We start from the raw sequence: 282,455 nt of genomic DNA, 5'->3' as shown, positions 1-282,455 counted from the left end.
CCAGAACTTTCGCATTTAACTTTCATGATATGTGATTTAATCTTCACGATGATCCCACAGAATAGGCTGGACTCCTCAAAAAGGTTGGCTGGGCCTGGATCTCCCACTCCTGACCCCTGCTCTGGCAGGCCACTCAGGGCTGAGGAGGGGCCCATCCGGCTTGGCCCCTGGGCCACCCCACTGCTACCAGGTGGCTCCATGGAGGTAGAGTTCAAGGTCCCACAGTGACAGGGCGACTTAATAACAGATTGATTCAGTGGGTGATTTGGGGCAGCGTGTAAGGAAAGGGCTCATCCTCTACCTTCTTCAAAGACTCCCTCCTAACGCCTGACCTCCCAGAGTTCAGAAGTACTGGGTGCAATTTCTAGAACCAAGACTGAAAACGAGCTGAGGACCTTTTTATCCTGCAAACAGGAAACTCTGGGTGCCCCGGGGAGGGGGCGCAGAGGGCACAGTGCTGGCCTGGACATCCAGAGAGAGCTACCTGGCTCCAGGATCACGCTCAGCTGACTCTGTGTGACTCTGTGAGGTCAGTCATATCACCCCTCCAGGCACTGGGGCAAGGAAGAGAGTCCTGCCCTATTCACAGGCGAGGGCTGAGTGCCTCCCGGTCCCAGCCCCAGCTCTCCAGCCCGGAGCCAGGAGTCGGGGGCCCAGTGAAATGTTGGGCTCCGCGGCTGACTCGTGGGGCCTCAGTCCCCTCCATTATGAAGTAGGGGTGTTGGGCCATCCGTGAACTTGGGCAGCCTGTGATGACCTTCCCTGTGCCATAGGATCTCCGTTCCTTCCGTCTTTGGACATGTTGTCAACAAACCTTCAGTTTGTTGGCCTGATTTGAGTCCTTTTAAAGGCTTTTTTTTTCTTTCAATTTTTTTTCAGTTTCATTCAATTTAACATTCTTCAAACAACTAGTCTATGCCAGACATTCCTGGGAAATCAGCAGTGGTCGAGATAGCTGTTTTTCAAGGTTCTTGCTGTTCGGTGGGGGAGATAGACAAGCACACCTGTAATGAGACCAGGGTCTCTGGAAGGTCCCACCCACTCCGAGAGCGGCTCCCTGAGGACACTTCAGCCTGGGGAGAAAGTCAGCCCCTTCCCAGAGAAAGGAGAGAGGGGGCTCACCTTCAGTTATCATCTCTGTTGGCCAAACACTGTGCCAGATAACTCATATATGCTACTGCAGTCCATCCTTATAAAGACCTTTAGATAAGAAGTAGGCCCATTTTACAGATGAATAAAGTAAGATTCAGGGTGCTGAAAGCCATGCTATGGGGTCAAACTAAGACCCAAACAAGGATGCCTGATGCCAGAGCCAATGTTCTTTCCACCCAACTAATAGAACGGGAAGGGTGGGAGCAGCGAGCCTTGGATCTGGGTCCTGCTGGCCTCTCTGGGTCTTCCTGGTCCCTCCGTCTCGGCCAACTGGAGAACTGCCACTTTAAGAGACACAGCCCCTTTGCAAGGGGCTGGTTTCCATCCATTTTTAATGGCCCAGCTGCTGTGGTCTCTCTGCCTCCCTGTGGACTGACCCGGGAGTTTCTCCCTGCAACCGAGCACCACGCTCAGGCCTGTCAATGTTTAATTGCAGCAAGACTCTTATCTTGGTTACCCAAGTCGTTTAGATTACCCCGGCAGGGCCCTGGGCATCGGGGGAGGCGGCAGATGGGAGATTCTGCCCTGCAGAGGGAGGAGGAGGAATTATTGGAGCGAGAAGGGCAGGAAGGCAGGAGGTGTGGAGGATGGTGGGGGAGATACTGTAATGGGAACAGAACATTCAGCTGCACTTGTACGTGGCCCTGGCCGTGTCTTCCTCCACCCCGCCTCTTCTCAGCCACCCCCAGCAGCGAGCACTCGGGGTCTGCCCACTGAACTCTCTCAGAGCCTTCCTGGGAGGCCCAGAACCCAGGGGCAGGAATGAATGAATATCTGTAGGGCTTACACAGGGACTTCCTTTGGGACCACTGTGGTGACCCCTGAGCATCTGGATCCGGTCCTTTTCAGGGGGAAAACACAACAGTATTTGTCACTCTTACGAACTGTTGAAAACAGGACTTCGAGGGCTCCAGGGACCCAGGCACGTTGCAGAGGTCGCTCTTACCATACCTCCGGCAGAACCCTGCCATAAACCCATGAGCTGGGGGTCCCCATGCCCCCAAGCCCTCTAGAGTACCCTGAGGGGGAGGAACAGGTTCCAGTGCCTCCCCCCAGGGCCCACGGAATGCCTGGAGCACACAGTCAAGGTCTATTTGGGGAGTAGAACGTCATGGTTCAGACATCGCACCACAGGCCACTCAGATGTTATTTACAGACCCTGTCTGATGACCCGGCCTCCAGGCTGGGAGGGAGGGCATGGCCTTGCTGCCATCTCCGATTTCTCCTGCTCTCTGATTTTCTCACACCCTGTCACAATCCCTCACCTTCCCACCTTCTTTTGTAGCCAGGAGCACCCGGTGCCCCTGTATCTGATGTGGCACTCACAGCTGGGAGCCTGGAGAGAGTGGTCTCAGGACAGAGGCAGAGGTCTGGGAGCAGAGCAAAGGCCAGAGGCCCAAGAGAGGTTCCTAGTCTTGGGGTTGGCACCGCAGGGAGGGTGGAGAGGTCTCCCAGAGTGAAATTGACCTGGCCCTGCCCTCTAGGGGAGACCTCTGTGGGAGGCTGTGGGGAACAGGGACAGGGAAGGGAGATTGCATTATTATTTTGCTTCTAATTCAAGCGAGAAGCGAGTGGTTGAACGGACCAAGAATGGCCAGCGTATCATGTGAATATTCACAAGCCTAGATCCTTGCTTCCCAGGTTCCGTGTTTGAAGGTTGAGCTTGTAGAGACTGGGGAATCTCAAAGGACGCTCCAGAGACCCTGTGGTATCAGGATCGGAGGCATGAGAGACATGGAGTTAGGTCTCTCTGCTCGGAAAAACTCATGGGACTTCGTGTGAACTGGGGGTTTCCCTGCTGGTGGAGTCCCCTCCTCTCCCCCCATCTCTTCCTTTGCCCCCTCGGCGTCCATGCTGGGGCTTCCCCCAACCCCACCAACCACTTCATACCCTCCATCCCCACCATGGCTCAGGCCCTGACTGGCGTGTGATGTGTATAATAATAGTCGCTGCCCCAAAATGGTATGAGAATTAAATGAGATAATCCTTATGGAATGCTTAGAACAGCACTTAGCCCACGGTCAACACTCAATAAATGTTGGCCATTATTGCCAGAGGTAGTGGTCAGAGGAAATAGGCAGGTGCCTTAGCCCCAACATCAAGGCACGTTGCTGTGACTCTCTTGCTTCACAGTTAACCCCCTGTACGATAGACAGAGCTGCTGTCGGTGGAGGAAACCCCTCTGGTGGGTGCCCGCTGGGCCCTAGCATACACAAAGCCCCGGACACGACTGTGTTCCATGGGCTTTTTTTTTTCCCCCAGAGCCACAGATTCATGACTTACTGGGAACCTTCTGGGTTGTAGGTTCTGGCCAACGAAGGTGAATAAGATAGGGTCTGTGCTGTTGGCAAACCCGAAGTCTATTCAGGGAGGCAGGAAGGATCCTGGGAGGGGCCCAGTGACGATACTGCAGCCCCGCTGGCCACCGACCGTCAAGCGCTGGCCGCTGGTGCTCCTTAGAGCCAGGGGAAGGGGGAGAGTAACCCCGGGGAGGTCTGCTGGCTGGAAGAGGGCCTAAGGAGGGGCGGGAGTGGTAAAGGCAAAAGGGAGGGAGTCTTGGGAGGCGAAAAGCGTGCAGCTCGTCCCCGGCTCCATTGTCCCTACTCTGTGCAAGGTGGCTCAATATTCAGGTAGCAGGTGGAAGCTGACTCAACCCGAGCTCATGTGAGATTGTTGGGTCTTGCTCTGCCTGGGGCCTCGGAGAATCCCGGGAGGGCAGGGACAATCTTACTGATCTTCAAAGGATCGCTGTCTCCCTCCCTGCGCTCCCCCTCCTTCACCACGAGATCTCATCAAGGAAGGCTTTGTTCATTCAACAACTATTTGCTAAAGCACTTACTGTGTGTTGGGCATTGTGGTAGGCACTGGAGATACAACAGTGACTAAAACAGACAAAACAGCCATTCCTAGCGTGAGGGGTGGGGGTGGGCAGGGGAAGGTCAGATACTACACGGGATAAGTAAGGGAATACACACATACTGTATCAGATTGCATTGTGAGAAGTGCTGAGGAGGAAAAAGAAGCAGGGGAGGGGGTGAGATGCGAGATAGGGTGGCTGGAATGTGAGAAGGTCACCGTCTGGGCTCCAGGAGGTCACCTTCGTGGCTCGTTTGAACCTCCAGGGGGAGCTATAGAAGGCAGATGCGGGAGTGGGGGGCTGGGGGGAAGTGTCACCTCTGGGACTCTCATTTAGCAGGCCTGGGGTTGGGGTTGGGCCCAGACATGTGAAGCCATGAGTGTGGTGCTTTCTTAGGAAATCGAGTCTAACTAAGAAAGATGGCACTGGTTTTTCGCCTACGAAGGCCCTGTGGGAACCCCAGGAAAACTGGACAGGGGTGGCTATGGCAGCGCCCCCCAGGTTTCGAGCTGTGGGGGATCTTCACATGCCATTTCCTCTTCCTGGGGCCCAGGCCCAATGCCCAGCCTCTCCAGGGAAAAGGATGAGTTTGGAGTTCCCGGCCAGAGCCTCTACCAGATGCAACTGGGTTGGGCTGGAAGAAGGGGAAAATCCAGTTTGAGGACAGAAGCCTCTTTTGGGGTTCTGCCTCCTGAGTCAGTTCTGCCCCTCAGGGGCAGTGAGGAGGGGCCCCGGCCCAGCCCAGATGCCGCTGTCCCAGTATTTTACAGCAATACCAGCCCTCACCGGGGGCAGTCTGGGGGCCCCAAGCTCCGGCGACAGAGGGGGAAACTTCCCCTCTAGCGAAACTTCCTGGGATGATCTGTTTATTCCAGAGAGCACTTTCTGAATACTGACTTTGTGCCAGATGCCGTTCTAGGGGCTGAGCACACAGCAGAGCGCAAAACAGGCAGAGTCCCTGCTCTCTTCGAGCTTACCTTCCATTGAGGGAGACAGACCCTGAACAAGATGATAAATGAAATCTAGATTTCCGGTCATGATAAAGGCTAACAAAGAGAGAAGGGAGTTAGAAGGTGTTGGTAGCAAGTATATGATTGAGAGGTTCAAGGGAAGGGGGTGACAATGTCCCCCCTCCCCTCTCCCCACCCCACCCCAACCAGGGCTGCACGGGGAAGGTGATTTGAGTGAAGGCTCCAAGTAAGCAAGGGAGTCGCGGGAGTAGAATTCCAGGTCGACGAAATGACAAGTTCAAAGGCACTGGGGCCGAGCTGTGTGTGGCAGGGTTGAGTTACAGCACGTTGGCCAGTGTGACCGGAGCGAGCAGCAAAAGAGGGAAGGCAAGGAGATGGAATCAGAGATCGCATTGACTAATCACAGAGGGCCCCACAGGCCCTATCAAGGACTTGGGTTTTTACTCCCAGTGAGGTAGGAAGAGCAAAGGAGAATTTTGGCAGAAGAGTGACCAGATGTGACTTACATATTTAAGGGATCTCCTCTGGCAGCTGTGTTGAAAACAGATGATGTGGGACAAGAGTGGAAGCAAGACCAAGGAGGAGGCCATCACGTCCGTGAGAAATGATGCTAGCTTGGAATGGGCTGTTAGCAATCGGAAGATAAGAAGGGGCTGGATATTTTAAGGGAAGGGCCTACCAGATTTGCTGAGAGACAAAACGAGGGTTGTAAGAGAAATTCTACGTTCACACATACCAGGTGCTACGTGAAATCCTTCATGTGCCAATCATTCAAATTTTGCAATGATCGTCTAAGTGAGGTTTGATTGGTATATGCACTTTACAGATCAGGAAACCGACAGAGGGGCTCAGTACCTTGAAAACCCTCAAGTGCTGTTGCTGGTCTTTAAGCCCCATCTCCCCCCGAAAGCAAACCCTGAGCCCTTAGCAGTTCCGCCGTGACCGTCTTATCCATTCGTCCCCCTGCAACTCTCTGCTGCGCCTCTACCCTGCGTCGGGCAGCGGACTCGATGTCGGGGATGCAAAGATGAGGAAGAGACAGTGCTTGACCTTGGAGAGTGCGTGGTTTGGAGGAGGAGACAGATAGGAGTGGAAATAACTAGAGTTATAAGAGATGCGTGTGCAGAGTCCTAAGCCCTCAGAGGACCGGGCTGCCATACGGGGGGTAAGACATGTCAGAGGGGAAGGTGTGGGGCCGGGGCTGGAGTAGGGGGAGAAGAGGGGACCAGAAGAATCGGGGATGGAAAAGCATTCCTGGCTGAGGGCCCTGTGTGTGCCAAGGCACAGAGGTAGAAAGTGGTTTGGCACACCCAGAGAAGGGCACGAAAGGTGCTTTGGTTTGGGAAGAGTGTAGAGAGGCCCGGGAGGCTGGAGTGGAGCCGTGGCACTTTGCTGGGCCTCAGGCCTGCCCAAGAAAGAGCTCCGCCTGAGAACCAGGGGAAATCACCGCAGGGTTCCCAGGGGCAGAGATTCGGTCAGATCTGTTTTCCAAAGATGGCTCTCCATGGTGGGGGGTGGGGGGAGGGGGAGTGGCGGTGGATGCCCGGGGCAGGAGGACGTGGTTTTCCCTGCTTCGGGATGACGCTGCTCACCATATCTGGTAAGACCATGAGAACCAGTACGTGTTTCCAGGAAACAAACAGTACTCTCCCGTGCATGTGTATCTCCGCGTGTGGTGCCTATAAATAGACTCCGACACGGTGCTTGGCTCGAGTCTCACGCAGGGCCATGGCAGCGTCTTGCCACACTCCCCGAGCTGCCTCTGCTGCTTCCTCCCCTCCCCTGGCAAGGCTCAGCCCCAGCAAGCACCACCTTTCATCACCCAGAGGGCAGGGCCAGGATCTGACCTGTCTTACCATGTTCCCCCTAGGACACTAAGGCCAGTGTCTGAACTGCCGAGTAAAGGATGTGAGTTTGGCCAAAGGGGGAGATATGGAGACTGTGTGACTCCCCCGTGACAAGGGTGAAAAGGAGAAGTGGGTTTGAAAACCTAACCCCCCCCCTCTCCAGTGGTTCAGGGACCATCCTGGTCAGAGGTAGTGAGTGGATACGATGACCCTCGTCCCATCCATGGGAAGCTCTATGACCTTTACGTTAGATTAATGAGGAGCGAGGAAACAGAGGCAGAGAAAGACAATATGTATGTATATGTATATGCATATCTAGAGATACACACGTGTATATGTAGATACAGTATATACAAGTATATGTATATAAATATATACATGTATACCCACATATGTGTATATATGGAGAGAAAGACAAAGAAGGCACGGGAAACAGGGACAGAGACAGACAGACAGACAGCTAGAGACAGAGAGATGGGGCAACCAACCGTGGGTTTTAACCATGGCAATCTTCAAAGCCCCAGCTAGAGCAGACCTGCTAAAATAGGGCAGAATCGATGCTGAGGTACATCCCCAGCTCAGAAATTTACATCGGTTTCTCCCTCTCTTGTCAACTCTGGGGAAAAAAAAGCAAAAAGCAGGGGGACAGCAGAACAGAGAAAACCCAGACTCACAGGGATTCGCAGAGTGAAGCCTCCCGCCCCCCAAGGGCTTACGAACCCCTTCTGCTCCAGGCTGACGGGGAGCCCACGTTCTTGGCAGTTCTTTGTGAGGCTGAGCCCTGTCCCAGAGGTCAGGGCCTGGATCGGGGAGGGCACTGGGCACCCGCCTCTCCTCTGGAGCACCAGGACCTGGCATGTCTCACCAGGCAGCCAAGTGGAGCCCAGTGTCAGCCAGGCCGCCCTCCTGAGCCACCCAATTCATCAGGAGCTGCAGGGACCTTGGGAGACTCCCTCACCTTGGGAGACAGCAGAGTCCTGCTCTTCACGTGACTTCCGGGTGAGAGATATAGTCTTTTCCCTCTTGGGCCTCAGTCTCCTCATCTGGAAAATGGGAATAAAAAACCTGCTACCGTGTGATCTCCCTTATACGTGGAACAACAACAGAACGCCAAGCCTGTAAATACAGAGAACAGACTGGTGGTCGCCAGAGGGAAAGAAGGGGGCCGGGGGGAGTGGACAAAATGGGTGAAGGGAGTCAAAAGGTACTTCCAGTTATAAAAGAGATAAGTTATGGGGATGTGATGTACAGTATGGGGCTGCACTTAATGCTACTGCATTGTATATTTGAAAGCCGCTAGGAGAGTGGATTTAAGAGCCCTCATTCTAAGAACAATAATTTTATTGCAACTACATACGGTGACGATGTTAACTACTCTTATCGTGGTGATCATTTTGGGATATAGACAATTATCAAAATCATTACGTTGTACATCTGAAACTAATGTATTGGATGTCAATTGCACCTCGATAAAATTTATTCTTATTTATTTTTGAGAGAGAGCACAAGCAGGGGAGGGGCGGAGAGAGAGGGGGACAGAAGATCAGAAGTGAGCTCCGCGCTGACAGCGGTGAGCCTGATGCGGGGCTCAAACTCACAAGCCACGAGATCATGACCTGAGCCGAAGTCCAACACTCAACCGAGTGAGCCACCCTGGCGTCCCCATAAAACATTTTTAATTAAAAAAAAAAAAAATCTGCTCTCCCATTTTACAGATGATGCAGCTGAGACACAAAGAGGTTGGGTAACAGGCCCATGGCACTATCTTCCCCAGGATTTGGGCCAGGCAGTCTGGGCCAGGCAGTTTCGCCACATGTCTTTGCTGCCTGTCTGCGTCACCAGCATCGCGGGAGGCCCGCCGCAGCGTGGTGAGAGATATTTGTTCGAGCGTGTGAGGCTACGATATCTGCATAAGATCATCCACTTTGACTCTAAGCTTGAATCCCAATTCCCACATCGGCACTGACTTCGGGTTGAACGACGGTGGTGGCCTCTGTGTCGAGGCTGGTGTGGGGCAAATCTTCAGGTTGCAGGGTCTATACCACGGTACGAACTCCCCTTCCCCGCACCCGAGAAAACGAAGAAGGCAGGAAAACTCCCAGCCTTAGCAAAGTGAGATGGTTGAATACGATCTAGAACGTGGCAGGATTTTAACGAAATGCTCAAGAGCTGAATCACTACGCATTGAGCACTTTTCAAAAAACCCCCTGATTCTCGGGGTTTAGGGACTACTAATAAAAGTTTCTGAAATGCCCAACACAAACGAACAAACAAACAAAACCCGAAACCAAGCATCTGCTCTGCTTCCCCCGCAGGCCTGCTGTGAGCAGATATTAAGGTGGTAGCATTGTGGGGATTTTGTAAGCTGCACATGACTGGCCCGTGTGCTCCAGGCTGATGCATGCTTCCACGGCCCCCCCCCCCGGGGCTCCTAACCGCAGCAGGATGGAGACCCAGCCTGAGTGTGTTTCCTTAGAGGGTGTGTCTGAATCGGGGCTCCCCAGGAAGACCCGTTTGGGGACTGCCTGTCTCCCCTCAGGGGTTTGTGTACAGAATGTGGGGTAGGGATCACCCTCGGGAGGGGGCCATCAGAGGACAAGAAAAGACCTTTTTCTTTTCGTGCTCAACCAAGCTACCCACAGCCTCTTTCCTACCCAGCTACCCCAAATCTCCAGACTCCTCAGGGGCCCTCAGATCTTCCGGGAAGGAGCACTCCGGGAAGGAGCACTCTCCAGGCAAGAAGCACTCCGGGGAGTGTCGGGGAGCAGACCACTCTGCGTTGCCCAGCTCCCATACCCGGAGTGCCCAGAGTGGACCCTTGGAAAAGCTCCGTGCACTCCAGCTGGAAAGGGGGACCAGCGGGATTTGAGGGAGGACCCGGGAGGGCAGAGGCGCGCGAGGACCTGTTTCCAGCGTCTGTGGGAAGCCTCCCGCCTCAGCCTGTTTGGGAAGTTGGTCTTTGCCGCCCCTGGGCTATAACAGCCATCCATTTATGAGGTCTCGTCACCCTACACCCTCGCTGCGCCATAGTTACATGAATGAGGCCCCTGAATTTGACACTTCTAAAATCCACATCACTATGATAACAAAACAGTTACCATTTACGGAGTCCCGTCTGCACGCCGGGCAAGGCGTCAGTCACCTAACACAGCTCAAGTCTAATCCCCCGCACAGCCTCAACTGAGTTGGGGCCCCAACTGAGAGGTCGGGAAGCCGGGTCCCACAGGGAGAAGTCACGTGGCCGAGGTCACGCCCAGTAGCATCATCCAAGTCCCAGCCTCGGAAGCCTGCGTTCTTGGGTAATGACCTCTCCAGGGAGGGCATATGATTGGCCCCTCCACCTCCTGTGTGTTTGGTGCTGTAAGCCAGGCCCCCCAGAAGTTAACCGACCCTGGTGCCTGAAAAATCGAACGAAAACGAGTTCTAGGCCTGTCAAGCTACGTCAGGCCCTGTTGTTCCCACCCAGGTTCTGCCTCAGGCGGTTGGGGCGGTGGCAGGGGCAGAAGCTATCGAAAGAACCAGTCAAGGCTTGGGACGTACAGTCAGAGCTCCTTGCCGTGTGTCCTGAGGTAAGTTAGTTAACTTATCTGAGCTCCATTTTCTGATCTACCTCACAGAATAAAGGTAGGTGTGCCTGCTCGCCAGCGCCACCAGATGTGCCTGCCTGACCCACTGGTCCTAAGTCCCTCCAGGACAGGAATCGCAGTTGGGCCTCGTTCCTGTCACCGGCCTCGACAATTTCTCGGCTTCCTTCAGGTGTCCTTGTAGCTGGCCCTCCCTGGTACCTTTCCCATCAAGGGGCTTCCTCAGGGCCTGTCACTCTGTGGTGATTGTCCAGCGCCAGCCCTGTTCTGTAAGCTCTTTGTGTCCCCAACTTGGGAAGGATGGTCACACAGTGGCTTTTCAGGAAGTGTTTAAAAGGGGGCACTCTGAGGAGTCGGCAGAGCAAGAAGAGAGCCGGCCGCTGACTGGGCGGGGGAAAGGCCCTGAACACTTCGTCTACTCGGCAGGCCGAGTTCGCCTTCTCTGCCCCCGTGGGGCCTCAGGCCTTTCTCGAAACAGTCTGACTCGTCTTTGGTAGAATTGCATCCTGCAAGCTGTTCTCTCCTGCATGTCCTGTGGAGCGGACAGCATTTCCCCCTCAGGCCAGAGCCCTGGGGCCCAGGCCATGCTTCTGAACCTGTCCCCGTCAGAGGGGCCCACACAGGCCGGGTCCATTCCCAGGCCTCACCGCTGACAGAGCCCAGGCTGGCTGATTTGACTTGAGCAATTTCTGGCCTCGGGGCAAGACCGTGATCTCGCTGAGCTTTTCGTTTTGTGTTTTGTATTGTTTTGTTTTGTTTTGTTTTGCCTTCTTGTCCGAGAACCTGAGAGCTCTTTTGCAACCTTTAGTCCCTTTCCTCTGGCAAGAGAAGGAAGGGAGACTTCTTTCATCCTGGGCCCATTTACACTGACTGGGGAGCGGGAGCGAAGGGGCGTGTGTGTGTGTGTGTGTGTGTGTGTGTGTGTGCGTGTGTGTGTGTGTGTGTGTGTGCCACAGGGGTCACCCGCCGGGCTGCCTCCAGGGGCTTTCTCTAGAGGACACCCGAGCGGGTCCTTCCCATCGTAGGACCTACAGAGTGACTCCTTTCTGGACTGAACACAGAGGCAAGGTGTTCCAGACCCTTGCCCAGCACCGGGGACCCCCTCTCCAAGCCCAGGAAACAGGCTGCCTGGCCACTGCTTGGAACCCGGGACATGGGCTGACGGGAGAAGCCCCTTCCCTCCACTCAGGACAAACCCAGGGCCACACGGAGCCACTGCCCCCGCATTCAGCTTGTCGCACGCTCTGTGCACTCAAGTACTTCCATCTACGCACCCACCCACGGGAGTCAGCCGGTGAGATAGGGTGACTGGCTTTAAATAAACACCGTCAGCTATTTTAGGCCCCTGGGACCGGGTGCGTTTTCCTGGCCTGACACGCCTTCCAGGAGCAACACCTGTGGAGACGTGCCCAGCTCCCAGCCTGGCGGCGTAGACCAACACGGAGGCCCGGCTCCCCCTGCTGGTGAGTCTGCAGTGTCTTCTCGTCTCCATTGGCCAAGGCCTCCCCGTCGCCATGTTCTCCCTGGCTGCACAGTGGCCAACGCCACACCGCTGACACCATCGGGCTCCACGTGACCTGCCTGAACAGCAGCTCCTCGTACTCGGTGGTGTGAACACGCCTGAGGTGGCTGTGTGACACGGAAAGCTTCTTTGAAGGAGGCTGAGGAGCCATTTCTGCATCCTAGGCCCACTCGTGAGCATCTAGGCCAAAGGAATTACTGATGTTCAACAGGTACGTGGTCAGACAGGGGCAGCGGGACAAGGCGGGCACCCATCACTGTGGAATAAGTGCCTAGAAGGTAGAGGGTCCTGTGGTAGGAACCAGGGGTCCAGGAGAAGGAGCCTGCCATGGCCCTCCTAAGGGGGGAGCTCTCAATCATGGGAAAAGCAGGCCAGATGGACCTACCAAGAGATCGCATCCTCAGGCAGGGAGCCACATTGAATTTACACGCGAAGGTGAAATGGCCCCAAAGGTGAAGGTTGGGGGACTCCTGAGGCTGAGGCCAGGATGGTGTCTCTGGTGGGGAGCCAGGCCTGGATCGTTCCCTCCATGTCAGGAGTCTCCTGTATCATCCTCTCCTCGACACCCAGCCTCTCCGGGATTACAAGGGGCACTTACTAGTCTTTCTAGCCAGGGGCCCCTCTTCTGCCTTCTAGAGAACCTATAGGTTGAGACAGCGTCCATGTTCTTTCTGCTTTTCTTGGGCCGGGACCACCTTGGTGTCCCTTCTCCTGGACACCCCTGGATTTCAGGCTGAAATAAATTCCTCATGACTGACTGCAGCTCCCAAAGAAGCTTTTCCTTTTCAGAGTTTCTGCCTAGGGATCCAGGGCGCTCTCACTTCTACCTGGTCCTGGCTCTCTGCCCTTGAGGCCAGGGTGATATGAAGAGTGTATGGGTGAGCCCCAAGCTGATCCCATGTTATTAGTCATAGCACCTCTCCAGCCTCCGGACTTCTTGCTAGGTTGATTTGGTGGTAACCACTGGGGTCGATCACCCCACAGTCCCCCAAGCTCGATCTCCTCACCTGAGCCCGAGAGGACTTCCTTCACGGCACACCCTACTTACCCATTCTGCTGTGTGGCCAAGATCCCTTAGCAACAAGTTCCAGTATGGGCCGTGGGTTACCCCTGTTTACTGTAGCATAATTACAGGACCAGGATTTGGAACCAGATAGACTGGGATCTGAATCCCAGTTCAACCTGTTACTCTCTGTGTTACCTTGGGCAATCTGCGTAACCTCTCAGAATCTCAGTTTCCAAATCTGGCAGCGAGGATGACACAGTTGACTGGACAGCATGGGGGGGACGATTAGGCGCCAACCCTCCACACTGTCAAAAATTCGAGGGTAACGCTTGAGTCCCCAAAACTTAATTACTAAGAGTCTACTGTTGGCCAAAAGTCTTACCGAGAACATAAACACTCGACTAGCCATTACTCTGTATCCTATATGTGTTACATACCGGATTCTTACAAGAAATCTAGGAAAAAGAAAATATTATTACGCAGGTCATAAGGAGGAGAAGCTACATTTACAGCTCTAGAGTGTATTTGTCAAAAGAAATCTGTATAGAGGCGGACCGGTGCAATGCAAAACCCATGTTGTTCAAAGACCAAGACGCCATGGTTGTATGGCATGAGGCTGTGCAGGAAGGGAAGGGGCTAATGCAGCGACTCCAAGAAATATGTACACTGGGCCAAGGCCAGATGAATCTGAAGGAAAAACATGGTATATCTTGCTGGAGCGTTAATTTAACCGGAAAAAATTTAGGGAAATATATTCTGAAGGAACCCAGCAAAATGTACGCCTCGAGTGCATTTCAAAGAAGCAAGAGGAGGCTGGAAGAAATGCTTTTACTTATGGTCACTTGCTTTGGGTTACGCTCTAAACTTGGGGGTCGGGGGAGCATCTGGTTAAGGGTCACGCTCTCAGCCTTTGGGAGTCTTTTGATAGAAGAGTCTGATGCGTGTGAGGAGCGGGTCCCTGCTTGTTCACAGCGAGACCTCGTCAGGGGAGCTGCCCCAGACTTTGTACAGGCTTTTGCACCTCTGAGATCTTTCCTTGAATAATCCTGACTCTCCCGGGCTTCAGCCACCAGCACCAGGACACGAATCTGAGGCTCCAGTGAAGGAGCTGCGACCAGTGTTCTCTTGCGCAAAATCGCTAGCTGATTAAGAAAGGTGGGTGGGGAGAATCTCTTTTCACAGATTCCAGGGGGGTAGGCGTGAGGATGAGGCAAGTCACTATTGGCTTATTCTAGTACTCTGAGGCCCGACCGCAGAAGCCCTGGGAAATTTTTGGGCTGACCCTGGGAGTCAGGTTGGGGATAACACTCAGAAACTGGCTACAGGAGCCCTGGCCACATTTGAGAGGAATTCCAGAAACCGCGCATTCCAGAACCCTGGAATCAGAGAGGAGAAAAAAGGGAGGTTGTGCGCAGCATGCTCCGGGCTCTGGGCTGGATGGTTTGCACGTGAGGTTTCAGTTACTAACAACAGCTTGTATGAGGTAAGATAGCATTATCTCCGTGCCCAGAGAGGTCGTGAGACTTGTCCAAGGTCACACACCTTCCGTGGTAGAAGCTATTAGTAGTTCCCCAATAATTGTCTACTACAATTGTCTAGAGCTGCCTAGAAAGGAGACTACATTTCCCAGCCTCCTGTGTGGTTAGGCGTGGTCATGTGACTGAGTTCTGACCAATGAGAAGTAAAAGTCTTGTGGCAGTTTCTGGGAACCTTCCTTAAAGCACAGTTTGTTTTGTGCCCTCGGCCCCTTCCTCTTGGTTCCTACTTCTATTTTGCTGTTTGGCAGCTAGGTGCCACCTTGAACCGTGAGGACAAGGGCCTCCCACTAAGAACAGCAGAACAGTGATCTGGAAGAAGACTACCTCTAGGCTTTTACGCGGGAGAAACATAAACCACCTTGTTAAGGCCACGTTGGTGCAGGTTTTCTGTTACCTTCATTTGTACCTCACCCTGACTGAGATACCTAGTAAGTGATGGAGTGGGAGTTTGGACCTGAGTCAATGAGATCTTAAACCCACATTCTTCTACCACAATATGATGTTTCTGGGGCCCCCATGTGTGTTCCAGCTGTACTGCTATAAGGGCTTGGGTGTGAAGCATTCCTTGGAACCATGATGGCATGGGAGGAGGTGGAGGGGGAAGCTTATCCAATGCAACTCTTCACGCTCATTTATTCGAGGCAGTCCAGGGGTCTTTGATGGATCCAGAGGCACCTTGAGGCCAAAGTCCACGCCCCTGAGAGGGTCGTGGAGGCAATATTTCCCCTAAGATCCAGGAAACTCCATCTTTCTGCCATGGGACTTGCTACACGGCCAACCTCTTGGGGTAGGTGAAGGTTGCATTCAGGTAGCCCCCCAACCCCACCCCAGTCTCCTCTGACAGACTGTGGCCACTCGGGACGCCTCTAAGGAAACTTTGCTAAGGAAGCCTGCTAAAACAGGTGAGCAATGCTCTTTCCATTGAGGAGTGTTGTAGGAGTTTTGTGAACCCAGAACAATCTCACGTAGGCAAGGCATGGCCCTGTTTGGGGAAGGAAGTATGTTTTCTCTTACCCAATCTCAGAAGGGGTGGTTGGCAGATTCATTAGAACTTAGTCTGAGTTAAAAGGGCTTTACGATCCTACTGTAGACCACTAGAACCTTCACGTCACCGAGGAGAATCTGAAGTAGGAGCCACAACGGCTGGCTCTATATCTGAGAAGATGCTATTCACAAACAGAGAAGACAGTTATCTGGCTGGGTGATCTGGAGGAACTCTCCTACCTTGTCACTTCCCTGGTTCCTATAAGGGGCATTATAATCACTACCTCTCAAGGTTACTGCAACATTGAATGAGATGAAATTGAATTGATGAAAACACGCCAAATTCTGCAAAGCACTTACCGATGTGAAAGATTACGATTCCACATTTGCATAGTAGAAATAAAAACACCGTTGCTGACACTTTGTGCCCAGCCAGATCCTCTTTCCTGGGCTAGTTGACCCGCAGTTGTGTGAAGACTGGTGCTAACAGTTCACAGGTCTTCCTTTCCAGAGAGTTCCCTTGGCTGAATGGAAGCTGCCTTGCCTGGGGGCCTGCAGCCAGTGACTGGCTGACTCAGGGGCAGGAAAGGCCAGCCCCCTTACCTTAAGATGGGATTATCTCTGGTACAATCCCTGCTCTGGAGCTCCCCTGCAGGATCAGGCTGATGCTGGTCCACAGCTGAGACCACAGCCTCACTTAGCTCCATCCCCTGCCCTATCCTGCTTCTTTTTCTTTCTCCTGAAAGTTCTTCCTCAGTAGACCACATGTGCTGAAATCTGCTTTTAGGGAACCTGACCCAAGTGTTTACCTCATAAAACTGCTCTGAAGATACAATGACATAATATAAAGAAGTTAGTCCCATACCTGATGTACAGCAAGTGTTCAAAAAAATGTTAACCATTGTTACCCAGGAGACCAGAGCATCAGAAACCTTCTAGTGTCATAGTAAGGGATAGAAATCCGGTGGGTTGGTCAGTGGATTGAATTTCACCTGCTAAGGCAATGGGATGAGCGGAGAGTGGTGGCTGAATTTTTCTTGGCTATCACCGGTTCTCTCTGCTTTGGGCAGTCAACGAAGATCATCCAGCAGCTGATGGAAAAAAATTTCAGTCATTATATACATTTACCAACAGAGGGCGCCATTTCCACACAAATAAGTGCATTTCCTGGGCTGATCTGAACTAGGTTTCATCAAGGCAGCTCAGGTTGGTAGGGATGATCAGTTACATGGCAAAGAAGATTTAGGAAAATGTCTTTAAGACCAGCACAGATCATTGGAGAGGAAAGAACAGGGAGAAACAATGGGTGAAGCTGATGGGGAAGCTTCCCGGGAGGTGAAGCTTAAGCTGGGCACTCAGGAACGAATGGGGTGATGGGACATCACATCCCCAGAGGAAGCCACCAGCCTAGGCTAGGTGATCAGGGCCTGGGCAGGGCAATGGCAGGGAGGATGGCTAAGGGCAGGTGTGAAGGACCTCAAAGAGGGAAACAGGACTATGATTCCAACCAACAGATTATAAGAGAACAATAGGCTCAGTGACCCAGGAGCAGAAGTCAGGAAGGACAGTTTTTATGGAACACTGACAGCACTTTCTCCAACTGGTTTGACTGCCTTGTTATGGTGTGTACAATGACCTCGCCCTACCTAGCACCTTTCCAGCAAGCCATAATTCTGCAGGATTCCTGCTCTGTGAAGATTCTAGAAACCAGTGCAACATTCAGAGATGTTAATAGCATTAGGATTCCATTGGTTCTTTCTATTCAGAGTAGAGAAGGCAAAAAATGACCCACAGTTTTCCCTAGCCTCTGCTCTGGGAGAGAGGAATCATACAGTAATTTGAACAGGGAAGGTTTGACAGAAGAAATATCAACTATTTTGTGTAGGGAATTAACTACACAGTGGGAATAGAAGGGAAGATTAAAGAATCTCCTAGGACTGACGGAGAACCCACAAAGAAGAAACACACTTGGAAGGGGAGGGAGCACCCAAGGCTGGGGTTCAGCTCTTGTTGGAGAAAGCATGGTTGCAGCTCCCTGGGTGGCAGAGAAATTGTCTGGGTTGTTTCTGGACAAAGCTGGTCCATACTCAGAGAGCCAAGATTGATGAGCAGAGAATGGTAGGTTGGGGCTGTTGGCTGGAAGCCTTCTGTTGGGTGCCCAAGTAATTTCCCCAGGAAGTTGCTTTTGGGGGATTCTGATGAACTCATGGCAAAGCCACCTAGGGCTCACTCAGAAACCTTTGGGAAGCTGCTCCTGGGAGAGCACTGAGTGCTGCACTTTACCGGAAACTGGCCCAGTCACCTCTCCTTTGGGAATCACCCTTGTGAAGGTGCAGCAGAATCTTGGAAAACAGGTGGGGCACCCACAGACCTGGCCACGAAGATGCCAGCAAGGAGTGATGCCGAAACTTGCTGGGTATGAACGCCCCCAGGGTTTCCCCCTGGGGTCCTGGAACCCTGAACAGAAATTTCCTCTCCCCACTACCTTGTTCCTCTAGCGCCCTCTACCGACAAAGTTTAACATGTACCAACTGGCAAGGGAGAACTGTTCCAGGCTCATATGAAGGGTGGATTTAGAGCAGAAAGGCAATAAATTGTTAATTGCTACAGATGTTAGTGGGTTCCTCTGGGGGCGAGGGCGTAGTGGGAGGGCTCTTCCATAAAACCTTTTTGAAAAATACTACATTAGGAAATATCCCTGCCAGCTAAGAAGTGAATCAAGATGAAGAACTCAAAAAATGAAGTTCTAAAACAAAAGGCAAAGAACAACTAAATCGGTAGAACCAAATAAAACTACACAAACTAAATAATTGTGATTCACATGATGCAAAAGTCCAGAAAAAAATGAGATAAAGATAATTCTTACAATTATATACTGTATAATAAAGATTTCATCATTATGAACTGGGGTTTTAGATAACAATTCACTTTGACAAAAACTGGGAAGTAGCAAAGTTAAATTTTTCATCTAGCAAAGGAGACATCAATAGGTATGGGAGCATATGAATTTGAAGACAGGTCAAAAGAAGTCATCCAGCGGAGCAGAACAGAGTTCTGAAATAGACCCACACACGTAGGGTCAAGTGATGTCCTACACAGAATTTAAAAAAAAAAAAAAGCTAACCATAAAAGAAATACTTCTTTTATGAAGTCTTAGAATATGATTCACTCAAAATTAAAGACCGCTGTTCATCAAAAGACTCAACTGAGAAAAGAAATAGACAAAACCAAAGACTGGTAGAAGACAGTCACAATACATGTACCTGAACATGCACTTCTGTCCAGAATATATTTAAAAAACTCACATAACACAGTAACAAAACCAAACAACTCAAGAAAAAGATGGATGACAGACTCAAACAGACACTTTACATAAGAAGACATACAAATGGACGGTAAACACAGGAAAGAGTGCTCAACATCATTAGTCAGCAGGAAAAAATAAAAACCACAGTGAGCTGTCACTACACGCCCACCAGAATATTTAAAATTTCTGAAACCGGCAACAACACATGTTGGCAAGTATTTGGCATAACTGGAACTCTCACACATTGCTTTTGGATGTGTCAAATGGTACAACTACTTTGCAAAGCTGCTTGGAGGTTCTTATAAAGTTAAACACACATCTACTCAATAATCCTGTAATTCCACACCTATATATGTATCCAGATGTTACAGACTGAATGTGTGTGTCTTCTCTCCCCTCCCCCCCCCCCCAATTCATGAAAACCTCACCTCCAATATGATGGAGACTTTGGGGAGTAATTAATGAAGCCTTTGGGAAGGAGAGTGGAGCCCTCATGAATAGGATTAGTATCTTTATAAAAGGAGACAAGAGAGACATCAGTCTCTCTGCCACGTTAGGGTACCATGAGAAGATGGTCAGATGTAAACCAAGAAAAGTGCTGTCACCAAAAACCCAACCATGCTGGCATCCTGAGCTTGGACTTCCAGGCTCCAGAATTGTGAGAAGTAAATGCTAATTGTCTTAGCCAGCCAGTCTATGGTATTTTGTTATAGCAGCCCGAACTGATGAACGCACCAAAGAAAATAAAAACATATGTCCACAAAGAGACTTATACATGAATATTCATAGAAGATTTACATTCATAACAAGCCCAAAATAGAAACAACCCAAAGTCAATTAACAGGAGGAATGTATACACAAGCTGTAGTATAATTATACAATGAAATACTTCTCAGCAATTGAAGGAAACAAATATTGATAAACAGAATACTATGGATGAGTCTCAAAACGTTATGCTGACTGAAATATGCCAGATGCTAAAGGGTATATACTTTGTGATTCTATTTATATGATATTCTAACACAGACAAAACTAAATCTATGACCATATAATAAAATCAGTGGTTTTGGTGTGAGGGGTTACAGATTGAGTGGGAAAGGCACAAAAGAACTTTCTGGAGTGATAAAGTTGTTCTCCACCATAATAGAAATATAGGTTATACAGGTGTGCACATGATAATAATTCATTTAACTGTACATGTAAGATGTATACATTGTAGTGTACATACGTTATACTTCAACACAAAGGAAAAGTAAATAAGATAAATAGGTACAAAATTTAACTGGGCAAAGGAGAAGGCAAAACTACATGAATGAAAACCAGTAGAAACAACAAGAAATAGACACAGACCTAAAAGGGATGTTGGAGTTATCGGACACATACTTTAAAAAAACTGTGCTTACTATGTTTAAGGAGATAAAAAATAGATGAATATTTGCAGAGAACTGGAAACTAAATAATGTGACATAACCGACTTGAAAAAGATCCAAATATAAATTATAAAACTGAAAAAAAAATTTAAACTGAACATAAGAACTCAAAAAAGGAATTTTACAAGACTAGATGCAGTTAAAGAGAGAATTAGTAAGCTGTATGATAGATCCAAAGGAAATATCCAGAACAAAGCATCACACAAATCTTGGTGTTGTATTTTCACTTTCATCTGGCTTGAAGTATTTTTTCATTTCTCTTGAGACTTTTTTGACCCGTGTATTACTTAGAAGTGTGTTGTTTAACCTTCATATATCTTATGATTTTCCAGCCATCTTTCTGCTACTGATTTCTAGTTTAAGTCCATTGTGACCTAAGAGCATACTTTGCATGACTATTATTCTTTTAAATAGGTTAAGATATGTTTTATGGCCCAGAATGCGTTCCATCTTGGTGACTGTTCCATGTAAGCTTGTGGGGAATGTGGATTATGCTGTTGTTGGGTGAAGTGTTCTATAAATGTCAATTAGATCCAGCTGATGAATAGTGCTGCTCAGTTCAATTATATTCTAACTGATCTTATACCCACTGGATCTGTTAGTTCCTGGATGGGTGTTGAAGTCTCCAAATATAATAGTAGGTTTGTCTGTTTCTCCTTGAAGTTCTCAACTTTTTCCTCAATATTTTGATGTCCTATTGTATACACACATTAAGAATTACCATGTATTCTTGGAGAATTAACACTTTTATGTTTATGTAATGTCCCTCTTTATCTCTGATCATTTTTCTTGTTCTTGTTTTCTTGTCCTGAAGTCTGCTTTGTCTGAAGTTAACATCTGCTTCAGATTCATTTTGATTAGTATCAGCATAGGATATCTTTCTCCATCCTTTTACTTTTTCTTTTTTAAAGTTTATGTATTTATTTTGAGAGAGAGAGAGAAAGACTCTTTTTTTTCCCCCCCACAGCCTTAATGGGTTTAATAAGTTTACCCCTTCAGGGGCTCCTGGGTGGCTAAGTCCGTTAAGCATCCAACTTCAGCTCAGGTCATGATCTCATGGTTCCTGGGTTCAAGCCCTGTGTTGGCCTCTGTGCTGACAGCTCAGAGCCTGGAGCTTGCTTCAGATTCTGTGGCTCCCTCTGTCTCTGACCCTCCCCTGCTAGTTCTCTCTCTCTCTTCTCTGTCTCTCTCTCTCAAATAAACATTAAAAAAATAAGTTTACCCCTTCAGGCCCTATTTGCAGCAACCAATATTTCTTTGAAATGCCAGACAGACCCAGCAGTGGCCAACAGTACACTTCAGATCTCGAGTTAAAAGTTCAGGTTCTCTGAGCATTTGGTGTTGCAGTGGCACTTGCCCAAAACTGGTACCTCCCTACAGCTGGATAACTTTAAATGTACCGGTGAAAAAAGGCTTTTTTCCCCGTCAAGGGAAAGAAAGAAAATCACTCCTCAAAACCCGCAGACCTGGCTGTGAGGTCTTTCCTCCTGTCCCATCTCTTTGAGTTTGCGTTTTGCAGTGGAGCAAGAGAGACTAAAATCTAACCTGACTTACAAGAAACAAGACAGTGATGGCTATAAAGGGAGTGACCTTCACCTCCCACATCCAATATATGTGCCTCACAGAAAAACAACAAAAAATAACAGGTCCACAAAATACAACAGCTAAAATTACAAAATCCATTCATCCAAGGATGGTGGAAGGCAGGAAGGGGAGTTGCAAGGATAAATAGCACAGGGAGAAAAAAGAAAAAAAGTATTCAAATCGCTCCAGGCACGGGGGCCGACAAGTGCTAGAAAAGAGCTGCAGAAAAACCTGTGGTCCATTCAGAATCACCAGTGTTAAAAATCCACGTCCTGGGGTCGGGAAGATTCTGCCTTATGTGCACCAGTGATAAAGACCCCAGTTCCTCAGAGAGAAGGGAATATGCAGTGGGCCCTTGGCAGAGTGGGTCCTGCCTTCCCAGGTGGAGGAAGGGACAAGGAAAAGAGACCCTACAGCCTCCTTCCGATCCCATCCATCCCCTTTGGGTGGCAGGTGACTCAGTGGCCGGCAGCAGCCTTCAGTTTGGCAAGAGAGCGATGGCGGTGAAGGGAATTTCTCTGCAGAGATCGAGCTACTCAGGGCAGACTATAGGTAGACCGTCTTGTGGAAAAGTCTGTTGCTTAAGAAAATCACCAAGAAAAGGCGCAACTGGAAAAGGCATGCTGTGCCAGGGGTCTTTGCTTCATTGCCGCCCATAATGAACAGAGGAACAAGGATGGGGAAGAGGCATCCACTGAGAATATACCAGGACGGCGTTGCTGTGAGGAAAGCCAAGGGCAACCCAAATCCAAAGTGGTGTGGCCAGTTCCTTTCTATGCTTGACAACTGCTGGTGCCCTTCAATTCCTCTATTGAACCAATGATATTCAAAGCAGTACAGTGAGTAGAGGAGGGACATACGCAGAAGACTAACGAGCTGACCAGCAAGGTGGTTGAGAAGGAGACTCACAAACATCCCCCAGATGAGAAAAAGAGCCTGCCGCAAAAGGTTGAAGAGCATGTCAGTAATTATCTGGCTGAGACTAGGGAATGGGTGAGGCTTCCTCCCTGATACCTCAGATGCTAGATCAGCTACGTCTTGAAAACAAATGGCGTTGACAACTTTGCTAAGCACAGACAGAGGAAGCATGCAAAGAGCACTGAAAATGGACGGAAGGAAGAAACATCTCCACGTAGCGATGGATCGCCGACAATTTGGGCTGTTACGGAGTGGAGTACAGAAATGAACACCTGATAAAACAAGAGGAGACTCAACCAGAAAGCTCCGCCACCCCAAGTGCAGCACTGGAAAATTCCACTAAGGCTATGCGGCTCAGTCTCCTGCTTCCTTTCTGTACATTGGGCTGTCCTCGGCGTCAGCACACCTGCTTGCCCTTCTTTGACGCTGCTCCTCTCTCTTTTGCTGAATCTGAGCATGTAGCTTTGAGATGGCACAAATTCCCTAGAGGGAGTCTTTGATTTCCCTGGCAAAGTCCTGGAAAAAGGCTTGACACCTGTCAGCCATCTCTTCACCACCCAAAACTTACCAACTACGCAGAGGAGACAGAAGCATCTCAAAATCTCTCATCATGAAGGACCTTCTCTCCAAGAAAGAGGATACTCCGAGTGGAAACTAACAGGATCAGAGAAAGGAACGAAGCATTCAGAATGGAAGCCTGAGAGAGAAAGAATCTTAAGCAGTCTCCATGCTCGGTGTGGAGTTAACATGGGGCTCGATCACATGATCCTGGGATCATGGCCTGAGCCGAAATCAAGAGTTGGGCGCTCAAACAACTGAGCCACCCGGGTGCCCCTCCGTCCTTTTACTTTTAATCTGTCTGTGTCTTTATATTTATTATTTTTTTTAAGTTTATTTATTTATTTTGAGAGAAAGAGAACAGGGGGAGGGCAGAGACAGAGAGAGAGAGAGAATCCCAGGCAGGACCTGCACTGTCAACAGGGCTCAAACTCACAAACCATGAGATCATGACCTGAGCCGAAGTCAAACGTTTAATTGACTGAGCCACCCAGAGCACCCCTGTGTCTTTATAGTTAAAGTCGACTGACTATAAACAACATAATTGGGCCTTGTTCTTTAATCCATTCTGATAGTCTATATCTTTTGATTTGTGTTAATTAGTCCATTCACATTTATTTTTTTTTAATTTTTTTTAACGTTTATTTATTTTTGAGACAGAGAGAGACAGAGCATGAACGGGGGAGGGTCAGAGAGAGGGAGACACAGAATCTGAAACAGGCTCCAGGCTCTGAGCTGTCAGCACAGAGCCCGACGCGGGGCTCGAACTCACGGACCGCGAGATCATGACCTGAGCTGAGGTCGGCCGCTTAACCGACTGAGCCACCCAGGCGCCCCAGTCCATTCACATTTAAAAGCGATTATTGATATAATTGGATTACTATCTACCATGTTGGTAACTGTTTTCTATTAGTTATGCTTGTTTTTTATTTTAATCTTCCTCCCTTTTTCCTCCTTCTCTAGTTTTATTTTATTTTATTTTTAAAGTTTACCTATTGTAGAGAGAGAGAGTGTCTGAGCAGGGAAGGGACAGCGAGGGGGACAAAGTATCCAAAGCAGGCTCTGTGCTGAGAGCAGCCTCAAACTCACAAACCCTGAGATCATGACCTGAGTGGAACTCAGGCGCTCAACCTCCTGAGCCACTCAGGTGCTCCTGCCTTCTCTAGTTTTAATTCAACATTTCACAAGATTGCACTTTCTCTTTTCTTTCAGCATATCGGCATACCGTGTACTTCTTTTAAACCGTTCTTAGTGGTCGTCCTAGTATTTGCAATATACATTTACAACTAACATTACTCCAGCTTCTTTTTTTTTTTTTCAACGTTTATTTATTTTTGGGACAGAGAGAGACAGAGCATGAACGGGGGAGGGGCAGAGAGAGAGGGAGACACAGAATCGGAAACAGGCTCCAGACTCCGAGCCGTCAGCCCAGAGCCCGACGCGGGGCTCGAACTCCAGGACCGCGAGATCGTGACCTGAGCTAAAGTCGGACGCTTAACCGACTGCGCCACCCAGGCGCCCCACATTACTCCAGCTTCTATACCATTTCACGAGTGTGCAGCTACCTTACAACAGAACATTCCCGATTCCTCCCTCTGTCCCTCATAACATTGCTGTCGTTCATTTCACTTATCCATATGCTATAATCCCCTAACACGTTGTTGCTATTATTACTTTGAAGACTTATCTATCGGATCCATTAAGAATAAGAAACATGAAAGATTTTATTGTATCTTTATTTATTCCTTCTCTGGAGCTCTTTGTTATACAGACCTGAGTTTGTGACCTGTGTCACGTTCCTTCTCTCTGAAGAATGTCTTTAACACTTTTTTAAAGTTTATTTACTTATTTTGAGAGAGAGAGAGAGAGAGCGCGCACAGAAGCAGGGGGAGGGGCAGGGAGGGAGGGAGAGAGGGAGTCCCGAACAGGCTCCCCACTGTCAGCGCAGAGCCCGATGCAGGGCTTGATCTCACAAACCGCGAGGTCATGCAAGTGGGGGTGGGGCGGAGAGAGAGGAAGAGAGAGAGAGAGAGAGAGAGAGAGAGAGAGAGAAAATCCCAAACTCGACTTGGGGCTCGATCCCACGAACTGTGAGATCATGACCTGAGCCGAAGTCAAGACTCGGACACTTAACCGACTGAACCACCCAGGCGCCCCTGAAAAGATCTTTCTCTAAACTATAATGTGAGGAGGAAGTGGGGCTTCTGGAGGGAAGATCTATAAAGCCTGACACCACTCCTCAGACTGGACGCCCAGCGGCTTTTAATTCTCAAGCTAGCCCGCCCTCAGCCTCCAGCAATTCATCACAATCACTATTTAAGGGTTCCTCCTAGCTTATTAAACTTGTAGAATCAATGAGTAAACATATGAGAATGTTTTCCTTCAAAAGATGAGTGAAATACACAAAGCTTGGGCACGCTAGTTTTTTTTTTTTAAAGGAAAAACTCAAAGGCCCAGAATTGAGAGTGAGAATCATAAACGAGTGTATGAGGGCACGATGTATGACGTGTCCCGCCGGGCCCTGCCCAGGCCCAGCCCAGGGCATGTGACAAAGCACCCCATGATGGCCTTGGGGGGCCCACAGGAGAGGAAGCACGTCCTCGGAGTCACTCAGCAGGCGGGGAGTGTGGATGGAAGTGCCTGAAATAGCGGGGTTTTGTGTGTGTGTGTGTGTGTGTGTGTGTGTGTGTGTTGGCCGATCCTGTCTGCCTGGCTCCCCAGAGGCTGAGTGGAACCCATCTCAGGGGGAGTCCCGGTCCAAGGTCCCGAGCGAAAGGCCACCACCGCTGCACGCGTTTAAAACCTTGAGTGATAAGGAGTCTCAGCTTCAAGTTTGGGGGAAGATAAGAAAAGCTTCAAAGCCTGTGGTTGGGACCAAAAGGGCTCCCTCCAAGGGGCCGAAGCGTGAGTTACTCAGAAGGCTGCGCCTCCCCGAGGGATTTGCGTTGAGTAATGACCTCAGCCCAGAGCAGTGCTAACCCTGCAGGCTATTAGCTCCACAGAGACAGCGGCTGTGAGTGGATCTGGGGGTGCCCAACGCCTGGCACAGTAGTTGCGAGCTAGAAGATATACAGCCAACAGGCACATCAGCCATTTTTTGTGTGTAAATAATGAAAGCGATGTTTGCTCATTGTGAATGGTCAGAACGTAATTGCCCGAGGTTGAAAATCCGAAGCCCTGCCTGACACCTGCTCTGGTTTCTTGAAGTTCCTTTTTTTTCCTGTTTGTTTTGGTCCATCCTTCACGTGGGCACTCTTTCATCAAGCGTCTGGTGATCCTGGCTTTTCTTCCGCATGCAATCGTGAATCATCACCATCGGAAGCTCTGGGGCATGGGCGGTTTCTCATCTGAGGCCCCATCTTGGGGTGATGGGACCAGGACACGGGTATTCCTCTGGGGGCCCCCACACGGCGTTTGAGTGTTGGTGGTCAGAGCTTCAGTCACTTTCCCTTGGCAGTTTTCCCTGAGAATAACTTTTCAATGCCTGGCTTGGGGCTCTAGTGGAGCGAAGGGCTGGGGTCTGAACGCCCCACATGCAGACTGTCACGTAATTCTCCGGTCATCCGTCTCTGTCTTCAGTCTGGCGTCCACACCCCCATCCTCACTCCCCTCTGTGCTGAGCAAGGTGCTCCCAAGTCTACAGTCGCTCTGGTCGTTCCCTGCATTTTCTGGCTGGCTCCCGAGACGCTGGGCAGAACCCATTTGGACAGGCAAGGCCACTGGAAAAAGTGCATCTGGGGGTGTAACAGTTCACCCAGACCTATAATTGTCAGCCTCGCCCCACTTCATGACATTCTGCCAACTCCTGCGGCTTTCCAGGGTACCTTGGCATGAGTCCCCTGCTTCCTGTGGGCTCGTCACCTGCAGTCTGAGGTCTCGGCTTCTCCAGGTCTGCTGAGTTAGGTCCACTTGTTCATTCTGTGTTCATCATCAAAGGTGAACATTTGAACACATGGTCGAACATTTGTTGACCTCGCTCATCTATTTTGGTCCCCTCTCCCATTTGCTTCGTCTTATGTCATTTTATTCCTTTAACTGCTATTTTGGGGGAGCTTCAGAAGAGTGGAGATAAATACCTTAGTTCAATCTGTCAGGTGCTATGGGTACACCTTGCTTTTCCCCTTTAACAATGTATTAAAGAAGGTCTTTCTTTCTTTCTTTCTTTCTTTCATTTCTTTTTTAAAGTTTATTTATTTTGAGAGAGACGGAGAGCAGGGGAGGGGCAGAGAGAGGGTGAGAGAGAGAGAATCTCAAGTAGGCTCTGCAATGTCAGCCCGAAGTGTGATTCGGGGCTCAAATTCACAAACACGAGATCATGACCTGAGCCAAAATCAAGAATCAAATGCTTAACTGACTGAGCCACCCAGGCGACGCCCCCTCCCCGCCCTTTATTTCTTTTGTGGAAGATTTTATTTTTAAGTAATCTCTACACCCAACATAGGGCTCAAGAGTCAAGAGTCACATATACCACCAACTGAGCAAGACAACCATTTCCTGTATTCTTTTTTTTAAAAATGTCTATTTATTTATTTTGAGAGAGAGAGAGAGAGAGAGAGAAGGCAAGAGAGCTCTGCACCATCAGCAAAGAGCCTGACGCGGGGCCTGAACTCACAAACTGTGAGATCATGACCTGAACTGAAATCAGGACGTGGATGCCCAACCGACTGAGCCACCCAGGATCCACCCCCCCACTTGATTCCTTTTTAATGGGATATAGAATTCCAGGCTCAAGAGGGAACACCTAAGCCTGTTTTAGGTTTATGTTACATTCTTGAATGTTGCAAGGAGCGTAATGGACATTGTTGTACATCAATAATTATGTGTAGAAATATATAAGGGAGGGAAGAAGAGAGGGAGAGAGAGAAAGAAAGAGAAAAGGAAAGAGGAGGAAAGGAGTCTGTGTGGAATGTCAGGCGTCTGAACCAGACAGGTGGGGGAGAGCCTTGGGGGGTGAGTACGCTGCGTTTCCCATCCTGAGCCACTCTGCCCGGACCGCGTCCTTCTCTCTCAGTTCTGGTACCCATGGCCTGCCCACCGCCTCAGGCTCAAACCTGTTACTGGTAAGAGAAGCAACTTCCCCTTGGGTTATGGTCCACCAGGATCTGGAAACAAGCTGACGCTTGGACGGGCAAGGCCACAATCTTCATGGCCAGAGTGGACTCTGTGTGCCCTTTGTCCCCAAAGGATGCCCTGACTCCCAGACCTGAGTTTCAGCATGACTGAAGGAACATCAGCCAGCCATCATGAGCTCTACCCTCGCCTGAGACTCAGGCTCATCCGAAGGTGCCTGGATAGGAAAGGGAAGAGCCCAGGAGTCTCCACCTCGGCTCTGGCTCCTCTCGTATCCGGCTTTGGTCGAGTTTGCAAATTCTCTGGCTTCTCCTTCCCCACCTACTCTTGGGGGAGAATGGCTTCTGCTAATATATTAAGGAGATTTGATTTGTATATTTAGATCATACAAGTATATTTGTATATTTAGGGGAGGTTTTCATGTCTCACATCAAGCAGCTACTTCCTGAGCACTTGACATTGAGTATTGAAGGATACTGAGGAATAACGTCCAACAATCAGCTCACTCAACAGATATTAACTGAGGCCTCCTGTTGTATGTACCAGCCCCTGGGGCTGTCGGTGCATAGTAGCAGGCAAACAGACACGGTCCCTTCTCTTATTCTGAGTTCAGAGGGGTCTTAGCAGGAGGATCTGATCTAAGTTTCTCAAAGACCGGCCGGGCTGCTGTGGGGAGAATGATGAGCAGGGGGCAAGAGAAAGACGAAGGAAGGGCAGTTATGAGGCTCCCTCAGTGGATGGGGCGAGAGCTAATGGTGGCTGCTGGTGGCGGAGGAGGTGGAAGAGGAGGGAGGACTTCTTGTAGCATCTGGGCACGTGAGGGTGGGGGAAAGCGTCATGTGACTGCAGGAGCAGGGTGGACGGTGATGCCTTTTACCGTGATGGGGAAGAACTGGCTGGAATGTGGGAAGGAGCAGTTAACGGACGCATCTGAAGGCTCGGCACAGGCTCAGCACTGGGAGGCATGGAGAGGCGTGTGGGGAGAGGCCCAGGCAGCTCCAGGGATGTGGTGCCTGTGTGCAGCAAGGGAAGAGGAGCGTCACGCCAGCCACTGTGATCGTGGTCTCCTCATAAGACCTGGTTGGTGCTCTGTCACTTTTAAGCCCTTTCACACACTATCTGCTCGATCCACGTCGCAAGTAAGATAGGTAGTGTTATCTCCATTCTGCAGATGAGGAAACTGAGACTTGGAGAGGTTGTCACTAACCCCAGCTCGGACAACCGGGATGGATGTGACCCGGAGGAGGCTCTAAAATGTCTGTATAGGAGTCTGCTCTGGGGTGGGCTGGGACTGGGGCTTTGTCTTGAAGTTTCATTGTATATCAGTCGCACCAGTCTTACTTGAATTTGTGTTTTTGGGTGGGGGGCACTGGGAGAGGGTGGGAGAAACCAGTGGGCGTGGAACGAAGGGTATAAAGCCCCTCAGGTCATTGGTTGGGAGATCCACTGAGGCACACCCAGCTCTGTCTTGGGCACACCCAAGCAGGGAGTGCTTTCCTGCTCTGGATGGAAGGAATTGTTCCCAGATCACAGGAGATGGTGTGGACCAGCATGGCTGGGGAGGAGGCAAAGCCTGACTCAGATGGATCCCTGTAAGATTTGAGGGGCCGGGAAGGCTGCCCCAGGAGGGAGGGGGTCAAGGAGCAAAGGGCTGGTGTGCTATCAATTAGAAGATACCAGGACCTTTCAGCTCTAGACATGGGCCACCTGCACTGGGGGGCTGAGACTTTCGTACTTGAGTTAGAAATTGGGGCGCGGGTGTTCTGGGTCGGTGCCCGCGAAAGGTTCAACCCTAGCTTCACAGGTCATGGGCCTGCCTTCTCCTCCCCAGGCCCCCACCTCCAGGCAGCAGCTTTGTATTCCTTGATATTTTGCGGTTTTGGTCTGCCTATCAGGTCAGCCTCGAATGCGCCCCACCTGGCCTGAGACATAATCGTAGAAGTCCAAGTTGGTAAAGCAACGCACCCCTCTCCTCTCCTGCCGGCATGTCCAGTGCCCTCCCACCCAGACCCCCTTAGCAGACATCACCCCACCCTGCTGTCCTCAATCAGTGGTTCTCAACTGATGGGATGCATGCAGGGTTTTTAACCATCTCGCTGTCCCTGCAGTCTGATGGGAGGTTTTGTCTGAGACGATCCATGAGTGAATATCTGGCCAGAACCATCCTGCCGTTCTCCCTCTGTCTGCAAAACTACTAGTTCTCCAAGCTCTCCTCAAGCACCACCTCCCCCGTCTTCTCCCCCACTCGGGCTGGGCTCTGGCCACCCCCCCCTTTACTCCCAGGGCACCCCTTCATCCTGCCCCTTGTCTTTGCTACTATATACGGTGCAAATGGTACAACCTTGATTTTTTTCCCATTTCGGTAGACAATTAAGTCATTGACATTGATGAAACATCCTTTTCCTACTCAGTTGAAACATTGCTTTTGTTGAACATGTTTTCCACATATGCTCAAATCTACCTCTGTCTGTCTGTCCTGATGCCTGTTCCATGCTTTGATCTCAACGAGTTTATAGTAAGTTTTGAATAGTATGCCCCTGGCCATTGCTCTCTTTTTGTTTGAACTCGAGGAGAACTGACATGTTTTATGATATTGCTTCCGTATGCGGGAACATGTTCGGATCTTGTTTATGTCCTGCACTAGGTTTTGTAGATTTTACTATCTAATTTATTGTGATTAAATTTAGTCCTAAGTATTTTATAGCTTTTGACACTCTTGTGGATTCATTTGCCCCTGTTTCTATTTCTAATTGGTTTCTGCTAACGTAGAGAAAAGCTATTAATTTTTGTATATTCACCTTAAATCCAGCAAATTCTATTTTATTCCTGGTCTATTTTTTTTTTTTTTTTACAGTCTAGAAAACTGAAGGCTTTTGTAGATATCCAAACATACTTACAACTATTGGCAGTTATATCATAATCATATATATATATATGTATATATATATACACACACACACATATGTATTTTTCCCCTTTTCTTAGTATAATAGCCAAAATTTTTAAGACAATGCTGAGCAACATGGTGGTACCCTTCATGCTTTTTTTTAATTACTTATTTTAATGGCAACACCTTTAGCATTTCAAAGTTTATGGTGTTTATGGTTGGTTTTTAGGAAATAGGGCATATATGTGCGTTTGCCCAGGTACCCGACTGAAATCTCTCCCCCACAGGGGTGCCCATGGGGGCTGATGTTGACGAGGTGTTGATTTTAGCATCGAAAAGACAAGTCAGAGCTCCTGACCATCACAAGATTTTTTAGCAGAGCAACTTAGAGGATCTTATGTCATACGTTAGGTTTCCGCTTATTTTCCTTTGGAGAAATGGTCTGGGACAAAAATTAAAAGAAAACAATATAAGAATAATCAAAAGGAGAAGGAGGAGAAGAAAAGAAAAAGAAAGAGAAGGAGGAGGAGGAGGAGGAGGAGGAAGGGGAGGGGGAAGGAGAGGAGAATCAGCTGCATTAATCAAGGTAGTGATGTTAATGCTGGGCTATTGGGTGTCCTAGAGACCCCAGATGAGTCGGGACAGGTCAGTATTTGGAGCAACTCAGAACCCTGGGCCCCTGCAGTGCAGGGTCCTCTTGGGGACAGGAAGCTGAGTCAGAAAAGCTCAAAGCTGACAAGTGTATGTGTATGGGGGTGGCAGAAGTGAAGGAGGCAACCGGCCTCTCTGGTGAAGCAATCTTTACTCCCATATTCCCCCTCCCCTTCTCATTCACATCCCCGGAGCTGAGGCACCTCTGTAGATCTCAGGTGACCCTGAGCAGACTCCTTTGCAGGACCCCCATATGAGGGGAACAGAAATGACCAAAACAAGGGGCCAAGGCTACCACAGAGAAAGCAAGGACATAGGGCCCGGGGGCACTGGGCATGGGGGTCCCACCCTCAGATCTCTGACACACACAGAGACTGGGCAGAACCAGTAATAACTACCAACATGTAGCGCCTTTACAGCAATTCTCTGGGCATTTCATTTTACAGATGAAGAAACTGGAACTCAGAGTAGTTAAGGAACTTGCTCGACGTTGCACAGATAGTAAATGGCAGAGCTGGGATTCAAATCCAGGCAAACTGACCCCAGAGCCTGTTGCCCCAGAATGTTTGCACTCAGCCATCCAGGCCACTCGTGCTAAGGTCAAGGACCAAAGATCAGATCATCTAAAAGCTGCCAAGTTTTGCCTGGGATCCTGGAGTTTGTGCACACACCAGACTTTGCAGACAGAATAAGTAACGTGAACATGGTTAGGTCCCAGAGTGGGTTGTATGGTACTCCTCCCCACCCTGCTCCCCAAAGATATGTCCACCAGAATCTCAGAATGTGACCTTATTTGGCATAAGGGTCTTTGCAGATGTAACTGAGGTAAGAATCTCAAGATGAGATCATCCTGGATTAAGGTGGGCCCTAAATCCAGTAACAAGTGTCTTACTAAGAGGCAACAGAAAACACACTGAGACACAGGGGAAAGACCATGAGACAGAGATTGACTTAATGTCACCACGAGCCAAAGAATACCAGGAGCCTTCGGAGGCTGGAAGGCACAAGGAAAGTTTCTTCCTTAGAAACTTCAGAGGACAGATGGCCTTGCCAACACCTTGATTTCAGACTTCTGGCCTCCAGAACTGAGAAAGAATGAATTTCTGTCATTTTAAGCCCCCCAGTTTGTGGGAATATGTTGCAGCAGCCGTAGGAAACTAATACAGCTCCCTATGACTTGTAAGAAACAGGGCATTTAAAGGGCACCCGTCTGACTCAGTTGGTGAAGCGTATGACTCTTGATCTCCAGGTCATGTGTTCAAGCCCCAGGTTGGGCGTGGAACTTAGTTAAAAAAAAAAAAAAAGCAAAAAGCCAAAGGCATTTAAAACTACTACTAAGCTCATCCTTGCTATTTACCATTATGTACTTTTCTCAATCAATGGATATAAAATACGTCCATTGTGTCCATATGCGTCATGTGGATAGTGATGAAATTTGACTTTTATGAAATATATATTACATTTGCAACCCCATCGTCTTACAGAGAGGGCATGTGGATTCCAGAGGGAGCGGTGAAGAAACAAGCGAGCAGGCTGGTCTGGAGCCCAGCTCCCCTGACTTGTGAGTCATCCCTCTTCCTCCAGAGCCCAGTAAATTATAGATCACTCATAGGTCTTCACCAACTGACACCAAGGAAATCAGAACCCTCCTTGTCCAGCAGGAGGCTTAGAAACACTTCTTGCTTCCCTCTCTTTGCCTCCCGGTTTGGTCATGTTAAGGGCCCGGTTTACCCACCGCGATTGTTCCAGAAAACCAAGAATTGCTAAAGGCCATTGTGTCAGGTTTGCCCAACCCACGCTGTGTGACCTAGCCCTGCACGCCCCACCTCAACCCCTCTCGCCCGCCTCTGCCACCCCCTGATTTCACCACTCCGGGCTAGGATGGAACGGGGCAGCCTGATAAAAGGAGAGCAGGGTCTAGAGAGTCGGTTGCACAGGCTGGAGTCTGGTGCCGAGCCAGCGCCATGGCATGGTCCGTGGCCCGGGCAGGTGAGTAGGCCATCAGGGACAGTGGGCGGGGCCCTGGGGGCTGTAAGGCAGGGAGGTGGCTTCTGCCTCGTGGCGCTGTTTGCAAGGGTACCGAAGCATTCAGGAGAGCCTCAGAGAGCCATCCTGTTCCTTCCTCTGCCTCTATTCCTGTGGGCCCCCTTTGGCTCTTTCAATTCAAGAGCCTTTGTGTTGCAAGGAAAGGCTTTTCTCAACAGGCTGAAATGGACGTTTCCTGTGCCCCCTCGCCCCCTCCGGGTCCTGGAAGCCCAGAGTCGGTGAACACCACTGCGGTGGGTGGTTTTGTCTTTCCCACGTTCTTAGGCTTCTGCTTTTGGTCCTTATGCAAGAGATGCCCCCTGCCAGCAGCTTCCCCAGCCCCGTGCTGGTTGTCTTGCAAGAAAGCGGGCAGCCTGGGGGCCACGACCTTGGGTGCCCTTGCAAGTTCTCTTGCCCTCGCAAGCCCTTGCAAGGCTTTATTAGGTGAATGGGAAAATTCAAGGTCATCAGAAAGGTGAAATAAATCTTTTGAAAGGAGTCCTGCCGAGCCTAGGTCTCCAAGCATGTTGGGAACTCAGCTAACCTCCTGCGAGGCGTGGCGGGAAAGCCACAGAATGTGGTAAATACTGGCTGTGAGCAGAGGCACAGAGGCCTCCCTGAGAGATGGGATCGCTGGCCTAACCCTTCCAAATTGGCTCTTTCCAGCCCCAGGACAGCCCCAGCTTTCCTGCCTGTTCAAAAAGGGAAACTTTCTCTCTGAAAACCTCACAAGTTAGTGGTTTTCCTAGATCTTTCTCAATACACACCGTCCTCCACTGGCGCTCTAGGGAGGGACAACCTCAACTCACGGAAACTTCCATCAGCTCTAGGACTAGTCTAGGCCAGAGAGGGGCCCCTGCCGTCTGGCCTGGGGGTGAAGGGATGGACACAGTGCCCTCCTGGGTCCCTTTTGGACAGAGAAGGTTGATTTGCGGGAAGCCATCCTGGGTCTAGCCCCCTTTGACCACCTCTACCCACTGTGTTTCAATAGGCATACAGGGCCCGGAAAAATGCAAATAACCTCGTAACCTCTGCCTTCTCTCCTGTGCTGTTACAGGTTTGATAGTTCTACTGATGATCCAATGGGGTAAGTGGTGCCTTTCCTTTGTCGTTTAAATGTTGATTTTATTTTTGAAAGAGAGAGAGAGAGAGAGAGGCAGAGAGAGAGAGAGAGACGGAGAATCCCACGCGGGCTCCTTGCTGTGGGCGCAGAGCCTGACGCGGGGCTCGAACCCACGAACCGTGAGATGGTGACCGGAGCCGAAATCAAAAGCTGGACTCCTAACCGACTAAGCCACCCAGGCGCCCCCATAAGGGGTGCCTTTCTTGAGGCTAGTCGTGAAGCTCGGCCCCTTCCCTGGGCTCTGCCACCCTCCCCACCCACTCCCCCAGCCCCGCCCCCAACCCCATGCCAAGAGTTCTTGCCATGTTTCCAGTGAGGCCACTCCTCCAAAGCTCAGCCCTCTGCAGGTGTCCTCATGCCCCACACCTTCTTCCAGGAAGATTCTTGCCTCCTCATCCACTAGCTGGACCACATGTCCACGGGCCAGCTTCAATGTCAGCCTCGCTCAGGTCTTTCCTGAGGTCACTCGCTCCAACCTCTGTGCTCTCATATCTCTGAACACATTTTCCAGTATGTATGTCAGTGCTGCTAATTATTGGCATAGATGTCTCCCCGACCAGGCTGTGAGCTGCCGGAGGTGAGGAACCTAGGTCTTACCCAGCTCCGTGTCCCAGCCCCGTAACTCATACTCCCGTTTCTGTTGAACTGATGGCATGTAGGGCCTGGAGGAGCCAGGAGAGCTCTTCCTGTATCAGACGGGAGAGAGATCTCTGGGGGACCTTCAGCAACTTGGACGCTGGCGTTCCCTTCCCACCCCACCCCGCTCCCTGTGTGTCTGTGGCCCCAAGAATGTTGGCTCCTCGGACCCTCACCCTGAGGCTGGGCTGTGACATTAGACAACTATTTCCCCTCCTGGCCTCACAGGAGGCAACAGCCAGAGGCCACAGAAATAACAAACATGGGGAAGAAAGGTGGAAGGTTCCCCAAACGTTTAAGTCCAAGCTGCTTCTGGGCATATGGCGTGGTATGATATATATATATTAACGGAGTTTTATGTGAATGAAGGGTTAATATATGCAAAGCGCTTAGAATAGAGTTTACTATCTGTTAGCACTGTTCAGAGTATTTAACATACTAACTCGCTGTCCATACAACAGTCCTTTGAGGTAGGAATGATGGTCATTGTCATGGTATGGAGGAGGAAGCTGAATTGCCTGGCTACAGAGCAGCAGAGTTGGGATTTCAAGCCAGGCATGAAAATTCCAGAGACCCTGTTCTTAACCACCGTACTTCATTGCCCCCATAGTACAAAAATCCATGCATAACGTTTTTTTAACATTTTATTTTTTTAATTTATTTGAGAGAGAGAGAGAGCGCGCGCGCACAGGCAGGGGAGGGGCAGAGAAAGAGGGAGAGAGAGAATCCCAAGTGGGCTCTCTGTTGTCAGCACAGAGCCAAATGTGAGGCTCGACCTCACGAACCATGAGATCATGACCTGAGCCAAAATCAAGTCAGTGGCCCAATCGAATGAGGCACCCGGGCACCGCAGGATATTTGATATGATACGACAGGATGTGATATAAGAAGAGACTCCGGGCTTCTTCCTAGACGGTCCTACGATGTGTTCCCTGGGTTAACCCTTTGCTTTGGGGAGTTCACCAACCCTCCTCCTGTATCACTACAGGCTGTACTCTCAGCCCCCACTGGCAAGTTCTGGCAAGTTCTACTCCTAAGTGGCCTCTGGCTAGAGCCAGTGATGACCCAAGAACTCCAGCTTCTCCTTCGGGAGCCACCGATCTGCCCAGGGGGGGGGTCCCAGATAGTCCTTCATGTGCTGGGTTCCCACACAGCCTCCTGTGGCCATTTTGCACCTTCTTCCCCCTCCCCTGACCTCTCAGTGGCCAAATGGAGGCTGGAGAGGACTGTGGAGAGATCCTGTTGGGACAAAAAGAAGTCCTAGAGTTTAGACACTGGCCATAGATGTGCTCCAGTACAAACTCCCCATTCTGCCAAGTCCTTGGCATAAAATGTTGGCTTGTGCAAACCATACCCTCACAGACGACAAGTTCTAGAAGAGCCCTCAGAGACCACACAATCATTTTCAGATGGGGACCCTGGGCCAGGGCTGAAGGGGCAATTGGCCCAAAGTACATTTCTGGCAGATACAGGAGTAAAAACCAGCATTCTTGCTTTCTGGTTATCTGGTCAACCTAACATAGCACCGACCTCAGTGGAGGCCCTTGCCGCTAGATCAACTCCCTGGGAACAGACATCCCCACCCACCCACCCAACGAAAGTCCCCAAACTTTCTGAGGACTCCAGAAACAAGCTGCCTTTGAGTCGGACAAGTCGGACGCTTAACCGACTGAGCCAGCCAGGTGCCCCTGTATTTGCATTTTAATGAACATTCTGAAGTGTTCCAAGCAACATGTTGAAAGTCCTGCCTCTCTGCTGTCAGCCGATCAGGTGTCATGTTTAACACCCTCTGGCATTAGGTAGAGGGGGTCAGTCCTCAGCAGACCCTTCTGACCACCATTTCTTTTCTTGGCCCCGAATGGCCAGGCTCTGCTGCAAAGCTGGTCTGCTATTTCACCAACTGGGCCCAGTACAGACAGGGAGCTGCTCGCTTCTTGCCCAAGGATGTGAACCCCAATCTGTGCACCCACCTCATCTATGCCTTTGCGGGCATGACCAATCACCAGCTCAGCTCCATAGAGTGGGATGATGAGGTTTTCTACCAGGAGTTCAACGGCCTGAAGAAGATGTGAGTTGCACTGGACGGGGATGGGGGTTGGTGGAGGCAGGAACCTCTTTCCAGAGCCAAAAACCTTCCCCAGCACTGCAATCCTGCTACAGACCTGCTGTGTGGCTTTGGGCAAGTCACATCACCTCTCTGGGCTTTCCTGTGCTTATACGGGAGGAGTAGGGGTAGATAGGGACTCCTGAAGGGCCCTTCCATTTAGGTCTAGGTGGGATCTGGCTTGGGAAACTGTTTTCTCTGCTGGGAATGTATGCCCTTCTTCCTCCTACAATCTATGCGTTTTTTCAGCTCCCGTGTTATCACCCTCTTGACAAAGCCGCTCTGTGGATACGCCCTGATCTCTCTTCCTGAGTTCTTCATGTGTATGTCTCCCCAGCCAGACAGGCGGCCCTTGAAGACAAGAGCATGCTGTTTCTTTCCCAATCTAGAGCTCCCCTCACCCAGGATCTATGCATAGGGACTTACACCTTCCCCCCCACCCCATCAGTGCCCATCAGGGCACCCATAACCCCTGGGCTATGAGGTGAGCCTGGGGAACTGGCTGGGCATTAAAACCTGCAAATTCTGGCATTTGTCTTATCTTTCCCAGGAATCCCAAGCTGAAGACACTGCTTTCCATCGGGGGCTGGAACTTTGGCACTCAGAAGTGAGTTGGCCACGGCACCTGTATGGCAGAGCCACTGGGTGGTGACCTGACTCACTGGCAAGAGAGAACCCGGCCAGTGGGTTCTGGGAATCAGGCCAGGTGGAATATAGTCAGGGTGGGGGATCAGGAGGGTGGCCTGGACTCTGGGGGCTGACCTTCCTCCTGGGCTCGTGGGGCCTCATCGGGAGGGCTGTGGAGGGGGCTGAGCTCTGACTGTTACACATCCGGTCTTGCCGGGAGCACAGGAGAGATCCTGGCCTCTTTCCAGGCCTCAGTGTCTTCCTCCATGAAATGGGTACAGGGAGAGTCCCAACTAACCTCAGACAACATACAGTGACGATATTTCCTGAGCTCTGAGACAGGATATCTTGTCTGAGAATTTTTGTTCCACTTCTGGGTGTCAAAGGCAGTCTGCGAGAACGAGCTCGGATGCCAAACTGTGGGCATTTTTGAGGAATAGGACGTTTTTGAGGAATTCGGGAGATGATGGAATGGGACATATGAAACTAGACTTTTCCCAGAAAGTCCACAATATATGGTTCCCAAAGTTCTAAACTACTCTTTCTAAAACTTTTTGGATCATGAGCCCTTTTGAAAACCTGATACAATTTATGACCCACCTTCCCCAATCTTTCATTGGAATGAGAGGATTCTTAGCCTGGGGTTCCCAGGCACATGGACCCCACTTAAGTGCTGCTATTAATTAAATCAGTAAATGAATAGAACACCAATTAAAGTAGGATCCGTCTATAAATACCTCGAGACACTTACAGGGATCTTGGGAATCAGGAGATGTGGGGAGGGGGTTCCTGGGGCAGCTTGGGATTTTAAGGGGCTCCAGACTAGTCACAGTGATGGCACAAAGCATTTTACAAGTGTGAGTTTGAAGAAAATGACCACATTGACCCACCAGAGAACGAAAGCAGCAGGTTTCCAGGTTACTCAACTCCTTCTATTTCCCTTTGTGCTCATATTAGAAACTGTTCCCTCCTTTCTAAACCTCGACCCTGGGGTGACAGCCGGCTCTGATTCAGGGGACCACAATTCCCTGAGCAGGGACAAGGCAGTAGGCGTGTGGAGGGAGTTTGGGGAGGCAGAGCTCCTGGCAAGTCACTGTGCCCTGGGGGCCGGACACCCTTCTAGACGGTCCCTTTCCTTAGGCCTGGCTGGTAAGTCAACAGCAAATAGCCCAGCAGCATCTGAAGCAGCCCTCCCAGCATCCTCCTGGCCTGAACAGCCAGCCACAAATATCCTGCGTAGTTTCTCGTCTGCCTGTGAGGGAGAGAGTGGCCTCCTGTCAGCAAAACAGGCCCATACTGCCCTTTGTCACCTCGCAGATTCACAGATATGGTGGCTACGGCCAACAACCGTCAGACCTTCGTCAACTCAGCCGTTAAGTTTCTGCGCAAATATGATTTTGATGGCCTTGACCTTGACTGGGAGTACCCAGGGAGCCGGGGGAGCCCTCCTTCGGACAAGCAGCGCTTCACAGCCCTGGTGCAGGTATGGTTGGGGGTCACCCAGTTGGCCTGGGGTGGGGGTGGGGGCCCAGATTGGTGGCCTCGCCGGACAGGCCGGTGCTGTTCTGTCCCCAAGGTCTGTTGCTTCGGGTATGTGCAGAGCCCAGACGAGCCCTGCGGTCAGTTTTCAGACTCCCGAGGGTGAACATCTGCCTGGGGCCCACAGGGGCCAGCCTGGCCCCTGCCTTTGTATTCACTGTGAGCCACCTCTGCAGGACCTGGCCGCTGCCTTCCAGCGGGAAGCCCAGACGTCAGGGAAGGAACGCCTCCTTCTGAGCGCAGCCGTCCCGGCCGGGAGAAAGAACATAGAGGCTGGATACGAGGTGGACAAAATTGCTCAGTGAGTCTCAGGCCGATGGCGTGGAACGTGTGTTCTCTGAGGTGGGAGAGACCGAGGTCGGGCTGAGTCGCCTCAGGAGTAGAGCAGATGGTCACCTGCAAGGTACCGTCTGGGGAAAGCCCCACCCCTCCACCAGCAGATCCAGGAAGGATTTGCTCACGCTGTCTGCTTACTCCAGTGTCCTGGAGTCTCTCTTTTGGAATCCTTGACCTTTTCCTTGGGAACTCGGTCTTAGCATCAAGCACCCTGGGAGCGCGAGAGTGAAACCAAGAGGACAAGTCGTCTGGCTCTCTGCACCCCAAGGTGTTGAGCGTTAGAAATGCGGAATCTCCGGCCCTACCCCGGGCCTCCTAAAAGTAGAGCCCGCGCTTCAATGGCGTTCCCGGGTGATTCACGTGCGCACAAAAGTTTTAACAACACTGAGCTAGATTTCCCTCCCAAACGGTAGGAGTACAAGGCGTCCTGAGGGTGCTGTGGGGAGGATGCCAAAGACAGGAGCTGCCAACCCCCCAGTCTGAATGACGATGACTTCAATCTTGGCGGGTTAGGGGGAACTAGGGAGTGCTGTCTAATCCCCTCTCCCGGGACCAGGCGGGAGCGCTGCCTCTTACCTCGAGGGCCCTTCCCAGGCCACACACTGAGGGCAGGCAGGAGCAGGGAGGGACTGCTCACTAGCCCGTCCCCCCTCTCTCCATGCCTCCTGCAGGAGCCTGGATTTCATCAGCCTTATGGCCTACGACTTCCATGGCTCTTATGAGAAGACCACAGGACATAACAGCCCCCTCTACAAGAGGCAGGGAGAGAACGGGGCAGCGGCCGAACTCAACGTGGTGAGTGGCTGCAGAGGTGAGGCGGATCCCCCCATCCGCAGGCCCTGTCAGGTGGCCTCTTTTGAGCCTCGAGGCCCTAGTGGAAAAGAAAGGCAGGATAACCAAGCAGGGCACAGAGGAGCCCGGACTTTTCCTTTCTTTGCTTGTTTATTTCCTGTCTTGTGCCAGTGCTGAGGGGAAGCCTTACTTCTCTGTAGCCTCCTGGCTGATGTTCGACACAGCAAACCAACTGAATGACATCGAATAACGCAGTGGCTACTTGGGAAGCCGTCTTTGAGCTTGAATGTCCGGCAAAAATGACCTCTTGCTTCCTTCACCTCCTCTACCCCATTTCCTTCAAAACAATGGGTAACCATTCACTCCTTGTCACTGATTCACCTTCGGTGACGAGCCGCCTCCACCCCCTACCCCAGCACGTGGAAAGGGCAGGTTGGGTTTCAGACTGGGGTGAGTGGTGGTTTCCTGCCCCACTCGCCCTCGCCAAGCAGCCTGGAGGGCTTTTATAAGCCCACTCAACACTTTGAAAGGTAAGAACAACCATATTATTTCTTCTTTTAAAACAAACCAAAACAGCCCTAAATTAAAGTGCTTTTTAATTTTGGGGAGCCCACATCTTGGTGTATTGGCTGGGCTAGAACAATCTAGGCTTCTGTGGCTCTTTCACAAATAAGGGAGCCATCTCTGAGTGCTGAGTCAGGAATCCATAATTCACACTGAGCCCAGGCCCCTCCACCCCCATCAGGAAAACTGTATGGGTCCTGGGGGAAGCCAGCCCAGCTCGGCGGCTCGACACCCAAAGACATTCAGCTGACAGGTGAGGGCCCCGAAATCCCACCAGCACCCTGTTCCCCCAGCTATATGCTCTGGATCCACGCAGGGGGAGGGAGGCCTTTCTCTTCTTACAAGGAGAACTTCTATTCTCTATACTGTGTGCCCGGGACTGCCTCCGGCCAGAGGGGGACTTTTCTGAACTTACACAAGGTGCCATAGAGCGGAGCAGGGGGCCTTGACCTCTGCCTTTGAATAAGCTCCCATCTGATCAGAGATAAATCACGTAGACCAGCAGAAAGAAAGAAATACGAATACACGTAGTGAAAAATGCTCCTGACTTAAGTGCTAAGAGGGTGCAGAGTAACAGGAGGACTTGTACTTGAACAGAGTGGCTTCCTGGGGGAAGCGAGCCTGTAATCCTGGCTTAAGGGAAGAATCTTCAGTATTCATTTATTTCACGTACGTATGTTGGGTACCTCCTCATGCCATAGGCTGGGGGTGTTACGTGAAGTAATACACGATGGGGTCGGTCCCGTCCAGAGGCCAATGAGGCAGCCGTGTACTCATTTGTTCTTTCTATTTGAGCATCTAAGTGTCAAGCATTGTTCGAGGCACGAGGGATCCAGAGATAAATAAAACGGACCCCATTCCCTGCTCTTGTACTCTGGGTGAGACCTAGAACAACAATAATGGGCATCATGAGCGTGATCGCAGCTTTCCTTCACTGCACTATGCTGGGCCTTCCACGTGCATCACATCTTTTCGTTCTTGCCATTTCTATCGCTTCCATTTTACACACAGGAAGCCCGAGGCTCAGCAAGGTTAAGTTGTTGAGTGAGGAAGGGATCTCGGCCGCTTTGCTCACTGAGGTATCCCAAGCATAGAGCCTGGCCACAGTGGGCCATCAATAAATATTTGCCCCGTGAATGGTTGTCTGACTCCAATGGTTGTCTGGGGTCGAGGGTCTAAGACAAGACCTAAAGAAGACAGGACGGTGTTGGAACACTAAAGCCCATCGGAAGCCCGCAGACTTAGATGACCAGAACCAGGCCGAAGGCAAAGTACATTAACCCTGCCCCTCTTTCTCCATCACCAGGACTTTGCCGTGCAGCTCTGGGTGCAGAAGGGGACCCCTGCCAACAAACTGATCCTTGGCATGCCTGCCTATGGACGATCCTTCACCCTGGCCTCCCCATCAAACACTGGAGTGGGGGCCCCAGCTACGGGGCCTGGAACCCCTAGCCCCTTCACCAAAGAGGGAGGGCTGCTGGCTTACTATGAGGTGGGAAAACCCCACGGGGCCCCGAGTATGGGCTGGGGTGGGGGGTGTTCCTACTCCCATAGTTTCTGAGTGAGGATGCCAAGAGCAGCAAATTCTGGCCAAGTGAAGCCCAACCCCTTTATGCCATCTTGGATTATCCTTAAACCCCAGTGCCTCATTGAATCCAGGGTTCTAGGTCACTCAATCTAGAACCTCCTACGTTCTCCAGACTTCCTCAGATAGGAATTTTCCAATCTCTAGTCTCCTCTGGGCAAAGAGGCACAGATGTCTGTGGTGCCCCCTGCCTCTGCCCCAGCTCTGCCCTCTGCTCCTAACAGGTCTGCTCCTGGAAGGGGGCCACTAAGCCCAGAATCATGGACCAGAAGGTGCCCTATGCCTTCAAGGGCAACCAGTGGGTGGGTTTTGATGATGTGGAGAGCTTCAAAACCAAGGTGAGGCCCAGCCCTGCTGGGAGGGGGGTGGTCCTGGATGGGTCCAGGTCAATAACATTGAATGATGGCATCCAGAACCTCTCCAAAGAGGAATCTCCTCTGAAACATTTCACAAGTCTTTGTGTGATAGCATTTTGTATTTTTACCAACTATTGATTAAGAAAAGGCATGATCACAAAAAATTGCCCTACGTTAAGTACCACTCTTGAAAGAATTTGTATTTTATTACATATATGTTTGCATTTAATAAAATACAAATTCTACAGACATACGAAGAGGAGAAATACATACAGTGAGAGATATCATTTTATTCAGCTCAATGACAACATTTGTGCATGCTCAGATTACAGACCTTTTGATTTACTTATATGACTCCCCACTCCTGCCCAGTATCAGCGGCTCAAAACAAGTGTATTTGTGTGTTTCCATGCCTCTCTCCCCCATGAGATCACGAACTCCTGCAGAGGCACCTGCTCTGGTTTGTCTATCCGGACATCTCACGTCAGCTGCGATGCAGGGCAGACAGTGGCCGGTCCCTCTAGAGGTGTAGACAAAGCGCTCTGGGAGAATTGCGAAGGGAGTGTGATCCTGGCGGCGGGGAGATGGGAGAAGGGATCACGGTGGAAGGGTCTTTGAGAAGGTCTGAAAACAGAAGGGCGAGGAAACTGAGAAGCAAAGACATGTGGGGAGGAGAGGCCAGGCTGGACTCCGAAAACAAGCTGTCGGCCCTCACCGCTGGAGGGGAAGTAGCCAGAATGGGAGACTGGGGCCAGCAAGGGCTCCAGACCAGCCCTACTCTCCAACTCCCCGCATGGCGTGTTAGGCTTAGGGGACGGGGAAACCCACTTGCGGGAACACACAGCCATTCACTGGGGAAACCTCAGGGATCTGGTGGAGGAAAGAAGGCCCTCAGGGAGGACAAAGACTTAAAGAGAGGAAATCGTTCAGATCTCTGGGGAAGCTTTGTCATCCCTATGGGAACTGGACTCGTCACAACCGCAGGCCGTGCCCCCAAACACAGCAGCTCAGCACAGAAAAGACGGAGTTGTCAAAGCTTGCAACCTAGGGAAGTTCACACGCGCATCCACTCCCCAAACCCCCACCCTCACCCTCACCCAGGCCATGCTCCTGTTGAGAGGGGCAGATTCCAGAGGGATCAGGACTCAGTCGCCTAGGCTTCCCGCCCAGGGCTGTGTCCAGAAGCCTTGACCACTCATGACCTGGGGGTGCTGGAAAAAGAGCCCTATCCAGATGAGGAAGCGGGTTCTGGGACGGGACGGGCCGGGTTCCCTCGGGTTCCTCCACCTGCGCCTTGCTCCTCGTGCACAGGCCAGCTACCTGAAGCAGAAGGGACTGGGTGGCGCCATGGTGTGGGCACTGGACATGGACGACTTCGCTGGCTTCTTCTGTAACCAGGGCCCATATCCCCTCATCAAGACACTGCAGCTGGAGCTGAGTGAGTGCGGGGCCAGGGACCAGAGGCGGAATTCGCGGGTAGAGTAGGAACACCCCCTCCCTGAACTACAGGTCCTGGCTCCTTCTGGGGAAATACCCTTATTCCAATCCTGCAATTTCCCAAATTTCATGCACCCCCAGGGGCCAAGGAAACTTTGGAAGCCATTGTCTTTTCAGGCTCTTCTTCCCCTTTCTGATCGCAGCAACGCCTGTCCAGGGCTTGCCTCTGGGGGCCCTCAGCCAGGGAGCTGCAGCTTTGCTCCTCCCTTTTCAAAGAGAAAGCCTGCGCTCACCTGGAGCGCAAGACCCCCGGAGGCCCTCGCCAGTGTGTGGCTGGTCTTTGCAGATGATAGATGGCCACTACACCCCCGTGTTTTCTGTTGAGCTGCGCTGCAGCTCTAAGTGGGGCTGTGGGGCACCTGGCTGTGCTCTGCCTTTGGGTGGGGGGAGTGGTGAGGTATTGAGCCACGGCCTGCCTGTGGTGGTTGCCCGTGTGCTTGGCCTGTGGGTTCGGGATCTCTTGGGGGAGGCTTGGCTGAATGTTCGCTGTCTCCCCAGGTCTTCCTTTAGGCCCGCCAGGACCTGAAGTCCCCGCACCAGACCAGCAGCCTTCTGAACCTGAGCGTGGCCCCAGCCTCGAACAAGACACCTTCTGCCGGGGCAAAGCTGACGGGCTCTACCCCAACCCTGGGGACCAGTCCAGCTACTATAGCTGTGCAGGGGGGCGGCTATTCCAGCAAAGCTGCCCAGCGAGCCTGGTGTTCAGCTCCTCCTGCAAATGCTGCACTTGGAGTTGAGTGCCCAGGGCCCCTGCAGCCCCAGCCACCGGGCCAGGCGCTGGGGTCACTCCACAGTCTGCCTCTGCAGCTCTCCCTGGGGGCTACAGTCCTAGAGACTTCCCTGTGGCTTTTCTGTATCCAAGCTTTCTGCTCTCAGCCTTGAGTTCCTTTTCCTATGGTCCTTCTGGACCTGTTACTTGCAAAATAAATCTATGGTTTGCTCCCCACGGTCCCCGGGGTGTGGTGACTTACAGAACCTCTCTAAGCACACTGTCAGTTCAAAACTGGGAAGGTGGGGAAGCCAAGAGGCAAGGGTGGCCTAAGGCATGCATAGGTCTGAGCCAGGCGGAAAGGCAGGCCCTTCAGCGTGCCCACATTCCAGTGGGCAGCTCTCAAGGCACTGGTGACCTCGCTGGAGAGCTTTTCCTGCTGGCCTCCACTCGGGTGTTATTCCCAAGATTCACACTAGATGGCAGCAGAAAAGAGCTTTTCCTTGCCTTAGGGCTCTGCAATGGCCACCCAGCATTAAAATAAGAATCCAAACCCCAGGTAGGTATTCAGGGCTCGCTTTGAGATAAATCCTGTTTTAGGCCTCCTATCGCCTACTGCTCCTATATGCCAGACAAAGGAGGGACAATTATTATCCTCATTTTACAGGTATTTAAACAGAAGGCTAACTAACCCAGTTCCGAGTCCAGAACTGAGTCCTAAATGGGCCACGTTGCACACGCAGAATCCCGGATAACCGAGCGATGCAAATGGTCCCTGCAGCTTTGGGTTGAAGCCTGGTCGTTCCATTGGAAGAAAATCTGCACGTAACCTAATGGTCCATCTTGCCATGCACTCACCCAAGTGAGTTCGCTGGGTTTTGGGGTGGGACTCAGGCAGGCAGCAGGAGATGGGGACACGTAGGAGAGAGGAGGTGACCTGGCCCTTCACCGTACTAGGGTTAGGGTTAGGGTTAGCCGGTACCAGATCCCCATAAAAATGACCTCCCCGCTTCTACTCCCCGCCTGTCCTCGGGCCTTTACAAATCTGTTCTTCTTCTGCCCCAAGCACAGGTCTGCTCACCACACATGCCCTTCCTTTGAGGTCTCAACTCGAAGGGGACGCGCCACATCCAGGCCTGACAAGAGCCTCCTAACTGCTCAGAATGGCGTCCAGGGTGGCGGTTTCCTTTTGGGGGGTGCAGAGCTGGATTCTGGCTCTGTCACCTGCTAGCGGTGTGACTTGAGGCCAAGAAACAGAACCTCATCACCTCATCTGTTGGGTGGAGTTAAGCCTCGTCGTCATGATCAGCACTCACTCTTCCCTCCCTCTTCCCATCTCTGTCCTTTCTTTACCTTCTGCGGGCTGGGTAAGTCAAGAATCTAGCAGAGTCTCCTTGTAGCAGAATTTATGGGTCCCCAAACAGCCCAAGTCCCCCTACATCGTCACTGTGACATTGGTGCTACCTTCATGTTGAGGACGGTTTTAAGCAGGGCTTCTCTCTGATCTTCTCCAAACCCGTGGTCCCTGTGTCAGCTCAGGCCAGTGCCACTTGTCACCCTGCCTCCTGCCCCTCCCTTGTCCAGGCCAACCTCCATCTAGCCCCCAGCTCAACGTTTCTAAATTTTGAATCAAATCCTAACACTTCCCTTACTTAAGAGATGCCAACAGCTTCCGGTGGACAGAGTCAAGTCTCCATCATCAGCATAGAGTCAAAACCCTCCATTAGGCCCCAGCCTCATCCCTTGGTCTCATTTCCTTTCATCCCACCCCAGTTTGGTGGCCGGGTCCCCAGACCACCTTGCTCAGCCATGCTGGCTTCTCATGAGAAACCTCCCATAGTCTGTCTTCACCCTTGTGAGGTTTGAGCCCCAGCCCCAAAGCAAATACTACTTTTAAACTAAACTTTCTCCCTTGACCTATCGGACTGCCCCACCAGCCCCACACAATCCACTTATAGCCTAGGGGACGCACCCCTGTACAGAGCCGGCCTTTCGAGTCAGGTGCAAATGCTGCTTGGGTTGTTGGGGGGATCAGCTTTGAGTAATAGCGTTTGAAAAGGATTTTTGTGTCACTCATGTCTTGGTGGCTTAACCCATGAATGTCTGGCCGCTCTCCCTAACAGCGATGACCACTCTCAGCCCCATGAAGGACAGGTCCCTCTGACCTTCTCTATGAGGACGTTCATAGCGTTCACCACCATGTCTAATACGCCTGCCGGAACCCAGGCAAACAGTTAAGCCCCATCCCTTCTCCCAACTGGGACCAAGCTCTCCTGGGGGGCCGGCAGGCCCCCACCTCCACAGGTACCCACTTCCAAATGTACCACACCCTACGTGAGCAGTGAAACTCTATTGTTTTTATTGTGGTTTAATTTTGAAATCTACCATATAGACCAAAGAGTGTTTCAAATATGTATGCTCAGTATCTCGCATGAGTCTGTCACCCAGGTAAGGAAACAGAACATTGCCAGTACCTTCAAAACTACTGATGCGCTTCTCCCTAATCCTACACCCTTCTATCTCGATTTCGATTATTCATTCCCTCGTCTTCTCATAGCTTTATCAACTGTGCGTATATTCCTAGACTAGAAGTTGTTTATTCTAGACTATTTTGAACCTTATATAAATAGAAACGTACTGTGTGGTGCTTTCTCTGGCTCACTTCTTATCTTCACTTAGCCAGAGCTCACCCTATTCACTGCTGCATAATTTTCTACCACATGCCATGCCAAAATCTCTACTTTCTGCTATCAGGACACATGGGTGTTGTTTCCAGTTTGGGGCTAACGTGGACCACATTGCTACAAACACTTTTGAGCCTGTCTATTGGTACCCATGTGTACGATTTGGGACACACGCGAGTTCAACTTTCCTAGATGCGGGCAGAGGTTTTCCCAAAGTGGACATACAACTACTCCCTACCATTGCAGCGTTCCTAGTGAACCCCATCCTCACCATTCCTACGCCCTACTTTATGCTGATCTGTGAGGTGTAAAAACGGCATCTCACTCGAGTTTAAACTCGCATTGCCTTAATTACTTACATTTCAGCATCTTCTTACGTCTACAAGCTATTTGTGTTTGTTCTTTTGTGAATAATCTGTTGTGTCGCTTGCCCATGTTTCTATTGTGTTGTCTCTTTCTTATTGAAATGTAGCAGTTCTTTACATATTCTGAACACAGATCTTTGATGTAGGTTTGACCATATCTTTTCCCAGTTTGAGGTGTGGCTTTTCATTTTTTGAGTATTGTTTAAGGTAGTTACCTTTGCCAATCCTATCCCTTACGGTTTGTGCTTCCTGCATTTTGTTTAAGAAGTCTTCTTCTAGGGGCGTCTGGCTGGCTCAGACAGAAAAGCATGTGACTCTTGATCATAGGGTTGTGAGTTCAAGCCCCATGCTGGTTGCAGAGATTACTTAAATTAAAAAAATAAATAAATAAACAAACAGGGCACCTGGGTGGCTTAGTCGTCGGTTAAGTGTCTGAATCTGAATCTTGATTTCAGCTCAGGTCATGATCCTCTGATTCGTGGGATCAAATCCCACATCAGGCTCTACACTGACAGCACAGAGCCTGCTTGGGATTCTCTCTCTCTGCCAGTCCCTGCCCCCTTGTGCCCCCCCCCCCAAATAAATAAGTAAACTTAAAAAAAAAAAGAAAGAAAGAAATCTCACGATTCATCGGTTCCAGCCCCACCTCAGGCTCTATGCTGACAGTGCAGAGCCTGCTTAGGATTCTCTCTCTGCCCCTCCCCCACTTGTACTGTCTCTGTCTCTCTCAAAATAAATAAACTTTAAAAAATAAATTAAATTAGATTTTCTGGCTAATTGTTGCTAACCTATAATAACATCACTGACATTTGGAAACTGATGCAATGTCCAGGAAACTTTTCAAACCCTCTTACTAACTTTAATGATCATTCTGCAGAGTGTTCTATACAGACAATCGTATTATCTACACGAATAAGTTTTGTTTCCTCCATTCCAAGCCTTATGCCTTTGTTTATTTTACTAGTTGACTGTGCTAGCTGAGGCCTCCAATACAGTGGTGAATAAAAGCAGTGATAATGGGCATCTTACCTTCTTCCTGGCCTGAAAGGGGATGTTTGCAACATCTCACCGTTAAGTATGCGATTTAGCGTAGGTTTTTCGCAAACGTCTTCTATGAGACTAAGGAAGTTTGCTTCTACTCTTGGTTTCCCGAGAGTTTCCATAAGAAGGGCTGTGAGTTTTTTCAGGAAGCTTTTATTTTCAATAGATTTTTGCTTTTATTCTGTTCATAAAGCAAATTACATTCATCAGCTTTCCCCCTGTTACATTCATCTTGCATTCCTAGGAGTAATCCAACATGGCCCTGGTGGGTTATCTTTCCCGTGCATCGCCGGATCTGGCCAATACTGTGTTTCACATTTTTGTGTTTATATATTAATAACAAGATGGGCCTGCGTGTTTTCTTTCTCACACACTAGGATGCCCTTGCCATCACTGCTACCGGCCAGGTTAATAATAAACCGACTTGGGGTATCAATGTTTTGCTGGCCTCATTAAGCGAGTTGGGGAGCTTCCCTCTTTCCACTCTCCGGCTGAGTTGTGTCCCAGGACTTCTCTGTTCCTTGAAGGGCAGCTGTCACCAGGAAAGCCATCTCAGCCCCATGCTTTCTTGAGGCTCATGTGTAAGTGCTGATTCGATGTCCTGTAGTGGTCGCAGAACCGTCGCATTTCTGATTTTGTCTTGAGCAGGCCGAGAGCTGAACTCACTAAGGGTCGAGAGGCCTGCAGTCCCCTGGTTAAAAAGCCCTAATCTGAGATAAAGTCAGGGAGGTTGCTGGTTGTCTCTCCCTTCCATCTGTCCCTCCCAAGTGGCCCTTGACGGGGAGCAGCTAGAGGCCGCCCGGGCACCCCCTTGCCAGGTCACGCACCTGCTCCGAGGCCAGGCCCTGGTCCAGTGCGGAATTACCACCGTGGAGCACTCCTTATGCTCATCCCACTGTCTGCTGTCGTGTTCAGAGCTTGGTGCAAAGAGAAAACAGCCAGATTCTTCTTCATTAATTCAGCGATTTGGGCAAAAAAAAAAAAAAAATGTGTTTAAAAACTTGTCGCAGGGAGAGAAAGATGGCTTCCAGAGGCCCCCTGTTGAATTCCTTTTGAGCGTTGCCATTCTATTTAGCATGGGAGTGGGGAGAAGGGAACAGACATTCCTGCCAGGCCCCTGCCCCTCGGCCCCTACCATATGGCATGTGAGATCTGGCCCCGGCACCACCCGCTCCCTCCTCAGTGTGCCCTTGCCATTCCAGTTGTTGCCCAGGCCAGTGATAAACTGATGAGACCAGGCAACCAGGAGGCCAGGCTTAGCTAAGGACACCCTCCCAGTCTTCCCACCCCCTTGGGCCCTTCATTCCAAGAAGGGACACTGAAGGGGCCACCTGAGAATGGGAGGCATCAAAGGAAAATGGCAGGAGGACCCAGTGCCTATAACTTCTGCCATCACTACAACTTGCCCTTGATCTTCTGGAGCAGAGCCTCTAAGGCACCAAGGGGCCAGACCCCTCCAAATCAGACCAGCCCCACGGGCTGGGGGTCTTGTTTTCCCTAAGCACCTTCCTGGCATCTAATTTGAGATCCTTGATCGCTTCTCGGCCTTTTGGGCAAGATCAAGTGTAATTTGAGATCCTTGAGCTGTAGTAATAGTTCATGTGACCTTATTTCGGCCTCTGCGAGGATGAAAATCTCTACTGTTTGTCCCACGTGGCTTCTCTGTGTCCATGGATAAGTCTTGGACCGCCTTCCAGTGCACAACCCACGGCTCCCCTCAGCCCTGCCCCACTGAAAGGCAGACCTTGAGCATAAGGGGCTCACACTCTGAAACATGAGCCAGGGCAGGACTTGAAGCTAGACATCTGGGATCCCTAAAGTCAGAGTACAGAGAGACTGTCCCTCTACCATATTCTTACCGCCATCACCCAGACTCAAAGATGACTTGGTATGGAGGAAAGTACACTAGGCCTTTATCTCTGCCTCTCTGTGTGAGAGAGGACTTGGGCAAGTCACTTAGCTTGGGTCCTCAGTGTCCCACCAGTGGGCAGTTGGACTAGATGACCTACCAGCCACCACCAGCTACTGGATTGTCCCTTCCCAGAAAGTAGAAAAGCAAGGGAGAGCTAGAGCTTCCATTTGGCTTACGTATTGGCCCCTCACCTTATTCTCCCAACCACAAGGCCCCTTTCAGTACAAGACTTGAACAGCATGTGGGGGTCTCTCTCTGTGGCTCCCTCTTCCACCTGACGCACACACACACACACACACACACACTCACGCCCACGAAACCTGTGCTTTCCTGACCTTTGTTTACAGGCAGCCGCAAGAATGGGAAAAGGACATCTCACATTACCCTTTATGCCAGAGCCTGTCTTTACACATCTCCCCTGCAGACTCCAGCCAGGCTGCCCTTGCCCTCCCGTCTGCCCTGTTCCACATCTGCAGGGAAGCCACAGATCTGAAGCCAGCCAGCGGCTGAACATGATGTCCAGGCTATGTTCCAGAGCATCCCTGGAGTGACTCAGGGGTTACTGGCCTGTGGAGGGCGTCCAGATCTCCACTCTTCAGCCAGTGGAGAGACCTTCTCCTGCCGCACCAGTCCCCGAATGCCTTGAGACAATCTCTTTCTAATCCTTTAATCCAGTGGTAGGAGCCATTTTCTATTAAGAGACAGTGATCTCAGTGGAAAAACATAATCATCCGAGGGCCATACGATCATAGAAAATTACTTAATTTAGGTGCGGAGGCTGCTGCTAGTTTTCCATTAACAGGGACGTAACAGCATTCAACACACCTGACTTTTTTTTTTTTAATTTACATCCAAGTTAGTTAGCATATAGTGTAACAATGATTTCAGGAGTAGATTCCTTAATGCCCCTGACCCATTGGGCCCATCCCCCCCTCCCACACCCCCTCCAGTAACCCTCTGTTTGTTCTCCATATTTAAGAGTCTCTTGTGCTTTGTCCCCCTCCCTGTTTTTATATCATTTTTGCTTCCCTTCCCTTATGTTCATCTGTTTGGTATCTCAACGTTCTCTTATGAGTGAAGTCATATGATATCTGTCTTTCTCTGACTGACTAATCTCGCTTGGCATAATACCCTCTAGTTCCAGCCACGTAGCTGCAAATGGCAAGATTTCATTCTTTTTGATTGCCGCGTAATACTCCATTGTATATATACACCACATCGTCTTTATCCGTTCATCCATCGATGGACATTTGGGCTCTTTCCATACTTTGGCTATTGTGGATAGTGCTGCTATCAACATGGGGGTGCATGTGTCCCTTCGAAACAGCACACCTGTATCCCTTGGATAAATACCTAGCAGTGCAATTTCTGGGCCATAAGGTAGTTCTATTTTTAATTTTTTGAGGAACTTCCATACCAACACACCTGATTTCTAAAGGAAGACAAAACCATACTCAACAATCGGTATTTAAAAATACATCTTGATTCTAAATTTGGGGCAGTCGAGCTGCTGGGATTTGAAATAATGTGAAGGAAAGTTGAGAGTAAGAAACTGTGGTGAGAATAAAAAGAAATGTAATCAGGTAAGAAAAAGATGGAAGGAGAGAGGCCGGGTGGTGGAGAGGAAGAGAAGGAGGACAGAGCCAGGAAGCCTCCGCGGGACAAGGGCTAACTTGTCCCTGCTTAGCTCTGGGCTCCCGGTCGTCCCTCATCCTGTAATGCCTGGTGTTTAGGTTACTACCTGGATTTCAGGTTACCATTTGTTGTCAACAGCGTGGGTGCTTATTTCCATTATACCATCTGCTTCACAAAAAGTCCACAAATGAGATATTTTACAAAGGAAGAAGCTAAGACTCAGAAAAGTTGCCCAAGTTCACACATCGGTAATAATTAGAGTGAGGACCAAATCCATACCTTGGCCAGAAGCTCATGCTGTCTGTATGCACTCTGCCGGCACATATGACTGTGTCACCACCATCTCCCTACTGAACTGTGGGTCACTTGTGTCCATCACCTCCTGTTCCCCAGGATCCGGCCACTCTTGCTTTCCTTCTGTTCCTGGTACCCATTAAACTCATCCCATCTTGGTCCCCACCTTCCCCGACCTCAAAGCTTTGTCCCATCTGTTCCCCTCTCTGGGACAGCTCATGCCCACACCTCCCCCTGCCACCTCAACCCCACTTCAGGTCTCTCCTTAGCATCGCTTCTTCAGAGACCCCCTCCCCAACCACTTGACAGTCACACGAGCACATCACTCTGACTTATTTTTATCAGTGACGCTTACCACTACGTGATGTTTTCTTTGTTTATGATCTATGTCCCTGGGCTAGGACAGAATCTCTGTGTGGGCAAGAACTGATCCAGACTTAGGACTAGATCTCCAGTATCTAACATTACTTCTGGCATAGATGCTTAATAAGTATTTGTTGAATGGATGGATGGGTGGATGGATGGGTGGATGGATGGACAAACTACTCTCTATCCCTTCATAGATTCTCTTAGCAGAGGTGCGTTTTCCCAGGGAGCCAATTACATCAAGCCCTAGACTGTATTTCCCACATCAGCACACATCCCCTCTGCAACTTTAACCAAACCTCATCCACTCCACAAGCATGCCCAAGCTCTTTGCCGAAGCTGTGGATGGAGATAAATGAGACTTGACCCCAGACACGAGGCTTGATCTTCGGTAGTTTACAGAGTCCATGAGGGGAGATAAAGCATGCCCACAAAGCATTATAATTAAAGATTAAATGAGCCATAAGCAATGAAATAGGAACACACTAAACATGTTCAAAGGAAGAAGTCCTCTCTGAACGACGGAGCAGTGAGAGCTTTAACAAATAGAGGCACCAACACAGAGACTGAGCCTGAAGGCAGGTTCAGAGCCTCCTCAGTCTCCAAGGCAGAGTATTAACCAGGCAAGTGTTGAGAGCCAGGATCCCCAGGGCTTGTCCAGACTGGACCGGGTACGGGGCACAGGAAGGAGGCAGCGCGGGGTAAGGATGGAGGGAGAGGTTGGAGCCAGGCTATGCGGGTTTGTGGACTCAACATAACCACAGGAGAGTGAGCCACGCGGGCACCGTGAGCCAGGCAGCCCAGTGCCCAAGAGGCGCCCAGTCCGTGGCATTCAGCAGCTGCCAGGAGTGGGGGTTTGTTGGTGGAGGGCTCTGGCCTGCAGTGACGGCGGGCGGGGGGTGGTTACTGACCTCGTTTCTCTCTGAAAAGCTCAGGGAGACAGATTTCTCTTTTCCTCAAGCAGTGTGAAATACAAGCTGGTCAACACGCATGATTTCTCAACAGCAGGATTCATTTCCTGCTGCTTCATTGCAGCAGTTTGGGGGACGATATCCCGCTATAATGGGAGGCAAGGCTCCAGGCTACAGCCATTCTGCTGTCCAGCTAATCCTGTTTCAGAACACAGTTCTCTTCCTAAGGGAGCGAGCCGGTCAGGACAGAGGAGGGGACCTAGAGGGCTGGAGGTGGGGTGGAAATGAGGAAGGAGCAGGGCTCCCTAGCGTCGCTCATGGCCTGTGGGGGCTCTGGAAGGAAGAGGCCGGTGGGTCCAGGGGATTTAGGGAGTCTCAAGGAAGGACGCCAGATCCCAAAGAATTCTCAGCCCCTGCATCTTTTCTCTCCACCTTCCTGAGGTCCACGGCCCCTTCCATAGACTCAGCCGTACCTGTTTCTGGCCCCTGAGACTACAGACGGATCTTCCAGTGCCTTCTTCTGGACCCATCTCTATAAATACTATACCACACTGTAATGTAAATATTGGCTCTTAAGGCTGCTCCTGCATAAACTGTGAGCCCCTTGAGGGCAAGGGCCTTGTCCTAATGCCTTGGCATCCCCAGCCTCTGCTGCACATGCCCCAGGCCACCCCCTGTGGGTTTGCTAACTGGGTGAATGGGGTGGTTGCCCCCTACATCTTCTGGGTCTATTCCACCTCTGCGGGATCTCTACCCATCTGAATGCCTCAGGGCTTGCCCAGGGCTTTCTGCCTTTCTCTCCTTAGATCATCTCTCCCATTTCCAGGGCTTTAAATAGCATGGTTATGCTAACGGTTCCCACACTTGGCGTATCTCCAGCCCAGACCTCCCCTCTGAGCTCCAGATGCATACATCCACCGGCCTACTTGCTCTCTCCACTCCGATGAGGTGTAAACAGCTCATCTTTGCCCGAAATAGAGTCCCTTATTATAAAACCTGTCTGCACCTCAAGGGTGCCTCACTTTAGAAAATTACCCAGCGCCTCTCCACGTGGCTGAGGTGGAACCCCAAGGTGATTCCTGCTTCTTCCTTTTCCCTCAGCTCTTACATTCACCTCCTTAGTAAGGTTGATTTTCCCCTCCAATAAATGTCTAGAGTCGGCCCTCTTTTCCCCATGTCCCCCCCCCCCCCCACCCACCAGCCTAGTCCAGGTGGCCACACGTCTTGCCTGGACCTCTCTGATGGCTGTTCACGCTCTCACTTCTTCCATTCCAGTCCCCCTCCAAAGCTGGTCTCGGCAGACAGCAAGAGTGACTTTTCAAAACACAAATCCTGTGGCGTACCCCCTGCTTAAACGTTCAATGGCATCTGACAACATTGAGGGCCAAACCCCTTCATGGTTTACAAGGGCCCCTGACCAGACCCTTCTCTCTCATCACCATTTTCTCTCTCTTTTTTTTTTCTCTCACCCCTGGGACCTTGCATATGGTGTTCTCTATCTAGATCATTCTCCCTCTTCTGGACATGGGCAACTCCCCTCTCATCCCTCAGATTCCAGCTTAAGGCCACCTCCCCCAAGACGACTCTCCGACCATCCAAACTAAACCCCACTCCACACCCCACCCAGCTTAGCCCTGGACCTGGCACCTCATGGAGGCTCAGTAACTATTCCAGAAAGAAAAGGTAGGTACAGTCTCCATCCCAGGCCATCTCCTGCAAGCTCCCGTCTTCCTCCTTCTCGGCTACCCAGGATTCAGCGCCCGCTCCCTTTATTTTTACATTTCTCGAAACTACCCACACAAACACCATATTGTAGGGTTTCTTTCTCCTCCAAAATTAGCTGCAGAACTGGACAAAGACTCCTTGGCTGCTAGCTTCCTGGCTGTCTCTTTCGGTTTCAGGGTTTAAAAGCTAGTCCTGCTGGGGAACAGTGGGAGAATGGAAAATCACCAACAGGGAGAAGTGACGGAGTCCGGAGACCAGCCGAGTTCTGACAGTCATGGCCATGCTCTATAGTTAGCTCCTGACTTCCTTTCTTGGCAAGATCTTACCGGTTATCTAGGGCAGTCCCCGTTTCAACTGTTCCGTTCCATTGTCTGACTATGTATCATGAGTTTTCTTACAATATGGTCCCTCTACCCCCTCTCCACCTGCTCTCCCCACAACCAGGGTGGCCTTTCTTAAACGACCCGCACACTCAAGAGGTGAAAGGCCATAGGTTCCAAGTTCAAGCCCTTGATCCACCACATTAAAGTCTGTGTGACTTTGGGGAAAGTATCCTCTCCGAGACTCAGTTTGCTCAGCTGTAAAGTAGGAATAGACTAGTACCTTCCTCCCAGGATTTGGCAGGGGATGACTGGCATACAATGTGTTGAGCATATGGCACTCATAGAAAGCCCCCCTTCCCTCTCAGGATGGATAAATGGCATGAAATTTTCAACCAAAAGACTCTTGGGGCCCGGTGAGCAATTTAGTGCTTTAACCCAAAGTGTAGGTGGATAATTAACATGCTGTTGAGTGACGGGTGCTTTCTCTCAGTTCTCCTGCGGCCTGACTGGGGAGCCAGGTCATGTCCATAGGTGGGGAGCGCAGGCTTCCTGATGAGGAAAAGTGATCAGTTGCAGCCACCAGGGAAAGGACAAGTATTTATTGGAAACCAGAGCTCAGAAGACTGGCCTTGGGCAGACCAGAAAGGGTTCGTCTCTCGGGCCTGGTTCTCCTGGGCCCCAGCTTGCGAACCACGGTGCATCCCCAAACAGGGGGTGAAAGATGGCCTCTCCACGTGGAACAAGGAGAGAAGATGGCACCGGTCACTCAGTGTGCACCTCCCCTTGGTACCCTGGAGCCTCCCCTGAAGGCTGTCTGAACACCTGGTTCGGATTCAGTTCTGCGGACGGACAGTGTGCCACCTCCTAGGCCAAAGTGTGAAGGGATGACCAGTGTCTCCAAGGCCCCCTTGTGACAACCTTTCAAGGGGAAGGTGCATGAAGGTGATTCCTGGGGACAGAGGAGGGATCGTGCAGCCCCGTTGCCCCTGCCCACGTGGCAATTCTCTTTCCGGGGCTAACCCACGTGGTCCTGCCTGGAGTTTGTTCTTATTAAGGAAGCTGGCACTTCCTTTCAACGTGTCAGGGGCACCAGGTGCACACCATGTTCACATCACCTCCCGGAGGGGCCCCCTTAGCAGGATAAAGGGCACTTTGTGCTTCGGGCCACGTCTGTTGAAACAAAACCGCAGGCCGGGCCCTGGGGCGGGCGGCTGGGAGACCTGGAAACAAAGTCACCTACTCTTGGCTTCCTTGTTCGACAGAGAAAACCACCTCTGTACTCTTTTCCTGGGGCTGCTGAAGCAAATCCCACAAACCTTTGTGGCCGAACACAACGCATATCTGTTATCTGACAGTCAGAAATCCAAAATAAGCTTACGAGGCTAAAGTCAAGGAGTCAGCCGGGCTGGTTCCTTCTCGCCCCAGGGCAGAATCCATTTTCTTTCCTTTTTTTCACCTTCTAGAAGCCTCCTGCATTCCTTGCCTTCCATCACCACATGCCTCTTCTGTGTCTGAAGGACTCTTGTGATTACCTTGGGCTCCCTGGGTAATCCAAAATAATCTCCCCTCTCTCAGCTCTCCTTAACTTAGATACATCCTCCAAGCCCCCTTTGCCATGTAAGGTAATACGTTCCCAGGTGCTGGGGGAGTCGGACAGGGGTGTCTTTGGGGAGCCATTATTCTGTTGACCACAATCTTCTTACCATGTAAAGGTGTTCTCTTCCAAACCTCACTCATTTCCCAGGCTCCAGAAGGGACCTTATGGCATCTCAAGCCAAAGGGCCCGGGCTTAAAATTCCTAAGACAGAGGGTCTGCAGAAACCTCTAACTGCAGAAACTTACTAGCACTTGCTGTACCTCTGCTAGTGTGCCAAAGCCTTACATACGATGTCTCCTTTAACACTTACGACAATCCTGGGGAGATACGGAGGCTCGCAGGGGTGGAATAATGTTCCCAAGGTCAGCAGGTGGCAGAGCTGAATGGGAATGAGAGGTTTCTTTCTGCACCTGCCACAGCGTAGCGCAGGGTTCAGCTCACTGGGGCCCTGGCTTGGTACATTACCAGCGTTGCTTTTCTCCTGGCATTAGAAACAACCCCAGAGAGGGGACCATCGCTTATGGTGACAAGGGCTGTTTAGACAGGTCAGAGCCACACACTAGTAGCTGAGGTTCAGAGGTTCTGGAAGTGAGAGGGTGTGTGTGTGTGTGTGCATTCCATTAACTCGTACTTTGAATGGAGAGGAGAAGGGGAAGACTGTCCTAGTGGATGGGAGGGTATGATTATTAGCCGGACAGGAAGGGAGGCCCAGTAAAGGGTCACTAAAAACACTGTCTGTATTCAAAACATTCCTCGACACGGTGGCTTGAAATCACCATCATCATCATCATCCAAAGACATTCACCAGAGACCTTTGTCCTTGGGGTGACGAGATCTGTGGAGAGGCAGACCCCTGCACAAATATGGCCGTGGAGAAGTTCAGTGGAAAGAGACACAGACTCTGCTCCCAGGAGGCACCAGATCCGAAGAGGAAGGGAGGAAAGAGATCCTATCTTCAGGGAGATTCATGTACGGCAGATGGAAAAGAGAGTGCTCAGTTTAGAAGGAAAGCTGGAACACACAGGAACCAAGCACATCTCCACACAGGCAGGTGTTCCCAAATCCCCACAATCCAATGGTTGTAAAGCCAGAGCCAGAGGAAAGAACCCTTAGAAGTGAGCTTGGTGAAAGAAGAAGGTTCCAGGAGGAGGTGAGTCTGGAAGCAGGAGGGAAAAGTGAAGTGGAGAGTTGAGACCAGAGTGCTGGGGAGGGAGAGGAAGTCACTCATCTGAGGGGTCCGTGGAGGTAAGAGAGGTGGGCTCGAGTAAGCCTGACCGCCGGCAGGGAGCTGCCCGGATGAGCCAGAGTGGTCATCCCTTCTTTAACAAGACGGGCAAGGGCAGGGGTTTTATAAAAAAAACAAACACACACGTCTCTGATCTAGGGGCTCCGGGATGGGCAAGGAATCCCGGCCCCGAGTTCTTGAGTGGTGCCTCACCCAGCTTTCTCCTCCTAGTCCGCTGCCCAGAGAACGCAGACCCGCAGGGGTCCCTGGCTCCCTTAGAGAGGAGGCCCCCCACATGGCTGTCCCACCCATCCAGGCAGAAATGGTGTCCGGATCATTCCCCACCCTGTCTACTTACCAAGAAACTGATGACAGGTCAGCTGAAGGGACCAGTATGATCACGTGTCCATTATCTTCATGTGGCTTCTCTAGAGAGACCAGTTTTCATGATCCTCTGACTTTAGTTAATGTACCAAACGTATGTGAACACTGCAGGAACAAAAGGTGAAGCTGTGCCTTTTTTGTTTGTTTGTTTGTTTATTTTTAAGATCTTATTTTTTTAAGTAATGTCTACTCCCAACACGGGGCTCAAACCCACTACCTCAAGAGTGGCACCACCGACTGAGCCAGCCAAGTTCCCCCCCCCCCTTCCCTGTTTCCAGTGACTAAGCACTTCATATGCCACAGCCAAGGGAAGAAAAAAGAAAAAAGGAAAAAAACCGACAGGGCTGTCGTAACTGGCTCTGTTTCCCCAAACAATAAGCCTTGAATACCTCCCAGAAATGTGGACTCTCTAACAAAAACAACACTTGATCCCTGAGTTTTGCTGTGCCGAAATCTGAGGGCATGTTCTGAATATGACAGCCATGTGAGAAAGCTGCTATTTTCCACCACGAATAGACCACTATAAACACAATCATCTTGGTCATTTTTGATTTTTCCCTTTAAATACTCGTGCTTTGTATTTGACCTGCTGGCCTTCAGAAAAGCAGCCCCCTCACACTTTTCACGAGTGATTGTTTTCTTCCCTTTCCTAAAAGCACTGGTCTCTGGTTCTCCCTTGACAGCTTACTCCTAGGATTCCCACCGATGGCGTCAAGGTCACGCACACCTCATCCAGACCCAGGGCCGTGGAGCCCTCACCCTCCCCTGGCTCCTCCGGGGACTCTCCTGTGAGCTGACGGAGCTGCATCGGGTTCTCGGCCAAGTTCGTTTCTGGTTCTGAGGGAGCTACAGCCGGGTGTGCCCACACTGGTGGCAGGAGCAGTGCAGACCACCGTGCGATTAGCCTGGCCACGGAATGGTTTCTGTCACGGGGCAACCCATGGGCGTTCTGGAATCGGATTCCCCTGGTACGCTTTTGCTTTGGTGAGGGGAATGTGTTTGAGGATTCTGGGAGGAATGTGGTTGAGGATTCTGATGGTTCCCGGCATTTGAGAATACAGAGGTTGAAAAGGGGTTGTGTGTGCATTTCTGTAACTCTTGATTGGGTTCTGTGTTCGCATATTTCGTGTTGGTATCAGTAGAAGTTCTGGTCTCATTTCAGAAGCTCTTCCTTATCCTGGAGTTCTGGCTTTTTTTTTTTTTTTTAATGTTTATTTTTGAGAGCGAGAACGTGAGGAGGGGAGAGGCAGAGAGAGAGAAGGGGACAGCGGATCTGAAGCAGGCTCTGCACTACAGCAGAGAGCCTGATGCAGGGCCCGACCGAGCTCACGAACCGTGAGATCACGATCTGAGCTGAAGTCAGATGCTCAACCAACGGAGCCACCCAGATGCCTCCCAAAGTTCTGGTTTGTATCGTGTCCTCATTATGGTCCCAATAGCTGTTGATAGTGACAAAGGTGAACACCCTATACCAAAGATGAAAGGAAACGAAAAGCTCTCTTGAATGTCCCTAAGTAATGAATGATTCAAAATTCACCTCTCTTCGGAAACTTACATATGAGGTTAAAAGGAGGTTATTATTGTGAGGGATGTGGGCATTATAAGAGAGAGAACGTACGCTGCTAAATTCAAAAGGAAATCCCCAAATTACTCGGACTTTCAAAAATGCGTCTTCCGAATGACCTGATGGTGCTTAATTATAGGACTTAATTGATCAAGCTTCTTAAAAGACGCTGGTAGTGCCTGTTTCTATCTTAGATTCTCTTAGCTCCTCCAACTTGTACAGGAGTTGGTAAAATGATCTATTTTACATAAAGGAAAACATTTTGAGCAAACAAATTGATACAGTTTATTCACTTCTGGAGGAAGTTAATAGGTCAGATTATGGTTAAGATCTTTTCAAATCTAATGGACTAAGCACCTATTGCAAACTTCTTTTTCCTAAAAGAAATATTACCATATCAAGCATTCACATAAATGTGAAGAATCCAAAGATTTCTAAAATATTTTTCTACTTTCATGCTTTAAATCTGTTGACTTTTTGAGAATTTTTTTCTTGCTAAAACTACTCAAGTTTTCTTGCTAAAACTAAAATTTATAATTTGTTGCTAAACTATATAATTATAAAAAGGGGGGGGAAACATGGCTTAATTAGTGATCTTGGTTACTAGGGTATAAAATAAGCAAAAGCATGACTGTTAAAACATCTTAAAAGTTTTAATATCTCATCTATAATTGTGTAAGCAGAATAATTTGTATAATATTCTAATCAAGACGATTCTTTGGAAAAATTAAACTGGTTTAATAATTTGGGTTTGTAAACAGCTCTATGCCTTCTCCCTGATTCTACCACCATCATAAAACCAATGTGAATGCAATATTCTAGTCTGTACAATGTGGGTTTATTTGCCTGTAGAAAGTGCAAGTATTTTGAATTGCCTAACTTTTCTCTACCATTTTTCCTGGTCATAAACTAACATCAATTTATCTAAGATTACAAAATTGCAAAATACAGAGTTCAGGTAAGTCAATAATAAAGGGTAGTATCTTTATAGAAAAAGATTATTCTGTAGAATGCTAAAAGGACACACAGTGTTAATGTGTCAGATTATAACTTCCAGAGCCTTAGTTAACCATAAGACCTTAAACTAATATTAATTTGAGTTAATAATAAGCAATTTTTGGATACTCGAACAGCATCATTTTAAAATACCCCTGCTGTTATTTAATACAGCATAGCATAGCCAGCAGTAACAGGTTGAAAGCTTGTATAAATGCCTTTGGGTTATGTTAATGTACATACAGAGTTTTAAAAGAAAGATTAAAAAAAAAGATCAGTTATAATAATATGTACATGCAAGATAACAGATATATTTTTTAATCAGGAGAAAAAAAAGAAAACTTTTATCATAAACTAAAAATGTCCGTGTGCAATACATAAAAGAAAATAGTAAGAGACAAATTTGAGGTTATGCAACAAGCTTGGATGGTCCAAGGGGAAAGTAAAATCCATTTTCTTTTTTTTTTTTTTTTTTTATTTATTTTTGGGACAGAGAGAGATAGAGCATGAAAGGGGGAGGGGCAGAGAGAGAGGGAGACACAGCATCGGAAACAGGCTCCAGGCTCCGAGCCATCAGCCCAGAGCCCGACGCGGGGCTCGAACCCCCGGACCGCGAGATCGTGACCTGGCTGAAGTCGGACGCTTAACCGACTGCGCCACCCAGGCGCCCCAACAAGTCCCTTTTTATAAACAGATTCTGTTAATTCTTTGTTCTTTTGGCATATTTTTTTTACATTTTAACATAAAGTCCTTCTTTTGGAAAACATTAATTTTCCTAAATAATTACTACCTATTTCTGTGTGTTTTTTTAATAAAATGTTGCTGGGGCACCTGGGTGGCTCATTCGGTTAAGCCTCCGACTCTTGGTTTGGGCTCAGGTCATGATCTCACAGTCCGTGAGTTTGAGCCCCACGTCATGCTCTGTGCTGAGAGCACAGAGCCTGCCTGGGGTTCTCTCTCTCTTTCTCTCTCTGCCCCTCCCCCCTCTCACTCTCTCTGTCTCTCTGTCGGAATAAAGCAACTTAAAAAAAATTAAAAATATATTGTTAAAACATTGCTTATAACTAGTTTCTGCCATCCAATAATTAAGTTCATATCTCGTACTTAAGTTCATAACTCTTTCAAATTTGACCTTGCCCAAATTCGGGCCCCTTGTGCAGAAGAGTAAAACTGTGAAGACATCTTTCACACCAAACCATTGATAGGTTTTTGAGACGGCCATCGTTAACACATGGACTGATTTTTTCACTTTATGAAATGGGATGTATGAAAAGTAATGAGTTCTGTTTGCCATTCTCCACATGGTTGATTAGCCCGACACAATTGTCAGAGTCGTCCTATTTATTCCTGCTCATCAAAAAGAAACATTCAGTTTTATTAAGTATTTATAAGAAAAATGCATTGATTTAAACATTTCCATGATTCTAGTGAAAACGATCAGGTTCACATTTCACTCTGAAAAGGAACATTCTGATACTCGTGTACAGAGACTGACACGATAATTGTCAACACATTCATTTACTTTAAATTTTGTCCCTAGGTTTAATTATCCTCGTCAATTGGTAACATTCTTACTTTATGGCATAAAATAAAGGCCCTAGGGATTTGCTAATGCCCTCGGTCTCACAAACTGATTGCATATTGGGGCGCCTGGGTGGCGCAGTCGGTTGAGCGTCCGACCTCAGCCAGGTCACGATCTCGCGGTCCGTGGGTTCGAGCCCCGCGTCAGGCTCTGGGCTGATGGCTCAGAGCCTGGAGCCTGTTTCCGATTCTGTGTCTCCCTCTCTCTCTGCCCCTCCCCCTTTCATGCTCTGTCTCTCTCTGTCCCAAAAATAAATTAAAAATGTTGAAAAAAAATTAAAAAAAAAAATAAAATAAATAAATAAAAAAATAAAAGACTCCCAAGTTCCTCCATTCTCGTTGATTAACTAGAACCATTTAATCTCATTTGTACAGATGATAATTAATCTTATAATTACAGATGATACTTCCTTTTTCCCTGCATCTAATAAAGGCCGCTGCTACGAGCTCAAGATCAGGAACGAGTCTTCTGGAAGAAATAATAGAAAAATGTCAACAAAGAACCGCACAGTCGTGCTCATTGGGTTGTTATCACTACAACAGCAGAGCTGAGTGGTCGCATATGCAAACAATTTAAAAGCATAAAACTTTGCAGATGTAGTCTACCTAACCCAAGAGCAGCAAAAACAAATAGTAGTTACCTAGGACTAAATGAATTGGCTTCATTATGGTTAATACATTAACCGACATCAGGGAATTCTAGAGGGAATTGATACTTACGACCATGTAGGTTATTTACATAGGTTCAATAAGAATCTGTCCTTTTTCTTGGATATTGACCATGCCAAAAATCCCACTTCATTAGGTGTGACAAACCCATAAGGAACAAAGACTACGATTTACATGGGGGAATGACACCTATAAAGTCCTCCCAGGAAAACTTCTCTGGGACAGCCCTTATGACTCAAGAAATTCCAGCCTAACGGGTAGTAAAAATATTCACTTCCTGGCAGTCCAGAAATATTAACACAGAGGGGGATTTTAGAGAAAATCATGCTAATAAAGATGGTAAAGATCCTTCTGACACATAAGAGTAATTTATAACTCGAGGAGCTTTACAAAGCCTCCAAACAGAAGTTCACCATAAAGCATCAGTATCACACAGCTCAAGTTTTGTTAGCCATTCAAAAAGAAAGCGTTTATGCATTAATCAATGGCGCTTGGTATACCTATGGAAGTAAATTTTCATCAAGTAAAATAAAATATTAATTTGAAGACATTGAGTTAATCGAATTTAAATTTTCTCAACAGCAAGAACTTGCCCACGAGGAAAGAAAAACTGTAGAAGCAAAGACCAACCCTGCTCCATTCATGACTGAGTACCACTGGGGGTGCAGTTGGTGGGGTGAGGACATTGTTCATCGGGAGGTAAACCAAAAACAACTTATCCTGACTGGTTCAGGGCTCCAAAATAATTAGCTTTGACTCGTTCTCAAAAGTATGGACGCTCTGACCAAAACAATTTCATCCCTGATTTTGATGAGGCTAAGTGAAGAAATGTTGTAAACATGATGAACGTGTAAGAAGCAGCTGATTTCCACCATGAATATGGTAGCCTTGGTCATCTGTTTTTCCCTTTAAATACTTGCGTTTTGTATTTGACAGGCCAGTCTCTCTTTCTGAAGTCTGACTCTTTTTCCATTTTCCCAAGTAATTGTTTTCTTGTCTAAATGTTTCTGAGTCTTTGGTCGCGTGGGCTATGTGCCAACAGCAACACAGAGCTGGAGCTGAGGTTTTGGAAATGAATGTGAACTCCCACCTGGCCGAAGTTCCTATCTGGAGGAAAAATTTGTCTGCCAAAACACCCTTCCCTTCAAATGTTTGGTGGGAAGTTCACACCGCATCTGTTTGCTCTGACACCCTACGCAAAAGGAAAGGATCCTCAAAACGGCTACACACAAGAGGCCACCCTAGGGGTCCAGGAGCTTGTCCTCAGAGAGGTAGTTCTGTCCACATTCGGGCTCCTGACCCAGCCTCGCCTGTGCCTCCCTCACTCCCTTCCCTGCCTCAAACGCTCTTGAGCTCTTCTTCTAGTTCCTGGAACATGGCGGCCTCTTCCTGCGCAGGCTCTTTCTGCTTCTTCTGCCTCACGTGCTCTTTAGGCAGGCCGGCACCTAGCCTTCCCTCCTACCTCAGTTTACACATCACTTCCTACGGAAGCTTTCCCTGACCACCCAGACCACCACCGCCGCCCCAGTATAAAGTCTCCCGACCTTCAGAATTGTTTTGGTAAACTTCTCCAAATTGTAATAGATTACTCATTTATGTGACTCTCTGTGTCATGTCCATTGTCTTGGCCAGACTGTATACTTCAAGAGGATGGGGACTGACTTTGTTTTTACTCATCTTTCTGTCTCTGCCACCTCCGACGGCGCAACTAAAGTGCTCAATAAGCCTTGGTTGAATGAGTAAATGGATAACCAGTGTAGCATAGAGTCTTATTCAGAGTGACAAGAACGATTGCGTGAGATGAAATTTCACAAACAGTAGGTTCCAAACTCAAAATAGAAGAGTTTGGAGTTATGTACCATCTTGCGATCACTCATTCATTCGTTTATCCAGTCATTCGGTGAGTTCTTCACTAAGCATCTACTATGTGTCCCCAAGCACTGGGGACAGATACAACGGTGAATAAAATGGACCCAATCTTGGCTAATACTCAAATATATAGAGAACTTCTACAATTCAACACCAAAAACAAAAAACAACCCAAATAACCCAATTAATAATGAGCAGAAGACATAAACAGACATTTCTCCAAAGAAGACAGCCAGAAGGCGAACACAGACATGAAAACATGTTCAACATCACTCATCATCACGGAAATGCAAATCAGAACCACAGTGAGATGTCACCTCACCCCTCTCAGAATGGGTTAAAGTCAAAAACACAAGAAACAACAAGTGTTGGCGAGGATGTAGAGAAAAAGGACCACACTGTTGGCAGGAATGCAAACCGGTACAGCCACTGTGGAGAACAGTATGGAGGTTCCTCAAAAAATTCAAAACAGAATTGCCATATGACCTAATAACTCCTAGGAATGTGTATTTACTGAAAGAAAACAAAATCACTCATTTGAAAAGATACATGTACCCCTATGTTTATTGCTGCACTATTTACAATAGTCAAGATATGGAAGCAACCCAAGTGTCCATTCAAAGAAGAATGGATGAAGTTTATACTTACATATACAATGGAATATTACTCAGCCATAAAGAAGAAAGAAATCTTGCCATTTGCAACAACATGGATCTATCTAGAGGGTATAATGCTAAACGAAATAAGTCAGAGAAAGACAAACACCATACGACTTCACTCATAGGTGGAATTTACAAAACAAATAAACAAACAAAGAAAAAAAGAGAGCAACAAAGAACAGACTCTTAAATACAGAGAACAAACTGATGGTTACTGGAGAGAAGTGGGCCAGGGGGATGAGCGAAACAGGTAAGGAGGATAAAGAATACATTTACTGTGATGAGCACTGAGTAATGTATAGAGTTGTTAACATAACACTGTATGTTCATTGAACTTGAACTTGAAAAAAATAAAATTTAAAAATAACTGGCCCAGTCCTTGCCTCTACTGTACCTGTTGCCTAGTGAGGGAGGCAGACCTTAATAAGGCATCCACATCCACACGCAAGATGTAAACTTGCAACGAGTCAGGTACTGGGAAAAGGGATACAAAGTACTCTGACAGCTCCCGTCGGAAGGTATCCCTCCCCGGGGCGTCTGCCTTTTCTGAAGGTGCTTGCTGAGCCTCAGTGTGAAGGACGAGTAGGAGTAAACTGGCCACAGAACGGCAGTGTGGGGAGACAAGTCCCCACAGCACCTTTGCACAGCCTCTGAACAGAAGAACAGGCCGTCTTTGTTCCAGGCTACCTTTTTGATTATGTTTGTATAGCAAACAGCCTTGGAAGATAGAAACAGTGTTTTCCCCTGGAGCAAAAGGCAGCTTTGTTTACTGTCCAGTATAATAAAGATACTGTCTCCCCCAAGGTCCAAGGAGAGTCAGGCTTACCGCTCACTGTAAAATATTTGGGTTCCTCAAGCTCGGTTCCTCCGCCGTGACGCAAGATGTTGCACACAGAGGATCCACCTGGGCTGTTCCAACATCACCCCTGGAACCTGGGGCCAAGGGAAGTGTGTTGGGGGCCCCACAGCTGGTGTGTTATGTTAAGAGTATATAGGGGCGCCTGGGTGGCGCAGTCGGTTGAGCGTCCGACTTCAGCCAGGTCACGATCTCGCGGTCCGGGAGTTCGAGCCCCGCGTCAGGCTCTGGGCTGATGGCTCAGAGCCTGGAGCCTGTTTCCGATTCTGTGTCTCCCTCTCTCTCTGCCCCTCCCCCGTTCATGCTCTGTCTCTCTCTGTCCCCAAAATAAATAAAAAACGTTGAAAAAAAAATTAAAAAAAAAAAAGAGTATGCAGATTGGGGCATCTGGGTGTCTCAATCAGTTAAGCGTCCGACTCTTGATTTCATCTCAGGTCATGATCTCATGGCTCCAGATCAGCCCCGCGTCGGGCTCTGCACTGAGCATAGAGCCTGCTTGGGATTCTCTCCCTCTGTCTCTGCCCCTCCCCAGCTCACACGTGTGCATGCACAGGCACACTCTCTCTCTCTCACACACACAAAAATAAATTAATTTTTAAAAATAAAATAAAAAATGAAAAGGATATGCAGATTATGACATGCTGAATGGAGAGGCACAAGCCATCCACACGCGGTCATTAGGTACCTCTCGCAGCATCAGAGCTCCCACTTTGGGGAAGTGAATGCCCTGGGCCCCCCCCCCTTTTTTTTTAAACTCTGTAAATATTTATTTTTTATTTTTTAAAATAGAACTTATTGTCAAAATGGCTAACATACAGCGTGTAAAGTGCACTCTTGGTTTTTAGGGCAGATTCCTGTGGTTCATCACTTCCATACAACACCCCAGTGCCCATCCCAGCAGGTGCCCTCCTCCGTGCCCATCACCCACTTTGTCCTCCCCTCCCAAACCCTATCAACCCTCAGTTTGTTCTCTGTATTTAAGAGTCTCTTATGGTTTGCCTCCCTCATTCTCTGTTTGTAACTATTTTTTTCCCTTCCCTTCCCCCATGGTCTTCTGTTAAGTTTCTCAAGGTCCACATATGAGTGAAAACATATGGTATCTGTCCTTCTCTGACTGACTTATTTCACTTAGCGTAATACCTTCCAGTTCCCACCATGTCGCTGTAAATGGCCGGATTTCATTCTTTCTCATCGCCAAGGAGTATTCCATTGTATCTGTAAACCACGCCTTCTTTATCCATTCGCCAGTTGATGGACATTTGGGCTCTTTCCATAATTTGGCTATTGTTGAAAGCGCCACTCTAAACATTGGAACACATGCGCCCCTATGCATCAGCACCCCTGTATCCCTTGGGTAAATTCCTGGCAGTGCTATATTGCTGGTAGGGTCGTTCTGTTTTTGTTTTTTTGGGAAACCTCCACACAGTTTCAGTGCAGTCACACTGAGAGTAGTAGAGGCACAAGATTTCTCACTTACAAGTCTCAGAAATTAGGATAAATGGTAATTAGAGAGGAGAAGGACGGTCCTCTGTCCCAGGTCACGAGTGGGCAAGAGACAAAGAAAAAGCACCTATTACTTATAAGCTGCTTGGGGCAGAGGTCAGTAACTTTTCACCAGCTCAGCTCTAAGTGATTATTTTAAAAGGTGTGCCAAGAAAAGCAAAGGGGCGCCTGGGTGGCTCAGTCGGTTGAGCGACCAACTTCAGCTCAGGTCATGGTCTCATGGTCTGTGAGTTCGAGCCTCGTGTCGGGCTCTGGGCTGACAGCTCAGAGCCTGGAGCCTGCTTCCGATTCTGTGTCTCCCTCTCTCTCTGCCCCTCCCCCGCTCATGCTCTGTCTCTCTCTCTCTCTCTCTCTGTGAAAAATAAATAAACATTAAAAACATTTTTTTTTAAGGAAAAGAAAAGAAAAGCAGGGACTTGTAGCAGGAATCCCAAGTTCGGGTCCTTATCTAAATGTTCAGATTCTGAGGGTGAGCAGAGTTGTCATACTATAAAATGCTGAGGCTGCAATTCAAAATAGCTGTTTTCTCATCACAGGAAAGGACACAAACATGAAATCCATGCTTCTTGCCCCGCAATGAATAATAAGTCCTTTGTTTCTGACCTAGGATTCTCATGTCTTCTGCCAGAATCCATGAAACTGTGGCTGTCTATCTCATTAGCTGGCAAGCAGCATAAAACCTCAGGTCCTTCAGTTATTGACAGGCTAGTGGATGGCATGTGCAAAAGCCCTGTGGTGGGAGACAGTAGAGCAAATATAATGATATGAAAGACGGGTGGAGGTGGGGATGCAGGGGGCAGGAGGTGAAAGGAGGCTGGGAGGCGCTGAGCTAGGGAACACTTAGCCACACTGATGAGGCAGGCCCAGGAGTATCTTTGCCATTTGTTGTGACACTGCCACTTTCATGCAGAACGTGTAGAATTAATAAACTGGTCTGGAGAGGGGCAGAGGACAACAAGGCTTGGGCAAATCTGAGCCTATGAGATAACTTTTAACAAAGGAAGAGTGAAAATGGGAAGGGTCTTCTTAACCTCCTGCCCGCTGCAATGAAACTTTTTCTTGCATGCTACTTTGTAACAGTTCTGCTAAAGTTTAGAAGAAGTTCGCTTCTCAGTGCTCAAATGAAGGAGGAAAAGCTGTCACTGACTGGCGTTACCACTGTCTGCCATCCAGGGTCCAAAAGGAGGCAGTCGCCTTAAAAGGAAAAGCAGTGACCCTTTTAGTATGCACAGAGTGACCCTGGACAAGCTCCTTTTTGTCCACTCTTCATACAATAAAGGGGACTTGTCCCAGTTTTACAGAGGAGAGGAAGGGGGGAAAGGAGACCTCACTCACCAAGAGAAGGCTGTGAAACCAGGGTGGCTAACGTCAGATTATTACCTAATTTTGTGGTAAAGATAATAGGGCTTTGTTAAGAAGCCCTCTGAGCTGCTCTGGCTCTTGGAATTTGGGACATTTCACTCACTGCCTATTAATTAATTTACAGCCTGCAAAGAATGGGCTTGCCCTGGATCTTTGGCCAAAAGAAGTATTCCCACAAAGGGGGCAAACCATGCAGAGCCTCCTTAGGAAGTTTTGTTCTGGGGGCGCCTGGGTGATTCAGTCAGTTAAGCATCGGACTTCGGCTCAGGTCATGATCTCACGGTTCGTGAGTTCAAGCCCCGCGTCAGGCTCTGTGCTGACAGCTCGGAGTCTGGAGCCTGCTTTGGATTCTGTGTCTCTGTCTCTCTGCCCCTGCTTGTGCTCTGTCTCTTTCTGAAAATAAACATTAAAAAACATTTTTAAAGGAAGTTTTTTGTTCTTACCCTGAGAGTAATAAGGAGTCACAGGAGGACTTGGGGGGGGGGGCGTGACATCATTAGGTGTGGGTTTCAGGAGCATCACTGAGAGAGATTATGGAGGTTATCGATCTTCTGGAATGATCTGCTCCTGGGGGGAAATCCAGAACTGCGGGAATTAACTCTGTGGCAATTCACTGCAGCCCCAGGTTGGCAACAAATCCTATAACTGGAATTTCAAAAAGGAAAGCAAAACACCAGCAGGCCTGAGAGCAGTCCAGGGAATCTCCCACTCCTCTGCAGCTTTCCATTAGAAAATAATCAGCATGTTGTTGGGCTCCCTGCTGCGATTCTCCTCTGCCTCTCCCTCTGCCCCTCTCCCCTGCTCAGGAGCGCGTGCGCGCTCTCTCTCTCTGTTCTAAAATAAAAGTTAAAAAAAAAAAAAATTAGCCCATCAATCGCTAGAAGGCTGTCTGAGCCTCACCTGACTCACAGGCCAGGCTGCGGGAAACAGGCTTGGAGACAGAAAGCCTGCGTGGGGAGCAGGTCAGGCAGGATGCTGCTGGCCTGGGGAGAAAAGAAATTACAGCCTTGTTTGGGGTGCTGCGGGTTACAGAACTCACTGTGCCCAGTTTCCACCCGGCCAGGGGCCTGGACGGAGGGCTGGCGATGCAAAGGGGCAGAGGCTGCCGGCAGAAAGGTGGGGGTGGGGTGGGGTGGGCAGAAGGCAAGGGAGGCAGGTCTCTGGGAATAAGGCTGGGTCACTCACCCAGGAGTCACCAGACCATCACCCAGTGGGTGGCACATGCCTCCTGAAGACCTGGCCCGAGTTTTCAAAACTCTCCAAGATTTCTCAATCTTCCTCTGGCAGCCCACAGCGCTCCTCCCCTGCGAGTCCCAGCCACAGTAGTTCCTCTTCCTCCACACGGGTCACTTCCCATAAATGGGACGTTTTGGAGCTCGTGGGAGTGGAGTGGGAATAAAAAGGAAGTGCAAGGTGTGGGAAAGAAGCCCTATCTAAGCAGCTGGACACCAGGAGCTGAGGGCACCGGAATTGGCCACACGGTGCCCCTCTCTGCTGCAGCCAGGATGGTTCTGAGGGCGGCTCAGACAGGTCTCTGGGCTGGTCAAGGCTGTTCTGCTTGTGCGTTTTCAGGCTGAGAGCCAGAGATCGCCCACAGAGCCACTGCACAGAGAGGCTGGCCTCCTACCTGCTGGAGGTGGGGGTGGGGGGAGGGAAGGAGGAGGGGGAGGAGGAAGAAGAGGAGGAGGAGGCACCAGGGCAAGTGGTGTTAACCGCTAGATTGTCTGGAAGGGGGGGGCAGTGAGCAGAAAGGAAGGGCAGGATGTACTCACAGGGGGTCTGACTCTGGATTTCCCTTCAGGCTTTGCGGTCCTGGTGCTGCTCCAGAGCTGTAAGTAATCCCTCTTTTTTTTTTTTTTTAATTTTTTTTTCAACGTTTATTTATTTTTGGGACAGAGAGAGACAGAGCATGAACGGGGGAGGGGCAGAGAGAGAGGGAGACACAGCATCGGAAACAGGCTCCAGGCTCCGAGCCATCAGCCCAGAGCCTGACGCGGGGCTCGAACTCCCGGACCGCGAGATTGTGACCTGGCTGAAGTCGGACGCTTAACCGACTGCGCCACCCAGGCGCCCCAGTAACCCCTCTTTCAAGTCACGGGAGACAGGGGTCTGATGAGGGTGATGTGGATGAAGTCTTGGCAGAGGGGAGCCCTTCCCACTGTCTTCTGTGATTCAAATGGCTCGGGAATATGAGCATTTGTTAAACCAAGGTGATAAGCATATGGATGTTTATTACACTCTTCTTCTGTATTTTTCTGTGTATTGGAAAATTTTCAAAATAAAAACCCTTCAAAGGCTCGGGTCCGATGAAGGCCTGGACTCACGGCCTGGTGAGCACCACCCATGGGCCCGGTAAGCAGCACGGGGGAGTGCCCACGGTTCTTCCTCCATAACCAAGAGGGCAGAAAAGGCCTACTCTTCAGCAGGAGGACTTAGAACGAGGAGAAGAACTTCCTGGCCCGTTGTGATTGTGCCCCAGTTTGGGGGACAGGCTGAGGGGGCCTGGGGACCTCCATTCTGGGTGGGTGACAAGTTAGGGACACTCCCGCAAGAAGGCAGAGAAGAAACGGGCCAGAGCGGCCCTGATCAATGACGCTGCAGGATCTGCGAGGCTCCACCCTGAGGGCCAGGGTCTTCTGAACCTGCCGTCTTGGGCTGGGTCCCTCCTCTCCTTCCAAGCCACTGCCTCCAGGAAGCCTTCTTTACTTGCACCGAGCCCTATTTTACCTTTATTCATCAGCCTCTACCCTCAGTGCACGCAGTGCCGTGTCCTAAGTCTACAGGATATTCATCCACGGCATTTAATCTGGTCAAAGCATTTTCAGAATCGGCCTCATTTTCATCAGAGGCAGAGGGAACCGAGCCAGCCCCTTGCATTTAGAATTCTGTTTGCTCACATCTCGGCCCCAGCGCCCAGTGCCCCATCGGTGCTCGGGGCGGGGCTCAGCCAGAGGCCCCCTGGCTCAGTCCTGGCTCGGGCGCCACCCCGGGCTCCGTCTTCAGGTTCTGCGTACAAACTGGTCTGCTACTACACCAGCTGGTCCCAGTACCGGGAGGGTGATGGGAGCTGCTTCCCAGATGCCATCGACCCCTTCCTCTGCACCCACGTCATCTACAGCTTTGCCAACATCAGCAACGATCAGATCGACACCTGGGAGTGGAATGATGTCACTCTCTATGACACGCTGAACACGCTCAAGGACAGGTCGGGCCACAGGCTGCCAGGAAAGGAGGGAGATGTAGGGCGGGGCTGGCTGGTCCCAGGGCAGGGTGCCTCTGCTCGGGAGGATGGATGAGGGCCCCCGGGGCCCGGGGTGGGGAGTGGGAGGGCCTGGGCTTCCAAGGGAGCAGGCGATGAGGGCACGTGTTGGGCCATATCTGGCGACGACAGAGGCAGGCTCTGGAAGGCGGGCTGAGGGGAGCCCTCTCCCCCACTGGGGGTGCTTCTCCAGGAAGCACGGAAAATACTCATGACTCTATTTTGCCATATCCCGGCTTCCCCACTCAGGGGAACAAAAATGGGCAGTGTACCTCAGAGTGACTGCCACAAGGTCTATGCCTCTTAGAATCCTGATTCTCAGGGTTGGAAAGGCATCCCACCTAAGCTAGAAGCCTGTGACAGCCTCCCAAACAGGGGCCAGCCGGTGTCGCGACAACCTCACTCCACGCTGGCCCCCCCGCCTCCCTGCTCCCCACAGGAACCCCAACCTGAAGACCCTTCTGTCTGTGGGCGGATGGAGCTTTGGTTCTCAAAGGTAAGACCCATCCCCCAAAGGATGATGGAATGGGGGTGAGGAGGCATAGGTCTCCCCACCCACTCTACGGGGTCACGGGGGCTCCAGACCGGTTAGGCCTAAAAGATTGTCAGGCGCCCACCCCACGTATAGCCAAGAAACCAGAGCTCAGAGAGGGAGAGGGCCCCGCAGAGGGTCACACGGAGTGCTGACAGCCTGGGAGGACTCCCTGGGGTGGGTAGGGTTGGAGCAGGGCTTAAAAAGGAGGGGGGACGTGGCCCTACTGGCTGCCACGTAAAGAGTGATCGCTACATGTCGGGCAACCCATCCAGCCATGGTCACAGGAAATCCCCGCGGCAGCACTGTGAAAGAGGGTCAGGATCCCCACTTCACGGAGGAGGAAACTGAGGTGCGGGTTATGACCTTTCCAAAGTGGCTTGGCTCGTATGACAATTTTTTCAAAAATGACACTACAGAAGCTGTCTCTGAGATGCCTGGAGCGGGGTTCCGTCCCAGCCATGCCCTTCTAGAGCTTGTGGGGCCCAGGCCCGCGGCTGCCCGTGCCTCAGAAATCCCTCCTGACGGCCAAGGCTCCCAGCACGTCGGTACTGAGCCCTCTACTGGGGTGATTTGGGTCCTAGATTTTCCAAAATAGCCTCCACGACCCAGAGTCGTCGGACTTTCATCAAATCGGTGCCGCCATTTCTGCGAACCCATGGCTTTGATGGGCTGGACCTGGCCTGGCTCCACCCTGGGCGGAGAGACAAGCCCTACTTCACCACCCTGGTCAAGGTACTGGTGGGGTCGGGGAGAGGGGTGGGGACGTTGGGGACCTGAGCGTGGGGGGGGGGGGGTGGGCGGGAGCGGTCTTTAGCTGCTGGCCTCCTGAGGGCGGGCAGAGAGGGCCTGACACCTCCTGGCCATGGAGTCCTGGGATGGGAAAGACGAACTGGCCTGTGCCCCAAGATCTTACACAGCAAGGAAGACATCTTATTAACACGATGGGAGGTGGGCTGGGGTCCTCCGAGGCAGGAGGCCAGGCACCCACTTAGTGGGGCGGCATCATCGTCCACTGTTTGGTCCCAAACTGATGATGCCCGCTACCCAGCATGCCCCGCATTGGGGACACTTGGCCAATCTGACAGCAGCCCAAGCATCTCCACTACCTCAGGGACAGAGTGATCACCTAAATAAATTGTCCACAAGGGGTGCCTGGGTGTCTCAGTCGGTTAAGCGTCCGACTTCGGCTCGGGTCATGATCTCACAGTTTATGGGTTCAAGCCCCATGTCAGGCTCCGTGCTGACAGCTCAGAGCCTGGAGCCTGCTTCCGATTCTGTGTCTCCCTCTCTCTCTGCCCCGTGCCCTGCTCACACTCTGTCTCTGTCTCTCAAAAAGTGAATAAACAGTAACCAAAAAAATTTTTTTAAATAAATTGTCCACAGTACCACTATAATTTTAATTTTAAAGACCACTAAATGTACATTTAAATTTTTTTTTCAACGTTTATTTATTTTTGGGACAGAGAGAGACAGAGCATGAACGGGGGAGGGGCAGAGAGAGAGGGAGACACAGAATCGGAAACAGGCTCCAGGCTCTGAGCCATCAGCCCAGAGCCCGACGCGGGGCTCGAACTCACGGACCGCGAGATCGTGACCTGGCTGAAGTCGGACGCTCAACCGACTGTGCCACCCAGGCGCCCCTAAATGTACATTTAAAGACCACTTCAATCTTGTCGTCTCACATACTGGCTTGAACAAAACAGACCGCAAAGCAAATTTCTTCCAACCTGACCTGTGGGCCAACTAGGATCACCGTCTGTCCTCATGGTCCCTCTAGGACAGGGAGCGACTGAGTGTCGATGGGTATCCGTGGGGTGTGGGGATGTGATTGGTCCAAACAGGTTTTTTTAGGAGAAGGATGGGGGAGCTTGGGCTCCCCCATTGGTTGCTTTATCATTTCCACCAAAGCCCTGTCAGGTTGGGGAGCCCAGCAGATGGGGAAAGCCAATGACATGCTCAGGGACCTCTGTCTCTCTCACCAGGCTCCCTCTCACACAGCCGGGGCCCCTTTCACTCCCCTGCATCTCTCCCAACCAGGAAATGAAGGCTGAGTTTGCAAGGGAAGCCCAGAGGGGAGCAGAACAGCTCCTGCTCAGCGCAGCCGTGTCTGCAGGGAAGGTTGCCATCGACAACGGCTATGACATCGCCCAGATATCCCCGTGAGTCCCCCGCCCCGCCCCAGCGCTCCTCGTAAAGTCGGAAGACTGGATTTCTAGTCCCCGTTCTTCCACACATTTGATGTGTGCTCTTGAGCAAGTCACTTCCCCTCTCTGCGCCTCGGTCTTCCCATCTGTCAAATGGGGGCATAGTAGTCCCTGGGGGGATTGTGCTAACCAGTTGGGAGAGTTTCTATGAAGGTATTTGTGGAAAAGGAAGTAGGAAATGATATGCCAACCGGCCAGCCACTGAGGGACGTTTCCTCCACACCAGGCTTTTCTCCACAGAGTGCTGGTCACTGGAGATGCCGGACCGCGGCAAGAAAACTGTGCCTTTCTGCACCGCCTCCGTGTGTTTGCACACACACGGGCGACCCCCGCTCTGTGCATCCCTCCTCCTCCCCCTGCCCCCTGATGCATGTGAGAATGAGCAGCTCACTGCCCAGCGGGGCTGATGTCGCAGTGGAACAAAGACATGGAGCTTAAGAAACCTGGGAATAAAGAACGAAGGTTCTTTACTGTGACTTTTTAGAATCTGTAGAATTTGGGGAGGTGTAGATGCGGTGTTTACGTTGATCGTTTAGGAGGTAGGAACTAGGCGGTTCTCAACCATTTGCCCCGAACATCTGAGGCTTATATTCACACAACCTACCTGTGGTCCCTCTCACCCACGTGCGTGTAACCCTCCCTCCCCACCCCAGCGTGTCCTTTGGTCCAGCTCCGTCCCCACCAGGCTGTCTGTTGATGCCGCTTTAAAAAAAATTTTTTTTAACGTTTTATTTATTTTTGAGACAGAGAGAGACAGAGCATGAATGGGGGAGGGGCAGAGAGAGAGGGAGACACAGAATTGGAAACAGGCTCCAGGCTCTGAGCCATCAGCCCAGAGCCCGACGCGGGGCTCGAACTCACGGACCGCGAGATCGTGACCTGAGCTGAAGTCGGACGCTTAACCGACTGAGCCACCCAGGCGCCCCTCAATGCCGCTTTTAATCTGCTCTCACTAAGATGAATGCGGCAGACGTGGAGGGCAGGAGGCAGGATAGAGCCAGTTCCCAAATGTGTGCCGGGGGCATGACAGAAGAGTTGCATTCTTTCCTTAAATGCACTTGTGGGGCTCTGAGCCCACCCCCCGGGGGCGCGGCACAGGGGAAGTGGTTTTGCGGCCTGGACAGTGGATCACAGGTTCCCTACGGGGCTTTGGTTTAGGCCTGGACAGTGGATCACAGGTTCCCTACGGGGCTTTGGGTTAACGGCCTGTCTCCTGCCTCCCCTTGTTCACGACGCGCTGGGCCGATGGATGCCTTTCTAATTTCCTGCCTCGCCCTCTGACCTCTCTTCCCCAGACACCTGGACTTCATCAGCGTTATGAGCTATGACTTTCACGGAGCCTGGCGTCAGACCACAGGACATCATAGCCCCCTGTTCCGAGGCCCGGAGGAGAAAAGTGCTGACAGATTCAACAATGTCGTGAGTGCCTGGAAGGAGGGTGGCCAGCCAGGAAGGGACCACAGACACCTGTCACCTGCCAGGGCTCACACACCAAGCCTGTGCACCTCAGGAATTCCTGCAAGGGAGGCGTTATGGGGCCCACCCTGCAGATGAGGAAATTAAGGCGCGAAGTCTGTGAGTTCTCCACGGCTCCGGAACGGAGGAGGCAGGAGTCTAGTCTAGAATAACCTTTCGCTTGCTCTGTAACCTGAGCTGATCATCTGATTGGCTGCCAAATAGTAATAATCCCTTCCTATACCTAAGACAATTTTTTTGAGAATGAAACTACAGAATGCATTTTTCAATGTTTATGTATTGTGTGTGTGTGTGTGTGTGAGAGAGAGAGAGAACGAGAATGAGCAGGGGAGAGGCAGAGAGAGGGAGAGAGAGTCCCAAGCAGGCTCCGCGATGTCAGCGCAGTGCTGACCGGGGGCTCCCTCCCGGGAACCGTGAGATCATGAACTGAATCGAAACCAAGAGTCAGGTGCCCAGCAGACCGAGCCACCCAGGCGTCCCTACAAAATGCATTTTAGACTGGTATTATCAGTTCCCGGAAGGAAGGGAATCCCAGATGCAGGGCAGACCTGGAGCTCGGCCCGTCAAGGCGGCACCGGCAATTGTATGATCTCACCTGTCCTGCACTGCCAGTTCCCCTAACTGCTCATGCCCTCCCCTCCTCCCCCCTGCCAGGACTACGCCGTGGGCTACATGTTGAGGCTGGGGGCCCCAGCCAATAAGCTGGTGATGGGCATCCCCGCCTTCGGGAGGAGTTTCACTCTGGCCTCCTCCGAGACGGGTGTGGGAGCCCCAATCTCCGGGCCCGGATTACCAGGCCAGTTCACCAAGGAGGAAGGGATCCTGGCCTACTATGAGGTATGCACGAGGGAGAAGGTAAGATCCCCACACTCCCAGAGGCCCTGGGGAAGGTGAGCTTCCCACCTCACCGCCCCCCCCCCCATTCGCTCCTTTGGGAATAAAAACACGTTCAATCGAACACTGCACCCTGAGGAGGAGGAAGGGGGGAGTCAGGCCTCTTGGTACTACGTCTCCTGAAGGCACAGCGGGTCTGCACCGCTAACCTCCCAGATACTCCTCTGGCCACCGAGTCGGAGTTTTCCTCCCAGCCCGGAAGAGAGCGGTGGCTAAAAGCCAGGTTCTTTGTTTTGCCCCAGCCTCTGCCCCTCTGTACAGCCTCGAGCCAGTCCTTAGTGTCAACCCATCATTTCCCAGATCCCCGTTTAAGATATACCAGAAGCAAGTTCCACGATATCTCTCTTTCTCTGACTGACTTATTTCACTCAGCATAACACCCTCCGGTTCCATCCACGTTGCTGCAAATGGCCGAATTTCATTCTTTCTCATCGCCAAGCAGTATCCCATCGTATCTATAAACCACATCTTCTTTATCCATTCGTCAGTGGATGGACATTCAGGCTCTTTCCATCATTTGACTATTGTTGAAAGTGCTGCTATAAACATTGGGGGACATGTGCCCCTATGCATCAGCACTCCTGTATCCCTTGGGTAAATTCCTCGTAAACCTCTTAGTGGGTCTTAGGCTAGTTCTGTTTTTAGTTTTTTGAGGAACCTCCACACTGTTTTCCAGAGCGGCTCCACCAGTTCGCATCCCATGGGGGAAAGGAAGGGGGAAAAAAAGTAGTTACAAACAGAGAGGGAGGGAGGCAAAGCATAAGAGACTCAAATACAGAGAACAAACTGAGGGTGGATCGGAGAGCGGGGCAGAGGGGAAAGTGGGTGATGGGCATCGAGGAGGGCAGTTGTTGGGACGAGCACTGGGTGTTGCATGTAAGCGATGAATCACGGGAATCTACCCCCCAAACCAAGAGCACACTGTACTCACTGTGTGGTCGCCAATTTGACAATAAAGTATATTCAAAAAAATACCAGAAGCAAACCAGAGTCCCTTTAATGCCCTCAGGCCACAGCACCCACAGAACCGTAGGACATTTGCATCTGCTTTACATAAATTTGCATGAAGACTGCAATCTGAGCTGGGGGGGGCAGTGCTGGGGACAGATGTAGTCAGCAGGATGAAGCAAGGGGCTGAAAGAGATTTGGAGAATGGCATCTCCTCGGTGACCTGCGAAGTCTCACACAGCTCCCCATGCCACCCCTGCCCTGTTTTCTGCTCAGATCTGTGACTTCCTCAAGGGAGCCGCAGTCCATAGACTCTCTGCCCAGAAGGTCCCCTATGCCACCAAGGGCAACCAGTGGGTGGGGTACGATGACCAGGAGAGCGTCAAAAACAAGGTAGGTCCTCAAGGCCGTGCCCCGGGATGAAGAGGGAGAGGGAACCCCTTCTCCAAGCGGCCAGAGTCAGGGCTCCTGCACTGAGGGTGGAGCTGGGTTATTGAGGTGGGGGGGGACGGTCAGGTCTGAGGCACCTGCCGTTTTCCTTCCCTGGGGAGGGGCCTAGGCGGCACGTTCCCCCCATACACACTCTAGCCCAGGGAACCCAGCTCCGCCCACTCTGGGTCTTCCTTTCCAGGTTCAGTACCTGAGGAGCAGGCAGCTGGCTGGCGCCATGGTGTGGGCTGTGGATCTGGATGACTTCCGGGGGTCCTTCTGTGGCCGGGGTCTGCCCTTCCCTCTCACCACTGCCATCAAGGATGCGCTCGCTGCGGCTTAGCCCTTGTCCTGCCCACGGTGGGGCAGGGCTGCCCCTCCCCTTGGCTCCAGCCGGCCGGGAGCCGGATCGCCCACCCTTCTGAGTCCCCGACTAAGCCTCAGTCTCCCTCCCTTGGACCCCACGAAGAGAGCCACAGTGAAGCCATCTGAGCTCAGCTCTAGTGGACAAGCAGGTAGAGGCAGGGCCACGGGCAGGTAAGGCCTGGGGGCCAGCACAGTGTAAGCCATGGGGACAGCACACACCTGCTGCTTTATGAAAATGCTCAATGACCCCAGCCCCACACACGGGGACTTCTCCAACTCCCTTACCCCCAAGCCTCCTTGCCAAAGGACCCCATTTTGGCCAACTCTACCACCGAGGAGCCAAACGTCACTCTCAAAGGAGCGGCCACAGTAATTACACCCTCAGCGAAGCCCAACTTGAAACCTGCACCCAGGAATGTTAGGTCTCCCCTCCTACTTCCCTTTCCTAATTGCCCAGCGGCTGCTCAATAAATCACCAGAGTTTAATGGTGTGTTGGTACAGCTTCAGTCTCTCTTTGTGGCCCGGTGGGACCCTCCCTGGGCTCCCCTCCCCTATCTCTTCTGGCTAGATTCGTTTCTTTCAGGCTTGGGGGCCCTGAGCTTGTAGGAGGTGAGGCTACCCTGGCCTCCACCGGGCTCCAGAGGGTCCCCAAAGAAGGCCAGCCTCTGCAGATCTATCTGCTGTGGACTTAACCCAAGAGGGCTGATGGCCGTTCAAATATTGTCTTCCCCACTTAGGACACACGCGGCCCTCAACCCAAGCAGAGACCAAGGTTCCTCTGCTCAGGCTGACCAGGGACAGCAGGTGGCAGGCAGATGGGATAGGAATATAGATGAGATGTGATGGGCTCAGAAGACAAGCCAGTCTTCCAGCCTTTATGAGGTAGAAATGCCCTCATCAGCATTCCCAGGGCCCCAGGCATGCCTTCTACCCAAGAGTCCAGATGTACACTCCAAAGTCAAAGAGAATTATGTGTGGATTCCTTCCTGTTTGGAGGGAACTATTTGTGACTTGGCCTAGTGGTTTGTGACACGGGTTAGAGGTGTAGGGAAAGAAGTACCTACTGGCCACCTTCAAATCTGAACGAGCTGGAGCTGGGCCAATGCAACTGATCCCAAGGTCACAGCCCTGCTAAAGGCAAAGAAAATGAGAACTTGGCCGGAGTTAATGGGGGGAGGGGGTTACCTGGCATTTCATCGCTGGAGAGGGGGGCCAGGCACCCTCAATCCCTGCCCCTCGCCCACCCCCTCAAACAAGGGTCTTTGAAAACCCTCCGGGGCAGCCAACCCCCCTCCTCCTTCCTAGAGCCACCATTCCCCCAGTCCGGGACAGGCTCCGAAGGGCTGACTCAGGGGCCTGCAGAGTTAGTCACATTCACTTATAGCTGCAGAGTCAGAGGCCAGGGATGGGGATCGGGTCTCCAGGGCCCGCCCCCTGCCTGGCAGGACGCTGAGTCACCTGGTAGAGGACACAGGCACCCAGGCAGGGCTGGACCCCGAGGCTCTCCAGACCCTCCGCTGCCACTCCCCAAAGAAGACAGCCAGCCGTGAAAGGCGGCCCCACTCCTGTATGGTCAGCCCCGGCTAGGGGGAGAGCATGCATATGGCTGAGGGCCCTAAATAAATGACACCTGTATTTATTTTTAAATTACGGGATTTATCGTACATGCTAAAGAGTGCATAAGGGGTGCCTGGGTGGCTCAGTCAGTTAAGCGTCTGACTTCGGCTCAGGTCATGATCTCACAGTCTCTGAGTTCAGGCCCCGCATCGGGCTCCGTGCTGGCAGCTCAGAGCCTGGAGCCTGCTTCGGATTCTGTGTCTCCCTCTCTCTCTGCCCCTCCCCTGCTCACATTCTGCCTCTCTCTCTCTCTCAAAAATAAATAAACATTAAACAAAATATTTTTAAAGGTGCATAAAATGTATTCGTTTAATGTAAAGAATTAGTAACTAGTGAAAACCTGCGTACCCACCACCCAGGACAGGAAGTGAGACCTCAGTAGTGCTCCTGAAACTCCACCATCACATACCTCCCCGGCCCTCTGCCTCGAGGCACCTGTCCTGACTGCCCCTGTTTTCCTCTGCGGCCTCACCACCTACGGAAGCCCCTCGAGAAAGAGAGCCTGGGGTTTCCTGCCTTTGAACTGAACGCGGACGGGATCTCCCCGTTCCGCGAGCCTTCCTCCTTTCGTTCGCCATTATGTCTGTGAGATCGTCCACGCAGCTGAAGTTTGTTCATTTCCTTCCGTATTTTGGATTGATTACAGGCGCACCCCTGTGCCCCGTGATGCTGTGTGATGATGTAATAGCAATGCATTCCGCTATTGAGGGACAGCCGTTTTCACCAGGCGCGGGCTATTACAAATAAGATTGCTGTGAATGTTTTCGTGCGTGTCTCTGGGGGTACGTGCGTGAAGGTGTCACTACAGGGGTGTCACTACAGGTCACAGATAAGCCCATTGTCCACTTTTACTAGATACTGTCTCGCTTTTTCCGAAGGGATTTCTTCGATCTCCGCTCCCACGAGCCATGACGGTTCCTGTTGCTTCCCCTTCTCCCAGGCACGTGGTATTTTCAGGCTTATTAAATGATTACCAATCTTAATGTTTTATTGGATGGATGAATCAATGACTAGACATTTGGTTGCAGCTGCCTCATCGCCCCCACTGCAAATGCCCGTGCCCATGCCCTGCTGCCAAGAGTCTAGAAGTTTCAGAGTGCTGTCCTCCTCCAGGGTCTCTTCCAGCTCTGCCTCGTGACTTTATCTCGTTCCCAAGGGCTAGGGGACTGTCACAGGGCTCTCTGTACTACATGGGGAAACTGAGGCCCCGAGCAGAGATCGCGGAGACGGTGTCCTCTCCAGCCTCTCCAGCAGAAGCAGTGGCCAGAAGCCTTCGACCCCCTTCCCAGGGTCCCATTTCTGGAAGACTTTCCTCCAACTAGCCCCACCTTGGGCATCTCAGTTCCTTCCCTCTCTAGAACCCTCAGCCTCACACAGCACAAGTGAGAATGCCCAGGGAATGTGAGGCCAAGGGGAGTGTGGAATCCCAGGGCAAAGCTGGCAGGGCTCCCCAGGGAGGGCTGTTTCAGGCTGTCTGGGTCCCAGCACCCAGGTTGAGAAGCTCTGGGTACACGTGGCTCCACAGGCCAAACACAATACCCGATCTGGGTTCCTTCTCCAGATGGGAGCTCTTGTTCCCACTGCCCTGACCCCTGGCACAACCTCCAGAGGCAACGTCCCATCTCACCCATCTGCGCCCTCCTGCCATCTGGCCACCAGCACCCTGGCCGCCGAGGTCCGATCAGAGCGATGGATGAGGTAGTGCGCGCCTCAAGGGACCCTGCAGTTCCTCCCCCAGAGCTATTCCTGGCCTAGGCGTCTCCCCACCCCACCAGTCCTCCCACCTGACCTGACCCCACAGCTGGGAATCATCATTGGCTGGGGGTGGGGCAGCCCCTGACTATATAAGCCTGGGCCTAGGTGTCCCAGGCATCCTGGAGGTCCAGACCTACCCCTGCTGACCCCTGCACACTCCAGCCTGACCCCTCAGCCGGCGCAGCAATGACAGAAAAAGCCACCTCGAAGGCCCTCGCCTGTGGTCCGGAGGAAACAGCCTCTGAGTCTGCCAAGGCACCCAGTGCAGAGCCTTCTGGAGAAACGGCAGCATCGGAGTCTGCTGGGGAAGAGTAGGCTCCCGCACCATAGGAGCCCGCCCCTCAGGCACCGGCCCCCACACCCCCGCAGCCACTAAACCTGCACCTCCAAATGAAGGTGACAAGAGACGGGGCAGGTGGAGGAGGGAAGCAGGGAGGGAATGGCAGGGAATGGAAGGGAGCGAGGAGAGCTCTCCACCACAGGCCTCTTCGTCTCTCCCTACTTCTCTCCCAGACATCCCCAGGGCCCCGCTTCTGCTGGCCTTGGAGGATGTGAGCGACAGCTCAGTGACCGTGAGCTGGGAGCCCCCAGAGAGGCTAGGGCGGCTGGGGCTCCAGGGCTATGCGCTAGAGCTCTGCCGAGAGGGAGGTGAGCTCTGGGCTAAGCCCTGCGTACACCCAGGGGTGGTGGGCTGGGGGGTAGGAGGGACAAGCCCCCAGACCCTGCAGCTGGGCCAGTCTGGGGTGGGGGGGCGGCTAGATACAGAAGGATGAAGTGCAAGTGGTCCCCTCAACCCACTCACCTACCCACTTCGTGCTCACTCCATGTACCTCTGAGGCAGGGGGGGGTCCAAATGACCTCGGGAGACCCCCTGTCCTCCAGCTCCAGGGAGCCTCTGAGCAAGTATCAGATAGAAGGGTAGGGGTCCCTCGGGTGCTGCTCTGCTGAGAAGGGAAGGAGATGCTGAGTCGCAGAGGGCCCTGCTGGGGGAGGGCGAGCCGGAGGTGGGGACCAGAAAAGCAGGGAGTAGGGGACAGTTGAGAGCAGGAGACCGTGAGGAGAAACGGGGGACCAGGGCAATGGCCCGATTCCTGCTGCCTCTGTGCCGTTCACCTCCACAGTGGCCAAGTTCAGCCTGGCTTCTGCCTTTGCCCCTACATTGCTGCATGACGTGGCAAGTGTGTCCAACCCTCTCTGGGCTTTTCTGGCCACCATTCCAGGGCTCGAACACCAGGGGTGTTTGATGCCATTTGACAAGTCAGGGAAGGGGAGCAAGGAAGAAATGAGGCTCAGAGAGGGAGGTCAACTTCCCCAGATCACCAAGGAAAAGGAAAGCCCCTCTGAGAAGGATGACCATGGCCATGAAGCGGGGGCCTTGCCTGCTCCCCATTTGCCACAGCCTCTGAGGGGGTGCCCATGAATGCCCGGCCCATGATGGTGACCCAGCCGACCGACCGTGCAGAACCTGGCTCCGGGAGACCAATTCTTCCTGCGTGTGGCTGCAGTGAGCTCTGCGGGGGCCGGCCCACCAGCTGTGCTAGGGCAGCCTGTCCACATCCAGAAGATGATCGGTAAGGCCCACCCTTTCGTCTCCTGCTCCCCGAGCCCTTCCCAGGCACCTCATCCAATGGGTAGGAAAACTGAGGCCATCAGGCCAAGGAAACAGGACCATCTTCTCCCCCCCATCCCACCCTCACGAGCACAAGCCACGTGCTATCACCAGCTTGCCTTAAGAAAGTTCCAGGTTCCTCAGCAGCAAGCCTCTGGAGGTCAAAGACGCTATTTCCCTGAGTGGCCCGGCCCCCAAGCGTTGGGGGGGAAGGGCTCCCTGACCCCCCGAACTGAAAGCTCAAGTTCCCCAAGTCACCTGCCTCAGGGTCCCAATGCTAGGAGCCATCCTGTTCTTCCTCCTATCTAATCTGAGCCCCTCCAGCAGCCACGCAAGCTCATTTTCTGCCCATTTTCTGATCTTGTCCTATGGCCTGGGTTCCAATCTTCCCAAAGGTTTTGTAACCGAGAGAAGTCTTCGCTTGCCTCTTATCCCACCATGTCCCCAGTGGGAAGAAGACGAGAGCCTGCAGAAGGCCTGGGAAGTTTTCTCCATCCCCAGAGGACAGCGGTGTACTGGGGACCTAGGAGGCCAGCTGCTGTCCCCTTGCTAAGATTTCTATTTGCAGGGTGCATTAGCCTCAAGCCTACCCTTGCTCCCCTCCCAGAGCTGCTCAGGTTTCAGTCTGTTAATGGCAGTGAGTCATTTGGTCTGATCCGAGGTCTCTGGGGACAGCCCAGGGCCCAGGGTGAAGAGAGACACAGGCCAGCAGGTGGCCTTCCTTCTTGTTCCCCCACACCCACAGGGGGACAGTGTTCCCCCACAGTTCTGGACAAGCCCTCCAAAAAGGAGTGAGCTTCATGGCCACAGGAGGGGTCAAGTTTGGATTCAAGGAAATACTTCTCGACTTCAAGGCCCAAGAGATGTGGGGCCACGGGGCTGGTGAGATCAGAATCCTAGACTGTCACGGCTGGTCCATCTAAGCCAAGCAGGTCCCAAGGAGCCCAGGGACTCCCTCGAGGTCACCCAGCCCAATAGCAGCAATCCCAGAGCCTGACTCCCACACAAGACCGTTCACGTGCCACCAAGCATCAGGGAGTCTTCTCTGGGACCTTCCCATCCTCTGAGTGTGAGACATGGCCCTGCCCTAGCAGCCACAGTATGGACACGTTGACTCTAGCCTGGAGGTGCCAGGAAGCCCTCCTGGCTGGGAGGCTCCTGGACCTGCCCCATGGAGCTCAGACTCGGAGAGGGTGCAGGTCCTGGGCCCTCTGCTCCAAGGCACGACACTGAAGGAGCCAGCCACACTCAGCACCCACGACTCCATTAACATTCCTCTGGCAAGCGAGGGGGGGATTTCCTGGAGAGAAGAGGGAGGGGAGGCCGTGAACAAAGAGGGACCAGCCAGGCCCTCCTCCTGGGCAGGGCAGGGTGGGGACCTTGTCCAGAATCCTCAGCTGCTCAGCTGTCCCTTCTTAGCCACCTGGAGCTGCCAAGCATTCCTGGCCCCCTGCAGCTGCCCCTGGAGCATTCTGCTCCTTAGGCTCCCAGAGCCAAGTGCCTGCACAGCTAATCCGCGGAGACACAGTGTTCCTTCCCACCGTCTCCTCCCCCTCCAGCCTGTGTGCCACCCACCAACTGCTGCCACCTGTTTCCTGCTGAGGGCCCCCCGACCACCACCACTGCTGCCCCGCCCAGGGGGTACAACGGCAGGGGCCGCTGCAGGCTCCCTTGGAATGCCCAGTGGCTTTAGCGGTTGTACCCGATTAGGTGACGGTCAGGAAGGTGGCTCCCTGCCCTGGCATGGGACTGAAATAAGATTTCAGGAAGGATTTCCCAATTGTAAGACTGAAAGGCAGTGAGAGGGGTGACGGAGAAAGAAGGGGGTATGTCTGCTCCGGCCTCATTTAAGAAGGGAAAGCTCCTAATCCTCCCATGTGGCCTCGAGACAGAGAAGTGAGCAAATCGATTTCAGAGGGGCTTCTCTGGAGGCCCATGGCTGGTGTGGAATGGAAGGAAGGTGCTGGATTCGGAGGAAGATGACATTGACGCCTTTCCTGGGAATGAAGGCCAACAGGTGCCACACCTGATTCGCCACTAGGGGGAGCTAAGGAGCCCGCCAGGCCCCATCTGGAGCCCAGGAATGCCTGGGCTGCAGGGCAAATCCCAGCCTGACAAGGTCAGGGCACCAAGGGAGTGCCCGGGATGCCTACTGTTTCACACCATGGAGGCCCTGCCCTCCTGGAACCTCCTGGCTCTCAATTCCCCAGGCACCTTAGGGAATATGGGCCCATGGATCTCCAGCAGTGAGCTTTGCCTTGCCCACCAAGGAGGCAGCCCCAGAACACCCCTCGGAGCCCTCCTGGCCAGCCAGTGACCCTCACCAGTTGTCTCCTACCCCCGCCACAGTAGCCTCCAACCAGCAACCCTATTGCTGGGCTAAGCCTACACTCTCGCTTTGACGCAGAGGCCCCCAAGATCCGCGTCCCCTGCCATCTTTGTCAGACCTACATCCGCCAGGTGGGAGAGACCGTCAGTCTGCAAATCCCCTTCCAGGTAGGTGTGGCTCCTGCCCAGGATAACGACCTGGACGGAAATCAGGGCCCCCATCTGAGATGTGTCAGAGAAGCCCAGGGGATGTCAGGATCCCCATGAAGGTTGGCCTAAGACCCACCACGATAGCTTCACCCTCCCTCTGTCGTACACGGGACTCTTGCGACTCTCCAGCCTGTGGACAGGGCGGGTGGTCCCAGGGCTGGCTGGACACCTGGAGAACGAGGCTGTGAGCAGCACGTGTGTCTCCAACTTCTGGTGCCGTTCCTGGGAAGGGCTGATGAAGCCGGTTCCCCTGGGCACGGCTCCAGGGATCCCTGGACTTGAGTGGGTATGGGGGTGCTGGAGCCTCCTGCACCCGCCCCGAAAGCTCCTCCCTTCTGGAGGAGTCCCAAGCCTCAGGCCTCTTGGACCCACAGTGGCCACGCCCTGGACAGCCAGCGAGTGCACGTGTGCACTGGGGACCAGGACTCCGTCCTCGGCCCAGCGCTCCGACTCAGGCCGCTACGAGCTCACTGTGCATCTCGAAGATTCAGAGGCCAGGGCAGCCATTGACATCCTGGTGGTTGGTACGGGTCAGGGGAGGCAGAGTTGACTTGCTGGGGGTCCAGATACCCCACCTCCTACCCCAGAGCTGACAGCTGAAGGAATCAGACCAGAGACTGTGACAGGAGCCAGATCCTGGCTGGGGGGGGGGGGGGGGGTTGTGGCAAGCCCAGCCTTCCCCTCTCACTTCCTCTTTACACTCTGGTCCCGCAGAGAAACCTGGGCCCCCCAGCAGCGTCTGGCTCCTGGACGTCTGGGGCTACGACGTTGCCCTTGAGTGGACACTGCCCCAGGACCCAGGCAACACAGAGCTCCTGGGCTACGTGGTGCAGAAGGCAGACAAAAAGACAGGGGTGAGGCCTGTTGGAGCCGAGTGGGGTGGGGGAAGTGGCCAAGGTGGCCAGGAAGGCCCAGCCCTCCAAGAGTCCAGGGACCAAGTCCTAGTCTAACTGCCGCTAACCTGACTCCTCGTGTGGATTTTAGCAAGATCCCTGTCCTCCTTGGGCCTCAGTTTCCTCCTGAAGACTGCAAGGAGTATGTGTGTGTGTGTGTGTGTGTGTGTGAGACTCTCTGAGGCCCTGCAAGGTCTAGAGCAGTGCTTCTGGAAATGTAATTATGCCTACGAATCACCTGGGAATCTCGCTAAAATGCAGATTTTAACTCAGTGGCTCTGGGGTGGGGACTGAGATCCTGCACTTCCAAGGAGTTCCCAGGTGACTGTGAGTTTGCACGTCCTCAGGCCACCCCTGGAGTGGTAAAAATCCAGAATTCTCTGAGGACCCCAGAGAGATCATCTGAGTGACCCAGGGACCCCTTCTCCCAAAGCTGGATGGTTCAGCCCCCAGGGAAAGGGTATGGAATGAGCCCCAAGGAGGAAGGGACCGCAGGGTGAGCCGGGGGGCAAGAGCAGGGGTCAGAGGGGAGGACGACAGGGCTGGGGTTCCCGCAGCAATGGTTCACGGTGCCGGAGCGCTACCACCCGACCACCTGCACTGTCTCTGACCTCATCGTGGGAAACGCCTACTCCTTTCGGGTCTTCTCGGAGAACCTGTGTGGACTCAGCACCTTGGCCGCCGTCACCAAGGAGCCAGCCCGGATCCGGAAGGCAGGTGGGTCTGGGCCTGGGAGCAGACACCAAACCAGGCCTGACTGCCGGGCTCGGCCTTTCCTGGCGTGTCAGCGTCCCTCCCTGCGGGCTTCTGGTGGGGGCCGCGAGCCGGGACGTTGGCTTCCCTCGCCTCACCCCTGCCACAGCTCTGCACGCACTCACGCGTTCCCACGAGCGGCTGTAAAGAAATGCATGCAGTTGATTGATTTTAACAAACACATCGGAACAGACGAGATGCGCCCCTGGGGAGGCTGTGCACTTATTCTGCCGTTGCTGGTGGCTGCCGGCATCGTAGCAGTCACTGGGGCTAATGTGCAGTGTCCCAAGAGAACTGCTCTGAAGGGCAGAGCGCGTGGGCGGGTATTGTCCAGTGAGTTTGCTAAAACACAAACCTCGCAACCCTAATACAACACCACAGAGACGGATAAGAAAGACAGGGGTATTTACTGTCTCCACACAGGCACCCGGCCTGCTTGAGTCAAATGTGAGATGCCAAGCCCTTTCTCCCTGTCGCCCTGTGACCTCCAGCTCCCCCCACCCCCATGCAGAGTCTGTGTGGGCTTGGGAAGGCACACTCTTTTCAACTCCGGCCCGAGCTACACAGAATTAGGAAGAAATGTTTGTTTAAAAAAGGAAAGCCAGTCAGGTCTCCCAAGACCAACAGAAATGAAATATGGTATCTCTGGGTTGTAGGTCCCCAGCCTCAGCCAAGAGCTTCTCCTCTATCCAGTCTTCCTGCCCATTCCCCTCTCGGTCCCCTCGCTGACCCGCCCAGCCGTGGTCCCAGCTTTCCTCTGCCGCTTTGAGGCATTCAGGTTCTACGTTCCCACACGTTGGCCACCCCTGGCTTCCAAGATCACAGGAGCGTGGGACCCTGCCACAGAGCTCCTTCATTCCACGGCAGCCATGAAATGGCTTGTCGCCTGCCCTTGTGATGCTAAGATCCTTCTCCAGACCGGCAGCTCTCTGATCAGAGAGCCATGGTCCTCGTGTAATTTTCTACCCTTTAAACCCCAGACTCACGAAGTGATATCAGGCAAGACACGCATCCATGAAGGCCTCAGTTTCCCATCTTTCAAATGGGGATAACACACTCACGCTGGCAGAGGGACACGATGCAGATTAAATGAGCTGCCTAAGTGTAAGCTATCGTGATTACTTTAGGAAAATGGATGGGGTTAGTTCTAAGAGGTCTACTCCTATAACCTCGAATTTGCCCCCCTTTCTCTCCCGAACCCAGATATCGTTGCCAAGCCTAAAGGGTTTGTCGAGCAAGACTTCTCAGAAGCCCCTTCGTTTACCCAGCCCCTGGCTGACCACACCTCCACCCCGGGCTACAGCACTCAGCTCTTCTGCAGGGTCCGAGCACTGCCCAAGGTGAAGGGGTGAAGCCCTGCTATGTCCTGGTGGGGGTGGGGGCGGGCGGGGCAGTGGCTTGAATCTACGCAGGCAGCTCCTTCAAAGCCCATCCCAGCCCTCCTCTGCTCTCGACGCTCCCCTAGCCCAAGATAATCTGGATGAAAACCAAAATGGACATCCAGGGTGACCCCAAATACCACGCCCTCTCTGAGCAAGGTGTCTGCACCCTGGAGATCCGGAAGCCCAGCCCCTTTGATCTCCGGGCTCTACACCTGCAAGGCCATCAGTGTGCTAGGGGAGGCATCTGTGGCCTGCCGGCTGGAGGTCAAAGGTAAGGTTACGAGGAGGGTCCTGTCTCCAAGGACAGGAGAAGAGGAGAAGCCACCGCCTCTCCTGCTGGGCTAGATGAGGCTGGGTGCTGGACATCAAGGCAAGACAGAGGGGTGGTAAAGATGGAGAGGTCTGGCTGACAGAAGGATTTTCCAAGTGGGAGGTTGGCCCGGTGTAGGGAAAGGAGGTAACAGAGTCTGCCACTCAGACTGATCCATTGACTGGGGTGAAGGGGTGTAGCCCTGAGCCCCTCTTGTCCCGCTGCCCCCAACTCGGGGCCCCTGCAGCTGTCCCCCTCCCCCACTCTAACTGCGGCATCTCTTCCGGCCTCAGCCACGCACTGAAGAGCGACAGGAGGCTGTGATGAGAATGGCAAATGTCTGGACCCGCTGTCTCTGGGGTCAGAGGCCAGAGCAGGGGGTGGGGGTGAGAGGGGAAGGTGGTGGTCAGCTCTGGGTACAAACCTGCAGCGTCAGGCAATGTGCACCCGAGACAGGGGTCTAGCCTTGGCTCTGCGTGCCCTTAGACCAGGGCACTTCCTTGGCAGCAATGTGGGGGCAATGACCTATGCCCCACCTTCCCTCCCCAGGGGGTTCCGAGGCTCTGGACAGGCAGGGAAGTTTCCTGGAGCCTCAGAGGCAGAGGTCAGAGCTGGACATGGGGCCCCTGGGGCAGGAGGCCTGGGAAGGAAAGAGAGGGGCTATGTCCCTGTGCCCTGCGCCCTGTCTCTCCTCTTCAGAGGGCAGGTGGAGCCCCAGCCCTGCCTAACAGCAGGGCTCATGAAACGTGTCCTCCGCCAGGTGCTGCAGACCTGGGGGGGTTGGGGCCACCAGGCTCAGCATCAAGCTCCACAGATGCCCCAGACCCCCACTTCTGTGACAGCGGATGGCTTTGCTCCCTGGTACCTGCCTAGCCTCCTCCCCGAGAGGCTGGAGCCCAGGAGCTAGAAGTAGGCCTGGCGGGCCCCAGGCCAGTCTCCCCGGGCATGTGAGGGGGCCTGGAAAGTGCAGAGATTGGAGTGCCCCTGCAGAGAGCTGCAGTCTGGGCGAGAAGCGCTCAAATAAAGGTGTGTGTGCGGGGGCCTCTGTGACCACGAGCATCGTTGTGATGGGGGAGGCGCTGTGTCCCAGTGAGGGGGGGGGTTGATGTGTCACCGTGAGGGGGTCTCCACGTACGACATCCTGAAGAAGGTTCCAGTGGGAGGGGACTCAGGATGTCATGGGAGGGTGGAGAGTTCCAGACATGAGCTTTTTTTAGGATCTCGCTTTCACAGTCAGGGTTTGCTATGCCTACAGCCTAACTACGTGAACAGACACCCTCTTCTCTGGAACCCTCCTTGCTCTGAACGCCTCTGTATCTCCCCTCTCCCTGCTTCCTCCCCATCCCCACCTCCCCCCCCCCATTGCTCCTCTGTGCTCAGGTTGTCTATTGCCCTCAGATGGTTGGGGGGTGGGGTGGGTAGCCAGGGGTGTGCTCTCCATCAAGGTTCACAGTCTTTTATTAGTCAGGTGGCCCTCCTTGGGAGCCAGGGAACATCCTACCTCTGAGAAAGGGAAGGGCCTGGACTCAAGGCCTGGAGTTGCTGTCCACGCTCAGAACCCTGCCCCCCTCCCTCCACACACGGGGCGCCCGAGTTTGGCAGAGGGTGGACCCTTCCCCGGATGCTCTAAAGCCTAGACTGTGCAACAGAGCCCCAAGCCCCTGAAAACTGTGCTAGGTGCCAGGGATACTGAGGGTATCTAAGTGCCAGCAAGACCTCCCTTCCCTTACTCTCAGGACTGTGGTCTCCCCCGGCCTGTTCCAGCCTGGTCCATGGCATCCCAGGAGTGCCCAACCTCAGCACTTTCCCTTGGTCCCCTCCTCCCCAGGCAGGCAGAATGCGCCCTCGAGTTGGCACGTCTGGGGCTCTCCTCTCCATCTGGCCCAGAAAGAGCAGAGATGGATGTCACTTAGGGGAGTCCAGGCCATCACCAGGGGCTAGTGGAGCTGGTTGGCCCAGATGACGGACGGGTACACTCGAGGCTCCACCTTGGGACACTCAGGGCAAGAACAATGGCTCAGTGCTGCCACCTGGTGGCTGCATGAGGCCTGCACATCAACTCTACACCAGCTCCAGGGGGCTTGGAGCCTCTACCCAGGGTCCGGGGGTTGGTGGAGAATAAAGCAAAGGTTGGGGATGATTTCTGGATCCGCCGTTTCTGCTTCTCCCAGATATAAACCTGGGCTCCCCAGGGCAAGGAGGGCAGGTACCCTGACGCCCAGCAAAGCTGGGAGCTCAGGGTCCCGGGAGGCTGGGACGGAGGCTCCTTGATTCCCGCCCCTCCGTGGCTCTGCCACCTTCTCCTACAGAACAGGAGAGAAAGCAGGGCCATGAAGCCCAGTTTCTTTCTCTCCATCCACGTTGGAGGGGATCCTCTCCTTTCCGTAGGCTTGGTCCCAGGGTTGCATGACCACCACCAGAGATAAGCAGGCTCCCCGAACTGCCATGGGAGCCCAAGCTTGCCCTCCAGCCCACGTGGCCCCTTTGCAGCCTCAGTCTCCCCAGGTCCGTCCAGCCTGAAGCACCGGGCTGCCTGTGGGATGGTCACACAGGTGGGGAGTTTCAAGCCACTTTCCTCCTCCCCTCAGGTTACCTGGCTCCTTCCCCATCCATGGACGGCCCCCCTGCCAAACCTCCTCCAGAACCCAAGGTGCAGGGCACCCACACCCCACAGCCCCGCCAGAAAGGCTCAGGGAGTGGGACCGGTGGGGAGGTGGGACTGGGCTGAGATGCCCCTGATGGGGGCAGGCAGACGCAGTAGGTGGAGTCTAGTCGTGGGGCCCCTCTTCCGGGGGGTCCTCATCAACAGGGGGTGCGGGCCGACAGCGGAAATGGTCGTTCCAAATCTTAAGGAAGGTGACCCGGAACTTCTGGATGCGGAAGGCGTAGACGATGGGGTTCATGGCTGAGTTGCCATGCGTGAGGAAGATGGCGACGTAGATGAGGATGCTGGGCTTCTGACAGGAAGGGCAGAAGAGGGTGATGCAGTTAAGGATGTGCAGGGGCAGCCAGCTGAGGGCGAAGAGGAAGAGGATGAGGGCCAGCGACTTGGCGATCTTCAGCTCCTTCCCATAGTACTTCTGTGGGTCGCCAGAGGAGGCCGACACCTTCTTGTTGAGCTGTTTGCGGATCAGGTAGAAGACCTCCAGGTAGATAAGGACCATGAGCAGCAGGGGGGGCAGCACCCAGACGAAGAAGTTGAAGTAGACCATGTACTCCATGCTGATGACCTTCTCAAACTCGCACTCAATCACGGGCTCACCCTCGCTGCCGTTGGCCGCCCAGGCCCGCTCCACCTCCCCCAGCTTGTTCCAGCCGAACAGGGGTGTCAGGCCCACCACGAAGGAGAGGATCCAGCAGCCGGCGATGGCCACCGCCGCCCTCCGGGGAGTCACCACCGTCTTGTACCTGGGGAACGGGAGGGCAGAGTGTGAGTCCCCCCACTCTCACCAGGCTCCATCAGCCCCTACGGGGCCCCAGAAGGAGGCTCCCGCCCCAGCCAGGACCCAGTGAGGGGGGAGGTGCCGGTCTTTGGCTAGAGGTCCGAGTCTCCAGGATCCAAGATTTGGGCCAGAGCTTACAATGCACTGGTGCATCTCACCTGCAGAGGGTGGGAAGCCCGGTTAGCAGAAAAATCATAACAAACTAAAAATCAAGATTAAAAATCAGGACAGAAAACAACAAAGGACCTCCCGGAAGAGTTTTAATAAAATCACCAAAGTAAAAATCAATCACGTGTGCTCGGCACGTCCCCGTTGGTCACCTCTCGTCACTGTTTCACGACAGCCCACGCGGGGTAGGAAAGCACCGGACGAATGAGTGCCCATCTGACAGATGAGGAAACTGAGGTTCCAAGCAATCACGTGATCTGCCCAAGGCCACATGGAAGGCGGTGGCACTTTCCTGTGCTTCCTCACACACGTCTACACTGACCAAAAACAGCCAGAGGGTTGAAGAACCACTCTTCCCCTTGGGCCAGCTGACTCAACTGTCGAAAAAAGCCTTCCACACCTCCCTCCTGTTGGCCCTGCCCCCTACCTCCCTACCGGTGGCCCCGCCCCTTACCTCCCTACCGGTGGCCCCATCTCCCCTTCCATGCTTACCTCCCTTTTCCCCTTCCAATCACTGTCCATGCGTATCTCCTGAGGGCTTGAGTTCAAGCACCATCTCTGTCCCCCAAGCTAATGGAGAATTATTCTCGGGCAAGATAACTGATGGCCATTGAGCATTCGCTGCAAACAAGGCACATGAATGCATGTACGCATGGGTGCACTTGCTCCACAGATGGGGTGTTTTCTGTGCCAAGCGCCGGTCTCTGTGCTTGGTATTAGGTAAAGGACCCTGGCCTCTCCACAGCTCACATTTTGGGCAAAGAGACAGACAACACGGAAATAAATACACAAGACAATTACAGGTTGCCGTGTGTCCTTTGAAGGAAAGGAACAGATTATGTCAGGGGATAGAGCTTTCCAGCCTTTTCTGTGTCATGACACACAGAGAAAATGAGAACATCTGGATGACACGGAAAACGGACGAGGCTGCCCATGGGCGGTGACGGCGCCCCCACCAAGGGCAGAGAGTTTCAGCGTCCTGGGAGCTCCCCACTTCCCTTTAAACCAATCCAGCCAGTAACCAGCATGTCTTCTGCCCACACACCGCCCTGGAGTGAGTGCCAGGGGCTGGGGCCCGCCCGGCTCTGTGCCGAGGAGCTGGCTCAGCGCAGCAACTTGCCCAGTTGTTATTTTCCAATGCAGCCTCTGAGATGGATGGAGTGCCCTCCTGAGCATCTAAACAGCTCCTGAGACCCACAGGGGTGGAAGGGGAGGCCTCCCTAGGACTCCATTTGCTTCTGTCCTGTGCCTGCAGAATCCGTGGCTTTCTTCTTCACGGCGATGATACTTAAGGTCCCTCTCACCCTGGACACCTCTCCAAGCACCAAAGCCCCCTGCTCTGTGAAGGTTTATAGGGATGGGAAGGGGAACGATTGGAGGGGAGGGAGAAACCAGATCCCCTCACCCCATCTAGAGAGCAAGCACTAGAAGGGACTTTGGGAACCTCATTTCCAATCTCCTTATCGTTCCAATGGGAGAAATGGGGACCCTGGCTGACTCTGACACCTTCAGTGTGGTGCCCCCTCCCCTCCTCTGATCATAGGGTCCTCGTGTCCCCGGAGCACCAAGACGCCTTGAAGGCACCCAGTTCGCTTGTGCCTCCTTAAGTTTTCTTACACATAATCCTTGCTATCTTGCTGCAACTGAAGCCCATTCCCACCTCTTGGACCGCCAGCAGGACGGCCAGCCTGGTGCACACACTGGAAGTCAGAGACTGGAATTTGCAGCCTGCTAGATCAACCCTTTCTCTGTAAAATGAGACAGTGGACCCCACTTCAGAGGGTAAGGACAGACGAAATAACATAAGGGAAGTAGTCTGTGAACACCCCACCAATGCTCCTGTGCCTGCGCTCCTACCCCTGGAAGCCCCTAGAAACGCTCCCACTTGGAAAACCTCCAGTGTCTCTAGACGTTCAGCAAAACACAGCCTAACGGCTCTGCAGATATCTGGCTCCGGGCTCGTTACTGATGATCTGGAAGTGCTCCCCACACATCCCATGGTGAAAGAAGCTCTAGATGAGTCTAGGGGGCAAGACCAAAGGAGCACGGACCGTTCTGCCGGGAGAGAAGGCTGACATTGCCATGGCTGCCGCGAGGTTGGGGGAAGCGGGTTTCCAGGGTGAGCCTCAGCAGGACCAAATGGGGCTGCGGCTGTGGAAGGCTGGGGGCCAGGCACCCCCGCTCCTGACCCCACCATCGCGGCCCATCGCACATCCGATTTATATCCATTTATCGTTTACAGAGCCCTGTACATTCACGTCTCAGGTGATCCCCACAACCGCCCTGGGAACGCAGCACGTAATGGGATTACCATTTCACAGATTAGGAACTCCGGGCCCCGAAACGGCCGATAACTTATCAGGGTCTCGTGACTCTGAGACCAGTTCTCCTTCGGGGCACCAGGCTCCCTACAGGTCACTTAGATACAGGCTGACTGGCAGAGTGGCTAATGCCCCTTTCCTACGAGCTTTAAAATGGGAACATCTGGACCCTGTCCAAAGAGGGTCTGCCCGGAGAAACGGGGATGGACAAGGTGACCTCATGTTGTCATCTAGCCTGGGGACTGGGGGGACGGGGGGGCGGGGGGCACCCAGGACCCACACCCGGGCAATGATGACCCACTGAGAGAGGAGGCGGGTACGGACAGTAACCCAGGTGCGAGAGAGGGAGGACGCAACTTCTCACTAGAGAGGCGCCCACACCCCTCCTCCCCTCACCCTTCCTGACTGTCTGGAGCCCCGGGGTTAAAGCTTTCCTGGGGCTCCTCCAGGGCCAGGTCCCAGCAGACCTGCAGCTTAGGGTATCAGTTCTCATCTGTTTTTCTTGCTATTTTCTCCATGGTGGGAAAGGGCTGGACCCAGGACCTTAGCTGAGGTGGGGCGGGCTCTCACAGGAAGGGCTGTGTCCCAGGGCCAGGGAGAAACTCACCTCTGCCCACACGTGGGAAAGAGAAACAGAGGCTGTAAGTCCTGGGGCGCACATGGGGTGGGGCAAGTTGAATGTTCTCCAATGCTTGGGGCTATCCCTCCCAAGTTGGGGCCTGAGGCCACACCACCCCCGCGGCTGTGTTGGGAAATAGCCAGACAGACGGCTGTCCTCAGGAGCGTGCAGTCTCAGATAGACATGGGGGGGGGGGGGTGGCGGCAGGGGAGCAAACTTTGGAGACATCGAAACACAGGGCAGGCAGCACCTTCAGGACATCATTGAAGGCACCAGCCCCATCACCTCCAGTATCTCCCTCACAGTGCTGAAAATCCCACCATTGGTGAGATAGGTCCCTTTGGGTTAAGAATTGGTCTCTATGGGTATGATTTTTTTTTTAATTTTTTTTTTCAACGTTTATTTCTTTTTGGGACAGAGAGAGGCAGAGCATGAACGGGGGAGGGGCAGAGAGAGAGGGAGACACAGAATCGGAAACAGGCTCCAGGCTCTGAGCCATCAGCCCAGAGCCCGACGCGGGGTTCGAACTCCCGGACCGCGAGATCGTGACCTGGCTGAAGTCGGACGCTTAACCGACTGCGCCACCCAGGCGCCCCTCTATGGGTATGATTTTTAAAAGCCAAGACAGCACTAACTCCAGAGTATGAATTCGCTTATGAGCCAGCACCTTTCTGATGACAATGAAAACATGGAAAGACTGTGCACCTGGAGTAGAGGGGTGGCAGGCTCCGAGAGGGAGAGGAAGAGCTTCGGGAAAGAGGGGCAGGGGAGTTCCCATCCCTGAGCGCCGGCCCGGCTGAATGAGGAAGAATCTCCTACCACAGATGCTGCCAGAGCAAGCGTGGTTCAGAGGCAGACATAGGGGAAGGTCTACAAATCCCACGCTCAAGAGGGCAGGGCAGAGGATGCCGTTGCCACACCCCTGCACACTCTGGCAGGGGTGCCACACGGGAAGGGGAGGTTCCGGAGGCTAAGGGAGGGGGGGCATCGAAAAAATAACAGCTAATTGATCAGTAAACATGACAAGAACAATGCCGATAGGAGCTAACACTTACTGATATTTTTCGTGGGCCAGGCACTGACTAAAGACAGTCCCTATGAGTTAGGTATTGTTATGGTTATTATTTCCATTTTTTTCAACTACAGGAACCGAGACTCCGATGATGAGACCCGTCCAAGGTCCCTCAGCCAGACAGAGGCAGAGACAGAACTTCTAAGATTCAGATCGTTCCAAGTCCAAAGCTCAGGCTGGACCCAACTCTGGCACTCCCGTAAGTTGGGGTTGAGGGGGGTTGGGGGGTGGAACCCCAGAGTGGAAGGGAGCCGTGGTGAGCCTTGCCTGCTCCAGACAAGCTGCTTGGATTGAGCCGTTCTGAAGATGCCATTAGACCTGCCTGGGAGCCTCCCTCCTCCCTCCGGGTCTGACCTCTTCATAGCCCCCAGACTGGTCTGTTCATGAGCCGCCTAGATGTTTAGCGGCAGGTGTCGGGGCAACCCAGCGGGCAGGTACCTCCCTTTGATTCACTAAACAGATACTCACTGGGCACCTTTAGGGTTCAGAAACATTGAAATATTGAAGAGAACGGGCTCTCATGAAAGTAACTTTCTCGAAGCAAGGGGACAGGAAATGGACGTAAAAAACAAATAAACAGATCATCTCAGACAGTGAAGTCAACAGGACTCCCCGAGGGAGTGAGCAGCTGCTGGGCAGAGGGGACCCTCTGAGGAGGACACGCTGAACTGAGCGCCGAACGATCACCAAGAGCCAACCAGGCAACGATGGGGGCGGTGGCGGCGGGGGGTGGGCAGAGCAGAGCCTTCCGGCAGAAGGCACGGCCGGTCCGCTTGAAAACTACAAAAATTTGAAAACACACTAGTAATAGGCCTTAGGTGTGGAGGGCTTCATGCTGCTATAGTAAGTTGGTTTTGAAAATTATAAACAAAACAAAACAAGGTAACGCAGGTGCAGGTGCTGAGGCCGGAGGTCAAGGCACAGAGAGCAGCAAGGGAGGCCAGTGAGGGCAGGGACCAGGGCGGGTCGGTCACAGCTGTGGTCAGGGACACACCTAGGGCCGGGAGGGCCACTGTAGAGGTTCCGGGGTGTATTCTAAGTGCAGGGAAGCCATGGCACAAAGAAGAGTAATGTCATCCAACGTCTGTCTTTAAAAGCTCCCTCGGACCGCCATGTGGAGAATGAGTTGTGGCCGGGAAAGCAAGAAAACCACAGGGAGGCTATTTTAGCCATCCAGGCAAGAGATTAGGTGGTGTTCTCTGGTCGGCACAGGGGCAGGGGACAATGGACGGCTTTAAGGCACACTTGGGAACCGAGCCAATGGGACCTGCTGCTGAGTCTGGCCGTCCAGTTGAGAGGAAGAATCATCAAGCTGATGCTCATGTTGTGATCCTGGCCACTGGGCAGAGGGAGATACCGTTTCCTAAGTCTCCCCGACCCCTGGCTCTTCCGGGGGCCCCTCCCCTTACTCTGAACCCCAGTCCTTTTGCCCACGAGGTCCGCACCGCATCGCTGGGCCCTTGCTCCTGTCCAGCTGGGGGCAGATGCTTTCTGTCCATCTCCCCTCATTCAGATCTCAGCTCAGACGTCACTGCCTCAGAGAAGCTTCCCTGACCGCCCTGCAAGACAGCCCCCATCACCCTGTACCTCTTGCCCTGTTTAATTCCTTTTTTTTCTTTTTTCTTTTAGAGAGAGAGAGAGTGCAAGAGTAGGGGAGAAAGGCAGAGAGAGAGAGAGAGAGAGAGAGAGAGAGAGAGAGAATCTCAAGCAGGCTCCACGCTCAATGCAGCGTTCGATCCCACCCCCCTGGGATGATGACCCGGGCCAAAATCAAGCCAAAATCCATCAGACACTCAGCCGACACAGGAAGTGATAAGCTCTATCAGGAAAATTAGGGCCACCCGGGTGCCCCTAATTTTCCTGATAGAGCTTATCACTTCCTGTCTCTCTCTCATTCTGTCTTCACATATATATACACATATATGCATTTATCATCTGTTTCTCTCCAGCAGAATGTGAGCTCCGCTCAGGACAGGGCCCTATTTTGCAGGCTCACCACCGCAACCCCGGTACCTCGAACAGCATTCAATCACTATTTGCTGAACAAATGAATAGATACATGTAGAAATGGGTAAGTGAATCCACACGGCCACTTATTCAATCACTTATGATTTATCCCATGATAAATAAAATTTATTCAGTGAGAAATAAAAAAGGATTTATTCAATCATCTACGATTGGTTGAGGACCTATCACAGGAGTACATCTCAGGGCACCAGAAATAAAGATTAAATGGTAGCTGCTCAGTTGGCGAAGGTCAGATAAGAAAGGCATAGCCAGAGCCCTGGAAGTAATCATAGTGCCCTGGATGAGAAAAAACCATTCCCTGGTTCATTCCCCACTGCCCTGGGAGCTGTGGGAGCCCACTGATGAATTGGGTAACTACTGGTCTCCTGCTTAGGTCCTGGGACGTAAGGCCGCTCTGACGAGGGCCTCTTACGAGAGGCATGAGAAAGAGCCCCCAGGTCACCAGCCAGCCCCCAGCACTTCCACGGCGGCCCAAAGCCCTGCGCTGCCCCTGCGAACCGTGGCCAGAACTAACTTCCCCAGTCTTCCAGCCTGCAGCCCAGAGAAGATGTCTCCATCTCAAGCGAAATCCTAGTGGGAGCCATGGGCGTGCCCCTCCTCATGGGTCCCGTGCCTCATGAATAGGCTCCTTTTCACAGATAAGATTACTTCCGGTCAGAGGCCCTAGCTGTGCACAGAGGGGAGGCCTCTCCCTGCCCAGAGCCTCCGAGGGAGGATCTTCCTGCGCATGATGAGGCACTGACTTTTCAGTGGACCCTGAGAACGTGAGCAAAAACCCTCCTCAAAGCAGGCCAAAGCTCCGAAAGTCACCTGGTGATGAACAGACCACAAGACGGGGGCAGGAAAGAAGAATCTGACAGAGAAAAGAGAAGGGGGGAGACCCGAAAGATCTCTCTTTGGTGGATGGAGAACTTGCCAAACAGAGGAAGTGTTCAGGGCACTTTGTCACTGCACACACAAGACCTGGGCCTGAAGCTGGCTGTCCCCAGCCTCCCTCCTCCTTCTGCCCTGCTGTGTGTCACCAGGGGCTGAGCCCTGCAGGCTGTGTTTCCCAAGCTCCTGAGTGGGTGGGGGTCTGCGGGGGGAGCACTGGAGCACCGAGGGAGGAGAGGAAAGCCAGGATCTTTCTACCCCTCTCTGTGAGTCTTATGCAGCCGTTACATCGGCTCCTTGGCCTTACCTCCCAGCAGACATGCCCACCGTGGTCCCAGCTTCCACCAGCCCCTGGGCCCCAGGACCCACCTCCTCCCTTTGTCCCTCGGCCCAGGGCTACCTTCCCGTGGCTGCTAATCTCTGGGTTACCTCGCTATCCCATTTGGCCTCTCAGATGCTTCCTCACCTGCGGAACCAATTCCTGGCATTCAAGGCCCTCAGCCGTAAACACCTCAATGATCTCTGAGTTCCCCGTTAGACCCCAGCGGCTCAGAAGTGAAGCCAGAACAGGAAGAACTGAACACAGTCATCACAGAGAACTCCCTGCCAGGGGGATGAGAGAACTGACCAGACTCTTCACAAGTATGTGTTGACTCAGAAGAGACAGAGAGAGAGAGAGAGAGAGAGAGAGAGAGAGAGAGAGAAGCCACATGGCCGTTTTGGAAAGGGCTGAATGTGGCCTTGTTGGAAGACAGGGGTGATGAAGTGTCCTGTCAACTGTTGAGGCCAGGGAAGGTCCTCAGGTCTGGCTGTCCCTGTTTCCCAGTCACGTGGCCAGAGCACTGGGCCCGAGGGCTGGGGAGGGGAGCGGGGAGCTGTCAGCGTGTATCTGCAGCCCTACGGGTTGGAGAGTCGAGAACTGAACCCTCCACCTCTCCTTCCCTCTTCCTCGGTGTCTGAGAAGGAGCGAGGCTACATTGTTCTGCTCCCCTCCTTCCTGCCTCCCTTCTTATCAAGAATCTTGGCCACTTGCAACTGGAAACTTGGATCTCAAGACCAGGGAAGTAAGGCTTTCAGACTATTAAACTACTTCCTGCAGAGAAATTCTTCCTCCCAAAGGAGAACAGGAAACCAGATACAATCAAAGGTGCTGGGCACACTCCAGGGGCCAAATATTTAACAGTTACATTGCCCAGGGGAGTCTGGATCAGGGGTCACGGGGAGGGGCCAGGATGCCAGGGTCCTAGTAACCCTGCCTTGAATTTTGCTCACTTCAGACCCTGCGGCATCAGCTACCGTGTCTGATACGAGTGTCACCAGTCCCCAAGAGGGAAATCTGTCTGATACCTCCAGGACCAGCCCAAAGGCTACAGAGAGAAGGAGCAGATGCTCTGAGCAACTTGAAAGAAAAGAACCGGATAAATTGATTAGGTCATTAGTGTAAATGGGCCTTGGAAATAGCTCCTGGTCACTTGCTAAGGATAGATCACTCCACAGCCTGGTGGGCAGACCATCAAGTGTGCGTATGTGATTCAGAAACCAGCCGCCTCCCCACCCCTCCCCGCTAGAGATTCACAGCCTCTCCCTTGGATCTGGGAGTGAGCAGAAAAAAACACAGCTCCTGCCCCAAAGGAACTCTCTGTCCGACAGGTAGGCACAGCCCCCGCCCAAAGGGAGCGGCCAGGGTGACGAGAGAGCAGCCCCTGCCGAAACACACAAGGCCGAGGTTCCCGGCATGAAGCCCAGGCTCACAGGCTGCACGTGTAGCTGGCATCACCAGTCCTGCCCCAGGCCTGCGTGCCACCCCACGAAGCACCTCTTCTCTGTGGGTGTGCCTTCCCTGATCCTTACAGAGAGGGATCTGGATTTGTCAGAGCTGCAAAGGCGGCTGCAGGGGGTAGGGCGTAGGGAGCAGGGTTCTCTGATTCGGAGGAGGCACGTTTTCCAAGTACATCTGCCTGCCATCCTCAGTCCTTTCCCCCAGCCCAGGGTGAGTCGGAATGTTCCCGAACAGACGATGCCCTGGGTGATTTTGAGATGCAGTCACCTCCTCCCCACCCACCATGGGAAGCAGCTCTCTGACTCCCAAGGCCAGGTGTGGCCCCACATCCCAGTGACCGGGTGGCCCTGGAGAAGGAGGGGGTCTGACCTGATCAGTCAGCTCGGGGAAACCGGACCCAGACCTCGGCATTCCTGGCCATTTCCTGCTCTGAGACTTAATTCTCTCCTGCTGTCAGGTAAGGCCAGGATGGCAAAAAGACCGAGGCCAAATGGCCCCACCTGCCGAGGGCGACTTTCTGACTCATCTGGTGGGTGGGACGGAAAAACCCACCCTGTCTGCATACGGACTTAATGGCCTGTGAGTGGTTGGTGCAGCGAGGCCTTTACTGTGACGACCGTGGTGGTGAAAGGCCAAATTCCTTTTCCAGTGAAGTGGAAAGACCTGCCTCTGGGGAGAGGGACCTGATGGGATCATTTCCACAGGCCTCTCTGGCCTCTTCAGACAGTGGCCACTGACAAGAGGCAGCCAAGAATCTTCCAGTGTGTCTGGCACGTCAGCGGGGCAGGGCAGGAGGGACCTGGGAACGTGTGCACCTCCCTGGGCTCGAGGGCACAGAGGGGCCCATGCTGCCTGTCCGCGTGGCAGCAACCTCAGGACCCCCAAGGGTCCTCCCTTGGGGTCCTTCCTTGTGGTGTGGGTCAGGAGAGAGAGGTTCCCGTCCAGGCTTTGCTGGGAGTGAGCTGGTCTGGGTGAGACCCCTCCCCTTTGGGGCATCTGTGTCCTCAATCGAGATGATGTGGGACTGAGCCAGATGTCTCCCAAGCTCTGCACGGTGTGCCCCCTCTTCTGGAACGCGTCCGATCATCCTATATAGAGAGCTGAGCTTGGCGCTAACAGAAAGCGGGGCTGGAGGGGTGGGGGGGGTGGCCTGAGACCCAAACTCCTCTCCCAGTGCGGGGAGGAGGGGCCCGAGGGCCGTGGGGGTGAGGCACACACAGTCTCCCAGAAGGGAGTTCCTCCCCTCGGCTTTCGTGTTCTAGCTATGTGCCCCACAGACAGGACGATGGGCAGTGACAAAGGCCAGAAAGAGAAGCGTGTGGGGGGGGTGAGTGAAGGAGTAAGTGAATGAATGAAGTGTGCTGCAGAGTCAGAGTTCGCTCTGTTGAATGAGCTGAACGAGTTCACGCTGCGGCTCCACCAGTTAACAGCTCGTGGCCTTGAGCAAGTAACGACTGGAGCCTCAGCTCTGTCCGCGGCACAATGGCCTTCCGGAGAAGACTGCCCTTCGCTGGCTCGCTGTGACCGCGGGGCTGGTGCGCTAACTTGTCTAGGCCCTGGGTCAATAGTGGCAGCTGGGGCCTAGCGTTGTCACCTCACCTTATCACTTCACCACCCAGGGGACACCCCTGACTCCACTGGAAAATACGGTCAGCTCCTAAAGAGATACAAAGCAGGTTGCAGGGACGCAGATTAAAAAGTTGCTGGGGCACCTGGGTGGCTCAGTCGGTTAAGCGTCCGACTTCGACTCAGGTCACGATCTCGCAGTCCGTGAGTTCGAGCCCCACGTCGGGCTCTGTGCTGACAGCTCGGAGCCTGGAGCCTGCTTCTGATTCTGTGTCTCCCTCTCTCTCTGCCCCTCCCCCGTTCATGATCTGTCTCTCTCTGTCTCAAAAATAAATAAACGTTAAAAAAAAAAATTAAAAAAAAAAAGTTGCTTGCTTCATTTTGGAAGACTGGCCACATGGCTTCAGTTTCTCTTTGCAGGAGCTCTCCCACCTAACTCAACCTTGGTACAGAATTAGTCTGTGTTCCCTGATCTGCCTGGGGTGGGGAGGGGGCAGGGGAGGGTGGGAGCTTGCTCAGCCCAGCACGAAACCCCACACAGGGCCCTGGAGGAGCCATACTCCCTAGCTGGGCCCAGTAAAGCTCTCTCGGGGGAAGTGGCCCGTGTGGAGACTGCAGACAGCGGCAGGGCAGACTCAGGAGGAGCCCACATTCTTTCTCCTTCCTCCCTTCTGAGCATCTCCTGGCCTAGAAACCACAGGATAGTCAGCATCTGCCTAAAAGCCTATGTCCATCAAGGGACCATAACGTAACCCCCGCCAGGGAGATCCCATGCAGACTCCAGAGCATCCCAAAGGCAGTAGCCCAGCTGGGACCTAGGAGACAGGCCTTCTGCGCTGCGGCTGAGCCTGGAGTCCCAGGCAATGCCTCTGCCAGACCCTCCCCAGCCTAGGAGACGGGGATGCTCGTCCTGGGGAGGCAACTGTTCCCAGGGGGCTTCCTAAGGTTCAGAGCCTCTAGCCCTCTCCTCTAGAAAAGATGTGACAGATGGCAGGATGTGGGAGGACAGAGAGGGCAGGGGCAATTCTCCACCTTGGAAATCTTTCCAGAGTCCACTCCCACCATCAGGCCTCCACTCCAGAGCCTCTGCTTTTGTGTCAGGAAATGCTTCCCAGGTCTAACTCCAGTCCCTTCTGCTGCCTCACCATCCAAAAGCGGGACTGCTCTTAGGACCTGGAAGGAGCTGTGTGTTCCCCCCAGGTCCTGGCCTTTCTCCCCACGGACATCCAGCTCAGTGGGGTTTGGAGCCCAAATAACAGCAGTGAGAACCCCAGCACTTTCCCACGGTTGCTGGTCGGCATCTCCCGATGCTTTGTTTGCCGTGTATCTCACTGCACGTGTGCATTTTCACCGAGCCCCACACGGCCAAGTCCCCGGCCAGGCCCAGCCCAGACTCCAGTCCTTCCCAGCCAACAGCGCACGGGGGAGAACGGGACAACAGCCACTGGCCCTGAGCCCCGCCAGCCCCCCCACCCTGCATTGGCTCAGGTGGCCCCCTCTATTCTGCCCCAGCCACGGAAATGAGCTGGGGGGGCCCCAGAAGCAGTGGAAGGGGGGGCACCTGCACCCACACTCCCCTGGGTGGACTCAGGGAGGGCACAGATCCCCCTTTCCAGCCCTGGGAGGAGGTGGGGCCCAGCCTGTTCTCTGCTCTGCAGGGAGCTGCCCTGCACCCCTGTCCTTTGCACAGAGCAGCCAGAGCGGCTGGCAGCGTCCCAGAGCAGGGGCCCGGTGAGGCAGCCTCTCTGAGGGCTGATCGATAAACTCATTTTCAGTCACTCCCGCTTCTGCAAAGCCCTGTAAATCACTCACACCTGCTACGACCCTGGATGGCGGAATCTCACATTACGATGTGTGTGGGGGAGGAGGAAGCTTATTAAATCAAAGCCCTTTTTTTTTTTCCATCTACCATTCACGAAAACTTCAAAGCGTCGTGCTCAGAGCTGGAAAAAGAGGATGCAGAGGGCTGGCAGTAATGGGCCTTGGGGACTCAACCAGGCAAGAATCAGGCAGGACACGCACTGCCACCCCAGGGGTGAGGGAGGTGGGGCTGGGGGCACCGAAGTGGCTTTCCTGATACCAATGCTGACGATCTGGGCTACTTGGAAGGTCCACCTTCGGGGGCCCCCAACATTTAAATCTTGCAGAGGCCCGACCACGTACCCCTCCCCTTCCTCCGACCTCCGCGGCTGGTACTCACATCCCTGACAGCCACACACCGGTTGGCCGGGGGAGCGAGCAGTTCCAGGTTAACCCAGCCCTAGCAGGCTCTTAACAGGCATTAGAGGGCCTGCCTTTGAATCGGATTCAAACTTGCCGCATCAGCAAATTGTATCACCTCACAGAATCCTGGCTTCTGCGTCTGTAAAATGGAGCTGAGCTCTGCCGGGCCCAGCTCCCGGTGTGTCCCTTGTCACCATCTGGCATTGAGTTTTGCACGCAGTCCCTCCTTCCCTCTTTTCTCAGTCATCCCGGGAGTGATTTGCCCAAGGTCATAGAGCTGCTGACCGGAACTGGAATCGCAGCTCAGGCTGCCTCCAAAGGTGGTGTTTTGTGTTTCACACATCTGTGTTCCCGTGAGGCTGTGAGGGAAGGGAGGATAGGGACCGTAGCCTTTCATCCCTTGGTGTCCCTTGTTGTCTGAGCCTCTCAGACTATAATAGGTGTGGGTGGCAGGACCCAATGGCACTCGGCACAATATCTGGCACAAGAATAGCCCCCCACACCCTTGTTTGGGGAGGGGCTGACTGAGGAGCCCAGAAAAAAAGGAAAGGCATTGTCTCGTATCCTACAGGAAACAGGAACACAAGTCCCCGCCAGGTTCATCGCAAAGCCACCCGTGTGACCTGTTCCTCTTAATGGATAGCTCCCCCTCACCGTGCAGACAGAAAAGAGCCAGCATGGGAGAAGAAAGGATAAAGACGCTCCCCACCTTGGCAACATGATAATGACACAGCCCGGCACCATCGCAAAGCGCTTCGCAGCCAGGGATCCTACCTGTTGCAAACAGCTTGCCAGGTTAAAAAAGAACAGACTGTTGCCATTTTACAGATTGGAAAACTGAGGCCCAGGAAGGTTCAGTGCGTGCCCAAGGCCACAGCTTGGCTGGCTAGTGTCTGAGTTCAAACTGAATCCAGGTTCCTCTGACTTGGGCCCAGTGCTCTTTGCAGGATGCACTCTCCCTGTGGGTGGCAGAGCGGTCCTCCTGAGCCCCTCACAGCACCCCCCTGCCGCCAGGACCCAGCCCAGGGCCTGCTGGGAGGCCCCTCTAGCCCGTCTCCACCACTCTCACCTCTGTGGACCTCGTGGGATCGTTTCCGCTGCCCTGATGCTGACAACGCCTCCAGATTTAGCTTCGCTGCGCTTGTGATTCAAGCGGCCGGGCAAACGAGCACGTGCGGGCCCCGGGGCCTGAGAGAAAGCAGGCAGGGCCTAAAGGAAACCAGGCGGCAGGCCAGGTCTGCACCCACTGGCAATTTCTGCCCCAGAAGTCTCAGCCATCTTAGCTCAGGCTGTGCCGATCCGTCTCGCTGTCTGCAAAATCTTGTGTCCCCTGTCCATCGCCGCCCAGAAGCTCTCTCAGGACAGGGGCTGCGGTTCCCGGTCTGGAAATCCCTGAGCCCAGTGGCAGTGGGGAGTGCGTATTTCACAAGTGGCATCCACTTTGGTATCTGGCAGGCGCCAAGCTCCAATCCAAGTGTTGCTCCTTAGGAGCTGGGCCACAATTTTCAAGGGACTCTACCTCCCCGGTTCCTTATTTCTTTATGTGTAAAATGATGCTGATCGCAGCCTTGCAGGACTACATAAAATCAAATATGCTGACAAAGAAGGCGCTCAGTGCTGCTCCCGACACCGAGGAGATGCTCCCCGGGCGAGCACTCCCTTCCCACCAGCCCGCACCTCTCCTTCCTCGGGACCCCCTTGTCCCTGCACTCACGGAAGAGCCTGGAGCAGGAAGGGAGGTGCCCAAACACTCTCTCCAGGGCAGTGATGGAACGCACCCCTACCTGTGCACAGGGCTTTCTGCGCCTCCCAGGCCTGCCACTTCCCCAAGGCTGAGCTCCCCAACGACGGCAGGCCTTGACATGCATGTAAAGAAACCCCTCAAGCCACACTGGTGGATGGGAGTGTCAGCTGTCCACCCCAAAATCATCAGAGACAGAAGACGCACACACACACACACACACACACACACACACACACACACACCATTATCCATCCATCCTCCCCCCTCCCACCAAACAGCAGGAAGGGGAAGAGCAAGCCCCATGACCCCGGAGGGAGCCGTTAGGTTTTCACGTATCACCCTCTCAAGAGTCGCGTGAGGCAAATATTATTACTTCCATTTTCATACGTAGCACCTGAGGCTCAGAGTCTTTGCCTAAGGTCAGAACACATAAGTAGCAGAGCCCAGGCTGGGAGGGCAGTGTGGCCAGCCTGACTCCCGAGGCACTCGGGCCTCTGTGCCCCTCGGCTCCCCTATCCTTCATCAGACTTCGCACGGACACCGCTCAGCGGATCCTGGTAACACCCCCCGAGAACCCCGCGTCCTTTCTACCAGGGAAGGTGGGACGAGGTGGGGTGGCTTGTCCAAGTGGCAGACCCATCGGCCTCTTGGTTCCCAGCCCCCAGTCTCCCTCTGGACTGGCCAGACTGGGAAATCACTTCTCCCCCCGTCCCCCACCCCCCCCCACCCCAGTTCAGGAGAAGGCCCCCTGTCCTTGATTCTCCTCACAGGTGTTTTCCTTGAACATTTTTCCTTCAAGCCTTGCCTGCAGACGGAGCTCAGACCCAGGCCGCGTGCTGGCAGGCCTTTTCTAGGCCCCTCCTCGCCTAACTGACTCCAGCAGCGGGAGGAGACATCTCTGCGGACCCCTGGAGGGCCAGGGGCTGCCCCATCACCGGGGAGTTAAAGCCCGGGCCAGCCTGCACCTTCAGTCACTGCTGGTTCCTTCCCGGCCAACCTCGAGGCACGCCTCCCGCCTGGTGTGGTCGGGGAGTCTCTACCCTCCAGCCTGCCGGGCCCATCTCACAGCCCATCTCGCAGCAGCCAGGAGCTGTCGGCAGCTCCAGCAGGTGGTAGACACCCGAGAGGGGAGAGGCTTGCTCTTGCAACACCAGCTCCAAAGGCAGACCCGGCTCCTCTGCCAAGCGTCGGGCAGCACCCACTTCCTGACCCTCCTCATCTCCTAGCGGCAGCTCTCCACCTGGCTCCTGGGTCTCTGCTTCCCTCACGAGCCTCCAGCCCTGCAGGAGACATCAGCAACTTCTGCCACCTCAGCGCCGGGCAGTCAGGCCAGCCCTTGGGCAGCACCTGGAACTGCAGGCCAGAGAGCAGATTTGGGGTGCGGGTGGGGTGGGTGGGGTAACCCTCCCTCTCCGCCATTCGTCCCCGCGCCGACATACCCCTGAACAATGGAGCCATTCTCCCCTCCCATTGCAAGAACGGTGTCTCGCCGGCAACTCTTGGTGGTAGGGATGGGGATTCGGCCCATTTTATGGATGTGAAAACTGAGACCCAAAGAGGGAAGTGATTTATCCCGAATCACCCAGCTTAAGTGTTGGAGTCAAGGCTCAAATACGGATCTTTTCATTCATCCATTCAGCCGTTCATTTAACACTTCTGGTTACATTTGGCAGCTATGTGACTGACAGTGTGCTGTTCAGCCTCTCTGAGCCTCAGCTTCTCAGAAAATGTGGAAATTAGGGAGTCCGTATAAAGTATTCAGCGTAGGGCATCACACATTCTAGGTGCTCAAGAATCACTCGCTACTGTTACCATTCATTCGTTGATTCATTGGACCAGTCATGGGAATAAAAAATGGGCAGAAAGCATGCTGGGCACCATGGGGACAGAGATGCATATACCTGGACCCCCACCCCTGCAAACTGCTCGCAGGCAAGTGACGGAGATTACCTCTGTGCAGTTTGGCAAGAGCTGTGGTTAAAGCCCTTGAAGAAGAACTGTGAGCACATGAAGGAAGAGCAAGGAGGGCTTCCTGGAGGAGGTCTCATCTGAGCTGACTATTAAAGAATGAGGAGGAATCAGACAAGAGGAGAAAAGAAAACAGCTTCCCGGGGTGTATGGGTGTGTGTCTAAGATATGGTCTTAGATGTTAAGACTCCAAGGACGCACAGGTTAAGAAGTAACTGGCCCGGAGCCAGGGAAAGTGAGTTTTAAGCACAGGTACAGGGAGGGGTGGGGCTGAGCATCCCAGGCTTGGGGGAGTGACCTTGGCTCTGTGTGCCTGGGTGCAGGCCAGGCCTACTCAGGCTTCTTGCTGCGTGGCCACTGGTAAACCGTGTCTCACCCCCCAGACTATAGGTCTGTGCCCTTGAGGACAGGACCTGTGTCGTCAGAAAACACTAGTTGACTTGACCGCACAAACTGTATTCCTTTGTCAGGGAGGATTCATGGTGGTGGGCGGGGCATGAGGGCCTTGGGGAGAACAAACAGGAAAGAGCCTTGGCTGGGACTCTTGTCTGGGCCTCAGAGAGTGTGAGCTGGGGTGGGGGGGGCAGGGGGGAGCAAACAGGGTCGAATGAAAGGTTTGGAAGCCCAGGATATTATTTTTTTTTTATTTGTAAAGATAAAAATAAAAAGCTACAACTCCCTGCACACACACACACACACGCACACACACACACACGCGTGCACACACATGCACACACAAACCCTGGTGTGCATATATGAATACACATACCCCACTAAGAGCCTGAAGCCACAGTGGCCTCCTGTCGTGATTACAGGTGGTGGTGGCAGAGGTGTCATGCCTTCCTTCACACCCCTAGCTGGCTCCCTGGCTCACTCCCAGACTGTCAGTCCCTGGGGCCGGACACAGCCACTCTGAATGGTGTCTGTGTCTCTCCCCAGCCCTCGCGGGGCCACTGTCATCAAGGCAGCCCCAGGAGGCCCATGTGGGGGTTGGGGAGGGTTGTGTTTACTCTGCAGGGGACGAGCCACCTTGGCAGGTGTGTCTGCTGAGTCCCCAAACACGCTGAATGTTTTCCTCCCCGGGGAGCATTTACAGAGCCAGCGGCCCCCAGGGGAGCCCTTGCTTCAGCTCTCTCAGATGCAGGCCCCTCAGAAGGACAAGGAGGGCTTGGGAGGGGCTGCTCACATCCCCTCCCCTCATAGAAACAGGAGTGTGGAGACCAGAGGGAGCCAAGCTGGGGTCCAGAGACCAGGATTCTCTCCCCAACTTGCTTGGTAAGCCCAGGTGAGACCTTTCACCGCTCTGCCTCCCAGCCCCCCACCCTCTGATCTCTTGGGAATGTTTTAATGAAATAACCCTTCATGCTCCAGTACCTCTGTGAGTGAATACAAAAGACCCAATCGACTTCTTCCCCAGGTGGCCACTCCATCTGCCCCCCCTAAGCCTTCCTTCCTCCGTGACAGCATTCTCTCATTCCTTCCCCCAACAGACACTGACTCGGCCACCTACTAGGTGCCAGCCAGACATGTGTTAGGTACTTGGATACAACGAGCAAGACAGATGGAGAGATCTACACCCTGCCCTCACAGGGCACACAACCCATTTGACGCAGATCTGAGCCCGGTGGGACCCCAGGGGCCACATAACATCAAGCGGTAAATGAAAAATGAGTTAGGATTATTTGACGATAGTAACAGCCCCCACTTCCTGAGTGCCTACTGTGTGCCAGTCTCTTAACATATCTCATCGCTAGGCCTCCTAACAACCTTTAGAAGGAAGTATTAAGCAGCCTCTTGTGCAGAGGAGGAAATGGAAGCTCAGAAAGGTTAAGTAAGCACTCCAAAGTGGCACAGCTCTAAGTGCTGAACCGTCTGCCTGGGGAGACTGCTTTTACCCTTTGTTCCACTGATGTAGCTCCGTTAAAGCAGGGGAAGAGAGAAGCCTCTCCGAAAAGGGGATCATTACAAATATGTAGGGTAGAGGGGCTTTTGTCCAACAGACCTTCCCCTCTTGTGCCCCCACGAGAGGTTCATTGCCTGGTGAGATCCCGTTCCAGCTGGGCGGGTACGTATCAGAGCTCCTGGTTCCGCCGGGACACAAAAAAAAGAACTGAGAACCAGCACTTGCCACGCGGTAGTCTGGGCCCTTAGTCAGGGTGGAGAGGGGAGAATCGGAAACCAGTGGCCTCCGAGATCAGGCTGCACCGTGGCCGCTTTCTTCGGGGAAGCACAGACCGTGCTTCTCCGAGCAGGCCAGGAAGAAAGACCCAGATGGGGCTCCCCCATCCCACCCGCTCTGCCCATCATTGCGGGGGGGAGGGGGGGGAGTGCCAGAGCTGATACTTGATAACTGCTTAGTGACTACTATCCTCTTTGCTGCTGTAGCTGAAACTGCACCACTCAGTGCCCCACAGTGGCCGTCAGAGGAGCCTGTTGTGGGGGGGTAGGGGGAGGTACAACCACCCTGCAGGGGACCAGCACAATCCATGGTGCTAGGTCTGGTGGGTTCCAGCAATGCAGGGGGGGTGGGGAGGGGGGGGACATGAAGCTCTGGAGGCACACAGAGACTCCAGGGACAGTGGCACCCAAGGGAGCCTGAGGACAGACAGACACTCGGGGGCCTTAGCGATCCCAGAAGCCACTGTGTCTCATTCTGAATGGAGCCCGGCAGCAAGGAAGAACCCCCAAGTCTGCTGTCTCCTTCTGGCAGCTTCAGGGGGCCCAAAGACATACAGCCTTATTGCTATGGTTCCAGCCTAAGAAAGCCAATAGCCTCCCAAGAAGTGAGGTGAGAAGACGGAGCAGCTGGAGGCACCCAGGAAGCTTGCTGGGTATTCGAGGGGCTCCTTCCTCAAGGCTGTGTGAGGCAAGAAGGGGCCCACCTGCTGGGCCACATGAAAGGACAGGAAGCTGGGGAATGAGGGAGAGAGAAGGCCACCAGAGGACCCGTTATCATATCACCTCCGCTTGAGTATCTACTAGGGTCTGAATCTCCCCCCCAGTTTCTTCCTTCTCTGTGGACCCAGCACCGCCATCTACCCAATGGCTTCAACCATAAATCCGGGACTCATATTTGACCCCTTCTCCCATTTTGCACACCTAATCCATTAGCAGTGGGTTCTAACTCTCACATACCCTAAATCTTTCCAGTTCTCTCCATCTCCACTGCCTCCTGGACTCCCTGCCCGCCCCCGCCCTCCCCCCCAGAGCCACGACCTCCTATAGTCTTCTCTTGCCCCCTCCGGCCCATCCTCCACACAGCAGGCAGGGTGCCCTTTTTCCGTCAATGTGGCGAATACCCTGATTGAGTTCTTTCGGTGTTAAACCCCCCTCGCACACATGGAATAAATCCTATTTGGTTATGATATATTATCCTTTTTACCTATCACCGGATTTGATTTCCTAATATTTCATTGGCTAATTCCGGCCTTTTAAAAATGTAATTTAGATGACGTCATTCCCTGCTTAAAGCACTCAGAGGCTTCATAGCGCACTCAGAATAAAATCCAAACCCTTGCCCAGGAACCACAAGGGCTACAAGGCCCCCACCTAAGTCCTCGAACACCTGTGGGTCTCTTTGGACACACTCAGGGTTTGGAGAAGCCAGAGCCAGCCACAGAGAGGAGAAAGAGGGCTTCCTTCCTTGAATTCCCCTGAAGTTATCATTGTAGCTACCCGCTTGTTTATCTGTGGACTAGCTCTCTCCCTACACCAGTTCCTAAGCTCCAGGGACCAGGGCCAACTTCTTGACCACGATTAAGACACCTAACGTCTGGTCCAAAGTCTGGCACTTCTAAATGAAGGAAGGGACTCTCCATCCGCTCCATGCCTGAGCCAGTGCTGCTGAACGCGGCCTGTGATAAGCACAAGGCCACGCCGCCAGAGTCTCGCTTCAAATTCATCACCGTGAACTTCGGGTGGGCCCTGAATGCTGCCTCCAATTATGCTAGAGTCGAGTATAGAGAGTCTAGTCTAGACTGGAGTCTCGAGTCTACTCCCTCCCCCAGTTCCAGAGAATTATTTCCCGCTTGCTACTCTCTCCGCTGCCTCCTCCCACATCCTCCCTTTCAGCTGATGACCTTGCTTCCCACTTCACCGAGAAAGCTGAAACACTAGAAGAGAACTTCACCTGGCGGCATCCGCACCCACACGCCCTGCCTTCCTGCCTGATAGGCCATCTCCAAGCGCCTCGAAGCCAGCCCACCAGTGTCTGTCCCCACCCGGGCTGCCGAAACGAAGCCTGCACTCCAGAAATTCTCTCCTTGGCTCCAACGCCCGTTTTGCACTCTCTCCTGGATCGTGAGATAGGGGCACACGGGTGTGCCCAGGTCCCCCTCCAATCTCAGAAAACAACACAAAACGGGGCGCCTGGGTGGCGCCGTCGGTTAAGCGTCCGACTTCAGCCAGGTCACGATCTCACAGTCCGGGAGTTCGAGCCCCGCGTCGGGCTCTGGGCTGATGGCTCGGAGCCTGGAGCCTGTTTCCGATTCTGTGTCTCCCTCTCTCTCTGCCCCTCCCCCGTTCATGCTCTGTCTCTCTCTGTCCCAAAAAGAAATAAACGTTGAAAAAAAAATTAAAAAAAAAAAAAAAAGAAAGAAAACAACACAAAACAAAATGCCTGGTTCCCGCTTCGCCTGAAAGCTTCTGCCCCATTACTTTGATCCTTTTGTAACAAAATTCTTCCAAAGAGTAATCTACGCCAACTGCCTTCAGTTCCTTCCTCTTCTCTCTTGAGCTTTCTCCAGTCAAGCTTTCTGCTCCCACCCCTCCGCTGACATTGTGCTTGCTAAATCCAACAGTAATTCTCAGTCCTCACATCACTCGATCCACCGGCAGCATCTGAAACAGCCAATCCCTCACTTCTCCTTGACATACTTTCTAAGCTTTGCTTCTGGGACACCACACCCAGGGCGCTGGGGGCTCTGAGTTTTCCTCCTACATCTGAGCCTTCTCTTCTCCCCAGCCTCTCAGCGCTTGGTCCTCAGTCCCCGTCTCTTCTTTGTCTGTTCTTCCGCTCTCGGAGACCTCATGGCAGCCCCTTGGGGATTTACACACCATCCACGTGCCAGTGGCTCTCACATTTATATCCCCAGTCCAGACCTTTCTCCTGAACCCCATGCTTACATAGCCATCCAACCACCCGCTCAACAGTCCAGACTCAAGGTGTCTAAATCTGAACTCCATTGCTCACAAAACCTGGACCGTCCACAGCCTTTTCCGCCTTAGATAATGCCAACTCCATCTTTCCAGTGGCTTCGGACTAAAGCTTGGGTCGTGCTGGACTCTTGTTTCTCTCATATCCCACACCCAATCCATAAGCAAATTCATTGGCCCTTTCTTCAAAATACAGCCAGAATTTTAACAAGTCACCGTACATTCATACAGTGGAATTCTAGCAATGAGAAAAAAAAAAAAACAGAGACAAAAACCAGCCAACCCACAAAAAAATTCTACTGTTTCACTCAATAATAGGGATGACTCTCAGACGTCATTTGAAGCTTCAGAAGCCAGACACAAATCACTATGTGATTTCCCTTTATAAAAGTTCAAGAACAGGGAAAATCAGTCCATGGGGATAAAGGTCAGAATAGTGGTGACCTTTCAGAGGGCATGGGAGGGACACAAGGGAACCTTCTGGGGTGCTGAAAATGTTCCAGATACTGATCAGAGTGGTGGTTACATAGGTATATCAACATGCAAAACTGTATTGAGCTGTATGCTTAAGACGTCTGCACCTCACTATATAAACATTTTACCTTAATAAAAAATAAACTTCGAACACACACATCCAGAATCAACCACTTCTCACTGTCATCTCTGCATCATTCTGATTCAGGGTACCTACCTCTGCTCTCATGTGATTAGCTCCTAACTAGTCCCCTGCCCGCCCCTACAGTGCAGTCTCAATACAGCAGCAGAGTGAACCTTTAAAACCTAAATCAAACCATGTTGCTTCTTTGCTCTAAACCCTGCAGTGGCTCCCCATTTCCCTCAGAATAAAAGCCAATGTCCTTCCAGCAGCCTCTAAGCCAGTAGCTTATCATCTTTCCAGCCCTATCTCTGACCACTCTCCAGCTTTATCACTCCACCCCCACTGCACACACCTCCTTGCCAGTCCCCAAATACGTCAGGTACATTCCTTCCCTAGGACCTTTGCTCCAAGTATCTCCTCCGTGTGAAATGTTCTCCCAATATCTGCACAGCATAGTCCCTCACCTCTAAGGTTTTGCCCCATTTAAAACTGCAACCCTCTCTCTCCACCCCCACCCTGGCATCCCCAATCCCACTTAGACTGCTCTTTTCCTTCCCCCATTGGCACATTCTACCTTCTAACGCTCTGCATATTAGGCACTGTGTTCATTACTTAGCATCTGTCCTCCAACCCATTAGAATGCAGACTCCAGGGGGATCTTTGTTTTGTTAATGAACGTATCCTGCATCCAGAATATCTATAACAATACCTGGCACATAGGAGGCACTCAATAAGTATTTGTTGAATGGATGAATGAATGAATGAACGAATTAATAGATCAGGGCTCTGCATGAGAATAAGAAAAAGGAACCAGTTGCCCTACTCTCTCAAAGGACAGAGAAGTTCTGGAGGCAGGTGGCAGGAAGATATCCCTCAAGGGCCTCTGCCACATGACCTGGGCTGCAGAGAGTGAATGTAGAGAAGGGCCCAGCGGCCCCACCCGAGCACTTTAAGGTGTCAAGTGCCGGTCTCCTGACACCCCCACTTCCACCATAGGCAGGTTGGGAGTTTGTCCTCAGCCACCTTGGTCTGTAGGAATCCACAAGTTCAACAATGGCTAAGAGCCCCCAGATGGAGGTAGAGACCAGCCCAGCCCACCCATCTTTGTATCTACAGGTAGCCCTGCAAAGTGCCTGGGACTTGGCAGGTGCTCCAAGTCAGTTTATGAAATAGATCTATGGGGGGCACCTGGGAGGCTCAGTCAATTAAGCTCCTGACTTCGGCTCAGGTCATGATCTCACGGTCCGTGCGTTCAAGCCCCGCGTCGGGCTCTGGTGCTGACAGTTCAGGGCCTGGAGCCTGCTTCGGATTTTGTGTCTCCCTCTCCCTCTGCCCCTCTCCCGCTCACACTCTGTCTCTCTGCTCACACACACACACACACACACACACACACACACACATACACACTCTCTCTCTCTCTCTCTCTCTCTCTCTCTCAAGAATAAAATACAACATTAAAAAAAATTGAAATAGATCTATGAAAGTCACCATGTCCCTAACATTATACCCCTAATCCCACTGGGGATAAAACTCCCAGGGTGAAGAGCAGTGCAGGAAAAGGTGCCTCATCTCCTTGTCTTTGCGGTCAGGGAAGGCCCTTGTCTCCACCTCCCTGCCCACCCCCACGCCAGTATTTCCAAGGGGCCATGAACACCGAGGTCCACTCACCCACCTGCTTCCTCTTCCTCTCCCGTCCCATGGCTACCCACCAGCCTTTTCTCGTTCTGCAGCAGTTGGCAGCCTCCCCTGGGCTTGAGTTAAGGAGACTGAGGCTGACGGGGTAATTCACGCAGCCCAAGGAACCATCTGTCCTCCTTCCTCTCTGCTCTGTGCCTACCCTGCCAAGTGGAGCCAACTAGCAAGTGCCACCCTCCACGCCTCTCCCACTCGGGGACAGCTGTCCTCACCAAGGGGCAAAGAAACAGGATGTCCAGGCCTCAGGGAATAGAGACTAGGCAACGAGGACTAGGCCCGGAGCCCAGCCGGCCCTGCCCTGCTGAGCCCAGAAAGGCAAATGGGCAGAGGAAAACCGATGCACGTCTGGGGATCTGCAGTTTCCATGAAACTGGGCAGGAGGAGTGGGGAGAGGTGGAGTAAAGGGAGGTGGGAAATATTTTAAAAATTAAAAATTAAAAACTCCTGACGGCTGGAAGCTGTGCTCCCCTAGGGTTCTAGGCTCGGCCCTGACCCTACCAACAATGTGAATTGTGGGTATCATTGTAGTTAGGACCCAAATGGCCCAAATATATAAGCATGAATAAATAAAATATGAAACTCATTTATTCAGAAAGTGCTTCCAGCCTGCCTCCTCTGTGCCAGGCACGGGGACACGTGCCATTTCGGTGTTTACCGAGCCCAGAAAAACCAGCTGGACCACGAGTGATGGGCAAGAAGTAGGTGCAAGGTACCTAACAGAGGAAATTAGCCTGGTCCAGGAGGAGAGGAGGTCAGAAAAGTCCACCCGGAGGAGGGGCTGTTTTAGCCGAGACCTAAAAAGATGGGCGAAAAGACAATCCGGTTTTCACCCTCATAAAATTCTTACAGAATCATTTTTATTGACATGGGGAAATGCTCATAATGCATTAAGTAAACAAAATGGGATGGGGCATAAAACCATCCATGCTCTCAACTGTGTAAAAGTTATATTTATAATCTATCTATATTTAGAGGTACAGATATATATAGACACACATGGAAAAATTCTCTGGAACACCAAAATGTTAACACTAGTTACGTGTAGGTGGTGGAATTACTGGTGACTTTATCATCTTTACTCCCTCCTATATGTCTCAACATTTTAACAGGAAACATGGATGGCTTTCATGCTTGGAGATTAAGTATCAAATGTCAGGACATGGCCTCTAAGGTTCCACCCGTGGCCCTTGGTAGAGGGCTTCTCGGGAGGACGTCGTGGCCATTCCCCTGCTTCCAAGCAGCACGAACACCTGGGAAGCTTACTCCTAAAGCACTCAGAAGCCTCCTGGAAGCCGTTCTGATGCCAGCTGGGAGAAGTTCCTTTCGCCCTTGAAACGAATCCAGATTTCTCTCAACTGAAGTCTATGCCCCCCTCACTCAGCACGCTCTTCAGCATAAGCCACCTGAAGGCTGGCCCTCGGTCAAACAAAGAAATGTCCTTTTTAATCTCAGAGGGACGTCTCTCTTCACTTTCCCCCTCTAAGCCCACCACTGATCTGCTGACTGACCCTGGGGAGGCTGCGTTCTCTGTTCTGTTCCTGCAGGAGAGGCGATTGCCAAGGGCTCCTCCTGCCCCAGCCTTTTACATCAGACGCTGGGGGCGAGAGTCAGGATCGGAGGGGAGGGAAAGGGCTCGTGGCTGACCGACCTTGAACACACAGGGGTCCCGGGCCTCTCTTTCCCCTTCAGCAAGTGTGAGGAAGTCAGGCTTCAGGGCTTGCCAGCTCTCCTCTCCCCAGCCACTCTCAGCCTCTGACCACCCCACCCCGCAGGGGAGCTGGAGATGGCCTACCCGCCCCCCGTGAAAGCAGTGTCACCATAGAGAACAACTGTTCGGGGCCTCCGGGGACACAGACGGTCGCCTGCTGGGGTACGCGCACAGGAGGCACGCTGGGTGTCCGGAAAGACCCAGGCCCGCTAACTTTATGCCTAACAGTAAACATGTCCTCATCTACCAGATTCCTCCCCGGCCCCAGCATGCTGGCCTCCCACACTCCCCGCTGTGCCTCCCCCGGGGTCAGCAGCCCAGTTGGGCAGGCCTCCAGCTGTGGACAGAGGCAGGGCTGCCTGGGGCTCAGCTGCGGCACTGGAGTGAAGGTGAGGAGGACTCAGAGGGAGGCGCCCAGCACGGGCACAGCACGAGGGCCATTGGCAAAGATCGGGGGAGCAAAATCACCGCACTGACAGCCTTGAGGAAACTCCTCCATAATCCCCATAGTTTCCTGGGGCCGATTCAAGAGGCACAGGGGCTCCCTGCTTAAAGACGGCTGTGAGACAGGCCCAGATTCAAATCCTGTCTCTGCTGGCGACAAGACTTTGGTCAGGGCAACTTACTGAACCTCCCTGCCCCTTCGACCTGTTTACAGGAGTGTCTACAGAGCGGGGACAGCAACGCCCTCTCCTAGCGAGAAGCCAGGAACATTAAATGAGATGAAGCCTGTAAAAAAAACATAGCACTGTGCCTAGCTCCTACCCATTAGGAACTAAAAAACACAACCTTCTCAGGAGTCGTGATAAGGAAGAACCACAGAGTTAGAGCTAAAAGGCAGCTCAGAGACCTCAAATCTAGTCCCTTCATTTAACACATGAGGGGGGGGGGGGGGGCTCAGAGAGTTTGAATAATTCGTCCAAGGATGCAGGGCTAGGAAGTAACGGAGCAAGGTTCAGACTCAAGTTTTCCTGACTCCCAAGCATCCACCGCCCCTTCAACCCCACCCCAGCCTATCTGGCCACAGGTAACCCTTGCTCAGGTCTCCTTCCCACAGAGAGGGCTGTGGCCGGGGAGCCCCCTGTTGGCACTCCTCCCCATAACCAGCCCCCTGGAGTAGGCCACAGAGGGCCACCAAGGAAACTCAGGGTGCGGGAGTGGTGGATAAAGACTGGAGATTCCCTAGAAGTAGGAGCTCAGGGGGTAATGGGGTGTGGATTACCAGGCCTGTGGAGGTGCTATGCAAATAGGATGCAAAACACATGTAAATGACCACAGGTTATTGATGAATCAACAATTTGAGATCTCTTTTTTTCTTTTCTTTCTTCTTTTTTTTTTTTTTTTTGTCACTGGACCACACTATGGGATGTGAACCTTCTTTTCTTTCTTGGCTTTCTGCCAAATGGAATGAAATAAAATTTGTGGTTGACTGACCGAACCATGCTTTGCTTGGTGAGGGGCCCAAGCTCACTCTGTCACCCGGCTACCCCACAGATGTCTCACCAACGCTTGCTCAGTATTACTCCCCAGCGTCCAAGGCATCTACCTCCGACTGGCTTGTCAGGGCAGCAAGTCAAGTGCATGGGGACCTCTGGCTGACCGACAGTCCCCCAGGCCCAGCAGCCTGCTGACTGTAACTGCCCAGGGAGCATCATGCTGTTCCTCCTGCAGGGGGACCTGGCAGTGACGGGCAAGGGCCTGGAGTGGCCCATCACGTCAGCCCAGCCAGGATCCTGGCTTTAGGAGCTAGACCACAGCAGCCTTTCTCTAACCGAGGAGACTCCTCTCCATGGGGCAGGGCCCTCCCAAGCTGCTGCGGGGTTGCGACTCTTAAGGAACTGCCTGAGCTACTGGGACAGCCGTGGTCAGATCCCTGAAGCAGAATGCAGGGGGCAGATGGGGTGCCTGGGTGGCTCAGCTGGTTAAGCGTCTGACTTAGGCTCAGGTCATGGTGAGTTCGAGCCCTGCCTCGGGCTCTGTGCTGACAGCTCAGAGCCTGGAGCCCGCTTCGGATTCTGTCTCCCTCTCTCTCTCTTGTGTTCTGTCTGTCTGTCCCTTTCCCCACTTGTGTTCTGTCTGTCTGTCTGTCTCTCTCAAAATTAAATAAACATTAAAAAAATAAAAAATAAATAAAAAGAATGCACGGGCGGTCTAGTCTCCCACAAGAAGGTTAGAGGTTAGACATCTGGAATGCCTGCCTGAGGCTCAACCCTGTGAGCTCTGAAAACTCATCCAGTTTAGTCGACATTTCCTGAGTGTCTTCCATGTGCCAGACATTGGGCGAGGCATTCTGGAGAATTTGCAGAAATGGACAAAATGCAATTGCTGCTGCTCAGATCACTGCCCTTGACACAGTGACAATCCACTGGGGAAGAAAAGTACAAGCTCATGTACAAATATAACTTAACGGTGTTTTGAAATCTGCCTGGAAACGCGGGGTTTGTGCGCGTGCGCATGTGCACGCGTGTGGGGGCGTGTGTGTTGCTGTCTGAAAGCACCAGGGCACAGTGGGGTGGGGGGCGAGGGCTTTGCTCATTCAGGCCCACTTTGAGCCATACGTGAATAATGATACTAAAGCTACAAACAGAAACATACCACTGAATGGCTGGCAGATAATACTGAGTGCATTACATAGTACTAAGTGTTTTGTATATAGGGGTTTATTATATTCTTCCAATCATTTTTGGGAGAAGGTACTATTATTAATATCCCCTTTTATAGATGAGGAAATTGAAGCCTCACGAGGTTAACAAGCGACTTTCCTGAGGTCACACGGCTAGGAATGCATAGCAAGGATTCGAACCCAGCCTGTATTCTTAGCCTCTGTGCACACGCCTGCCTCGGCCCTCGGAAGGCAGCGGCTCCTCAAGACCCCTGGCTCCCAGAAGCTGGAGCAAGGAACAACCACAGCTGCCTCCTGGAAGAACGAGCCTGCAGTCCCTGCCGGCACAGCCAGCCCCCTCCCCACAGGGCAAGTAGGGCACATTCGGCAGGCCTGTGACCTCCGTCACAGCAGGATCAGGCCTTTGGTTCACCTTGGCATCCGCTCAGCAGACAGAATTTCTTGAGCAGGCCTTCCTACATCGGCGTATCTGTGTGAGTTTTCTAATGTGGCAATACGTTGTTGTAATGGTCCCGCTCAGAGGCCCAGCCCACTCTAATGGGCTGCGACCAGCTTCCTCTGCACAGCCCGGCCACGACCTGGGACTAATGGCAGCATGAAGGCCCCTCTGCGGCTGTGCCTGCGGGGCTCCAGGGCCACCTCCTGTGCCTCCCCCTGTGCCCTGAGCAGCCATCTTCACCCCCCTCCCCTGGGAAAGTGTGAGGGCCGTAAGCAAGGCGCAGAGTCTGGGATGGTGGGGGGTGGGGGAGGGGGCGGGAAATCAGGAAGGAAGGTGGGCGGCGGAATCTAGGCTGTGCTCCCCACCAGCTTGGGGAGACCCTCTGGGTCTTTCTGAAGTTTCTCCTTTCCCAGCTCCTACTCCACCTCCCTTAGGGGATCACGGAGGGAATAGGAAAAGGTGGTGCATGAAGAAAAGCTTTGAAAAGGTAAATGTGCACAAATACAAGGCAAACAGGAGAAGCGTGGGCACCGAGGCCTTCCCCGGGCAAACTGCCAAGTGAGGCCAGAGGCCCCATGTCCCAGATATGGAAGTGACTCTGGGGATGGCAGTTGCCAGAGATGGCCAGAGCTCCCTGGTAGAAAGGGAACCTATTGGTGACAAGACTCAAAGAGGGGGCGAGCCCGCCTCACAAGAGCATCCCGGCCGGGCCAGCCCTGGCAGTGCGCCCAGGCATTCGCTGGCACTCGGTGGCCCAGGCACTGCCTGGCGACGAGATTATGGCCTGGCAGGCCCCGTCGTGGACTGGACGTCCGCACGAGGGCTGCCACTGTCAGGCCACCCACCCCGGTGCTGCCTGGACACAGCACAAGCACCTCTGCTGTGACTGGCAAAGACACACGTGGGTTAGGGACAGAACAGGCACAGTAAAAGCAAGTGCCTGAATTTCTCCCTCCTCCTGCCTGCAACGGAGATCCCAGGAGTGGGAGCTGGGCAGAAGTAATCAGATTGCTTGGGTTCAAAGGACAGCCCTGGAGGGCGGAGCTGGCCACAGATGCCAGAGAACAGGAGAGCCGAAGATTGCGTTCTTTCGGGAAGCCTGCCCGGGTCTGGCTCGAGAAGCAGCACTCCTCTGCCCCTGGTACGTCCCCCTCCGTCCATCCTCACCCCACTCCAGCAATCTGTTCTGTCCCTTCCACATCCCCGGAACGGGCGGAGCTGTTTATTCCCACCCTGAGCTCACTGCGACTGTCTTGGCTGCCCCTCCAAACCCCCCAGCCCAGGCTGCACAGGCAGCCTTGGGATTCCTGGCCACGTCAGGAGAGCAGCCGCAGCTTCAGCTCTGGGGTCGTGGGCACTGCCAGGTTCACATTCCTCCAGCAACCCAGGTCCTCACGGCTTCCACTGCAGCTCGGCCTCCCTCAGTAGAGCAGAGGCCAGGAAGGCAGAGTGAGGGCTGGGGCACAACGGCCCGCGGAATATCCGGCTTTTGTGGGGCCTTACGCTCGACCTTTTATCCTCTCTAGATGGCCCTCGAGCCACCGAGCATGGGGCGCAGGGGGTACCTTCAGCTGCTCTGGACTCACCGGAGCGGGATCTTGACGCGGAGGTAGCGGTCCACGGCAATTGCCAGCAGGGCGAGGATGGAGCTCTGGGTGAGGATGAGGACAGGGCAGGCGACCATGAGGCAGGTGTGGAAATAGGTCCGTGGCCCAATGTTGATGAGGATGGCTAGTGGGATGACCAGAGCGCCCACCGCCACGTCAGCCACCGCCAGCGATACGATGAAGCAGAAGGTGGCATCCCGCAGCGCCTGGTTCACCTTCACTGCCCAGATCACCAGCACGTTCCCGGGCACAGAGACCAGGGCGATGAGCACCTCGATGCCAATGTAGGCGGCCTGGAAGGCTGAGATGGAGGGCGGCATGACAGGCACAGGCGAGGCACATCAGCAGGCAGGCACCAAGGGGCACGAGGCAGGCACCTGTGGTCACGGAAGCCTGGGGTGGGGAGGCCTGCCGGCAGGTGCAGGGGGAGCCCAGGCAGCTCTGAAACTCCCGCTGCCCTTTGGAGCTGTGCCCCACTTGGCACACCCAGTGCCTGCCCAGGCTGGCGGGATACCCTGGCCCTTTCTCTGCCTGATCTTTGTCCCCTCCCCTTATCTTCCCCAGAGGGTCCATTCGACAACTTAAAATAGCAGCGCTCACTCCTCCACTGGCTCCTTTATCAGGTGTGAGGCAGCTCCCGGGGCGCACACACACGCACCCCACAGGGGTCCCTCTGCCTGGCTCTGCCCACCCATGCCCACAGAACAGGCTGCAGGGAGCTCACCATCCTGCCCGCTGGCCACCAGGGGGTCCCGGAGGCGGTGCCCAAAGTTGCGGGCACCTGGGGGCGCGCCGAGCCGCGGGGCCGCGCCGGGCAGGGCTGGGCTCCGGGACCCGCGCGGCGGCTCATCGTCCTGGGGCTCCCGCCGCAGCTCTCCCAGCCCGGCCTTTCCAGCAATCACATGGTGCGGCGGAGGCTCAGCCCCAGGCGCTTTTAAAGAGGTAGCGCCCCGGTGTCGCACCTGGGACTGGGCTGGCAGGCGTGGGTCTGGGGGACCGAGCCCAGCCGCAGACCGGGGCGCGGGCCCCGCCTTTGCCCAGCTGGCGCACACACGTGCCCGGCGCCACCCACCCAAGCCGCTGCTGGCGCCCGCCTCCCAGCAGTGCCCTGGTTCCGCTCCAGGGACCCTCCCGGGCCACGGACCCTCGCCCACCCCAGTCCCAAGGGACATCTAGCCGCCCCTCTCAACACTCTCCTGCATCCCCATTGGGAAGCCACGGCGGCGAACCGAGGCACAGACTTACCCAAGGTCACCAAAGCTGGCAGAGCTCCTAGCTACCTGCACGGTCGTGTCCCTGCGCCCTCCCAGCTCGACGCCTTCGGCAGCCGCTCGCTCCGGGGATGCCTGGGCGATCCGGGGCCAGCCTGGGAGGTCCAGGGGGACGGTAGCTGGCTGGGACTCGACTCGGGCGCCGCCGCCTCCGTCGCCCCCGGCGCGGGAGCTGAGTGACAACCGGGCTCCGCACACCGGGAGGGGGCGGGGGCGGCGGCGGCACCCGCGGGCCCCTCCCTCCTCGCCCTCCGTCTCCTCCCCCACCCCCTCCTCTAAACAAAGGAAGTGATTCTGGGTGAGAAAAGCTGGGAAAATGTGAGATTTTCGCAGGGTCTGGTGTGGGAATCGTCTCGGGAGTGGACAGAGGTGCAGCCTCCATGTGTTCACCGGTTCCCTTCTCCATGTGGGATGCCCGGAGCCCTGGTCTGGCCTCTGGCGGCACCCCTGCACCCGACACCGCACAACCTCTCACCTGCAGGGCTCCGGGATGTCCCCCACCCCACCCCCACCTCCCCCAACAGTCAGCTGGAAGCTCTACACGCTGTCCCACCCTTCAATCCTGAAACCCTGCTCTCCCATGAAGCCAGCCCCTGCATAGTCTCAGGAACTAACATCCTTCCAGAGCACATCACTTTGCAGGCTCTACCCTGAGTCATTATATTTCTTCCTCCTCTGTCTTTCAGAACGGCCTGTTAGTTTATTAGCAATGTCCATTTTACAAATGAGGGCACTGGGGCTCAGAGGAGTGACCTACTTTCCTAAGATTATCTTGGCCGGTGTCACCCCTTCTGTGCCCCTTTTCTTTCCTCCTTCTCCCTCTTCACAGCACCTAAGCCATAAGGTATCCTGTCCAATCCCCTCATAGATAAATTAAATGCCCTGATAGATAAAGGAGGAGGGGACTTCCACAAGATCACCCAGCAAAATCCTAAGAGGACCAGAGTAAGAAACCAGGCTCCTGACTCCTGACACAGTGCCCTCCACACTTCGCCCCATCCTGATCCCTCCCTTGGCTGCCTCCTGCTGCAGTTGAGGTGGCTCACTGGTCCCCACCAAGGACCACCTGGGGGGCAGACCCTCAACCAGAACATGTGCCTCGCAGACATCCTGACCTGAGAAAAATCCTTGTTCACGGATATTGGAAAGGGGCCTGGGAGGGCAAAGAGAGGCCAGCAAGCAAAGAGAATCAGAGAATCTGGCCCCTGAGGGCACTGCCCCCTGTAGGAGCCCAGGATATCCAGAGAAAGGTTCTGCCCTGAGGAGGGTGAGCACACAGCTTCTATGGGGGGGGGGGGGGGGGTCTGTGCAGAGGCACAGTGGGGGGTGGGCTGGGACCTGAAGCTGAGGGAGGGAGGAGGGGGTTGAACCTTCCTCAGGGGAGCAGGAAGAAACCCAGCTTGGGGCAAGATCACTTCCATTTCTGCTTTCGGTGGGGGGGGGGGGGGGAGCAAGGAATCTGTGCCTCAGACAGCAAAGTTGCCGTCCTGCCCTGGAGCCCAGCTAGAGAAACTAGGAAGTGCCCACTCCCCTTTCCCCTCTTTCCCTCCACACACCCGCCCCAGACTTCTTCAACCCTCCCAACAGGCAGCCTGACATTCCACATACTCCCCATGCCCATGAACACCCCAGCCTGTGCGTGCACCCGCTGCCTTGAACCCTTGCCTTGGCCCAGGTTGTTTGGGGACCAAGGCTTTCTTTTGATTTTCACTCACGCCCCTGATTTTCACTCATGCAGCTGACAGAAAAACCCGGGAAGACCCAGGCAGGGAGTGGGGTGGGTGATTGGGTCACCTTATCTAACTTTCCGGCATCTTTAGCTCTGGAGGGTACCTGGGCCACCCCCAACTCCTACTGTGGGTGCTTGACATGTAGTAGACACGTTTGCATAATACCTGCAGATCATTTGTTTTTTCCTCAGTTCTGGGTAAAATAAACCCAAACTCTTTTCCCGTCTTCCCTCCCTCCCTCCCTCCCTCCCTTCCTCCCTCAACCTTTGCCTGTTCCCAGGGCCAGGCCTCCTGGGGGATTAGCCGGGCCTATTTGAGAATAGAGCTGACCCAGTCAGGGTCCATCCCAGGGAGCTGCTCTGGAAAAACCATCTCCTCAGCGTCTCCTGGGCAGGGAGGAGTGGGGTGTCAGTGGGGGTGTCAGTGGTGAACACAGTGCTCCCGGACAGCAAAGCCATTGGCTACAGTGAGGAGAGCACTTGATTAAGAGTCAGAAGAGCTGCAAGCTGGTTTCCAGGCCTTACACTGCGTGGGTGGTCCAGGCAAGCCACTTCTCCTCTCTTGGCGTCAGTTTACCCATCAGTCAACTTAGACAATTGACATTTTTCATCCTGTCCTGCTCCCACAGCTGGTAAGTTCATTGTGAGGTGGGAAAGACGGTCAAGATGGAGACCATGGGTGCTGGGCCTGTCCACCTAGAAGCCTTCTGAGTCCTGGCTACCCCGTCTAGGGCAGATTCCAGGGCTGACAGGAGGAGAGGTTTGTAGTGGGGGAAGGGGGGCATCACAGGTCTATAGTAGGAGGAAGACAATGTGGGAAGGTGTAGACAGGACAGGTGGAACAAGGTATCCAGAATGTACAGCGAGCCCAAAACGCTCTGGCTTTTGAGGTATGTACAGGACCCCCTGACTTGATGACCCTCCCCATACCAGGGTCCACTCATGCTCTGCAGACGCATGACCCTCCATGCTTCCCCCTGCCCTGAACAGCTGAGTCTTGGCCTCCTCATCCATAAAATGGGTGTAGACACATCACCTCACAGCAGAGTCGTGAGGGCTGAACGGGCTGACTTACGGAGAGTGGCTAACACAGGTAATTTTCTCAGCAAGGCAAGAAGGCAGCACCAGGCCATAGTGTCGGCAGGGGAAAGAGTAGGGGAGTGCAAAATTCTGGAATCTTCTCTGTGCAGCCAGTCATGCTACACCCTACAGGTACCAGATTTGGGGGCCCTTACAGGTACACGGTGAAAAACTTTTATCTGGCAGGTGGCTCTGTCACAGTGAGTCTAAATAACCCCAGGGCCTAGCCCTCAACCCCTCTCCCCTTTGCCTCTTGTTCCTACTTCTCTCCTTCCAAGACCCCATCCCGGGTTTCTCCAGGCCCCTCACACCTGAAGCCTCCGTGCTGGGGGCAGGGGTGTAGGGGGAAGAGGGAGCGCTTAAGTGGAAGCACGCCTGAGGGGCAACCTTGCATGCCCTCCTTCCTGGAGTTCTCCACACTGGGCAGGGAGGGGCCTCGCCAAGGAGGGAAGCCATCCCTGAGCACCCCTCCCTCAAGCTGCCAGCCGGGAGGGGGCAGCAAGGCCAGCTAGGCCCCCAGAGAGGCCAGAGAGGCCTGGGGGAGCGGACAAGGTTTTAAGATTTGCCTCTTGCCCCTTGCAGCAGGCAGGAGGTTATTTCGGTCCCCGTGTGGTCTCTCAGCATTGTTCTGGGCAGTATGTGTCCGAGGAGAGCAGGGAGGAGGGCTGAGCGAGGGCAGGCAGGTTGGAAGGAAGGATTTCTGGATGGTTGGAAAGCCCCTGGCCTTTCCCCTGTCCCGGGAGCCAACCTCCAAGCCCCTGCGGTGACTTCCTAGCGGTTCCCTCCCTCTTCAGATTTGGAATCTAGGTCTCTCTGCCTCCTTCTCCCCTCTCCCAGGTCAGAGGATCCTGTGGGGGAGATGTTGGGGAAGGAGCTTCGGCATGGTCTGAGTATTCCCCTGCGTGTACACGTGCTTGAGGGCAGGGGAGGCCTGGGATAGGTCGGGGCTAGCCAGTCCAAGCCCCTCCAGACAGCACAGAACTGTTCCTGAAGGAAGATAGCACTTCCCTTCCTGGCCTCATTGCTCCTCCTTCCTTCCTTCCTTCCTTCCTTCCTTCCCTCCCCCCTTCCTTCCTTCCTTCCTTCCTTCCCTCCCCCCTTCCTTCCTTCCTTCCTTCCTTCCCTCCCCCCTTCCTTCCTTCCTTCCTTCCTTCCATCTTTTATCCTGGGGCACATGGGTGATTCAGTGGGTTAAGCATCAGACCCTTGATCTCAGCTCAGGTCTTGATATTAGGGTCTTGAGATCAAGCCCCGCATTGGGCTCCACACTGGAAGCCTACCAGTGGGGGTGGGTGGGGTGGTACTGTGAGCTGAGGACCCTTCAGGACTCAGCAGGGGATCCTCAGGATGTCCAAGGTTGGGAAGGAGGGTCAGGTCTGGGAGGCCCACAGAGCCACCCCCTGCTTTAGCTAGAGCAACTCTGCTCTGACTTATCCCCTGTGTGGGTTCCTTGTTATGAGCTTTTCTTTGACTATAAGCTCTTATTAGCTCTGTGGCTTTAAAAAGCTTGAAAATCTGAACTTCAGCTCAACCTGTTTATTGTATAGGTAAGGAAACTGAGACCCAGAGAGGTGGTAAACTTGGTCAAACCCACCCTTGAGATGGGGAAGAGCCTGGTGCCAGGAGGAGACTTCCAGAAGTGAGCCCTCCTCTGGGCCCTGGCCCTGCCTGTCCTCGGGAAACCCCCTCAAGCACTAGCCCTTTAAACCCAGAGCTTGGTGAAAGCAGTCTTGGCTTTCCCGGCCTCCCTAAGTCACAGGGGTGGGAGGTAGGCTGCTAACCCACACAGAGAGGGCCACCTGGCAGAGCGGAGACCGACCCAGATGTGCCGTGTTTTACTCATGGAGGGGTGTGTGGGGATCGGAGGTGATTGGAATCACTGAACCCATTGGTCTGGAAGAGGTCCCCGGAGAAGAGACTCTCCAGAAGCCTCATTCATTTGCTTGCCCAGCTGGTACTTATTAGGGCCCTACTAGGAAGAAGGAACTGTTGTTGTAAGGCGCCCTCCAAGAGCTCGGAACGTGGGTCCTGGAAGGCAGGGCCAGTGTCATGCCTGCTTAGAATTAGCTAGAGTTCCAGGGCGTATGTTCCAGGTGCCAGAGAGAAGGCAGAGAGCTCACTGGGCCGGCCCGGGGCTGGGAAGGGCCTTGGAGAAGGGACAGGATGCTCTGTGTTTGTGGAGAAGTTCTGGTAGCAAGGAGGAGGCGTTTCTGGGCAAGACCAGGGGTTTGGCTAGGGCACCGGCCTCGGGCTGGGCAGCAGGGTGACAGCTGGGGGCCATGCTGCTGGCAGCCTCCCAGGGGAGGCTGAGAAGACTTGAGTGGGCGGTGCACCCAGTTAAATCCAGGAGGCCCCGGCCCCGGTCACAGCTCCACCTTGCAGTGCTGGGCGAACCCCAACCACTCACCACCTTCTCCGAGCCTCCGACCTTTTATCCGTAAAAGAGGACTCATTACATTACCCGTACTATTTGTTTGGAAGTGCTTTTCAGGTGGTGAATCACTAGACACATATCATGGTCTACTCTTGGTGACGGGAGGCCTCTGAGCATTTTTGAGCAGGAGGCTGAAGGATCTGAACGACGCTTTGGAAAGACCATTCTGTGACCCTGGGCAGCGTGGATGGGAGGAAGGAGAGGTAAAACAGAAAGATCTGCCTCGGCCAAAGACGATTAAAATCCAAACACAAGAGGAAGCAGTGGGGAACAGAGAAAATGGACAAGAGAGATGTCTCATGGGACTCCCAGGCTCCTTGGCCAGTCACGCAGAGCAGCCTGGGAGAATGGAGAGGAAACGACTCAGCTTTCCAGCCTGGGTTCCCGGGGAGTGTTGGCAGCTGTTGAGGCGGAACGTGAGGCAGGAGAGGCAGGTTTCGGGGACCGGGGGAAGGACGACAGGCTGGGTGGGATGTACCTAAGGGGACACCCAGGAGCAAGGGCCAGCGGGCTTGTGGAAATGGCCAAGGGGGCCGTCAGAGCTCTAGCTGGGTCATCTCAATTGAGGAGACGGCCAAAGCTCTGGGAGAGCTGAGATCACTCAGAGGGAGGATGCAGGAGAGGAGCTGGACAGAAGTAGGCTGTGCCTACAGCACCAGGAGGGAGAACAGGCAGGGGAGGGAAAAAGCAGGTATTTCAGGAAGAAGGGAGCTGAGCGCCTCAGGGCTGGAGAGCAGTGGCGAAGGATCTGAGGGGGACGTGGTAGGATTTGGTGACAAGAAGGGGGAGGAGTGGGGTTGGGAGCACCATCTCTGGGGTGAATGCTGGAGCAGGTAGGGAAAGCGGGGGGGCGTGGATGCAGACAAGGCTTTGAAAGAACTTGGCAGAGAAGAGACGAAACGACGGACTGTTAGCTGCAGGAGAGTAGGGTCAAAAAGAGGTTGGTTTTAGGTGGGGAGATCTGAGCATGCTCACAGCCTGAGACAGCGAAGCAGGGGCAAGGAAAGATGAATCAGAGGGAAGAGAAGCTGAGAACAGACCCCACTTGTCAAGTATCCTAAGGGGTCGATGACAGCTGGCTGGGCCCAGAGCTCTGGGTGCACACAGAGCTGGAAGTACGAGCTCTCCGCCGGCTCCAAGCCCCTCTCGCCCCAACCCCACTGAGTCTTGGGGGGAGACCCGCAGGCCTTCCGCCCCAGCCTGTCTCTCCTGCACTCCCCCTCCCGCCCCCACCAGACACATGGCCCGCAGTTTGCCCTGCCGTGTAGCACACCAATTAAAGAATCAGCCTTCTCCAGGCACCAGCAGCTCCTCGTCTGGCAGCCCATGGCCCAGCTCCATCCCTGACCCCAGTCCACAGGGCACCAGCCGTGGGTTTCTTGGCTTCTCTGGCCTTGACTGCAGCCAAAGAAGTATCTCTGGGCAATCTACCTGCCACCCCACCAGCGCTTAGAAGACCCCAAGTCGGCCCTGCCACATAACAGACTCATTGGAGCTCCCTGCACAGGCCACCCCATCCTGGCCAATGCATCCTCCCCAGTCCGGTCTTCCTGGACTCCCCAGACACCACCCCCAGGGATGCAGGGGCAGGGATCCCCTACTGTCCCTCCCCACAGTGGGCAGGAAGGGAAATCAAGGCAGGGGAGTTCATGTGGCTGCTGTGAGAGGTTGGGCAGGATGGCATCTGGCCTCCCTAATGCTTCCCTATTCCTTTCCACGCGTCCAACAGTGCCCTTTCCCCCCAGGAAAGCGAAATATGCCCACTACCTTTTGTATGTTCTGAGAGGGACAACAAGGCCATGAAGATTGGGGGAAAGAGGCAAGAAAGGGCCGAAGTAGAGTTTCTAAATTACATTCAGGACACCCAGTTAAAATTTCTTAACAGCTCTGTTGATACGTAATTTACATACCATAAAGTTCACCCGTTTGAAGTGTACAACTCAGGGATTTTTTTTTTTTCAGTATAATTACGGAATTGTGCAACCGTCACCATAATTTAATCTTAGAACATTCTCATCGCCCTCCAAAAAAACCTTGCAGTCACTTCCCTACCCCTACCCACTCCTACACAGACCCAGGCAGTTACTAATATACTTGCTGTGTCTGTGGATCTTGCTGTTCTGGCCCCCTCGTGTAAGTGAAACGGGACCCTACGTGGTCCTTTGTGACTGGCTTCTTTCCCTTAGCATAATGTTTTCAAAGTCCATCTATACTGTGCAGGTGTCAGCGCTTCGTTCTTTTTGAGGACCGAATAATATTCCATCGCGTGTCTGCACCACATTTTGTTTATCCATTCATCAGTTGACGGACGTAGGGGTCGTTTCTACTTTGAGACTATTGTAAATAATCCCGCCGTGAAATTCGTGTACGAGTTTTTGCGTGAACATACGTTTTCACTTGTTTCGGGTAGACGCAGACAGAAGAAGGGGTAGAACCACGTGTCTGGGCCTTCGTCACGTCTACCCCAGGTGTTGGCAGCCTGCCCGGTGCAGAAGCTATTATGACCCCCTTTAACGGGTCAAAACGCAGAGGCTCAGAGGGAGGCCTGGGGCCACCAAAGCCTAGAACTGAAACATGAGCTCAGGCCTCCGATTCCCAGTCCAGGGTTCTTTGGAACAGATCACAACGAGCCCCCCTCAGAGAGTCGGCCGTCCACCCGAGGGAACGAAACATCTGGAATTTGAAAAGCAACATAGTCAATGTGAATAGTCACCTCGTCACACTGAACTCCTCATTAGGTGCTCTGGGGACCCTGTCCTGGGGTGAGGGCTTAAACGGAAGCCGAGGCTTCTGGGAAAGGAGCGGGGCGAAAAACTCATGGGTGGGAAGGCCCCTCTCCTCCGCTGGGACCCCTGGGAGTCTGTCGCAGACCCCACCACACACAGGCTTCCACAGCGATTGTCTGACGGACGCCCCACCCAGCAGGGACAGGAGCCAGGAGACTAGGCACTGACTCCATCGCACTGCGGAATCCAAACCGGTCCACATTCTTGGGAAAAGAACAGACAATCTCAGGCTTGGCCACGGATTCTGGCTTCAGCCCCTTCTCTCAGCTCCAGTCTTATGCTGATCTTAAGCAGAACTCTAAATGCCAATTGGGGATTATTCCATTCACATCCACTTCACCCCTCTGCCCTGAACCCAAAGGCCCTGTCACCAGAGAGCCCTGGGCGTGAAAGGTCTTTGCACTAAGTGCGTTTTCCTGAAGTCAGGGTGGCCAGGGGGGCTGTGGCCTGGGCTCCCTGCCGCCTCTGCAGGCCCAGCCCAAAGGCCCAAGTTCCAGGCCAGAGGAACAAACAGGAGTTTGCTGAAGTGTTGACCTGTACCGTAAGAGCCACCCACTCTATCTGGCTGGTCAGGTGCGTGGGAGACACAGACAAACCATCCAGTTGCCAGGCTTTTCTATTTTAACCGCTTTCCGTGGCCCACAAGTTGGACAGGCTTCATCCAGGGCCGAAAATAGGGTTCTAGTGCTTAATAGAGCTCAGGAAGTATTTATTGAATACTGAATGTTCAGAATAGCATCGTACAAGAGAACAAGAAGGAAGTCTAGCAACGCCTTATTGTTTAGGACGCATTTAACTCTCACAGCATTGCTGGGGAACTTAGTGTAATTATTTTCCCATTTCGCAGGCCAGGAAACTGAGGCGCAGGGAGGTGCCTGGGTGGGCGAAGCAGTAGCATCCGGCAGTAGCCAGTGGCAGCCTCCCCGCTCACGGCCGCTGCCTGGGCCTCGGGCTCCCCCTGCTGGCCGGACGGAAGTCTGGGCGTGGGGTGAATTGTTGGCTGGGGCCGGCCCCCCACTCTCCTTCCCCAGCCCACTCAGGGCTGGGTTCCTGAGGCTGGGAGGAGGAGCCATATCTGGGCTCAAGGAATGGGCGACTCGCAGGTGCACTGCACCAAGTGTCAGGTTAGATGCTCCAGCAACAGAGTGCACCAGACCAGTGGGAGACGGACAGCGCCCCCTGCCCCCACCCCCCCCCCCACCGTCCCCAGGCTTCGTCTTCCTCATCTGGAAAGCTGTAGCACTAAGAGGGCTGGGGCCTAGGGAATGCCAGCAAATCTGCCCACTCGGAGGGCATGCAGAGGCGCCTGTCTCCTGACGCCCAAACCAAAGTGCTTGGTTGCCTTTTTTTCCAGGCAAAGTCTCCTAAACCAGCCCAAAGCGATGGGATCGTTCCTATTTGGACAAATCTCCAGAGAAAAGGGTTTTCTAGCTTCCTTTACTTTCCACCCTAACCTCATCTAGCTGCTCTCAATTTTGACAATGAAAAAGGCTAATTTAGGCCCAGCCACCTCTTGCTCCTTTGGGAAATGGGGGACTGCTGGCTCTCAGCCCAGCGTTTTGTTAATTCCATCCACCTGGAAGGTTCCGGGTTTGGTCTGTGCAGTCAAACGATACTTAGTGTCGGGCTTTGAGCACATTACTTAACCAAGAAGACTCCGTTTTCTCACCTGTAAAATGGAAGCTATACTTTCAGGAAGGGCTGTTGGAAGAATTCAGCGATAAATTATAAAATCAGCGCTGTGTATATCACGAGGGTTCTGTAAGCGCTACTAATAATTAGCACTGTTTTCATAGTTCTTACTCTTGCACTTAACTAAAGAGAAACGGGGTGAGGGGTGCGGCACACAGGTAGTTCTGGGCAAAAAGGCGCGGACTGTCCCGTCCTGTCGCCTCCTTGTGCGCCCCTTATCTGCAAGGGGAGGGGCGGCAGCTGCTTCCCTCCCCTGCCCGGGCCCTGACCCAGCCAAGGGCCTGGCACAGCCACTGGAACTGGCCCAAATGCCTCGGGTTTAGGACTAGGTAGAGGACAGCTGGGGATGGGGGAGGAGGGTGAAGGGGCAGAAAAGGAACACTCTCCTCTCTATGTCCACTTACCCTGCTGCTTCCTAAGCCTTTCGGGTCAGCCTGGAACCTCTGACCTCCCTACTGCCTTAATCCTGGGGGTGGGCCGGGGGGTTGGGTGGGTGGGAGGCCTTCTCCCTCTTTCCCTCCTTTATCCTCTGCCCTCTCATACCTCCTCTCTGTGGCTGAACCCACCCACTGCAGCCCACCCCCCCATGTCCCGACTCCCTCTCCCACCCACGTGCTGCCCAGCTGTCACCGGCGCTGAGCTGGGCACTCCGCCTGCCTGCACCGCTCATGAATCGCCAGCATTCACACTCTGGCCCCAGAGCCTCCACCTGTTCCCCTCGGTCTGAGCAGCAGGGCTGTGTGGCCCCATCTGTTGTCCTCCATCCAGGATTCAATGCAAGAGACTAAACTTCAAAACCCCCAGCTTCCACCTGCCAAGATGGGGGTGGGGAGGACTGGCTGAGAGGCAAGGGTTTGGATCAGGGGCATCCTTGTCTCCTAGAAGAGCAGGCCTTTTTCCCCCCACCCCAGTCCCACCGGTACTGTCTGAAACAACCTACATACCCGTGGGGGGGGGGGGGTCACAAAAAATCCACTCTTCCCAAAAGGACATTTGATATTTAGTAACATTCTCTTATTACGTTTTATTCCTTCATGGCCAGCGCCGGAATCTGGGCTGGTCAATGCACAACGTAAACAGAAAGACACAACAGTGGCAACATTCGTTTAATCAATTTTTTGTTATACAAGCAATATGTGAATACATTTTCCTTGATTAAAAACAAAAATGAAACCATTGCAGTTCAGGCTCAAATTCCCTTTGACCGGTCCCCCACATCCGGACCCCTTTTCCTGAACAAAGGGGGACCACTGTGATCAGCCTGGCCATATATTTACATAATATATCCTCAGAAAATCTCGCGTACTATCCTGTGGGTTTGGGTTTTGCTGTTAATTTTTACATAAATTATAACTACAAATATTCTGCAACTAAATTCACTTAAAAAAAAAAAAGACTTTATCTGTCTGAGTCGGTACATATAGATCCACAACAATCTTTTTAAATCCTACATAATATTCTGAGTATGGACACATAATGGTATACTTAGCTATTTCCCTATTGATAGACATTCAGGTTGTCTCTCTTTTTCTTCCATGACAAACATTGTGTCCCTGTCATAGGCTTGAGCTTTCTGTCATAGTCCTGCCTGATCCTATGTTCCCACCCCTTGTGGGCAAGAGAGTTTATCATTTACACTGTTTTCAGGATACACAAATAGCAAAAGTGACCTTAAGAGCATTTTCCTACCAATTTGTTGTAATTCTTTTCAAAATCCTGGGTCCCACTAAGATGATTTCTTTCTTCTTTTTTTTTTTTTAATATAACTTATTGTTGATTTAGCTGACATACAGTGTATATACAGTGTGCTCTTGGCTTTGGGAGTAGATTCCCATGACTCATCGCTTACAGACAACACCCAGTGTTCATCCAAACAGGCGCCCTCTTCGATGTCCATCACCCATTTTCCCCTCCCCCCCGCCTCCCCCATCAACCCTCAGTTTGTTCTCTGTAATTGAGTCTTTTATGGTTTGCCTCCTTCTCTGTTTGACTGTTGTTTTCCCCTTCCCTTCCCCCATGGTCCTCCGTTAAGTTTCTCAGATTCCACATATGAGTAAAAACATGTATCTGTCTTTCTCTGACCGACATATTTCACTTAGCGTAATACCCCCCCCCCCCGCCCCGTTCCATCCACGTTGTTGCAAATGGCAAGATTTCATTCTTTCTCATTGCCAAGTGGTATTCCAATTGTATATATAAACCACACCACTAAGATGATTTCTATATCCACTTGGGGGCAAATTACTGTTCTGGGAAAGAGAGCTGTGGTCAAGGAGGCAGAAGGAGACACAAGAGAGAGCAAAGAGAGGAGCAAGTGAACAGGGAGGAATAAGAAAGAGAAGTAAAAGAACCTGCATATTACAGCCCTCTCTGCAACAGGGAAAACCCGGAACTGTCTGGCAGAAGAGAAACGCTTAAGTGAAACTTGGCACATCTATTCTATGGAATATCATGCAGCCATTGAAATGATAATTACGAAGACCATGTAGGAGCACGGAAAATGCCTCTGATACGAAGTTAAAAAGTAGACTACAAAATTAAAACGGCCTCATGATTACAACCCTGCAACATGATGGGCGCATAGAAAGACGGGAAGGGACTCTAGACAAGCGAACACAGCCGGCTTTGTTGTGGCAGCAGAATTGGGGGTGCACTATTGTGTCATCACCTACTTCCATTACCATTGCCATAATGTTGTTTTGGGTAATAGATGACTGAGGCTACATAGCAATTGGAAGAAGGCAGGGAAGGAAAATGAATAAAAGAAAAGAAGAAGAGAGGGAGGGAGGAGGTCATGGATGAAGAGCTGAGGAAGGGAGGTTGGAGTAAAAGCCTGTGTTCTGGGGGTTGGACCATCTTTAGCCGTCATGTTGGCCCCAGCGTTGACTCAGGCTGCTCCTCCAGGGTCTTCGGTCTGAAAACACTTTGCACCGTACACAGAAGATGTACACCCCCGCTCCTGTTGCCCTCCAGAATTTTTTAAAGCCTACCAAGGAGTTAGGGATACCACGTTCAGGATTTTAAGGGACTCGGTCTAGCGGGTAGGGAGATGTGAGGACATAGCTACGTAAGCAATGACAGATCATCAACCAATGCTCAACCAGAGGTCTCATCCTATGAAGCTGGAGGCTATAGGGTCCCAGAAGGCTTCACGAGCTGGGTCTCAAAGAGAGGCAGGAGATTGGCAGGTAGAGAAAAGGGGGTGGCATCTATCCTACGTAGAAGGCACACGTGCAAAGGCACTGGGACCTAAACACATACACACAGCGCACATACACCACCACGTAGCATGGCTAAACAGAGGGCTCAGGAAGAACAGACGTGTGTGATGAGGTCTTGAATTTATCCGAGAGCAAAGAGAAGCACTGAGGCGTCTGATCAGAGCAGTACCGCACTCTAAGTTGTGCCTTGGAGAGATGACCCTTGAGACAATGAGGAGGGTGGGTGGGAGTAAGCCAAAGTGGAGAAAAGGAACATCATTTATGAGGCTATTTTAAGAGTTCTGGTGGGAAGGAACAGGACCCTAAACTGGGGCAGTTAATGGGATGGGGGCAGAGGGACTAACTCAAGAAATTCTTATGTAGAAATGATAGAACATTATTCTTTCATGCAGCGAACATCTTTGAGGGTCTGCTATGGCACTGAGCATTCAGAGACAGAAGACAGTCTCTGTCCTAAGAGGGGATGATGGACAGGGAGACAGATGGTTCGAGATAGCTGTGAAAAGTGCCACAGTAGGGATAAGCCGGTGAGGGGGGACCGGAGAGGGGGTCAGGGGCAGATGGGATGTGGGAAGGCAGGGAGGTGCTTCTAGGTCCCTGCCTCAGATGTTATATGGACAGTGGAGCCCACTGACTGGGTCAGGGAGTTCAGGACAAAGGCGTGTCTGCGGGCAGATGACGATCGTGACCTGGGCCTCTCACTCTCACTTTGCTCCTACCCCACTGAGAAGAGCCAAATGTGGCTTAGGCTGTCTGTTGCCATCCCAGTTGAATGAATCACATGGAAAGCACCTAGAATAGTTCCTGGCACAGAGTAAGTGCCCAACAAATGCTAACTTAAAGGAAACAAGTAAAACGTGCAGAAACTTAAAGCAAGATTCACACTTAACAGGCTGCCTCTCTCTCCATGAGACCAGGGGACAGACTCGTAGCCCTGTGGCCCAGAAAGGCAGTCCACCAGTGACTTTTGGCCAAACCAGACCTCAACCTCCCAAGAAGAGGTTGTTAAAAAGAGAGTGTGGCTAGGGGCGCCTGGGTGGCTCAGTCGGTTAAGCGTCCGACTCTTGATTCCGACTCAGGTCATGATCTCATGGTTGTGAGATCGAGTTCCCCATGGGGCTCTGCACTGAGCACGGAGCCCGCTTGGGATTCTCTCTCTCCTTATCTCTCTGCCCCTCCTCTCTCTCTCCCTCTCTCCCTCTCTCTCTCTCAAAATAAATAAACTTAAAAAGAGAGAGAGAGAGTGGCTAGAAACACGCAAAAACAGAGTTCACTGCTGGTCTGGCTCCTGCAAAGAAAAGCAAAGATGGGGGCAGAAGGGTCTCAGCAGTTTAGTCCCATTGAAAGGAGTTTGAACGGCATCCATCATTTTACGACTACGGACCACGCACTTTGCAAATCACATTCATTGCCTGATACCATGGAGTAAGTCCCCGAAATTGTGAATTTTCTTTCTTCCTGGGCTTTCGTTCGAAGTTTGGAAGAAGATGAAGCAGGGTGTGGAGACACTGTTTATGTTGATGCTGTTGGGTGATGACATCATGGAAACGTGTCGGAAAGATTTACTGAACTGCTTTCCCACCACGTGGAATTAAAAGGCTTTGAAGGACCCAACTCATCAGACCTCAGGCGGCTCGCGTCTTACTGATGTGACAAGACTTGTAAACACTCTCGTCTTGAATGTAAAACACTGCTGATGCATTGGACGGAGGAAATGCTCATGTTGAACTTAAGCTGGGCCCATAGACACAGTGACTGACCACTGGAATCTGCTCTTGTTTCTTATTGCTTGACTACTCTGAGCACAATGAAGTCACTGGTGGTAAAGAAAGGCAGTGCTATCTCATGGGCATGAAATCACCTTTTGGGAGAAATTCTCAGGTTTCGACAAGTAGGAATTTCGCTTTAAGTTTCTGTATCTTTTACCTTGTTAAAGTTAACATCTGCTGAGTGTTTATACGTTCCAGGCACTATCCTTGGCCTCACAATAAATCTGTGGAGGAGTTTCTTCTCATCGCACAATAACAAAAAGGAGACACAGACAGGTTAAGAAGCAAACTTTTAAGTGGGAGACCTTGGACTCTGACCCCGGCAGTCTGATGTCAGTGCTCTTGACCGCTTTTTATAAACTTGAGGATGGATCCAAATCATGGAGCCTCAGCCCTGTCAATGGGGCTTCGTCTCCACGGAACTTTCACGATGAAAGTGAATTACACTCACCAAGTGGATTCACTTTTCCTAGAATTTCAGATCACACTGGATAACGCACCTGTTGTGTGGTCTCACTCGGGCAGTGTTTGGGTCCACTTCTTTCTTTTCATAAAACAACGGGGACAAACACTGCGAACTGTCACTGGTGATGTATATCTGGAGCCTGTGTCGACACGTGCCTGACCGAAGGACGCGCCACTGCTCCCTTTGTTAAACACCTGTCCTCTGGGACTTCACCGATATTCTCAAACCCACATCTAGCTCCGGCCCTTAGGAGTGTGTTTCTGTAGAAACTGTGTTAATTCGATTTGTACTGCGCTTGTGTTGCTGTTAAAGACCCGTGCATTTGATCGGCTAGCTTCACTATTATTAATTTTCAAAAGTGGTGGGCTTCAGGTTCTAAAGTATACCAGAGGAATTTACCGACTGATCCTGTCACTAAAGACAACCAAAACTACTGGACAAAACAATGTTAAACACTTCTCTGTATGCTTTGGCTGCATCTACTGTGAGAATGAAGGCCATTCTCAGCAATCGGACTGTTGACGTTTCAGAAAACATCGACATCACTCTGAAGGGACGTGCCGTTACTGTGAGAGGCCCCAGAGGAACCCTGCAAAGGGGCTTCAATCACATCACTGCAAAACTCAGTCTCTTCGGAAGGAAAATGAAGAGGCTCCGAGCTGACAAATGGTGGGGAAATGGAAAAGAACCACTACCGTTCACAATATCTGTCGTCACGTACAGAGCATGATGAAGGGCATTACGCTGGGTTTCCGTTACAAAACGGGGTCTGGGAATGCTCACTTTCCCATCAACGTCATTGTTCAGGACAATGGTTCCCTTGTCGAAATCCGAAATTTTGTGGGTGAAAAATACATCCGCAGGGTTCAGATGAGGCCAAGCGTCGCTTATTCAGTATCTCAACCCCAGGAGGATGAGTTAACTCTTGAAGGAAATGACATTGAACTTGTATCAAACTAGCCGCTTTGATTCGGCAAGCCACAACAGTTAAAAAACAAGGATATCAGAAAATCTGGGGAGGGTATCTACATTTCTGAAAACGGAGCGGCTCAGCAGGCTGATGGATAAGATCTAAGTTGTCCAGCGACAGAAAGAGCAAGATGCCAAATGATTTTTCAGACTTATTTGTGAAATTTTAAAGATGGAATAAAAGCTGTATGGATTTGGGGATTTTCCTTAAGCCAAAACACACACACACACACACACACACACACACACAAATACCTCTTAAAAAAATTTTTTTTTTAAATATTTAGTCTTTTTGGAGAGAGAAAGAGCGCACACACAAGGGGCAGATAGAGGGAGACAGAGGATCTGAAGCGGGCTCTGTGCTGACAACAGAGAACCCCACGCGGGGCTCAAACTCAAGAACCACTAGACCACAACTTGAGCTGAAGTCGGACGCTTAGCCAACTGAGCCACCCAGGCACCCCAAAAACCCTCTTTTAAAATGCATCAGACGGGGTGCCTGGGTGGCGCAGTCGGCTAAGCGTCCGATTTCAGCCAGGTCACGATCTCGCGGTCCGTGAGTTCGAGCCCCGCGTCGGGCTCTGAGCTGATGGCTCAGAGCCTGGAGCCTGTTTCCGATTCTGTGTCTCCCTCTCTCTCTGCCCCTCCCCCGTTCATGCTCTGTCTCTCTCTGTCCCAAAAATAAAATAAAACGTTGAAAAAAAAATTTAAAATGCATCAGTCTGACTGGAAAAGAACGAAAGGTGAATTTGGAAGCCTAAAGTTGTGAAGGCAGGAGCCCAGAGAGAAGCCTCCCACTGACGTCAGCATTTACAAAAGCTTCCATTTTCACAAACCTCGCAAGGCATGGGAGGGCTGGTCAAAGGTGAGGAGTCCAACAGGAGCCTGCACCCCCCAGCATAAACTTGTAAGCCTAGAGCCTGTAGTAAATGAAAAACAGTCCTGGAGAAAAACACCTTCGACCCCAGGCATCGGAGAATCTCCACAGGCATGGCTCTAAGAAAACATGAGCTTAGTAAAAACGAATCACAAAACACAAAGAGACGGGATACCATAAGTGAGGTCCCACAAGGAAAAAAAGAGAGAGAGCATAGTGGCTCACCGCCCAGAGCAATTTTGCCCTGCAGGCATAATGGTTGTCATACTTGGAAAGAGAAAAATGTGGGCTACTGGAATCTAGTGTGTAGAGCCCAGGGAAGCTGTTGAACATCCTACAATGCACAGGACAGCTTCCCACAATATGGATTCGTGTCTCGCCCATAATGTCAACAGTGTCAAGGTCGAGAAGCCCTGAGATAGCAGAACCAAATCTGCAAAGCTTCTGCTGGGGAATTATCAGAAATAGTATAGGCGTGGGGCGCCTGGGTGGCGCAGTCGGTTAAGCGTCCGACTTCAGCCAGGTCACGATCTCGCGGTCCGTGAGTTCCAGCCCCGCGTCAGGCTCTGGGCTGATGGCTCGGAGCCTGGAGCCTGCTTCCGATTCTGTGTCTCCCTCTCTCTCTGCCCCTCCCCCGTTCATGCTCTGTCTCTCTCTGTCCCAAAAATAAATAAATGTTGAAAAAAAAAAAAAAAAAAAGAAATAGTATAGGCGATAAGTAAAGGTGCAAACTTAAAGAAATATAAAAGAAGGAATTTGACATATGAGTAAAGAGCAAGGCAGTGTATTATCAAGCAGATGGGAAGAAGAACCAGAAAAAAATTCTAAAAATGAATTAAATGAGACAACTGGAATTAAAAATTAGTGGAAGAACGATTTTAGAAAACAGCTTTGAATTATCTAGCAAAATTGAAGGTATACGTAGTCCGTGACCCAACAATTTCACTCCTAGTATATAACCTGGAGAAACTCACGCACATGTGCTCCCATATACATGTAAAATAATATATACATACACAAATGCATATACGATATTCAGACCAGCATGGTTGAAAGTAGTTAGTTCCTCCTCAAAAAGGGGGAAGAACTAACCCAACAAGATAGAATGAAATATCCAACAAAAAAAGAATGAAAATGTATAATATACTCATACAACAGACTACCTCACAGCAGTGAAAGTAAGTGAACCACAGGTACAAACTTGGATTAACTTTCGAACAGCATGTTGAATGAAAGAAGCCTCCAAATATGTACAGATTATTAAGTTAAAAGAAAACATGGGGCGCCTGGGTGGCGCAGTCGGTTAGGCGTCCGACTTCACCCGGGTCACGATCTCGCGGTCCGTGAGTTCCAGCCCCGCGTCGGGCTCTGGGCTGATGGCTCGGAGCCTGGAGCCTGTTTCCGACTCTGTGTCTCCCTCTCTCTCTGCCCCTCCCCCGTTCATGCTCTGTCTCTCTCTGTCCCAAAAATAAATAAAGGTTGAAAAAAAAAAAACAAAAAAAGAAAACAAACAAAAACGGACAGAGCGGATAAAACTATGAAGAGAAGCAGAGACTTTAATTACGTTGAAGTCAGGGTGGTGGTTACCTCTGGTGGAAGAAGAGGTTAGAGAGCAAGAGAGGACACACAAGGGGCTTCGGGACTATTGACAATGTTCTATTTGTAGGGTGATTACTTGGAATTTGTTTTATAATTAATTGTTAAGATGTGCATTTATTTTTTTCACACTTTTCTGAACCGTGTTGCCTTTTCCCAATTAAAAAAAATGTTTCTAGGGGCGCCTGGGTGGCTCAGTCGGTTGGGTGTCCGACTTCGGCTCAGGTCATGATCTCACGGTTTGTGAGTTTGAGCCCCGCGTCGGGCTCTGTGCTGACAGCTCAGAGCCTAGAGCCTGCTTTGGATTCTGTCTCCTTCTCTCTCTGCCCCTCCCCACTTGAGCTCTGTGTCTCTGTCTCTCAAAAATAAAATAAATGTAAAAAAAAAAAAGTTTCTAAAATGAAGTGGGTAGGTTTAACAGCAAATAGGACAAAGCTGAAGTGAGAATTATCGTACTGGAAGACAAATCTGAAAAAATTATTCGGAACAGTTAATATAACAGTTAAAATAACACTTAAAATAACTGTTATTTTATAACAGTTAAAATAACTCGGAACAGCAGTTCGGAGACACAAAGAGATGAAAAGTATGACAGAAAAATTAAATTGGAATTCTGGAAGACATGAGAGAAAGAAGGTGCAGAGTAATATTTGAAGAGTTAGTGGCTGAAATTTTCTTGGAACCGAAGACTGAAAACTCTCCACTAACTGGGGAAGACCACCTAATCACAAACAGTATAAATAAAAAATAATCCACACCTACCTACACCACAGCACAGTGAAATTTTCAGAATGTCTTAATTTTTTTAATTCAAAAGAATGAAAATATATTACAAGCAGTCAGAGAGAAAAGATATATCACCTTCAAGTAAAGGACAATTAGACTGCTTTTTTTCATCAATAGTGAAAGCCAGAGGACAGCAGACTTATATTTGTAATGTACAAAAAAAAAAAAACCCTGTCATCCTAGAATTATTATTCTTAGTGAAAGTATCATCCATGAAAGAAAGACACATAAAAATATGTAATAATTAATGGATTAAAGAGTAAATTATAACGGAAATTAGAAATAGTTAGAAAAGCTTAAAAACAAAAGCACTACATGTCAAATTTGTTAAATATAACTAAAGTGGTACTTTAGAGGGAAATCATAATCTTAAATGTTTCTGTCAGAAAATAAAAAGATTGCAAATTAATGTGTTAACCATTCAATTTCAGAAATTTAATAAAGAATAATAGATTAAGCTCAAAGAAAGAGGAAAAAAGAAAATAAAGATGAGAACCAGAATTAATAAAATAGAAAATAGAATCCGTAATGCCCAAAGTTAGGGTTTTTTTGAAAAGCCCAATAAAATTGATAAATTCTCTGCCAAGACTGATCATCCTATGGCACGAATAATCAAGTAGGAAAGGGAAGATACAATATACAAAAAAAATCAAGAAGGAAAAGGGGGACAAAATTACATGGGCCACAAGGATTTTGAAAAGATAGTAAGATGATATTAAGAAAAATTTTATGTGCAAAATTTTGGAACTTTAGATGACATGGGAAAATTCCTAGGAAAATATAATTTACCAAAACTAACTCAAGGAAAACCATCTGAATAGTCTTTTACCCAATGAGGAAATCGAGTCAGGAGTTCTACAAAAATTCAAGAAATAAATAATTCCAGTCTTACAAAAACTCTTCTAGAAGTATCGAAAGGAGAAAACTCCCCACCTAATTTTACAAACGTAGCATGACTTTGATACCAAAACCAGATCAAAAAAAAGGTACAAGAACATAATTTTATAGGCCGTTTATTCCCATGAATATACATGCAAAATCTAAACCAAAATATTAGCAAACCACATATAACAACATATGGAAATATACTACATCTTGACCAACGGTTTGTTCTAGGAATGAAAGCTGCTCTCTCATTTTGTTTAAGAAAATCAATTAATGTAATTCACCACATTAACAGATTAAAGGAGATAGATCATCTCCCTTGCTACAAAAAAAAAAAAAAAAGGAAAAAAAAAAACCCAACCATTCGATTAAATATCTGTACCTGATAAAAAAAACTTTAGCAAACTAGAAGCAGAAGGAAATTGATAAAAGATAGCCTTTAAAAACTCCCAGGAAACACTATACATAATGGTGAATCTTTGAAAGAGTCCCTACAAGTTCAGGAACAAGAAGAGAGTATACACTATCACTCCCATTGACCTGGAACTTCTAAGCAAGACACAGAAGGTGGGAAAGGAGAAAAGGAAGGCAGGAAAAAAGTTACAAGAATTGATAAGAGTCAAAATTGTTATTTTTCATAGATGATAAGATTATCTGTGTGACAAACCCTAAAGAATCCACAGATAATTAGAATAAATGGAAGCATTTTGCAGGGTTACTGGCCAAAAAAATCAATATACAGAAATCAATTTCACTTCATTTTATTTCCATGAACCAGCAAAAACAGAGAATATAACTTTTAAAACCATAGCCATACACAATAAGATCAAAATATAAAGTAACTAGGAATATATCTAACACAAGATTGCAAGATTTTTATGAAGAAATATTTAAAACTTTATTGAAAGACATTAAAGGGGAATTATTATTTCATGTAACAAACAGTTGTGCATAACCCATTACATGTCAAGTGGTTCTAATGCTTTATAATTATTAACCTACTAACTCCTATAATCAAATCAAAGAAAGACTTTATTATTATAATCATCCCATTTCTAGGCAAGGACACTAGAAACTATCACAGGGTCACAAAGCTACTGATTTTCAATGCAGGAGGCAAATCACATCACTAATGTGACCCGTGTAGAAGCCAAGGCCTGGGCTGCCCCATTTATTAAGCACCTTCTATTATTCTGGTCATTGCTCTAGAAACTAAGATACAGTGAAAAACAAGACAGATGTGGTCCCCACTTTCATTGAGTTTTTAGTCTAGGGAGGATTTTTGCTTCTACCTATAAAAACATAATTGGCATCAAATTATCCCGCACACTGAGAACTTTAAAAGCTAGATAAAAGTGTTTGAAGGCACAAAGCCATGGCAGCCAAGACTTGAAGGACCAAGATCCAAAGAAAAGGGAAATGTACTCAGCTAATCCCAACATTGTAAAGACAATTTTTCATCAAGTAATTTGCCTAAATTGTGCACATGTAAGGCAATGCTTCAAGAAACCAGGTAGAAATTTTGGCAATGCCATGGTTCAGGAAAGACAAATTAGAGTTCAGGCTTTCAATTTAGCCAGTGGAAGAACTATATCCTAGAAGTAAGGGTCACATGGAAACAGACAAGTCTCAATTGAATCAAGTTAATTTGATCATAATCTATCTGCCTGCCAGAAGAAAATTAAATCCTTATCTGGAGGAAGTTAACATAATCTAGAGCTTCTACAATTTATCAGAAACGATATCTAACAATCAATCAAAAATTGTCAACACAAAAGATTGAAAGCCAAGAGGGAAAAATGAAAAGACCCTTATCCCCAAGAAGAAGAAAATCCAGACCCATAGGTGATTCAGATTTTTTATTTACCAGACACAGACTTTAAAATAACTATGATTAACGTATTCAAGAAAATACATTAAAGGATGGTATATTTCAGCAGAGGGCTACAATCTCAAAATGGAGGGCCCAGGACTGAAAAATACAATAACATAATTAACAACAAATAATTCATTTGATGGGTCTAACAGCAGATTAGAGTATTGATGAACTGGAAAATGAATCAATAGAAAAATTCAGATTAAAATTAAAATGACTCTCCCAAAAAGGTGGAAAACATGTTAGACACATAGCATACAGTTAAAATCCCAACATATGTGTAATTGGTGTGACGGGAGAAAAGAAAGATAAGACAGATGCAGTATTTGAAGATCCTTCAAATATAAGCATTCTAAATCCTATAATATCCCAAACTCATAGAGGAGGTGGGGAGGGGGGGTGTTGAAATAGGTGAAGGGGATTAAGAATATACTTATTGTGATGAGCACTAATACACAGAATTGCTGAATCACTGTATTGTACACATAAAACCAATATAACACTATATGTTAATTATACTTGAATACACACACACACACACACACACACACACACACACAGAGGGAAAAAAGAAATGAAGAAACACAACAAAAGGGCAAAAACAACAACAGAAATGAAGCCATAGATTCAAGAATGTCCATACCCTACCCCAGAAAAAAAAAAAAAACCTATAATTACATCGTAGTAAAACTGGAGAGAACAAAAACAAAGAGAAAATGTTAAAAGTAGGTGCGCTAAGAAGATACAGTGTTGCAAAGAACAACTATAATACAATAAGCAAACTTTTCAACAGAAACAATGAAAGCAGAAGACAATGGAATAACATCTTTACAGTGCTAAAAACACATAACTTCAGATTTAGAGTTTATAAACAGCAAAAATAACCTTGGAGTGACATCGGCAAGATGGCGGAGTAGGGAACAGCAGGCTTTGTTCTCCCACAAAAAACAACAGACTTCTATCCACAAACAAAACTAGCCCTGGGAGGGCTTAGTCGTCCAATTAAGAATCTATAGCAATGCCATAGAGCAAAAATCGAGAAAAACCACAAAGAGATTGCTAGGGATGTTGACTTAGCTGAGCTGTCTGGAGATGGCTAGGAATAAAGGGTGGGAGCTGTCAGTATCAGCCCCATGGCAGTGCCATCAGGGTCCTTGATGGCCTGCTCCATGGGGACACCAGCAGCTTTTGCCAGCAGGGTAACCAACAGCCTCACACCACATACAAAACTCAGTTCAGATACAGAGACCTAAATGTGAACATTCAAACAAAACAATGTCTGGAAGAAAACAGAAAAAAAGTATCTTCGTGACCTTGCAATAGGCAAAGATTTCCTAAACAGGAACAAAAATCCCTAACTCTAAAGGAAAGTAAGTGAAAAGACATCTTAAGAGAGTGAAAAGGAAACCAGAGAGGGAGAAGATATCTGTAATACTTCTCTCTGACAAAGGACTACTATCAAGAATATGAGGGGGGCACCTGGGTGGTTCAGTCAGTGAAGCCTCTGACTTCGGTTCAGGTCATGATCATAATGGTTCATGAGTTCAAGCCCCATGTCCAGCTCTGTGCTGACAGCACAGAGCCTGCTTGGGATTCTCTGTCTGCCCCTCCCCCCTCAAAATAAATAAACTTTAAAAATATAAACATGAGGAAGTCCTACAATCAATAAGAAAATGATAAAGAATCTAATAGAAAAATGGGCAAAGTACTTGAACAGGAAATTCACAAATGAAGAAATATGAATGGCCAATAAATATATGAAAAAAAAAATGCTCAACTTTATTAGTCATCAGGGATACGCAAATTTTCACCACAGGAGATGCCATTCTGTTCCCTCCAGATAAACAAACAAAATTTTTAAGTTTGACAATATCACTATTAGCGGAAGTGCAAATTGATGTAGTCGCCTTGGAAAGCAGGATTTATGTTATCTAATGAAGATGTATATACTCTGTGAGGCAACAATTCCACTTCTACGTATACACCCTAGGGCAAGTCTTCCCTGCAGAAGAAGAATATTCGTGGCAGCCTAGCATCCAATACTCCCAAACTGGAATGACGGATACTTTTCATCAGCAATAGAATTGGGAAGTAATTCACACAATGAATTCTGCACTATAATTAAAAAACAATGAACGGCAACACGTGCAACACAGACGAAAGAAGCTAGTCACACAAGGAGATGTGTGTGTGCTTTGCTTCCACTGAGAAAATATTCAAAAATATATGAAATCAAACAGTATGTCATTTCGGAGTAGAAATGTGATAAAACCGTAAAGAGAAGCAAGGGAATCATGAGCACAGAATTAATGATGAAGGTTAACTCGGATCAAGGAGGGAATGGATAAGATTAGGGAGGCATTCAAAGGCAATGTTGCCATGTTCTGTTCCTTAAAATAGATAGCAGGGCCATGAGTGTTTGTTGAATTTTTATTGTTATACACACATTATAACTTACAAATGTTACTTCTTATTTAGTGATTTTTTAATGTTTATTTTTGAGGGAGAGAGAGAGAGCAGGGAGGGGCAGAGAGAGAGGGGTGGAGAGAATCCCAAGCAGGATCAAAGGCTAACAGTGCAGAGCTCGATACAGGGCTCAACCACACAAACTGTGCGATCATGACCAGAGCTGAAATCAAGAGTCAGACACTTAACCAACTGAGCCACGCAGGGCCCCTATTTAGTTAAATTTGATACGGCATTTAGAACTTTATGTATTTCACATACATATGGATTTCTGGTCAATTGGCTTGTGATGGAAAAAACATGGCTGCCCCTATACTAGGTTTCACCTAAGAAGCAGACCACAGTCATTTTCATTGTCTCCATGAAGGCCCTGTTGGAATGCTCTTCCTGAGAAGAGGGAATGTCCTGACCAATATGTTTATATAGCGTATCAGTCAGCTTGGGCTGCCATAATAAAATACCACAGGTAGGGTGGCTTAAACACTGTTCTGGAGGCTGGAAGACTAAGACCAGGGTGTCAGCACCGTCAGGTTCTGGTGAGGGCCCTCTTCCTGGCTTCCTTCCACTTCTTGCTCTGCTCACATGGCCTTTCCTCAGTGAATACACTTGGAGAGAGAGTAAGCTTTCTGGTGTCTCTTCTGAAAAGGGCACTTCCCTTTTAAGTGGGGATCCCACTGTGGGGGCCCCACCCTCATGACCTCATCCAATCCTAATTGCTTCCCAAAGATTCCATCTCCAAATGCCATCTCCCTGGGAGTTGGGGCTTCAACATCTGCATTTGTGGGGGAAATAAACATTCAGTCCATAGCATGTAGCCACCCAGATGAGCTAGTTATTATAATTAGCTAATATATTATTAACTAGCTAATTATTGCAGGTTGAGAGGGGCACGCAGGACTTATACGTGTTTTTAGTGAGTAGGAACGAGAAGAAAGGAAGGGACCAAGGATTCTCACCTCATCCCCCCCCAGCAAGGTTAAGGGTTTGCTTAGCTCTGGGGACTCAGAGAGCCACTGCTTCTGAGCCCCTTTGCTGTGGGTGGTGCCTGCCTCATAGTCCCCTCAGGTTTTCTGGGCACATTCCATCCGCCTTACAGCCGCTAGCCCTCCCCAACGGAGGGAGAACAGTGCTTCTGGGCAATTTCTTTAAACGGGCATTTCCTTCCAAAAGAACTGTTCCCCAGAGATTTCCTCGACATCTGCAATGATGGAGAGTCCACACAGAGGCTTGGGAAGAGCTTTACATTCTAAATTGGAGAAAATAAAAATCCTGCCAGAAACAGAAGAAGATGGGGAAGGATGGAGACAAGGATCTAGGAAGCTTCTGCTTGTGGTCTCGGTATTGGGGTTTCATAGAACAGATGGCCAGGGGTTATTTATAACTTGCAACAGGCAGAGCTGAGATCCGTGAAATGCCAGGGGCTTGGCTGACAATGGATGGGGCCAGGGTAGGGACTGAAACTGCTAGAATGCTAGCTGCGTGTGCGTATGTGTGTGTGTGCATGTGTGTGTCTGTGCACATGCATGTGTGTGCATGCGCGTGCGCGTGTGTGTGTGTGTATGTATGTGTGTGGTGGGGGATGGGGATACATCATGGAAAGGTTATGGAACCCAAACCCCATCCTATGGGCTAGGTGGGAAATCCCCCAGAGAACCACTGCTTTCAAGAATAATAATAGTCCCACTAATAATAATAAATAGTAACTAACACATTGTTAGCTGGTGTGGTGCCAGGCATTAAGCTAAATGTATTATTATGCCCATTCTCTAAATGAGAAAACTGAGGCTTAGTGAGGATAAGTAACCGACCTAGGGCCTCATAACTCTAAGTGATGAAGCCCTCTGCCTGGCTCCCTGCCTTATATGGAAAGGAGGAAAGATCAAGGATCTAGACATCTTCCACTGTCACATCAGCCCTTAGCCACCTCAAGAGGCAAGATCACAAGGGGTAGAAATCCGGACCAGGAAATTTGATGTGGTTAGAAGGGGACAGTGACCTGTCAGAGCCAGGGGAGGTACAGACGGAGGCTCTGGACAATGTGTGTGTATATGTGTGTGTACACGTGTGTGTGTGTGCATCCAGGTGATCACTCAGCTGAAGGCAATGTGATTATACATAGAAGACATTACATGTATATTAAATGAATATTTCCTGGCTCTCGAAGACAAGGCAGGCAGGCTGCTGAAGTCCAATATGGTTTACTCCACTCTGCCATCTGTCACCTTAAGCAAGTCACTTCCTTCTCTCTACTTCTCAGTTTCTCCTCTTTAAAATGAGGCAGTTGGTCTAAGATTCTTCCCAGCTCTGATCATCTATGCATCTATGGCTTCACTGGAGTTAGCAGGTGTGGGGGAGGGGGAGGGTTGAGGTTGTCAGAGGTCGGAAGTCAAGCTCTTGGCTACCAACCTCCCCAGCCAAGAACCAAGCCTTGGCAAGGACGGCCAGCAAGAGCAAAGCAAAAGAACACAAGTCAGGAGGCTTGTCTCTGTTGGCTCCATGTGGCAGGGAACAAGGCCATGATCATGCCAACACCCACTCCCAGGGCTATAGGCACTGGTGCCAGGCGTGCCCGCCAACGAGTGGATGGAATGTTCCTAAATTCACGCCTCTAGGAGCGAGGCTGTCTGCCTCAGAATCAGCAAACCACCAGACGGCTTGATGCAGCTCACCATTCCTGCAACAGCCCTTTTGAAGGTCAAGGTGTCCGGCCTCCTGTCTCAATTCGTTTACAATTCCGTTCCCCTCTGAATGACATCTTGACTCATCCCAGTGGGTACCACCAGCATCCAAAGGATCAGGAATTCACCCCAGGTCACAGAGCATGACATGGAGGCTATGATGTTCAGGTCAGCCCAGAGAAAGAAAAATGGCCTGAACTCTCATTCTGTGCCATAGAAGGGACTTGCTTTGATGACATGGGCTCCATTGTTTAGCTCAGCTAATCAGCAAGTATGTAATGAACAGCTACGTGTGCACTTGCTGAATACCTACTATATACCCACTGTAAGGAAGAGTTGTTCACCAAGGTTTTCCAAGGCTTGAGTCTGAGGTAGTAGACATTAATGGAGGAGACCATCCACCAACTTTGGAGTTGGCCAGGCTAGGTTCTAATCCTGCCTCCACCTTCTATTAGTACTATTAATGAATTTCTTAACCATTCTTAACAAATTTCAGACTCCTGGTCTGAAAACTGAGGGAATACCTACTTCATAGCATTATCGTAGGGACCAAAGAGTTCATGTGTATAAAGCATTTATCACAGTGCCTGACAAACAGGAAAGTCCTAAATGGTGATGTAGTTGTTGATGATGACCTAGTAAGGATAGTCACGTTGTCCCCCTTGAGTCAATCCTACTTTGGACCCAGATGACTTCCCCTGACCAGCCAACGCCTACCAGGTGGCACTAGATGGAGAATGCAGCTGCCTCTGGGTTCAGGAATCCAAGAAAACACTGCCCCTCGCCCCTGGACCAGGAAGTACGAGAGCCTCACTAGCCAACAAAGGAAACAGTCTCTTTTGATAATCTGGTCACAGTCAAGAAATATGAAGAGCAGGCAACTGGAGACTTAGGAAGCCAGACACAGAGTTGGGAAAGCAGCCTTATTGAAAGACAGGGGTGGGGAGTCTAGCCCAGTCTGGGAAGAGCAGGTGCCTGAGTTCCTGTCCCAGTCTGGCCCTCTGACCCGTGTCCCAAGGCCTCCACTTCCCCATCTATGAATCATCTATAGACCAAGGAGAGCCGTGGCCAGCAATCTGAAGTCAGGGCTATGTCTCCGCTGTGGAGGGAGGACATGCAGCATGTGAGTTAGCCAATGTCTGGCTACAGGAACTCCATCAATGGTCTGAGAGGGTGCAAGGCCGGCACTTGAGGAATGAAAACAGCCTGCTGAGGAAAAGTCCCTGGGCCTGGGAACCAAGCCCACGCAACCCCACCCCTACCACCCGGAAGCCATCTGCTTTCAGCTGCAGAAAAGCAAACGGGTCCTGCCTTGGGCTGGCCCAAGCCCCCAAGGAGAGGGGAATGCAGACAGGCAATATGGCCCAGGGAAAACGCTCCAGGCACCAGGGCCAGAGGGCAGAACGCAGTGTTCCCACAGCCCGCAATTCAGGGAATGCAACAGATGGATCTGCCCCAACTCCAGGGAAACATTTGGTTCCTTGTCTCACACCGACTCGCTGGAGAGGATGGTGAGGAGGGCCTGGTGATAGACAAACAAAAAAAAGAAGGTCGGGAAGGTCAGGGAAGCCAAGCCAGGAAGCTAAGCACAAACTTCCTAAGACCCTTCCAGAGGCTTTGAGCACGGGGTAACAAAATGCCAAAGCTGGAAGGGACCTTCCAGAACACTGAATCCATCCCTTTGTTTTACAGATCAGGAAACTGAGGCCCCCAGAGAAGTCAGCATAGCACAGTGGAAAGAAACTGCGGAGAGAGACAGGAACTAATTATTTAAAGACGGTGTGGTTTGATCCAGGTTCCTTAACTCCTCTGAGCCTCAGAGAAGTTTCCCCTTTGTACAACAGGGATTCTGTCGCTACTCCATATACTTGGGAGAAATGAGTGGGGTAATGCACATAGGCCATTTAGCACTGTGGCCAGCACAGAGTAGAGACGCAGTAAATGTTGGCTTCCATTTTGCAAGGTCACATAGGAATCGACAGCAGAGCTAGGACTAGAATACAAATGTCCTGACTCTCCACTCGATGAGTTACACCACATTCCTCATCCCAGCTAAAGGAAAGAGTCAAAGACAAGATATGCCTATAATGTGCTATTAGGGTGGGGTAGGGTAGGGGTGAAGTGATGTTAGAAGGGATTTTCTCATGGCCAAAGCATGGGAATGTATTACCAAGGGTTCCATTTTGGGAGCTTATTTAAGTGTGTGCCTGGGACGGATTAAAGGCTGGGAGTGAACTAAATGTCATCTCAATGACCTGTTCAGCCCGCAGATGCTAGAATTCAACTTACCCAGAGCATGGCTGGTTGCACCCCTCCCTAACTCCCCGCCTCCAAAAGAAAAGAAACAAATATGCATTCACTCATTCATTCATTCATTCATTCATTCAACATCTATTGAGTATATGTCATGCCCAGAGTAACAGGTTTTCTAATTAGCATTTTGTTTTGAGAAAACAGTTTCCAAGATATCAAATGAATAAAAGGTCACGCAATTAGCAAGCAGCAGAGTTAGGACTCAATGCCATTTCTTCTGTCTGCTCTTTGCCCCATGCCATCCACATCTCCGGTCTTCCGATGAGGAGAAAAGAATTAAGATCGTGCCAAGGCCTGATAACCTCAGTGGTGGACATGGACAGAAAGAAGGTCTTGGGACAACTTCTGGCTGGTCCCTTCCTGAGGACAGAAGTCGCCCTTGGAGGCTGCTCTGTGACCTCAATCCTGGAGCTGCTCAGCATTCTCTGGGGGCCCCCCCTGGGTAGGAATCTCTGTCTAGGACTCCACAGCTCCCTCAACAGGGCCCCTCCCTGCAACATCCTCACCACCTGGGAGCTCTCCTGGGTCTGCCATATTCACATCTCTGTCCTGAGTACCGAGGGGCAAGCAAAGAAAGAAATTCAGAGCCTGAGGACAAAGACACAGTCCCTGTCTGATGGAGAGACATACTCTTGTGTCCTCAAGGAGCCCCCCACTCATTAGGGAAGATGCAGCCCTCTCCCCAGAGAACTCCCAGGATGACAGAGCAAAAGAAAAAAAAACACTACTGCTGCTTCCAGGAAGCTCCCAGTCTGATGGGGGAGACATGGACAGAAGGCAGGTTCAACAGTGATAACGGAGCTAAAGTTTATTGAATATATACTAAGTGCCAAGCACTTTATAAATATGAACTCATTTAATCTATACAACAACCCTATGAGACAGGTCTTATTTTTATCCTTATTAAAAGATTTAAAAAGTAGAGGCACAGAAAGGTCAAGACACTTACATAAGATCACCAAGCTAAAAAGTGACAATGCCAGAATTAAAACCCAGGTAGTCTGGCTCAGGGGTCTCTCAAGTAAAAGACCAAGAAAAAGCAAGCAGTCCAGTTGCCGTGGATTCCAGGTAACTGATGATAGTGGATCTTGTCTGAGAAGGCTGCCTGAGGAGCATAGTGTCTCAGGTCTTGCTTGGAACTGAGGACCCGGGGATAAGGTTCCAGAAAGCCCTGGAGCAGAGAGAGCAGGCCTGCTGAGATCTGGGTGGGAGCAATAGATGTAGAACCCCTGGAGGAGGAAGACCAGGAGCACTTGTGAAGAGTTTAGATGAAGCACCTGCAAAAGGCCAGTGAGCCTGCCATGGAGGGAGCTGGCTGGGACAGAGGAGCCCCAAAGCAGAGAGGAATTTGCTTGGGGAAGAGCACAAGGAAATATCTGATGTGAAACTTTCCATGGGAAGGTTCTTCAGCACCAAGCCTGGGGGTGAGACTGGGGATGGGGAGTTGGAGAGGAGGCAAGCAGCTTGTCAATGGCTCAGCCATACGCTCCCCCCGACCCCCAGGCCCAACAGGGCTCCCCAGCACAGCTCTCTTTAGTGCACCCATCTCAAATACTCTAACTAGTTGATTATTGACTAACATACTAATCATGAGTTGGGCTTTGGCATGAGACGGCTCTGTTTGTGGTCCTAGTTTTACAGTTTACCAACTGCCTACCCTCTCTGGGCTCTGGATGCTCATCTGCAAAATGCTGATGATAGTAATTATCTTACGGGGATTGTTGTGAGGGTTAAATGAGTTACAGTTATCTAGCACTTAGAACAGATCTTGGCAGAAAGGACTCAATAAGTAATGATCCATGGGTCATTTAAAAGTTTAACTGCCAATTACTTGGGGATTTTCTAGAAGTCTCTGTTATTGGTTTCCAGTTTGATTCCATGGTGGTCAGAGCACATGCTCTTTCTGGAATAAGTATTTTTAAATCTATTGAGACTTTTTTAGTAGCTCAGCATATGATCTACCTTGGTCAGTGTCCCATGTGCCACCTATTGTTGGGTGGAAAACCCTACAAACATCAGCTGGCAAACTGATGGAATGAGTCGTCTTCTGTTTCTTCATTGATTTTACCTACTTATTCTGTGAATTACCAAGAGAGGATTTTTGAAATCTCTAACTAAAATCTTGGATGTATTGGGGCGCCTGGGCGGCTCAGTCAGTTGAGCGTCCGGCTTCGGCTCAGGTCATGATCTTACAGTTTGTGGGTTCAAGCCGCTCATCAGGCTCTGTGCTGACAGCTCAGAGCCTGGAGCCTGCTTCGAATTCTGTGTCTCCCTCTCTCTCTGCTCTTCCCCTGCTCATGTTCTGTCTCTCTCTCTCTCTCTCTCTCTCTCTCTCTCCCCTTCAAAATTAATTAAAACATTACAATCTTGGATTTATCTGTTTCTCCTGAAGTTTTGTCATTTTCGCTTCATCTATTTTGAAGGTCTATTATTAGGTACATAGACATTCAAAAATGAACATGTCTTATTGATGAATTGACCCCTTTATCATGATGTAGTATCTCTCTTTATCCCTAGTAATATTCCTTGTTCTGAAATTTGTTTTCTGATACTAATATAGCCACTCCACATTTTTTTTAAGATTTTTTTATTTTTTAAGTAATCTCTACACCCAACATGGGGCTCAAACTCACAATCCCAAGATCGAGAGTCACATGCTCCACCAACTCAGCCAGCCAGGATCCCTCAAATTTCCTATGATTAGTGTCTGCATGGTACGTATGTTTCCATCATTTTACTCTCAACCTGTGTCTTTATGTGTCAAGTCAATTTCTTGCAGACAGCCTATAGTTGGATATTGCTGTTTATTCAGTCATACTATTTACATTTAATGCAGTGATACAGTTGGGAGTAAATCTACCATCTCATAAATTGTCTTCAATTTGTCCCATCTGCTCTTCGTTCCTCTTTGTCTCTTTTCCCGTCTTCTTTTAGATTAACCGAGTATTTTTTACCATTCCAATTTATCTCTAGCATTCGCTTATTAGCTTCATTTCAGTTTTTAGCAGCTCCTCTAGTGGTAACAATAGGCATCTTTAACCTTTCAGTCTCCTCTCAAATAATATTATGCTATTTCACATATAATGCAGAAACCTTATAACAGTATATTTCCCACCTCCCCTCCTCTGTACTGTTGTTCTCATAACTCTATTTTTATATTATATACCCTACAACACATTGTTACTATTTTTGCCTTAAATAGGCAACTATCTTTTAAATAAAATTTTAAATGGGGGAGGGGGGCATTTGGAATCCTTTTTATATTGCCCACATGTTCAGCACTTCTGATACTCTTCATTCCTTTATGCAGATTCAAGTTTCCATCTTGTATTGTTTTCCTTCTGCCTAAAGAACTTCCTCTCACATTTATTATAGTGACTATCTCCTGGTGATAAACTCTGCTAGCTAGTCCCTGTCTGAAAAAGTCTTTACTTCACCTTCATTCTTGAAAGGTATTTTTGCTGGATATAGAAATCTTGGTTTATAGTTTTTCTTTTAGCACTTTAAAGATGTTGTTCTATTGTCTTCTGGTCTTCATAGTATCTGATGATAAATCAGTACTTTTTTTTTTTTTAACTTGGTTCCCCTATATATAGCATGCCACTTTTTCTCTGGCTGCTTTTAAATTTTTCTCTTTACCACTGGTTTTTGGAAATTGGATTATGATATGCCTTGGTGTGGTTTTTTGTGTTTATTCTTGGGGGGGGTTATTAAGTGATTTATATTTGTGAGTTTATAGTTTTCATCAAATTTGGAAATCTCTTTTTTTTTTTTTTTTTTTTGAGAGACAGAGAAACAGAGTACACAGGGGGAGGGGCAGAGAGAGAAGGAGACAGAATCCAAAGCAGGCTCCAGGCTCTGAGCTGTCAGCACAGAGCCCAATGCGGGGCTCAAACTCACAAATCATGAGATCATGACCTGAGCCAAAGTCGGACGCTTAACCAACTGAGCCCACCCAGGCGCCCCTGGAAATCTCTTTTTAAGTAGGCTCCACACCTAGCCCAATGCAGGGCTTGAACTCACAGCTATGAGATCAAGACCTGTGCTGAGATCAAGAGTCGGGTGCTTAACCAACTGAGCCACCCAGGTGCCCCAAATTTGGAGATGTCTAGCCATTATTTCTTCCAACATTTTTCTGCCCCTTCCTGGGACTTCAATTACATATATGTTAGTCCACTTGATGTTCTCCCACAGGTCAGGGAAATGTGGTTCACGTTATTTTCTCTGTGTTTCATTCTGGATATTTCTATTGCTTTGTATTCAGATTCAGTGAACTTTTTTCTGCAGTGTCTAATCTGTTATTGATATGCAATGGACTGAATGTTTGTATTCCCACCAAAATTCGTATATTGAAGTCCTTGCGCCCAGTGTGGTGGTATTTGGAGATGGGGCTTTGGGGAGGCAATTAGGTCATGAGGGTGAGAGGCTGGTCTGATGAGATTAGGAGCCCTTATAAAAAGAGCTTGACATCTCTCTCTCTCTGTACACAATCACTGAAGAAAGGCCACGTGAACACACAGAAAGAAGGCAGCCATTTCCAAGCCAAGAAGAGAGCTCTCACCAGAACCCAACTGTGCTGGTCGGTACCCTGACCTCAGACTTGCAGCCTTCAGAATTGTGAGAAAATAAATGTCTGCTGTTTAAGCCCTCCTGTCTATGGTATTTTGTCATGGCAACAAAGCAGACTAATATATAATCCCATCCAGTGGAACCATAATCCTTTTTTATATCTTCTAATTCTCTCTTCATTATGTTCATGTTTTTCTTTAAATCCTTAAACATATTGAGCATATCTATGATAGCTCTTTTAATGGCCCTGCCTGCTAATTCTATCTTCCCTATCATTCCTGAATCTATTTCAATTGACTGATTTCTGTTTGTGGGTCACACTGAAATAAAACCTTCAGAGAAGACAAGAGTAATGGGATCAATAGGACGGGGAGAGTTCCCAAGTCCCCACAGTCAACAGGTGGCAAAACAACTTGCTGTTGGCAGGGAAGACATTATTCATGGCCCCCATCTTAAAAGATAGAAAAACGAACCCTAGGGCAGGGAAGAGACTTGCCTCAAACCACACAGCTTGGGACTTGGCAGAAGAGATCCTATCCCCCACACCCAGCCACCTGACTTTTCTATCCCAGAAGACTCCCTTTCTATCAGTCTAGAGCCTGGGCCACTCCTGCGGGAACCTAGGAAAAGCTGGATGTCTCTGAGTTCCAGAGAGGGGAATTCAGGGAGGGTCTTCTAGCACATTCTGGGAAGGGGTGGCTGTTGGGAGAGGTATTGGGGAGGAGAAGACAGAGCCAGAAGAAAAGCAAAGGCATCTCCACCCAGGCAGCAGCTGCTCCCAAATATGTCACAACTTGTCAAAGAGGCAGAAATAGAAGCTGTCTATGGAGTGGAAGGGGGTGGGGCAGCTTCTGAACCCACAGTGAGGGCAGAAGCTTCTGAATCCACAGGGAAGACAGAATGGGGTGGGGTTAGAAAGGAAGGGGACCGGGTGGGGGGCTAAGTCCGGGGGCGAGTATGACAAATACATGCCAGGCGGTTCTAGGTGGGCCGAAATGAGTCCCGAGAACCATCTGGTTGCACTTCAGTGAGACTGAGTATGGGAGCAGAAGTGGAGATGGGAAAAGGACAAAACATCCAAAGAAACCTGCCCTCTCTGATCCTACAGGTCCATTCTTTAGGGCCAGGCCCGCTTCAAACGAGTCTCCAAACAGTCCGACTCTGACCCTATGAGCACTTCCTCCAGACCCACGTGCCGAGTCAGAAAAAGAATGTTACCTCTCAAAGGGCTACTTGGATCATTCATATCAGCATCTTGATTTGCAAACAGGGAAAATGAGACCCAGAGAGGAGAAACAACACCAACGTGCCCCGACTCCTTATCCGGGGTTCCTTCTTCCACAGGCCCTTCGTTTCCTCACAGTATTTGTCTTAATCCAGAGCCAAGGCCCAGCTCACACAGGAACACGGAATACGCATAAGAAATCCTCAGCCATATTTCCAAAGGCGCCCAGGTTCACACTGGCACGCACTCTGCTGAAATCTGGTCTGGTTATTTTTAAACCTAGCTCTGTGCTTTGTGTCCACCAATCACCTCTCCATGACCCCCACTCCCTGGGGACCCATTCCCTTCCGCCTCCAGGCCCACACCTTCCCCCACCCCAAGGCCAGAGATTCTTGATGAATGAGCCTGGCTCTGAGCTCCAGATTCCAGGCAGGGACGGATTTCCCAGTGGTTATCTGATGCTCAGTCCTCAATGGAAACAATGTGTGGCCTCCGGAGGCCTAGCGCCCCCCCACACACACCCCTCACCCCTCAGCTGGGGCTCCCGTCTGCCTCGAGACCTCTCCTTTTGTCTAAAACCCTCAGGCTTCCTTCGGTCTCTCCAGCCTAGTGCCTCTCACCCGTCTCTCCTATCTTCTGTTCATCTCTCCACATCTCCCTGACTCTCCATTCGAAGCCTAAAGCAGCTCCGGTCCCTTCACTGCCTCCTACCCGGAAAGCAGGTACTCACTTGAAGCATGTTCCTCACCTGTCAGGCTCAGGGAGGGAGACGAGGCACTGGGATTCAGCCCCAAGGCCTAAGATCAGGCCCCCTTCACACTTCTGACACTAGTGCTCTGTGCACCCTTGGCAAGTCACATCCCCACCTCTGGGCCTCAGTTTCCCAGTGTGTAGAAGGAAGAAGGTGGACTAGCTAATCCTTAGGTTACCTCCCAGCTCTGATATTCTATGATTCTGTGATCGGTTCTCACCCTGCTTGCAAGGCTACTGCTCCCCCAATAATCAAGCTGATTTGGATGCCACGTTCATGCATCTAGGTCCTTGAAATGTACACACATTTCTGCCACCCAAGCCCTACCTAGTTCCCATCCATAACACCCAGAGACCCAGGCTACGAAAACAAAAGGGGGGGGGGGGCTTGTACGGAGAAGCCAGAGGCTCCTGCCCTTCCAGACCCTTCTCCTTCTTGCTCCTCTACTTCCAGAATCGAGGCTCCAGAATGGGAAACTTGCTTTGATGTTGGCCAAACAACAGGCAGCCCAGGTCAGCCCACCTGCGAGGTCAGCAGGGACTGGAAGAGGCTAGGAGCCAGAGAGTAAGGCTGAGTATGTAGAGCAGGGTGGGGAGGAAGGGCCCGCAAGGCAGGTGAAGGGGATTTCTGGGCATTTTGAAATCCAACCACTACCATGCAAATGAGATCAGCCCAGCAGGCAAACAGACAGAATCGAGTTGAGACAGACAGGGTGGGGACACAAACAGCTTGGCCCTGGAGCCCCCACCAGGGATAAGGGCTTCCTCCGGAGGGAGCAGGGGACGGCTAGAGGAGGCTACAGTCGGGGCAGGAGGCCCTGAGTGCCCAAGCCAGCAGGGATGGGGATTAGGGCCCGACGCCCTGCTGTCAGGTTAGAGCTGATGGATCACCGCTGGTGGTGGAGCACAAAGGCTGTTCTGTGCTTGGCACCAATGTGTTCCCATCCATCAGAGGGCAGCCTGCATGGGGTGGGTGAGTGTGCAGGGGAGGAAGGCCAAGCCCCTAGATGCGGCTGTTCCACAGCTCGGCTAGGAAAGAGGAGCAGGGTGGATAGAGGGCCAACCCCCCATCAGGGTTTTGAGGCCAGAGATACCCGGGCCACCCTATCTTCTCGGGCCTGGGAGGGTCTGTGCCCCACAGCTGGGCCCTGACGTGGTCCTCGGCACTTACTTGGGCAGACGTACGCAAGCAAAGCTACAGACAGGGATGCACTGAGACCCGGACGCACAAGATCACTCTAGCCCTGCAGCCCCACCCTCACATTTGGTTAGAAGCAAACGTTACACACACAAAGCCACACTCCCATCAGTCCCACAGGTGCTCCCATAGGCTCCTATTCAGTGCCCTCACCCAGGTCCCATCCCAGCCCCAGGGACTGACACAAGAGTGGGCTCCTAGGGAACTGGGTTCAGCCGATGAAGGGGGGAATTAATAAATTCGTTCTCTGGATTACAGGATAGTACTCCTTTACCACCTACCGCTTCCCACCTTGGTTAGGTAACTTTGTGCTCTCGTCTTACCCAGCTGTGACTATTTGCAGGCACAAAGACCACATCGTCTTCACATCAGTGACCCCAACACCCAGCGCGAGACGTGCAATACAGGTTTCTTGATCAAAAGAGTTGAGTGAATAAATATATAGGCACCTGGGGTGAGACCAGGTTTTCCCTCCCCCGTTCCTGCTCTTCTGGTCCCCTGGAGGCAATAATGGCCAAGGCAATAGACTGAGAGAGAGGGGGGGGGGGGCCAGGAGTGGAGGACAGGACAAAGCAAGGAAAGGGACTAACATTTATTGGGTGTTGCCATGTACCGGGTGCCCTTTCATTAATACAACCATCATCCTCCTACCTCACACACACACACACACACACACACACACACACATCCCTTGGCCAGCCGAAACATGCATCCTCTCTTGGTGGAATCCATCCTCCTGCCTGAGTGGATTGCTCAGGCCTCCAGCACCCCACTCCTGGGTCACTGCCATGGTTTTCTATGTGGTCTCTTTGCCTCAGCTTTCCAGTCCCTCCACGCTCAGCTGGGCCCCTCTCATCTCTACATGCTTGTCCAGTCGCCCACTTACTGGACCCCGCGTGCCATACAAACCCTCCACCCAGTGCCCCCTTCCTCTCTTCTCATTTAATTCTCACCTGTTCCCCAAGACCCAGCACAAACCCTCCTCCTCCTCAAGCCTTCCACAGAGACCCAGACTTGGTGATTCTGACTTTCTATAAACTCCTGAAACACTCAGTTGATGAGCCCACTCACTGGCAATCGATCACGGCCCCTGTGTTTACTGCTGAATTAAAATAGCTCTCTCTCACATTATAATTTAACATTCACGTTTCAGTGTCCATGTTTGCCAACCAGATAGTAAGATCCTGGAAATCAGAACAAGCCCAGCTCTCCTGCTTCCATTTTTAGAGGACGCGAACACACTGTTTAGGGGCAAGGCAGATTGGATCCCAAAAGGACAAAATGATGCAATTTTTTGGTTTCCACGGTAACTTCAACATCCTTCTTTTCCCAAGGCTCATGGGACTGGAGTGTAAACTGAGGCCAGGTTTTTCTTTGCTTGGAAGGATGTGGGTTAGAAATAGCAATTCTTCCTCAACCCAGCTGGTCGGGGTCAAAAGCAGGGTTTAGAACCCATAGCCCCCAGGCTGCCACACTGGTAAGGCCAAGAACCCAGTTAAGACCCCATCGCTTTCCTCAACGTGTGTGGGGTTTTTTCTTGTCTAGCTACGACCCCTCCTCATCTCTGTTCCCTACCCCAGACAGACACCGGCATTTTCCTGGCTCCTCACCATAGGCCAAGAGCGACAGGACATCCAGGTCCGTCAAGCTCCAGTTGGATCTCACCTCCCCTGAGAAACCCTCTCTGAGTCCCAGCACCACACTTCCTCCTTTTACTGTCCTTGCCACTGATTGAAACTTATAACACCAATCTCAAATGTCAAGTGGAGGATGGATCAGACTTAGTCCACGGGTTCCTAGAGGGAAAATGGGGACCAAAGAATAAAAGAGGGAACCGATGGCAGTTCAAAACCCAGAAGGCCTCCCTGTGGCCAGAGCTGCACCTCAGTGGGACCGGTTGCCTTGTGAGGTCAGTAGCAGCTGGACAATGGCCACCTGTGAAGGGGACTGAGGCATCATGGGTTGGGTGGAACTAGACGACCACAGGGGTCTACGAATGGTAAGGTCCTCAAGGGCAGAGACCCTGCCTAGGGCTTCCCTGTGACCAACCCCTCAGCCCGAAGACTGAGCTTGTTCTCTGCTGGTCTCTCGGGCCTGCCCACAGCATTGGGAGCATTGGTCCTCTCAGGCCCCAAACTCTGCTGAGGGGTGACCATGGACTGAGAAGCTGGAAGGTTAAGTAGTCCCTCCTCCCCCTGACATTTGAGACCTACATGCTACGTGTAGAACTGATAGCTTAGACAGGAAGGTGCGGAACAACCGAGCCAGGTGGTCAAGGAGAAGGGAGAGTCAAAGTGAGTCTGGAGGGTTCTGCTTTCTCTCCCTCCCACTCCACCCACTCAGGAAAAGCTTGGGGTCCCAAGGGGGCAGGAAACAGAGTTGAAGAGGCGACACAGAAGGACAGATAAACGATCCAGAGGGAGAGACAGGGAAGAGACCGAGGGTTTAATAGATCTTGACCTTGCCACGGAGGGAAAGGTGTAGCCTATTAGTTCTAATTCTTGCTCTGCCCCTGACCAACTGAGTTAAAAGGAAAACCTCTACTGACCCCTGCCAAAAAGACCAAAAAATTCCTCTCGCCTCAACTGCCCCCGTCACAGGAGACCTAAGTGACAGAAGATGTCAAGGCTGCTTTGAAAACCCAGAAGTTGAAGCCATTTGACCCTCCAGGTTTCAATCCTTCTTACCCCTGGACACTGAGCCCACACACATGCCCCAAATTTGAAGCAGTCTCATGCTTCTGACTGATGGAGCCTGGTTAAGGTGCTGTCAGGAAGCCAGGGGATGGATACTTTGATTTCTTAAGGCCTCTTCCAGCCTGAACCCTGCCTTTCCTTGTTCCCTCCCCTCAACACCCCCCCCCCAACACACACACACACACATCTTTGGGACTAGCAAGGAGACAGCAGGCAGGCCGCCCGGCTAGGAGTAATTGAAAGGAGCAGATGAGAGGAGAATGTGTGTCCTCCCCCACCTCCCCTGCCCCACGGGGGCTGCTGAGAAATGAAAACTAATCAAATTACACCGACGGCCTCCCTCCCCGTGCACAGGAGCCGGCCCAGGCTGGGGCAAGCGGGCTGGGTGGGGTGGGGGCTGGGGGGAGAGGGAAGGGGAATCACATCTAATCCACTGTAAACGTCTTGATGTGCAGCGACAGCTTAGGGGGGGCTCAGGTTTCTGCGGCATTGGCTATATTTATCTCTGGTTCCATGCCAGCGGGGAGGGTTTAAATGGCACCCAGCAGTTGGCGTGAGGGGCTGCAGGAGCTTGGGGGCCAGTGGCAGGAACAAGTCTCTTCCGACCCAATGGAGCTATATGAGACATCCCCCTACTTCTACCAGGAACCCCACTTCTATGACGGGGAGAACTACCTGCCTGTCCACCTCCAGGCCTTCGAGCCGCCAGGCTACGAGCGGACTGAGCTCAGCCTGAGCCCTGAGGCCCGAGGGCCCCTCGAAGACAAGGGGCTGGGGACCCCCGAGCACTGCCTGGGCCAGTGCCTGCCGTGGGCCTGCAAGGTGTGTAAGAGGAAGTCGGTGTCCGTGGACCGGCGGCGTGCGGCCACACTGAGGGAGAAGCGCAGGCTCAAGAAGGTGAATGAGGCCTTTGAGGCTCTGAAGAGGAGCACCCTGCTCAACCCCAACCAGCGGCTGCCCAAGGTGGAGATCCTGCGCAGCGCCATCCAGTACATCGAGCGCCTACAGGCCCTGCTCAGCTCCCTCAACCAGGAAGAGCGTGACCTCCGGTACCGGGGCGGGGGCGGGCCCCAGCCAGGGGTAAGTGAGCGTCTCCCCCCCAGCCGCCCCAGGGGGAGGGGGCGCAGGAGGCCCCTGGACGGCTTCGGGACCCCAGTGTGGGGTTCGGTCAGAGGGTTGGAGCAGGTGGGGTCTTGGGGGCTGCGGCACCCCCTCCTTCCTCACAGCTGGGCGGTCAAGTTGACCTCCTGTGTCCCTCTGTCCTTTCAGGCCAAGCTAAAGGCCACAGGGAGAAGCAGAGGTGGAGGGGGGTGGCAGAGAACAGAAGGACGGGCGGATCCAAGAGCAAGTCCAGAGTCAGCCTGGGTGGGAGTGAGAATTAATCCCAGCGCCTAGGGATGGGGTCCAAAAGGCAAGGCCAAGCGTCGCTTTGCCCCACCACCCCATCTTGAGTGTGGCTGAGCAGAGGCAACACCTACCCAGGGTCTCTCAAGAACCCCAGCGGGCCTGCACCTGCTTCCTTCACCTTATCCTTCACCCTTATCGTAAGGTCAGGAAAACTAGGAACCCTTTTAAACCGGGTGTCCTGTGAGGACAGAATCGCCACCCAGAATGGAGGACAAGAAAGGCCCGGAAGTAGGGGCTCTGTGGCCAGGCAGGGAGCCGGGGCATGAAAGTTGCTGATGGGGAAGATCCTGAGGCCAGGGGTGCCCCGGGCTGGAGGGCTGCAGCCTGTGGCCCACCCTCCAGCCCCACAAGGAGAGCTTTTGCCCATTGGAACTGGACAGAGAGACACCATCAAGAATGGCTGTGCTCTGACCTTGGGCCTTCACCCCGTCTTGCAGGTGCCCAGTGAATGCAGCTCCCACAGCGCCTCCTGCAGTCCAGAGTGGGGCAGCACATTGGAGTTTGGTCCCAACACAGGGGGTAAGTGAGACCCGGACCCTCATAACCTTGGCTTGACCCCATCAGCCTGTCTCTAGGCCCAGTTGTCTCCTTTTACCTTGCTTCTTGCTCTAGTCCTCTTGCCTTTGGCTTCTCCAGGGAACTGCTGAACCCGGGGTTCCAAATGGTGGGCCGCGAGGCCCTGTGCCTCCCTGAGACCTTGACCAGCTAAGGAGTGGTCTAGGCCTCCTGCAGCTCCCCGACCAAAGCCTGGTGCCTGACCTTCTCCACGGAGAGGGGAATGTCCCTGCTCCAGGGGTCCCTGGGAATTGCCGAGTCAGTGCTGCAAAACTGGGCCAGCAAAGGACAGTTCCAGTCTCCCGGGATACACCGTCCTGGCTCTGTCTCAGAGTAGCTGCTTTCAAATCCGAACCCCACTAGGGGAGCTCAGAGAGAAGGCACACGCGTTCAGTGTTCACACACCCATGCACACGCGTGCACACACACACGCGCACACACACATAGGCTTGGCACTGGGAAAGGCATGGGCTAGCGGGTAGGATTCTTGAGTTTTGCGCACTCATCTGTCCTGGGAAACCTGTGCCACCCCCAAAGACCTTGTTCCCTGTCCTGGGTCTTGAAACCCCCTTCATCACACAGGTGACATCCTCCCCCCTTCTGCTTACAGATCACCTGCTCACGGCCGACCCCACGGACGCCCACAACCTGCACTCTCTCACCTCCATTGTGGACAGCATCACAGTGGAAGACGTCTCTGTGGCCTTCCCAGATGAAACCATGCCCAACTGAGATTGTCTGCCAGGCCGGGCGTCCATGAGAGCCCCCACGCTGGCCACAGATGCCACCGCCCCCGCAGCAGGGGCTTCCTCAGCCAGGCTGTCCTGATGCCAGAGGGCCAGTGCTGGGGCTATCAAATGCCAGCCTATCCCCTTCCTCATCCATGTAAGGTTAACTCACCACCCAGAGAGGGAACGGATGCTCTCGTGTAGCTGACTCCTTACAGCAAGGAGCATGCCGTTTCCCGGGAAATAGAGCAGGGGACCAGAGTGCCCCTCGTGTATGCCCTGTCTCGGGCAAACTCAGGAGCTCCCCTTTGTTCATAGTGCAGCCTCCAATTCCACCCCCTCAAAAGAAACGGTCTGAGAGACGATGACAGTGTCCTGACCAGGACAGGCTGTGTGCATCTTCTGTTCTTGTCTTTTCCTGATGCCGGGGCTGGGCTGGGCCTGCCCTGAATCGAGGGAGAGGAAAGGGAGAGGAACAATCCTCTGTTCCCAAGTCCCTGGGGGGCCAAGCTTTTGCAGTGAATATCGGGAACCTTCCAGTGGTTTTATGTTTTGTGTTGTTTGTAAAGCCGCCATCTGACCAAGGTCTCCTGTGCACAAGTGGCCAGGGGCAGGCAGGGAGGGGGGCAGGGGCTCTTGGGGGTGATTTCTTTTCTTAACTAAGCATTGTGTGGTTTTGCCATTGTTTTGTATTTTTTTTTTTTTTGCTAACTTATTTGGATTTCTTTTTTAAAAAACGAATAAAGACTGGGTGCTAGAAGAATGTCTGTGATGATGTGGAGGGAGGGGGTGCCCGCCGCTCCTGCCCCTCCCCCTCCAGTGGTGCAGACACACCTCAGGGGGCAGGCCTGCTAAGGATCGGAGCTGATGGGGCTCCAAAAGCAGCTGGGGCACTACCTTGCTGCTGGTCACCAGGTACTGGGAGCCCCACTCTTTTTACCATTCTGAAGGGAGCGGGGTGTGGTCCACAGGCTGGGTGAGAGCCAGATCCACAAACACCTTGTGGGACAAAGAGGACACCCTGGCAAACATTCTGTGTCACTCTTTCTTACTCACGGACACCGCAACGGTCTGTGTGCTCCATCTCAAACCCCAAGGGGTCCATCCCAACTAATGAGCATGCTCTGTGCCCAGCGCTCAGCCCACAGCCCGCAGGCAGGGTTGTAGGGTGGGAATTTGCAGGTTTTCCCCTCTCCCGGCTCCCTGCCTCTCCTCTGGTGCGACGTTACCAGGAGCCCTGCAGGAAAGTGGGAGGGGATTAAATCAGCACGATTGGGGTCAGACACTGCCACTTCCTCGCAGGCAGGCCAACTAGCATGTCCCCTTACCAAACCCTTCCGTTCCTCCAGGCCAAAGAGGATTCTGGCCCATGCCCACAGCTCAGAGGATGACGGCAGTTCTGCTGGGGGTGAGGGGAGGGCCTCACCAACAATCACAGGAAGAGAAGCTGGGGTTTTCTTCATATGGGTTGCTATCTCCCAACTGCCAGCTGAGGGGAGAAGGTGGGTGGAGAATAGAGAAGATTCTGGACAGAAATTACATAAGGACTAGCTGGGGAGATAGCAGGAGCTAGAATCTGAATGGCTCGTGAACATCTACTAAAATTTTGATTAATTCCAACTGCTTGAGGCTAAACTCGTCCGATGTATTGCAAATTATAAATTCCAGAATCATTACAGAAGTCTGGGGATTCACAGCGTGGTACACTGTAGCCCCCACCCAATTCTTCAGGGCCCTTGACAATGGACGTAACCCTGTTTTACCTACCAGGCTCTGTGACCCATCCTGCAGTGTACCCCTGGGTTCAGCTGGGCCATCTCCCCCACATCTGCCCCTCCTGACTTGCTCCTGAAGAGGGCGGTCAACTCTTGGCTCCCAGAGTTTCTCCAGAAACTCTGCCTAAGGAAGAGAAGAAGGAAACCTCAGAGCAGGCTCCCAGACGGAGGTGAGGGTGCAGAAGGGAGCAGCCCCCCACCCGGGGTGTATCTGTCCCAAACAACCAGTCAGGGCCGGGCCAACTGAGAGTCACGAACTGGCCTAATCTGCCCCACTGTGGGATTTTCTTCTTGAGTTGTGTCACTGTGTTTATAGTCGTACCACCTTGAAAGGGCCGGAGAGGAATACCGATGTCATTTCTAAGGCTCTTAGCTCCCCCTGACTCACCGCCCTTGGAGCTGAGGAGAGCCACAAGCCTGATTGCCACACCTTGGTTCTCAAATTTACATTCACTCCCTTACGAACCACTGAACATGCTGAGCTACACATTCAAGGGGGATCTGCTCCCCTCGAGCTCATTTCCCCTGCCCCTGGCACCTCCCCAGCTCCCAAGTGGATACGATCCCACCACCTTCAGTTGACTTGCTTCTCACTGGGGGCTTGGGGGGGCCATGAAGAAGGGGGCTCATCTCTACAGAGCTGATAGGCTCTGGAGTGGCTGCACGTATTTGGTAAGTTTATTCTTTACCTATCATGTCAGTTGGAAACTGAGGTTCACGTTCACGACCTGGTAAGAATGAACAGTCCTCAGCAAAAGCCATCAGGGTTAATAGTTCCTGAACGTTGTCAGGGGTGGTGGCCATTGTCTACTTAATTCTTCTTCAGTCTTTACGTCCTTAAGCCCTCCACCAGAGAAAGAGAAACGAGCTGCTGGAATCTCACAGGTGTGAATAGCAGACATGGCCAAATGGAAGCCAGCCTCACTCGTTATTTGCACAGAATGAGCAATTGTCATCAATGCACTGGGTCTTTCTTAAACTAAATGCTTAGCCTTCACAATTAAAGTACAGATAAGACTCCAATTCATGAATAATGAGTGGTAGTTCTTTAGGGAAATTAGCTTCAATCCGGTCTCCAGTGGAAGTACCTGCAATAAATCAAGCCAGGTTAATCAAATGTTACCTAACAATGGGCTTCAGGGAATGTGCTAGAACGAAAAGAAGAATTACTTGGAATTGGCATATCAGTTGTTGAGAGTGTAGATAGGAACTTCTTAGGGTGTTTATATAATTAGTGTGACCTTCAAGTACCATTTGTTGCTTCAAGTACTATTGGTGGCTTAGATCTCTAACTTCTCAAGGTAATCGATCTCGCAAAGTGGAAAACATTTTAAATGCTGCACCTGGAGGGGCGCCTGGGTGGCTCAGTCAGTTGGGCGGCCGACTATGGCTCAGGTCATGATCTCGCGGTCTGTGAGTTCCAGCCCCGCATCGGGCTCTATGCTGACAGCTCAGAGCCTGGAGCCTGCTTGGGATTCTGTGTCTCCCTCTCTCTCTGCCCCTTCCCTGCTTGGTCTCTCTCTCTCTCTCTCTCTCCCTCTCTCAAAAATAATGAACATTAAAAAAAAATTTAATGCTGCACCTGGAGAGGGAGGTGGAGGGGGGGAAGACAATGGAGGGTGAAAGGAAAGGAGTCCCCTCAGTTCAGGTTCTGTCATGGATAAAACCCTACCCCCAAGATGTCACCCCCCCCACCCCCCTTGGACTTGTCTCACTGCCTGGCTTCTGGGCTCCAGGCTCGGGCAGATGTGCCTAAAGGTGTGCCGAAACTCAGGAAAGACTGAAGGTTCCAGGTGAGGCTGGGGTCTTGGCTAAGGACCTATAGTCCAGGCCCATATGGGAACCCCAAATCTCCACCCCACGGCAATCTGGGCTGTGCCTCACCTCTCAGCCACGGGCAACAACCAGACCCAGGCTCTGCTTAGAACATCCCTAGGGGAGGCATGTTCTTTCTGGGAAAGAAACCTAGAATCTTCTTTCCTACAAATGCTGACGGAAACATGATGTTGGGATCTCATCTCAAGCTCAGCAGGTCTACAACGAAACTCACATTTCCACATAAGCCTGATCCTTCCACATTCCCCATCCCAGTGGATGGCAACACTGGGAAACAGTTTCCCATCCCAAAAAATTTTTTCTGAGTTCCTTCGGATCTCATCCTGTAGCCAGCTGGCCACCAAGGCTGGTCGATTCTACCTTTGGTCATGGAGGGAGTGAGGGGGGACCCCAGAGGTGTGTAAACACAAGGCCAGCACCTTCCCTCACCTGTGTGCCCTCTCCGGGTCACAGGTGGCTTTGTCCGGGGCGCACCCTGTCACAGGTGCTGGTGGACTCCGCCTTCCTGTACCATCAGTGTTTGGGACGGCATTAGCCTTGGGAAGGATATGGCGTATTGTGCTGTTCTCAGGGGGTTCACAATTTAGGTGAGAAGAAACGCAGTCCAAAGACGAACATAAGCCAAGCACCACAGGAGGGTGGGTTCGGAAACTGAGCCACCCAGGCGCTCCAGCATGAGTGTGGGTTTGGGACAGGGAACTGGGGGAGGCTTAGCCAAGGGACAGAGGCTTGAGCTCACTTAAAAGAGAAGTAGAAAAAAAAAAAGTAAAAAAGAGAGAAGCAAGTAACATTTAGTAAGTGGTAAGCGCTCTTGGCAGACGGTCAGAACTTTTCACATACGTGTCGCAGTTAAGGACGGGGCCCCGCGCTAGCTTTGGGACCTACGTCTGTCTCTCACCAGCTTAGCCTTACAATTAACCACACTTAAGAAGTGTGGTTCTTAGCCTTACAATTTCCTGTTCTGCAAGATGGCGAAGATAACACCACACAGAGTTGTGAGGGCTAAGTGAGCTAATACATTGAGCATGCTTAGAACAGCATCTGGCACACAATAGTTCCCGGTAGTGTTGAGCTTCATTTAATAATCATCCTCATAAGAACCCTCTGAGATAAGGTCGGTTCATTTATTCTCTCGAGCGTGTCTATCGAGGGGATACGGAGATCAAGAAGACAGACCCGAGGGGCTCCCTCACAGCGCCGTGTGGGAAGAGACAAGGAGAGGCACCACACGGCACGGTGGCTTCCAGAGTGCCAGCGAGCAAAGGGTTGTCGCTTCTCCAATTCTGCCGGGGAGGGGCTGGTCCTGCCTTCCAGGTGATGCTCCAGGTGGGTCTGGAAGGTTCGCGCTGCAAAGGCAAGAGGCGCTCTTGCTGCCTTCTGCTGATGGGGCTGGCGGACACAGGTTTCTGAGGTCGGCGGACTCAGACTGGTGAGAGGAGGGGCGGGAGCCTGGAGCCAAGTCGCAGGCAGCCTGTCACGCCATGTGGAGGGAGCAGGCCTCTGACCTACAGGCTGCGGGGGCTGCTGCAGTGATCCCGAGCAGGGGGCCTATAGCAGCGGCAGCCCTGGGGGCCGTGGGAAAGGCCACGAGGCAGTGGAGCATGACCAGGTGAGTAGAGAGGGAGAAGGAATAAATCAGGTCCAGCATCGGCGCTCCTCAACTCCCCTGGCACAGGCAACCTGCACATTAACCTCTAGCAACCCCATGGTTATGTAAGTAAACAGAAGGTTACTGACTGTATGTTTTTAAAACTCTGATGTTGACTTCCCAGAGGAGCACAGCCGTAGGACGGTGGAAGAAGCTGGACACGTCAGCTGAACGCTAAGTTAAAAAAAAGACCAGAGCCATGTGTAGGTTGTCTTAAAACCATCGGGTTGTTTATTGGTACGTACACAATCACACTCATACACCCCCGCACATCCACTCCTGACGCACTGGGCCAGTACAGTACTGAGAAGGGAACTGACAAGATACAGCAGGCTGGTGAGGGGGCTTCGGGTCACTGGTGACTCTCCAAATAAAAAATACGCGGACTGTGAGGCAAGGGATACACCAAGACAACAGCCTTCCATCACTGAATGGACAAGCTCTCCTGTCCATCACCTCCCTGCAATACCTCCCCAGATGCCCTGAAGAGACCCAGGTACATGGCCAACCATGACAGGGTCAAGTTGTAGAGGAGAAGATGGGGCTGAATCTCCCACTGAGCTAGTCCGTCAAAAGTCCCCTGACACAGTCAGATGGCTTTGCGATCCCCAACTCCACCAACCTTAGGAACCTGGGGTTTCTCCATAATCTTAACATCCATTACCCAAGGATAGGGGCTTTTTTTCTCCACCCAACTCATTTTCTGCTCAAGAACGCGTCCAGCTCCATTTGCAGCAGCCTGACGGACAGGGAGGGCGAGGAACAACCAGGGAGAACAAGGGCAGGTGGGGGGCCTTGCCCACACCTAGGGGAGCCCCCCCAGCCCCGCCCCTGGCAGACCTCTGCTCTGCCGAAAAACAGAAGGCTCTGAGCCCTGGCCTCGTCCCAGGCTCCATCACTCCTGCGGGCCAGGGTGCTCTGACCCACTATCCCACCTGTTAGCCGAGCCCCTGCTCAGAACCCAAGTCGATCAGGTTGCAAACCAGCTGCTCGGCCACCTGTAGGTGACGAACTGGCGCCTCTCCAGGAAACATGCTCCAGACACGTGTCCTCTCCTCTCACTTGGATGAAGCCCTGGGTTCCATCAACTCCCCCTGAACTTGGGCCCCAAACACGTCCAGGCATTTTGGCAGGACGAGGAAGTGGATTAAGACGGGTTTCTTGGGAATGACATTCCGACCAAACTAGGACCTGTATCCCCCAGCCCCGGTTGCCACCGTGCTGCGTGAGGGAAGCAATTAAAATGGTGGAAGCTGGGTGGGGCTCAGGAATTTCTGGAGGAGGCAGTCCCTGCCCACTGAGAGAGCCCTGAACAAGGACTGGCTGATTTAGGGGCAAGCAAGAGAGTGAAGACCTTCATCGACACTGGATTTCCTGGACCTGGAATATGCTCACTAAAGCGGAAGCTTTATTTTCTTCCTAAGAGATCAGGGGAAGAGAACCCCGGACTACCTTTTTCCCACATCTGATTTGAAGGTCAGTGTATCTTCAATCCACCCCACTGGGTATATTCTTAGGGGCTGGATTACTAAAGTGGGACAGAGGAGGACAGCAAGGGAGGGGATGCTGAGCAGAATAGACAGCTCATGGGTAGCTCTCTTCTGTCCCCAGAGCCAGGACCCCACACAACCCCCAGCCCTGCCCCAGCAGCAACTCCACCCTACCGCTGGGGTAGGAGGCGTTCCCACCACTCTTTGGACTTAAGGCTACTGCAGGCCATTGGCTCTCTGTCCAGCTGACCTGCCTGCACTTCTTACTGGGTATGAGGGCTGAGAGTTTCCCCACCCTTACCCTTGGCCCAAAGCTCAGAGGCCCATTTTTCTCAGATTCTTCCCCAACTCACATTTGGGATTCATCTTAAGCAAGAGCCTGGAATCACCACCTTAGCCTTCCTCCTCCCCAGCCTCACCATCTGAGGGAGAATGGGGCTTTCTGCAGCCCCTCCCAGCCCCCAAAGAAGTTCTGGAGGCAGGAGCTGCCATTGTGGAGATAAGGTGGGAAAAGGGGCTAATGCTGGGGGGTGCCCAAACCAGATATCAGACAAGCAGGATGTGCACGGGGACCAGAAGGCCCAATAGCCTGAGCAAGGCAGAGTCCGAAGTGCCGTTTTCTTCGAAGGGCCATCCTCAGCCCTTGGCACGGCATCCTGGTATCTGGTGGAGGTCGCAGTCCAGAACAGACTGGCTAGGCCCAGAAGAGGGAGGGTGAAGTCACAACCCCGCCTGGGCTACTGCTGTCCTGTCCCTTCTGCAGAATCCCAAGCATGGACAACCTCGAGTCCCAGCCACAGCCACAAGAGACTTACAAAGGACACACGGTGGGACTCAGAGTAGTGGGATGCCGAAGGGGGTGGACGAGTATATTCTGAGATCCTGGGCAACCGGAAAGTCACGACGAGACTAGGAGCCGTGAGAGGACCAGGGAACGAGCAGGAGAGGCCAGGGCCAGCTGAGCCTGTGAAACCCAGCGGGAGGACGCTGGCCCTGGGGGCCGTGGCTAGTCCCGGAAGGCGGAGAGCATGTGTCCATAGAGATAGTGGGAGCGAGCTGAAAGAGAGAGAGAGGGAAAGAAAGAGAGAAAGAGAGAAAGAGAGAGAGAAGGAGAGAGAGAGAGAGATAGAAAGAGAGATGCATTGCACGGTGAGCTGGGAGTCGTCCCTGGGGGTCTGGGCGCATGCATGCGCAGCGAGCTTGCAAGCGCCAAGCGCCCGGGCGGCGGCGGCGGCGGCGGCGGCGGCAGCGGGCAGGGCAAGCCGGACGAGTGCGGGCCTGGCAGGTGCACAGCGCGCGAGCGGGGGCCGCCGGCGGCGGGGGCGGGGGGGGGGGGGGGGTGTCCGGCCCGGGCCCGGCCCACTTACCCCGCGCCACGGGCACACCCCCGCGAGAGCCGGGGCGGGAGGGGGGTCAGCAGGAGTAGGTCCGAACCGTGGAGGGCTCCAGTCTCTGCGCCCCCGCCGTCCCGGCTGGGAGGAGTCGGCGGCCGCGGGAGAACACAGAGCGGCGGTTAGTGCGCGCGCTCCGGGGGCCCGCCCGCCCGCCGGCCCGGCGGCAGCGTTAGTGCAGCGGCGCCCGCAGGCCCCTCCGGCGGCCCGGCACTCACCCTCCGGCGTGATCTTCTTCGGCGGCGCGGGCGGCGGCTGCAGCGGCCCCAGCGTGGCCACGCGGAAGGCGGCCGGGAGCGTCTCGGCCGAGGCGCCGAGCAGGCCGCCGTGCGGGTCCCGCGGCCGGAAGCGCTTCCTCCAGGACGGCGCGCGCCGGAACACCTTGTCCTCGCCCTGCATGGGACACGCGGAGGCCCTCACTCCCTGCCCGCGGGAAGCGCGCTCGCGGCTGCTTCTAGGGGTGCCACTCCCGTCCCACTGGAAGGCGGGGTACGGAGGGGGGGGCAAGGTCACCTCCTCTCTCTGGCCCTGTTTTTCCGTCGGTAAAATGAATGGGGGCGAAGTAGAGGACTCCCAGGGGCCCCGGGGGATTCAGATTCCTTGTCGCCAGGTAGGGTGGGGTCCCCTCTTGTCAGACCTGGCACCATCCTGCAGTTGAACCGTTTCCCTGCCCAGCCCCGTCATCTCACACTGGGCTGGGGATGCCCACTGACCTTTCACGTTCTCCTAGCCTCGTCCCAGGGGCACCGAGCAGCCCTCACCCAACCCCTCCTGCCTTCCCTCTGGCTGCAGCCCAGGGTGTGCCGGAAACGCACCGGGCCAAGAGTCAGGAGACCGGACTACCATTTTACTAGTTATGTGTCCCTGGGCAAGTTAAGTGACCTCTCTGAGCTTCCATTTCTGTGTCCATAAAATAGGAAGAACATCATCTGCCCTCTTTCTCAGGCTGCCTATCCCTAATGGGATCAAGTGAGAGCATTCTGTGACAGCGATGGGTCAGGTGGATGGCAGATCAGAGGCAGGCTCCCCCAAAGGAGGTGGTGGGCCATCTGTCAGCGGAGTCTCCTGACTATCTCTGCCAAAGGGCACCCAGAGCCAAAACTCTACAGGATGCCCCTCTGCACAGGCCTCCCCATCCTCCCCGGAAGAGCTCACTTCCACCCTGCTTGGCAGCCACGTCTAATCTCCCCAGCACCACCCCCCCCCCCTCCACCCCGACCAAGCCAATCGGTGTTCTGAGAACGGGTATAGGCAGAGAGCTGCAGGAGGAACAAGAGACATTAACTCACCAGTTCTTGCCTCAACCCCTCCTGGCCCCAAGCCCCTTGTTGCTTGTGCTCTGAGGAGGCCAAACCCTATCACTTCTTGGCACAATGTACCTCTGTCCCAGCACCCACGCTGGTATCAGTTTTTCGTGTACTTATGGGATTACAGTAAAACCTTGGATTGAGAGTAACTTGTTCTGCGAGTGTTCTGCAGGATGAGCGAACGTTTGTAATAAATGTTCACTTGATAAACGAGCGATGTCTTGTGATCTAGTTCGTGACACTGAAGGTCACACGATCACAACCGAGCCAATGGTTCTTGAAATTTGCTTTGGTATACAAGTGCTTTGGATTACAAGCATGTTTCCAGAACAAATTCTGCCTCAAAACCAAGGTTTTACTGTATTTCATTAACCACCCCCCTCTCTCTCTCCTTCTTCCACTCCCCTCCCTCAACTCTCTCCCTCTCACTTTCAAATTCTGTCCTCCATGGGACAGACACCATCATCTTTTTAGTTCTAACCAATGTATCCCCAGCCCCAGAGTAGTGCTCAGGAACACTGTAGGCACTCAATAAATATTTGTTAAATGAATGGATGGCAGCTGGCTTCCTATGTAGGCATCCTATCCCTGAATTCATCAGGAACTTTCCTCATTATTTCTGTCTGGTCCATGATCCTACCCTTAATCTAGCCCAGGGTGGTCTCCCTTTCTCTCTCTCTTTCTCTCTCTCGATTTCTACCTTCAGCCAGTTGTTTCTGTATCACTTGTCCCCTAGAAGATGTTCTTCCTGGGGCGCCTGGGTGGCGCAGTCGGTTAAGCGTCCTACTTCAGCCAGGTCACGATCTCGCGGTCTGGGAGTTCGAACCCCGCGTCAGGCTCTGGGCTGATGGCTCAGAGCCTGGAGCCTGTTTCCGATTCTGTGTCTCCCTCTCTCTCTGCCCCTCCCCCGTTCATGCTCTGTCTCTCTCTGTCCCAAAAATAAATAAACGTTGAAAAAAAAAATTTAAAAAGAAGATGTTCTTCCTGTTCCTCTCCTCTTTTTCCTTAAGTCCTGCTCTCCATGTAGGGGGAGACTTGGATGCAGCCCTCCAGGGCCTTGAAGCTTGAGAGGGGAAACTGAGAACCAGAACTGACAGAGGAAACAAGAGACAGCTCAAGGTTGCTGATGCCGTGCTAGATGCCTAGACAGAAAGCAGTCTCCCTGGATCTCTGACCTCCCCTGTGCCCACCACCACCAAATCCCACCTCAAGCTTCATTCCTCATCAGTCAGAGGGGGATGATAACCTGCCCCACATGATGATTGTTAGCATAAAATGAGTTGTCTGTCACCAGTATACCCCTATGCCTGGGCCAATGCCTGGCCCAGAGGAGGCCTTCAAAGAATACTTTTATAAGGATTGAAGGAATACATAGCTTTCTAATTAGGAAGCACCGCGCTAAGATATACAGGAGTCATTTTTCTAAACAGCATCAAAGAAAGCTAAGATCCTCGGCGGGTGGGGCATTGGAAAAATTAAGATCTCTGAGGGTGGGGACAGCTGGTGGGGTCTGGCAATTTATCTCCTTGACAGGAATACATACACATGTACACACACATATGTGTACGTGTGTGTATGATTATATATGTGTGTGTGTGTGTGTGTGTGTGTGTATAAATAACACACTCCATATTTCAAGGCACCTCCGTGAAGAACACACCCCTCCACAAATTCCGTGTATGCCTGAGCGTGTCCTATCTACCGAAGCAGAGCAGTCATTCCACAAAGGTGGATTTTAGCCCTGGCCAACCCAACTAAGAAAGACTAATTGATAAGGAGGTGACACTAAGGGTGTCCCAAAAAAGGAGGTCCACTAGTCCAAACAGAGGCATTGGTCGGGGAAGGGATGTGTAGAAAGGGAAGCTACACAGACAACGGAGATCAGAAGAACTAGATTTGACTGAAGATGGAGAAGCTAAAAATAAATAATCTGGGCTCCTTTTTAACTTGTTTGGAGCCAGGGCAGCCAAGCCTCACCTGACAGGCAACAGCAGGGAAGGTTGGTGATCAAAAGTAAGTAGGGAAGAAGGCGGGAAGGGGGAAGGGGGAAGAAGAGAGGAGGGCTGAGGAGGGGGCTGCACCCTCAGGAAACAGGTAACCCTTTGGTAGGCATCTCCAATGGGGGCATTAGAGCTCAGGACATGCAGGTCTTCCTGGACACAGTCCAGCCTAAACGCAAGGGAAAGGCTTGACAAAACCCAGGGGGAAAGGCTGTGTTTTCATCGAACATGGGGGCCAAGAAAAGAGAACCTTAACTTTGTATGAAGGTAACTCAAGAGTAAAACTGGAGAGGAAGCAGTGATGATATACGTCTGAGCCAGTGTGTCAAACTGCCCTGTGGAACAAGCGAGCAAGCCTGTCGTTTAAGGACCTCAGCATAACGCCTGCCTCCAAACAACCACACAGAATAACAGAATGGGAATCCTAATAAGCAGGCTGGAATCATGCTCTGCCAATAGCACTCAGAGATGGTATCTGAGAAATGGAAGAAAAAGGTATGATCCCAAGGAGATGGCCTTTGGGGGAACCTCTGATCCTGTGTGGTTAGGACAGCAGCAGGGCACAGAGTTGGAAGATGCTAGAAGTATAACCTATAGGAGCCTTTAGTTTTTGTACAAGGAGTTTCCTGGAGACTTCTCCAGGCCTACTGCTAGGCCTCGCTCTTTTGCCCCCCTCCCCCAATTCCCTGACATCATCGCCATCCCCTCTGGCTCTTCTCCCTTAGACCACCCCACCAATTATCGGCCCAAGGAAAGCACAACTCATGAACTCCAACCCAACCAACCAACAATGGCCAAATCCCAAAGGCCCCTGATTCACAGCCAAGTACTCACATCATCCAGTTTCCGGTCTGTGCCCAAGGCCAACAGGTTGTTGAACTCTCTTTCCATCACCTGGCGAGCCTGGAGTCCACAGGGTGAAAGAGGAAGAGGTGGGAGGGGTATAGTCAATGACTTCTATGTCATCTTGCTTCTGTTTCATAGGGGCCCATAGACAGAGATAGGGCTTTCAGTGCATTTAACCCGTGAGCCCTGATGCTGTTTCAAGCAAACTCCAGGGTCCTCTTGGAAGTGAAACTGTAAACCTTAGGATTCTTTCATATGGAGCACATTAGAAAACTGTAATTTTGTACAAAGTAGGACCACAGAACAGGTGGATCACAGGGTTCCCTTAAGTGGGGTGGGGGGGAACCCCATATTGTGTCTGTAAAGGAAAATCAGGCCTTACCACCTTTCTGAAGGGATAAATGAGCATGTAGACCATGGATAATAAGGATTTAATTTAGATTAAAGAAACGTATTTCATAAGGCTCCACATCAAAACTTTAAATTAGGACGACGGCTGAGTCACAGATCTCCATGGCCCTTGGGCTGACGGTGCATACAGGCCTTGACTAAGCCTCCCAGGAGCCTAACTCAGCAGGAGATTTGGGAAACGCCAGAAACAACAAAGTTTTCAGAACTGCCACCAGATATTTTTAACCATCGTTGAGGAAGAATTCCATGTCGGGTCAGCCCCCACTTCCTCTCATAGCTGAGCTAAATGGAAGAGTCAGGAAAACCAGAAAGGTTAGCACGCACCAGAGATGTCTCCGGCCGCTCTTTACAAATGCATTGCGAGCCACAAAACCCGGACACATTTAGAGACAGGAGACAAACAAACGATAGAGAAGAACAAGCCCATTTCCGGGTGAGAAATGCTAACCACGGAGGTTCATAAGGACTGTCTCTGTCAGTATTGAGAAGGTAATATTCTCATAAGTGACAGCAAAGAAGAAGCCTAATACACTTCCAAGTATCCAGACGACACTGCTCCTCTGGGTAGGGAAAGGTGACGATGACACTTAACAAACTTCAGAAACCTGTCCCAGAGCTGTGAGAGCAGGTGAGAACGCACATGAGGTTGGAGGTGGGCACATACAGAAGAACTGCGTAGGGGGGTAGGGGAATCCCAGCTCTTCTTAGAGAACAGGGATCTGTCCTCTCCGTTCTGACCGGTCGGGGTGGGGGGGGAGGGGGGAGAGGGGGTCACTGCCGAGAGCCTATGGGACACACTGGCCCTGTGTGCTGCCAACATCCCCAAGAGGCCAACACGCCACCCGGCATTACGAGACCACACAGCCCCACCCTCGCACGAGCCAAAACGCATCTGCTCCCGGAATAGCTTGTGCGACTCCAGTGGCTGAATTTCAAGAGGCCTGACAGCTGCAACCAGTCCAGACAGGGGCAGCTAAAACGATCAGGGCACGGAGGCGAGTCTATATGAGGAAAGCCTAAAAGAATTAAGATCACTCCGTCTGGAGAGACAAAGGCCTGAGCCCCGAGGCAACACAATCAGAGTTTATGAAATCACAAAAGGTGAGCACGGGCCAAATACACATAGCCTCACCAAACCTAGTAAATGAGGATGAGGCCGTTCCCTTCCCCAGGGGGAGCCTGACTGGGGCACAATTTGGGACAAATAAAATCAGGAAGTACTAAACACAACAGGTAGTACTTCTGGAGTCCTTTACCCACAGGAAGCTAGAAAGGCCAAACATATAAATAGGTCCAAGAGAGTTTAGATATCGTCTTGGATGAGAGCTCCATAACAATTGTGAAATGTAATTTAAGGAGATGTCTCATCATTTGAGCTGCTGACAGGGAGACAACGGCCTGCTGCAGAGAGGCTCTGGGCTGTGTTATTTGGTATATTTAGCTTTCTCAAGCCTGGGAGCCCAAGGCAGATCTCTGGGGTAGGAGACAAAGGAGATGGGGGGTTTTCTGATCCCTTCAGGCCCCCAGGCCTTTTCTCCTCTAAGAAGAGTCAGGTCAGAAAAGCAGAGTGAGGAAAAACAAATCGTCACTGGGTGTTGTACGTGAGCGATCAATCAACGGGAATCTAACCCCAAAACCAAGAGCATACCGTATATACACTGTATGTTCGCCAACTTGACGATAAATTATATGAAAAATAAATAAATAATTAAGTAAACAAACAGATTAATTAATTAGTTAATTAATTAAATAAAAAACAGAGTGTCAAACGCAAAGATGGGGTTGGGAGAGGATTAACACCGTGTTCTGGGCCTGGGCTAGATGTGCCCTGTATGTGAAGGAAGTTTGCTCCCTAGGTGGCCTGGTTATGCACAGGGACCACTTGGAGGTGTGAGGACATTGTGATCCCCTCTGAGACAGGCCCCAGAACAGTCCCCCAACAAATCTGTAAACCTGTGTGTGTGAGCAGGAGAGTGGGCGGAGGGGGAGCCTGAGATTAAGACTGACTGATGACAAGGATGCCCACCTGGGTGTTCTGTGTGGGAATCTGGAGGACCAGGGCCAGCGTGTTGTGGTCAAAGTTCTCATCCAGGGCCAGCAGGGCACCATGCACACCGCTCTCCTGTAGATTTCCTGCATAATCCCGGAGCCCAATGGACTGGACCCAGTGAACCACCTGGTCGTTGGTCCAGACCAGCACATCTGGAGGGCGGGGCAAGAAAACGGGTTAGGAAGAGACAGGTTTGGCCACACCCCCTCCAGGGACGGAAACCGGCTTCCCTGGACCCAGAGCTCCAGTCTACCCTGCTTTCTGTCTGTCCTCTTCTGTCTGTCCTCCCTGGCACCTGGGCTCCTAGAGAACCAGCACCACCTCCCTCCATCCCTGCCAGCCTGTAGGACTCAAGGGTCAGGCGAGCAGGCTCCTGACTTTCTCCCCAGAGCCCTTGGCCAGGCCATCCCCTACCCCCAGGCTGGAATGGTCCTCTTAGAATCTAAGACTTGTCTCTCTTTCCTGCCCAATGCCACCCAGATCAACACAGTCCATGAGCAGGCCAGTCCATAGCACTGTCCGAGGGGATTCACTGCATGTGTCCAGTCGGTGGCCATTGTCAGGGGGTAGGGTGGGGTTACAGGTGACCGGCCAGGGCTATTGCTTCTCCACCAGATGACAACGTCCTTTGGGCATGGACTAGGTCTCCCTCATCACCTGAGCTTCCCTCAGGTTTGGAGGCTCCCTAAGGTACAGAATGCCTCTTCTACCCCCACTCGCCCAGGGCAGGGGACAGGAGGCAGGCATCTGCTCCCCCAAGGCTGCTCCCATGCCTTTCAGAGGAGGCACGCTGAGCCTGCTAAGCTTACCCTTGATCTCATGCTGGCTTTCCTCCCGTCTTTTCTCCAGCTCCTTTCGGTCATAATTCAGCCTCTTCAGACACATGATGCCATACTGAAGACTGGTTCTGCAGGTACATAGCCCCCCCTGAGCCAGAGCCTCAGGGGGGCCACATTCCTGCCACATCTGTCCTACATCCAGCACTGGCCCTAGCGTGTTCAGGCCCGTGTCTTCCAGCATAAAGAGCACCCCGGCCCACTCATGCTCCTCCTTTTCCCAGGGCTTGTGTGTGATCCAGCCCAAGACTACTTTCCCTCCTCTGCCTACCCTACGTCCTCCCTCTTGGCCAGGGTGTGGGCCTGATGGAAGGAAAGTTCTCTCAAAGAAGCAACATTTCCCCCCCCCCCCGCTCCCACCCCAGGCACTGGAATGACCCTACAGATATCTGACCCATAAACATAGGACCCTACAGAAAGATCCCTACAAATATTTCTTTGTATCCCCATTTCGCTCAGAGTCCTTACGATGACCTACACGTGCTACATGACGTGCCCCTGTACAGTGACATCTCTGTCCTTCCTCAAACACAGCAGGCACGCTTGGCCTCTGTGCCTCAGGGCCTTTGCCCTGGCTGTTCCCTCTGCCTGGAACACTCTTGCCCCGATCTGCTGCGTGGCTCACCCTGTCTCCTCGAAGTCTTTGCTCAAGTGTCATCTTCTCAATTCAACGGTCACCCTGTCCCCCTGATTTAAAACTGCACCACCACCATCACTACCCCCAGCCCGTATTCCCAACACCTGCCCCCCCTTATCCTGGTCTAACCTTGGTCTATTTTTTTTCCTAGCAGTTTTTATCTATTAACGTACTTTATATACAATACACGTACGGTTCTTTGTCTGTCCCTCCCAGTTAGCATGTAAACTCCACGAGGGCAACCCTGTTTTGTTCACTGATATTTCTCAAACCCCTAGAATAGCATCTGGCACTTAGTAAACACCACAAATGCTTAACGAATGGAATGAAATGGTTCACGGAAAGTACTAAAAGTACTTAAACAGTACCAGGTGCATAGTAAGCATTCACTAAATAATAACTAAACCAGACCAAGAACCATCGAGTCTGCACGTTAGAAGGGACCCTCCAGGCCACTGGTCCAAGCTCCTGTATCATGCAGGTGTCACCTGTGTACCATCCTTCTGCATAGTATGAACACCTGGGCCCAACACCTCTGACGACAGGGAAGTCACTACCTCCTGAGGCAGCTCCTTCCACCGTGGGCAGCTTCTATCGTAAGGTCCCTCCTTAACTTGAACACTGCTTGTCATGCAGCCTCTCTGGGTTTTGTCGCCTATCAAACGGAGGAACAGACGTTCCCTCCAAACTCCATTTTGTGGCCATTGCTTTGTGAAATTAAACTATGCTGCTGGCTCCTTTCTTCTCTCCCCCTTCAGCTATACCCAGGCAGCCCTGGGGCCTCGAACAATCCCTCACAGCTCCGAAGACACCACTTCTAGGACTTCTTTTCTGGCCCAAGGCACTCAGTCATTGCTCAAGCCTGGGTCCACTGGAGGGGGCAGGAGCACACACACGTCCTAACTAGAAATGCCTTTTGTCTCCTTCCAGTCCCACTTGCTATAATTTTCAGTCCAGTTCCGAGGACTTTCAAAGTTGTTTCACCGAAGAGCAAAAATCTAAAGTCAGATCAGCCTGGGTTTGAATGCCAGCTCTGCCACTCCCCGGCCTGGTGGCCCTCAGCACACGTGAGATGAGGTCACGCCTCTCCGGCCGGGCTGCCGTGAGCCTCACAGGTGATCGTGCGTGGAAGGGCTTAGCCCAGCCCCTGGAACGTCCAGGCACTCAGCAAAGGTACCACCACTGGGAGAACATTACTGATGCCGTGTGGGCCGGTTCTCCTCAGGACAGCCGCTTCTCTAGAAAAGCTGCTCACTAGGACACCATGCTTCCAGGGAAAAGCGCTCAGAGTTAGGTGTGAAGAAGGAAGGATATTGGCCCCATCCTGTATCCACCTGGCTGAGTGACCTGGTGATACTCCACCTCTATTGGGCTTGTTTTCCTCATTAAAAGGAGGGTTTTTAAATATCTTTTTCTCATCATAATAAGGATGATTCAAAATAATTTCTTAAAGATGTAAGAACACGCTTTATGGAAGGTTAAGTGGAATAAAAGCAGGTATACACAAAGTTGAAGTAAAGGGCGTGGAAATGCTTTAGGAACCCTTGAAGTACTCGAGATGTGGAGCTGAATCTGGAAGCATGAATGCAGGCCAAGGCTCTCCTGGGGCCTGGGCAGAGGGTCCCCAGGAGGACCTCCATAGTGCTGGGTGGGGGCGAGCAGACTGATCCTCCAGCAGCCCAGGGACATCCCAGCTGGCAGGCCAGTGGCCCTTCTGTCCGCAGCCCTGTCAGTCATTGACAAGGGGACAGGTGCAGCCAGGCCTGGCAGCCTCCCGGACCCACTGAGACAGAAGATTCCCTTTCAGCCCTGAGAAGGGGTGGGGGGATGGTGAGGGAGGTCACAGTAGAGAGTTCTAGCATCAAAGGCTCTGCAGCATGGTGGCAAGAAGGCTGGACTCAGTGTCAGGAGACATGCACTCAGCTGTCATGCCTGATGCTCCTTCCTGTGCCTCAGTTTCCTCACCCACAAAATAGGGAGGCTAAATAGATCCCTTATGCATTTAACCTTCCATGGTTTATGAGTCAGAGAGACCAAGGGACATCCAAGGAGCCCCATGAGAAGCTAGTAAAGCCACACGCCCCCAGCTCCAGCGTTCGTCCCATTACCCTCTCATTCGCCTGGGTTGGAACACCAGCTGAGCCACTTTCCAGCTGCGTGGCACTCAGAACATGTGAGATGGGGTCACACCTCTCCTGCGGGGTGGCATAGGCATTAATTAATGGTAAAAGACCAAGAACCTGGCTCAAACAGCGACCTGTGTGATTTGAAGCTAGACGTTAAAAGGACCCCCTAACTACCGTCGACCCCTGGAACATCAGCACCCACCTTGCTCCCCACCCCAAGTGCCTACTGGGGTCAAGCACGCATCACTATGCGATGAGTGAAGCAGGACCTGGAGACTACGCCTACCTGTCTCAGAAGGGCTGTCCCCATGCTGGAATGTGTCAACACATCTTCCAATTTTTTTTTTAAGAGAAGCCAGACATCCAGAATTTTGTGCAAAATCTCCCAGTGTTTGAATACTGGCAACTAAACTCATAATCTTTAAAATACCGTGTCAGCCAAACAAAACACATCTGTGGGCCAAATGCTGCCCACGGGCTGCCAGTTGGAGACCTCCACCGCAGACACTTTTGAACAGAAGACCTTGTCCGCGAGGAGGAGGAGAGAACTGGATGGCATCCTGTACAAAAGGGCGTGGGCTGAGCTGAGAAGCTCAGACCTGGGAGGCAGGCAGGACAAGGGCTCAGAAAGACCCTTCCTCTTAGACACCCAAGCTGGACACTGGTTTCGGCTGGAGCCTCCCCAGGGTAAACAGAGAGAACTCGGCAAGCCCGAAGAAATGAAATTCAGACCTCGGAGGGGAAATCTCCCCGAAAGTGAAGCGAAGGAAAAATGACTTTCTGTGTCTTAAGGGCGGGAGGTGAGAGGGCAGAACCCTCCCTCAAGCTGCAGGACGAGACAAGGACCTGGCTTTCGCAAGGGGGAGACCTGCGGGCGCCCGGACAGGCCGCTTGGAGGCACGTGCGTTGCGGGAGACAGACCCCCGGGGCCGGGGGAGACCCGTGCGGGGCTCCAGCCTTGCTCACCGGTGGAAGCTGTCCACCATCTTCAGGTGGACCCGCAGGTCCTTCTTGGTGAGGTGGTCCAGCATGCGAGCATCCACCAGGCACTCCATGAAGTAGCTGCGGTACTGGGGGAGCCCCAGGCTGGGGAGCCATTCGTTCCCAATCCACTCGTGGTTCATGTCCCCATAGGCCAGGGTCTGGGGGAACAAGGTAGAGGAGCTATAGGGGAGGAAGGCAGTGCTAGCGAACCGCAGCTGGCGTATCTTCTCGAGAGGAACGTCACTCCATCTTCCACAGCGGGTTATTTTCGCTAAGAAGCTGGACGTGGTAGGAGGTGGGGGGTTTAAATGGAACTTCGTAAGATCTCAGAATGATACGGTTCCCTTCGTGGATCACTTATCTACACTAATGAACAGAAGCAACTCTCCAGGCAGCAGATAATATGAAGTCCTTCCTGTCGACCCAGGAATGCATTTGCGGTATTGTGTGGCAGACCTGCCTTCCTGCTGCTCGGTCAGCCTCAAGCCCACTGCGCCCAGGGGACAGGCCAAGTTACAGAGGACCCGCAGAACAGCAAGAAAAGAGCCAATGTCACTTGGGAAACTGGCTCACGCATCTACAGGGGAGTTACGTACTGACTCGCGACGTCAAAAGCTACAGGCTGATGAATAGCGTCTGAACAGCCAGCACTCAGTTCTCTGAGGTCTGATGTCCCCTCCAGGAATTCTCCAGAACCCCTGTTTCCCAAGCACCCTCCACGCCCCCGTGACCCTCCCCACCTGCTCTGGTTGTCACCTCCCGCCGACAGCAGGGACTTCCCTGACCACCTATCCTTAGAAAGACTGGGTGAACAGCAATCCTCCATCATGGTTTCCTAACCCTACTTGATTTTTTTTAGGCTGAAAAACTTATCTTTGAAAATGAAACCGTTATACACACAAAAATAAATGTAGCAAACGTTCGCCGTTAAGCATAAATAAGTGAAGTCAACATTGATGGACAACACCAACCGGTTGTGTCCACCTTACGCTCTCCTTCCCCGTCCTGTCCCCTGCCGCCCGTCTAGAGTTTTCTATCATTCCCTTGCTTGAAAAACATTTTTTACAGTCCTTATAATCACCAATGCATATTTCTCTAACAAACGTATTATTAAGTTTGCTTGGTTTTGAGTTTTAGTATAAAATTCTATGACTCTTTGGGGACTTAGACCTTTCACTTGACGTTGTATTTCTAAAATTCATCCATCCCCCCTGCTGTTTTACTGGGTGAATGTACACGACGATCTGTCCAGGCCCTGGTTTCTGGCTTTCCCTGTGCTGTTTCACGGCCCGTGAATCCGTGTGACACGGTGCTCACTGATGGGTTTACGCGCTTAGGGTCTCTCTCCTAGAATATAAGGTCTGTGGGGCTTAGTTTGTCCACCTCTGTATCCAGAGAGCTTAGAAAGGCCCCTGATACCTAGAGGCTGCTCAATAAATATTTGCCCACTGAGTGAATGAGTAAAAGGCCTTGGCCCAGCTCACGGCTGTGCCCTCTGAAAGCGATGGGGTGAGGAAAAGGGTTGGTACCAATCTCAGTCTCATGGTTCCTGGGAAGAGAGGGGAAGATGCAGGCATGCTGGGGGCCTCCAAGGCTCCCCACCTGCCATCCGGAGAAACCAGAAGCTAGAGGGCAATGAGGAGGGAGGGTGCTTTAGCGGCAGGAGAAAACCTGTCCAGGGCTTTTCATGCGAAGAGGGACATAAATAGACTGGGACTCAGGGCGTCCTGTCGGGCAGACAGCCTGTTGGGAAAAAATCTGTCCTGAACGAACTCCTGGGAGGTGGCTCTGGACAGGGAAGGGGGTCTTACCTGAGCCCAGCTGCCCTCCTCACTGTCCTAGCGGGAACGATGTGCAGCGTGTCAGGGGAAACAGGCAAAGTCAAGAAACCTGGAAGCGTCCACCCCAGGCCCCATCGAGAAGAGGGAGCAGACGCCCCAGTGGCTAGGAGGGTGACTAGGGAGAGCTTGTTGGGAGGACCAAGCGAGAACACAAGGCTGGCACATGTGCCTGTGTTTGCAGTGAGGGGGGAGCGAATGTGTGTGTGGCAAAAACACGTTTCCACACCTCCCCAGCTTGGCTCGCAGCCCCGCAAGGGGCCAGGCTCTCCCACTCCCCGTCCCTCCACCAAGGATCAGCACAAGGGAAAGGACTCCGGCTTCAGGCCCACAGCAGGGCAGACCGCTCCCATGGCCAGCTCTTCCCCACTGGCCTTGGAGACCCCCCCAGAGATGGATCCCCACACACACGCTAACTGTTCCCATTTCCCACCTCTTTCTCCCAACCCACCACCCTGAGAACAGAACCCGACATACATCAGGGATACCAATCTCGTATTAGATCGACCGCAACCCCCTCTGACTCCCTAAACCTTCCCCTCATCCTCATGGGGGTCATCAGCCCTCAGCCCAGGCCCAGGGCCCAGGGCCAGACTCACTGTTTTAGTGGGTGTTGCCAGAGTTTCCATCTCTTCATGGGTGACCCAGACATTTCCGGAAGACTGCAGGCAGAGAGGAAACCTAGCTGGTCCCACGTGTGGGTCTCCGAAATCCCCTTGAGGCCGGGAACCCCAAGGGCAAGGACACACATCCCTTCCCCTGAGTCCTCCCACAGGCCCAGCCCCGAGCCCTGCATACTGTGTGGCTCAGAGCAACTCCCTCTATGACTGTATCCGCACTGCTCAACATAGTGTCTGGGACCAAGAAATGCTCAACGGATGTTTCCTGAAGGAATATGAATGAATGGGGCAGATCTGGAAAGCCGGCTGATGCCAATCGAAGAGACAGCTAGTATTAGCCTGAGGGTCCATGGAATAGTCTGTGTTCTTGTGGAGAGGTTGGAGGACCAGGAAAGAATTCACAAATGCCCTATCCCCTCTGCCTCCCTGAATCTGGCAACAACACAGAACCCCAGAAGCCCCGTCCTGGAAACTCTGCCTGGAGATGTGTGGTTGTTGGCACAGGAGGGCAGAGAACCAGGCTGCTGGGATCCTCCTGGAATCAACGTCAGCCCCTCCTGGAGACCAGGTGGAGCCCCGAGGGGACCGGAAGGGCCAGGAATCAAGTTACTAGCTTCCCAAAGACCAACGGGAAACTTTCCAAATACTACTCCAGGGCTGTCCAAAAAAAACATCCTGGGTGAGGGAGAGGCCACTCACAGTCCTGGAGGTGGGCGGGGCGGAGGGACTGGTCAGCGACACCATCTCCTGGATGGCCAGCCGGAGCTTGAGCCGGTGCAGGGCATTGCTGATGCCAATCTCCCGTTGGATCTCTGTGTCCGACAGGGCCGACATGATGGCACCGCTCTTGACATTGGCCCGGCAGGCGGCCACGTACCAAGCAGGCATCCCCACCCAGAGCTGCAGATACAGGCACAGGGGGTAAATTCAGCTCCTTCCCCCAAGATCTGAGCCCTGCTGCCGCGAGCTTGACCATACCAAGGGGGTAGGGCCAGGCCTCCTCCGCGGACTCAAAAGAGCAAACGCAGAGCAGAAGAACTTAGAAACGTGGAGATGACCATCCCCAAATGCCTCTCTTCCCCATTTTACAGATGGAAAATCTGAGGCCTGAGAATGTGAGATTTTCCCAACATCGTATGGGTGATTAGCTCCTGGGGACGGCCTATGGTAAGAGTCAAATTGCCTGTGGAAGCCTATGGCTCGGTGACCCTTAGCGCCCCTTGTCCAAACCCACCTACCTGCGAGGCAACAGCAGTTAAGTGGCATCAGTTCTGCCCTCCAAGGTAACTGGAAGGGAGCGGGGCTAAATTCTAGGTGTGGCACATGTGCACTTGGCAGGGGAGAGACGGGATGGGAAAATTCTAGGGACACCACCCCTCTACCTACAGAGGAATCCTTGTCCCACCCCACGTACCCTTCCCACCGGTCCTCTGAGTAGACTTCCTTTGCCCAGACTTACCTCCAGCCAGGAGACCACAGTAGGGCCATCCCACTGGGCAAAGGGCATTCCTTTCCTGCGGGCATCTTCAAGCAGCTGGTGTCTTGTGGGAAGAGGAACAACAGACTCACTAGTCTTTCCCTGTCTCTCAACCATGCTTACTCCTGAGACCATGGCTGTGCTGAGTGGGACTCCCACAACCCTACTCCCCGCCACTGGACTGTCATCCCTGCTCCATGCCTGAAGCAGTACGATGCCAAGACGTGGGGGGAGGAAGTCCCCTCCATCCCCACATGGCAAGGGGAGGCTCTTCCTTGTTTGCACAGGGCCTGACCCATAGGCATTGCGGTCCGCTCTGCGAGAGACCCACAGGGCCAGGGTCACTCTCCCGCTGCCCCCCCCCTCCCCCCGCCCCCAGCCTCCTTCTCCGGGCATGTTGTCCTAAGAACCACCTCCCAGCCCCTGATGTGCCCGTGTGGACCAGGTCAACTCAGTTCAGAAAGGGCCTTGCCACGCTCTGGCTGTCTGGGCTCAGTCCCATGACAGGCCAAGTGGGTGAAGGGTTGGGTGCCATCCTGGCAGAACCCGGCCTGTGGCTCTTACTTCTTCTTCAGCCGCCGGTCCTTCTCTGCCTGGGTCCCCAGCTTGGCAGGCACCATGGGCTCCTGCAGACCAAGCTCGGAGTCTGTCAGCATAACTGGAAGGGAAGATGTGGCATGTCAGCCAGTCCCCCTCCTTCTCCTCCCTTGGCCTGGGCCAGGATTGGGGAGCAGACCAGCAGATGTGTAACAACCTCAGTGTATAACAACCCCGGAGGCCCGACGGGACCATCCACTATTCCTGGAGCCTCTGCCCAATGTCCCTACCTCCAGGCAGCCCCACAGTGGCCATCAAATGGGTCACCCAGCCCAGACTGTCTGCCCTGGGAGCCTCAGCCCTGGAGGCGTTTTCCAGCCCAATGGACCAAAGTTGCCACACCCTTACACCAGCAAAATCCTAGACAGAACTTGTCCCTCCTCCAAACCGAGGTGCAAAGGAAACCCCGAGAGCCACCCATGAGGCGGGCTACGGGCTCAGAGGATTAGCCTCATCTAGTTGGGGCGGGGAAATGGGCACACTAAGAGATGTGCCTCTCGGCCTCTTTCTCAGGGGCACACTTGCACAAACCACAAAGGGGAACATCCCAGCTCTGTCTTCTTCTATAAGGATCTCCTGAACAGATGCCAAAACCCACAGAGTTCATGGCGGGGGCAACATCTTAGAATTCATGAAGTTCTGGTCACTCCATACAGCACAGATAGCAGTAGGTGTGGATAATCCAGAAAACGAGGTGAGATGCTGTCTTAGATGCCACGGGGGCGCGGGGAGCGTAGAAAACCATGAGACTTCGCACAGATCAGACTTTCTCGGCTCCCTCGCAGCCCCATCTGTGGTCAGCTCCACGATTCCCTGCACCCCTGTGGGCTGGGGGCAGGGTGCTCCATCCACCTCAATCCCCTCCCAGGGGACAGGTGCCCACCTTTCTTCCTCCTCCTCCTCCTCCTCCTCCTCCTCACCCAGCTAGCTATGTTCTGATTCACACCATGTTCGGATTCACACCTTCCCTAAGGTGCAAGGTCTAATTATGCCTTTGGGTTCAAAGGTTCCTTTCTTCTAGTTGATCAGGTCCCCCTGCAGGCAATTGTCAATGCTCCCGTGGCCTTGGGGGAACTTCTCAAGACCCTTATGAGCTGGCCCCAGCCTAGGATCCAAAGCCATCTCCTCCACTCCTCCCACCCCCTTCTTCCCACTTTGAAAAGACTCCTTTGCAAACAAAGCTCTTGCACCCAGAAGCTGCCTTTCCCAGATCCCCGGTTCCCTCACATACAACTCTTCTTAGCTGGGCTAATTCCTACTCCGCCTTCAAGCTTCAGCCCAGCTGTTACCTAGCAGAGGAAGCCACTGCTGGCGTCCCTACCACTCCATGGCTGCGTTCTGAGTTCCAGAAGCACCCTAAGCATATCGCTATCATTACACTATTTTGGAATCATCTCTTTATTATTTCCTTTCCACTAGGCACTGAGCTCCTTGAAGGAATGGCCTCCTGCTCCAACACCCAACACTAAGCCTTGTATATAGCAGTTAATAAATGTCTGTTGAAAAAAATGATTGAAAAGATGACAGAAAGGAGAGGGGGCGGGAAGAAGCAAAGGAAGATAGCTGACATTTATTGTGTACCTACCATGTGCCAAGCATGTACGAGAACTTTTTATATTAGCACAGAGGTAGTAATGCTCTTTCCCAAGCGTTTACGCAAATATAAGGTCTACGAAGCCATAATGAGGCATTACGATACGTTGCGTCCGAGGGTCAGGTATACTAGAAATAAGTTCTAATCACGAACTGACTCTCCTAAAGAAAGAACCAAGAAATTCTTCCCGAAGGCCCTGAGAACACCCGAAAACCTCCAAACTGAAAGAAACCTCAGAGGGCCAATCTCTCGCTCCAGACAGGAATCCCTTCCACATGGCTCCAAATAAATACCTCCCTCCCTGCAGCCTGGAGCTTCTGTGGCAGGAGCTAGCACCTCCCGAGGCAGCCCGGGGCTCTCACGGAACAGATCTCACGGAAAACCGCTGCTCTCTGGAGCCGAAATCTGCCTGGCTGTGCCTTCCACCCACTGGCCCCTGGGAGGCAGGGGGAGAAGGCTGGATCTGAGTACACCCTCCTGCTCTGGCCCCTCTACTTGCACCCGTTCGCTAGGAAGTGGACAGAAACCATGGCCCGTGGCTCCATCTCGGCTCAGCTGGATTAGCCGGCCCTTCTCCTTCTTCCCGAACAGGCGGCCGATGGACGACTTGATGCCCTTGCGCTTGGCACCCTTGTGCAAGGAGTCCTGGCTGCTGTTGCTGCTGCTGGGGTTGCTGCCCTGATCCTCCAAAGCACTACAGGATGACAGCCAGGAGCGGGTGGAATGAAAAGAAACATACTTTAATTATAGCAGGAGTCAGGGACGTTAGACCTCAGGAAGAACTTAACAGGAGGTTGGAGGTGGGGGGCGGGTATGATCAGAGCAGGTGACCAAAGGAGATGTGGGAATGTCCTTCCGTGATGGCATTTCAAAGAGAAGTGAGATGTTCTCTTGAAACAGGGAGGACATGACCATGGCGGTAGAGAGACTCAAGGTGGGGCCCGTGCCACTTACCTTTTGCCTTCTTCCTGGCTCAGGGCTGGGTGGCCAAGCTTCTCTAGCCGCAGCGTCCTGGGTGAGGAAGGAGGAGAAGTCTCACATTTTATGGTGGCTTTATCCTCCCGGTTCTCTTCCCGAGACACTGGCGACTGAACAGACAGTGAAGCCGTCAGGGGATAGAGGGAGAGATCTGGGGCCTGCCTACCCAGCCCGGACAAGGCAGAGGAGCTTGGAGAAACGCAATGGGAAGGCCTGGGGCCTCTCTGAGCCCAGACTCAGACTCAGGGGCCCAGGGGAGAGAGGCCGAAAGGGAAGGGCCTGGGAGAATTAACCCGTTAGTACCTGGGTCCTCAGGCAGCACTCACCAGCAGCTTCCTCCTATGCTTTCTTAAGTCACTGGGCTGGAAGAGAGAGTGAAGGGTGAGCTCAGAATCACCCTCTGGATGCCTGAAAGTCAACCCCAAGGGGAATCTGGTGGTCTTAGGATGAGAAGATAGGATTCAGTGCCTCACACAGGCCTTGAGAGAATACGAGAGCAGAAAAAAAGCTGGCCTGATGAAATAAGTCAGGGCCACCTCTGGAGGAAAGGGAGAGGTATGGGCAGGGGGTGAGTTTCTTACGCATTCTGTGCTTATCCAAGAGAGAGGGCTCAGGAAGACATGACAGGCCCTTTCCAAACCCAGAAGGACATGTTGATGGCCTGACATGCCGGGGTCTGCACACATCATGGGAAGAAGATGCCAGCCCCAACTGAGAGGGAGGGAGCCCTCCCCTGCCTTAGCAGCTCCCCTCGGCCAGCCCCCAACGCAGAGCCCGGCCATGACAGGGCCACTCATCAACTGCCCCAAGACTCTCACCAGGGTCATGACCCCCATGCGGTCCAGGTCCTGGGCTGCACTGCGGGAGGTGAGCTTGGGTGTGGAGCGGCCGCTGAGCGGAGGGGACGCGCTGGCCAGGGACAGGGCGGTCAGAGAGGTGGGGATAGAACCGCGTTTGCGCAGCTGGGTCAGGTTTAGGGCCTCCATGCTGCCGCTGGTTACTCGAGTCTCAATCTCCTCGGCACGGAGCTCTGTGGACTCCTTCTCTTCCTGGATCATCCTGGGGAAACCAGACCCTGAGTTGGCCCCTCCGAGGCCCAGCAGGAGGCCGGTGGCGGCAGCGCCCGCGCTCACCACCCTGGGACCCCGGGCAGAAGGCCATGCCTGGGGTGGGGGAGCCACGCTGTGTCTGGCATGGCCTCGCCGACACAGCTGGCCCTGCCCACCGCATCTCAGAAACATCGCTCTCTCTCTCCCTCTCTCTGCGTCTCTCGTCAGCTGGCCTCACATAACAAAACTCCCCAGTCTACCAAAAGAAGTTGCGGGAAAAGGAGGCATGTAGTTAGTGGCATACAAGCCATCCTGGGAGGCAGAATTCTTGACCTACCACTAACTATGCGGGCAACCCTGAGTCAGGCTCTCCGGCCTCAGTTTCCCCATATCCCCAATGCCAGGAGGGGTCCGAGCCAGCAGTTCCCAAACCCAGGTCCTTCCCCAAACCCATTGTCCTTTAACTGACAATGACCCCGAAGGAGTTTTCCCTGTTCTACAGAAAAACGAGAAAACTGATGACCATGGGAGGGGGGAGGGCCGGAGGAGGGGGAGCGCGTGCGCACTCTCACACACGCGCGCTGACGTAACATGCCTTCTGTCCTCCGGGAGCAGGGCTTGTCTTTATCCTGAGAGTGTCTTCTGACACTAGGGAATGTGAAAACGCCCTTTCTTTTGTACAATGGTTGTGATAGGAAACAGCAGCTACCATTCCCGATTGCCTTTGCAGAATAAAAGTTGGCGGCCCTGTGTGTGTGTGTGTGTGTGTGTGTGTGTTATGATGTTTTCCTTTTAACTGGTCTGTGAAATCCAAAAGTGTGGGAACCACGGAACCAGATGCCCCTGATAGCCCTCTAAAGCTCTGATGCACTCGGGCTCAGATTCTCCCTTGCCGTTGGTGATAAACATTAATAGCCCCCCTACAAAGGCAGGGTAAAGTACAGGGCTTGGTAACTTTCCCCGCCACTGGTTTCCGCTTGATGTCTTGTTAGGGATGGAAGACATGCTACAGTGCACTGAGTGTAGACCTGAGTTTGAATCCTGGTTCTGCCACTTACTCTGTGGCTTTGGGCAAATCACTTAACCTGTCTGGTTTCCGTTCCCTTGTCTGTAACATGGAAATAATGCTGCTTCCCCTGGAGGCTAGTGAGACTGACAGCAGCATTTATACAAAGCTCTCACCCTGAGGTGACCTCAGTAAGGGCGAGCTAGGCTCTTGGCGATGACTTTTAGCTGCAGGAACACAGCCTCCCAAGCCCTAGGAGGGGAAATGAAGTCTGAGAAGTCAGTCTGAGACCCCACCCCTCTCCGTCCAGTAGTGGGCCTGAGACCACCCCCCCCCCCCACCACACACACACACACAGAGTCCCTAGACCAAGCACTCGAAGGTGCAGCTGTTGGAGACAAGCAAATACATGAAGAATTTTTCCTGCAGTGCCCAAACCCAAAGGGGCCCCTGTCCTTCAAGGTACCTCCCAGACCCTCCACCCCTGCCCTAACCTGATCTCCTCGTTGATGGCATCCAGCTGCTCCTGGAGCATCATGGCCAGGGTCTGGGCGTCCGAGTGGCCGCTGGGAGAGACAACATCCACGGAGCCCACCAGACCCCCTGGCTCATCCTCATCCACGTCGGAGATCTCAGGGTCGCTGTCAAAGGCAGGGGTGGCTGTGGGCGCCAGCACCCCAGGCAGTGGAGAGGGCTCCCAGCCCTTAGCAAAGGAGGGGAGAAGGGTAGTAATAAGACACAACAGACGGGCTGAGGAGCAGGACCCTCCCCACCTGTACCAGCAGCACTGGCATCTCCGGGGGACTTGTTAGAAGTGCAAAATCTCGGGCCCCGCCCCCGGCCTTCATGATTCAGAGTCTGCATTTTAACCAGATTCCCAGGTGATTTATGTGCCTGTTAAAGTCTAAGACGTAATACTCCAATTCAAGGAGCCAGAGTGGCAGAGTGGTTAGGCACAGATTCCAGAGAGAGACTGCCTTGCTTTGAAACCTGCCGGGCAACTGTGGTAAAGCTGTGTCACCTCTCTGTGCCTCAGTTTCTTCGTCTGTACAACAGGGGTAGTAGTAGAACCTACTTTGCAAGTAATTATGAGAACTGAGTGAGGAAATGCATGTGAGGCACTTAGCACGGTGTCTGAGACAAAGTAAGCACCGTATGTAGGCTATCCCTTTCTATTAACACAAACTCTCCAAGAGTAACCAGACCCAGGCGACAAGAGAAACCAAGCAGTCCTGACTGCCTTGTGTCTCCCAGAGTTTCAGCACATCACGGGGCCCTGTAGTCAACCCTGGGAGGTGGTGGCTTCTCAGAAGTCACCTGCAAACCTCGTCGGTGGACAAAGGCGTGGAAGAAGGAAGAGCACAGAACTGAATGAGCCAGAAGAGCAGGGGAAGAAAAGGAAAGGGACCAGAGACAGAGAGGTGCCCTAACCCCATCCTCTGGGACCCAACCCCCCAAGGTTCCCTTAGGGTTCCTTTCTAGCTCCTGGGCACCTGCTGTGTTCTTAAAAACAGAAAGAGCAAAGGGTGAGGGGAGAGAGAATGAGAAGCCTTCGTTCAGGCTGCGATTCCATGAGACTAGGGCTTTCCTAAGGGCAGAGATGAACCTTCCCCTATCAGGCTAGGAGTTCCCCCCTTCTCTACATGTATGTTGTAGTGCCTCGGCGCATGTAGAGGGCCCGGGCTCAAGACAAAGCATGCTTAACCATTATGGGGTTAAGACAGAATCACATTGCCCCCCAAAAAAGAGGAAGTTGGTCCTTTTCTGCCCCTATCTTTCTTGTTCCCTCCTCCCGCCCCAGTTCCCCAGGCAGCCTCAGCATGAACTTGAAGGTGCTCCTCAGAAAACTTCAGGTGCCATCCCCAGGGCCAGTTAACCTGCCATCCCTCCCTCAACTCCCCCACAAACCACAGCTTTTGTTCCAGAAAGCTTGCCAATTCCGTCTCGCCCCTGCATCTCCCACCCCGACCAGTAGAAACACACGCCTGCACGCCCAGGCACACGTGCACACACTTCAGTGGGGCCTCAGGGACTGGCTGGCCGCCCGCCAGCCCCTACCGCTTGCCCACCAGGAGGCCAGAGTGAGGGGGCACAGCTGTTGCAGCTGACAGTGGCCCCAACCCCGGCTGCAGCTGTTGTCCACACGGGGGGACGGGAGGGGGAGGATTTGCACCGCACGCCAGCCGTCTGTGAAACTGGAGCCAGGCACGCGGCTGAACTGACCCCAAGCTCCCTGGGGAGACCCCTCCACACTCACCCCTCCACCCCTCACCTTGGCAGACTCCTCCCGCAGTGCCGAGTAGCGGCGATGCAGACCTGAGGGCGCGTGGGTGGCTGTGCTCAGGGAGAACCGCACGTCCGCTGCACTGCCCATATGCGACCTTGAGTGTTCAGGGGGAGAAAAGGCCAGCCCTGAAGACTGAGTGCCCCGGCTCACACCCGCTAGGTCCAAAGGGTTAAAGGATCTTCAGTTTGGCGAAGAGAAGTCTTAGCAGACATAGAGCTATTGTAAATGGTTTAAGGACTGCCATGTAAACAAGATTCGATTTATTCTCTGGTGCCCCAGGGATCAGAATGGTCCAGGGGAGAAAGTTCTAGGGAGGCAACTTTCCATGTAACATAAGAAGCATCTTGGGTGCACCTGGGTGGCTCAGTCAGTTAAGCGTCCGACTTAGGCTCAGGTCATGATCTCACAGTTTGTGAGTTCGAGCCCCACGTCGGGCTCTGTGCTGACAGCTCAGAGCCTGGAGCCTGCTTCGGATTCTGTGTCTCCCACTCTCTGTGCCCCTCCCTGGCTCACGCTCTGCCTCTCTCTCTCAAAAATAAATGAACATTCAAAAAAAATTTTTTAAAGAAAACATAAGAAGCACCTACGAATGGTAAAATTTGGCTTGGGATGCATCTGGTGGCTTTAGAAAAGCTGTCTGTCTGTCTCTCTCTCTCAAAAATTAACATTTTTTAAAAAAATGTTTAAGGTGGAGTGGGGTGGGGCGCCTGGGTGGCTCCGTTGGTTAAGCGTCTGACTTCAGCTCAGGTCACAATATCACAGTTTGTTCAAGCCCTGCATCGGGCTCTGTGCTATCAGTGCAGAGCCCTCTTGGGATCCTCTGTCTCCCTCTCTCTCTGCCCCTCCCCCGCTCATTCGCACACAGGCTATCTCTCAAACATGAATAAACATTAAACAAAAATTTAAAAAGCTGAGCTCTCCATCAACGAGTTAGTCAAGCAGCAGCTCTCGGGCCCTGACAAGAATGGTGTGGGAGAGCTCCCGGCATTGAGAGACTTTGGAAGGAAGGATCTCTAAAAGTCCTTTTAATCCTGAGGGCCTTTGCTTCTTCGCTTTCTCCTAAGCAACATTCCTTGGGTTTCCCCATAATCTGGAAGAGTCCCTAGCCAAAATTCAACCCAGGCATATTTCCTACCCCCAGGAAACTTCAGGACACCCTGATACCGTATCAGAGACATGGGCTAGAGATGCCCCCAAAGGTCTATTTCAACTCTGAGATGTTAGAATCCCAGTTATGATGCTCTGGAATGTCTGGAAGCCTCCCCTAGTGACACTTCTTCCCTATGTCTTCCCAATTTGGAAGCCTTGAGGGGGCCCAGGGCCAAGGGACAGGGCAAGCCTACAGCGGATTGTACAAGGTAGCTGCAGGGAAAAGGGAGTTTCTGCTTATCTCCCTCTCCTCCCCTGCAGTTCAGTCCCAATTCCATGATGGGTCCTGTATTTCTACCGTCAAAGCCAAGAATTCCCAACCATTAAGGAAAGCAAGCAGTGGCAAATGGCTTGATATACTCTAAGTCATGTCTTATTTATGGGGGGGGGGGGGGGAGGTCTCTTCTGAGAAACCTATGGGAAGGAAGAGGTCAGAGGAATCCCACCTACTATTTCCTGTTTCCACTCCCTGCTTCTCTCCATACTCCTCTCCTATACAACAATTTCTGATGAACTTGAAGATGGTACTTACATCTCCACTATTCCAGACAGCCACAGGCTTCTCTTCTTCAAATTCAACGTCCCTTTCCCTAACTCAAACCCTACCCCTCCACACATATAGATGCATGTACCCATTTCCTTCAGGGAAGCTGATCCCCATCTCCCTGATATGGCAAGAGCACGACCGAAGGGAACCTGTGAGACTCTCTTCTGTGACACTTTGGTTTGGAAAGAAAACAGCCAGGAGCCACGAACCTCAAGTGGCATCACCTACTAGTATCTTCAGTCTTCACCTTGCCTCTCTGGGCAGAGAAGTAGGGGCAGGATTGAGGTCTGAGTTCAATGTCAATGACTTCGCAAAATGTGGGGGGGAAATCCAGTAGTTCCCTAAAACATGGACCTGATTCAAACACTAGGTAGAAAGCTCCACTCACCATCTCTTCAAATGTTTTTGGAAAAAGGGATATCACCAACCATGGACATGGCATCTCAACTTCCAACAGTAAGGAAGTCCTTAATGCCTCATTTCAGTCTCTCATGCTGCCTTTCTGCCCCCTGCCTGCTACCTGAACCTAGGCGGTCCTTAACTCTCAAACAACAATCCTCCAGAGCCCTAAAGATGGTGACTCAAAAGAACTAGAATGAACCAGACATTCGCCATGAGCAAGTCCTGTGGGACATGGGTGAGCATGTAACTCAGCAGACCCCTTGCAAGGGCATCATGCCCTCTGTCAAGGAAAACAGCATGGCCTGTGTCCCACGGCACTGGGGAAGGAGCATCCTGTCTTTACTTGCCTCTCAGCATCCCTCAGCTCAGAGGACAGGTGCTCCTTCTAAGCTGCCCAAGTGAGCTAGGTGACTTTGACCAAGTTCTTGGAGCCTCAGTGTCCCACCCTGGATAGGAGGAGGACCCCTGAGGTCCTGGGCGGTCTTTTGGTGGGAGGAAGTCTCCTTCCTCAGGGTCCATCCAGGACCCCATCCCAGCACGCCCAGCCTCCCGCGCTCCAGTACCTGGAGTGGATGCCATCCACAAACGGCCCCCCTCGACCCTTCAGCTGGTCCACCTCTTGGCGCAGCTTCTCAATCTCTTCAGACAGGCGGCCCTGTGCCAGGCAGACCCGGGGTGGGGGTGGGACCAGGGAGGGGCGGAGAGGGGAGAGAGGGACAGAGAGGACAGCAGAGTTGGGGAGAAGCAGACGAATGTACTGCAAAGTCCAAAGCCAGGGGCCCCCGGCCAGGCTCACAGATGACACCAAGAGAAGAGGTCCAACTGGAAAGGGAGCAGAAAGGTCGGCAGTGGGCAGGCAGAGGGGCAGGGCCGGAAGAGGGTCTGTCTTGGGTAAGGATTCTACCGGAATAGGCCTGCTGAGCCCTCACCGCCACACAAAGGCGTGGCAATGGAGGCTGGGCAGCAGAGGGGCGCCCGGTGCCCGCCCAGACCTCACAGACATTGCTGAGGCAGGCACAGTGCCTAATCCTCCCAGAATCACCAGACTCCTGCCTTACCAGGTTTGAGGGCCCCACCAAATCTTTCCCTGGGCCCTGCCTCTCTGCTGCCCACCCTATGCCCTATGCTTATGGCCTCCGTTTCTTCCTTATATGTGGGTGGTGATGCACCCACCGTGACGGGCTCTAGCGAGGATCAGTGAAATAGTCTGTGCCCGGACTAGCGTGGTGCTGGGTGTCAGAGCAGCTGCATGAAACACAGGCGTGTTCCTCACCGCAAGCCCGGCCCTCCCAGGCTGGCGGGGCTGGCAGGCAGCTGGGTACCTTGTGATGGTGCTGCTCCTCGATCTGCCGCTGGGAGCTCTCCAGCTCCTGGATCAGCGTGTTCTGGGGGAGAAGAGCTGCGAGCTAGGGACTCCGCCCCGCACCTTCCCCCTCCCCGCCCCACCTCCCCAGGCCAGCCCGCCCCCCCCCCCCCCCCCCCCGCCCCCCTTCCCGCTCCTCCTTTCCTCCTTTCTCCAGCCTCCCAGGGGTCCACATGTCCCGCCCCTAACCCTCTCACCTCCCGATTCCTCCCCTCGGGGCCCGCCCGGCTCCACCCACACCCACCCCTCGCCCCGCCCCGGCAGCCCCGCCCACCCGGTCCAGGGTCCCACCGCACCTTCTCCTCCAGGGCCGCCATTCGCTCCTTGAGGTGCAGCTGCAGTCGCTCATTGGACTCGCTGAGCAGCCGGTCCACGGTGTCTGACAGCCGCTTGTTGTGGTCCTCGTTCATCTTCTCCCGCTGGCGCACCTGCACAGCCAGCACACCTGGCACCAGGTCACCCCAGGCCCTTCCCGGGGAGCCATCCGTTCCCCCCCAGTTCCAGCCCACTCACCTGACCACCTCCTCTGCCCCTCTATGGCTCTGTCCCTGGCCAGGCCCCTCCCAGCTCCCACCATCCTGGGAGGCTGCCCTGGGGACAGGGAGGGGGACCGAGAGCCCCGGCCCGGTGCCCTCACCCTTGCCAGCTCCTGGTTCTTCTCCTCCAGCTGCCCCTCCAGCTGCCGCAGGTGTTCCTCAATGTTGCCATGCCTTTCTTCAGCCTGGAAGCAGGGATGGGTCAGTGCAGCCTGCTGAGGCCCCCACATCCCCCAGTGCCAGGGTGCCCTTGGGGGATCAGGGCCTCAGTACCAACGAAGCCTAGCCCTCGACCTCGCACCTCGGAGCAGAACTGCCATCACCACTGCCTTTCTCCCCAAGTACTCTCTACCCCCTGCCAGGTGTTTTCCCCACCCCATTCTTCCTGCTCAGGGCCTGCCTTAAAACATCCCAGGGGCACCTAGGTGGCTCAGTCGGTTAAACGTCCGACTCTCGGTTTTGGCTCAGGTCATGATCTCATGGTTTGGGCCCCACATCAGGCTCTGCACTGACAGTGAGGAGCCTGCTTGGGATTCTCTCTCTCTCTCTCTCTCTCTCTCTCTCTCTCTCTCGCTCTCTCTCTCTGCCCCTCTCACATTCATATTCACTGTCTCGCCCGCTCTCTCTCAAAATAAATAAATAAACTTAGAAATCCCAGAGCTGGCAGCCCAATGGACTGTAACTTCTCTCCAGGCTCCCAGAGAAAACTCCACAGGAAAACATGAGCTACCATAAATCTGTACGCCTCCGGGAAGATGCACCTGCACTTAAGAGTATGGACGCAAGCCAGACTGCCTGGGTTCGAATCCCGGCTCCCTCTCTTCCCAGCTGTGTGGCCTCGGGCAAGTCATTGAACCTCTATGTGCCTTAGCTTCCTCAACTGTAAAACACGGATAACAACAGCACCTGTGCCCATTGGACCACTGCAAGGACTAAATGAGATAATCCATGGCAAACACTTAGGACGCAATCAACACTCAGTAAACGCCAGCCATGGTTGTCATCTTTGTAATTAAACGAGCCAAAGTAGAGTGGTCTCCCTTCCACTCATGTGTCTCCAGAGATGGAGACCCCACTGTCTCTGCTGACTAGATATTCCAGACTATCACACATCTCACAGTCAGGAAATCCTTCCTTAAATCCACCCCCCCCCCCCCGCCGCCACTGAGTCATTTGAACATATTATTCAGTTCAGCCCATCCTTCCTGGCAGTTTTGGGAGATACTCAAGCTGACAGCTCAGCATCCCACATGTGACATCTTCTGCTGCACTTTAAACCCAGCACTTCATCCCTAGGAGCTAGAAAGGTCTTAGACACCACCAAGTCCAACCCCATCATCATGGAGATGATGGCATCATCAAAGAGGTAACGACACTGACACCTGATTGGGGAGGGGGTGACTTTTCTCAGGTCACGGAGCCAGTTGGTGGCAGAAGCAGACTTGGTCCTGGGTTTCCCCGAGGACAGCCAGGCTGCAGGTTCTCGCCGCAGCGCCCCCAAGCTGCCACCCTGCCACACTGGCCAGCCTGTGTCCTCCCAGGCTCCGGGGGCCTGATGCTTACTTGATTTCCTTCTCTCAGTGGGCCGGAGGGAGGATAGCGAAGGTGATCCCAAGTGAGGCCACCCCTGAAGGCATCCAGCCTGCTGCAGACACCCCTAAATTCTCTTGATTAACCCACCCCATGCCTATGTCTGTGCATTTACCCAGCTCTTCCAGATCCTGTGATGTTCCAGCCTGCACACCTCTTAAGAATGATTACTCCACAAAGTTTACTACCCATCAGGTACAACTCTATTGCCTTGTATTAATCCTAAAGCCGCCACCTTCAAGCAACCAGAGTTGGTCCCAGAATGCTTCAACTTGATAAACAGAGGTATACTCAGCGGCACCTGGGTGGCTGAGTCAGTTAAGCATCTGTCTTTGACTCAGGTCATAATCTCGTGGTTCGTGAGTTCAAGCCCCACATCGGGCTCTGTGTTGTCAGTACAGGGCCTGCTGCAGATCCTCTGTGCCCCCCTCTCTCTCTGCCCCTCCCCTGCTTGCACTCTCTTTCTGTCTCTCGCAAAATAAATAAACTTAAAAAAAAAAAAAAAAGAAAGAAAAAAGAAAAATCATCGAGTATAAAATAAAATGTTAAAAAAAAAAAAAAAAAAAGCTCGGCCTAAACTCCCACCCTCCACCCCCTCTGATCCTATCTCCTCTCGGAATTCATCTTTCCAGAGATGAAAGTCCTAATTTTTCGACTCCAGCCCCACACAAAAAGAAATATTAACACAAGAGTGTAAGTGATAAACACTCTGCATCCACGCAGTCTCATCTACTTCTCCCAGGGCTTCTCCACCCCTTCTCAGGGGACTGTCCCCTCCCTGCAGGGTGATGAGGGCAGGGATTGGTCTTCCAACCGACAGACACGGACAGCGAAGTCATGCCGTGGGAAGCTGTCTCCTGTCTCCCGGTGCCGCGTGCCTCCCGCTGTCTCCACTCACTGCCTGGCTCCATAAGAGCTCCGGGAGCGGAAAGGGAAGCAGAGGCAGACCCCCGGGTCCCGGGCCCACTCGCCTTGGTGAGGGCCGCAATTCTCTGAGCCAGCTCGGCCTCCACCTCCGGCAGCGTCTCGGCCTTGCGCATGGTCTGCTGCAGCTTCTGTTCCGCCACCTCCAGCAGCTCCTGCAGGTGTCGGGCCTTCTCCTCACACTGGCACGGGGTGGGGCGGGGCGGGGCGGGGCGGGGGAGAGTTAAGAGGGGACACCGAAGCCTCCCGACCCTCTGCCCCAGCCTCAGGAGAGAGCAGGTGCCAGGCCAGAGAAGCAAAGGACAACCTTGGTTCTTGGCTGCCCAAGAGGCCTGGCTTCCCCTTTCCCAAGGTGACCGGCAGGACCCCCAAGGGCTCCTGGGCCACCAAGGGGAGGTTCCGGCATGACCACCAGGGCCTCCAGGGTCAAGTACGAGGCCTGCCCCCACCCCATCGGGAGGAGTTACCTGGCGGTGCAAGGACTCCTTATTGGCCAGCTCGTTCTCCAGTTTGTCGTTGAGGTCATGGATGGAGGTGGCCTCACGCTGAGCAGCCAGGTAGCGCTTCTCTAGTGTCGTGATTCTCTCCTCCATGTCCTCCTTCTGGGCCAGAGCCTGGGCAGGAGAGGAGGGGACAGGACGGAACGTCATCAGCTTCACCCCACCCCCATCCTGTCTGCACCTCCCCGCCAATACCTGGCTGGCTGTATCTTCCCCACATCGCCCTGCCAGTTTCTGACCTTGACCCATCCCTCCCGCCACTCCTCCCCACAGTGGAGCCCACCCAGTATTTAGTCTTAAACCCCCCAGCCCCGGTCTGGCCCTCCCTCCACCCCCAGGGCATCCAAGCAGCTCCCCTCCCGGGTGCCGAATGCCCCCAGGCAACCAGATGGGGGGGCCTTGCTCACCTCCCGGAGGTCCCGCTGGTGCTTGCTGCTCAGTTCCTCCGACTTGATGAGGTCCCGGCGGGCCGTGCCCAGGTCCTCCTCAAGCTCGGCCACGGTTGCTGTCAGGGTGACCAGTCGCTCCCGGGCCTGGCTCAACTCAAAGTTCTGCTTCTCCAGGAGCTCCTGCAGCTCCTCTACCCGGCCCGTGTCATCCTCCAGGGACAGTGAGCCACCAGTCAGTCCTCAGGGCCCAGGGTATCCCACTCCCCTGGCCCACCCCAGGGATAGCACAACCAGAGCAGACCACAGCTCTGCCTCCACTTTCAGTGCGCACCACCTCCTGCTGTCTCAGACTCTTGTAACCTAGGAAGGGGCCTGACTAGGGGAACAAAGGCTCAGAGAGAGAAGGGATCTCGCCTGACACCGACACACCAGGTAGACGGCACCTAGCGATTCAAGTGGACAACATTATTATGAGCCAGCAGCACGTTGGGCGCACACACACGCTCAAGATCTATAGATTTCATTGCAGGCAGGGTGGGGAAAGAAGGAGACAGAGGTGGCAATATTGGAGAAAGTCCCAAATTTAATTCGAGCATTTGCTCTGCTGAACTAAAGCGGGGTAGGGCCCTCACCTCCCATCTGGCGGAAGACCTGCCCCTGCCACACAGTTTCCCATGACCCACCTTCCGCAGGCGCTTCGGTCCCAGCTCCACGGCCCCCTCCTCTTCTGCCGCTCCATCCCGCGCCCCTGCCCCCTGCTGCAGGGCAGATACCTGTAGGGCACAGCCCCCAGGGCAGTGAGTCAAAGAGGAGAGAACTTCCTGTATGTTCCAGACCCTTCGGAGTCCCCTGCCTCCCAGCCTCGCCTTGGCTAGCGGTCTCCAGCCTTGACGGTGGGAGAAATCCAGTGCAGAACAGGTTGGGGCGGATCAGTAAACCTGCCGAGGCTTCCAGGAGCCGTCTGCAGGTGGCCGGTGGGCAGGCAGCTTACCTGCTGGTGGGCACCCGCCAGCTGCTCTTCCAAGGTGGTAACGCGCTCCAGGGCCGCTCGGAGCCGCTCCCGCACCTGCCCGCGGAAAGGGGAGATGAAGGAAGAGACAGGGACCCCACTGGACTCAGGCTGGAGGAGCCTGGGCTTGATCCACCAGCTTTGGGCATGAGGCAAAGCGAGGGACCTGCCAAGAGGCAAATTTCTGAGAAGGAACCTAAGAGGAGGACCTGGAGATCAGGCCGGTGGTAGTGGTGGGCGGGGCCAGTTATGAAGCGAGAAGGCTGTTTTCCCCAAGCACAGGATGCAGAAATCGCAGAGAAGGGTCTCACAGAGGCCCCAGGGAAGTGGGCCACGCGGTGGGCCAGGCTGGGTACCTTCTCATCCAGGGCCTTGTGGTGCTCAAACAGCGACTTGAGGGCCTTCAGCACCTCCACCTCACTGGAGACCCCCGAAGGTGACTGGGCCTGGCGCTTGACCACAGTCATCCGTAGCGACCGCTCATGGCGGGACACCAGGCACTCCAGATGTTCCAGAAGCAACTGGCAGGGAGCAGGGGAGGGCAAGAGGGAGGGCTGTGAGCATATGCCCCAGGGGCTATGAGCAGGGTCCACATGACCACCGAGTGGACAGGAGTACAGCCATGTGCACTGCTGTTAAAACACCGAAATACTTCATGTTGGTAAATACCTGCTGCCCCAGTAGAACACCTGCCCCGAGCCAGCTGGCCTGGCCTCTCTCCCAGGACCCCGACCTTCCTATGACCACCCCCATCTACAGGTGAAAAGCCTAGCACCGACGGCTGAATCATTTGATCCCAGAACACAAGACAAAAAGACGTTAGGAAGGGGCGGGGGGTATGCCTGGCCCTGGCCATGCCAGCTCCCTTGGTCAAGGGGTCCACACACACATACACACACCAGGTCACCCACTTACCCTTGTGTTATTCCGCTCTGCTTTCAGCTCTGATATCTCTTCCTCCCTTTCTAGAAGTTGCTCCCGACACATGCTCAGCTCCCGGGTTAAGGTGGCAAATTCCTGAAAACCCCCAAGGCCTCTGAGTGCTTGGGGATTTGCCCCCTAACCGGTGTCCTGCACACCCACATCAATGGTGGGATCATCTCACCCGTCCCTTACTTCCAGCACCTGCCCCCAGAAAAGTCCCCATCCATCTGTATCGCGGGGCTGTAAACCGCAGCCAGCATGTGCATCCCTAGAGGGGTCCACATCTCTGCGCCCTCCATGCATTCCAAGTATGTGTGAGGGTACCAGGGACAGAGGTGGAAACAAGAGTGAGAAAGTCACCGAATCTGCTTTGCAGCCCCCTGCCCCTCCAGCCAACAGTATAACCTGATTATATCCTTCCTATTTTGTATTTCTATTTCCCCAACAACCCGATGACATCATCCTTTAGAAACAGACGGAGGGGAGTCTCCCCTTATGGTAAGGTCCCAAGATATTAGTCAAGGAAGAGAGGGGGCTTTGAAGAGAGTACCCCGGGGAGCTCCCTCCCGCCCGCTCCCCAGGGCTTTGGAAGCTGCAGGTGGCTGGTGAAATAAGGATCCATGGACAGGGGAGCAAGACAGCCTGCAGACCTGCCCAGTCCGCCACTTGGCTTTAGCACACATCCTAGGGATCCCCACTCACTTACTCCAGGGCTGCATCCCGGGGCTTGATGGCAGGGCACTTGCACTGGCCTTACTGGGTAACCATGCTCAAAGTATCCCTTTGAGGGGCCCTGTTCCCACGCTGTCAGACCCACACACCGTGAGACACCTTTTCAACCCACCCATCTGGGTCAGGACAAGCACACAGGGGTGAGAAGCTGGCCTCACATTTCCAGGTCCATCATATCCTATTAAATTAGACATAGGGGTGCCTCGGTGGCTCGGTTGATTAAGCATCCGATTCTTGGCTTAGGCTCAGGTCATGATCTTCTGGTTCTTGAGTTCGAGCCCCGCATCAGGCTCCACTCTGATAGCACGGAGCCTGCTCGGGATTCTTTCTCTCTCCCTCTCTCTCTGCCCCTCCCTTGCTCATGCTCTCTCTCTCAAAAAATAAATAAATAAATACTAATAAAAACTAAAGTAGACATCACCTTATTCCAGAAAAGTTTTCAGAGAGGTGGTGCAAATTCTGTGGCTGCCCAGCGTCTGGGAGTGACTGAACGATAGCTGCAGCCCTGTCCTAACCTAAAGCTTCCTTCACACACCAAGGACTCATGACGGAAGGAAAAATTCCAAAGCAGTCCCCACTGATCACTTCAGATCAGGCAACAGGGGATAAGAAGGGCTGTGGGAAGGGCACAGAGACCCAGGGATGCCAGAGCTTGAGAAGTCTCAGACTTCTAACCCTGTTCCTGGATTAGTGCCCTTCTGTCAAGGCCATGGCCAAAGGTGGAAAGCCAGGCCTGGTGCCAGTGCTGGTCCACTCCTTAGTTTACACACACACACACACACACACACACACACACACACACACACACACACTTGTACCCAGAGGCAGGACTCGGCACGCCCCCAGCCCCCATGCCCTGACACCACCACCAGGGCCCTCTCCTCTCCCTTCTTGGGCTCCCCACCCCAGAACACCTGTCTCCTCCCCAACTCTAGCCCATCTGACACACTGCTGCCAGGATAATCTCCCAAAGCACGGCATTGTCTACAACGCTGAACATAAACTTCTTACCCTGGTTTTCAAGTTTCTTTCTCATGGTTTCTTTTCATATTACCCTAAGATCTGGTCAACCTGGGTCTCCTGCTACATCCAATCACCAGCAAACCATCCTAATTCCACACCTTTGCTCAATGGGCTCCCTCCCCATGGGAAGCCCGACCCTCTGTCACCACCTGATGAAATCACATGTAGCTTTCAAAGCCCGTCTCAATGGATATACCTTCTTGCAACCCTCCAGACTCCCCCGTGGAAGATTCTCTCCCTCCTCTGAAAACTGTCTGGAATGGTGGTTAAGAGCACCATCTTAGAAGCCCATGGTTTAACCACAAATACTGTGGGCACCTACCGTGTACCAGGTCCCTGGGTACATACACAAGAGACACATAATCCCTGCCCTCCTGAAGTTCCCAGTGTGCGGCTGGAATCAGATCTCAGCTCTGCCCCATTAGCTGTGTGACCCTGGACAAGTCATCTAGCCTGTTTGAACCTCCATCTCTATCTGTAAGACACAAGTAGAGGCCACCCTCATGTGTTGCTACAATGACCAAATGAGCCAACGCATGGAAAGCACTTAGCACAAGTCCATCAAAGGCGGCTACTTTTACCACCGTCTCAACAACCCTTTGGAGCCCCTCTTCTCTTCCCCTGCTTGGTCTTCCGGTCATTTGGGTTTTTTAATCCATCTCCTTTATAGCCTGTGGGCTCCAGGGCCAGGGACTGGCTCCTTCATTCTAGGGCTTGTTTGGGGCCTCATGCACAGTCAGCGAGGACCTCTCATGCCATTTCTTCACCAGGGCTCCATATCCCTCTTGATGAAGCATCACAAGACTCTGCCCCCCACCACTTCTGAGCTCCCAGTAGATTTCTGCAGCCCTCCTGGGTTCACCTCAGTTCTCCTCCCCACATGTGGGGAAAGAGCCTGGGGCTGACTCGGGAGCCGTGTGGCTCCTCAGAGCTTCCTCCCCGGTCCCAGCAGCACCCTCACAGGCTGCGCAACTAACTAACCTCCTCGAGCTTCACCTCCATCGTTTGTAAAACAGAGACGATGGCGGTAACAGTACCAGCTTCATAGCTATGAGCATTTAGTGGGGCAAACCGCACACACAGTGCTTAGTACACGGAAAACAGAAATGATGACCATCATTGCTAGTGGTAGTGGTGTTGATTTAGGAGCATGAGACAGGTGTCAAGACCCCTGGCTTGTGGGTTCAGCTCTGCCTAGAATTTTCTATGTGATACCCGTTGTTTTTTCCATCTGTGCATTAAGAGGACTAGATGCTCTCTAAGGCTTCTCCATTTCCACCCTCTGTGATTCCCCACCCACCACCTCCAAGAATAGGGCACTGGTGAGGATCAGGCAAGGCGGAAGTGTCTTTCCAGTCTAGGGTGCCACCTGGTGGCCGCATGGGCTCACTGCAGTTGGCAGCTATGGCTGGGTTTTTCTCCCGCATCAAATTCCATCCATTTCTCCAGGTGAAGCCAATGCCAGGCTGAGGAGCTTGGGAGTGACAGGGAAAGGATTTATGTAGGGAGATGAAGGAAAGTTAAATGCTCTGTGAATTCCATTTGTCGATACGCAAACAGATGCAGATAAGCTGAGGGCCCAGAGTGTGCAGGGCTCAGCAGGGCTCAGCAGGGCGGGGTGGGGGGGTGGAGAGGGGGGCAGAATGTGGGGAGGTGCAGACAATCAGGCCTTACCTGGGGGAGGGCGGAGTTAAGGTGGCGCTGGAGCTGGTCCCGCTCATGCAGGGCATCTTGGAGCCGGCTCTGTGTGGCTGCCAAGGTCTCCTGACTCTCCCGAAGGGACTCCAGCAACTTCTCCCGCTCATCCAGCATGTTCACCATCAGCTGCTCAAAGTTGGCGTCAGCATCGGCGCCATGGGGGGGCCCCAGGGGGTCCCCCTCGTTGATTGTGGGCATCACCTCACACATGGTGGGGGTGGACAGGGCCTTCTCAGCGTCGGGGGACAGGGGAGGGGTTCACAGGGTTGGCACCTCCAGGGGGACCCGGTGCATGGGTCTCAGAGCAGGCAGCGCCAGGTGAGTGGGCAGGTGGGCAGGGGCTTCTCCCATGGCATCAGTCGCTCTTGCTCTGAAAGGGGCCTGGTGCCCGGAGTGCCCCTGTGGAATGGAGCCAGAGGGCCTGGCTTAACCTCTCAGGGCTGGGGCTGGGTGCCCTATGTCCCCAGACAAGCGGGCAGCAGCCGAGTGTGGCCATGACAGGCAGGGAGAGCAGGGCTGGAAGAGGGCCCTTCCTTAGGCTGAGTGCTGGAGCCTGGCAGAGTCCCAGCTGGGTCTAGCGACGCCCATCGTTTCTGGAGGGCAGTGGTCTGTGGGAGAAGAGGCTGTGGTGAGGACCAGCTGAGGAAAGAAGGGCATCCAGGGGAGGGGATGGCGGCGGGGTTGGGGGGTGGGGGGGAAACAGGACCTGGACCAGAACGTGGGGGAGGAGAAGGAGATGTCAGCGCACGCCCCTCCTCCAGGCTTACTCACTCACTTGGATGGCGCCTTCCTTAGTTCTCCCAAGGAACGCACATGCCCGCTGCCGTAGCCTCTGCCTCCAGCTCTCCCCACCCCCCAGCTGTCAGAAGTGCAGCCGCAGTGGAGTGGTTCCCCACCCACGTGGCTCACTGGCCAAATATAGAAATGATTCAGTCAGTGGCAGGGGAGCAGCCAGCAGGCTGCCCAGAGTCCTCCTGAGACCCAGGGGTGGGAAAGTGAAAGGGGGGTAAATAGGGTCTCTGCCCCCACCATAGCCTTCCCCCCTGCACTCAGGCCGAGGTAAGCACAGAAGGGGTTAAAGGGCTCTAAGCGGGTGTGAACCCACACAGGGTGCACTATTAGGGTCACAGGAGACAAGGCCAGGGTACCTCCTACACTGACCACTGACCCAGTACGGTTCCCTGGAAAGGCACAGGCTGGGCACTGGGTGGCAGAGAGCCCTGACCTGCTCCATGCCCATCATTTGGAAAAGAGGCTCCAGGGGCGCCTGAGTGGCTCAGTCGGTTGAGCGGCCGACTTCAGCTCAGGTCATGATCTCGCGGTCCGTGAGTTCGAGCCCCGTGTCGGGCTCTGTGCTGCCAGCTCAGAGCCTGGAGCCTGTTTCAGATTCTGTGTCTCCCTCTCTCTGACCCTCCCCCGTTCATGCTCTGTCTCTTTCTGTCTCAAAAATAAATAAACGTTACCAAAAAAAATTAAAAAAAAAAAAAAAAAAAGGAAAAGAGGCTCCAGCTCAAGTCGCCCCTCCTCCTGAAACCTGGCAGAGAGCAGGCTTCCGTTCTGAAGTCGTGGCCCGCGACTTCCGTGTCGGAGCAGGAACTGAATGATGCAAAGGAACCCACGGTCAGGTGGGGGTAAAGGGTGTCAGTCTCCCGAGGCGTGCGGGCCCCTGCGCGTGGCCGGGAGTCTTCTCCCACCGTGTAACGGCCCATCGCGGCCACTGCCAGCAGGCTGGTTTCCCTGCTGGGGAACGTGTGCCCAGCCTAGCCTTGAGAACACCCTGAGCCCGGCGCGAGGAAGCCCGGTGGTCAGAGCAAAGAATGGTGTACCAAGGAAGGCAGCGTGCAGCTGGGGATTCCTCTGCCTGCCATTGCCTTCCAACCCCCCTGCCCACTGCCAGGAGGCCACTACTTTAATCCGTTTCAGAAGAGCTCTTGCTGCATGAGAAACAGGATGTGAGGCAGTCAGCACGGCAATGGGCACACACAGGAGATGCTCTCTAAATGATGCTTTCCTTCCTTTCCCTCCTCTTACCATCTGGGGGACACAGGGACTGCGTCTTGTCCACCCCCCCGCCCCCCGTGGCAGACTGGGCAACAGGCAGACTGGGACGATCAGGGGAAAGACAGGAGGTATGAGGACCCGATGCGAGGAAAGAAGTTGGACGTTGGGCAGCCCCCAGCCTGTGGCAGGGCTGAACCCAGCAGGGAAACCAGAGAAGGACCAAGCCTCTTCTACCTGAACCCTCCTATCATCCCCCGCTTGCCGCCCCCCCCCCCCCGCCAAAGTACTCATGATCCAGGCAGAAATGGGAGCAGCAAGAGGGAGGCTGGGGAGGAATGTGGGCCTAGATCAGACACAAGCTAGAGCACCAGCTTGAGAACTCCTGAGCTCACCCCCACAGTCCTTCCCAGGGGGGGCCCAGGAGTTCAGGCAGGCATGTGGGTACACCCACATACACACACGCGTGCACGCACACATGCATACAAGCAGACGCGGAACCATGGGGACCTGGAACATACACGTGTGGCCACACACATGCTCCCAGACCCAAACTGGACACAGACTCTGATCCAGGGGATCCTTTCCCCAAGCTGGGAGCCACCGTGGAGGGCTGGGTCCCTAGCAGCTACAGAGGTCAAAAGTAGCACCCCGGTCTGCACCCTCCCAGCCCAACGTCCCTGCCCCACAGAGCAGATGGGAGTAGACAGGAGGGACTGCTACCCCAGTCTTGCCAGAAGTGCCAACTCACTAATGCCAATAATAGCGATTCCTCCAATTCTCCCTCCCACTGTGCCCACGACCCTCACCCCGAATGCTCTAATCTGTGAGGCTGAAAGACCACAACCTCTCCAAACTCACCAGCTGCCAGGCCCTCGTCCCCTCCCACTCCCCCATCCCACTCCAAGAAGAAATGAGAGAGAAGTGAGGGTCCGGCTGGGGAAGAGCCTCCTTGTGACAGAACCTGTCCTCGGAAGAAGAGTGTAGTGCACTCAGGAGCTCAGGGTCCTGGGAACAGCCTCAGTCCAACAGATCCCCAGGCACCCTGCAGTGTAGTAAGACAGGAAGGAGCCCAGAGCCGGGACTCTGGACACCTCGGGTGCAGTTCTGCCACAGACCAGCCGGATGACCTTGGGCTTGTCGCCACCTACTGAGAGCTCTGCTGTAAGATGGAACCCACGACCCTTGCTCTGCCCACCTTCGAGGGATGAGATCACAGATAACACAGAGCTGGGAAAAGCAGAAAGCACCCCATGATTGCAGGGGCGTGTGAATTACCTTAGTAGAGGGCAAAGGCAGGCCTGTGGGAGGGCTTGTCCTAGCTCCTACGGAAAAGGGGCTGGGAGGTTCTCAGGAAGGAAGAACAGACCTCAGGCTGCCCGCCGGGATGTGCTGGCTATTTGGTCCAGCTTGGCCTCCCCCAGTCCTCCTGGTCTTTCTGGCAACTGAGAAGCTGGCTGCCCCCAGCCTTTCCCAGCCTCCCTCCCAACCAGGTGCCAGGTAACCACTCCACTTCCGCTAGTGAAATGGCATCACGTAGAGCAGGTTGAGGATGAGCCCAGAGGGCGATGCCAGGCAGATGCCCCGAGATGGCTGGCCAGGACCCCCCTACCCTGCCCCCACTCGTGCAGCACGGTGAACAATAGCCAGGAGCTCTAGGGCAACCGGGTCGGGACACCTGGCTCCTTCTGGCTCCAGGGCCGGCTTTAAATAGCGCAATTATCATCTCAGCCTAACAGAAGCCTCTTCAACTCCTGCACAATTTCTAAGTAACACTCACAGGTCCTGATTCAGAGGCGACAGCTACCAGCCCCCAAAGTGAGCATTTGAGGGGCTTTGCCGGTGAGGAGTACGGGCAGGCTGTGACACCGAGGAAGAGGGCTCCAGAGAGAGCAGGCATGAGTGTGAGTGCAAGTGTGTGAGTGTGTATGGAGGGGTCGGACCCACACCAGGTGTCTGGACTCATAAACACAGAAGAGGCAAATCTGAGGCCTCTCTGGCTTTCCAAGAGTCACCCCCCCCCCCCCCATCTCTTCCCAACAAACAGAAGGGCTATGCACTTGACTTGGGTCTGATGCTCTGGCTGGACACACACACACACACACACACACACACACACACACACACACGGGCTGGCTCCCTACTGCCCTACCAGATGGCAGGCCCCACCATGGCGAGGGAGCTCATCGAGGGCAAAGCTGGTGGCCCTGTAGAGGCCAAAGGGTTAGGGCAAAGCTGGCTGGAGCTGTGCCCAAATGTGAGTTGGCCACGAGCTTGGCCAAGAGGGGGCCTCAGGGTGAAGCCCCTCAGAGCAAGGAGGCGAAAGAGGAGGGCCGTGCTCCCTTCCTTCCCATGCTCCCACTCAACTGGAGGAAGGGGAGGGAGGTGGTCCTCTAGGAAAATAATACTGATTATGATAGCAGCTCTGACGTATTCGATACCAGGCACTGGGCTGTCGGTTAACATCTATTAACTTACTTCCATCCTCACAATTCCTCACGAGGAAGACCCAATTCTTCCAATTCTTCCCAGTGAGAACTGGGTCTCAGAGTCATGTAACGAAGTCTACGCATCTGGTAAGAGGAAGAACTAGGATTCGATCCCGGCCTGTCTGACTCCAAGGAGGAGGGGAAGGCAGTTGCGAAAGGGAAGACAGGCCATGACTCCTTTGCCATTTCTCGCCCTTGTCCAGGGACAAGGCAGCCTAGGGACATATCGCCTTGGCTTCCCCCACCCCCGTGCCCCCTGGGGAAGGCCTCTGCACAGCAGCCACCATGGTCACTTGCCCATTGGAAGTGACTCATTTCCAAGGCCTCATCCGCCACCCACCTGAAGCCCTCCCCCGACCCCAGCTGCCCTAAGGACTCCAAACCGAGCTGTCAACAGTCCCCTGAGCCCCGCACCCCACACCACACTCCCGCAAGAACTACAGAAACAGCCCTCAGCTCCCCTCACCCTGCGGGGTTTTCAGATACAATCCTCTGAATGAAGTCCAGCTGCCCACCTCTCCTTCCCTCTAACCCAGAAGCTTCTCCTCCCTCCCCCCTCTCCCTGTTCAGCCCACCACCCCAAAAAGCCTCACCCTCACTCTTCCTCTCCCCCAAGAGCCCAGTGAGTCTCCTCCCCTGCTACTCCCTACCCTGGGGTCATGCTCCCAGACCCACCAGCTGGGTCAGCTGATGTCAGCTTCTAGCATCTCACCCAGCCTGCCTCAGTGGCCCCTTCCATGTCAGTCTAAGGCACTTCCGCTCACCCTTCCAAGCCCATCTCACACACTGTTTCCTCCATGGAGCCCTTTCTGATTCTCCTACAGGTAAGACTGGCCCTTCGACGGACCCGGCACGGCCCTTTCTTTATACCTGTCTCTGTGACGCATCATCGCACCTGAATACTCTGGGGTGAGAACCATTTCCTACTTGTCTTTGGATGCTCCAGCCAGGGGCCTAACATACATGGAACTGAACAGATACGTGTGGCAGAGTCATTTCTGGGCAGACCATCGCTGACCAAGTTCAAAGAAGAGGAATTCCAAAAGAGTGAACACTGGCCCAAGGCCTGGGAGCAGGTTCCTTTCTCTTGCCCTCTGAAAAGTAAAGCTTCTTGAGAGCAAGACAGGCGCCCCTCCTCCCTTGCAAGACTCTGGAGCAGGCTGATGGGCCTGATTGCGGGCTCCCCCACTGACCACACATGCGACTCTGGAAAGAGACTTCATCTGTCTGAGCCTCAGTTCCTCATCTGTGAAGTGGGGAGGATAGCCAGGCCCTCCTCGGACAGCCGATATGTAGATCACCGGCGTTAATGCACCCAGAGTGCTGAGGTCATTGTCCAGCACATAGTCGGTGTTAACTCTTAGCACCCCAGGCCGCTAAAGCACCTCAAGGCAGGGCTCACTCTAAGCACAGTAAGAAAACTAAAAATCCATACCAGCCACAGGAAGCCATCCCCAGAGAAAAACCCTTAGAAAAGCTCTCCTGACAGTTTCTCACTGCTGGCTGGCTACATGTCCCTTCAAAAGCATCCAGTTCTCCGGGCCCCCGAAAAGACCGGCAGTGAGACTATCTCTCTGGGCTTCCAGTTTCCAAATCTGGAAAATGAAGGCCAGAACACAATACACTCTACTGATCTTATAGGTTGTCATGAGGGTCCAAGGAGATAAGAGACAGAAACTGTTACGAGGAATAAAAAACCCTACCCAAGTGTCAGTTAGCACCCACTGCCAGACCCAGGCACCCTCCTTCCTAATGCTGGATGCACTCAGATAGACGCAGGGAGCGATGTCTCTATCCGGCAGGTTCCCCAAGCCTGTATCTGTGAAGCCCATCTCCCCAGCGGCTCCCCAGCAGTCAGGTATGGGCCACCTTCTTCCCAAGACACGGCCTATCGCTTAGGTGAACATACAACTTACCATCCAAACCAGGACCTTCTTTTTTTTTTTATTTTTATTTTTTAACATTTATTTATTTTTGAGAGAGAGAGAGGCAGAGAGACAGAGAATGAGTGAGAGGAGGGGCAGAGAGAGAAGGAGACAGAATCCGAAGCGGGCTCCAGGCTCTGAGCTGTCAGCACAGAGCCCAACGTGGGGCTCGAACCCACGAACTGCAATATTATGACCTGAGCTGAAGTCGGATGCTTAACCGACTGAGCCACCCAGGCGCCCCAAACCAGGACTTTCTTGAGAATGGATGGAGGCGCTGCTAACAATCACACCAGGACATGGGTGTGAACCAGGCTACCCTGGACATACCTGGCTACATGGTCACCCTCACTGTCACCACCCCAGGAAGACCAACGTCAAAGGCTAGTGGGGAAAGAAAGACTGTGAGTCTCCCCTTCTAAATACTTCCTCTTCTAAAATACCCAAAAGTATAGCCATCACAACTACCTCTTTAAATGAAGACAGGATTTAGAGACTATGAGAGAGTACCTTTAGGGGCAGCCCAGGAGGAAAAAGGGCATAGAGGTGGGGCACCCGAGTGGCTGTCAGTTAAGCGTCCGACCTCAGTTCAGGTCATGATCTGGCGGTTTGTGAGTTCAAGCCCCACATTGGGCTCTGTGCTGACAGCTCAGAGCCTGGAGCCTGCTTCGGATTCTGTCTCCTTCTCTCTCTGCCCCTCCCCACTTGTGCTCTGTCTCTCTGTCTCTCAAAAATAAAATAAATGTAAAAAAAAAAATGTAAATGTAAAAAAAAAATGTTTCTAAAAGCGTGAGCAGGGAAGGGGCAGAGAGAGGGAGAAAAAGAATCCCAAGCAGGCTCTTCACTGTTAGTGCAAAGCCCCACATAGGGCTCGATCTCGTGAACCCTGAGATCATGACCTGAGCTGAAATCAAGAGTGAGGTCTGATGGAGCCACTCAGGCGCCCCCGAGCTCCCTTTTCTTAATTTAATCTCGTCAGCTCCAAATCTGTCACTGTGGCCGACCACCTGATTAAGGTTTCGTGTGCATAAGAGGGTTCCAAGTCTAAAAAGAGGTTAGAAAAACCCTGGGCTAAGCACTGTCTACAGGAGACCCCTGCCAAAATAAACACATGTTCCCTCAGAGAGTCAGCACGTCAATGGCACACAGCAGTAAAGCTGAGAAGGCTGCCCAGGTGGCACTGGGGGCCCACCAACTCTTTCCCACATTCTGAATGTCTCACAGATCATATGCTTGCATAAAGCAAAACGTAAGGCTGGGCCACTGCACACAGCACATACGTGGCTTTGGCTGAACTTCCATCATCAGGTTCGGTAACCCGGGCCAAGTTCTGCTAAGCAGAGCCAGTGTTTAACACTCACAGATGTCCTTAAATAAGGTTTGCAGAAGAAGAAACAAAGTAGCAAGTGTGGCATATCTGGGGAATAAGAGATCTCTCAGAACTAGGGTCTCTGTAGGACACATAGGGTTCTTCTGGTGTTGAAAAAAAAAAAAATACTCAGAAGCCTCTGTATTGGTAGATCAGCCCATCAGATTAGGGAGCTGTCACACCGCAGAAAACAGAACTTCCCGGGGGGGGGGGGGGGGGGGGGGGCGGGATCAGGGACACAAGATGGAAGTGCTGTCAGGCACCAGGGCACGAAAGGCCTAGAGCGCTCAGAACTGCATCCTAAAGTGCGCGTGTGTGCGCGGGCACAAAAGGGTGTGAGAGGTTATGAGACAGAGGACGTGTATGGGGACCCGTGTATCTGTGCAATGCTGTGTAACAGTCATGAGAACGTGTGCTGTGTATGTATGGCCATGAGAGAGTGCCCACGTGTAAGAGCACGTGCGTGAGACAGTGCATAGGTATGTGTAATGGTGAGACAGATTGTGCGTGGTCATACGCCAAGGGCTCATGACACACATGACTATGAGTCTGATCATCACAATGTGTTGTGAGTGTGTGTATAGTCATGGGAGTGAAGGTGTGTGTGGTTATATAAGCCCGGGCATCTGGGAGTCAAGAAATCACGTGTGCTCCTAAGAGCATGCGGGTGCCACGAGAGCCTATGCATGGCTGTGTGTGTCTGATCATGAAAGCATACATCGCTGGTCATGACAGACTGTCCGTGCACGAAGGGCACGCATGGCCTTGAACCCGTGTGAGAGGGAGAAGAGGGAGGGATGGGGATGATAGTGAAAGAATGAAAACTCCATTTGTTCCAGGCACTCTGCCCCAAACAAAAGCCAAACATTTTGGGGGTGCTCCACAGTCAGTCTCGTGTGAGCGGAGTTCAAGGAACTGGGTCCAGCCCACCCTTCTATACTGCCACCCATCAGAGCTGCCCTGCAGGTCTCCCAGGCCCAGGGCTCCAGGTGCATCAGAGATGGCGGTGGACACCCCCTGGATCTCCCAGAACGTCGTTCGTCATAAAACAGCCCAGGCCGAGGTCCTAGCCTGGCCCCCACCCCCCAAGCCTTCCACTCTCAGCATCCTCCTCCAAGCCAAAGGAGAGTCCTCTTCTGTGGCATGTGCCAAGGACCCCTGCCATCCACTGCCCACCCTACCCTGTCCCTTACCTAGAACTGCACATTCCTACTTGGAAGGGTTCTCCGAGGTCACGTAGGCCAACCTCCCACACAAGGTGGGAGTTCCTTCTACACACCCCTGACAGCTCAGTCTTCATTTGATGATCCTTCGGGAATGGGAGCTCACCGCTAAATGAGGTAGCCCTCGTTGTCCTAAGGAAACTTTTCCTTGCACCGAATGCAAACCTGTCTCCCCTCTGAAATGACAGTTATCCGTCTGAAGACAGTGGCCATGAAGTCACATCAGCCACATATTTTAGTTACGAGACTTCAACTCTATTGGCCAAGCAAAATATGCAATAAAAGCCTCTAATGCAAAGCAGCTACTTCATCTGACACTTAACCACAAAATTATACTGTACATACTCTCTTAAAAATCACTGCACATATTATACAATTAATATACCATGAATACTATTAACATAATGCATTTGTTGATCTACAGTAACGCCACTGTTCAGCATTAGAGACCTAAACCCATACACCATGCCTCATGGGAGATCTGGGGATTTTCACTTTACCTACTGCCTATAGAATCTAATTCTCCCACTGAGATGTAAGACCACACTGTACGGGGTCCCCAGGGGCTTCTCTGCTCTAGTTAAATATTTCTAGTTGCAAGGCAGCCCTGCTTCTTTGAACCCAGGGAATCAGAAGACAGACCTCTTTGATTCAATCCAACAACTACATATTGAGCTGATTTCCATGAATCCAATACTGGATTCTAAGAGTTGTTATAGAGTCAAAAGGCATGTGAGATATGCCGTCAACCCTCAAGAAGTTCACAGTCTACTTGAGAGGACACAGATAGAGTGGTTCCCCCCTGCCCCTTCGTCGATCCACAGTCTCATTTTCTGGGATCTCAGCTACCTGTGGTCAACCACAGAGGATCCTCCTTCTGATGTATCATCAGAAGGTCAACAGCAGCCTAAGGCGGCATCACAGTGCCTACGTCATTCATCTCGCTTCATCTCATCTTGTGGCCCTTTGTCATTTCACGGCGTCACAAGAACAAAGGCGAGTTCAGTAAGATGTTTAGGGAGAGAGACCACATTCACATGTAACTTTCATTACAGTCTGTTGTTACAATTGTTCTATTTTGTTATCAGTTATTGTTGCCGATCTCTCACTGTGCCTAACTTATAAACTATCATAGGTGTGTAGCATAAGAAAAAAAATACACCATACATAGGATTTGGTACTATCCACGGTTTCAGGCATCCACGGAGGGTGCTGGAATGCCGCGGGTCCCCCTGCAACAAGGGGGACTACCGTATACAAGAAATGGCTCGAAAGCAACAGAGGGTAGCACATGACCAAACAACCCGTCTCTGACACAGCCTTGGGGTCAGCCCCGAGCACCACTTGGGAGTATGTCCAATTGAATTAACCAGTGGCAGTTTCTCCTCCAGCTCTCTCAGAATGAAGCAGCCCTAGCCAAGCCCTCTCAGCCCAACAGGCAAGAAGCTGTTCCGTGCTGGAGCTGGCCTCGCCTGGCGGAACAGAAGACACCTGACGGGAGAGGGGTCTGTAGGACCCAAGGCTCTCGGAGACCAGAGCAATGCACTGGGCAGCAATGTTTCCTGTGGGATTGGAGAGCCATTGCTAAGGAGAAGAGGGCAGTCCTCAAGCCCCGCCCAGCCCTGGAGTTTCACACCATCCAAGCTCAGGGCTCCTTCTCCCACGGCTACTTCCCCCCACCGGCCCTGCCCCGTGGCATTCTCAGTTCCCACAGGCCCCTCCCTGCACAGCAAAGACTGAGGGTCCCCTAGAAGCTGCCCCTCTCAGATTTGGCCAAGCACCACGGTCCATCAGAGTACTTTTTACCCCACTAGCCATCCACAGTGCCACGCTCCTGTGAGCCAGCACCGTATGCCCTCCAGAGCTAATTATAGGTCAGTGAGCTAGCAGGCCAGAGGGGGGACAGATGGTGACTTCATGTGGCTGCAATACACACCACCCCTCCCTGTGACCTCCCCTCCATTCCTCCTGATTCCATACCTGGGACCTAGACTCTGAGGCAGCTTTTACTCTTGTGGTCCTCTCTGCTCCTTACCACCTCCTCTCCAGGACACACATGCCACGCACAACCCCATGCCAATCGGAAGCCACACCTTTGCTCCTACAGCAACCCATCCAAGGGCCTAAGGCCCCAGGGGAGATTTCCCCCCGGCATAAAAAGGCCTCAGCTAGTGTCTCCATATCCTAAAGCCCCCTTGGTCTCCGGCTCCCTGGCACCTACCGAGCCTTCACACTTGACTCCTCCTCCCCTCCCCAGCTCGCACCCTGCTAGCCTCATAGGCTCTGAAAGATCCACTGAAATCCCTGACAACTCTTGGCAACTCTAAGATTCCAGCAGTCAACTCAGAGAAGAGACCTAGGAGCCTGGTTGCCTGCCCTGCCCTGCCCCTCCAATCCCTCCTTATCACCCAACTGCCAGACCTCATATACTCCACGGTTCTGACATCATGACATGCTCATCCGCACACGCCCAGGTACCACTAAATGAGATTTCTCACACCCCGTTCCCCACACTCTTCTATCTTCCACAAGAGGGCATCTCCCACTGTGCCGAGTGTCTCGTGCATTCTTGGCCTCTAATAATCATTGTGCGATTCATCATCTCATTATTTTGAGATGCTATTTATCTCAGGCAGCCTCCTCGGGCCTCAGGACAAAGTCCTAGAAAATAGCCAAGAAAAATCGTTCAAACTGTCCCTTTTGCTAAGGCAGGTTCTCTTGGGACTACCTGTCCAGTTAATAGTGGTAGTGGGTGGATGGGTTGGAATCCAGTTCAGACAGCTGTTTGAAAGCATGTAGACAGGGCTCTGCTTTTTCCTAATCCAACAGCAGTGCAACAAAATGGGAGCGGGGGAGTTGTTAACAGAGTGTGTACCTTTCAGCTGCTCCATTGCCGTAAATTGCCTTCAAAAGACCCAGCACATAGCATCGTGCTTGGCACACAGTAGGTACCAAATAAATGTTTGCTGGGTGTTGAACAAAAGTACTAGGTATCAGTTCCAACAGCTCTGGAAAGACAGGGAAGTCCCTGAAACCTGGCTACTGGAGGGGCCTGTTCAGCTCCCACCAGGAGGGGATCTCCATGCTAACTAAGCAAAGCCTCCTCCTTAACCACTCGCTCACCACATAGAACAGCAGAATAGCAGCCCCAACAAACATATCCCTCTAAATGGATACTGCCAGCAGAACTCTCCTCAAAGGTGACATCAGCTCCTAGTGGCACCTTGTCCTGGATCCCTCCCTCCTTCTCAAAGAAAACCACCCACACCACATTTCCAAGTCCTCCAACCTGACCTCTCTCTTCTCACCCACCATCAAAACCTGCAGGATCTATACTGGAAAACACTCCTACTGCGTGGTTCAAAGTCAACTCCCCACTCCCATCCTCCCAGTTCAGGAATCTATTCCAGCCCTCTTTTCCGGTTGCGCCCACTCTCACCCCCACCCCCACCAGACCTCGGGTTGGCCGCTCCTTCCATCCCAGCCCCGGCACTGCGGAGACGGGGGCATTTCTGGCACAGCCTGAGACTGGCAGTTCAAGGAACGGAGAGCTAGCGATATTAAGAAGGGGTGTTAGGAGCAACGCGGGAAGGATTAAGACCCCCGGCAAGCTCGAAGACCTCAGTACCTCCTGTGCCCAAAGCAGCGGAGCCGGCCCAAGAGCTAAGAGGTGCTTTTTCTCTGACTCTCCTGGATGGGAAATGGGGGCGCAGTCCATCTAGCTCCCACCGGGAGACTTGCCAACTCAGCCCCCCTCCTCCGAGGATGGTGGAGATGAGGGAGAACTCCACGCCCTCCCGCAAACCGGGCATCGCCCCCCATTCTCACCCCCAAGGGCACAGGGCACTGCAAAAGCCGGCGAGAGGCGGCGGAGAGAGCAATATCTATGCCAGCCAGAGACGACACATCCGGAGTAAAACGGGGCTGTTTTCCAAGGCGCGCTAGACAGAGACCCCTCCCCAAACTGGAGGGGAGCTGGAGGTGGGAAGAAGAGGCATCCTTTTCCCAGCCCGGGTTCTGGGCGCTCACCTGCCTGCAGTCGTCGAGAGCCAGGCAGCTCAGCTCCGAGGCGGAAGGGAGCCGCCCCCGACTCGGGGGAGCCAGACACGTCCTAGGGAGCGGAGCGAGCGCGGAGGTAGCTGCAGCCTCCGCCAGCGCCTAAGCGCCTCGCCTCTAGGCCCCGCCCCTCCCTCCCCTAAAGGCCCCTGGCCCCACCCCGAAAGGCGGGGCCTGGCCGGCTCCCCCGAGGCCACGCCCCTGCCCCAGCACGTGACGAGAGCCGCTGTGCTACTGCGCGCCATCTTGGCTTGGCCCGGAGAGCCCTTCTGAGGAGGTGGGAGAATCAGGGTTTTACCCAACACCACTGAAGTGGCAGGGTCCAGCAGTCCCCTGCCTCCTTCCCAGGAGCACACGTCCTGCCCCTCCATTTGTACTCTGCCCTTATTCCTAATCCAACCACCAGCTCCCTAAATTGGCCTGTCCTGGCCTTTGAATGGCTGGTTGCCAATGGTTTGTCACCTTTCACACCTGCTCTCATACCACTTTATTACTTTTCTTTTGGTTGCATCTATTTCCTAAGTGGGGAACCTTGAAATCCGAATACATTTCCGAATACAGTTGCGATACTTCAATGAACTGTATCGCTGGCCTGAATTCAGGCAGCCGTCCGTGCTAACACTGTTACTAGAATATGAAATGTCTGTTACATACGCATAGTATGAAGACAGTCTCCATGCCAGATTCCTGACTGACAAGTTTTGCTTAAAACTCTCCATTTTCCTGAATTGCTCCATACCCTGTCCCGTGTGGCTATTAATTGCATCTTTCCCATCTGGTTTGTGAAGTCTCATCACAGTGCCTACTCAATTCTTTAGGATACCCGGTGCGCACCGCTACAAGTGTGAAGAATTTTTATATACATGCAATGTGTACATATTTATAGATTTACACACAACATGTTCCAGATCTTCTGCAACTAATGCTGTATGTAGTTGAAATCAGAACGACACATAATACCGTTCTTTTTTTTTTTTTCTTTCTCCCAGTATATTCACCAAGTGGCTTAGTTTCCTTAGATCTTTGGTGGAAGACAGGAAAATCTGAGTAATTCTGATTATGGGGGTGAGAAACACAGCTAAATTTGTGTAATTTTGTTTGTCTGACCCTGAGAGCAAAATCAAGAGATATACTTTTAAGAAGTGAAAATTACAAAGCAGTTTTTACAAAAGTAGTCCAGAAAGTTCCAACTCTTCTCCAGGTGGCTTGGGGTTCTTCGAAAGGAAATCCCTGCGACACTTCACACATCCTTTCACTAAAACATGAATCATCCTAGAAAAGGCAACTTGGCCAATGCAGAAGGAAGGCTGAAACCATAACCAAGTGTTTGTCAATATCATGCTAAGAAAACAGCTGAGGAGGTATCTAATATTGTATCAATCATCACCACAAAGTTTAATACCAAAACTTAGAAGTTGAGTCAGAAGACAATTATTAAGCCAAATTAGTTTCACTCCCCTTTTAAAGGTACCTCCTAAATGGGGTATACACGATCCATCAGAATAATTCCCTGCTGCTTCATGGCATCATTAGTCCAGGGAACCAGAGCTCTGTGCTTCTTCCCTTCTGCCTCAAAAAAGCGACTTTTGATTGTAGGCCTTTGCAAGGTGTTATTGTCCTTGGAGGGGGGCGGGGGTTGTTTATTTTTATCATTCACATATTCAAATTCTGATTTTCACTGACCCAGGCTCACTTTCCATGTGAACAGCTTTTAGTACCACCCTCGGTGTGGGGTAAGGTTTAGCTATTAGCAGCCGTCTTAAACAGATGCTTCCTAAGAATATTCTTTAACTAGTAGGGGTTAGGGAGGATAGTTCAGGAAAAAAACCACACGCTAATTTAACAGTTTGGTTTGTGGTAATAATTACCCCCATAAGATTTACATGGCTTGAGACTACTATCTGAATCTCATGGCACCATCCAGCTACTATCCAGCTCACACCAGCTAATTTGGGGGTCTGGGGAGGGAGGACAAGTAGCAAAGTTATCTTGTTAGGAAAGACAAAATAAAACCAAAAATCCCACCCACGAACCTGTTCTCAGAGTACACCAGCTACAGCAAGTCCTCTAACAGGACATTAGCATTTCTGCAGGGATGTAAGGCCAGGTTCCTGTAGGCACACAGAATGATAGGCAGCATAGGGCAGGCCAGGGCAGAGGCAGATCACAAAGTGCTTATAGTTCAGGAGGCTGGTTTCAACACAGAATGCATTTTTTTTTAAATGACCTTCAGCATAATAAATGCCTAACAATTCAATGAAAATATCATTATTCTTCTGCCTTTCTTGGTCTGTTTTGCAATTTACTTAGAAACACATATTCCAGGGGTGTCTGGGTGGCTCAGTCGGTTGAGCTCCGACTTCGGCTCAGGTCACGATCTCACAGTCCGTGAGTTCGAGCCCCGCGTCAGGCTCTGTGCTGACAGCTCAGAGCCTGGAGCCTGCTTCGGATTCTGTGTCTCCCTCTCTCTCTGCCCCTTCCCTGCTCATGCTCTGTCTCTCTGTCTCTCAAAAATGAATAAACATTAAAAAAATAAAATAAAATAAAATAAAATAAAATAAAATAAAATAAAATAAAATAAAATAAAATAAATAAAATAAAAAATAAAAAATAAAATAAAATAAAATAAAATAAAATAAAATAAAATAAAACACATGTTCCAAAGACTCTTTCATATATACCTTTTAGGCTGATTACGGATAAGGTATACCACAATCAAATTTTTACTTACCCTCTTACTTTCTTATCTATGTACAATCTGCCTCCTCCCTTTTGCCACCATCTACCAGAGGGAATGAAACGGAACTTTTTAACTGTGGGACAGCAAAAAGACCTGGGTCAGAATCCTCCGCCATTTATTGGCTGCATGGCCTTGGGTAAGTCACGGATTCAGTTTTCTCAACCACAGAATGGGACCAGTATCACCTACCTTGCAGGATCATGAGAATTAGTGTTGTCATGTAAAGTTCCTAGTATAGTACCAAGGGCACAAAGTCATCATCACCACCACTATCAAGCCTCGTGCAAAAATCTAAATTGGCAAAAAAATATTTATGCAAATATCCAAAAGTGATTTTTAAAGAAAGATACACAAGTCAATCTTCTAAGATTCTGAAAACCCTGTCACCTGCTTTATTTCTGGAGGAGGGTAAAGGGAGAAGAGAAAATATTCACTTGAATTTGAGGGGGAGCTTAATGGGAAGCAATAGTAGCAACAATTTTAGGCCTCTAAGGCTCCTCTCTGATCACAAGGGAAGGCTGAAACTTCCTTGTTTGGAGATTCAAGAGTTTAATTTTTCCCTAGAGCAAGATCATCCATTTTTGCTGGGATAAAAGAATAAAGAACAACAAACTCAATAGCACCAAATGGGGTTTAACACAGAAAACGGGGCCATTTCTCCTTTCAAATGCACATTTTTTACATTAAAATATGTTTATAAATCATAGTTGTTTTTCCTCTCGATTCAATCCTTCTCCTTCCCCTACCAGGAGCCCGGGGAACTGGAAGAGCACGTGCGTTACTGACCAGATATACAATCCGGACGCCCCTTCCAAACCGGAATCTGATTACTAATGGACTGGCCCAGCTCAGGGCTGCCCTCAGCGACGAGAAGCAGTAACTATGCTCTCAGGGAGAATGGGTACTGAGGATGCCACCAGTCAAAGAGTCGAACGCTGTGCACTGGGTCCAGGATGATTTGCACGCCCTGTTCGCTGCGCAGTTTCCGGCCGCCACGGACAGGAGAGTCCTGGAACACCAGTCTCACGCGATGATGCCGCATGTCCGTGCTCACATTGATAGTAAACTAGCAGAGAAAAAGCAAATTCAGTCCCCAAACCCAACAACCTTGTTTTCCTACGGCTTACTCTGAAATAAGACAGTCTAGACAAAATTTACACTGGCTGGGCCACAAAATGAAATTTCGTCATATTTAAACTCTGCTTAAGAAAGCTTCTCAAATAGCTGAGTAAATCAGGATACACACACACAGACTACCACTGAAGTCAATTTTTAAAAACTGGGTGGGAGCTATACGAAATGACTTGAAGGCATCCTGATGAGATATTTTGAGCAAGTCAAACAAGATGCATGAAACATACATCTGATCACATGTTTGGTAAAATAAACCACACAATCTCTAAATATGTTTATGTATATGTTGGTCTGTACAGAACTGTAGGAGCACGAAGTACAGGGAATCTGAATATATAACTAGGTCATTAATGTGACTTAACCTTGAGGGAGGGGAGAGGTGCCTAACAACCAACACAGCATGTATGATATAATCTCAGTTATACAAAATTATTTAAGAGAGTGGACGTATGCATGTACATAATAATGGACACAATAAAGAACAACTCCCAAAAAGTTAACAGTTATAGGACAGTCAACGTCTAGGTCACCTTTCCTTTCTCGATGTATTTATGTATTATTTAAGTCCTTTCCATGAAGTATGCATTATTTATTTTACCATTAAAAAAAGAATAAAACTATTTTCAGTGTGGAGGTTGGAACCCCACGCAGCTCTGAACATAAGCCTAAAGGACAGCGAAGATAAATCGCATGAACTCTCAAGTTCCCAATCCAGTCAAAATTTTTAAAAACTTGGAAAACAGGCCAGAGAGATATTTGTTGTTTACTAATCTAATTCTTGGCTAAGGCTTGAATAGTCACCATCACACAGGGGACCGAGTGGTCACCCTACATTTTAGTATTCCATTTATGACACCACAAGCACGCCTCAAGGTCCTGACATACAGTGCTCATATATAAGCCTCCATATTATCCCTGAAAGGATGATGTTTCTCCAATATTAACGATAACTATACAAAGATGCAAAAAACACATGAGATAAGATATTCTCAGATATGACTGACTCCTCCATAAATCTGTTCCTAATATATAAATCTGCATTCAGAATTTTTTTTAAAAAAAAATTATTGTTCAAAGATTTCTTCCTTGATGATTAAATTTATAAATTTCTGTCCAGCCCTCCGTATAGTGAGAGTAAGTAAAAGAGCTAAGAATGACACGCTGTCCCCACTTACCAGGGTAAATATCATTCCCATGACAATTGGAATAAAGATGAAGTTGAGGGTAGTGACCTGTAGTAGGCAGCAGTCCTGGTCTGGGTTGGTATGAACATCTTCGTACTGAATGGGAGGCTGCAACCCTCCCATACACTTGCTCTTTAATCTAGGGGACTGAAGAGAACTGAGAATTACTCTCATAGCTTAGAGGAAATGTTCATGGCTCTAAGACTCCGCCCGTGAAAGTCCTATGGCTCAACAAAAGGATGAGATCCCTCTTCTGTCACCTCCTCTCTTTATAGACATATTGGTTTCTATACAGATCAAGGAAAACCTGCCTTTTGAAAGAAGAGGAAACACATTAGGATAAGCAATGTGGCAATGGGTATATGCTTCATTTAGGCGGGATTTCCGGCCTTCTGGCAAGAAATGGAAACTTATAGCTCTATCAGAAGCTCTCCAATGTTTGAAAGATTGCAAATTCCTTGTGACTTGTTGGACTCCAAAGAACGTCTGCTGCACAAATGGGACAGAAGCAGAAGTGGCCGTCTAATTCCAGTCACCATAAATAAAAGAGTCGTGAGTCTCAGAACTAAAGGAAATCTCAGCATTCACCTTTCTGCAGTTAATTCCGGTCTCAGCTGGAACACTGCTGAGACTGCCCTGCAGCTCCTTCCCAGAAACATCCCATGGTGGACCTTCTATCAACATCTAATGGGTATCACAGATTGAGGACCTATTATTAACATCAAATGATTAGAGCCAAAATTCTTCCTTAAAACCACGTTTAAAAAAAAAAATCAAATGGAAAAATATGATTTACTTTCATTATAAACCTATCTGTAACTCACCTACCATCAAGTGCAGGATAACTAATCGCATTTATAATGCATCTCCTTATAAGATACTAAGTAGGGGAGACAGAAGGAAGAAATGAGCCTGCTGAGGACAAGAAGTAAAGACAAGCAAAGCAGACACTCACAGAGGCCAAGATCTCAGGTATAGTCCAAGCAAAAGGCAGAGACAGAGTAGAATACTATCTCCTCTTCTTATACATAGCCTCTTGGCAGCCCCTTTCCTCAGGGCCTCCCCACACGGCCTCAGGTGTAAAACCATACAAATCACTGTTGTTTGCAAATACATTTGCTTTGAAAAACAAAAAGTGATAGGCAAACAACCCCAGTACATTGTTATAACAAGTTTTCCCCTTTTTCCCATGTTTAGAAAGTCTTCAACTATACAGAAAAGGTAATAAAAGAGTGCAATAAACTCCTGTATACCCTCTATCATTAGATATTCCATTTTCTCTCCTCCCACCTCTCTCTCATGTTATGTATACACACATATACAAATCACACGCACGTTGGGGGCAGAAGGGGCAAAGCCATCTGAAAGCAGCACTGATGCACCACCTTATTCAGCATGGATGAAGACACATAAAACCAGAGTGTCACCGTCATACCTAAGAAATTAACAATTGCCTATCATCTCATATTCACAGCATCCTCAAATTTCTTGAATTGTCCCCATGTGTCTTTTATAGCTCTTTGTTCCCCGATTCAGTGCCCACTTTGCATTACACTATTGTACCATGAGGTCTCTTTCGTATAGGGTAATTCCTCCTTCCTTTTCTTCTCATGGCATTTCTGTAAGTTTTGATGTGTACTATTTGATTTTAATAAGGCAATTTTATGCCTAGTGAAATTTATTAGAACAGCATAGTGCCTGAAAAACAACAAGAAGATACGACTACATACCTGTTTTTTGAACTTAAAGTTGAATTCCCACATTGGTTCCTGTCTGTTCCCAACAATCTTTCTGCACCAGAAAAGTAAGCACTGTAAGAAAAAGAAAAATAAAGTAAACCAAAAATAAATAAATATAAGACAGAAAAGGAAAAAAATCAAAATAAGATCACAAAAAATAACCAGCAAAAACCTGTTTGACAGCTCTAAAGCCAGCCACAGTCCCAATGCTGAGATTTTACTTTGGCACAGATAGAGACCCCTCCCCGCCAATTTGACACTGGTGCAACATGAAAAGACACAGTCCCAGGGTTATTCAGTAAAGAGAAGAGGGACCAATATAAGTCAACCTCAGATGCTGTTGAGGTCAACCCCCACTGTTCTCATCTTTAAAGACAGAAACATGGTCTCTAGAGACTGGGACATTCTCTGATTCAGCAAGCCACTCCTCTATATGAAAATATAAGGGCAGCCAGTAGCCACCAGGCAAGATGATAACAAAGCCATAAGGCAGGCAGAGATGGCCGGTCCTGTAACAGGAGCAAGCCACTCAGGACCTTCTGGGAGCAGACAGCCGATGTGAAAACTACAGAGCTGGGCTGAATTCAGTCTCAAGTAAGCCCCTCAGTGAAAGTCAGGCTACAGCTAGGGTTAACACAAGAAGTTAAGTACCTCCCAGGGGATAAGGGGTGGGTCGTCCGCCGTGCCAGCTGTCCTGCCCTTCAGACATGCCCTGTACGTCCTGCTGTTCCATCAAAAATAATGGGCTTGGCTTTAAGGGGCAGACACTTCTGCTGCCATCACAACGGCTCCAGTGTCCCATACAAGCTATGCTATTGAAAAGAGAGAGAGGGAGAATCAAATACGAAAAGCTGGAGTCCAGGAACGTGGGACAACTTCCTTTAGGCATGCTGCCAACTCCCTGAATGCCATGCGATTGTGGTTATACAAGTGGCAAGGCCATGCATGGGACACCTGCCACTGCAGGTCCCACATCCTCTTAAGAGATCTCTAACAACAAGGCACAAAAGAAGCAGCCAAGAGGCCTGGGCTTACTATCTGGAATAAGACCTTAGGTTTCACCACCTTGGCTTTTTATAATCTACTTTTAAAAAATTAATATAAGTGATAAGACTATGAAGCCAGAGGTATTTTCGATTTAGGCAGTAGCACTTGCATTGTGCACTGGAGCCGCTAGGATGTGTCAGGCATGAGGAGTTCGCCCAGTGCTGCTCTACTCCCAGCAAATGACTCACACCTGGCACGATGTGTAGCTTTGGGATGATCCCCACCTCCTCATACTTGGTCTGATACTATCAAATGTTTCTGGGGGAGGCAAACTGCAAGTGTGAGATGATATACCGTCCACTCATATTACTAGCGGAAGCAGCTGCTAGGTGAAATTCTACTCGCCCCGCATTCTACTCTTGCCCTAAAGCCACCAGCGAGTGTGGTATTAAATTGAGCTCAGCCCATAACCCTGATCATCTCAGTTTGCAATCCTGGAAGGAACCTCGATAATCCTGAAACCAACAGTACCCTTTCAACCAACATGTAGCAGGTAGAATAGTATCACACTGGAGCTAAACTAGGCGAGAAGAATCAGAACACCCAAAGCGCAGAAACAAAATAGAAGAGAACGGAAAGTGCTATAGAACACCAGAGCTGGGGTAGGAACAGAGTAATAAAATTTACCCACAACTCATAAGAGACAGAATGTAGACAACGGTATTAGTTGAAGGAGAAACAGGCTGAGGCATCAACTTGCCTAAGTGATCGTGTCTGTTGTACTGGTCTAGCTCGGCAAAAGTGGGTTCACTGGGTATTTCAATATGGCGAAAAGGAGAGAAAGGACCAAAGGCTGATAGACCTATTTACAAATCAGAAGAATGCCAGATACTTGAATACAACGTATGAATAAAAACTACTGGGGAAATCCCAAGATATAAGAAATAGCCTAGGACACAGCAAGAATTTGAGAGAGCTAAAATCTACGAGCGTGAGTACCTTATACTCTCTGAAATGACCTAGCCCAGAGCTTGGCAACAGTGGGCACTTAGCATATGCTAAAGTCTGTACCAAAACCTTTTAACGAGGTCAACAAGAAACAAGAAGCCTAGACATCAAGGTCACATTCAGAAAAGAAAATTACTAAGGTGTTCGTGTTATATCTTTGCATCGTGATTTAAAGCACCTTGTTAAGAATTACAGTTTACATTTACCGTTTGAGTTGTGCTCTTCCTAACCCAAACCATCAAAACCATCTAAAGTGATCCAATGTATAATGCATGAGAATAAAGTAAAGAGAATAAAGAATATGCTAGAAGCACAAGAAAGCTTTAAGGTAAAGGTAAGAAAAGCCAGCCCAGCAGAGCAGGAATGTCTTAGAGAAGTGAAACCCTTGAGTCCTGAAAGCTTCCATTAGTCCCCTAGCAGCCTGGAACCTATAGCCCTAGCCCTCCCCATCAAGAAAGCTGGAGATAAGCCATATTAATAGGCCCACCATACAAGAGTCCACTAGTTAGGCACCAACAATAATTCTCACTTACTTTGGAATTCTTTAATGTGCTGGGAGTGCTTTCTGGAATGGCTGGATTCTTGGAGATTCGAGCAGCAAATGGCTCATACATATGGTACAGAGATCGGATCACACATGCCCGGAGACAGCGCAGCTTCTCCATGGACTCTGGTCGCAGGCGCAAAGGCAGAGAGGCATCCAGCGTGTAGTGCCTGAAACATGACACATTACTCCTACCAATACGTGGCCTATCTGTCCTGCTCTGGGTCCCCTAGGATTCCTACTCTCCATATGAACCTAACTGTATGATTCTACTGGCCAGTAGTTAGCTTGTCCCCAGTGTTCTCCCATGCACACACGTGTACACACACCACCACCACCACCACCACTTCTTCATTTCTTAGCTATTTTTACTTCTTTGCTATGCAAAAACCAATTCACATATATCTTGTAATCCTGCAGTCCACTCATGTGTTTCATGTCTCAACAAGTTCTCTACATACTTCCACCTCAACATCTCTCCCCATAACATCCTTACTGAGAGTTTATAATCTTCGTTACATTTCTGCATCTGGTAGCAAAAGCTAGCCGTCTTACTAATTATATCATTCACTTGCTCCTCACTCTCACCTCTACAACTATACACAGGGCAACATGAGTACAAAAACTCTACGATACTTCATGATAATTAGCAAACTAAGAAACAATGAACCCAGTTAGAAAGGTAAGCAGATAGACATCTGTAGCTTTTGAAAATTCTAGTTAAAATAAACTTATGAAGAAAAGTCAAAGACCACTCTTTGTGAGACCCGAAGCAAGACTTTTTGTTAAAAGTGGATACTGGATGGGGGAGGGGGCAACCATAGGGAAGACAATTACCTGGATGAATTAATAACACCAATTTTAAATTAAAGAGGGGCTCAATTTGGGATGAGCACTGGGTGTTGCATGGAAACCAATTTGACAATAAATTTCATATTAAAAAAAAAAAAAAAAAAAGAGGGGCTCAAGGAGTCCAAAGCTAGGCTCACGCCCGGCATGGAGCAGAGAAAGTGAAAACAGTCACTAGCCAGGGAGTAGCTCCAAATCATAATCAGCAATGAAACCAGCTACAAAGACAACAGAGTGAGCTCTCTGTGGTCGCACCTTCGGTACAACCTGGTCCAAAAGGCAGCAGTGCAAGTGACAGTCCAGGCATTCTTACAAATCAGGGAAAAATTCACAATGTCCTCAGGACGGATATAGGAGGCCAGCAATAGCCAAATATCCATGGGATACTCTTCTCCTCCAGCCCCGTCCAGGTCTTCTGAAACAGAAAAGAGAATATAACCTTTGACCTTCTATTACACACATACCTAAAGATCCCCAATCATTTCAATTCTCCCAGGGCTTGCACTGTTAAAAAAACGGTTTTAAACAGGTCCAAGAAAGCCTGTCAGGCTCATCATTTCCTGCTTATTCTAGCTGCTAGAAACTTTTGCTTCCTGTAGCCCAAGTGACTAGGCCATATATTTAACAACTATTCAAACACTATTTTGAAGTTTGCCAAAGTACTTCTGCATACATTATACCATTCCACTCCAATAATTCTTCAACAGAAATAAGGAAAATATTACTGTGCCCATTTTATTAGTAATAAGACACAACCTTGGCACTAGGTTAAGGTAAACAGAACCCAGGTTTTACTCCAAATTCTAGCTTTGCACCACGAACTCTGCCTCTGGGTGGCTCAGTTGGTTGAGAATCAGATTCTTTTTTTTTTTTTTTTAATTTTTTTTTTTTTAATTTTTTTTTTTCAACGTTTATTTATTTTTGGGACAAAGAGAGACAGAGCATGAACAGGGGAGAGGCAGAGAGAGAGAGGGAGACACAGAATCGGAAACAGGCTCCAGGCTCCGAGCCATCAGCCCAGAGCCTGACGCGGGGCTCGAACTCACGGACCGCGAGATCGTGACCTGGCTGAAGTCGGATGCTTAACCGACTGCGCCACCCAGGCGCCCCGAGAATCAGATTCTTGATCTCAGGGGTGCCTGAGTGGCTCAGTCAGTTGAGCGTCCAACTTCAGCTCAGGTCATGATCTCACAGTTCCCAAGTTCAAGTCCCCCATCAGGCTCTGTGCTGACAGCCTAGAGCTTGTTTCGGATTCTGTCTCCCTCTCTCTCTGCCCCTCTCCTGCTCATGTTCTCTCTCTCATTCTCTCTCTCGTTCTCTCTCTCTCTCTCTCTCAAAAATAAACTTTAAAAAAATGTTAAAAAAAAAAAAAGATTCTTGATCTCAGCTCAGGTCTTGATATCAGGGTAATGAGTTCAGGCCTCATGTTGGGCTCCACGCTGGGCATGAAGCCTACTTAAAAAAACAAAACAAAACACTCTGCCTTGATTTCCCTCACAGTCCCCATCCACTAAACATTTTCTTCAATTCAGTCATTCTAAAAAAAAAAAAAAACAACTGATTTTAAAATGGTATGATGAAACCTCAAAGTGTAAACTAAGTAAAACAGCAGGTAAGTTACAGCATATCTTCATCACTCAATACATGCCTGTAGACATGTTTCTTTCCTTCCAGTTCCTCGTTTCATTGCCAGTTTGACCTATGATCCTGGTCAGGAGCATTCAGTATTCAAAGATGCCCTGTGACAACATATCCCCACCTCCTCCTCCTTCAGACCTCATCAGGGTTCATTCTCTTAACTCTGAGGTCCATCAGATGTCTCAAGTTCAAACAAAAACTCACACTCTATAAAGATATCTGCACCTGGACAAACCCTAACCCTAACCTGTAATTCAGACCTAGTCACACAACTATCCAAAAAGAACTTTTCTTCTTTCTCTTTCCTGGGCAAAAGTACCCTACACTACCTCCCCAAAGCTGCCTCTACTTTTTTAGCTAACAGCTTCCTGCAGCTATATGACTCAATCAGGTTGTTGCATTAGATTCTTCGTTACACGGACCAACGACTCCAAAACAACATCCTCTTCTCTGGTTGCAATTCTTCCTTATAATTTCTGGTAACCATTTAAGGTTAAGTGTGCCATGTTTGGGCCCCACCTTCTCCCACATTAAATCTCTCCCTAAAGAAGAATGAAAAGGACTATCAGAATTTCTCCCACTGAGTCCCATAAGGAGCTTTACAAAGCAGAGTGCGGTTTAAAAATGTTCATCTTGGGGCGCCTGGGTGGCTCAGTCGGTTAAGCCTCCGACTTCAGCTCAGGTCACGATCTCACGGTCCGTGAGTTCGAGCCCCGCGTCGGGCTCTGTGCTGATGGCTCAGAGCCTGGAGCCTGCTTCCGATTCTGTGTCTCCCTCTCTCTCTGCCCCTTCCCCATTCATGCTCTGTCTCTCTCTGTCTCAAAAATAAATAAACGTTAAAAAAAAAAAATTTGAAAAAGAAAAAAAAAATAAAAATGTTCATCTTTAGGGACAAAACTTGGTAACTACTGAAGAACTGTCAGTGTTTGAAACATCATTATTAAGAAATTTCAAGATGCAGGAAATGGAATCAGTAAAAGAAAGCCTCTTGGAGATAAGCCATGAAGGACATAAAGAACTTTGATAGATATAGCTTAAGAGAAAAGTACTCCAAGTGAAATAAACAGTAAACATAAAACCCAGAGACCTAGAAAAACAAAACACATGTGACAGCAATAAAGAGACAAGCCTAACAAGATTCTGATACTATTAAGAAATTACTATTAACCTTTTTAGACAGGATTAATTTTGTTGTTGTTGTTAAAGAGTATTTGTCTTTTGGAGGGAACTACCAAAATATTTACAGATAATAACAGGATACCCGGAAATTGTTTCAGAATAATCCAGTGTGTGTGTTGAGGTGGGGGAGTAGTGGTTGAAATAAAAATGGCCATAAGTTGATAAGTGTTAATGCTGGGTAACAGCTATATGGGACTCATTATACTATTTTCTCTTCTTCTGTATTTGTTTCATTAAAAAGAAGCTAAAGGGGCGCCTGGGTGGCGCAGTCAGTTAAGCGTCCGACTTCAGCCAGGTCACGATCTTGCGGTCCGTGAGTTCGAGCCCCGCATCAGGCTCTGGGCTGATGGCTCAGAGCCTGGAGCCTGTTTCCGATTCTGTGTCTCCCTCTCTCTCTGCCCCTCCCCCGTTCATGCTCTGTCTCTCTCTGTCCCAAAAATAAATAAACGTTGAAAAAAAAAAAAATTAAAAAAAAAAAAAAAGAAGCTAAAAACAGAAGGTAAAAAAAAAAAAAGACCAGTCTGACTAGAATGAAGGAACCTAATGAAAGTAAAGCAGAGCAGAGAACTAAAAGATGAATTATAGTTAAACCTGAAAGCCACAAATTATGTATCCGGTAAGTGACTTGTATCCTGAATACACGAAGAATTCTCACAACTCAGTAATAAAAAGATAACCCAACTTAAAAATGGGCAAAGGATGGGGTGCCTGGGTGGCTGTTGGTTAAGCATCCACCTTCAGTTCAGGTCATGATCTCACGGTCTGTGAGTTCGAGCCCCACATCAGGCTCTGTGATGACAGCTCAGAGCCTGGAGCCTGCTTCGGATTCTGTGTCTCCCTTTCTCTCTGCCCCACCCCCACTTGCGTTCTGTCTCTGTCTCTCAAAAATGAATAAATGTTAAAAAAAATTTTTTTTTAAATGGGCAAAGGATTTGAGTAGACATTTCTCTAAAGAAGACATACAAATGGGCAATAAGCACACATGAAAAGATGCTCAACATCATTAGCCGTCAGAGAAACAAATCTAAACCATGACATACACCTGACATCCACTATGATGGCTTTAATTTAAAAAGTCAGACAATAACAAGTGTTGGTGAGAATGTAGAGAAACTGGAACTCTTTACATTACTGGTGGGAATGTAAAATGGAAACTACAAAAAACACACTGGCAATTACTCAAAAAGTTAAACCAGAGTTACCATGTGATTCAGCACTTTCACTCCTACCCAACAGAAATGAAAATATGCGTCCATACAAAAACTTGTACAAGAGCATTCACAGCAGCATTATTCAAAATACCAACAGGGGCGCCTGGGTGACTCAGTTGGTTAAGCATCCGTGACTTCAGCTCAGGTCATGATCTTGCATTCCATGGGTTCAAGCCCCGCGTCAGGCTCTGTGCTAACAGCTCAAAGCCTGGAGCCTGCCTCAGGTTCTGTGTTTCCCTCTCTCTCTACCCCTACCCTGCTCACACTCTGTGTGTCTCTCTCTCAAAAATAAACACTAAAAAAAAAAACAAAAAACTTTTTTAATGTTTTTTTAAAAAATAGCCAAATAAACTGAAGTACTGTTATATCCTACAAAATGGATGAACTTGAAAACATGCTAAATGAAAACAGCTAGACACAAAAGACCACATATCGTATGATTCCATTTATATGAAATGTCCAGAACAGGCAAATCTATAGAGACAGAAGGTAAATCAGTGGTTGGGGGTAGGCTAGGGGGACCAGGAGGATTAGGAGGAAATGAGGAATAATGCTAAGAGGTTTGGGGTGACAGAAATGTTCTCAACTCAGATCATGTTCATGGTTGCACAACTCTGTAAACATACTAAAGCCATTGAACTGTACACATTAAAGGAGCGAATTTTATGTCAGTAAAGAGATTTTAAAAATCTGTAAGCTGTTCTCTGGAGTGTGCCCAGAAACAAAGCAAAACAAGATAAACCTCTAAAAGCATGGTGAAGATGAGTAGGGATTTCAAGCAAAAAATTAAGGAACAAAGAAACGTGAGGAATGTCAGTATTAACTTTGGCCTTCTGGAAAACAGTGGTATCACTGACAATAACTGGCATAATTGCAAAGCGATGTCAGTCCACCAATTATTGATTGTTCCAATATATTTTAACAAATACAAATATCTGTTATCTGACTCTCAAGTACAGGTCAAAGTTCTGGCACATCTGACACCAAAAATACACATATCATTTATACATTAGCTTCCCCTAACTCTAGCTGATCACTGGAACCACTTTAGCTTTAAGAATAGCTATTCTGGGTGCTACCCCAGGAAAGTCTGATTCATTAAGTCTAGGGCAAACCACCGCACGACAGTCTGGCACATTATATACTGTTAGTTTATTTTTCTTTGTTTCATCTGTGTGAGTTTTATTGGCACTAAAGCATAAAATCACATAATTTTCTATTTCCCACAGTATCTATTAGACATAAGCAGACATTAACAATTGCAGAGCACTTAACAGTCCGTAGTAATATCTAACCTCAGCTGAAATGAAACTGGTTATATACAATCCACATATTTAGGAAAACGTTTTTGGTCACATCTTTGCTTCCTCACCTGTTCAGAAATCCCGAAATGCAAAGGCTTTTTGTGTTCATGTCACCATATGGGTTTTTACCTACCAGTGACATGTTCTCAATGAATGGCTAGTACAGTCGAATTTACAACTCCAGAAACCTACTGACTCTTACCAATCTCCTTTCCTCTCAAATGTAGACAAAAGTAGAAAGCGCTAGTATATTAAACCTGTCCCACTACTAAGATCCAAACCCTGGTTCTCCACTGGCTTCATCTCTTGTGCTACTCAGAAAGCGAACAGCTTCAAGTGATCATGACAGACAGGACTAAACCAAAAGCGAACAAGCCCTATACCTTTGTGCCTCTTGCTCTTTTTTTTTCTGGAGACGGTTCTCTCATGGATGCTCTCCTCCTGAGCATCCATCTCATCACTGCTGTCAATGATGTCACAGGGCTCACCAACCCCAGAAAGAGCTTCCACTGCAGGAACCTGGGAGGCTTCCAAGCCACAAAGAGATTTTACTAGAAGAAAATAAGGGGAGAATGAGATGGCAGAGTCCCATCCAGAAATACAAATGACACGACTTAGGCAGGATATCAGCATCCAAGAGGAAAAGAAAAAGGGGGGAGAGGGGAGCAAGAGTGTGAGAGAGCCTGCTGAAGAAAGCTGAGAACCAAAAAGAAAGAAATTGTAGCATTTAAATACAAAAAAAACTGAAAGCAAATGAGCAATCTGACTCCAAAGTTGCAGAGACTGACTCCTTAAAAGTGTCAACTTCAGACCTGAAGAAAAAGGGAGTGCATTATTACTCTTCCACTATAAACCCTGTAGGATAAAAAACAAAAGGTTAATGCTATTCTCGTTTGCATAAATTCTGAGAAGCAATGAGAGAAAATGAATCCAATTTAACCCTGTTCCTAAGCTAGAGTCAGTGGGTGCCATAAAAGCACAAGTCGCAGGGACCTGTGAGTTAAAGGCTTGTAAGAGAAGCATGAGAAAAGGAAAAGCACACTTCAAGGTTATCACACAAAGAAGCAAACTGCAGAATAACTGAGAGTACATATGAACCACAGGAAAAAGACGAATAACCAAGAAGGAGGCAGTGAAAATTACAGAAAAGTACACAAAGATATATATATTTTTTTTTTGGATGCAAAAACAGAAATAAAATATTTCTGCTACAGGAACTGCTACTGCTCTTGGCTAATCCTCCCTTTCCCCTCCTCCGAATACATAAATGACTACTCAGGACGGCAAACACGTTTATGGGAAGATGCCCAAAGGATTCCAAGAAAAACACTGAGGCAGGATCCCAGGAAAATGAAACACCTAGTTCTGTCTTCACGGCCTGAGTCTGAAAAGACTTGTCGGCAGCCTACCTTCCTGCTGAACAGCATTGGCGACGGCTTTCTTGACCCGTCCAGACCTCACGACCGCCGGATCCGAGTTGGCATAATCCGCCACGGTCACTGAAATACAGCATCAACCCTCAAAGGAGGAGGCCTTCTCTCGTCAGCGTCCTCCCCGCCTAGACCTCCTGCTCACTGCAGGTCCCCGGCCCCAGCCGCTCTCCCATTACAGGCAAGCGAGCGCTCGCCCCGGCGCCGTCCAGCCCCCCTCCCTGCCGCCAGCAATGAGCCTTTCAACGCCCCCACCCCCTCGCCCACCTCGTCCAGAGCAGGCGTCGTGGGCCCGGAACTTGAGGCGCTTCCCTCTCTTGGGCATGGCGACCGTATCGGGGCGAGGCCGGCCTAGCGGGCCGGGACCCCGGGCCATGCCTCGGGCCGGAGAGCCGGCTCCGGGAGCCGCGAGCCAGCTCCGCCCGGCTCAGCGGCCATCCCGCACCGGAGTCCGCCGCTCTCGCGAGGACTTAGGCCAAGGCTCCGCGTCGCGTTGGCGGTCGACGCCCCGTTCGGAAACCAATCACCGCCTGGTCTGCGGAGTACGTCATCATCCAGCGCCCACGGATCACCTGCGTCTGGGTTCCGTACCGAATCGACTTGAGTCTGGGTTGCCGTTGTTCTGGGCTGTGTGGGATTTCGCCGCACCTCTTGAGAGGTAATTGGTGTCGCAGACCTGGAACCCACGCCGGCGTGGACTAGAACTGCGTTTACACCCTGGTATCAACGATTTTTCTGCTACCGCCTGTGTCCACACTCCAGGCTCACTTCAGACCCAAATATCCGTACGTGGTCAGCTTTGTGCTTGCTAGTCCAACCTGGGTCTTTAAGAGTCTTCACTCTGATTGCTTATCCAAAAGTTATAAAGTTCTGAACTCTCAAAATGGATAAGGAGGTTCTTAAAAGTTTTTCAATGTACCACCGTCCCCCAAACAAAATACTAGAAGGATCGATGAGGAGAGAAAATTGTCTTTGTATTGAGAGAAAAAAGTCACCGAGTGAAGGTTACAGCAGGACCCTGGACTAAGCGCTAGTACGAATAAGAAGTTAGTGTTCTGAGTTATGTTCTTTGTCCTTCTGACTTCCTTGCAGCTCCCAAAAGATGCTGGTACTGGTCTTGACATCCAAACTGCAGGACCCACTAGCGAATGCCACCCTAAGGTATTTGGGAGACTCCGGTTTTTAATGTGATTACGTAATACATAAAAGTTCATTAGGAGCAAACCACCGGCCTTTTATTAACATTGTGCTAATAGGCTTGAATCAATTAGAAGTTATAATTGAAGCTGAATATACTTGATTATAATTGAGCTATTCAAATTTAATTTATCTAAAGTATAACATAAAACAAGGGTCTAATAGACTGTTACGTAAAAGAGAATTGTTCCAAATTTTTACATGTGTACACAATTCATGTTTGTCGTCAAGCTCAAAATGCAGCCAGCAGAGTGTAATCAATAAAAAAAAAATTAACAAGACCAGCGTTCATGTTGATTTCTAATGATGTGGCACTTTGTTGAAAACACTTGGGCATTGGGATTCTGGAGGAAATCAAAGGTGCAAAAAAATAAGGTTTTAACTGAGGTGTTCTCATTTTCAACAGTATGATTACTCCTCCAATGCTTTGGAATGAAAGAAGTCTAATCCCGAAACTGTTTATTTCATCTTTTGAAATTTCAAGAGTAGAAGTAAGGCCACTCAGACTGTTAAGTCCTATGGCCACTTTAGTGGAACAAAACACATATAGATCTTTTATTCCACTTTCTATTAAAAAGCAACAATTTTTAATTAATGGCACTCTTAGCTTCCAGATCCAAAGACACAGGTTCTTTCTAGAAAGACAAGTTGTAAAGTTACTAAAAGAGTTGTTGTATCTAAATGCAAGCAGCATGTAGCTATTAACCTGGTATTAAGAAGGAAGGAGTATATTGTCCTAAAATCTTTGTTCTCACCAAAGTGGAAGTTCTAGGTTATATCTATCCTACTTTTTTGGTATTAAATCATCCTTTATTTTAAGCTAATAGTAAATGATAGTGGTGGTGGTTTGTTTTGTTTTGTTTTGAGGTCCTTTCTTGTCAAAACTTAAATGTGGCAAATCTATGGTGTTTTCAGAATCTTTAAAATTTTAATAGCATGTGAAACCCTAAAGCGTAGTAACCATTGCCTTGGAGACACTGGAAAATTATTCCTTCTAATTTGAAGAAATACATAACAGTAAAATTTTCTGTTGGAGACAGTATAAAGCAAAAGAGAAAAGTAATAAAGAGTATGGATTCTGAAGTCAGACTTACCTGGGTTCAAAAAAATATCTCTGCCACTTATTATCCACGTGACCTTGGAAAAGTTATTTAATCTCCCTGGACTTCAGTTTCCTGTCTAGGAAGATAATGATAATACCTGCTTCATAGGGTTATTGAAATAGTAAAATTAATTCATGGAAAGTATTTAATGCACAATGGAATATTACTCAGCCATCAAAAAGAATGAAATCTTGCCATTTGCAATGATGTGGATGGAACTAGAGTGTATTATGCTAAGTGAAATAAGTCAGAAAAAGATAACATACCATATGATTTCACTCATATGTGGAATTTAAGAAACAAAACCGATAAAGGAGAAGGGAAGGGAAAATAAAATAAGATAGAAAGAGAGAGGGAGGCAAACCATAAGAGGCTCTTAACTAGAGAGAACGAACTGAGGGTTGCTGGATTGGCTAGATGGGTGATGGGCATTAAGGAGGGCACTTGTTATAATGAGCGCTGGGTGTTGTACGTAAGTGATGAATCACTGAATTCTACTCCTGAAACTAATATTGCACTGTATATTAACTAACTTGAATTTAAAGAAAATTTTGGAAAAAATAATAAATAATACATAGTAATCACTCAGTAAATGTCAGCTACTATTATGGTGATGATAGTTAAAATTGTGGTGGTGGTGGTTATTTAAAGGGACCTAAGATGACTAAGGTCCTTTTTGCTTCTGCATGAGGAGAGAAAACATGGGGAAATTGAACGAAGGCATACATTCTAGTTGATTGAATAGACTAGCTGATGTTTACTGAGTACTTACCATGCAGTGACAAGTGCCAGAATTCAGACTGAGGACTGTCTTCAAAGCTCATATGTAAAACCACTGCACTATACTACCTCTAAAATGAAGAAAATCATGTGAAAACTTTGGCTTTGAATAATATTAATAGCCTAAACAGACGTGGAGTCAAACTGTGGCTAAAAGGGGGAAAATCTACAAGAGAGAAAACAAACCAAAAGGTACTTAATGAATTTCTATCATGTGCCCAAGCTGTAGACAAGGTGTGTGAAGAACCTGATTCAAAGTAAGATTCAGTAGCACTCAAAAAAGTACATTAATCTGGAGAAAAGTGCCTGTGACTAACTTTTTATACCTTATTTGAAATATAGTGTACGGTAGGGGCCCCTACCTGACTCAATATCAGCTCAAGTCATGATCTCACAGTTCCTGAGTTCAAACCCTAAGTTGGGCTCTGTGCTGACAGTGCGGAGCCTGCTTGTGATCCTCTCTCTCCCTCTCTTTCTCTCTCTCTCTCAAAATAAATACACATTTAAAAATAAAATAAAATATAGTGTATGGTAAAAATTGTGTTAAGATGGAGTCTCAGTTAAAAATAATAATATATAGAGTAGCTTAGTAAGGGGGAGCTCAGTTTCTAGAAGCAGATATCTGGGTTTAAATCCCTTTTCCTCCACTTAATAGCTACCTGACCTTGGAGGTGAAGAAAAACACTTTTCTTCTGCCATCTTATATTCTGTGGCTGGAGTCTTGCAAATTAAACTGACAAAAGACAAATGAACAGGAGGGGGAAAAACACTTTATTTACATGTGCCGCATGCACACACGTGGGAGACGTCCGTGATAAAGAAGATAGGATTTCCTATCTGTATACCACCTTACTAGGTAAAGGAGAGGAGGAGAAAGGCACTTACAGGAAAACAAATGACTTTTTGGAAAGAAATTATTTTCAGGAGAACAAACAGGAAATGAAAAGTTTGTGATAATGCTTTCATCTTCTTCAGGGCCATAACATTTCCCCAAATAAGGGATTTGAGGTAGATTTTATTCTCATTCTTCCTTCTGGGAGTAGATCTGCCCTCGGGGAGAATTTATGGTAGTCTTATTTCCCAGAAGTTGTTACTTTTAGTCAGAAAATGAAAGCTCTAAGAAGCCTTTTCTTTTTTTTTTTTCTTTTTTTTTTTTTTCTTTTTTTTGCATCTGTTGAATCTCAGATGCTCTCAGCTTAAAGTAACCTTTATGCCAAAGTGGCATATCTGGGGGTGCCATATTCTGATCCCCTCAACCTTGAGCAAATTACTTAAAGTTTTAGTGGAACATGGTCACACCTGTTGGTTTACGTATTATCTGTGGTTACTTTCCCTGAAAACTAAAATAGTTACTGTTTACAGCAAGTTTGTCAATTCCTAGTTTAGAATGAAGTTGCTGGGCAGCCTACACCACATGGGGGCAATAGAGCTTCATTACAGGATCACCATTTTACGGACAACAAAACTCGAAAACTGATTCTGCTAAACTAAACATATCAGCAATTATAGAAATGAATATATTTTTTCCTATCTATAAGCTCCTTTCTCCAAGGTTCCAATCACGCACGAATCTTTTCTGTCTTGAAAACATCTAACCCGGGGTATCCAGCTGGCTTAGCCAGTACAACGTATGAGTCTTGATCTCCGGGTTTTGAGTTTGAGCCCTATGTTGGGTGTGGAGATTACTTAAAAATAGGATGTTTTTCAAAAACATATATGCCGGGGCGCCTGGGTGGCGCAGTCGGTTAAGCGTCCTACTTCAGCCAGGTCACGATCTCGCGGTCCGTGGGTTCGAGCCCCGCATCGGGCTCTGGGCTGATGGCTCAGAGCCTGGAGCCTGTTTCCGATTCTGTGTCTCCCTCTCTCTCTGCCCCTCCCCCGTTCATGCTCTGTCTCTCTCTGTCCCAAAAATAAATAAAAAACGTTGAAAAAAAAATTAAAAAAAAAAAAAAACATATATGCCAAACACGTATCCCCATATCCCTCCCAATAGAGAGCTTTTACCCGTGGCCTTTGTTTCTTCAGCACCTGGTCATTTCTGGTGTCTTTGAACTCTGGCTTCAAAACTCATTTGTTTATTGAAAGGTTGCTCTCTAGGGTCACCAATAACCTCCTCACCGCATTTTCTGAATTCTCATTCTAGTATTTCTATTGAGATCCTATCCTCCTTGAAACCCTCTATTCCATGACACGTCACATACTTAGTTCTCTCGCTATCTGGCCGCTCTCTATGAAAAAGCTGTTTGTTCTTCTCCTTTAACCAGTATTCTCTTAATATGCTCTGTTTAGGATGGGTATCAGTCCAAGTAGGTGCACTGATTTGCTTTTGTAAATTGTTACTAGCCCTACAAAGTTTGGGAATCAGGTTGTTAACTGACAAGGGGCAGCCGTGGTTTAGTTTGAAATGGGACCAGATAAGAAGGAATTGATATTAATTGAAGAGGTTTGATCAACTATCATGTCCAAAGGGCAGACCATAATAAGTTAGGGGGTAGAACTTCCTTAGCCTCATAAGCCCACGCTTCGTGAGTCAGTCAGCTTTGAGGGCTAGACTGAAGTCTAACGTTAGAGACCTTTATACTGTATCCTCTGTTAGGGGACACCTGTTCTGTTCCTTTCTTCTGGATAACATAGGAGCTCTGTGTTATGCAAAAAAAGAAGAAGCGAAGAAGCAGAAGAAAAGGAGAAGAGGAGAAGAAGAAAAGAAGAGCACCTGGGCACCTGGGTACGCAGTTCTACCTCTCAGTGAACGCTAACATAAACTGAGCTACATGAAATGGCTTTGGGGACCAAGTCTTAGCCACATGGGACGAGTTGACAGCTCCCACTGTGCATGTGGAAGAACTTTGAAATGCTGGCCACATTTCCCCCTAGACCCTCAGACTCTGGCTCAAACTGACAACCATATTATTACCTAAAATACCTAAACCTTCTACTTTACCTCACACATCAGCTTACATACTGTGCAAATCAAAAACAACCTCCCTATCCTGCCTTGTTATCAGAAGCCTGGATAAATAAATCACATGCCAGGAGATGTTTCTTCACCCGACGTAAAAGAAACTGATCCTGTCTTAAGTATGACTGGATATACCTGGTTCTAATGGACTGCTTCCTGGTCAAGTGGATAAGGTTTGTATAGGAAAGCATATCTGGCAAGAAAGACGGAAGCATACTCCCCAAGAAACACAGCACATGAGGTGAAGATGGTATTTCTCCTGACTTCTGGCTCAAACTAGGTTTTCTGTGTCATTACAATTCCTCTTGAGATCCAGGTGCATTCCTTTCCTTGTTTTCATGAGACACCCCTGAGATCTTAAAAAAAATTTCTTTAATGTTTATTTATTTTTGAGAGAGAGCGAGAAAGGCAGAGCATGAGAAGGGGAGGAGCAGAGAGAGGGAGACACAGAACAAGAAGCAGGCTCCAGGCTCCAGGCTCCAAGCTGTCAGCACAGAGCCTGATGCGGGGCTCAAACTCACGGACCATGAGATCATGACCTGAGCCAAAGCCAGACACTCAACCAACTGAGCCACCCAGGCACCCCAAGACACCCCTGAGATCTTAAGCGACTTTGAGTTGGTTCTTTCTGTTTTTAACTAAAGAACCCTGATTGCTTTGTTCTCTAAGCCTGAAACCTACCTGTACCAACTTGCAGTGCAGATTCAGCAAGCCACTGGCTCCCCCTGGGGGACAGAGGGCAGCACATTTTGTGAACAAGAAAAACATCCCATTTTTAAGATGGCTGCAGCTTCAACAGGACGGCAAACAACTTAAACAGATGACCAACATTCTGGGCCATCTCCATAAACCTTAGATTTTAATGAATTTCCATCTTTTGGCATTAGCCCAAAGAGTATGTTGGGCTCTTATGACAGATGACCTTGTATTCTTCCTTGGAATAATGAATGGGTTTCTCATAGCCTCATAGAATAGTTGTCATCTGTTTATATGACATCTTGACTTATATGCCCATTTAACCTCTCATGATTCCCTGATCTGGACCACAGCACCTCTGAGATAATCTTGAGAAATTCATAGTGGAAGTTCTAAAGGGAGAATTCTTGAACAACATTCTGTCCTTCCAAGACATCTATATGAAGCTGGACAAGTTATCAGTGGTCCTGGAGTAGCAAGCCTCTGGATAATCAAGGCTGTCCAATAATTTCCAGAGAATACTGGATAAGAACAGCAGTTCAGTACCTATTCTTTGCTTATGGAATCCAAAGACCAGTAGATAAGAAAGAGAAAGGGTGGGACGCCTGGGTGGCTCAGTTAGTTAAGCATCCAACTTTGGCTCAGGTCTATGAGTTAGAGCCCCGCATTGAGCTCTGTGCTGACAGCTTAGAGCCTGGATCCTACTTCAGATTCTTTGCCTCCCTCTCTTTGCCCCTCCTCCGACCCCCCCCAAAATAAACATTAAAAAAATAATTTAAAAAAGAAAGAAAGAGAAGGGATTTATCTGGTATTTATCTGTAGCAAAGACTATCTCACTCCTTTGCTCCAATCTTGATCTAGTTTGACCGAGCTCAGCCTAACAAGATACTTCCAACATAAGGTACAGTCATAAAGTGATCTCTGGGCCTGCTTCTCCAGTATCTTTGTGCTTGAGGCCAGAACCACAGAATTTATCTCAGAAGCTAGAACACCAAGAGCCATCAGAAGTAACTCCACTAAGAAATATCCCTGACTAAGGCTTCTTATTTTTGTATATTTCAGTAAATGTGTTTTTAGTTTTAATTTATGATTAGTTCTTTTTAAAAATCTATTTGTTTATTTTTGAGAGAGAAAGCACAAGCAGGGGAGGGGTCAGAGAGAGGGAGAGAGAGAATCCCCAGGAGGCTCCACACTGTCAGCACAAAGCCCGACATGGGGCTCAATCCCACGAATGTGAGATCATGACCTGACCCAAGATCAAGAGTGGGACGCTTAACTTACTGAGCCATCCAGGCACCCCTAGTTAGTTATTTTTCATAGCTACACAATCCTAATTAATATCTGACTCTTTTGTTTTATAGCCTTTTGTTCTAGCTTTAAGGATAGTATTCTTTTATTTATCTCCTTGAGGGATCTTGATCATACTCATTTAAAGCCCTCCTTTAGCACCTGTTGGGATGAGCACTGGGTGTTGTATGGAAACCAATTTGACAATAAATTTCATATTAAAAAAATAAAATAAAGCCCTCCTTTAATCAGTTGCTGAATTGTTTACCTTTTCTCAGGAGTCAATGCTTCTATTCATTGAGTTTATTGGCTATCTTTGACTTTATGCTTTGAACTTAAGGTCTGCAAATTTATTTCTTTTAAACATTAGTGTTTCATTAAATGCCTGGGTACCACAGCCTAGCCAAGTTGATACATAAAATTAACCATTACCCCTAATGATAAGATTTACTATAGAATTACAGTAATCAAGATAGTGTGATACTGGCAAAGGTATAGACACATCGATTAATGAAACAGAAGAGAACGTCCTGAAATAATTTCACACAAATGTGGCCCATTGATTTCTTACAGAGGTGCAAAAGCAATTTCAGTGGGAAAAAGGTAGTCTTGTTGACAAAGGTGTTAAAACAACATCAGTAGGCAAAAAATAAGCATCGATCAAATATTTTTTAATGCTTATTTATTTTTGAGAGAGAGACAGAATGCAGGCAGGAGAGGGGCAGAGAGAGGGAGACAAAGAATTGGAAGTAGGCTCTAGGCTCCGAGCTGTCAGCACAGAGCCTGGCATGGGGCTCAAATTCATGAGGTTAGAGATCATGACCTAAGCTGAAGTCAGCCACCCAGGTGCCCCAAAATAAGCATTGATCTAAACCTCATACTTTATATAAAAATTGACTCAAAAACTATCATATATGAATGTAAAATGTAAGACTAGAAAATACTTAGAAGAGAACATGGGAGAAAGCCTTTAAGACCTGGGGATAGGCCAAGAGTTCTTAAATATGACACCAAAACCAAAACCACAAAACAAAAATTGATAAATTGGTCTTCAACTTGGTTTTCAAAATGAGAATTTTTGCTCTGCAAAAGGCACTGTTAAAAGAATGAAAAGACAAGCTTTAGATTGGGAGAAAATATTTGTAAATCACATATCTGACCAAGGACTTGAATGAAGTCCTTTAAAGAACTCTCAAGACTTAACAGGAATAATACAAATAACCCAGTTTTTTAAATGGACTAAAACACTTTAACAAAAAGGATATGCAGACAGCAGGTAAGCACATGAAAAGATTTTCAAAAGATGCCATTAGAGAAATTTAAATTAAAATCATAACGAGATACAATTATACAACTGTTAGAATGGCCAAAACTAAAAATACTGGCAATACCAAGTGCCGACAAGGATGCAGAACAGCTGGAACTTTCATACATTGCTAGTAGGGATGCAAAATGGTACAATTTAGCCTCAATTTAGCATTTTCTTGTAAACTTAAACATACACTTACCATATTATTCAGAAATCATATTCCTGGATATTTACCCAGGAGAAATTAAAATCTGTGTTCATATAAACCCCTGTATACAAATGAATCTCAAAGATACGCTGAATGAAAGAAGTCTCAAAAAGCTAATGTGATTCCTATTCTATGGAAATCTCAAAAAAAAAAATACAGTGATGGAGAACAGTTAAGGAGAGGTTGCCAGGGATTAGGAATGGGGGGGGGGGGGTGATAATAAAAGGATACCACAAAAGAATTTTAGTAGAAGGCTGGGACTGTTCTGTATGTTGATTATGGTGGTTGTCATATAGCTATGCATGTGTTAACATTTATAAAGTTGTATACCAAAAAGGTTTCACAAGGGTGAGAGTGGATCTCTTCACTCACTCTACTGAATCAAATTCAAATCTTTTGTTCTCTGTCTTTAAGAGTCTCTTAGGGCTTGCTTCCCTCTCTGTTTTTCTCTTATTTTTCCTTCCTCTCCCCTATGTTCATCTGTTTTGTTTCTTAAATACCACATGTGTGTGAAATCATATGATATTTCTCTTTCTCTGACTTATTTCTCTTAGCATAATACACTTTAGTTCCATCCACGTTGTTGCAAATGGCAAGATTTCATTCTTTCTGATCGTTAAGTCGTATTCCATTGTATATATATACCACATCTTCTTTACCCATTCATCAGTCGATGGATATTTGGGCTCTTCCCATAATTTGGCTATTGTTGATAGTGCTACTATAACAGTGGTATGCATGTGCCCCTTTGAATCCGCATTTTTGCATCCTTTGGATAAGTACCTAGTCGTGCAGTTGCTGGATTGTAGGGCAATTCTATTTTTAATTTTTTGAGGAACCTCCATACTGTTTTCCAGAGTGGCTGCACCAGTTTGCATTCCCACCAACAGTGCAAAAGAGTTTCCCATTCTCTGCATCCTCGTCCACGTCTGTTGTTTCCTGAGTTGTTAGTTTTAGTCATTCTGGCTGGTATGAGATGGTATCTCATTATGGTTTGATTTGTATTTCTCTGATGATGAGTGATGTTGAGCATGTCTTCATGTGTCTGTTAGCCATCTGGATGTCTTCTTTGGAAAAGTGTCTATTCTTGTCTTCCACCCATTTGTTAACTGGATTGTTTTTTGGGTGTTGAGTTTGGTTAAGTTCTTATAGGTTTTGGTACTAACCCTTTATCTGATATGTCATTTGCAAAGATCTTCTCCCATTGTGTCGGTTGCCTTCTAGTTTTGTTGATTGTTTCCTTCACTGTGCAGAAGCTTTTTATTTTGATGAAGTCCCAATAGTTCATTTTTATTATTATTTCCATTGCCCCTGGAGGCATGTTTAGTAAGAAGTTGCTGTGGCTGAGGTCAAAGAGGTTGCTATCTGTGTTCTCCTCTAGGATTTTGATGGTCTCCTGTCTCACATTTAGGTCATTCATCCATTTATATTTATTTTTGTGTGTGATGTAAGAAAGTGGTTTAGTTTCATTCTTCTGCATGTTGCTCTTTTCCCAGCACCATTTGCTGAAAAGACTGTCTTTTTTTTCCATTGGATCTTCTTTCCTTTGTCAAAGATTAGTTGGCCATATAGTTGTGGGTCCCTTTCTGGGTTCTCTATTCTGCTCCATTGATCTATGTGTCTGTTTTTGTGCCAGTACCATACTGTCTTGATGATTACAGCTTTGTAATACAGCTTGAAGTCTGGAATTGTGATGCCTCCAGCTTTGGTCTTCTTTTTCAGGATTTCTTTTGGCTATTCGGGGTCTTTGGTGGTTCCATACAGATTTTAGGATTGTTTGTTCTAGTTCTGTGAAGAATGCTGGTGTTATTTTGATAGGGATACCATTGAATGTGTAGATTGTTTTGGGTAGTATAGACATTTTAACAATATTTGTTATCCATGAGCATAGAATGTTTTTCCTTTTCTTTGTGTTGTCTTCAATCTCTTTCATAAGCTTTCTGTAGTTTTCAGAGTACAGATCTTTTACCTCTTTGGTTAGATTTATTCCTAGGTATCTTACGGTTTTTGGTGCCGTTGAATGGGATCAATTCCTTGATTTTCTGCTGCTTCATTATTGATGTTTAGAAATGCAACCAATTTCTGCACATTGGTCTTATATCCTGTGACTTTGCTGAATTCACGTATTAGTTCTAACAGCTTTTTGGTGGAGTCTTTCAGGTTTTACATGTAGACTCTCATGTCATCTGTGAAGAATGAAAATTTGACTTCTTTGCTAGTTTGTGTGCCTTTTATTTCTTTTTGTTGTATGATTGCTGAGGCTAGAACTTCCAGTACTATGTTGAACAACAGTAATGAGAGTGGACATCCCTGTCATGTTCTGGATCTTAGGGGGAAAGCTCTCAGTTTTTCCCCATTGAGGATATTAACTGTGGGTTTTTCATATATGGCCTTTATGATGTTGAGGAACGTTCCTTCTATCCCTACTTTCTTAAGGGCTTTTATCAAGAAAGGATGCTGGATTTTGTCAAATGATTTTTCTACATCTGTTGAGAGGATCATATGGTTCTTATCCTTTCTTTTATTAATGTGATATATGACATTTATTGATTTGTGAATAGTGAACCAGTCCTGCAGCCCAGGAATAAATCCCATTGGATCATGGTGAATAATTGTTTGAATATAGTGTTGAATTAAATTTGCTAGTATTTTGTTGAGAATTTTTGCATAGGATTGATATTTTCTGATGCTATTATAAATAATATCATTTGGAATCTTTATTTTCTGATTATTTGTGTTTAGTATATAGAAAATACAATTGGTATTTATATATAGACCTTGTATTCAGTGACCTTGCTAAATTCACATATTAATTCTAATAGTTTGTAAATTCTTTGTTATTTTTTTTATATAATCACATTAAACTTTTATCTCTTTCTTTCCAAGCCATATGCCTTTTCTTACTTTTTCCCCTTATTGAACTGGCTGGACCTTCATTACAATGTTGAATAGAAGTTATGAGGGCATCCTTGTTTATTCTCATTCTCAGAGGTGGGAAAGCTTTCAATAATTTACCATCACATACACACACACACACACACACACGCGCGCACAAGATATTATTCAGCCTGAAAAATGAAGGAAATCCTGCCATTTGCAATAAAATGGATAAACCTAGAGGACATTACCCTAAGTGAAATAAGCTAGACTGAGAAAGGCAAATAATTACTTACATGCAAAATCTTTTTTTTTTTAATGGCAAATTCATAGAAATAGAGTAGAATGGTGGTTGCCAGGGTCTTAAGGGGTGGGGGAAAAGGGTGGGGCTGATAAAAAAAAGAGTACCAACTTCCAATTATAAGATGAATAAGGTCTTGGGGCACCTGGGTAGCTGAGTCAGCTAGGCATCCTACTCTTGATTTTGGTTCAGGTCATGATCCCAGGGTCATGGGATTGAGCCCCGTGTTGGGCTCCGCACTGAGTGTGGAGCCTGCTTAAAATGTTCTCTCTCTTCCTCTGCCCCTCTCCCCTGCTTGTGCTCTCTTTCTCTCTCTAAAGAAAAGGGGGAAAAAAGATGAATGAGGTGCCTGGGTGGCTCAGTCAGTTAAATATCCAGCTTCAGCTCAAGTCATGATCTCGAAGTTCATGGGTTCAAGCCCCAGGTAGGGCTCTGTGGTGGCAGCAGGGGAGCCTGCTTCAGATCCTGTCTCCCTCTCTCTCTGCCCCTCCTCCATTCTCTCTCTCTCTGTCTCTCAAAAATAAATATAAAGATGAATAAGGTCTGAAGCTATGATGTATAACATGGTGACTACAGTTGATAATACTGTATTGTGTAACTGAAGTTTGCTAAAAGAGTAGAACTTAAGTGTTCTCACACACACACAAAAAAGGTAAATGTGTGAGGTGATTAATGTGTTAATTAACTTGATGATGGGAATCTTTTCACAATGCATATGTGTATCAAATCAAAATGTTGTACACTTTAAAAATAAATAAATATAAGTAAATAATAATTCACCATTAAGAATTTTGGGGAAGAGGAGTAAATAGTCCAATTAGATTAAGGTAATCTCCCCACTATTCCTACTTGCTAAGAGTTTTTACCGTGAGTGAATGTTGAATTTTACCCGGTGGTTTTTCTTCATCTATCAAGATGATAATTCCTGGAAAATTTATCATCTAGTTATGATGTATTATACTCTTTATGTATTGCTGGATTCAGCTTGCTAATATTTGCTTAGGATTTTTACATCTACGTTCTCATGAGATTGGTTGTAATTTTCCCTTTTATGATATCTTTGTTAGATTTTGGTATTAAAATATGCTGGCCTCGTAAAAACCAGTTGGGAAGTAGTACCTCCTCTAGTTTTTGAGAGAATTTATTTAAGGAGAATTCACCTTAATATTTAGGAGAATTCACCCATGAAGGTATCTGGGCCTGTACTTTTTTGTGTGGGGGAAATTAATCATGAATTCAATTTCATTAGTAGATCAAGAACCAGTAGGGCTTTCTTTCTTCCTGTGTTAATTTTTATAAGTTGTTTTTCGAGAATTGTGTCCATTTCATCTAAAATATTGTCAAATTTATGGTTTATTATCTTGCTAGTAGTTTAATATCTGTGGAGATTTGTTTATACTTTTTTCCTGATCAGTCTTGCCTAGAGGTTTATCAGTGTTACTGCTTTTTAAAAGTACCAACCTTTAACTTTGTTCATTTTCTCTATTGTACTTTCTCCCCCCTGTTTCACTTATTTTGGATCTTCTCTTCATTACAGCACGTGTAGAGGCACTGTGTGTGTGTGTGTGTGTGTGTGTGTGTGTGTGTGTAAATACAGTGGTATGGGAACAAAAGTGCTAGCCATAGTATGGTGGGAGATGAGGCCTAGAGAGTGTGCAGTGAGAAATGCAGAGGCCTAACAATGACCGTCCCTGAGGAAACTGTTATGTAAAGAGCAGATGGAAGGAAGGAGAGGGAACCAAAAAGGAAAGCGAAGATATGAGAACCAGAAGAGTGCCATCTCACCAAAGCAAAGGGAGTCTAAGCATTCTAGGAAAGAAGGGGCAGCCGACAGTGCCAAGCATCAGAGTATGCACACTAGTTAAAACTCCTTGAGGGGCGCCTGGGTGGCTCAGTCGGTTAAGCGGCCGACTTTGGCTCAGGTCATGATCTCGCGGTCCGTGAGTTCGAGCCCCGCGTCGGGCTCTGTGCTGACAGCTCAGAGCCTGGAGCCTGTTTCAGATTCTGTGTCTCCCTCTCTCTGACCCTCCCCTGTTGACGCTCTGTCTGTCCCTGTCTCAAAAATAAATAAAACGTTAAAAAAAAATTTAAAAAAAAAACTCCTTGAAAATAACATTAGTCAACTCAACTAGCACCAAACTAAACAGGACATTTGTTTATAATAAGTAGTACAGCACAGTGGTTAAAAGGACAGACTCTGGCATCCCCTGGGTTCATATATCTGCTCTCCTACTATCCCAGCTGTGTGATTGGGGGCAGATTATTTAACCTCATCTGATTACCCTTTCATCTGTTCAATGGGAAAAGCAATGGTACCACTGCTAGCTTTGAGTAGGACCTAGAGCAATAAAGTTTTGTAACCAGTAAGCTTGTAGAGCCAACTACCCTGCCACTTGGGCCTCAGGATCCAGCAGACCCAATGGTATTGCTAGTATGTCTGGCAGACTGAGATGCTGTCAGTGATGCCCCAGAGATTCTGATTCATTTCCTTTGGACTCAACTTGGGCATGCCACATCACCCTCTCGTACCCACATTCAATCCATCAGTACTGCTGGTCAAATCAATTTCCAAAATATCACAAACCCAACTATATTTCTGTTTCCATTATAAAACTACCATCTTCTCTTACCTGAACACCTGTAATATGTAAGTCTTTTCTTGCTTCTACTGTTTGCCCACTCTCAAATTCTCTCTCTATACTGAAGCCTGAGCAGTTTTTAAAAATGTAAATAAAATCATATGATTTCCTTGCATAAAGCCCTTCTGTATTTTCCGATTACATTAAATTTAAGCCCAAATTTCTTACCATGGTTATAAGGTCTTAAACTAGTGGTTCCTAACCTTGGCTACACTTTAGAATCACTTGGAGATCTTTTGAAATATTAATATATTCATAGCTAACATACATACACTGCTTAGCATGAGCCAGACACTCTATTATACTCTATATATAAAATATAGTATATAATTATACAATGGCAATATATATATAATTTTATATATGTAGTATATATATAAATATATATACTATATTCTCTATGTATAACATGCCATATAGTTTATACATATACATATATGTTTATCCATATAGCTATAGGACATCAAACCCAATGAAGTAGGTATTATTATCATCCTCATTTTATAAATGTAAGTTTTTTTCACCTCAGTGAGATCTCATACATGTCCATCTAAATACAGAAATCTAAATCTAAATCTAAATCATATTGGAACATTACCTACTAAGGAATCTGAGAAATGTAGGTTTTAGCTTGCCAGCCTCTGCAGAACAAGGAAGCATATTTAGAAAAACATTGAACTGGCTGCTGAGCAAACAAACCCACCATATTCACCAAAGTGTGTACATGCTGGGTATCAGAGCTTCCTTCCTTCAAGTAACCCCCACCCTTGGAATAAAGGTGAAGGTTCTACTCATCCCCCACCCCCATTCAGAGCAATGACTGTCAGAAGGGTGTTCCCTGGCAGGGGCAACCAACTTTGACTTTCAAGCCCTATTGGATTTTATTCCGTTTCATCTTGCTTTCATTTGTCTGGATGAAGCCCCAGTGGAAGCCCCAAATTCTGTCTCCTCTAGGACTGGCACAGGAGAGAAAATCACATGGGGAGAGGGATAGCTAAACTTTGTAGCTCAACTCTGCCTCCCCAAGAGTCACCATCACCTGGAGGGGAAACTGTCATTAACTCCTACTCTACCCATAGCAGAGAGGCACTCTTCTCCAGTTACTGCTCCAACACTGGACAACTGCATAAATTCTTCTTGGTTCAGTAATGCAAGTTGGGGTGTGGGATGGGAAATGAACATGGAGAGCCTAAGAATGGACAGCTGGATTACTAGGTCTTGTTCATCATCCATGTCCTATGACCTCCAACTATAACTCCTGGAGTATGGGATTCTTTCTTCTGCTCATTCCCCACCCAATTCCATAACAAGTGCTCTCAAAAGGATGTTTTACATTAAAGGATGTGTTTTTCCTTCCTTTTACCCTTAACCTTCCCCCTATCATTCCAGCAGTCCAAGGGCTCTCTACATATACATTCTGGTATTTTCAAAGGTAAAGTCAGGATAGCTCAAAAACACCATGCCTGTGAGAATGAGCAAAGCAAGTAGGAACTAAATTCTGGAACTTGCTTCCCTATACCTTCTTCTAAATCCCGGGGGATTAATGAATTACAATTGGAGGAATGTCTCCCCCTAATGCTGTTTGTCCTGGGGTGAGATGGGTGGCAACAAGGAGTTGTTTTGTGAGGTGGGTGCAGTTGCCTGTGGTTTTCTGGTGCCAGCAGCTCTCCACCCCTGGGTTCATCCACCTCCCGTGACCTGAGCTCACTGGGATTGCCTGGTCTAGCCTCAAAGGTTTGACATATATATTTCTGGTAATATTATACCAAACATTTTAGTAAACCAAAGCCAAATAGGCAACTAGAAAAGCTGTTTGCTACCTCCTCTTACTCATGCCAAACAAGACCGTAGAATAGCATGATGGGAGGACAGATTTTGACGGAAGAAGGATTTAGGTGGAATTTCGTAGCTTACAGAGTCAGTTGCCTTCTTACCAAACTTGCTCCCACACCAAAAGAAAACCTAATGAACTCATTTATGCAGAAAGGATTTTAAGCAAACCTGTACAAACACACCTAACATGCCATAAGAAAAGGATGCCTGTTTAGTTTGCTTCCAGCACGCAGCATCCATTTATGGGTGCCCAGGAAACTAGGAACTCCAATACATATACTATCCTTTTCTTCACCGTACTAACAACTAGAGAGCACACGACATGTAATATTTTGTCCTTAAGTAAGTGATCATTTAAAATTCCAAGATTAAACCCACTAAGTTAACGTGAATATTGATCAAAAATACTTTTCAAAAATAGTGCTTTTTTAAGAAAGAGGTTTCTCGTACAAACAGTGGAACTACATCAGGATCAGCAGAAGATATGGTCCTTTTAGGAAAAAGGACTGCACACATAAGCCTAGGAGTTGAGTTTTACATCTATCTTTTAGGCAAAGAACATCTCTTTCAAATGATTCCTACAGCCAAAACCAGCTGTGACTGTCTTAGAATGGTGGGCAGAAAATAGGATCTTCATAAAACTTAAGAAGGGGCAGCTAGTTTGAGTAACACCTTAGAGAAACACTCCCAAACACTCAAAATCACCGCATAGCTGAGCCTCTGGGGCGGAAAAACGGAAATGCTTGCCCAAGTGAAAGAGCTGTGAACACACAAAAGATTTGTGCAAATCCTGTCTCTGGTATTTGGAAGAGAGGGTTCAGTATGTGTGCTGAGGGAAGGGGGTCCCAGGTGGAATGTTCAACATCAACGTACTCTGGAGTAGCTTGACTCAGAAACACCTGGGACAGGTATTTACTCTGGGAGGAATACTAGAGTTACTGAATATAAGAATATATTTTAGAAGAAACAGCAGTCCCTGAAGAGTCAGGTAATTTTGTTTTCAGGCCCTTAGGGTTTTTTTTTTTAATTTAGATACAATTCATGCACCATAAAAATCACCCTTTTAAAGTGTACAATTCAGTATTTTTTAGCATATTCACAAAGTTGTGCAACCATCACCAGTATCTAATTCCAGAACATTTTAATCACCCCCCAAAAGAAACTGTTTTGTGAGAAGGGAGATGATTCGTTTTCAGAAATACCAAATAAAAGCTGCACTGTCTAGTTAACAGTAGGTTTACAATCTATTGGAAATATATATGAACCACCCCCCATAATGGAGTCCCAAACTCTTAGACACTTCACTTCCTGGTCTTCCTCCCCTCTCCATTTCACGGGCTTATTTTCATGGGCTTTGCAATGAGCATGCACCAAAGGAGGGACTGAAAGTCTCTGCCTCACCCCAGAAAATGTACATTTGTACCAATCAAACCGCTTTTGCCTTACATGGGCATAGGCGATGTCTGGGTAAGGCTGTAACCTCTGTATTACTCAGCCAATGAGGAATCAGGGGAGGGACTTGCACACTAGGAGATAAATTGTCTGCTGTAACTGCCCCGAGTGTGCCTGTCCCGTCAGACACCCACTCTTGCAAGAAAGTTGATCAAAGCCTTGCTTCACTGTGTGCCTAATCTCCACGTCCCTCCTTTGGTTGAGTCAGTGGGTTTATGCCATTTTCTTCAGGGCGTTTGGGAGAAGAATGAGGTACAAAGAAGTCAGCTGCAAGAGAAAGGGAGCAGGGGACGACAGTTTGGAAAGACGGTCGCCCCGAGCAACTCCTCATTCTCATATTAATTGAGAAAACCACATCAATCATCAATAGACATCACAATTTATTATACTGTTTAAGGAGTATTCTTAGGAGGAAAACAGAACTTGTTTAAGCACGTAGCGGGAGTAATCTATGGTTGAGCAAGCACAAAGAATCTGATTAGACCCATAGCAGGTGGTCATGGTCTCTGAGAAAGCGGAGAAGTACCAGCAAAAGAAGCAGGTGGCTGTCCACCCTGAGCGGGCCAGGCGTTCCCAGCTGCTTGGCTTCAGCAACATAAATCAACCGCCTCCCCAGAGAGACATTTCAATAGAGGTTTTTCTTAGAGCTGTATTGTTTATTGTACAGTTCTAGTTAATCTTTTCCTCCAATATTATGTTTGAAGCATCACATCGATCCGAGGGACCACTACAGGCTTATTTCTCCCAGTTTTCATTATCAAGTTTCCCTATTCCCCCTCTCCCAAATTGCTAGCAACCTGTAATCTACTTTCTGTCTCCATAGATCCGCTATTCTGGATGTTTCATATAAATGAAATCATACAATATGTGGCCTTTTATGTCTGCCTTCTTTCACTTAGCATGATGTTTTCAAGGTTCATACATGCTATAGCATGTGTAAGCACTCCATTCCTTTCAATGTCTGACTAACATTCCATAGTATGGAATATCATGTTTTATTTATCTGTTTATCAATTGACGGACATTTGGATTGGTTCCACTTTTAGGCTATTTCGAATAATGCTTATTTGAATATTCATGTACAAATTTTTGTGTGGACATATATTTCCATTTCTCTTAGGTACACACCTTGGAGTGGAATTGCCATGTCATATAATAACTTTATATTTAACTTTTTGAGGAACTGTAAAACTGTTTTCCAAAACAGTCATACCAGTTTACATTCCCACCAACAATGTATGAGGGTTCCAACTTCTCCACATCCTCACCAACACTTGTCATTGTCTGTCTTTTTTATTATGGCCATTCTAGTAGGTATGACATAGTATGTCATTGTGGTTTTGATTTTCATTTCCCTATTGACTAATGATATTGAGCATATTTTCATGTGCTTATTAGCCATTTGTATATCTACTTTGGTAAAATGTCTATTCAAATACTTTGCCGGTTCATAAATGGGTTGTTTGTCATTTTATTGTAACAATTTTATATATAGGCATTTTATTGTAACAATTTTTTATTGTAACAATTTATACTAGTCCTTTATCAGATATATGATTTGCAGATATTCTCTCATTCTGTGGCTTGTCTTTTTCACTTTCTCCTTAGTATCCATTGAAGCACAAAGGTTTTTAATTTTGAAGAAGTCCAATTCATTACTTTTCTTTGATTGCTTATATTTTTGTTGTCATGTCTCAGACACCATTGCCTAATTCAAGATTATGAAGGTTTATATCTATGTTTTCTTCCAAGAGTCTTATAAACTTAGTTCTTTATCTATTTTGAGTCAGTCTTTGTGGAGTAGTAGTCTAACTTCATTCTTTTGCATATGGATATTCAGTTTCAACACGCTTTGTTGAAAAAAAAACTATTCTTTCTCCCATTTTATTATCTTGGCAATTTCTGAACTTTCTTCTATTCCATTGATCTGTGTGTCATTAATGCCACGATCACACTGTCTTAATTACTGTAGCTTTGTAGTTAAATTTTGAAATCAGGAAATGTGAGTCCCCTAACTTTGTCTGATGGTGTTTTATGGGTTTTTTCCAGATTGTTTTGGCTATTCTGGGTCCTTTACATTTCCATGTAAATTTTAGGATCAGCTCATCAATTTCTTGAAGAAGAAAAAAAACAGTTGGAATTGTGAAATCATATAGATATAGATATGGGTATATAGTAATAGATATGATATAGATAGATATAGATATAGACATAGACATAGACATAGACATAGACATAGACATAGACATGCCCCCAATTCCTGACACAGAGCTCCCAAAACATTTATAATCTCCTGAGTGATAGGAGTATCTTTTGTTCTAATGAGCCAACTCTTGATGGGCTCCTGGATGGGGGCTAGTCACCAGAAAGACCAAGCCATGATTAGAAGCTTGGAACTTTCAGTCTTACACCCTCTCCATCCTCCAGGGAGGGAGGTGGGGCTAGAGATGGAGTTAATAATTGATCATGCCTACATGATGAAGCCTCCATAAAAATCACTAAAGTAAGGGGTTTGGAGAGCTTCCATGTTGGTGAATACATCCACATGCCAGGAGAGTGGCACACTCCAACTTTATAAGAACTGAAGCTCCTACCTTTGGGACCCTTCCAGATCATGCCTTATGTACCTCTTCATCTGGGTATTCATTTGTATTCTTTATGATATAAGAAACTGACAAATGTGTTTCCCTGAATTCTGTGAGCCACTCTAGCAAATTACCAAATCCAAAGATGGGATTGTGAGAATCCCCAATTTATAGCCTATTGGTCAGAAATACCAGAGGCCCAAACTTGCAGTTGGCATCTGAAGTGGGAAGCAGTCTTGTGGAACTGAGCCCTTAACCTGCAGGATCTGATATTAACTCCAAGTAGATAGTATCAGAATTGAGTTAAATTGCTTGTTGTGGAAAAACCCATACATCTGGTGTCAGAAGTGAAATGTTGTGAGTAGCCTAGAGAGAGAAACAGAGTTGTTTTATCTTGGAATTTTGATGGGGACTGTATTAAATCTGCCTATCAATTTGGGAGTATTGTCTTAATAACATGAAATCTTCTGGATTTGTTTTATTATTCATTGATACTTAACATTAATGAGCAGGCACAAACAAATTCAGGTTTCCTAAGACCTATTCTTCTGTCATTGTTAACCTCTCCCAACCTATTGGGTAGTGTCCAAAGCAATCCCATTGGCTGGAGGTGAAAGCTAGTGTTGCAGTGCTCTGGATGACAGAAAGATAATGTTCACCATGAAGTAGCCACTAACCCACTGGTTGTTTCCTGTACCTCCCTTTTCTGCTTTGTAGTTCAGAAACATTTCTTTGAAAGACAGAGAATCCATAAACGGGAGCAGCCTGTCAAATGCGTTACCAATCATTTCATCTTTGTGGGCTGTAATGTGAAAGTCACCAAGTTAAATCCAGGAAAGCTCCAGCAGCTGTTCTTTCATATGCTTTTCTACTAAGTAAATATGTTTTGTTAAAATATAAGCAGCATAAGCAATTTTATAATTCCTGTATTCAAATTCCTGATAGTATTTGTCCATGGACTTTCCCTGCGACTCGTAGAACTCTTGGTCGATGATAATGTCCTCTAAATATCCAACCACAGCATCAGTCCTGCAACAGAGCAGATAGATGTGTTTTGCTTCTTCTAAGGAAGACAGTGGTACCTACCAGTATCCTGCCTTGCCCTTGGCCTGAGCCCTTGCTAGGCCCCATAAAGCCCCACCAGCATTGAGGGCATGTTGAAGAGGCTTCCAGGGGTGCCACCCATGAGCCTGCATTGTGGGCCCAGGCCACAGCCATGCCCAGTCTGTACCTACACAGCAGGCCTTGGCCACAGCCTCCTCCTGCTGAGATAACACTCTGCCTGTGGCTCCTTATGCCCATTATTCTTAACATAATCTTTTCTTTCTTTTTTTTTTTTTTTAAGTAGTCTATATACCCAGCATGTGGCTCAAGCACATGACCCTGAGATCAAGAGTTGCATGCTGTATAGACTGAGCAAACCAGGTGCCCCTCAACATCATTCTTTTAAAATGGTCTTTGGCTAGGGAGAAGAAACAAAAGAATATAAAGGGGATAACATAGATTAAGAAGCCAAGAGAATGGGGAGGCTGAATCAAAAAAAAAAAGAGGGGAAGGAAGAATGGGGATGCTGAATAAAAAAGAAGAAGAGGGGAAGGAAAGAGGGAATCCCATTTTTAAGCAAATGGCTTTATCAAAGCAACATCATCACAAAATAAAAGCTGGTTCTTAATGCAGACCTAGTTCCTTTGGAGAGATATTCTTAAAAGAGAACACTGTAATCCTGGACTTATAAAAGTGATAGTATTCTATTGGCATTAATTTTTCTTAGATAGTGACTAAGTGTATGTTTTGTTCAGAGCAATCCAAAAAGGGGGGGGGGGGAGCTGGAGGTTGGAAAGACAGACTTGGGACATTAATTCTTAATGATGACAAGGAAGATGACAAGATAAAGTGGAAGGAGATTTTCAGGGAAAGAGACAGCATGTCTGGAATAAGTGGGAATTGAAAATCACCCAAGGAAACTGAAATTGGTAAATTTGTGGAGATAGATTTACTTCTTCCCTAAACTCTCTACGAGATTGCCACACTTGGTAAGTCATGTTGCCCAAAGGACTTTCTTGGGGAGCTTCCGAGTGACTTGACCTCTGTTGCCATAAAGCCAGATTCCAATCTGCTCTTCTCATTTTGATTCCAGATGTTCACCAGGTGCTAACCAAAGATTATCTCCTGCCATTGGGATTTGGAGTAATTTTTATTCTTTTTTTTTTGTAATTGATCCAATGTTTTACATGAAACATATATTGATTTGAATTTGGAGAAAATATCAATAAAAAATGATTCCTATTTGGAGAAAAATGTGGCCCAGTCCACAGTCCTGGATCTAGGTCAGAATCCCAGGACACTGATGTCAAAACTTCCTCACCATTTCCCTGCAACCCTTACCAAGGAGCTGGTGTTTCGTGTGAAGTTGGAAAGGTAAACAGGTCCCATTCAGAGAAGACAATAGTTGTAGGTAGAATGTCACCTGAAAGCAGTGACCAACTTTGCCTTGCCTTAGAGGATGCACATTCTGGCCTCATCTAGCTCCCACAAATATTGTATTTCCTTCTTGACTTTGGAGAAAACCTTGAAGTCTCAGGAGTTGTGAAGCTGAGTTCTTCTGCACCACCCCTCCAAAAAAAGCCTCAGAACTACACGTCCAGTAAAGGTGAGGACTTTGACGTGTTGTGGTTGAAACTTTTATATATATGAAAATGTGTGTATGTGTTGTCAAAAGCCTTGAGGGAATGGAAGTCTCAAGTCAGAAAGGGAGATTATCTCCTGGATCTGACTTGATTGCATTAATAACCTTAGATCCATAATAAGTGCCTGTGTTAGTCTGGGTTCTCCAGAGAAACAAAGTCAATAAGAGAAGAGAGAGAGAGAGAAGAGAGAGAGAGAGAGAGAAAGAGATTATTATGAGAGATTAGCTCACACAGTTATGGAGTGGAGGTTGAGAATTCAATAACTTGCTGTCTACAAACTGGAGGGTCAGGAAAGCTAGTGGTGTGGTTCCAGTCCAAACTCGAAGGCCCAGGAACCAGAGTAGTTGATGATGTAATCACAGTCTGAGTCCAAAGGCCTGAGAACCAGGCATGTCGATGTCTGAGGGCAGCAAATGGATATCTCAGCTCAGAAAGCAGACCAACATAAGCACTGTGGGAGACTCAGAAGAAGAGACAGAAAAGAGCAGAGAGGATATTTGAAGAAATAATGGCTGAAATCATCTCAAGCTTGATGGCTATAAACATCCAAGAAGTTCGAAACTCCAAGTAAGATGAACTCAAAAAGACTCACACCAAAACACATTATAATCAAACTTTCAAAAGTCAAAACCAGAGAGAGAATCTTGAAAGCAGCAAGAGAGAAGCAAATCACCACATACATGCAAACCTCAATAAAATTATTAACACCTTTCTAATCAAAATCTTTTGGGGGCAAGAAGACAGTGGGCCAACATGTTCAAAGTACTAAAAGGAAAACAATTGTCAATGAAGAATCCGTTATCCAGCAAAACTGTCCAAAAAGGAGGGAGGAATTAAGATATTACTAGATAAAAGCCAAAGGAATCTATAACCAATGGACCTGCCCCACAGGAAATGCTCAAGGAAGCATTGAGCCTGAAATGAAAGAACATGAGACAGTAACTCAAAGCCATATGGAGAAATAAAGATCTCAATAAAGGTAAATATACAGGCAATTATGAAAGCTAGTATTATTGTAACAATGGTTTTTCATTATACTTTTTGTCTTCTACATGACTTAAGAGACTAATATATTTAAAGAAAAACTATTAGTGTAAAAGCTAGTATGACTTTAACTTTGGTTTGTAGCTCTAAATCTTATCTTCCACTAGATAACTAGTAGGTAACTAGAAGTAGCTAACTTCTATTAGAGAGTAGTGCATTTAAAAAGAAGTATTAGGGGCGCCTGGGTGGCGCAGTCAGTTGAGCGTCCGACTTCAGCCAGGTCACGATCTCGCGGTCCGTGAGTTCGAGCCCCGCGTCGGGCTCTGGGCTGATGGCTCAGAGCCTGGAGCCTGTTTCCGATTCTGTGTCTCCCTCTCTCTCTGCCCCTCCCCCGTTCATGCTCTGTCTCTCTCTGTCCCAAAAATAAATAAACGTTGAAAAAAAATTAAAAAATAAATAAATAAATAAACATTAAAAAAAAAATTTTTTTTAAAAGAAGTCTTAGTTCACGGCACACAATGTATAAAGATGTAATTTTGTGACAAAAACAACCAAAAGCGGGGAGAGTGGAACTGTAAAGGAGCAGTTTCTGTGTTACTGAAGTTAAACGAGTATAACTTCAAATTAAAGAGTTATAAGTTTAGGGTGTTAAGTATAATCCCCCATGGCAACCACAAAGAAAAGACCTATCAAATATACACAAAAGGAAATGAGAAGCTAATTAAAACATTTTGCTATTAAAAAAATCCAACTAGGGGCGCCTGAGTGGCGCAGTCGGTTAAGCGTCCGACTTCAGCCAGGTCACGATCTCGCGGCCCGTGAGTTCGAGCCCCGCATCAGGCTCTGGGCTGATGGCTCAGAGCCTGGAGCCTGTTTCCGATTCTGTGTCTCCCTCTCTCTCTGCTCCTCCCCCGTTCATGCTCTGTCTCTCTCTGTCCCAAAAATAAATAAATGTTGAAAAAAAAAATTAAAAAAAAAAAAAATCCAACTAGACACAAAAGTAGATGGTAATACAGGAAATAAGGGACAAAAATACTATAAAAAACACACAGCAAAATGTCAGAAGTAAGAGTCTCCTTAGGAGTAATTACTTTAAATGCAAACTGATTAAGCTCTCCAATCCAGAGATTGGCAGAATTGACTTATAAATCGGATCCAACTATGTGCTATCTATGGAAGATTCACTTTAAATCCAAAGAAACTAACAGATTGCAAGTGAAGAGATGGGGAAAAAAATTCCATGCGTATAGTAAGCAAAAGAGAAGGGGTAGCTGAACTAATAACAAACAAAGTAGACATTAAATCAAAAAACTTTACAAGGGACAAAGAAGGACACTATAAGTGTTCGTTAATAAGTGTTCAACACAGCAAAGAGATACAACAGTCATGAACACTTACATACCTAATAGCAAGTCTCAAAATATAAGCAGCAAAAACGGATGGAATTAAAGGGAGAAATACAATAATATTTAAACAATTCAGTACGCTACTGACAATGATGAACAGGACAACCAAACATAAAATAAATAAGGAAATAGAGGACTTAAACTGCACAATAAACCAACTAGATTTAGCAGGCATTTCAGAGCACTTTACCCAAGAAGAGAATACACATTCTTCTCAAGTGCATATATCGCAGGATATCCCATATGTCAGGCCACAGATTAAGCTTCAATGCATTTTGTAAAAAAAAAAAAAAAAATAGATATCGTTCAAAGTATGTTCTTTTACCAAAATAGGATAAAGTTAGCAATCAATAATAAAAGGAAAACTGGACATTTCACAAAATTGGGGGAATTAAATAGCACACTTAAAAAAACTTTTTTTTTTTTTTTTTGAGAGAGACCACATGTGAGGAGGGAGAAGGGCAAAGAGAGGAGAGAGAGGGGCACCTGGGTGGCTCAGTCGGTTAAGTGTCCGACCTCAGCTCAGGTCATGATCTCATGGTTCATGAGTTCAAGCCCCACATCTGTCTCTGTGCTGACAGCTCAGAGCCTGGAGCCTGCTTCGGATTCTGTGTCTCCTTCTCTCTCTGCCCCTCCCCCGCTCACACTCTGTCTCTGTCTCTCAAAAATAAATAAACATTGAAAATAAATTTTTTTAAAAAAGAGAGAGAGAAGGAGAGAGAAAATCCCAAGCAGGCTCTGCGCTGTCAGCACAAGGCCAACAAGGGGGTTGATCCCAAGAACCACGAGACCATGACCTGAGCTGAAATCAAGAGTCACATGCTTAACCGACTGAGCCATCCAGGGTCCCCTAAATAACACACTTTTAATCTATGGATCAAAAAGGAAATCACAAAGGAAATTAGAAAATATTTAAATGAATGAAAATTTAAAAAAACAATATACCAAAATTTATGGGACACATTGAAAGTGACTCTAAGGGGAAAGTTTATAGCTAAAAATGCTTACACCTCATCACTTCTACTCAACATACTATTGGAAGTTCTAGCAAGAGCACTTAGGCAAGAGAAAGAAATAAAAGACATCCAAAATTGGAAAGGGAGAAGTAAAATTTTCTGTTTGCAGGTGATATTTCTTACAGGTAGAAAATACTAAAGATTCCTCACAAATAAACAAAATCTGTCAGAACTAATAAACTATTTCAGTTAAAAAGCAGGATACAAAGTCAACACACAAAAATCAGTTGCATTTTGGGGCACCTGGGTGGCTGTCGGCTAAGTGTCTGACTTTGGCTCAGTTCATGATCTCATGGTTCATGAGTTCAAGCCCCGCGTTTGGCCCTGGGCTGAGAGCTCGGAGCCTGGAGCCTGCTTCTGATTCTGTGTCTCCCTCTCTCTCTCTCTGCCCCTCCCCTGCTCATGCTCTGTCTCTCTCTCTGTCTCTCTGAAATGAATAAATGTTAAAAAAAAATTTTTTTAACTTCAGCCTCACCTTATCCAGAAACAGGTGCTCGATGTGAGGCTGGAGTGGTAACCAGCCCCCCATTCAGGGTGGACAATGGTTGTCAAGCAGGGTTTCCTGGGAGGGGTGACTAGTTTCTGCTACCTCAGAAGAGCCACTCTGGGACCCTATCCTGCATGCATAAAAACATTAAAGTTTTTTCTCTTTGATTTCAGAGAAATTCCAGCCCTCATCTTCTGTTAAACAAAAAGACTCTGAAGGACATAGCACTCCAAACATGGTAAAGACTTTCACGTGATTAGAAATTTCCGGTCACTTTTAGTTTCCAACCTACTTACCAGTCCAGGATGGGGGGGAAGATATACCAACAAGAGTTTCTCTTGGTCCCTCTGAGTTGAGCAACATCATAATCTGCCTAACGTAATCCTGGAAATGATCAGGCACAAAAGTAAACAGGGACCTAACAGACAAGACAATAATAAACAGTTATTTATTGATCAATAACATCCAAGTAGAGTCTTTGACTTGAATTCAGAGTTTAGGGAAAAATATGATTAATGCCTAACCCTTGATTTCCTCTTCTTGGCAACGCGTCCGCTGTGGTTGGGTCTCTACTCCAAGAGTGGATAAACAAAAGAAGCTCCTCCAATTTTACCTGGAAACCCAGACAGGAGGTGAAGATGGTAGAAGTGGAAGAGAATCAAACTCCTTGACCTTTGTCTCTCCATAGATGGCTACAAGTAGGAGGGAGGGTTGAAGTGCGTGGAGAAAAGACTATGGAAATAATTCGGCAGTGGTGTCCAGGCGGAGGGAAGGGGGAAAGGATGTGGGAGGCTTCCTGGTAGGAGGAGGACATCCTTCTGCTTCTGCAAGCTGGAAGCACTTAAGATTCATATCCCGCTCACATTTCTTTGCAGAGCTCCTCCAGGCCCCAGCACCATGCGTCATTGCCTGTGGAAATATATCATAGTTGTTGTGTCCTTAATCTTCCTGAGCTTCTTCCTCCAAGAGAATAATGAAGAGCATCTTACATATAACTTATCATTGGTAAGAACCAGAGGCTGAGACTGGACTGTTTGTCAATCCTTCGGTGGGAGGGGATGGGTTTCCAGTTATCCAAACTCTCTAGTTATCATCATAGAAGTTCTAAGAAGAGGGCACTTGAAGAATCAGGAGAGTGTCAGAGAAAAGATAAATACTGAGCCAGCCTTGAAAGATGGAGAAGACTTGAATAAAGGCAAGGAGGAAGAGAGGGCAGTTTAAGTGCAGAGAGAGCAATGCACAGATACTTCTAGAAAACCAGGCTGACTGGCAGGACCTGCATGTGATGAGGACTGCCTGGGTGCTGGCCACTTTCCTCACCAGAGTCTCGAGTGAGAGATGTTATTCGTCCCATTTCTCTTACGAAGCGATTGAGACACAAAGCCCTAAAATAACTTCTCCCACATGTACAACAGCTGCAAGCAGAGAAAACCAAATGCTCAGGTTTTGGAAGTCTATGTTTTTCCTTAATGCCTCAAACCATCTAGAGAAAAACATAAGTGATGTGGGGAAATGGTTCAGAAATGTGTGCATTGTCAGAGTGGAGTTGAGGCACTGTGGATAACTTCGTGAAGGACAGGACCAGGCATTGGTCTTCAGCACCTGCCACAGTCTAAGCCAAGTTAGAGGACTTTTTGCCAGCCTGATAATGGTAGGAGAAATTAGATGTGGGGCAGGGTAGGGCAGGCAAGTCCTTACTCTGCATAAGCCTATGATCTTCCTATAGGCATTCTTACTTCCTATCTGACTCCAGGGCCCACCACTCCTTCTGGAAAGTCCTGTGTGTTCACATGGCGAGGTGGGGATAACAGTCAGCTGAGTCCTAACACTTGGGCTCCCGGTGACCAGATCCTGGGGCTTGCCGCGCCTGTCCTAAAAGGGGGATCTGCCCCTTATTTGCCTCCAGGAGTCTAGGGATGAATATCAGGGCTGATGCTCATCTTATCCTCAGCAGGAGGAAAAGAAGAAAATACTGTGGCAGCTCAATCAGGACCAAATGATCTCTAAGAGCAGAAACCATCTAGAGAACTTCAAGGACATGCAGAAAGCCTCCCCTTTACTCCAACAGGCCAAGTACAAATTGCTGGCTGGATCCCCTCCCCAGGAAAAGAGTGAGTATAGGGGAGGGAGTGGTGAGACTAGGAGAAAGTCAGACAAGGTATTCCAACAAGAAAAAGGAAGATTGCCGGGGGGGGGGGGGGGGGGGGGAGGGGGGCAGGGGACGGGAGGGGCGCCTGGGTGGCTTAGTCAGTTGCGCTTCCAACTCTTGATTTCGGCTCAGGTCACGATCTCACGGTTCATGGGATTGAGTCCTGCATCAGGCTCTGCACTGACAGTGCAGAGCCTGCTTGGGATGCTCTCTGTCTCTCTGTCTCTCTCTGTCTCTCTCTCTCTCCCTCTCTCCCTGTCTGTCTGTCTCTCTCTCAAAATAAATAAACTTAAAAAAAAAGAAAAGGAAAGAAAAGAAAAAGGAAGGTGGGTAAAAAGGGAACGTGAGCTCGTGTCTGGTAGAGAAGCAGGTTGCTCTGAGGGAGGACCAAGCTCTGAAATGTGCTGTAGATCATAATTCTGAGCGTACTTTCTTCCCACTGGCCACCCCCTTGAATGACTAACAAGTTGAGAAGTCCATAGTGACCCGTTAAGGAGCCACCCCATAGCGAAGCTCATTCATAGCTCCCCAGGGAGGGGAAGACATGATGAGAGAGGACCCAGAGGGAGCTATGGTCAAAAGCACTGAGCAGAGGGGCGCCTGGGTGGCGCAGTCGGTTAAGCATCCGACTTCAGCCAGGTCACGATCTCGAGGTCCGTGAGTTCGAGCCCCGCGTCGGGCTCTGGGCTGATGGCTCAGAGCCTGGAGCCTGTTTCCGATTCTGTGTCTCCCTCTCTCTCTGCCCCTCCCCCGTTCATGCTCTGTCTCTCTCTGTCCCAAAAATAAATAAACGTTGAAAAAAAAATTAAAAAAAAAAAAAAAGCACTGAGCAGAGGGAGAAAGGGGAGGGTGAATGTTGACTAGCTGCGCACTAGGGTGCCAGAACCCTTGGGTTTACATGAGTCCCTGGAGATCCTCCAATCGGGGTCTGGTTGATCCAAGGTAGCTGAGATAACTCTGAGGTCAAGGCCTGGCCAACTGGCCAAGCCAGCAAATTTACCTTTGGTACATGGCAGCCTCCCCCATCAGAGAGAAGCTTGTTTTTCATAAAGTTTCCACCGATAGCCTTTTAAAGTTGTGATCAAATAAAACCACTTGGCAACTTCTAACCAGAGATTATCCTCACCTCTGGACCACACTCTCCCAAGGAAGGGAAATATGAATTTGTCACAGGTGTGGCATTAAGGGGAGACCTGAGAGGAAGTCCTAGGAACCTTTCCCCCATCTTGAAGAGCTAAAGTCTCCCTTGTCTCCCTCCACCCCTAGAACTGCTGACCATAGGGATTTCCTCAGAGCAACACCCTAATGGGAGCTACCTCTTGGACACTCTGCGGTCCCTGTTCCAAGCTTCCTCAGAACACGAGCTAAATTGTATCGTGGTGCTGGTCCACCTGTCAGATCCCGACCCCGAATGGCTCAGACGAACAGTTGCCAATATTTCAGACCTCTTCAAACCACATATTGAGGCCCAGAAGCTGCTCGTGATCCACGGTCGTCTCGGTGACTCTCCTCTCCCAGGAGATAGGAATAATGTTAGTCGCACCTCACGCTGTGAAGCGCATTATTCCAGGCAGAAAGTCCATTATGCCCTCCTCATGAACTTTGCTGTCAACCTCTCTGAATACTTTCTGATGATGGAAGATTATGTTTACTGCACTTCCAAATTTATTTCCACCATCTATTGGGCATTATCAGCCTGGAAAGAACTACCTTGGGCGATCCTGGAGTTCTCCAGCCTAAGCCTCTCTGGGAAAGTTTTCCACACCAGTGACCTCTCCCGCCTGGCCTCTCTCTTTCTCCTTTTCCATAAGGATATTCCCATTTACTTGTTTCTCTCTGAATTCCGCCTTCTCTTGGCCCAGAGTGTTCCAATTCGTTTCAGTCCCTCAGTCTTCTTCCACATAGGCAAGTATCCTGCGTTTGAGGACACATGCTTTCCTGTGGAGAAGGAGAAGGTGTTTGGTGAACCAGACAACCCCGTTGCCAGCGTCCTCACAGACATGATGGCAGAAATGAATGGTATTCCACAATACGCTTATACTCTGAACAAAGAGTGCTACTCTACTCTCAATCCTGTAAGAGGCAACTACCTGACAGTGATTTTGGAGAAGCCACAAAAAGTCATCCGGATAGAGGTCCTGACAGGTTCTGACAAAAAAGGGCTATATTGGCTACGGCAGGGGCAAGTGGAGCTGGGCTATGATCCCTTGGAGAATTCCAGAGGCTGCACCCGCTATACCCTTCTAGGTCCACTGGTGGAAGGAAATTTAGACCAGAGGGTATTTTATGAAGAAGATTCTGTGGAGGAGTTGAGTTGTATACGACTGCTTGTGCTAGCCTCTCAAGAGTCTTGGCTCCTGATCAGGCAGATCAAAGTCTGGACTCAGCATGAGGAAGAGGAGAGTTATTACAATGGGAATTCTGGAAAGGTGGGGTTTGGGAATGGAACCGACATGGCTGATCAGAAATAAAGCCGAAATTGATCAAGGCCTGCTCCTTCTGAGTAGGATGAGCATGTAACTTATTATCCAAACTGGGACACTTTTAAGAATGAAAGGAAACACTATTAAAAATTACACTAGAAGGGCGGTGGGGGGGGAGGGGGTTGGTGCCTGAGTGACTCAGTTGGTTAAGTGTCAAACTTAGGTTCAGGTCATGATCTCACGGTTCAGTTCATGAGTTTGACCCTGTGCCAGGCTCTCTGCTGTCAGCACGGCACCCACTTTGGATTCTCTGTCCTCCTCTCTCTCTCTCTCTCTGCCCCACACCCTCCCTCTCTCTCAAAAATAAAAATAGACATTAAAAAAATTACACTAGAGGGGTGCCTGGGTGGCTCAGTCAGTTGAGCATCTAACTTTTTTTTTTTTTAGTTTTTTTTCCCCATCTTTTCACTTGCAATCTGTCTCTACCCTCACTGTATATGTACCTTCTTCCTAGCCTCCCTGAATTCCATTGTTCTCTGACCCTCTCTACAACCGTGGTCCTCCACCTGGAGGGATTTGGCCTCACCCCCCCCCCAAGGGGGGACATTTGGCAATGTCTGGAGATATTTCCGGTTGTCACAACGGGGGATGCGACTGACATCTCGTACAAAGAGGCCGAGGATGCTGCTAAGCAAACCGCAACAGACAGAACAGCCCCGACCACACAGACATATCCCACCCAAAATGTCAATAGCGCCGATGTTGAGAAACCAGCTTTTCAATGAATCAGCAGCAGCATACATGACAGGATGTCACAACTTTTAAATAGTTTTTCAAAATTTTTGGACGAAATTGTCCAAATCACGTAAGGAGAAAATAGAATTATCACATAGCAGAAGGAGCAAACAAAAAATGTTTTATCCACGAAAGGCAAAACCACTAGTTCAGTAAGTAAGTCACGACATGCGTAAAATCTATCTAGAAAAATGTCTATAAAAAACAAAATCTATGAGTGTGAAGTTTTAAGGAATTTCTGCTAGGATTTCTTGTAACTTTTTACGATTCTTTACATTTGAACTGCGTGTCTTTTGTTAAATATCAGGTTTTACTTGGGATTTGTAATAGAAAGATGATCTGAATCCTCAAAGGGAGGATATCCATTCTTTATAAATCTATGAATTTCTCAAACCCTCTCCAGTCAGGATTTTGTGCCTACACCCAACCAAAGGTGCTCTTTGTCAAGATTGCTAATGACCTCCTCGTTGCAAATTTTGAAATTTGTCAGCATATAAAGCCACGAGGTTTCCAAGGACGGAGCCCTGGATCATTTCAACACGAAGACGTGGAGTCGATGAAGGGGAGGCACCAAGGGTCAGTGGGAAAGGGTCGCTATAGAGGTAGGAGGGAAACCAAGCAAGTGCAACGTGACATAACTACTTTCAGCTCTCTTAAGTGTTCTTCCGGTGTTTGTTTGAGTCCGTATCACCATATACTTACACTACCATTTTTTGATTAGTTTTGTATACAATTCCTTGCCATAACAGCCAAGGGATTAGCCCTTTTATGCTACTCCACAAATAGGCCCTTCTCCTTCCCCCATTCTTCCAATAGAGTTTTTTTGATGATCACATTCTCATGCTTTTGTCAAGTATTCACTGCTGAACAAGTCGGTGGCAGGCAATTGTCCAAGGCATTTCTACACAACCCTGGCTCTCTTTTCAAGGATGTTTGTACAGCAAACAGGCTTAGAACCTAGAGCTACTGTCTTCTACCACCGCAGAGGGCAGATTTGTTTTAAAAGACAGTAACGAGAGAGAGAGAGAGAGAGAGAGAGAGAGATTTAGAGATGTAGTACTCCAGAGACACTGCAGAGACCTTCTGTCCTCTGAGAAGATGTTTCCTCAGCAGGATAATAAAGATAACCTCTCCCTGAGGGGCAAAGTTTGGTCAGGTTTGCTAGCAGTCCCCTTATAAGATTGAGAGTTTCCTAAGATTAGCATTTCTCAGGTGTGACACAGATCCACTGTTCTTCCCAAGAAGAACTGGGGGCAGGGAGCAAAGGGAATTATCGCAGCATGAAGTCCAGGCTACCTGCCGTGTCATGGGTAATAACGGCGTCTTTGTTTCCTTAGCAACTGGATTTATGGAAGTGTGGCAAGACAGCCTAGCAGCTACACTGTGCTCAGGGATTGCTTGATGGCTTGATTTTACAGTAGCGATCCGTGATTATATTTTCTTTCATGTGTAAGCTTTCCCTGGAGCTAGCCGTTATCTCTTGTATTGCTTGCACTGTTGTAGGCACTCAGGACGCATCGGTAAGCAGACCAAGATGGCTCCGCCGTTGGGGCACATATACTAAAGTGGGAGAGGCAATGAACAGAATAAATAAGTGTGAGGCAGAAGAGATTGCGGGGGTTTGAGTAAAAGAGTGACATGATCTGACCAAAGTTGTAAAAGAATTACTCTGGCTGCTATGTAGCAAATAGATTATAGAGAAACAAGAGTGGAGACTGGGTTCATTAGGATGCTTCTGCAGGCACAAGATGGTTTAGACCAGAGTGGTGGCAGTGGAAGTGGTCATATTTTTTTTTTTAACGTTTATTTATTTATTTATTTATTTATTTTTAAAATTTTTTTTCAACGTTTATTTATTTTTGGGACAGAGAGAGACAGAGCATGAACGGGGGACGGGCAGAGAGAGAGGGAGACACAGAATTGGAAACAGGTATATTTTTAACGTACAGTAAAACCTTGGACTGCGAGTGACTTGTTCTGCGAGTGTTCCGCAAGATGAGCAAACATTTCTAATAAATTTTAACTTGATAAACTGAGCGATGCCTTGCCATACGAGTCGTACGTGATGCCAAAGGTCACATGATCACAACTGAGCCAATGGTTCTTAAAATTCGCTTTGATGCACAAGTGCTTTGGATTACGAGCGTGTTTTCCGGACGAATTATGCTCACAAACCAAGTTTTTACTGTATTTTGAAAATTGATCCAAGAGAACTTCCTGAATGATTGGTTTTAGGGTTTGAGAAAACAGTAAGAATAACTCCAAAGTGTTTGACCAAATGACTGGAAAGATGGAGCTGCCCTCCACTGAAATGGGAAAGAATTTTTTATATGCCTTTTTAGGAAGTTTGGAAATTTTCTCATCAGGGCCTTGCACCTCCTTCATTACATTTATTCCTACATAGTCCATATTTTCTGTTGCTATTAATATATTAATATTATATTAATATAGTATATGTTATATATTAATGATATTATATATAATATAATATATATTATGGTATATTATTATATTGTTATATCATAATATTATAATAATATTACTATTATTGTATTATATGATAATTATTATAATAATATAATAATTATGTTTAATATATTATATATATCATTAATATATATTATATTATATGTTATATAATATTATATATAATATAGTATATATAACATATATACTATATAGTATATTATAGTATTGTATAATATATAATATAATATATTATAATTGATATATTATACAATATATTTTATATATGTTATATATACTATATTATATATAACATATATTATATATTATTATATGTAATATATATTATATATTACATATTATAATGATATTAATATATTAAACTATTACTATAATATTTTATTTTATATTCATCAATTATAATGTAGTGGAGAATTTAATATTTTAGTTTGATCTTATATCCAGAAATCATCTTGAATTTTCTTGTTATTTATAATAGTGAGCTCATTGATTCTCTTGAACTCTCGTGCACTATATGCCAGTAATGACTATTTTGTCACTTTCTGTTCTTATTCCTCACCTGTTCTTCTTACCTTGTTGCACTGGCTGGAACAGAGATTAGCAAACTATGGCCTACATGCCAAATATTTCCTATTACCTGTTTCTGTAAATAAAGTTTTTCTTTTTGTTTTGGTTATTTATTTGTTATTTAGGGAGAGAGAGACAGAGACAGAGACAGAGAGTGCTCAAGCTGGGGGGAGAAGGGCAGAGGGAGTAAGAGAGAGAGAGAGAGAGAGAGAGAGAGAGACTCTTAAGCAGGCTTCACGTTCAGTCAGCACAAAGCCCGACACAAGGCTCAATCCCACGACCCTGGGATCACCACCTGGGCTGAAATCAAGAGTCAGACACTTAACTGACCGAACCACCCAGGCACCCCAGCCAGTTTTTGTAAATAAAGTTTTAATGGAACATAGTCACTTTCATTCATTCATGCATTACCTATGACTGCTTTCATGCTACAACAGCACAGTAGAATAATTGCAACACAGACTGTATGTCCTAAAATAGTTATTATTCAACCCAACAGAAAAAGGTTGCCAACTGCTGGGCAAGGATTTCCAATACCATGTTAAATAATAGCATTGATGACAGATATTCTAGCTTTGTTCCTGACTAAAGGAAATGTATCTAAAGTATGATATTTGAAGTAGACTATTGGTATATGATCTTTGTCAAATTAAGAAAGTTCTCATCTATTCCTAGCTTCCTAAGAATTATGGGTTTGGGGTTCCTGTGTGACTCAGTTGGTTGGGCGCCCAACTCTCGATTTCGGCTAAGGTCATGATCTCACGGTTCATGGGACCAAACAAGCAGCACGCAGCCTGCTCGAGATTCTCTCTGTCCCTTTCTCTCTGCTCCTCCACCCGCATTCATGCACGCATTCCCTCTCTCCCTCTCTCTCTCACAATAAATAAATAAAGCATTTTCAAAAGCCTTAAAAATAATTTTATAAAACTTATGGGGTTGAGCTTTATTAAATGTGTTTTGGCAACTAATGATATGATCATGTGATCATTTTCCATGAATCCGTTAATGCAAAGAATTTTATATAGAGATTTCCTATCTTTCCATCCCTGAGGTAAACCCAACATGATTGTGGCTTATTTTTTTAATTAATTGTTGGATATCATTTGCTAATATTTTATTTATGAATTTTATATTTATGTTCATACAGAGCAAACAATTTTCCTTTCTTGTGCTGTCTGTAATATCAGAACAGTGTATAATCCCCAAATATTTATTGAACCCCTAATGTATGACAACACTTCGTAAGGTGCTGGAAATATGTCGGTCCCTACCCCACGGAGCTGAAATTTTAGGCAGGAAACAGAAAATAACTGACTACAAGATGGTTCAGACATAACCATTGTGATAAGTGCTAACAACAAGCAGTGCAGGGGCGCCTGGGTGGCTCAGTCGGTTGAGCGTCCGACTTCGGTTCAGATCACGATCTCGCGGTTCGAGCCCCGCGTTGGGCTCTGGGCTGATGGCTCAGAGCCTGGAGCCTGCTTCCGATTCTGTGTCTCCCTCTCTCTCTGCCCCTCCCCCGTTCATGCTCTGTCTCTCTCTGTCTCAAAAATAAATAAATGTTAAAAAAAAAGTGTTTTTTTTTTTTTAAAAAAGCAGTGCAGAGTCAGGATGTCTAATGAGATTGGGTTATCGGGGATAATCTTGGGAGCCATCTTAGAACTGTGCCTATAACAATCTCCGAATAAGTTAGAAAAACCTAGGTGAAGGGTGGTTGGAAGGATGGGAGACGAATGTTCCAGGCAACAGGAATGGAACTTGCAAAGACTACGAAGACCCTAATAACATGATTGTTCAAGAAAATGGAAAAGAGGGTCACTGAAGGGAAGAAAGCAAATGGAGTCTGTCGTCATGTGAGGAAGAAAAGCTAGAGAGGGACCACTTCTTTTAGGGAGTCTGGAGGCTATGTCTGATGTTTATTCTAAGAACAATGGGGAGCCAAGAATGGGGTTTTCGGGGTTTTTTAATGGATTGGGGGCCCAGATTATTAATTCCCCTAAAGCTGGTCTGTGTCTTGTTGAATTCTATATCCCCAGTGCCTGAAATAGTGCCTGAAACATGATAAGCACTCAGCAAATGTGTTCTGTGATCGTTTTTCCCACTTTCTATTTCTTGGATTCCCCCTCACTTCATAATCCAGCTGCTCCTGCCTGCCTCAGAAACTTTTGTTAGCACCCCTGTTGAAATCCATCGCCTGACCTCCTGACTTCAATACCCACACTAAATGCTCATATATCCTTCTTTGATCTACACTCTAAAAGTAAGAGATGCTCCCTCTACCATCCTGAACTATAGCTTTCCACCCAGACAGAGCCCCCCATCTCAGGAGGAGAAACAGAACTCCCTGATAACAACTACCCACCCTCCTACTTATCAGTAGGACCCCTAGGAATTACTTCACCCAGGACTATCTATAAACATAAATTGCTGTGCCCTTTGGACACTGGGCCCCAAATAATTTCTACAAGCAGCTTATTGTAGTGGTCAGGAGTGCAGCCTTCTCAATTTTTCAGTAAATAAAATTTGTAAGGGAGAAAAAAAGGCAAGAGAGAGATGGAGGGGAAATCTACACTTTAAAAACACCTAAGAGACAAACAAATCTCGATGGATGGACTTTATTTGGATCCTGATTCAAACAATGCATTTACAACGTAAACCAGACAAAGACAGTAGAGAAAGGAGAAAGCTATAGAGCACTATCTCTCAAGAATATGGTTGTGAAAACTATCAACAAAATATTAATCAAATACAG

General features: G+C 50.1%; 8 protein-coding genes and 2 pseudogenes across 36 annotated transcripts; 6 read left to right on the top strand and 4 right to left on the bottom strand.

Moving 5' to 3' along the window:
• Nucleotides 1-10,121: 10,121 nt before the first annotated feature.
• CHIT1 (chitinase 1) lies at nucleotides 10,122-45,994 on the top strand. Of its 6 annotated transcripts, XM_047841311.1 has the most exons (13): nucleotides 10,122-10,126; nucleotides 10,294-10,396; nucleotides 33,351-33,427; nucleotides 34,949-34,978; nucleotides 37,517-37,718; nucleotides 38,305-38,361; nucleotides 39,699-39,864; nucleotides 40,097-40,221; nucleotides 40,928-41,051; nucleotides 42,919-43,104; nucleotides 43,422-43,535; nucleotides 44,865-44,991; nucleotides 45,549-45,994. In XM_047841311.1, exons 3-13 carry the CDS (start codon nucleotides 33,358-33,360, stop codon nucleotides 45,785-45,787), a joined length of 1,440 nt encoding a protein of 479 aa, XP_047697267.1. In that variant the 5' UTR covers nucleotides 10,122-10,126; nucleotides 10,294-10,396; nucleotides 33,351-33,357; the 3' UTR covers nucleotides 45,788-45,994. The 6 variants fall into 6 exon arrangements, with proteins under 6 accessions (XP_047697267.1, XP_047697265.1, XP_047697266.1 ...); XM_047841309.1 differs by lacking the exons at nucleotides 10,122-10,126; nucleotides 10,294-10,396 and adding an exon at nucleotides 11,843-12,144; XM_047841310.1 differs by lacking the exons at nucleotides 10,122-10,126; nucleotides 10,294-10,396 and adding an exon at nucleotides 29,283-29,408.
• On the bottom strand, nucleotides 22,328-23,246 carry LOC125155743 (etoposide-induced protein 2.4 homolog; annotated as a pseudogene).
• Nucleotides 45,995-72,676: 26,682 nt separating the features above from the next.
• On the top strand, nucleotides 72,677-81,877 carry CHI3L1 (chitinase 3 like 1). 2 transcript variants are annotated; one of them, XM_047841345.1, is made up of 10 exons: nucleotides 72,677-72,810; nucleotides 73,082-73,111; nucleotides 74,284-74,485; nucleotides 74,979-75,035; nucleotides 75,656-75,806; nucleotides 77,112-77,233; nucleotides 78,574-78,697; nucleotides 79,409-79,591; nucleotides 80,873-80,989; nucleotides 81,228-81,877. In XM_047841345.1, the coding sequence occupies exons 1-10, from the start codon at nucleotides 72,786-72,788 to the stop codon at nucleotides 81,366-81,368; spliced, it is 1,152 nt and encodes a 383-aa protein (XP_047697301.1). In that variant the 5' UTR covers nucleotides 72,677-72,785; the 3' UTR covers nucleotides 81,369-81,877. The 2 variants fall into 2 exon arrangements, with proteins under 2 accessions (XP_047697301.1, XP_047697302.1); XM_047841346.1 differs by having other exon boundaries at nucleotides 72,737-72,840.
• Nucleotides 81,878-84,950: 3,073 nt separating this feature from the next.
• Nucleotides 84,951-94,977, top strand: MYBPH (myosin binding protein H). The gene is given in 15 exon segments (XM_053447908.1): nucleotides 84,951-85,127; nucleotides 85,130-85,160; nucleotides 85,278-85,412; nucleotides 86,164-86,213; nucleotides 86,215-86,335; nucleotides 88,781-88,869; nucleotides 89,052-89,056; nucleotides 89,256-89,342; nucleotides 89,344-89,435; nucleotides 89,626-89,765; nucleotides 90,362-90,521; nucleotides 91,761-91,897; nucleotides 92,023-92,136; nucleotides 92,138-92,210; nucleotides 94,838-94,977. Coding segments are annotated over 15 exon segments (1,551 nt in total).
• Nucleotides 90,948-127,208, bottom strand: ADORA1 (adenosine A1 receptor). 3 transcript variants are annotated; one of them, XM_047841093.1, is made up of 3 exons: nucleotides 127,124-127,208; nucleotides 125,858-126,255; nucleotides 90,948-95,657 (listed from the first exon to the last, which is right to left on the bottom strand). In XM_047841093.1, exons 2-3 carry the CDS (start codon nucleotides 126,196-126,198, stop codon nucleotides 95,018-95,020), a joined length of 981 nt encoding a protein of 326 aa, XP_047697049.1. In that variant the 5' UTR covers nucleotides 126,199-126,255; nucleotides 127,124-127,208; the 3' UTR covers nucleotides 90,948-95,017. The 3 variants fall into 3 exon arrangements, with proteins under 3 accessions (XP_047697049.1, XP_047697048.1, XP_047697047.1); XM_047841092.1 differs by lacking the exon at nucleotides 127,124-127,208 and adding an exon at nucleotides 126,603-126,838 and having other exon boundaries at nucleotides 125,858-126,286; XM_047841091.1 differs by lacking the exon at nucleotides 127,124-127,208 and adding an exon at nucleotides 126,603-126,837.
• Nucleotides 127,209-142,816: 15,608 nt separating this feature from the next.
• On the top strand, nucleotides 142,817-143,394 carry LOC125155059 (60S ribosomal protein L9-like; annotated as a pseudogene).
• Nucleotides 143,395-167,659: 24,265 nt separating this feature from the next.
• On the top strand, nucleotides 167,660-170,444 carry MYOG (myogenin). Its single transcript, XM_047840798.1, has 3 exons — nucleotides 167,660-168,290; nucleotides 169,055-169,136; nucleotides 169,783-170,444. Exons 1-3 carry the CDS (start codon nucleotides 167,745-167,747, stop codon nucleotides 169,902-169,904), a joined length of 750 nt encoding a protein of 249 aa, XP_047696754.1. The 5' UTR covers nucleotides 167,660-167,744; the 3' UTR covers nucleotides 169,905-170,444.
• A 4,928-nt stretch (nucleotides 170,445-175,372) lies between these two features.
• On the bottom strand, nucleotides 175,373-226,636 carry PPFIA4 (PTPRF interacting protein alpha 4). Of its 10 annotated transcripts, XR_007148280.1 has the most exons (31): nucleotides 214,245-214,300; nucleotides 213,446-214,077; nucleotides 210,008-210,109; nucleotides 209,449-209,613; nucleotides 209,075-209,149; nucleotides 208,767-208,856; nucleotides 208,102-208,293; nucleotides 207,662-207,808; nucleotides 207,242-207,376; nucleotides 204,782-204,865; nucleotides 204,441-204,572; nucleotides 204,104-204,166; nucleotides 203,345-203,436; nucleotides 200,669-200,777; nucleotides 198,891-199,099; nucleotides 197,160-197,400; nucleotides 196,668-196,703; nucleotides 196,318-196,451; nucleotides 195,891-196,057; nucleotides 193,737-193,830; nucleotides 193,155-193,236; nucleotides 192,395-192,595; nucleotides 191,675-191,737; nucleotides 189,220-189,395; nucleotides 185,464-185,561; nucleotides 184,631-184,806; nucleotides 182,182-182,250; nucleotides 178,259-178,433; nucleotides 178,017-178,121; nucleotides 177,465-177,705; nucleotides 175,373-177,343 (listed from the first exon to the last, which is right to left on the bottom strand). XR_007148280.1 is itself a non-coding variant. In XM_047841020.1 (30 exons), the coding sequence occupies exons 2-29, from the start codon at nucleotides 213,677-213,679 to the stop codon at nucleotides 178,063-178,065; spliced, it is 3,600 nt and encodes a 1,199-aa protein (XP_047696976.1). In that variant the 5' UTR covers nucleotides 213,680-214,077; nucleotides 226,503-226,636; the 3' UTR covers nucleotides 175,373-177,705; nucleotides 178,017-178,062. The 10 variants fall into 10 exon arrangements, 9 of the variants coding, with proteins under 9 accessions (XP_047696976.1, XP_047696977.1, XP_047696975.1 ...); XM_047841020.1 differs by lacking the exon at nucleotides 214,245-214,300 and adding an exon at nucleotides 226,503-226,636 and having other exon boundaries at nucleotides 175,373-177,705; XM_047841021.1 differs by lacking the exon at nucleotides 214,245-214,300 and adding an exon at nucleotides 226,503-226,579 and having other exon boundaries at nucleotides 175,373-177,705; nucleotides 213,446-214,092.
• Nucleotides 226,637-229,633: 2,997 nt separating this feature from the next.
• On the bottom strand, nucleotides 229,634-243,936 carry TMEM183A (transmembrane protein 183A). 5 transcript variants are annotated; one of them, XM_047841126.1, is made up of 8 exons: nucleotides 243,744-243,936; nucleotides 243,456-243,545; nucleotides 242,430-242,597; nucleotides 236,970-237,129; nucleotides 235,855-236,035; nucleotides 233,318-233,398; nucleotides 231,579-231,734; nucleotides 229,634-230,335 (listed from the first exon to the last, which is right to left on the bottom strand). In XM_047841126.1, exons 1-8 carry the CDS (start codon nucleotides 243,850-243,852, stop codon nucleotides 230,150-230,152), a joined length of 1,131 nt encoding a protein of 376 aa, XP_047697082.1. In that variant the 5' UTR covers nucleotides 243,853-243,936; the 3' UTR covers nucleotides 229,634-230,149. The 5 variants fall into 5 exon arrangements, with proteins under 5 accessions (XP_047697082.1, XP_047697086.1, XP_047697083.1 ...); XM_047841130.1 differs by having other exon boundaries at nucleotides 231,579-231,726; XM_047841127.1 differs by having other exon boundaries at nucleotides 236,970-237,126.
• A 104-nt stretch (nucleotides 243,937-244,040) lies between these two features.
• On the top strand, nucleotides 244,041-276,003 carry LOC125155677 (alpha-1,3-mannosyl-glycoprotein 4-beta-N-acetylglucosaminyltransferase-like protein MGAT4E). 8 transcript variants are annotated; one of them, XM_047841182.1, is made up of 7 exons: nucleotides 244,041-244,134; nucleotides 244,569-244,637; nucleotides 271,456-271,520; nucleotides 271,862-271,980; nucleotides 272,158-272,287; nucleotides 273,234-273,393; nucleotides 274,698-276,003. In XM_047841182.1, exons 5-7 carry the CDS (start codon nucleotides 272,180-272,182, stop codon nucleotides 275,900-275,902), a joined length of 1,473 nt encoding a protein of 490 aa, XP_047697138.1. In that variant the 5' UTR covers nucleotides 244,041-244,134; nucleotides 244,569-244,637; nucleotides 271,456-271,520; nucleotides 271,862-271,980; nucleotides 272,158-272,179; the 3' UTR covers nucleotides 275,903-276,003. The 8 variants fall into 8 exon arrangements, with proteins under 8 accessions (XP_047697138.1, XP_047697137.1, XP_047697136.1 ...); XM_047841181.1 differs by having other exon boundaries at nucleotides 244,048-244,196; XM_047841180.1 differs by having other exon boundaries at nucleotides 244,048-244,261; nucleotides 271,862-271,914.
• Nucleotides 276,004-282,455: the final 6,452 nt, after the last annotated feature.

This window comes from Prionailurus viverrinus, chromosome F1 (genome assembly GCF_022837055.1).
Source record: "Prionailurus viverrinus isolate Anna chromosome F1, UM_Priviv_1.0, whole genome shotgun sequence".
In the NCBI taxonomy this organism is placed as follows: Eukaryota; Metazoa; Chordata; class Mammalia; order Carnivora; family Felidae; genus Prionailurus; species Prionailurus viverrinus.
The sequence above is the reverse complement of the archived record's forward strand: the minus strand, read 5'-3'. Positions and strand labels throughout refer to the sequence as shown.

Coding starts and splice junctions, on each gene's coding strand:
- CHIT1 (XM_047841309.1), top strand. Junction 34,979..37,516: donor TCTACTGATGATCCAATGGG/GTAAGTGGTGCC, acceptor CCGAATGGCCAG/GCTCTGCTGCAAAGCTGGTC. Junction 41,052..42,918: donor CAGCGGCCGAACTCAACGTG/GTGAGTGGCTGC, acceptor CTCCATCACCAG/GACTTTGCCGTGCAGCTCTG.
- CHI3L1 (XM_047841346.1), top strand. CDS start 72,786: ATGGTTCTGAGGGCGGCTCAGACAGGTCTCTGGGCTGGTCAAGGCTGT. Junction 72,841..73,081: donor TGGTCAAGGCTGTTCTGCTT/GTGCGTTTTCAG, acceptor ATTTCCCTTCAG/GCTTTGCGGTCCTGGTGCTG. Junction 74,486..74,978: donor CTGAACACGCTCAAGGACAG/GTCGGGCCACAG, acceptor TGCTCCCCACAG/GAACCCCAACCTGAAGACCC.
- ADORA1 (XM_047841093.1), bottom strand. CDS start 126,198: ATGCCGCCCTCCATCTCAGCCTTCCAGGCCGCCTACATTGGCATCGAG. Junction 95,658..125,857: donor CGCGTCAAGATCCCGCTCCG/GTGAGTCCAGAG, acceptor CCCGTTCCCCAG/GTACAAGACGGTGGTGACTC.
- MYOG (XM_047840798.1), top strand. CDS start 167,745: ATGGCACCCAGCAGTTGGCGTGAGGGGCTGCAGGAGCTTGGGGGCCAG. Junction 168,291..169,054: donor GGGGCGGGCCCCAGCCAGGG/GTAAGTGAGCGT, acceptor CCCGTCTTGCAG/GTGCCCAGTGAATGCAGCTC. Junction 169,137..169,782: donor GTTTGGTCCCAACACAGGGG/GTAAGTGAGACC, acceptor TTCTGCTTACAG/ATCACCTGCTCACGGCCGAC.
- PPFIA4 (XM_047841020.1), bottom strand. CDS start 213,679: ATGTGTGAGGTGATGCCCACAATCAACGAGGGGGACCCCCTGGGGCCC. Junction 193,831..195,890: donor AGATGGAGCCACGGGCCATG/GTTTCTGTCCAC, acceptor CTTCCCTTCCAG/TTATGCTGACAGACTCCGAG. Junction 193,237..193,736: donor GACCGGCGGCTGAAGAAGAA/GTAAGAGCCACA, acceptor TCTTCCCACAAG/ACACCAGCTGCTTGAAGATG.
- TMEM183A (XM_047841126.1), bottom strand. CDS start 243,852: ATGGCCCGGGGTCCCGGCCCGCTAGGCCGGCCTCGCCCCGATACGGTC. Junction 236,036..236,969: donor TGGACCAGGTTGTACCGAAG/GTGCGACCACAG, acceptor GTCATGTTTCAG/GCACTACACGCTGGATGCCT. Junction 230,336..231,578: donor TGGGAATGATATTTACCCTG/GTAAGTGGGGAC, acceptor TTTCTCTGCTAG/TTTACTATCAATGTGAGCAC.
- LOC125155677 (XM_047841182.1), top strand. CDS start 272,180: ATGCGTCATTGCCTGTGGAAATATATCATAGTTGTTGTGTCCTTAATC. Junction 272,288..273,233: donor TTACATATAACTTATCATTG/GTAAGAACCAGA, acceptor TCTTATCCTCAG/CAGGAGGAAAAGAAGAAAAT. Junction 273,394..274,697: donor ATCCCCTCCCCAGGAAAAGA/GTGAGTATAGGG, acceptor CTCCACCCCTAG/AACTGCTGACCATAGGGATT.